The sequence below is a fragment of the Oncorhynchus mykiss genome, chromosome 5, assembly GCF_057628025.1.
Source record: "Oncorhynchus mykiss isolate SJ-2025 chromosome 5, ASM5762802v1, whole genome shotgun sequence".
NCBI classification, from domain to species: Eukaryota; Metazoa; Chordata; class Actinopteri; order Salmoniformes; family Salmonidae; genus Oncorhynchus; species Oncorhynchus mykiss.
This window is the reverse complement of record NC_143026.1, coordinates 57,525,402-57,813,759: the sequence shown is the minus strand read 5'-3', so window position 1 is coordinate 57,813,759 and position 288,358 is coordinate 57,525,402. Positions and strand designations below refer to the sequence as shown.

Genomic DNA, 288,358 nt, shown 5'->3' with positions numbered 1-288,358 from the left:
AATAAACTTTTTGGTCTCTTTCCATTAATCGAGAGGATTCATTTGTGAGGCCACGTACTAAACAACCAAAGATTTCAAGACTAAAGGCTGGTTTATACTGCGGGTGTGTTCGTAAATGTAATCTGGAGTGCCATATAGCGTTGTCATATTGTCCATTCGTAAATTCGGAGCGCTTCGCTCTCGGAGCGTTCAGAGCACACACTGGACGCTCTGGCAGAGGAGTAGGGTTGATTTGAGAATTCGGACCTACAGCAGTCAAACACCTAAGCTAACGTTGGCTAGCTTGCGAGCTACTCCCAGACACAAATGAGAGAACAGCTCACTCTGACCATTTTACTCGCCCTAGCAGAGCTGGTTAGGCCATGTTTATGTTTTCTATAGCGTGGATGACTGCAACTGTGCTGCTGGCAACAATTTAATTATACTGTCTATCGACAGTTGTCGCAGTGACATCATGAACATTCTATTGAAATGGTTACTTGCATAGTGTAGCTAACCAACCAGGTTCAATGGTTGGCTAGCTAACATTTGGCTATAACTAGCAATGCAAATGGCTCTGAGATACAAATAATATTACTACACAGATCATACATGTAACTTCAGCTAGCGAGCCAGAATCAAACGGCAGAATTTTCTCTAGCTCCAAAGCTATCATACTCTAATTCCACTGATTTCAGAACTCTGTCCTCCAGAAAGTAGAGAGAGCAACACTTATGCAGTTCTACTACGTAATATATTTAAAAAAATCTGCATTAAAAACGATTACCTACACATACTGATCAACTCATATTATAGACAGAAGCATGCTACAAGGCAGACCAATCCAAAATTATTTCTCTGCATGTCCAGTCCACTCATTATCTCAGCCAATCATGGCTAGCAGGAAGGTTGCTGTCCTTTCCCGTGGCTAAACCAACTAGGCTCATACTTTAACCATTTCATTTGTATTTACAGATGGCATACAAGTTTGTTATTAAGGCACATGAAAATTCACACGTTCCAGAAGGCATTTCTGACCCAAAAAATGCATTTTGATACAAATTTAAAAAAAGTTTCAATTCAAATGGCTCTCCTGTGAAGTAGTGATGCGCGACATATGCATAGTCTCCTGAAAAGAGTCACATATAATACTTGGGAGAATAAGGATTGGCAACAGACAAGTAAAAATACAGCCAGACTGTCCTGCTACTGTGCCTTTCTATAATCTGTCGAGAGTAGACCCACAACTGATCCACATGGAATGAGTGGGCTTTTGCACCATTACTCAAATACATTTTCACTGCAGTTTGCAGCCTAGAGTAGAATTGTACTCAATTGTACTCAATTGAAAACAATGATGTAATTATGCATTGGATTGTAGTGTTGTAGGCTAGTCTAGGTAGGATCATTGTATTGCCCCTAAACAAGATCAATAGGGGAGCTTTATCAGCTGTGTGTCTTCAACGTTCTTTCATGCTCAATGACCCACCTGGAGTATCCGCTGCCTATCAGCTATTGCTCTATCTTGTGGACTTATATAGAAAATTGGTACAGATATGAATGATTTTTATGTGTGCTATGATTGCTAGTTAACCTATTGCAGATCTGGACAAACCACTACTGACACTACGGATAGAGGGCAGGCTAGACAGTTAGACTGGTAAACTATACTGACCTGTGGTATAGTAAAAGTTAGCACATGGAAAGCATAGTGTGTAAAGGAAGTACCAAAACATCTTGATATAGGGGAGGAGCATGCAAGCAGATTATGTCATTTGGCTAGGATGGAAGACATCATATAGTAGAACCTGCAAAATGGTGAATGTAAATCAGGGAAAAAAACACACAACCCTCTCCTGTGCCCAATAAAAAAAACACACTACCCTCCCCAAAGCAAAAAAAAAAAAGCCCAGCCCCCCCACCCCAGTAAATGTTGAACTGTCCCTTAGCCCTCTGTGTATGTTGAAGGGCAAGACATGCTGCTTTGTTCTGGGCCAGATGCAGCTTTTCTAGGTCATTCTTTGCAGCACTTGACCGGGCCATAATCAAGATGAGATCAAACTAGAGATTACAGGACTTGTTTGATCGATTGTGGTGTTAAGAAGGCTGAGCATCTCTTTGTAATCGTTGTAATCATCAGCCCAACTGGACCGTTTTTGTGTTTTGACAACATAAAGTGCTTTCATAAAGTATTCATACCCCTTGACTTATTCCACATTTTGTTGTGTTGCAGCCTGAATTCAAAATGGATGAACTAGATGTTGTTTCTCACCCATCTACACACAATACCTAGTAATGACAAACTGAAAACATGTTTTTAGAAATGTCTACCAATTTTAGTGAACATGAAATACACAAATATCGAATTTACATAATAAACACAATTGGACAGTTTTAGTGTTATGAGAATATTTTCTCCAACTTAACGAAAGTTCTGGGAATGTAAACACCTGGGTGGTCTGGGAATGTAAACACCTGGGTGGTCTGGGAATGTAAACACCTGGGTGGTATGGGAATGTAAACACCTGGGTGGTCTGGGAATGTAAACACCTGGGTGGTCTGGGAATGTAAACCCCTTGGTGGTCTGGGAATGTAAACACCTGGGTGGTCTGGGAATGTAAACACCTGGGTGGTCTGGGAATGTAAACCCCTTGGTGGTCTGGGAATGTAAACCCCTTGGTGGTCTGGGAATGTAAACACCTGGGTGGTCTGGGAATGTAAACACCTGGGTGGTCTGGGAATGTAAACCCCTTGGTGGTCTGGGAATGTAAACACCTGGGTGGTCTGGGAATGTAAACACTTGGGTCGTTAGAACCAATTCGGGGCCTTTTGAGATTTCACCAAATTTTTTCATTCTGTCATAAAGAGCACATGTTCAACTTAATCAAGTGGTTAAATAAAAAAAAAAGTACAATATTGACTACCTATTGAGTGGCAGATAAAGTAACAGGGTTGATGATTTCTTCTTAAATCAGCCATACATCACCTTGTGATAGGGGGAATGGAAGCTTGTGTACAACAGGGAGTGGCAATTGAATTGAAGCTTAACAAAATGTTGTAATTGTTAAAACATTTGTAGCCTGTCGGAAAGTCTATTGACTGCAGATCCACTACACTATTTCAGAGGTAGATTTCTCACTGTCTGGGTTGGAGGCAGTGCACATCAGTGGAGGCTGGTGGGAGGAGCTATAGGAGGATGGGCTCATTGTAATGGCTTGAATGGGATACATGGAACGGAGACAAACATGTGGTTTCCATACGTGCAATGTGAGACTGTTCCATTTATTCCATTCCAGCCATTACAATGAGCCTGTCCTCCTATAGCTCCCCCCACCAGCCTCCACTGGCGCACATCCATGTGATCTTTCCCTCGATTGGAAGAGAGATTTAGCTGGGTGCCACTGTATGTCTCATTCCCTATCATCCACCTGTAGTTGAGGTTGGTAACATCTAAAGTGTTGCACACCATCCACTATCCACTAAGAACAGGATTGGTCATTTCTGTCTGAATCTGTACATTGGCTATAACCTGCAGTGTAATGATCATCTTGTTGACACATCCTTAAGAGGCTGTTGATGCACCTTGCGTCAATCTAAGTAACATAAAAAAACATTTTTAGCCCATCAAAATCTATCAGTTTAAGCAGGGTGGTGGAGGATTAAGGAGGGAGGAGAAGGTGGCGAAGAGTTTCCCAGGGTTGGAGGCAGAATCTTGAAACGTAGAGTGATAGAAAGCGGCTTTATGGTTTCTATGCCTTTAGTTCTCCATGTGGGCCAATTTATCTGTGAATTCTGAAAAGGATTGTTCCATAAGGGAGTGTTTTTAGGGAGTGATATTGGTTCTTGTAGAATCCGTTGAACTTTCTTCCAAATTGCTAGTGTTCTTAACTATGAAGTTGTTAATGTTCTTAACTTTATCCTTTGGAAATAGACACCTGAAAAGATTCCGGGGGATGAGCATGCGCATCTTCAGTATGTACCCATTGTTCCTCTTTAGAGCATTTAACTATATGTAGCAACTAAAAGCCTTGGGTGGTGAGATGATACAATTCCAAGTCTGGAAGATTAAAACCAGCCTCAGACTTAGGAAGATGCCCATATAAAGTCTGTTGTGACTGCTAATACTTTTTTAAAGGATGACTTCGGTGGAGTAATTGGCATTACTGAAAACTAATGTAAAAACTTGGGAGGCCAATGCCATTCTAAGAGGTTTATTCTACCTGTAAGAGTTATGGGAAGATTGTGCCATTTAATTAGATCTGCTTTCATGTTGTTGAGCAATGGGATAAAGTTATCTTTATATATTTGTTGTTGCCGTTGCATAGAAACCGTAAATTACTTGGTAATAGGAAATACAATTATTTCCACGACAGAATTCTAAAACTATTTTGGACTGACCAATGTAAGACATTTTCAAATGAATGCTACTTAAAAGTTTCATATCACGAAATAGAGACCTGATATCTTTTTGGACATCAGAGAAATGTTAAGGGAATCCGATTTGAGTCAGAAAAGGATACTCACATGATAGGTAAGATTTATAAAATCTTGCAGAGAACCTATCCAACTGACAAAAACAACAACAATTGGAACCAAGTTTCACGCCCTGATCTGTTTCACCTGTCCTTGTGATTGTCTCCACCCCCTCCAGGTGTCTCTTATTTTCCCTGGTGTATTTATCCCTGTGTTTCCCGTCGCTCTGTGCCAGTTCGTCTTGTCTCTTTCAAGTCAACCAGTGAGTTTTTCCCCATGCTCCTGCTTTGATATTCTCTCTTTTGCTAGTCCTCCCGGTTTTGACCCTTGCCTGTTTTCTGGACTTTTGACCCGCCTGCCTGACCAGTCTGCCTGCCCTGACCTCGAGCCTGCCTGCCACTCTGTACCTCCTGGACTCTGATCTGGTTTTGACCTTTTGCCTGTCCACGACTATTCTCTTGCCTTCCCCTTTTGGAACTAATAAATATCAAACACTCAAACCATCTGCCTCCCGTGTCTGCATCTGGGTCTGGCCCTGAGCCCTTATACCAAGACTTAAAAATAACTGATACTGGTGCAAGATGGAGGGAGTGTTGAAACGTAAACTAACATATTACAGTCAACCAATTCTACACCACAACAGCAGAGGACAACAACAGAGTCATGTCTTAATTGTAAAACCAACAATGACTCAATGATTCATGCCTTCTGGGAGTGCTATAAAGTCCAAAGTTATGGGCAGAGTTAGAAAGTTCAGAAGTTTTACAATGTAAGTTTACTTTTAATCCGTCTATCTGCGTATTTCAAGACACGGCATATGAGGTTGCAGTGAGATACCCAGATGTCAGGAAGTTGACACAGTACGATGAGTGGTGAGCCATCACCAGGAAAATGAGCTTATCAAGGTGTCAAGCTCATTGAGGAGCTCTCCAAGGGCACCTGGTGGGCGATAAATGACAATGTTACGCTTCAGTGGACAAGTGACAGCATGGAATTCAAATGAGGAGATGGACAGGTGAGCAAGGGGAAAACATGTATTTCCACTTAGGATAAATGCCACCACCGCGATGACCAGATGTTCTTGGGACTATGAGAAAACAAGTAGTCAGATGAAGAGAGAGCAGCTGGAGTAGCAGCGTTCTCTGGTTTAAGCCACAGTTTTCGTTTCGGCGACAACACCGCCGCTTGACTGCCGCTGAAATACTAGGAGAGACTGAAGTACTAACACTAATTGCTGATTGCCTAGCAGATGTGTACATGCCTCTCAGCACTGATTGATTCCAATGGACTTGACCGAAACTTTCAGAGGGAGGTGGGTGGCTCTACCACCCTGCTTCCGCTCCTTGCTCTATTATATTTTCTCTTACCTCTATCGCCAGAACCGTATCGAGTAGATGGCGCGAGATTTCCAATGGGACCGTAATATGTGTGTTCTTGCCTTATGTGTGAATTTAATCCTTCAATTACTTCCCCGTCCCCCTGCTGTCTATCCTATCGTGGTTTGTGCGAGGTCGGAATCTATGTTAAACGGCTCCGTGTGTGTTTCTCAGCAAACTCTGTAGTTTAGGCTTATTGTGTGACTTGATCAAGTGGTGTCACTTCCCAGTGTCTTATTCTGTCTCCCAGTGTCTTATTCTGTCTCCCATGTCTCCCACTTCCCAGTGTCTTATTCTGTCTCCCATGAAGTGACCGGTTTATAGTGCTTGTCTTTCAAATGATGTAGTGTTTAAGTTGATTGTTTGTTTGTATTCTCTCGTGGGCAAACCTAGCATAATTGGCTACCTAACATAATTGGTACTGTAATGTCTGTCAACAGTCTGTGGATTGCGACGAATACGAGCAACAATTGTTCCTGTGAGGACAGACATTGGGAGACGAGAAGCATGTACAGGGAGTGAATATTTAATAAATAACCGACATGCAACAAAACAAGGACAGCGCCTGGACAGGGGGAACAAAACCACATTAATCCAGACACGGGGAAGAAACTGAGGAAGTGACAGATATAGGGGAGGCAATCAATAAAGTAATAGAGTCCAGGTGAGTCCCATGAAGCGCTGATGTGCATAACAATGGTGACAGGTGTGCGTAATGATGGCTGCCTGGCGCCCTCGAGAGCCAGAGAGCGGGAGCGCTAAGCAGGTGTGACAGTTCCGGTGTGTTGGTTTTTGGTCACTGGTTATTTGGACAAAACACATTTTAGCAGGTGTGTGCAGCTTTTGAATTTCGGAAGGGAGGGGGACATTTGGTCCATAGACTTGACCGAAACTTGCAGAGAGCGGTGGGTGGTGCTACCGCCCTGCTTCCGTATCTTTTCTCATACGTCTACCAATTTTTTCCAAGTCGTTTCAATGAAAGATTTCCTTTCTGAGTTGCTGGGATTTGTTTGCTTGATTGTTTTAGGCAGAATATGTTTAACACATGTTGTCAATTGGTGTAACTATCTTGACCAAAAGAGTTGGTTATTGTTTGGTTTTTAGGCCACTCGGTATTGTCTTCTCGGGGCACATTTAATTCAAAGTAAAAACAGCAAAAATGTAGTCAGTGAATAGCAGACCGACCGAACCGGAGTTAAGCCCTTGACAGAAAGGCTCTGCTAAAACAAACCATAATTTATCTCTAGTCAAAACAGACACAGCAAACCAATTGTGAGCCACAATGTAATTCTAATGTATCTCATGGAGACCTTTCAAAAGGAATTTCATTCCCCATGCAGCCCCACGTCACACCAGTCTGCTGCTACAGACACATCCTTGAACTCCAGTCAAGATGTTTGAGCACACAGTGTCCCTCGGGTCACTGTTTGCTTTCTCTGTGTCCCGTCGCTCCCACCACAAGGCCACACGCTGCATTCCTCCCACTCCCCAACCTCACTGTCAGTCACCACGTCAACCCCTGGAGGATTTTGTTTGGTTGCCTCCCCCTTCGGCTCCTACCTTATTTCTCCCCTTTTTTCTCTCGTTCGCTAGTTGCTCTCTCTCTCTCTCTCTCTCTGTCTCTCTCTCTCTCTCTCTCTGTCTCTCTCTCTCTCTCTCTCTCTCTCTCTCTCTCTCTCTCTCTCTCTCTCTCTCTCTCTCTCTCTCTCTCTCTCTCTCTCTCTCTCTCTCTCTCTCTCACACACTGACTGACTGGGTTTAAGGTAGTATTTCTTTATTTTTATTAGGTCCCTGACTTAGTCCGCACTTTGATCGCCCCACACGGCGTAAAGCATTCTTGCAGTGGCCAGGTGCTGAGTGAAGCCATTTCCTCTGTGCCCTAATGCAGAGAGGGGCCCTGAAGCCCCCCAGCCATTGCCATACAGTCTGCTTTTGTTGAGGCTGGAACACCAACCCACCTCAGCGCTCTGGGGCCCCACTTGGGGCCCTCAGCGCACACCAAGACCAGGAAGATGGATGTGTGATTGGAACGTTTGGCTGAGACGCATGGCATACTGCAACACGTAAGTGGCCGTTGGGTGGCAATTCTGCGAAATCACATTTTTGAGAGGTAAGCGACTTGCAGTCTGTGATGGATTGAGGCCTGGCTGTCATCAGATTTGGATCATTGGGATGGGCTTCAGATGAATTCATAAAAGGTTATGATTTTGGTCTGGATTCAACGTCTGTTGCCGCTATAAATGGCTTGTATTTATGGACTTTCCTTTGGCTTTGTCCCACATATGCATACTGTATATGTGGAGTGTAACACATGTGATGTGCCCGGTGTCCCATAGTAATTCTTTGATGAATTATTTTTTTCTACCATCCCTTATATTTTTTTTCACAGAGAAGATGAGAGTTTCGCATACACTGGTGGTTTCACTATCTCTGCAACAACATGCGCTCACACATTTTCAAATGAAAGCCGACCAGATTCCCTGACTTTAATATTCTTCTATGATTTCACAGGCCTTTGCCGAAGGAAAACGTGTTGGCTTCTCTAAGGATTAAGGTTCTTCCGTGCTATCGCTTCCTGTCCATGCCTGCGACAGCACGTGTGTGTTTGTGCACGCTGATGCGACGTGTGTGTCTCGAAAAGCTGGACTCCGTACACGTGGTCACCACCCTCACAGATAACTTTGACCTCATTTGACCCAATGGTTTCAATTAGTACCATCTGAGGCTAATTTCCATCCAAATCTTCATGCGAATATTCTAAAATCCCCATGAAGACAATATACACCTTTTCCCACCAGAGATGTTTCCATCAAATTGTCTTGTTGCAGAGAACTGAGCGTGATGATGTAGTGCACTTACAAAATAACTTGTGCAGTTAAATGGGTTTCCATTGCATTTTCAACTCTAATTATGGTTTTGTAAGAAGAACTCTTGCTTTACATAGCGAATCTCTGGTCTTGGCACGTGCTCTCTAGCCAACAGCTCGCAGATAAATTGCGGGTATAGGCTACTTATTTAAAACTTATTTCATCTAGCCTAATACACTGTATGCTTTCCCTAGTCGTAGTGGGATGACCATATAATATCATTGAGTGTTTTCAAGTTTACTTCAATGTGTTGGTTATTATATCAATATTTCAATGTTTCCACCACCATTTCTTGCGTCATATATTTTACAGATATAATATCCCACCTTGTCGAGCGTGTTTTGTTTTGGAAGGTTTACCAACAAATGTGTTGTTTCCATCAGGCCTGTCTTGAAATGTTTTATCCGGCATGTACTTTACTTACATAAAAAGGTTGGATGGAAACTTGGTTATAAAAGCACTTCAATTAATTAACTGTCCATTAAAACCTCTTCAAGAGCACCAGCTGCAAGAAGGGGGAAAGCTCCTACAGTATAACTCTCAGGGAACATGTCACATGCAATCATACTAAAGCACATTTGTAATTTAGAAATGAACCCGGTACTTTTGTAATACCTCAGGAGACAGTCTTTTTTAGTTTTAAATGATTGAGTTACTGGCGAGGCTCAGGAAAGTGGAGCGGGGGCAGGCGATGAAATGAATGCCGGGCTCCGGTCCCACGTGAGATGTCTCGTGGCGGCGAACCGAGACCACCGTGAGACCAGCTAGGGCTCGTCGCCCGCCACAGAGTGTCCTTGCCAGCCTGCTGACTCCATTAGACGGTGGCTAGTGAGCAGGGAGAAAGAAGAGAGACCCCGGTCTGTTTTTACTGCAGCCCGCACCACAGGGGACACAACCATCCCGTGTTTTTTTTTTACTGTTCCACCTTGGCTTTGGTTACTGGCTCCTTTTTTTTTGGAAGGTTTCTCTCTAGATGTTATCTTTTGATCCTGCTTTTTTTCTCTTCTTTTTTTTCTCGATTCTTATTTCTTTCTTTCTTCCAGCTGCAAAAGTGTTTATATTACTGCGTACGGAGGCCTATCCCGTGGGTGTTGTAATACCGCTGAATTACAAAGGGAGGGAGAGAGGGGATTAAATAGCCACGGAGAAATAAAACGCTGAGAAAAAAAATACATGAAGGTAGATATGTGTGATCATATAGTGTGGGAGGTGTTAAGTTTTCCTCTGGGTGTGTCTAATAGAGACGTTCTCCCGCTCTATCGGGTTCTTCATCAACCCCGTCCCTGTGACGACTATTTTTGGTCTTTCGCTTAAAAAAAGGAACAAAAATGGGAACAAGATAAAAGTCTTGTTTCCCTGCCATGTGTGCAAAACCATGACCAAGTCAAATCATTTATATTGGATAATTATGTAACTTTGGAAAGTATTGGAAATATTGGAGGTCATTTCAATAGACTGGTACCATAAACATAGTTGTAGTTGTTAGTAGTACCACTTTAATGCAGTTTGCATTTCACCTTGAAGTACAAGCCTGCCATGCTGGCCTGTAGGAAACACAGGCCAATTTATAGATGATGAATGTGACTTATGCTGTGCAATGAAACCCATGTTTTAGTCCAACACTGACTCAATCTGTCTGGAATTACACCGGCAGCTCCTGTGGTGTGGTAGTAGATTGGGAACTAGGGGGTTTGGGATATTCACTTCCACTAAAACCACCACATACAAGGCTATACAATCCCCACTAGGTCCTATTTTTCTGTTCACTTCAAATCACCTCCTCTCAAAACTGTACGTACACAAAATGGTTCACTGACCAGTGCAATCATCAATATGCAATGTCAGAAATCATATTAGCGCCTGATGTACATTTAAACACGCATGCATGCAAAACACAGACGCACACACACACACACAGTCAAAATTATATATTATCCTGATTATTTGAGTTTATGGAAATCCCAGTTCACAAATCATGTCATCTGAAGGTATTCCTCTGTGATTTTTAATATAAAACTCTGCATGCCGCTGGCGAATTATCTGCCTCCGTAGGTGCCCTCCAAATAGGACTGAAGCAGGTTGTGCAAGTGAATAACGGATTGGCTCACACTGAGTGAATATATGATCCCCAGGCAGAGTCAGGGAAGACATCCTATTAAACAGACAGTGGAATGTGTGTTTTCTCTTCGGCTTGGACCTCCTTATATTCTTCTTCCTCGTCTTCCTCTTCTGCCCCCTCCTCCTCTTGTTCTTGGTTTTTGTTTGCTCTTTGACTGACAGGTGCCTGGCCCTTGTGCTTGGGGTTTATTCCGGCCACCAATCATCCCTCCATCTTGCCCCAGGTCCCCGACCTTGTCTCCCAGACCTACTGTATACGTTTATGGCTTGAAAAAAAAGGAAGGTCCCCATTAGACCTAGTGTTTTATTAGTTTAGCATTTTTGGGAATGTGTTTTCCTTGAGGTAAATGTTCCTGGAGAGTTTGAGACAAAAATGATCGGGGGTTGTAATTCTAGTCAATCGATGAAAGTTAGGGTCATAACTGATCATTTAAAGTAGCATATCCCTTGACTGTCTGCTCTGATTGGTTTCTCTTTCCTTTGAGTAAATTCACATTTTTAAAGACTGATTTATCAAACAACAATAATCCTAATGATTTAAAGATAAGGGCTTCTTTTTGACTTTCCTTTACTTTGGCTGAAAGTCAAATAGATCACACCCAAGCGCCAATCATTTATCACTCTCTTTAATCTAGATTTATTTGAAGACCATGATAAGAAGATTACTTACTAATAGTATCGTTGTGTTTTCTGCCTGCCTAAAACTTTGTTTTTGTGGTCACAAGTGACCTTTTGGTTCTACTTAGCCTTATTGGATTAAACTTTAAGATATCAATTACCTCAGAAATCTTTTAAGATCTAAGTCATGGCTGCCCAATCCTCAGCCCCTTTTCTGTGAAATGTAGGCAGGATGAAGGCAAGAATAAGCGAGAGATTCAACAATGCCAACCTTATCTCTAATTAACAGAACCAAAAAGGGGCAGACAGTGTTGGGATGGGACCAGTATGGGAGGCACACCGAGGGAAAGTAGGGGGGCTCAGAAGATCGTGGAGCAGTAGAGCTGGGAATCATTTGAAAGCCGCTGCCTTTCCCCCCAACGGCCCAACTGCTTACTTAGCATGCCAAGGAGAAAAAGAGAGAAGCCTAGGGCCAAGCACAATATCAATATTCAGACTGGATCCCCATAGGCCCGTAGGAAAGCTGGGAACCCGTGGTGCAATGGTAACTACCTGTTGAGTGCTATGGACTCCCATGGGGGAATGTGTGTGTGTGTGTGTGTTTGAGACTTTTCCCTGTTGTCAGTGTTTTTTTAACTACTTCCCAGCACATGCAACCTATAACCTATGAACACTGGCTGCAGCTGAACAAGTTGTCTCATTAGCTAGGTTTCCATCCAAATTGCGACAGATTGTCATGCATATATTATTTAAAATCTGCATAACAAAATACGTGCATTTCCCTACCAGAGGCCTGTTTCCACCAGATTGACTTTGTTGCGGTTAAATGGCTGTGTGTGATGCTATAGCGCACATAGGAAATCCTTTTGCTCTTAAGTTAAAGTACTAAATAAAAATAAATATAGTATAATGTGTTTCCATAACATTTTCACGCATGCTCTCTTGACAACATTTTGCTGGATGGGTTAGGTAATATGATGGGATGGATAAGAGCAAGATCATTTGTATTTATTAATTGGCAGCTAAGCACCAATCATCATGTTACTAGCCTACAAATTAAGACCCTTGATATTTATTGGAAAGGAGCATCTAGCTCATCACTGTGCACTTTCACCACCCTGTAGTCTAAACTGTGCATGTTTTTTCAACACATAGTGGGAGGACCACACAATATAGCCTCAGAACATAGCATTATGTTACTGCAAATGTACTAATCATCAATTGCACAATAAATAATTTTCACCGCAATTCGTCACATAGTTAAATTTATCGACACGAAAAGATCCCACCATGTCAAATGAATAAATTGTCGGTCAAGATTTATAAAATTGTACTGACACTTCCTGTTTCCATCATTGTCATGATTGTATTTTATACGGCATGACTGTACTCGTAAATTGTGGATGGAAACGCTGTTATTGTTGCGACATCAATCACCTGTATACATGAAGTCGACACACATTTATGTTAACCATTTTTTGTTGTCTCTCATTCGTATTCAAATTTCAAAACCATTTATGAAAGCAAAGCAGTCCACTCGTCTTTGGTTTTGAGGGTTTGGCGACTCAAATTGAAATACAGTATCACAGTAGCAGTTTCATAAGACAATTGGAATTGGCACGATTCGAAACCGAAAACCAATCATTTTCAATGGTGCCCAGGTGGGGTAGTGTCATTACAACCAAATTATATAAAAAATCTAACAAAAACAAAATACATTTTCAAATATATTTTTTTGCACCCTAAATTAGCTTACTCTGGATCATTTTTGCTTTTGAAAAGGGATGGAAGGGGTGGTTGTTTTTGAAAAATCGCATCCACTCACAGCCAATTAGCCAGCAGCCGCTGGCAATCAGCGCTCCACTCATACCCAATATTAACTTCCTCAGGCTCCCAAGAACAATGTGAGTGAGCCCTGGAAGCCAAGGCTAAATTAGTCAAAACCCACCCTTTCTGCGCAGGGGAGAACTTTTGACTGGAGATTAAAAAGTTACAGATTGTGCCTTTTTAAGCTAACATAATCAATTATTTGATGTCCTTACGTCAGATAGCATGACTTTGTCGGAACTACTTTGTCGGTCAAGGGACTAGCACTGTCTAAGAGTGACACCACCCATCGCAAAACAATGGAGAGAACAGAGGCACTGAAGGCTCTGCTTACCCACCTCAACATGTCTGACCCACTCCTCCACCTGTCTCCACAATGCAACGGTCTCATCCAAAGAGGGTGTAGCTAGAAATGGCCCATTACCCCTGATACAGGGTCAGATTTGTTATTTCTTCATTTCCGTTAGAGTTAGAATGGGAGAATAGGGTAATCTGATCCTAGATCTGTGGCTATGGGCAGCTTCTTCCTCCATCTCCATACAGTGCCTAGGGGCCAGCCTTAGGACGTGCTCCCCTGCGGTCATTGATCCTATTGAGAGGAGGCAGTGGGCTGTGTCATTATGGGAATGCATTGGGCCTCTCCTCCTCATCTCCTCTTCTTTTCATGTCTTCACACCCAGTGAGTGTTCAATCGACTATCTTTTTCTGCTGCATTACCCCTTCTGAAGGAAGAGAGGGCCCTGATGGAGGGAGGAGGGAAGAAGAAAGAGGGTCTGTGGAGATGGAGATGGCTCCCTAGCTTAGCTAGCTCTCTCTCTCTCCATTTTCTATCCATCTTGCTAGATGCTTCCTTTTTTCTATTTCTCCCAACCCCCTTCTCTCTCCCCCTCTTCTCTCTCCCCCTCTTCTGTTGTGGGGCTTCTTGATGATCAGACCTAGAAGTATTATAGTGATAGACTAAGCAATATGGTAAAATATATTGTTTGGAAGGAAAATAACAACACATCAAACAAATGAATACTGTATTCATGTAATACTAATGCATGATGTACTATATTCATGTATTTTACATTAGCGTTTTATAGACTGAAGTATTTATAAATGTAAATGACTCCTCTCAGTGTTTTTTTTTATCGGTTGTCATGATTATCTGTCTGACAAAATGGCTGTTATTTTAACGTGCTGCTCCATGCAAAATGGATATCAACAAAAAAGTAATTTACAAAATGTGCAACAGAAGCATGGAAGTGCTAATCATTGCCAAAATGTAATGAGTGACTGCCCCTAAAAACCAAGTCATCCTTTTGAAAATGTGTGCCCCTTTTACCAAGCTCCATGTGTATTTATGCCCCTCCGCCCATTTCACTTCCCTTCATTGAATTGAGCTTCGTTGTTTCATCGTCCCCAATGCGTTCAAAGGATCACAGCCGTTTGAGACTGAAAAGCCCTATACAGATTGACCATGCCTCTGGCTCCGGTTCGAACGTGCATGCTTTCAGCAGGATGCACAGCCAACTATGGTTGGTATGCCCTGCCGAAGGACCCTATTATGCTGAATAGCTAGGTGGTTGGAGTTCATCGGTCCCCAAGTCTGCACCAGTAACTGTCACGATCATTGAATGGAGGAGACCAAGGTGCAGCGTGATATGAATACATGTTACTTTTAATAAAGACGGACACTAAACAAACTATACAAAATAACAAAACGAACATGAAGTCATAATATTAATGTACAGGCAACTAGACAGACAATAACCCACAAATTACCCAAAGAATATGGCTGCCTAAATATGGTTCCCAATCAGAGACAACGATAAACAGCTGCCTCTGATTGAGAACCAATCAGGGCAACCATAGACATACAAAACACCTAGATAGTAAACAACCCCATAAACATACAAAACCCCTAGACAATACAAAAACACATACATTACCCATGTCACACCCTGACCTAACCAAAATAATAAAGAAAACAAAGAATACTAAGGTCAGGGCGTGACAGCAACGCTAGCTTGCAACAATCAGTGGTGGTGAGTATAACCAGACATACTGGTATAACTTAGCTAACAGTGTTTGATAACGTTATTGCTGGTTATGTAGGTAGCTATCAATAGATGAAGTGAGTCAAGCTAGCTAACGTTAGCCTACAAGTCAGATTTGCAAGTTAGTTTAATAGCTCATACAAGTGGATTCTGTATTGTCTATGGCAAAACTAAATAATGGATGGTGGTGGCTAACTCATGTCTGAATCTGACTAATGCAGTGAACTAGGAGAAAGAAACAAACCTTAACGCCGTCACCGGCCTGAATCTAATCTGGAGCTGCAGTCAGTCTACATCAGTGGAGGCCATGTGTTTGTATTTGATACCATTCCACTGATTCCGCTCCAGCCATTACCACGAGCCCGTCCTCCTCAATTAAGGTGCCACCAACCTCCTGCATCTTTAAAGCATATAATTAGGGTTTCCACTAGTTACCACAGCCACAAAGTCAAAATTGGCTATGTAGTAAAAATGTATGAAAACAGAAAATATATTTTGGGTTGTAATTTTAGGCAGAAAGTTATCAGTGTAGTTAGGGTTAAGGTTAGGTTTAAATCACATTTTAAGAAGATAAATTATAGAAATACTAGGCTTTCTGACTTTGTGGCCGTGGTAATTAGTGACTACCTAGAAATATCTTGAGCCGAGTAGGTTAATTACCCAGCCAAGCAGATACAAGGTGTTGAGTCATTTAGATTGTGAAAAGCATTATCAAAAAGCTTTGTCCTTTCTTTATCACAAAATGCACGTCACAACTTGTCTGTCTATATTTATCACCCTGTAACCGGCCCTCCCAGTCAACAACACCTCATAAGATAAGGAAGTTGTTGTTTATTGTTTATGAGGATTGCCTGCTGTAGTTGCTCAAGAGATGTCCAGTTTGCAGCCCAACGTGCAACATAGTGAAGACCAGCAAGGGGACCCTCAACATCACAGACATGCCCTCGCCTATGAGCAGTCCTATATATGGAACAGGGAGGACACTTGAATCAGGTTGGTGACATTCGACCTGGTCAAAACAGTAGAGTTTTTCCCAATCCACCTTCATAGCATTTCCTGGTAGATGCATATACCATTCTATTTCTCTTCACATGCCATGTTATCTGAAGAGGATTAAAAAGGTGAATGCAGCGATCAGGTTGCTTCCACCATGCTAATCATAACCGCCATTGATAATGTAATCAGGACTCTGTATGTGTGTTTGTGTGTGACCAACCAGTATCTTTGAAGACGAGTCAGGAGCTGAACTACGCTGCCATGTCTGTCAATGGGGTGCGGGCAATGACCTTACCTCTAGTCTCTCCTCTTGTCTGCTCACCAAAGGTTGTCGAAGGGGAGACCAGAATTATGTAGGTTTAGCCTGACCTGTTCTAACTTTGTTTGTCAGATATCAACTATCCTAACTGCCATTGCTTATAGAACACGGACTGTGTATGTGTTATCAGATGCATCTATGGTGCCTGCATTTGGAGACTTTAAAGATGTGATGGTCCTGACCAACAGACAGGCTTGATACTGACGTCTCTGAATGGAAAGAGACCTGGCACTCAAGGCATCCACACTGTGGGACTGAAGGTGATTACTAATAATGCAGTCCAGAAGAAATGTCCATTATTTGCGACACCCTTTTTTATTATGTGTCACTGATGAACTCCGCCTCAACTTGACCTATTTCTACAAATGGAGAGGACTGTGGATGCTTTTGCCAGATGCCAGCCTTGTTTGTTTGATGGGGAGACCATAATAGGAAAGGTTTTATCTGACCTGTTCAAACTTCAACTAGTACCTGTTTGTGTGTAAAATATTACCTATCCTAACTGCCATTGGTAATAGAACAATGACTATGTGTGAATGTGTTCATAGAAACATGTATGGAGACTTGTAAGATGATGTGATGAAGTCCAGACTGACAGACAGGCTTGATACTGATGTCTCTAAATGGAGAGAGACCTGGCATTCACATGTTACTAGACACAGCTTTTACTTGTATTGTCTTTTTTTTTTAATTATTGAATTGGATGGGATCAGTCAATATGAGATGAGAAAAACACTATGTATTCTGCACCAAGATCAGGGAACTCCTGTTGTATACGGGACACCACACTGGAAGGTATGACCACTCTGACATGTTAGCCAAGGTAGCCCCATTACCACCAGACAAAATGTCATTAGGCACGATATCTGTATCATTGTTATATTAGCTGAACACTGCTTCTATGGTATTACGTAAAGGTTGTTGGAACTGTTACTACATTTGAAAGTTGTTATCAAAACACTTAATTTAGAATATCTACATAAATTCAGCAATTGCATTCTTCTCATATTACTCTGTAGGTCAGTGGTTCCCAACCTTTTTGGTTACTGTACTACCAACAGAATTTTGCTCTTCCCGGAGTACCCTTGAAGTACCCCTCACATGCATTTTACCTGGTGTCATGAGTCTTCTCAAGTACTACCTATGGATAGGCCGAGTACCCCCATGGGTCCTAGAACCCCCATGGGTCCTAGTACCTCCATGGGTCCTGGTACCCCTGGTTGGGAATCACTGCTGTAGGCTACTGACCTATTCGAAGCTTCCTCTGTCATCTCACCATACATCTGCCATTAGTTATTGAACTCAAACTACAGGATATTTGTTTGTTGTGATTGAGTGGGGAAAAATAGATGCAGGAAAAGTTATAATAGATTGGTGTGTCTTGGTGGTGGCAAGGACACACCCAAGAAACACCCACATCAAACCAAAACCCCAAGCCAACTCACGTTTGGCTTCTGTCATGGCCGCCAGAATTTCTCGAGGAGCAAGCCAAAAAAGGAGGCCAAATCAGCAGGTGCAGTTCCCATTTAAAGAAAGCTTTCAGTGCGAAGTTCCTTTTCAGTCTTCACTCTCGGTACAACACAGCTATGGGGAGACTCATGTCTGAAGCAGAGGTATATCAGACCTTTTTTGATGTATTATTAGCATGTTTTAATTACTACTATAAAAATGGTAGACTTTCTGGTACTCAACAAGAAGGTCTGATTTCAGTACTACTGAAACAGGACCCAGGTGGTAAGTATAAAGATCCAGTCCATTTAAAAAACTGGAGGCCTCTAACACTTCAATGTTGTGACGCAAAAATGCTGGCGAAATGCATAGCTGTCACGTTCTGACCTTTATTTCCTTTGTTTTGTATTTATTTAGTATGGTCAGGGTGTGAGTTGGGTGGGCAGTCTATGTTTGTTTTTCTATGATTTGGGTATTTGTATGTTTCGGCCTAGTATGGTTCTCAATCAGAGGCAGGTGTCATTAGTTGTCTCTGATTGAGAATCATACTTAGGTAGCCTGGGTTTCACTGTGTGTTTGTGGGTGATTGTTCCTGTCTCTGTGTTTGCACCAGATAGGACTGTTTAGGTTTTCACTTTTCTTCTTTTGTTTAGTCTGTTCATGTATAGTTGTCTTTATTAAAAACATGAATAACCACCACGCTGCATTTTGGTCCGCTTCTCCTTCACCACAGGAAAACCCTTACAATAGCGCATAGAATAAAAAAGGTTTTACTAGATATTGTTCATCCTGATCTGACAGGTATTTCACATGGACAATACAGTATATTAGAGATAATATACGACAAGTACTTGAAACAATTGAACATTATGAAACAGCAAAGATACCAGGCCTGGTCTTCATAGCAGATTTTGAAAAGGCGTTTGATAAAGTACGACTTGAATTTCTATATAAATAAATTGTAAATTGTATGTACAGTATATGTAGCTGAAAAGCTGTACATACAACAACAACAAAAAGGGGGGGGGGTTAATACAAATGTAAATATATACAGTACCAGTCAAAAGTTTGGACACACATATTCATTGAAGGGTTTTTCTTTATTTCTACATTGTAGAATGATAGAGAAGACATCAAAACTAGGAAATAACACATATGGAATCATGTACTAACCAAAAAAGTGTTAAACAAATCAAAATATACGTTATATTTTAGATTTTTCAATGTAGCCACTCTTTGCCTTGATGACAGCTTTGCACACTCTTGGCATTCTCTCAACCAGCTTTACCTGGAATGATTTTACAACAGTCTTGAAGGAGTTCCCACATATGCTGGGCACATGTTGGCTGCTTTTCCTTCACTCTGTGGTCTAACACATACCAAACCATCTCAATTGGGTTGAGGTCAGGTGATTGTGGAGGCCAGGCCATCTGATGCAGCACTCCGTCACGCTTCTTGGTCTAATATCCCTGGCATTTTGTTTTGGGTTATTCTCATGATGGAAAAACAAATGATAGTCCCACTAAGCGCAAACCAGATGTGATGGTATATCGCTGCAGAATGCTGTGGTAGCTATGCTGGTTAAGTGTGCTTTGAATTCTAAATAAATCACTGACAGTGTCACCAGCAAAGCACCCCCACACCATCACACCTCCTCCTCCATGCGTCACAGTGGGAACCACACATGCATAGATCATCTGTTCACCTACTCTGCATCTCACAAAGACACGGCCGTTGGAACCAAAAATCTCAAATTTGGATTCATCACAGATTTCCACCGGTCTAATGTCCATTGCTCGTGTTTCTTGTCCCAAGCAAGTCTTTTCTTCTTATTGGTGTCCTTTAGTAGTGGTTTCTCTGCAGCAATTTGATCATGAAGGCCTGATTCACACAGTCTCCTTTGAACAGTTGATGGTGAGATGTGTCTGTTACTTGAACTCTTAAATAAAGGTTACATAAAAAATGTAAATCAACTCTGTGAATCATTTATTTGGGCTGCCATCTGAGGTGCAGTTAACTGAGGTGCAGCAGAGGTAACTCTGGGTCTTCCTTTCCTTTGGCGGTCCTCATGAGAACCAGTTTAATCATAGTGCTGGATGGTTTTTGCAACTGCACTTGAAGAAACATTCAAAGTTCCTGAAATGTTCCGGATTGACTGATCTTCATGTCTTAAAGTAATTTCTCTTTGCTTATTTGAGTTGTTCTTGCCATAACATGGACTTGGTCTTTTACAAAATAGGACTATCTTCTGCATACTGGCCTAGCTTAGATTTAAAGACTGTGGCTATCATCAGCTAACATGCATAACTTCTGACTAAGTAAGCTTACTAGCTTTCCCCCGACATTACGTTAACCTCATACCTATTTCCAATTCCTGGACTTGGAGGGAGTTGGGGAAGCTTGGTTTGCGTGCACCTCCCGATGAGGAAGAAGCCCCGGAACACTTACAGTGCATTCAGAAAGTGTTCAGACCCGTTGACTTTTTCCATATTTTCTTACAGCCTTATTTCTATTTATTTTCTCATCAATCTACACACAATACCCCATTTTTTCCCCCTTTATTTAACTAGGCAAGTCAGTTAAGAACAAATTATTATTTTCAATGGCGGCCTAGGAACAGTGGGTTAACTGCCTTGTTCAGGGACAAAACAACAGATTTTTACCTTGTCAGCTCGGGAATTCGATCTTGCAACCTTTCGGTCACTAGTCCAACTCTCTAACCACTAGGCTACCTGCCGCCCAATGACAAAAGACATGATGAAAAAAGCAAAAACCGTTTTTCAAAATTTTTGCAAATGTATTAAAATCAAACAGAAATTCAGACCCTTTTTATGAGACTCGAAATTGAGCTCAGGTGCATCCTGTTTCCATTGATCATCCTTGTGATGTTTCTACAACTTGATTGGAGCCCACTGTGGAGCATTCTATTGATTTGACATGATTTGTAAAGGCTCACACCTGTTTATATAAGGTCCCACTGTTGACTGTGCATGTCAGAGCAAAAACCAAGCCATGAGGTTGAAGGAATTGTCTGTAGAGCTTTGAGACAGGATTGTGTCAAGGCACAGATCTGGGGAAGGTTACTAAAAAATGTCTGTAGCATTGAAGGTCCCCAAGAACACAGTGGCCTCCATCATTCTTAAATGGAAGAAGTTTGGAACCACCAAGACTGTTCCCTAGAGCTGGCCACCTGGCCAAAGGAAAAACTGAGCAATCGGGGGAGATGGTCCTTGGTCAGGCAGGTGACCACAAATCTGATGGCCACTATGACAGAACTCCAGAGTTCCTCTGTAGAGATGGAAGAACTTTCCAGAAGGACAACCATCTATGCAGCACTCCACCAATCAGGCCTTTATGGTAGGGTGGCCAGACGGAAGCCACTACTCAGTAAAAGGCCCATGAGAGCCCGTGTGAAGTTTGCCAAAAGGCACCTAAAGGACTCTCAGACCATGAGAAACAAGATTCTCTGGTCTGATGAAACCAAAATTGAACTCTTTGGCCTGAATGCCAAGCGTAGGAAACCTGGCACCATCCCTACGGTGAAGCGTGATGGTGGCAGCATCATGCTGTGGGGATGTTTTTCAACGGCAGGAACTAGGAGACTAATCAGGATCGAGGGAAATATGAATGGAGAAAAGTAGAGATTCTTGAATGAAACCTGCTCCAGAGCGCTCAGGACTCTCAAACTGGGCTTAAAGTTCACCTTCCAACAGGACAACGACCCTAAGCTCAGAGCCAAGACAACGCAGGAGTGGCTTCGGGACTCTGAATATTCTTGAGTGGCCTAGCCAGAGTCCAAACTTGAACCCAATCGAACATCTCTGGAGAGACCTGAAAATAGCTGTGCAGCGACACTCACCATCCAACCTGAAAGTGCTTGAGGATCTGCAGAAAAGAATGGGATAAACTCCCCAAATACAGGTGTGCCAAGCTAGTAGTGTCATACCCAAGAAGACTCGAGGCTGTAATCACTGCCAAAGGTGCTTCTCCAAAGTACTGAGTAAAGAGTCTGAATACCTATGTAAATGTGATATTTAAGTTGTTGTTTTTTTATACAGGTTACAAATATTTCTAAAAACTTGATTTTGCTTTGTCATTATGGTGTAATGTGTGTAGATTAATAAGGGGGAAAAAACTATTAATCAATAACAATTTTAGAATATGGCTGTAACGTAACAAAATGTGGAAAAAGTCAAAGGGTCTGAATATTTCCCAATACACTGTAGCTTGGGTGTCTCTCTCCCGCTTTATTTGAAGTGCATCTTATAAAGGCTTCATAAAGCATGTAGGCTTCATATAGGCTTCACAAATCATCTATGACCATATTGCGTGCTCTATAAAAGATCAATAAATACGAACAAATAAATGGCTGTTTATGTCACACAGTCATTCCACATGATGAATCTTTATAGGGCATGATATTCGGTTATAGATGATTTGTGAAGCATCTATGTAGTGCTTATGAAACCTGTATAAAGACTTTATGAAGCCTACATTAGCTGGACGTCAAATGAAGCGGGACCGGACGTCTCGAGCTAGACTCACTCCTGTATCGGGCTCTCATCACGCCTACTGAGGATGATGGCTTCTGTGATAGAAGTCGTTCCCCTGGGGCTATTGCTGATGCAGCCTTTCCAGCACAGTAGGCTAGCCACTCACCTGGACACATCTCGCAGCCTTGATTGGTCACTTCGGGTGACACAGTCATGCCTACGGGCCCTGGCCCAGTGGTGGGAGCCTTCAAATTGTCAGAGGACTCCCATGGGCTGAGTTCTATCCAGCAAGGTGATCACAACAGACGCAACCCCCCAAGGGTGTCGTGCGCTGTACAAAGGGGTTATAGACAGTGGTGCTGATTACTTGGAGCTCTTCGGTGTATCTAGTGCTCAGACGCTTGTTCCTGCTTTTATCGCGCAGGATTGTGCTGGTCAGAACCGACAGTATGTCAGTGGTGGTGGACATTAACGACGGTGACAGACTGGTCTCTCTCCCTCCTAATGCTGGGGAGTAGTGTGCACACACTCTCGCTTCGGGCTACACATGTCCCTGTTGCATCAACTCGGGTGCAGATATTTTATGCAGGTGTGAAAGTTACACCTTTGGGTGGTCTCCCAGATATGGGAAATGTTGGGCAGGGCCGACATAGATCTTGGCTCATTGCGAGAAAACGTACAGAGTTTTTCTTAAGGAGGGACCCTAGTGCTCCATTGGGAACGGACACACTGGCGCACCAGTGGCCTTGAACCCTCCTTTATGCATTTCTCCCTATGGGCTGATTCAGTCCATGTTGGGGAGGGCAAGCCTCTCCATTGGCCAAAGCAACCTTGGCTTGCGGAGAACACACACCTATTGGGTGGGGTCCTGTGGCAAATCAAATCAAATTTTATTTGTCACATGCATCATAGACAACAGGTGTAGACTAACAATGAAATGCTTACTTACTTACGGGTCCTTTTCTAACAATGCTGAGTTAAAGATAATATACAATTTGAATAAAATATTGAAATAGTGACAGTGAATAACGATACAAAATAACAAGCAAAACATGGCTATATTTAGGGAGTAGGAAATAACATGACTAAATACAGGGAATACCAGTACCGAGTCGATGTGCAGGGGTACGAGGTAATTGTGGTAGCTATGTACTGTACAACTCCCACTGCAAAGGGATTGGTTATTCCAAGCACACGGGCAGGCTTGGCACCCTTGGCCAGAGATTTGATGTCTGTGGGCATGGCCCCCCAATCTCATGGCTAGAGGTTTACTTCCGAAGGTGATTGCTACTATTTGTCCTCAATGAACTTTTTCTTGGATCACACTTCTCTTATGTGAAAATCTGTTCTTTGCACACTGATTCAGTGCTGTACACAGGATGTATTTCCACCATTGTCCACAAGAGCCTCCCACTTATGACACAGACTATGAACACTCTGATGATGGTGATGCTATGTACCGCAGCTCTAGCATTGTCCTTCCCAGCCTGCCGGCCTGGCAGTTATCCGAGCTCAGGATAAGACCCAGATGCAGACAGCTAGAGTCACATATGTTTATTGGTCAAAAACAGGGGGCAGGCAAAAGACAGGTCAATGGCAGGCAGAGGCCCGTAATTCAGGGCAGAGTCAATAAGGTACAGAACCTCAGGCAGTCTCGGGGTTAGGACAGGCAGAGGTTCGTAAACGGGTTAGAGTCAGGTAGATACAGGAACGGCAGGCAGGCTCGGGGTCAGGGCAGGCAGAATGGTTGGAACCGGGGAAACTAGGAAACAGAACTTGAGAAAGCAGGGAGATGGGAAAACATGCTGCTAAGACCTGACAAGACAAGATGAACTGGCAACAGACAAACAGAGAACAAAGATATAAATACACTGGGAGTAATGAGGAAGATGGGTGACACCTGGAGGGGGGTGGAGACAAGCACAAAGACAGGTGAAACAGACCAAGGTGTGACAGGCAGTGACAGTTGACCAGAAAATATCCTTGTCTGAAATCTTTGAGAGGGAAGGAAGGAACCTCAACATGGAACATGCTCCTACAGTACTGCCATGGTGTCCACATCCAAGTTTGATGAATTCAGTTCTTCAAAAGACAGAGACATCCACACATGTGGTTCAAGACTTGCACTTGGAGCACACCAAATGACAGAACCCCTGCCATGGCAAGCATATGCACTCGCTTAGCTAAAGTTCATTGTGCAGATGAGAATGGTTTTGGTCATTTCCCCCGTTCCCCTCGCTTATTCTGCCTGCTTCTCTCCGTTACAGTTCAGACCAAGAGCTGCCTAACAAACGATGCAGAGCATCTGAGCGCTGCTTACGCAGGACACATGACAGAGCTGCTTTACCCGCTAGTCTTAGCAATTCAGCAGCGATACTGGTTTTCTATCAGAAGGAGCTGCATGAATGCCACTCTGCAAACTATGATATTGAGACCATAAAAGAACGGTCTACAGTTACAGACCTGCTTATCCAATACCTTCAGGGCAATGCTCAGATGGTTGAGAAGTATTTAACAACACTGTGTGTTGCACAGGGCCACTTATGGTTAGTGCAGTCCAAGCTCCATGACAAAGAGACTGTTCCATTCCTAGGTGTACCCATATCACCTGGCCAGACATTTGGCCCAGCAGCGGCCCACATCCTTCAAGTGTCTAAGGAAGACAGACAAGCACAGATGGAGCTTCAGCGCCTCATTCCAAAGCCTAGAATGCATCAGCCAGCATACCATGACTCCCGTCCCAGGGCCCCAACTGAGATGCCGAGAAGCAAGGCTCAGACTCACGCTCCACATGCTGAGGAGTGGAGGAACAGCCAATGCGAAGAGGTGTAGCGCAGCATCGCCCAAGAGGCAGAGGCGCACCATAGGCCGCACCCACTCTGCACCACAACACACAGAGCCTCGGTCCTGATGGGAACGACTCTCTAGCGCAACGCAGTTTCATCGAGCAACACCTTTCCAGCTGGAAAAGGTCAACGGCCAACAAATGGCTGTTAAACACTCAATCACAAGGCTACGCAGTACAACTTGGTCAGTGACACCCCCCCCCCCCCCACGCTTCAGGGGTGTCTTGAAAACCAAATCTCGCCACCCTGCTTAAAAGAAAACACAGCTCAGAAGACTCCTTGCTCCTGGAAAAGCATGGAGTTGAAGAGGTAGAACCAGCACCACAAAACTGTGGGTTATACTCAATCTATTTTCTGGTGCCAAAAAAGGCCTCCATCCGATCCTGGACCCACTGTGCCTGAATTGTCATCTTTCAGCACTTCCCTTCAGAATGCTGACAATAAAAACCCTCCTTCAGTCAGTACAACCAGGTGATTGGGTCTCCACAGTGGACCCTGAAAGATGCATACTTTAATATCCCCATTCTACCAACACACAGAAAAGACCTGAATTTTACCTTCGAAAAACACTTTTCAGTTTCACGGTCTTACCTTTCGCTCGCCCCTTGCTCCAGAAAGAGTGGTATCTTTAACAAATTGTCTTTCAACATTCAAACTAAGAAAACAGATGACATCGCTAGAGAGTCAGAGGCTCTCTAGCGCTGTTGGGGAGTTACATGTACTTTATGCCCATCCGTCATGCCTCACTTTGGCAGAAGATGGATCTAAGGCTGTGCTTCGGCCAAATCCAGTATTCTTACCTAAGGTGCTTTCATCATCACATGCTAACCAGCCCTTAATCATAACAGCATTTCACCCACCTCCCCACTCCTCACAGGAGAGTCGTGAGTTACATACACTTTTCCCGGTTCGGGCATTGATTGCCTGTCTTGCTGCAACAAGAACTGCTCATCAAACAGAACAGCTTTTTTCGTGTGTTATTAGAGAACATCAAATGGTGTGCTGTCTCGAAGCAGAGACTGGCACATTGGATTACCAATGCAGGGTCAAAATCATTTGCTACAGCAGGTAGACTAATTCCAGACGGTGTGGTATAGCACACTTCACCAGGGGCATGACCACTTTATGGGCCCTGTTCAGAAGGGCTTCCCTGGACTCTATCTGTGCTGCTGCAAGTTGAGCAACACCCAGACTCAATGTTATGTTCACACCATCAGTGGAGTCTGTGGTGCTGGACACACGGCATGCTCTCAACCCAGATAAGTGAAACCACAATGAACCTTGTCCTGCACATACTTATCAACCATCACTGAGATGGATGTTCTATACAGAGGCCTTCCACTCTTGGTGTCAAATCGTGTGAAGGGGAAAGAGTTCCTATAGGTCATTTAGCGCTCTCTGCTAAGAGAACCAACGTTACTTCCGTGACCCCACGTTATGTCGGCTTCCAGATAATAATACGATGAAGCTAAATCTTTACATTAAAAACCAAAGTCTGTTCGGGTTTTCCAGTCACTCCATTTAATTGAATGCCCTTTGATCTTCCACAATAGGACTTGGAAATATGTTAACATAGATTAGCTACATTGTTTTGCCCGAGCAAAACCAAAAAAACGAATGGAAGTCTGATTGTACTCATTGCTTCGAGTTCCAAATGAAATGCTGCTCTCATGGAATGGCATTCTTTGAGCTGTACCGAAAAGTGCTATTTGCATGTGAAAAATGAATGCCATATGCTGCATTTGCAATAGGCCTATTGTTTACGCTTTTGTTGGTGACCCTTTGATATCTCAATCATTTGCAGTTGTTTAAGTCTATCAATAGTGCGCGAGTTTGAGCATGTGTCAATTAGGCCTATGGAAATGTTTTGAGCCATAGGCACGAATTCGATTGAGCAATAAAATCCCCCCTTGTGGTCTTCTTAAATTAAACTTGTTTTTCACTGGCTGTCCACTGGTCGCAAGAACAATGATTGATAGGCAGCTTAAACTTCCCCAATTCAACCATTATTGGGTTCAAATAAACATAATACATTTGTGAACAGCCGTCCACAACAGCCACAATCCATAAGGCACAAATAGCTAAATGAGAGAGCAGCAGTGTGATTCACATCATTGCGTTATGTATAGTTGAAGTCAGAAGTTTACATACACCTTAGTCAAATACATTTAAACTCAGTTTTTCACAATTCCTGACATTTAATCCAAGTAAAAGTTCCCTGCCTTAGGTCCGTTAGGATCACCACTTTATTTTAAGAATGTGAAATGTCCGAATAATAGTAGAGAGAGAGAATGATTTATTTCAGCTTTTATTTCTTTCATCACATTCCCAGTGGGTCAGAAGTTTACATACACTCAATTAGTATTTGGTAGCATTGCCTTTAAATTGTTTAACTTGGTGTTTTTGCTTGCTTGTATGACATCAAAGCAGTATTATTTATAATCCTTAACGTCTATCTTTCAAAATGCATAGAGTCCCCTTAAAGTACAGCATTTCCCTCACTCCGATAACAAATCTTTTTACAAAAATGCCCAATTAGCTGGAGGGATGGAAGCAACTTCTTTTCGCATGCAGTGCTTAATTTCAGAACGGCTGTCAGTCAAAACCCATCAGTGCCCAAATCTCAGTGGTGTAAAGTACTTAAGTGAAAATACTTTAAAGTCCTACTTAAGTACTATTTATATTTGACAACTTTTTATTTTACTTCACCACAGTCGTGGCCAAAAGTGTTGAGAATGACACGAATATTCATTTTCACAAAGTCTGCTGCTTCCAGTTTGTATGATGGCAATGCTCCAGAATATGCTCCAGAATGTTATGAAGAGTGATCAGATGAATTGCAATTAATTGCAAAGCCGCTCTTTGCCATGCAAATGAACTGAATCCCCAAAAAACATTTCCACTGCATTTCAGTCCTGCCACAAAAGGACCAGCTGACATCATGTCAGTGTTTCCCTCATTAATGCAGGTGTGAGTGTTGACCCTGGACAAGGCTGGAGATCATTCTGTCATGCTGAATGAGTTTGAATAACAGACTGGAAGCTTCAAAAGGAGGGTGCTGCTTGGAATCATTGTTCTTCCTCTGTCAAACACATGGTTACCTGCAAGGAAACACATGCCGTCATCATTGCTTTGCACAAAAAGGGCTTCACAGGCAAGGACATTGCTGCCAGTAAGATTGCATCTAAATCAACCATTTATAGGATCATCAAGAACTTCAAGGAGAGCTGTTCAATTGTTGCGAAGAAGGCTTCAGGGCGCCCAAGAAAGTCCAGCAAGTGCCAGGACAGTCTCTTAACGTTGATTTAGCTGCGGGATAGGGGCATCACCTGTACAGAGCTTGCTCAGGAATGGCAGCAGGCAGGTGTGAAGAATGGTACCAACACATCCTCCGAGAGCAACTTCTCCCAACCATCCAGGAACAGTTTGGTAACGAACAATGCCTTTTCCAGCATGATGGAGCACCTTGCCATAAGGCAAAAGTGATAACTAAGTGGTTTCGGGGAACAAAACATCGGTATTTTGGTTCCGTGGCCAGGAAACTCCCCAGACCTTAATCCCATTGAGAACTTGTGGTCAATCCTCAAGAGGCGGGTGGACAAACAAAAACCCACAAATTCTGACAAACTCCAAGCATTGATTATGCAAGAATGGGCAGCCATCAATCAGGATGTGAACCAGAAGTTCATTGACAGCATGCCAGGGTGGATTTCAGAGGTCTTGAAAAAGAAGGGTCAACACTGCAAATATTGACTCTTTGCATCAACTTCATGTAATTGTCAATAAAAGCCTTTGACACTTATGAAATGCTTGTTATTATACTTCAGTATTCCATAGTAACATCTGACAAAAATATCTAAAGACACTGAAGCAACAAACTTTGTGAAAATTAATATTTGTGTCGTTCTCAAAACTTTTGGCCACGACTGTACATTCCTTAAGAAAATAGTGTACTTTTTACTCCATAAATTTTACCGGACACCCAAAAGTAGTCGTTTTATTTTGAATGCTTAGCAGGAAAATGGTCCAATTCACGCACGTATCAAGAGAACAACCCTGGTCATCCCTACTGCCTTTGATCTGGCAGACTCACTAAACACAAATGCTTGGTTTGTAAATTATGTCTGAGTGTTGGAGTGTCCCTCTGGCTATCCATAAATACAATTATTTATACTTTTACTTTTGGTACTTAAGTATATTTTAGCAATTACATTTACTTTTGATACTTAAGTATATTTAGAACCAAATACTTTTAGTAGTATTTACTGGGTGACTTACTTTTGTCATTTTTCTATTAAGGTATATTTTCTTTTACTCAAGTATGACAATTGCCAAATCTGCAATTTTCAACCGTATACTGGTACGAGTGTAAAAAAAACTTGACGGTTAAGAATAAAGTAATACACGCTAACATTGCCCCTCATGAACGGTATTGAAGGCATCTCCCGACTTCCTGCTGACCGGGACAAACGTTGAATACTGAAGTATTTTTGCTGGGATCTCACTGCAACTACATTGATAAAAGGCTCAACTAGGTGTAACCAGTGAGAGAATAGTGCTGAAGCGCGAAATCGGGGGTGTATAATAGGCAGCCAGCCTAGTCTTTACAAGTCTGATCTGCAATGGATGTGTTATTATAATGTTTATACTAGTATTCGTCACAGTAAACAGTGCGGTGGTCATTTCAAATTGTATTGAGCAAAAGCTGTGTGCATGAAGGAAATAGACTCCTGGCTCAAATAGAAGACTGTCTCTGATAAGCACAGGTTGTGAATGAACAAATAAATGCCTGGGCTATTCATTTAGTTTTACAGTATTTGTGCTGCGACGAGTTGGGCATCACCACAAACCTTTGTGAACTTTTATCACTTGGATGTTACTGCTCCCAGTGTAGCCCACAGTTGAGACAGGAGAGGGTCATTAGGCAACGCACATTGTGCGCAATACCCAGACTACACACATCTGGCGGGATGGAGGTCTGGGTGGTCTGACATTGGCCATTTCATTTGTATCTGTTGGGGCGGGATTTCGTTTCCCCCTACTTGTGTTGTACCGAGAGTACCGACTGAAAGGCAACGTAACGTTATGCCAATAACTACTGCTCCCTGAAGGCGGGAAACGAGGTACAACACCTGTTTGAAGAGCGGTACTAAATTGAAGGAATTAATCCCAGCCTTAGGGTTATCACCTGTGGAAGGCGGCGCTCCCAGCGAGTCACAAGTTCTTCAGTTCGAAGTCACGAGAGTGCGACTCCCCACGGTTGTGTTGTACATCGTTCCCTCCCTTCATGGAACAATAGTTAAAGTCATAACGTTACGTTCTCAGTGCGCGTCAGTGTGTGTATGTCTACCTGCATGTGGGCGTGCGTGCGTTGGCTTGACTTTCCTCCCTTACCGAGTCAGTACACAACAAACTCTGATAATCTACAACTCTTGTCAGCCTGTGGCGCTGTGTATTGTAAAGAATAACTCTGACTTGCTACCCAGGTGCCAACTGTCAAGCATCGGCGCAGTGCACAATTACAAGGCAGTAGTCCTAACGATGTGCTTGCCCCCTGTGCCAGCACGCCTTTCCTACCCATTAACCTGTCAATTAGAGTTCAACTGGGAGTAGCGGGGAAGAAGCGTGGGGGGGGCACAGTCTTTTGGGGCATCATGTAGAGTGACTGGTCCATGTATTCTCCCACTCTCCTCTCTCTTTCTTTCTCTTTCTCTCTGGGGAGCCTGACGGTGATTGAGACCCCCTCCTGGTGCTTTCTCTCTCTCTCTCACTATATTGCTCCCTCTCTCATTCTGTCTCTCTTCTCCCCACTGGACATGGTCCTTCTCCTCCTCCTCTCTCTCTCTCCTGTCTCCTTCCCTTTGTCTGCTCTAACGAGCTTGGAGTGTTTCTCTCGGGAGAGGGCACTCAAATGGGGGGAAGAGGATGGAGAGGGGGTTGGAGCAAAGAGATAGAGAGGTGGGTGGGTTCTTCTGTACTCATTGATAATCAGGTCTCATCGGCAGGCCAGCGGTCAAACAGTACAGGCTGCCTGCATCTTTCCCTGCATCACTAATCCCTCCAACATGGCTGGCTGCACTCGTGTCAGGTTCCCCCCCTCTCACCTCCGCGGTAATGCATCTCAAAAAGGCCTGTTACACACACGGACACACACATTCGTGCACACGCATGGACATACTCACTCATGCATATACACGCGCGCACACACACACATTCATGCATGAGCACACATTCACTCATACAGATGCCAGTGGGCCTGTCATGCCAAATAGTGTCCCCTTGCAAAAAAAGTGTCCCCCCCTGTGTCACAATGGGATTTGATGAGTTCTATCTTCCGTTGCTAGTGCTGTTACTAGAACTTGCAACATTTTGACCGGCCTACCTAATGAACCAAAGCATCCGTTGCTATGCTGGTTGCTTGGTTTTAATTTACCTCGTACCAGTGGCATAGGACAGAGGATGCGGTCAGTTCTATTTCACCTCATAAGTGCCCGCTCAGTCCGTGTAAAATGATTACCTCAGAATTGCTCTCCAAGGACGGTGTTTTTGACGGTGACTACCTAAGAGAACACTTTCTTTACCATATAGGTGTCTTTATATACGACATATTGTTAAATAAGAATAAGTCATTTTAAGCTGTCACGTCCTGACCTTAGTTCCTTTTTTATGTCTCTGTTTTAGTTTGGTCAGGGCGTGAGTTGGGGTGGGCATTCTATGTTGTGTAGTCTAGGTTTTGTATTTCTGTGTTTGGCCTGGTATGGTTCCCAATCAGAGGCAGCTGTCAATTGTCTCTGATTGAGAACCATACTTAGGCTGCCTGTGTCTGTGTTTTCCATACAGAACTGTTTCGGTTTTTCATTTCTTTCTCTTGTTTTTTTGTATCCTGTGTTCAATTAAATAAATACATTAGGGACACTTACCACGCTGCACATTGGTCCGATATGTCATACTCCTCGTCAGAGGAAGAAGAAAATCGTTACAGAACTACCTACCACAACCGGACCAAGCAGCGTGGTAACCAGGAGCAGAGGGTTCTGGACTCCTGGACTTGGGAGGACACATTGGACGACAAGGGACCCTGGGCACAGGCTGGGGAATATCGCCGCCCCAAGGAAGATCTGGAGGCAGCGAAAGCTGAGCGGCGGCGATATGAGGTAAGGCAGCGCAACAGGCACGAGAGGCAGCCCCAAAATATTTTTGGGGGGGAGCACACGGGGAGATTGGCGGAGTCAAGCGATAGACCTGAGCCAACTCCCCGTGCTTACCGGAAGAAGCGCAGTACTGGTCAGGCACCGTGTTATGCAGTCAAGCACACGGTGTCGCCAGTACGCGCTCACAACTACCTGCCCTCCAGGACACCTACACCACCCAATGTCACAGGAAGGCCATAAAGATCATCAAGGACATCAACCACCCGAGCCACTGCCTGTTCACCCCGCTATCATCCAGAAGGCGAGGTCAGTACAGGTGCATCAAAGCTGGGACCGAGAGACTGAAAAACAGCTTCTATCTCAAGGCCATCAGACTGTTAAACAGCCACCACTAACATTGAGTGGCTGCTGCCAACACACTGACACTGACTCAACTCCAGCCACTTTAATAATGGGAATTGATGGGAAATGATGTAAATATATCACTAGCCACTTTAAACAATGCTACCTTATATAATGTTACTTACCCTACATTATTCATCTCATAGGCATACGTATATACTGTACTCTATATCATCGACTGTATCCTTATGTAATACATGTATCACTAGCCACTTTAACTATGCCACTTTGTTTACATACTCATCTCATATGTATATACTGTACTCGATACCATCTACTGTATCTTGCCTATGCTGCTCTGTACCATCACTCATTCATATATCCTTATGTACATATTCTTTATCCCCTTACACTGTGTACAAGACAGTAGTTTTGGAATTGTTAGTTAGATTACTTGTTGGTTATTACTGCATTGTCGGAACTAGAAGCACAAGCATTTCGCTACACTCGCATTAACATCTGCTAACCATGTGTATGTGACAAATACAATTTGATTTGATTTGATTTGATAACCCGGTGCGCTATACGCCAGCCCCCCGCAAGTGCCATGCGAGAGTGGGCATCCAGCAAGGGCGTATTTGTCCCGGCCCAGCGTGTTTGGTCTCCGGTACGCCGTTTCGGCCCAGGGTATCCTGTGCCGGCTCTGCGTGCTGTGTCTCCGGGGCGCTGGGAGGGTGCAGTGCGTCCTATGCCTGCGCTCCGCCCGTGCCGGGCGTATGTGGGTATTGAGCCTAAGGGAGAGGTGCCAGTGGTATGCACCAGATCTCCAGTGCTCACCCACAGCCCAGTTCAACCTGTGCCTGCACTCTGGAGGGGCCGGGCTAAAGTGGTCATCCAGCCTGGAGGAGTGGTGCCAAGGCTGCGCACCAGAGCTCCAGTGCTCCCCCACAGCCCGGTCCATCCGGTGCCTCCTCCACGCACCAGGCCTCCGGTAGGTCTCCCCAGCCTGTTGGGTCCTGAGGCAGCCCCACGCACCAGGCTGTCTCTCCGTCTCCTCCCTCCAGGTTCTCCCGTCTGTCCGGAGCTGCCAGAGCCGCCCGTCTGTCCGGAGCTGCCAGAGCCGCCCGTCTGTCAGGAGCTGCCAGAGCCGCCCGTCTGTCAGGAGCTGCCGGAGCCGCCCGTCTGTCAGGAGCTGCCGGAGCCGCCCGTCTGTCAGGAGCTGCCAGAGCCGCCCGTCTGTCAGGAGCTGCCGGAGTCGCCCTTCACTCCGGCGCTGCCGGAGTCACCCTTCACTCCGGCGCTGCCGGAGACTCCCGCCTGTCCGGCGCTGCCGGAGTCTCCAGTCTATTCGGGGCCCGCTGCAGGGGTCCCCAGTCCGAGGTCGGCGGCGAGTGTTGTCGCTCCAAAGGCGCCACTTAAGTGAGCCAAGACTATGGTGGAGTGGGGTACACGTCCCGCGCCAGAGCTGCCACCGCGGACAGATGCCCACCCAGACCCTCCCCTATGCGTTTAGGTTTTGCGGCCGAAGTCCGAACCTTTGGGGGGGGGGGGGGGGGTACTGTTACGTCCTGACCTTAATTCCTTTTTTATGCCTCTGTTTTAGTTTGGTCAGGGCGTGAGTTGGGGTGGGCATTCTATGTTGTGTAGTCTAGGTTTTGTATTTCTCTGTTTGGCCTGGTATGGTTCCCAATCAGAGGCAGCTGTCGATCGTTGTCTCTGATTGAGAACCACACTTAGGCAGCCTGTTTTCCCACTATGCTTTGTGGGTAGTTGTTTTCTGTGTCTGTGTTTTCCATACAGAACTGTTTTGGTTTTTCATTTATTTCTCTTGTTTTTTTGTTTTCTGTGTTCAGTTTAATAAATACATTAGCACCACCCTAAAAACCCGATTCAAAATGGACACAAACCTTCAAATAGGTATGTAATGACACATTATATAAACTCTTTATAGTGTTTTATTTACATTTTAGAGGCGATAAAGTGATAAGTTGGACAGATCGAGTGAAAAAAAGCAATTTTCCCACACGTCTCTCCTTCTCACTATCACGCATTAGTTTCGCTTCCCCACCCGCCATTTTTAAAAAGACCCGACGGGGCTCATTGCCTGCTTGAATTATGCAGAAACGGGCAGCGTTTAGGTCATGTAATTGTTTCTGTTGGAAAGGGGAGAAATTGTGCTTTACAATGGTATTGCTCTGGAAGTATTACGTTTTTGGGGCGCTAAAATAAGAGCAATTGTACGGACCAAGGCGATGTACGAGTTTACATGAGTTTACGTTAGTTATGTGTCTGTCATATTGAGGTATCTAACTATAAGTTAAACCTGATCAATAAAATGGATAGGTGTACGCAATTATGGTAATTCCAAATGCCCTTAACTAGACAGACACAGACAGACAAAGAAAGAAAGAGAGAGGGGAGAGGAAGAAAGTGAGAAGGAAAGGATGAAAGTGAGGGAGGGAGAGAGAAAGGTGGGAAGAGAGTGGAATACAAAGAGAAACAGAGAGAGAAAGACAGCAGTGTAAATGTACTTAGACTTGAGTATTTCAACAACTCTTCCCTTCCAACTTGTGAGGCAATCATATGTACCTACGGGGGAAGTATGGCCAGCCACACAGGAGGGTGATTTTTACTAAGGAGGAGAAGGAGCCCGTGCTGACCGAGATGCATGCTGGCCATTTCAGAGTGAAGCATATGATTGCCAATATCAACCTACGCTTCTTCTGGCGTGGAATTGTCAAGGAGGTGGACAGCTGGGCAAGTGAAATAACCTTTTGTTTATCAATCACATTCTATTATATCTGAAATTATTATGAATTCAATGAATGTCATATCAGAGAGCACACAATGTTTCAATTTGTCACTTTGTGCTTAAAGGTCAGTACCCTGTCTAGCCTGCCAGAAGTTTGAGAGGGTGAAGACTGTGGCGCCGGAGTTGAAGCCCATCTAAGTTGATTCACCATGGCACATGATCGGTCAGTGTCAAATTCAAATTTTGCCCTGATAAGTTGTTTTGTAATGGTTGCTTAATTTGACCACAGCAGAGTTCAATATTATAGAATGTGTGTGTGTGTGTGTCAGTATCCTTACAAACATGAACATGGTTGACAGGTACCAGGAACGGTGGAAGGACAACCTGAAGGTAATTCTCTTTGCACACAACAGTAGTGTCCAGGCCTCCACCGAGTACTCTCCATATCGCTTGCTGTACGGACGGGATCCACAGCTGTTGACTGAGGTAAACAATTCAGTTGAGGTAAACAGTATATGCAATACAATTATTGCATATACTGTAGTCGTCAATTTGTGATTGAGTTAGTGTTGTTGTTGTTTGTCTATTGCTATTTTTGTATAACGTGCTTTCAGATCACTGAAACCCCACCTGATGTGGTGGAAGTTGTTGATCCAGATCAGAAAGCCTTCGAGGACCACCTTCAGATAAGGACTGAGAAGGATGTGGAGGTTATTGACCTGGCAAAAATGATTGTCCGCTGTTAACTTATTTTCTGGCCCTCCAAGAGATATGTATTTGTGATATGAAATATATTTGCATTTATTCCTGTTATCAATCACGCTGACCGAACATTGTCAAGGCGCAGGAGAAACAGAAGGAGAGCTACCAGAGGAGAATCAAGAGAGAGTCCAAGTGCTTCGACATACAGGTGAATTACTTAGTTTGGAAGAAGGACAAAAGGAAGGCGAGACCTGGGAAACCTCACTGCTCCTTCGCTTCTAGCTGTGGTCACCATCCATTAAGGTGAAAATACAAATCTCAGATAATAACTATTTGCATTTGCACACAAAATAACCTGGAGCTAGTTTTAGTTTCCATAACACTGATATTTTTCTCTGTCTACCTAGGGTTACCTCGGTGGAAGCAGACAATCTTCTCCAGTTGGAGCAGCTGGATGGTCGACCACTGAAAGCCCCTACACTTCAGTGAAGACCAATAGACAAAGTATGTTAAGTTAAGCTTTAGGACCATCGGTTGTCCGAGCCCCCCAGGAAGTATCCCATCCACTAGAGCCAGTGAGTTCGGATCAGTCAGATTCTCTATGCTCTGAGTCGGCGGGGGACCAGCTTGCGGTAGACTATACCTTCCAAAACTGTTGAAAAGTACATACAGTTGAAGTCGTAAGTTTACAAACACTTAGGTTGCAGTCATTAAAACTTGTTTTTCAACCACTCCACAAATTACTTGTTAACAAACTATAGTTTTGTCAAGTCGGTTAGGACATCTACTTTGTGCATGACACAAGTAATTTTTCCAACAATTGTTTACAGATAGATTATTTCACTTATAATTCACTTTTATCACAATTCCAGTGGGTCAGAAGTTTACATACACTAAGTTGTACATCCCACCCAGACAGCACCCACCTCCTCTATATTCCACACACCAGAATTCAGTATTTTAGTCGATTATTGCCATGTGAGTGTACAAAAAAATCTTGCCTTGCTGCCCTGTTCTGAGACAATTGTAATTTTCGGAGGACCCTCTTTGTGGCACCTGACGACACGACTGAACAGTAGTCCAAGTGCGACAACACTAGAGCCAAAACTAAAGGCAGAATAAAGCTTTATTATGGACAGACATTCTCCCCATCATAGCTACTGTTGTATCACCATGTTTTGACCATGACAGTTTACAATCCAGGGTTACTCCAAACAGATTAGTCACCTCAATTTGCTCAATTTCCACACTATTTATTACAAGATTTAGTTGAGGTTTAGGGTTTAGTCAATGATTTGTACCAAATACAATGCTTACATTTTTTATTTTTTATTTATGACTAACTTATTCCTTGCCACCCATTCTGAAACTAAATGCAGCTATTTGTTAAGTGTTGCAGAGATTTCACTCGATGTAGTGTATAGTGTTGAGTCATCCGCATACATAGACACATTGGCTTAACTCAAGGCCAGTGGCATGTCATTAGTAAAGATTGAAAAATAGTATGTGGCCTAGACAGCTGCCCTGGAGAATTCCTGATTCTACCTGGATTATGTTGGAGAGACTTCCATTAAAGAACACCCTCTGTGTTCTGTTAGACAGGTAACTCTTTATCCACATTATAGCAGGGGGTGTAAAGTCATAAAACCAAAGTTTTCCATCAGCAGACTATGATCGATAATGTCAAAAGCCTCACTGAAGTCTAACAAAACAGCTCCCACAATTTTTTTATAATCAATTTATCTCAGCCAATCATCAGTCATTTGTGTAAGTGTCGTGTTTGTTGAATGATCTTCCCTATAAGCATGCTAAATGTCTGTTGTCAATTTGTTTAAATCAAATTACATTTATTTATATAGCCCTTCGTACATCAGCTGATATCTCAAAGTGCTGTACAGAAACCCAGCTTAAAACCCCAAACAGCAAGCAATGCAGGTGTAGAAGCACGGTGGAAAGGAAAAACTCCCTAGAAAGGCCAAAACCTAGGAAGAAACCTAGAGTGGGACCAGGCTATGAGGGTTGGCCAGTCTTCTTCTGGATGTGCCGGGTGGAGATTATAACAGAACATGGTAAGATGTTCAAAAATGACCAACATGGTCAAATAATAATAATCACAGTAGTTGGGTGGGTGCAGCAAGTTAGCACCTCAGGAGTAATGTCAGTTGGCTTTTCATAGCCGATCATTAAGAGTATCTCTACCACTCCTTCTGTCTCTAGAGAGTTGAAAACAGCAGGTCTGGGACAGGTAGCACGTCCGGTGACCGCAGGCAGAACAGTTGAAACTGGAGCAGCAGCACGGCCAGGTGGACTGGGGACAGCAAGGAGTCATCATGCCAGGTAATCCTGAGGCATGGTCCCAGGGCTCAGGTCCTCCGAGAGAGAGAAAGAAAGAGAGAAAGAGAGAATTAGAGAGAGCATACTTAAATACACACAGGACACGGGATAAGACAGGAGAAGTACTCCAGATATAACAAACTGACCCTATCCCCCCGACACATAAACTACTGCAGCATAAATACTGGAGGCTGAGACAGGAGGGGTCAGGAGATACTGTGGCCCCATCCGATGATACCCCAGGAAAGGGCCAAACAGGAAGGATATAACCCCACCCACTTTGCCAAAGCACAGCCCCCACACCACTAGAGGGATATCTTCAATCATCAACTTACCATCCCGAGACAAGGCCGAGTATAGCCCACAAAGATCTCCGCCACGGCACATCCCAAGGGGGGGCGCCAACCCAGACAGGAAGATCACGTCAGTGACTCAACCCACTCAAGTGACGCACCCCTCCTAGAGGCGGCATAAAAGAGCACCAGTAAGCCTGTGACTCAACCCCTGTAATAGGGTTAGAGGCAGAGAATCCCAGTGGAAATAGGGGAACCGGCCAGGCAGAGACAGCAAGGGCAGATCGTTGCTCCAGAGCCTTTCCGTTCACCTTCACACTCCTGGGCAAGACTACACTCAATCATATGACCCACTGAAGAGATGAGTCTTCTGTAAAGACCTAAAGGTTGAGACAGAGTCTGCGTCTCTCACATAGGTAGGCAGACCATTCCATAAAAAATGAGCTCTATAGGAGAAGGCCCTGCCTCCAGCTGTTTGCTTAGAAATTCTAGGGACAATTAGGAGACCTGCGTCTTGTGACCGTAGCGTACGTGTAGGTATGTACGGCAGGACCAAATCAGAACGCTAGGTAGGAGCCCATGTAATGCTTTGTAGGTTAGCAGTAAAACGTTGAAATCAGCCCTTACCTTAACAGGAAGCCAGTGTAGGGAGGCTAGCACTGGAGTAATATTATCCATTTGTTTGGTTCTAGTCAGGATTCTAGCAGCCGTATTTAGCACTAACTGAAGTTTATTTAGTGCTTTATCCGGGTAGCTGGAAAGTAGAGAATTGCAGTAGTCTAACCTAGAAGTAACAAAAGCATGGATACATCTTTCTTTTTTGACAGGAAGTTTCAGATTTTTGCAATGTTACGTAGATGGAAAAAAGCTGTCCTTGAAACAGTCCTGATATGTTCGTCAAAAGAGAGATAAGGGTCCAGAGTAACGCCGAGGTCCTTCACAGTTTTATTTGAGACGACTGTACAACCATCAAGATTAATTGTCAGATTCAACAGAAGATCTCTTTGTTTCTTGGGTCCTTGAACAAGCATTTCTGTTTTGTCCAAGTTTAAAAGTTGAATGTTTGTAGCCATCCACTTCCTTATGTCTGAAACACAAGCTTCTAGCGAGGGCAATTTTGGGGCTTCACCATGTTTCATTGAAGTGTACAGCTGTGTGTCATCCGCATAGCAGTGAAAGTTAACATTATGTTTTTGAATGACATCCCCAAGAGGTAAAATATATAGTGAAAACAATAGTGGTCCTAAAACGGAACCTTGAGGAACACCGAAATGTACAGTTGATTTGTCAGAGGACAAACTATTCACAGGGAAAAACTGATATCTTTCCGACAGATAAGATCTAAACCAGGCCAGAACTTGTCCGTGTAGACCAATTTGGGTTTCCAATCTCTCCAAAAGAATGTGGTGATCGATGGTATCAAAAGCAACACGAATGTCTAGGAACACGAGGACAGATGCAGAGCCCGGGTCTGATGCCATTAAAAGGTCATTTACCACCTTCACAAGTGCCGTCTCAGTGCTATGATGGGGTCTAAAACCAGACTGAAGCATTTTGTGTACATTGTTTGTCTTCAGGAAGGCAGTGAGTTGCTGCGTAACAGCTTTTTCAATTTTTTTGAGAGGAATGGAAGATTCGATATAGGCCGATTCGTTTTTTAATATTTTCTGGATCAAGGTTTGGCTTTTTCAAGAGAGGCTTTATTACTGCCACTTTTAGTGAGTTTGGTACACATCCGGTAGATAGAGAGTTGTTTATTATGTTCAACATAGGAGGGACAAGCACAGGAAGCAGCTCTTTCAGTAGTTTAGTTGGAATAGGGTCCAGTATGCAGCTTGAAGGTTTAGAGGCCATGGTTATTTTTATCATTGTGTCAAGAGATATAGTACTAAAACACTGAGTCTCTCTTGATCCTAGGTCCTGGCAGAGGTGTGCAGACTCAGGACAACTGAGCTTTGAAGGAATATGCAGATTTAAAGAGGAGTCCGTAATTTGCTTTCTAATAATCATGACCTTTTCCTCAAAGAAGTTCATGAATTTATTACTGCTGAAGTGAAAGCCATCCTCACTTGGGGATGGTCAGCTATTTGAGCTAGTAAAGAGGGCTGTACTATTCTTGGGTAGTGGAATTACTTTTGCTTCCCTCCCTCCACACACTTTCTAGTAGGCTTAGATTGACGATATGGCAAATAGGAGTGGCAATCGTCTGCTATTATCCGCAGTAATTTTCCATTCAAGTTGTCAGACCCCGGTGGCTTGTCATTGTTGATTGACAACAATCATTTTTTCACCTCTTCCACACTCACTTTACAGAATTCAAAATTACAATGCATGTCTCTCATAATTTGATCAGTTATACTTGGATGTGTAGTGTCAGCGTTTGTTGCTGACATGTCATGCCTAAATTTGCCAATGAAAAAATCATTAAAGTATTTGGCAATATCAGTGGGTTTTGTGATGAATGAGCCATCTGATTCAATGAATGATGGAGTTGAATTAGCCTTTTTGCCCAAAATTTAATTTAAAGTGCTCCAAAGCTTTTTATTGTCATTCTTTATATAATTTATCTTTGTTTCATAGTATAGTTTCTTCTTCTTTGTATTCAGTTTAGTCACATGATTTCTCCATTTGCAGTACGTTTGCCAATCGGTTGTGCAGCCAGACTTATTTGCCATTCCTTTTGCCTCATCCCTCTCGACCATACAATTGTTCAATTCCTCATCAATCCACAGGGATTAAACAGTTTTTACAGTCATTTTCTTAATGGGTGCATGGTAATTAGTAACTGGTATAATGGTTGCTCCTCATTACACAGCACAAACCAACAAATATTCTTTACATCAACAACATAGGAATCACTACAAAACGTATTGTATGACCGAGCCTTTGGAACTTTGGTTTTCCTAGATATGGCTACTATATTGTGATCACTACATCCAATGGATTTGGATACTGCTTTAAAGCACATTTCTGCAGCATTGGTAAAGATGTGATCAATACATGTTCATTATTTAATTCCTGTGCTGTTTCTAACTACTCTGGTAGGTTGACTGATAACCTGAACCAGGTTGCAGGCGCTAGTTACAGTTGGAAGCTTTTTATTTAGTGGGCAGCTTGACGAAAGCCAGTCAGTATTTAAATCGCCCAGAAAATATACCTCTCTGTTGATATCACATACATTATCAGGCATTTCACACGTTATCCAGATACTGACTGTTAGCACTTAGTGGTCTATAGCAGCTTCCCATAAGAATGGGCTTTAGGTAAGGCAGATGAACCTGTAGCCATATTACCTCAACAGTTATTACTTCGACAGTATTTAATATGAGATCGTCTCTAAGCTTTACAGGAATGTGGTTCTGAATATAAACGGCAACACCTTCACCACTGTCATTTATGTCTTTACTGTGGATGTAATAACCATGTATTGCTACCACTGTATCATCAAAGGTATTATCTAAGTGAGTTTCAGACATTGTCAGAATATGAATGTCATCTGTTACTAGCAAATTATTACCTTGTTTCTTAAGCTACATATGTTAACGTGGGTTATTTCTTAGCACTTTTCTGGGATGAATGTTTTCATTGTTTCACTGGGAAGCGTAGCAGAAGTAGACATGCTCATGTTATTCATGTTAGTGCAGGTTAAGGGACATAAATTAGGCTACTTACATTGTCTCTTCCAATGCCCTTGGGATAGTGTACATTTTCTGAAGCATTGTTACAACTCAGTGACACAATGGTGGGCATTAAATGAGCTGGGTTTGGGTCATTGATAAGTCATTGTCTCAACACAGCCTTATAATGTTGTGAATGGGTCCAGGAACCCAAATGATTTGGTGGATCCAATCCTTCTTGTAAAACAAGCTTTGTTTCCAGAAAGTATCAAAATTGTCAATAAATGTTACACCCACAGAGCTGCTATAGTCTTATAACCAGTTATGGAGGGCTGCTGAAACATTAAATGCCACGATTTAGGGCGGGCACAGGGCCAGATATTATGGGGCGTTTGTTGGTGTCAAGCAGAGATAATAATAATAATCCCACATGAACTATAATAGACTCAATTTCCCGATGCAGGTTTAAAATGTTTGGTAGCAGCTTATTGATGTCCTGCACTCGGACTGAGACATTTCCCCCACCATTGAACTGCATTGGACAGGAAAAGGCACAACGCTCGGCTCACCACTAAAAATATGTAGTTTTATTAGACAAATAGATTTACGTTTCGGGCCTTCAATGGAGAAGGGCATGGAGAAATCCATACATTCCTATCCCTCACACAATTTCATGGAACCTTTCACGGGCCGACGAGAATCAAAATAGCACATGCCCGCAGCTCCCGGCGATGGGTGCAGACCTCCCGCAGCAGGCTGTGCCCTGTCAGATCCAGAGGGAGGGAAAGGAGCCGAACTCGACGACGATGCTGCTGGAGTCAGCGTAGTTGGAGTCAGCGCAGGCACAGGCACATGAAAATAACCTCATTTTGGCTGTAATGATCTCCATAATTCAAATCATTAGGTCATCACACTGTTGATATAGCAATGGGCACTAATAGTTTATTGAATCCCATTGTGACGCAGGGGGGGGGACACTTTTTGACTGGGGGACATTATTTGGCATGACAGGCCCATTCAGAGGCTCAAAGGTTTGCCCTCAAACTTGTTTTAGCAAGAAAATTAAAATAAAAAAATGTATGAACAAAACACTGAATGAACAGGACAAAACCATAAATGAAATAGTCTGTGGTTGTATGCGTAATTGCACACAAATCAAGTACAAACAAATGTTAATAAGTCTCCAACTGCAGAAACATATACTGTATCCCCCTCCCCCGACACACACACACACCCAAGAAAAGGTGTGATCAAGGCTCTGCTCTGAATGTTCACTCAACTAAAGGAACAGGGTCTGGGGCTCCCGTGGGCCCCAGCAAATCTGGATGTACCTTCTGCATTATTAATGCAATGTAGACAATGCATTATGCAAGATCGCTGGGCTGGGGAGGCCTGGGGCGACGCTCGGCCAGGCAGGCAGGCAGGAAGCAGGCAGGCAGGGAGGAGGGAGGGAGGGAGGCAAGCAGGTTACTGTGGGTAAGTTTCTTAAGTGGAGGATTGGATGCTTTATCACCTCCACAGGCCTGGCTGGTTCCTGTGTTTTGCCTCTCGCTAGCTGCTGTGGCTGCTTGCTGGCTGTGTGCAGTGATTTCGTCAATTGATAAGCATATTCCTACTTTTAATCCACGACCTGTCATGAACCAATTTAACCTTGATACACTCCTATAGCTAGGAAATACATTATGCAGTTTTAACCCTGTAGACAAAAATAGTCTATTTTTCTAATAGGAAACAAATAACCCCAAAGAAAATGTTTTTTTCTTATTCTGGCGAGGGAACAATTTGTTGAATTTATTGTGCATGTACACATGCAGACATGTTACATAAATGAAAAGGGCAAGTAACCTTTTATAATGCAGGAGAGTCTATTGTTGTCATAGTCTACCACGTGTGTTAACAAAACCATTCCAAAAGGACAAGGGATCGAGGTCACCAGTGCTAGCCAGATAGTTTCTCACATAGAAACACACACATGCGCACACGGACACACGCGCAGTCATGCACACACACACACACACACACACACACACAGGCAGACATATTATTTCCACTTGAAAACTGTCTCTGAACTTTGGGTGACCCTACCTCAGAGCATATACAAATCCAACCGAAAAGAGAACTACCCCACCCCACCCCACCCCTACCCTCTCTTGCTTGCTTGCTCTCAGCCCCTCAACTCTTTGCTAGTATAGCCACTTACACAGTTTCCCCATTACTCTGGAAGAAAAAAAAACGCCGCCACAAAGCGCAGGTTAGAGATGGCACAGGTTGTTTTTCTTCTATATAAACGTAAAAGGTAGGTCAATTGTCTTTGCTCAAAGAGGGTCATAGAATATCACTCATACCCACTGCAGACATCTACCTTCAAACAAAAGGAAATCCTCAAAAAGGATGAAGACAAAGGCGATCGAGGCAGGTAGCCTAGCGGTTAAGAGCGTTGGGCCAGTAACGTTAACTAGTGTGGAGAGATTAGTGCTTTTTGAGGTGGGTTCCGTTTTGGTTTGATCACATTACACATATATATATATATATATATATAATATATATAATATATTAAATGCATTATGAAATAATCACATAAATGTTTTTGAGCTTTTTAATGGAAATTCCAAAGCCAAAAATAGTGAACATTCAATTGCCAAAACAATGAAAATATTCCATTGTCTCTGTCATCATCTCATCTCTGCTCAGGCAGTAGCAGCCAAACAGCAAGACAACGTTCTCTGTGCTCCCCATACTGTACTGTCTTTAGTCATATTATTTAGCTAGGCTAGCCTTCCTAAGCACGCTGCAGAGCTGTCTGACAAAATCATTTTACTAGTTCTTTAAAGTAGATAAGACATACTTTCATGAACTGTCTCTATCTCTCTCATTGTTGTGTTGTGTACATTCCTCTCTCATGTTGTCTGTGTGTATCTAGCCTAACATAGCAGGCATAAAAGTGTATACATCTGGGTCGAGGCAGAAAAAAACGGTGCAATGGATTATGGTCATTGTAGTTAATTGCAGCTGAACTAGGTTGAATATTTGCTTAATTAAAACTACAACTCCCTTCAGCCCAGCGTCCCACATAGTTCTTGACATGACTTCTCTCGTGAATTATTTGATTTCTCTCCAGAGAAATGAAGTACATTTAAATAGAATTCAAGCAATTGAACCAAGTCAATTGCTTCTACATTTGCACTGTTTGCTGTTTGGGGTTTTACGCTGTGTTTCTGTATAGCAATTGTGACAATGGCTGATGTAAAAAGGGCTTTATAAATACATTTGATTGATTGATTGAGTTGTTTAATAACTAGGGAAAAAAACTAAATGTCGGTGCAACGCTCAGCACTACCAGTAACCGAAATGTCACTGGTTCAAATCCCAGAGCCCACTAGGTGAAAAATCGGTCAATGTGCTCTTGAGCAAGGCCCTTAACCCTAATTGCTCCTGTAAGTATCTCTGAATAAAAGCGTCTGCTAAATTACTAAAATGTCAACGTAAGAAAGCTTTTCTCACTCTGCCCATAACGCTTGATGGGCCATGCTTGTGCTTGTGTGAAATTGTGAATCCATGCCATTACAAGTTTTGGAATTTATGATGGTTCCTCAAGAGAAAACACAGACAGACACACTTGTACACTGTTAATACGCTTAGCCCTCCCTTTCTCCACAAAAAAAAGAAGAAACAGAGAACAGAATCCTGCCCCTGTGTCAGGGGAAAGGGGTCTCAAGCAAAAAAAGATGAAGAAAAATGATTCCAATTCTCCAACCCTGTCTCCACATAGTCTCCCAGAGGCCTCCAGAACAATTACCTCATGCAACCGCACAGCCATATTGGTTCATGAGACAGCGACTGTACACAACAGCGTTGAGCCCCACTCCCATTTGGGACAAATGTAATAAAAAAGATGATGTCTACAGGGGAAAACAGGCCCGCGTGGTCGATATATCTCGGAGAGTGCCCCGTTTTGGTTGACAGAACGCATTACAATGGAATACAATTTGGGCCTCGGGAGACCTTGCGAGAGGATGATCCCCCCCGAAGACATTTTCTAGAAGCATGGAGAGGAACCAACGATGCCTATGGAGGTGATAAAGCATCCAATCCCCCGCTGAAGAAAGTTCTGTGGAGACATGTACAGTACCTTCTACCAGCCACATACAAACACACGCCCATGCATGCACACGTACACACACGACACACACAATCACACGCATGTACAAACACACACAGACATACACACACACACACGTTGTCACCCACCCACCAGCCCACCTACTTCCTTCCGGGACTTTGCAGGTGGGCTTAGATCACAGTCACGTCTACTGATATGTGTATCCTTTGTCTCGGTAAAAGGATCCTCTTGCTGAATTGAATATCCATCATGTTATGACTCCTAGGCGCACCAGCAGAGGACAGAAAAACACGGGATCCTCGAAAAACACGGGATCCTCTGAGGAGAGGTAACAAAATATGCCGTTTGAATCCGTCCATGTCCTCCCCTCTAATCGGGCTTGTTGTTGTTTTAGCCAGGCTCCGAGCCGGGCCGTATTACAGCGAGGAGCGAGTTGAACGAGTTACATAAACAAAAGCAGAACTTTAAGAAGGCCTTCTGGGTTCAAGGATGTCTTTTTTTCTAGGGGAGAGGGGATGGGTGGGGTGGTGGCAGCGGGGGGGGGGGGGGGGGGGGGGGTCGGGGGAGGAGGAGGGGGTTAGTCCCTCCACAGTGTGGGAACGGCGCACTCTCTTCCACGGTTGCAGTTGGAGCCACCAGTCTCTCTCTGCTTTACATCCTGGCGTGCTCTCGGCCTCTTTTGCATGTGAAAGCCACACAGGAGGAAGCACACAAAAAACAAAGTGCTCCAGGAGGAGAGAGGGAGAAGAGGAAGAAAGAGAGAGAGAGAGAGAGTGGGAGAAAGAGAGACAAGGGGGGGGGGGCTTGTGTTCACGGGAGAAGTACAATACGTGTTTCAGCCGCCTGCCCTTTGGCAGGGGTCAGGGTGCCCTGATCTCACCCTTTAGATTTCCTCGATCCATGCAATCAAGGACTGCAGAATTCTGTGGTATTGATAATAACTACTGTGCAAACAAGCGGCTGTGCATATGTAATGCAATATCGGTGGAGTTGCTTCAAATACATGCCTAACTACCTTGACCTGATGGCTAATCGCCTGCTGTTGGGTGCAGAATGAGTGTGGCAAACAGTTTCCCCTGGCTCTATCTCGGCTTTAAATCAGACATAGCCTACACGTCCTAGTGGATTTCTGAGACACTCACACACACACACACACACACACTCCTGACAGGAAACAGACCATCTCGTCATCAGTGCTCCACAGACCTTCTCCCACATGCCCGTAATCGTCTTTTGTCTTCCTCCTGCTCTTTTGTTTGGACCAAACCTGGAACACTCCAGTGCCTTAACAATTGTACTCTCTGTGGTGAATGAATAAGGCCTCTTCGAAGACCCCATGAGGAAATGTGTCTTTGTAACGCTTCGCCAATAAAACCCACTGCCAAGCAATCAGATTTGGAGCTGTTCCAAGAGGAGGTTATTTTCCTGCGGTAACTGTATTTGGGGCCACATTTTTTTCCCCTGTTCTTCTCGTTCCTCACATTTATCTTAAACGGGGTGATAATAATCTTTTGGCCACAGTGGAAATAATTACTGATGATGCAAGATAAAAAAGGGGGGGGGGGGGTAGGTATCAGGAGAGTCATACATTAGATTCATAGGATACTTAAGAAAACAGGTGGGAGAGATGACTCTTAAATGACAGGAATGAAGACCCTTTCCCCATCTTTTATTTTCTGTGGAAAAAAACGTTTACCTAATTTCACAAAATAATGTCAGAAAACAATGACAACAGGAGGTGTGCAGTCCCGCTGATCTACTTTTCCCATATTGAGAAGATTTGCCGTCAGCTCTGGTTGATGTCTATTGGTCGCAGAAAATGTGCTGTACTTTATACCTCCTATTGAATGCATATTGCCTCTGCTCAGCGCTAACAATAAACTGTCAAAGCTTATTCTTCTAAAGCATCCCACTGTGCCTCACAAGTGAAATTCTATTCATTATCTACAAAGTTTGTTGCGTTTTCAGGCTTCACTTGCAATTTCATTAATACCCCAATGCCTTGAGAACTGGGGGAGAAAAAACAATATAGTCATTTTCTATCTATCTATCTATCTATTGTAAACTTGTCTAAGCAGACCCTGTGCTTCCTCCCTCTGAATAATCAGCTAAATTGGAAATGAGTTTGTCTAATGTAAAACCTTCCCTTTGCTATGTGTGCATCCGGAATAATCAATACCATTGTTAGTGTATTAGGGATGCGGCGTGTATGCCAATGGGATTCTGCCTTCTGCCATCCTAAGAACTCCACCAAATGTGCCAATCAATACAAAAGCTGTACAATCCTGGAGGGGGAAAGTGCCAGAGGACTGAGAGAAGAGACGGGGGGGGGGGGGGGGGGACGTGACCTAACTGTTTTATGGAGGGGAGCTCCATTTGAACACCATTTACCCCGGAGCACCCGATGCAAAGTAGGGGTGATTATATGATGTTTCTCCCCATCGTACTACAAAGGGATGGTCATAAAAAAGTTCAGAGCCCTACTTAATATGGACAAAAGACATGGAAGGATTTTGCTGCTGCAATGGCTTTTGGGAGGCCCTGTGCTGTGCAGAGCATTAGTGCAGAATGAGGAAGAACTGGCATTCTCACCATCCACAAAAATTAGAAAGTCAGAATCGTAAATTCCCGATATTGTGACCGGGGTATAGGATGACAACAACCTGCCTCCTGCAGCTATCCGAGTTTCCCCATCTCTCGTTTAGGCTAGGTAATATCTCTCTGAGGTACTTTTCATTCTCCATCAGGCCAATCAATGTCCTTTTCACCCTGCAAATGGTCTAGTAACCCAGCAAGAATTGCATTTTCAACAGCTTTCCTTCTTTGTCCTGTCAGCTTAATTTGTTTAAACGAGCTGTAAAACCAAAGGCCTCGAAGGAGACCTCGCAGCACCCTTTCCTCACCAGCCTGTCTGTCTGTCTGCCACTCGAAGTGCTAGACGAGACTGCACTTACATGAGATAAATTATAAATCGACAGAGAAATTAACTGTCTGGACGGAGGACTGTTTGCCAAGATGGCCGAGGACCTTCTCGCACATCCCGTCTATTATGTCTGGTCGCGTGTCTGTTTCGTCTGTCTGGAGGTTCAGAACAAACAAAAAACATTAAATAAAAACATGATGTGCCTATTTATTAGAACCTACAGCTGAAAAAACAAAATGGCCGAAATAGCAAGTGACTCAACAATGGAGATGAAGATAATGACAAGGAAGAAGAACAAAAGGACAAGGACAATATCAATATGTGAGTTGGAGATTATTAATATTGACAGGAATTGCCATGACCACCCACCCAAACAAAGTAATTACATACAGGATCTTAATTTTATCATTTTTTTTGTTGCTGAGAATTTGCAGGAAATGCTAACTTGTAGTGTATTTGAGTTTTTAAAATGCATCTAAAGCTTGTCATTTCCACTTTAAAATGTCTGACTTGATTTGCCCTAACGAAAAATGTATCAACCCCTACAAAAATGTCCATTAACTATAATCTACATTTCCTGTTGCTTCCAGGATTATTTTCCTGCTGTAGCAAACTGGCTCAAATTAAGATCCTACATCTGTAGACAACATCATCATATTGACAGCTTTCTAAATTCTATACCAGTGTAATTATTTTAGCATCAGACACATTAGAAAGTCTAGAACACAAACACAAATATCCAACCCGCACCATGTTGACATATTACGTCTAGAAAAAATGACTTGTCAGGTAAGCGTCATTAGTGTTGTAATCTGTGGGGAGGTGGTGACCTCTGTTACAGCTCAGTGGTTGGTTCCCCTGGGTGGGGCGTTCATTATCCCAGACAACAGGCAGTGTTACACAGTCCATTGTCTTGCTAGGCTGATCATGTTGTCTCCACCTTTACGCAACCCCCTGGAGCCCAGACGGCAAGGCTGAGGATATGTCTGACAAAACAAATGTTGTTGCATTACATGCCCCTTATGGTCTTTCTCCCTCGTTAGCAATGAGAGGTGGCCTACCGATGGTTCGGTTGGTTAAAATGCAGTGCTTGCAACAACAGGGTTATGAGATTGATTCCAGCACGGGCCATTCAGTATGTGGTAACTGTAAGTTGCTTTGGATAAAAGTGCCCACTAATTGACCATATTATTGGCATATTACACCAGCAGAGGCGCAAGCCGACTTTCAATTCAGATTTGATGTACCCTAAGTACATTTTCTTTAATGTTAGTTTACTTTTACAGGACTTTAGTATGGCATATTTGTCAGTGTTGGCCTACTTGGGGATCTTGTAAAATTCACCCAGAGAGTTGAGTTACTATATCTTTGAAATATGAACTTTATAGCGTCAAACCAAAACATCTATAGCACTCCACCCTGTCGGGCTTTTAAAAGCATCCATTTCAAACCCTTGTAGAAATGGAATACAGTTTATAGAGAGAACGACGCTAGCTCCATCTGTTACCTGCAAAGCAAGACAACGAGTCTGAGTAATTCTCCCCATAAAGACAAATCCATCATATAGTATAACCCTACAATGCTGGAGTAAATCCCTGGCCTCTGGTTAGTACCTATTGAACAGCTGGCAGCATGACAGAAACAGGTTCCTTCTACTCAGCCTTTGAAGCTATGGGGCTTTTGGGGTTCTATAAACACAATATTCGTCACCCACTCATATACGACTATCGATTCCCACGCAACACGTGTCGCTTTTGCCGATAGAAATGAAAAGTAATGGATGCTAGCTAGCTCATAAAAAAAGGAAAATGACTGACTTCAGAGTGATAGCCTGCACCATATATCTGATAGTCCTACAGAGGAAAGAAAATCCAGCCCAGTGGCACATGTGTGCATCTGTCCTCTCAGCCCCTGACGACATGATTGGGAACTTATGAACATTACCAGGACCATAAGGAGAAAGGGCAGCCTGTCAGGCTCGACCCAACGTGATTGACTGCTTCGAACAGTTGGGCCCAGGCGTCTTGCGTGACTTCGATTCTCTCCAACTGAAGTAAGCTCTTTTTTCCATGCCAGCGAGAGAGTGCGGCGCACCTAAATAAGATACACGGAGGGAAAGAGAACCGATGATAGCATAACAAAATATCTGTCATCTTCCCCAACATATCAGATGGAAGGAGTGGCACCGGTGGTCTGAAACAGGGGGAGGGAAAGAAAGGATGTGGGGAAGAAAAGAAAGAGAAAGGACAAAGAGAGGAGAGCCGAGAGCGTTCAGTGTGTGTGGGTGTACTGTACTGGCTCTACAGCGTGCTGAAGCATAAAATACTGTGTGAATGTGTGTGTGTGTGTGGTGCTGCGGCAGCTTGCACTGCCGTGCCGGGACGCCATTAATATTCCGGATTGGCATTGATAGCAAGTCTTTATTAGGTCCTAATTAAGATAAAAATGTGGTGTGATTTTTATGTGGAAACTATATAAATGCAAATGTTCCCAGGGACTGTTTTGCCCGGCTTACTCTCTTCCTAAACGGGCAGTTTTAGTAAGGGCTGCCTGTCACTAGGAGATTTGTAAACTATTTAAAGGACCAAATAGATTTCTTCCCTCGCTTTCCTTTTCCTTTTTTTCTAATGATTTAACTGTATTACACTCGACACCGATGGTTAAGAAGGATACTCCAGATAGGAAGTTGATGTTTGTAATATCAGCGTTTATCTTCAGATACCATCGAGATAGACTGACACTTAACTGAAACTAGAAGTATTTAGTTGTTGTAATAACAACAGGCTCAAAGACTAGAAGAATCGCTTTCCTATTTGTATTTGGCGAAACATGCAATGTTCTTTATAAGGACAGTAGAATGCAGAATCGTAGGAGCACCATACTAATGGCAGACTCAAATGTCAGTGTGCTCTCTAGGCACTGTGCCCTCATAGATTAACATGAATATATAACTCATCTCCTTTTTATTTGTGTAGAATGATGAGAGGCTTGATCTGGATTCAACAATATTTCATAATCATCAAGTGTAGGTCCTCAAATGAGTCAGGGATGTCAAAGCATGCTTTTCCTGGCCTTCAACAGTCAGTGTAATTGAGTGCCAAAACATTTTTTTTTAGCACTGTTAGTAACATTTATATTGTTGATTGATTGTGATCCTGAAAGGCTCCAACTCAGTTGATGTCAGGGGGTACATGAACCATGGTTGAAAAAAGGTCATTTATCAACCCTTTTCCAACCATATACAACCACGCTTCATGTATCGGACATTGAATGAGTACAATACATTCCCCGTCTCCATTTGATGCCTCTAGGCCTATACAAGACTTCATGTTCACCTTACACACTGAGGTGTGTGTCATGTGTAATGGAATGAAGATGAAAAAGCATGTTTTGAGCTGTGAGTGAGGTAGTAGTGGCACACCAGACCTAGGTTAAAATACTTTTCAAAATCTTTCAAATACTTTGAGTGTTTGATTTAGCCTGCCTGGAGTGGCAGGTAGGTGGGGGGGTTTTGACGTTTTTGGGGTCTATTAAGCCAGGCAAGCTCAATCAAGTACAGATGAAGTATTTGAAATGATTTAAAATAGTATTTGAACCCAGGTCTGTGGAACACTCACCTTCTCCTTTGGCAGCAAGTACTCACTATTCATTCCTAATGGGGCCTGCACTCCTATTATCCAGCGGGTCTCAGGTGTGAGTGTGTTTCATTTTGTTTACCACACCGGCTCTATTTATTCTGCTTCTGTAACTGGAAAATTGATTCCCTCGCTTTGCGTTGCTCATTATTCACCAGCCAACGAGCCTAAATGCATGGAAATAAAACATGAAACACTTCTGGGCTTTAATTAGCTTTCACTAAATTCGCTTCCGCACACAAACTGGGCGGGGGGGGGGGGGCTCTCCATGAATCAGTAGATAGAAGCCTATATATAATTCATAAAGTCTGGTACAATGGCGTTGTATGATTCAAAGGAGCTTATCAGCAAAGCATGCTGTGGCGCTCTGACGTTCAGGGTCATTGTCACTGCGTTTCTAAACAAACCCACATTGCCCTTTCATTTTTTAACACGGTCACAGTGGAAGCCTTGATCTTTCATGGGAGCTCGAAATGTAAATGCTGTATGCTACAGTAGCATATGAGCTGCCCCTTACTCACTGTAGTTGAACTGCATATCTTCTTCAGATATGATTGTTTACTTATTCAAATGATATGTACAGTACCAGTCAAAAGTTTGGACACCTACTCATTCAAGGCGTTTTCTTTGTAGAATAATAGTGAAGACATCAAAACTAGGAAATAACACATATGGAATCATGTAGTAAACAAAAAAGTGTTAAACTAATCAAAATATGTTTCATATTTGAGATTCTTCAAAGTAGCCACACTTTGCCTTGATGACAGCTTTGAACACTCTTGGCATTCTTTCAACCAGCTTCACCTGGAATGCTTTTACAAACAGTCTTGAAAGAGTTCTCACATATGCTGAGCACTTGTTGGCTGCTTTTCCTTCACTCTGCGGTCCAACTCATCTCAAACCATCTCAATTGGGTTTAGGTCGGGTGATTGTGGAGGCCAGGTCATCTGATGCAACACTCCATCACTCTCCTTCTTGGTCAAATAGCCCTTACACAGCCTGGAGATGTGTTGGGTCATTGTCCTGTTGAAAAACAAATGATAGTCCCACTAAGCCCAAACCAGATGGGATGGCGTATCACTGCAGAATGCTGTGGTAGCCATGCAGGTTAAGTGTGCCTTGAATTCTACATAAATCACAGACAGTGTCTCCAGCAAAGCACCCCCACACATCACACCTCCTCTTCCATGCTTCGTGGTGGGAACCGCACATGCGGAGATCATCCGTTTACCTACTCTGCGTCTCTCAAAGACACAGAGGTTGGAACCAAAAATCTCCAATTTGGACTTATCAGACCAAAGGACAGATTTCCACCGGTCTAATGTCCATTGCTCGTGTTTCTTGGCCCAAGCAAGTCTCTTCTTCTTATTGGTGTCCTTTAGTAGTGGTTTCTTTGCAGCAATTAGAGCATGAAGGCCTGATTCTCAGTCTCCTCTGAACAGTTGATGTTGAGATGTGTCTGTTACTTGAACTCTGTGAAGCATTTATTTGGGCTGCAATTTCTGAGGCTGGTAACTGTAATGAACTTATCCTCTGCAACAGAGGTATCTCTGGGTCTTCCTTTCCTGTGGAGGTCCTCATGAGAGCCAGTTTCTACATAGCGCTTGATGGTTTTTGCGACTGCACTTGAAGAAACTTTCAAAGTTCTTGAAATGTTCCGGATTGACTGACCTTCATGTGTTAAAGTAATGATCGACTGTTGTTTCTCTTTGCTTATTTGAGCTGTTCTTGCCATGATATGAACTTGGTCTTTCACCAAATAGAGCTATCTTCTGTATACCACCCCTAACTTGTCACAACACAACTGATTGGCTCAAACGCATTAAGGAAAGAAATCCCACAAATTAACATTTTACAAGGCACACCTGTTAATTGAAATACATTCCAGTTGACTAACTCATGAAGCTGGTTGAGAGAATGCCAAGAGTGTGCAAAGCTGTCATCAAGGCAAAGGGTGGCTACTTTGAAGAATCTCAAATATAACATGTATTTAAGATTTGTTTAACACTTTTTTGGTTACTACATGATTCCATATGTGTTATTTCATAGTTTGATGTCTTCATTATTATTCTACTTTGTAGAAAAGAGTAAAAAAATAAAGAAAAAGCCTTGAATGAGAAGTTGTCCAAACTTTTGACTGGTACTGTATATGATATATAATCACGTAAATTTACGGTGCCTTTGAAAGTATTCATACCCTTGACTTGGTTCCACATTTTGTTGTGTTACAGTCTGAAATAAACATTTATTAAATAGATTTTTCCCTCACCCATCTACACACAATACCCCATAATGACAAAGTGAAAACGTGTTTTTACAAACACACCCCTGAGTCCATTATGTGTAGAAAAATCTTTGGCTGTGATTACAGCTGTGAGTCATTCTGGGTAAGTCTAAGTGCTTTCCACACTTGGATTGTACATGTGTCCGTTATTCTTTTCTAAATTCTTCAAGCTCTGTCAAATTGTTGTTGATCATTGCTAGACAACAATTTTCAGGTATTGCCATTAGATTTTCAAGTAGATTTAAGTCAAAATTGTAACTCGGCAACTATGGAACATTTGCAGTCTTCTTGGTAAGCATGTCCAGTGTAGATTTGGCCTTGTGCTTTAGGTTATTGTCCTGCTGAAAGTTGAATTCCTCTCCCAGTGTCTGGTGGAAAGCAGAGTGAACCAGGTTTTCTAGGATTTTGCCTGTGCTTAGCTCCGTTAAGTTTCTTTTTATCCTGAAAAACTCCACAGTCCCCTTAACAATTACAATATACCCATAACATGATGCAGCCACAACTATGCTTACGGATGACACTTGTTAAATATACTTCAAATCGGTGTCGACAAAGGGGAGGAGACAGGTTAAAGAATGATTTTTTTAAAGGATTTTGTGTGCCATTCAGAGGGTGAATGTGCAAGACAAGATATTGTGCCTTTGAACTAGGTACGGTAGTAGAGGTCATTGTCCATATAATGCATATAGTGCAGCGTAGTGAGCGTACATGTTCTCTTTATTATAAAAGACACCGAACAAAACAGTAAACACTACAAAACAAACCGTGAAGCTTAAGGCTATGTGCCATAAACAAAGTCAACTTCCCACAAAGAAAGGAGGGATAGGCCTACCTAAGTATGGTTCCCAATCAGAAACAACGATAGACAGCTGTCCCTGATTGAGAACCATACCCGGCCAAAACACAGAAACACAAAATCATTGATAACAAAACATAGAATGCCCACCCCAAATCACACCCTGACCAAACCAAATAGAAACATTAAAAGGCTCTAAGGTCAGGGCGTGACAGTACCCCCCCCCAAAAGGTGCGGACTCCGGCCGCAAAACCTGAACTTATAGGGGAGGGTCTGGGTGGGCATCCATCCGCAGTGGCGGCTCAGGTGCAGACCCCCCCGCTCCACCACTGGCTCACCCCACTTTGGTGGCACCTCGGGTGCGGGGACCCTCGTCGCCGACCCCGGACTGGGGAGGCCGTCTCTGGGGGCGCCGGGCTGGAGGCCGTCTCTGGGGGCGTCGGGCTGGAGGCCGTCTCTGGGGGCGCCGGGCTGGAGGCCGTCTCTGGGGGCGCCGGGCTGGAGGCCGTCTCTGGGGGCGCCGGGCTGGAGGCCGTCTCTGGGGGCGCCGGGCTGGAGGCCGTCTCTGGGGGCGCCGGGCTGGAGGCCGTCTCTGGGGGCGCCGGGCTGGAGGCCGTCTCTGGGGGCGCCGGGCTGGAGGCCGTCTCTGGGGGCGCCGGGCTGGAGGCCGTCTCTCGGGGCGCCGGGCTGGAGGCCGTCTCTCGGGGCGCCGGACTGGAGGTCGTCTCTGGAGTGGAGAGACACACAGGAGGCCTGACTCTGGGAGCAGGCACAGGACTCACCAGGCTGGGGAGACATACAGGAGACTTCTTCCTTGGCCGTGGCACCGGATACACTGGTCTGTGGAGGCGCACTGGCGGTCTCGAGTGCAGAGCTGGCACTACCTGTTCTGGCTGGATGCCTGCTTCCACCTGGCAAACGCGGGACACTGGCACAGAGCACACCGGCCTATGAATGCTCAACCGAGACACCGTGCGCATCACCCCATAGCACGGGGCCTGACCAGTCACATGCTCGCCACGGTAAGCACAGGTAGTTGACTCAGGTCTGAATCCTGACTCTGCCACAATCCCCGTGTGCCCCCTCCCAATTTTTGGGGGGTGCTGCCTCTCGGGCTTCCTTGCTAGCAGTGTTCCCTCATAACGCTGCCGCTCTGCCTTAGCTGCTGCCTTCGCCTTCCTCTCTGCTTCTACCTTCTCCCAGGGCAGGTGATACTTCCCGGCCAGGATCTCCTCCCATGTCCAGGATCCCTTGCCATTCAAAATGTCCTCCCATGTCCATTCCTCCTTACCACGCTGCTTGGTCCATTTGTGGTGGGAAGTCCTGTCACGGCTGTCGAAAGAACTGGACCATGGTGCAGTGTGGTGAGCGTACATATTCCTTTTTATTTAGGATGACGCCGACAAAAACGATAAACAATACAAAAACAACCGTGAAGCTTAAAGCTATAGTGCCAACAAACAAAGACAACTTCCCACACAGAAAGGAGGGAAAAGGGCTACCTAAATATGGTTCCCAATCAGAGACAACGATAGACAGCTGTCCCTGATTGAGAACCATACCCGGCCAAAACATAGAAACACAAAACATAGAATGCCCACCCCAAATCATACCCAGACCAAACCAAATAGAGACATTAAAAGGCTCTCTACGGTCAGGGCGTGACAGCTTGTAAAATTCCAGAAAGTGATGTCATGGCTTTAGAAGCTTCTGATAGGCTAATTGACATCATTTGAGTCAGTGGGAGTTGTACCTGTGGATGTATTTCAAGGCCTACCTTCAAACTCAGTGCCTCTTTGCTTGACATCATGGGAAAATCAAAAGAAATCAGCCAAAACCTAAGAATTTCTTTTTGTAGACCTTCACTTGTCTGGTTCATCCTTGGGAGCAATTTCCAAACGCCTGAAGGTACCACATTCATCTGTACAAACAATAGTGCGCAAGTATAAACACCATGGGACCACGTAGCCGTCCTACCGCTCAGGAAGGAGACGCGTTCCGTCTCCTAGAGATGAACGTACTTTGGTGCGAAAAGTGCAAATCAACCTTGTGAAGATGCTGGAGGAAACAGGTACAAAAGTACCGATATCCACAGTAAAACGAGTCCTATATCGACATAAGCTGAAAGGCCGCTCAGCAAGGAAGAAGCCACTGCTCCATAACTGCCATAAAAAAGCCAGACTACGGTTTGCAACTGCACATGGGGACAAAGATTGTACCTTTTGGAGAAATGTCCTTTGGTATGATGAAAGAAAATTACCATCATTATGTTTGGAGGAAAAAGGGGGAGGCTTGCAAGCCGAAGAACACCATCCCAACCGTCAAGCACGGGGGTGGCAGCATCATGTTGTGGGGGTGCTTTGCTGCAGGAGGGACTGGTGCACTTCACAAAATAGGTAGAAACCTGATTTAGTTACACCAGCTCTGTCAGGAGGAATGGGCCAAAATTCACCCAACGTATTGTGGGAAGCTTGTTGAAGGCTACCCGAAACGTTTGACCCAAGTTAAACAATTTAAAGGCAAAGCTACCAAATACTAATTGAGTGTATGTGAACTTCTGAACCAACTGGGAATGTGATGAAAGAAATAAAACCTGAAATAAATCATTCTCTCTACTATTATTCTGACATTAAACATTCTTAAAATAAAGTGGTGATCCTAATTTACCTAAGACAGGGCATTTTTACTAGGATTAAATGTCAGGAATTGTGAAAAACTGAGTTGAAATGTATTTGGCTAAGGTGTATGTAATCTTCCAAATTCAACTGTATATTCTTGTCCCCATGTTAAGTGCATCATAGAGCTTCAGTCTAGGTTCAATGCCCCAAGAGGCCTGGAAGCCTCGGTGCAATATTTTGTCTGCCACACCACTTAACCTCTACACAGTAGAATTACTGGTCTTCTAAATGTTTTGATAATTCATTCGATAATTGCCCTATTGTGTGTTGCACAGAAAACAAAAACAAGCTCATTTTCCTCCAGTTACTTGTTCAGTCAACCATTAGTGTCAAAAGGGGGAAGAATGTGCCCTCTGGTTGGCACACAGGATCCGCTGGTGTTGTGTGTTGGGTGTCATTACCTGTTTATTTTTGGGGCAGTCACTGTAAAAATCAACAATGAATCAAAATATGTCCACAGCCAAGCGTTTCCTTTTGTTCAGCCTTAATTATCTGTAGGAGAAGAAAGGTATGCTAGCCCATGCACACACACACACACGTGCAAACACACACGTGCACACACAGACACACACATGCACACACACACAGATCTTTATGGACCTCAATGTTTTTCTTGTTGCTTGTCCATTCTGTTTTGCTGGATGGCTCATCTTGGATGAAAACCATAATCTGTTCCTGAAATTTAGGAGTAACTGCTCTCCCACAACAAAATGTACACAAGAACTACACAAGAAAACAATTTGCCTAAGTAGGGCATTTATGCATAAGTCGGGGGGAAAAAAGTAAGTCACGGCATATTGCATGTAAACATGTGACAAACTGACATTAGCTATTTGTATGCAGTGCTTATGAGAGGGGTAGGATTCACGTATAAATACAGGATTTATTCCCTGTGTAGAATTCTATAGCTGTGACATCTTATGAATAAATATAAAATATACAGTCTCCCCTAAATGATGGTGGGGTTGTGTAACACAGGCTAGAGGTCAATGTAATTATTATCAAGGAACTTGGAATTTACACTTTATAAAACTAGCTGATTTGAGTTTTTAGTTTTTTTACATTTTTTGCTTGCACTTTAAAATCTGAAAATTATTCAAATCGCTCTTACCGGGTATGTTTCAAAAGGCTTTAATATGACTTTGGGAAAAAAGCATGTTCCAAGGTTGATCAATGGAAGGAATCCTATGATCATTTGGATAAAAACATACAATTGAGTCCTCGAAAGTGAAAGTAAATGTTAAAAAATTCCAAGATACCAAATGTAGGAATTCATAAAAAGATTCCAAGATACCAAATGTAGGAATTCATAAAAAGATTCCAAGATACCAAATGTAGGAATTCATAAAAAGATTCCAAGATACCAAATGTAGGAATTCATTAAAAAAATCCAAGATACCAAATGTAGGAATTCATAAAAAGATTCCAAGATACCAAATGTAGGAATTCATAAAAAGATTCCAAGATACCAAATGTAGGAATTCATAAAAAGATTCCAAGATACCAAATGTAGGAATTCATTAAAACAATCCAAGATACCAAATGTAGGAATTCATAAAAAGATTCCAAGATACCAAATGTAGGAATTCATAAAAAGATTCCAAGATACCAAATGTAGGAATTCATTAAAAAAATCCAAGATACCAAATGTAGGAATTCATAAAAAATCCTCACTGTCCCTTACCCACACAGACAGGTACATAGAGACATTTTGCTGTCACAGGCAAAAATAGGAGAAAATAACCATGACACTATTGTCTGGGGCCAGAAAATAGCTCTGTATAGCCGTGATGACCCCATGTAAGCAGACTGGCTCTGCACTTAATAGGCCTGCCCCTTATTATGTCAAATTAGCTGGCGCAATTTCAGGGGCTTACAGTGGCCTGAAAAATGCAGTCATTTGATTCACAGAATCCGGACCAGATGGATAATTGCACTAGATAGTTCCAGTAAGCCTGTGAGAGTCGAATGGGGAGTGCGCCTCTCTAATACATTGGAGTCAATTAGAGGTATCAATATTTTTCAGGCCCGGCTTTATGAAGCAGTAAAATCCTGTTAAGTATAACATATTGGTAAGTGAGAGAAGGAGAGTGTGGTGGGGAGATAATGGGGAACATGGCCGGCCCTCCCCCTCTCTCCTTGTGGAACACTTTTAAGGCTCACCGTAGCCTACTAAATCGAAATCAGCTGTCAAACCGTGGGGGGAGACATTTTCCAAACATGTTTTCAGGAACACATGTGTTTGGAAGTCCATTTGGATGTTCTGGATGTCTGAACGCTTTCATTCACTTACGTGTTTCAGTTCATTTTCCCATTTTCAAAATGGAAAGAGTATATTTGCCCTGTTTTAAGTTGATGTCGAGGAAGAGGTGTTTTGATGCCCCGGTCAGAGAGAAGGGATTTGAAGGAATCCACATTTATAAATAACATTATTACAGGACATAACTGTAAACATAAGTGGTGGGATGGCCTGTCCATCAAGAAAGGGGACAGGGTTTAACATTTTTAAACAATAGTGTTGGCAATTAAATAAATTAATTGTATGTCTTGGGACTGTTGTAATATCAACAAATTAAGAGGGTTTCTTTCTTTAAAAAGGTACACATTCTACGTACCTTTTCAACGATGAACCATTCTCTTGGTATTTGCTGGCATCTAGTGGCCATGGTTGATTTTGATTCTACAGGTATTTCTCAGTTTCTAAAGTTATGTGAATCGATTCTGAGCAAGAGTGGAATTTCTCAAGCTTGCTTCACATTTCAAAACACGGTCAACTTTTACTCGAAATGGGAATATAACAGATACGCAATATCCGTTCCACAACAAGTTGACTGTTGACCATTGACATCAATTTACTGTTAAAATACATTACACCATTTTGTTAATTTGTTTCCAAACTCAAGCAGTGAGGGACATGCACAGTCTTGTGACTGTAACCTTGTTCCTTGAACAGCCCCACCTCTTGAAGCTGGAGCAGCAACGTCTTGAAATCGAAAGGCAACTTTTTGTTTTGAAGTGCAAGGTAGCAGAGGCACAGTCAGATGCAACTACAGCTGAAGAAGATGTTTAATCTGAGGTGTCAACCTGGACTCAGGGGCAGACGTAACATACTAAACGTAAATCTGAGAACTCTCCAATTAGTATGATATGTTACATTTCGTATGGTATGTTTTCATATGTGGATGTCCATCATTCATTTCGTATGATATGTTGCAAATTACAATTTGTATGATATGTTATGAATTGTAATTCGGACAATATGTTACGAATTTCCCAAACAAATGAGATGTTATGAAGTAGCTTATAAAGTAGCTGAATTACAAAGTAAACAGTAGCAAGAAGCAAGGTGGTGCCGGAGCGTAAGGCCGTCTTATCGGCTCTTAACCAACCATGCTATTTTGTTTGTTTTTTCGCGTTGTTTGTAACTTGTTTTGTACATAATGTTGCTGCTACTGTCTCTTATGACCGAAAAGAGCTTCTGGGCATCAGAACTGGGTTTACTCATCTCAAATTGGAAGAGGAGTTCTTCAATGAGTCAGATGCGAGGGATATACTTCGGACTCCAGACCAGGCCCAAATGTAGGTTTCACGGAAAGAGATCATGATCCCTTGTGAGAATCAGACAACGAGTGGCTAATCTGCCCTTGCCTTACGTTTTCCTAACTAACGTTCAATAGCTGGAAAATAAATGGGACGAACTGAACTGAAAGCACATATAGCCTACCAATAGGACATTGAAAGCTGTAATATCTTATGTTTCACCGAGTCGTGGTTGAACAACGACATTAAGAACATACAGCTGGCGGGTTATACACTCTATCGGCAGGACAGAACAGCAGCCTATGCATATTTGTAAACAATAGCTGGTGCACAATATCTAAGGAAGTCTCAGGGTTTTGCTCGCGTGAGGTAGAGTATCTCATGATAAGCTGTAGACCACACTATCTACCGAGTTTTCATCTGTATTTTTTGTAGCTGTCTACATACCACCACAGACCGAGGCTGGCACTAAAACCGCACTGAATGATCTGTATTCTGCCATAAGCAAACAGGAAAACGTTCATCCAGAGGCCGCGTTCCTCGTGACCGGGGACTTTAATGCAGAGAAACTTAAATCAGTTTGCCTAATTTCTATCAGCATGTTAAATGTCCAACTATAGGGAAAACAATTCTAGACCACCTTTACTCAACACACAGAGACACGTCCCTCGCCCTCCATTTGGCAAATCTGACCATAACTTTATCCTCCTGATTCCTTTACAAATTTAAACTAAAGCTGGAAGCACCAGTGTCTCGGCCAATAAGAAAGTGGTCAGATTGTAAGGGTTTTCCTGTGGTGAAGGAGAAGCAGACCAAAATGCAGCGTGGTGGTTATTCATGTTCTTTAATAAAGAAACTAGACATGAAATAACTAACAAAACAATAAATGTGCAAAAACCTAAACAGTCCTATCTGGTGCAAACACAGAGATAGGAACAATCACCCACAAACACACAGTGAAACCCAGGCTACCTAAGTATGATTCTCAATCAGAGACAACTAATGACACCTGCCTCTGATTGAGAATCATACTAGGCCGAAACATAGAAATACCCCAAAACATAGAAAAACAAACATAGACTGCCCACCCAACTCACGCCCTGACCATACTAAATAAATACAAAACAAAGGAAATAAAGGTCAGAACGTGACACAGATGAAGCAGATGCTAAGCTACAGGACAGTTTTCTAGCACAGACTGGAATATGTTCCTTGATTCTTCCGATGGCATTGAGGAGTACACATCAGTCACTGGCTTCATCAATAAGTGCATCTATGACATCGTCCGCACAGTGACCTTACGTACATACCCCAACCAGAAGCCATAGTTTACAGGCAACATCCGCACTGAGTTAAAAGGGTAGAGCTGCCGCTTTCAAGGAGCGGGACTCTAACACAGAAGCTTATAAGAAATCAGGACCAGACGAATTACCAGAACTTGTACTCCGAGCATGCGCTGACCAACTGGCATTTGTCTTCACTGACATTTTCAACCTCTCCCTGTCGAAGTCTGTAATACCAGCATGTTTCACGCAGACCACTATAGTCCCTGTGTCCAAAAACACTAAGGTAACCTGCCTAAATGACTACCGACCCGTAGCACTCACGTTTGTAGCCATGAAGTGCTTTGAAAGGCTGGTCATGGCTCACATCAACACCATTATCCCAGAAACCCTAGACCCACTCCAATTCGCATACCGCCCCAACAGATCCACAGATGATACGATCTCTATTGCACTCCACACTGCCCTTTCACACCTAGACAAAAGGAACACCTATGTGAGAATGCTATTCATTGACTGCAGCTCAGCGTTCAACACCATAGTGCCTTCAAAACGCATCACTAATCTAAGGACCCTGGGACTAAACACCTCCCTCTGCAACTGGACTTCCTGACGTGTTTTTTGCGCATGATGATCCATGATCATCCATAAGTCGCTATTGTCTCCCAATAAATGTTCTGTTAGATTTGTCCATGGATTTAGCCCCTTATCTGGAAAGGAAGACATGCTATATTCATGCCATACCTGTATCTGTCCAAGTTGTGGCCACTGGGATTCCTCGCTACTGGGACATTCCAGAGGGAAATGAGTGACAGGTCGGGTATATCACAGACATCATTCAGCCGCATCCTGCCACAAGTGATCTCGTCTTCCAAAAATATTGCTTTTCTCTTTTGGTCCATGGCTATTCCTGACTAAACCCTCATTTGTGCTAGCATTCTATAAGGGGAAATCTCTGATTGTAAGGCACGTTCAGGTGCCGTCAATTTTAAGTTAATTTGAGATTTATAGATCACAGGTGCGTAAATTACAAACGAGCTTCTTAGAACCTGCGTAAGCTAGGTTTTTTTATGCTCAGTATCTTTTATGAATGGAAAGTAAGCACACCGTGGGAAATTATCTTACGACTAAGTTCAAGCATAAATATATATATATATTTTCATAAATAAGGCTCCTGATCACCGACAACGACGAGACAGTCTATAGAGAGGAGGTCAGAGACCTGGCCGTGTGGTGCCAGGACAACAACCTCTGCCTCAACGTAATCCAGACAAAGGAGATGATTGTGGACTACAGGAAAAGGAGGACCGAGCACGCCCCATTCTCATCGATGGGGCTGTAGTGGAGCAGGTTGAGAGCAACAAGTTTCTTAGTGTCCACATCACCAACAAACTAACATGGTCCAAACACACCAAGACAGTCGTGAAGAGGGCATGACAAAACCTATTCCCCCTCAGGAGGCTAAAAAGATTTGGCATGGGTCCTCAGATCCTTAAAACGTTCTACAGCTGCACCATTGAGTGCATCCTGACTGGTTGCATCACTGCCTAGTATGGCAACTGCTTGGCCTCCGACTGCAAGCCACTACAGAGGGTAGTGCGTATGCCCCAGTACATCACTGGGGTCAAGCTTCCTGCCATCCAGGATCTCTATACCAGGCGTTGTCAGAGGAAGGCCCTAAAAATTGTCAAGGACTCCAGCCACCCTAGTCATAGACTGTTCTCTCTGCTACTGCATGGCAAGCAGTACCGGAGCACCAAGTCTAGGTCCAAGAGGCTTCTAAACAGCTTCTACCCCCAAGCCATAAGACCGCTGAACATCTAATCAAATAGCTACCCAGACTATTTGCATTGCCCCCCCCCCTCCCCCCCCACCCCACCTCTTTTACACTGCTGCTACGCTCTGTTTATTATCTAAACATAGTCACGTTAATAACTCTACCTAAATGTACATATTACCTCAACTAACCGGTTATCTCAACTAACCGCACATGGACTCGGTACTGGTACCCCCTGTATATAGCCTCGCTATTGTTATTTTACTGCTGCTCTTTAATTATTTGTAACTTTTATTTCTTATTCTTTTTTTTTTGTATTTTTTTCTTAAAACGGCACGGCATTCTTGGTTATGGGCTTGTAAGCAAGCATTTCACTGTAAGGTCTAGAGCACCTGTTGTATTCAGCACGTGACAAATAAAATACAATTGTATTAGTGTGATATTATCAGGAATCAAGGTAAGACCCAAGCGCAGACTGTGTGAAGTAACAATGCTTATTGTAACAGGGGCAGGCAAACGACAGGCAGGGGTCGATAAATCCAGAGCACAGGCCAAGGTACAGGATGGCAGGCAGGCAGGCTCAGGTCAGGCAGAGGTCAGTAGTCCAGAGGTGGAACAAAGTTACAGGACGGCAGGCTCAGGGTAAGAGACAGGTAAGTACAGGGTCAGGACATGCAAAGGTCAAATTCCAGGAAGACGAGGGGAAAAAGTGAGACTAGGGCCAAACAGGAGCTGAAACCAACCACTGGTAAGACTTGAACAAACAAGACGAACTGGCAACAGACAGACAGAAAACACAGGTATAAATACACAGGGGATAATGGGGAAGATGGGCGACACCTGGAGGGTGGTAGAGACTAGCACAAGGACAGGTGAAACAGATCAGGGCGTGACAGATCTATCAGCCAATATGATAGATGTAGTTTGAAGAGAGCATAGTTGGAGAGACTTGAATTTTCTCTTGAGCTATTTTTTAGAGCCTGCCTTTTAGGAGCGGGAAGTTTTTCAGACTGAGAAATATAGGTGATCAATATTTAGGCCTATATCTAGGCAATGTAGTAAACTATAGCCTAATCATAGGCCTATTTAGGAAGTACATTTCCCTGGAAAGATGAACTGCCCCGTGCTTCTCCGCCCAAACATAGGCTATAGCCTACTCTATTTAATTGAGACCACACACGCACCTGATCTCGCAGGTATAGCTACTGAACTGGAAACAGTAAGAATTATGACAGCGCCACTTGCTACGTTTTTCTTAGGCCTATAGGATTTATCCTACCTTTTAGGAGGATGATTTGCAGGCAGAAACAAATAAATGGATAATGAATATTTATTGACAATGAAAAGGCACAACGCTTGTTCAACATAGTAGTCCAACCTATTGTTTTTCAATGATAATAATTTTTTTTTTGATTGCACTTCGACTCACGTTGGTTTGATTTGTTTTTTTAACCTTTATTTATTTGGTTAAGCACTTACACTTCTTTTCATTATCAATATTTATTTACAGACAGTGTAGTAAACTACAGTCCAATCATTTAAGTACATTTCATATTCAAGTTAACTGCCACTTGATTCTCCAATCATGTAGGCATCCAACTTTATTTCAATGAGACCACACATACTAGGCGCACTTGAATTCTCACACCCAACTAGGAGAGGTAGGCTACTGAAGTTGAAGCAGCGAATTCTGAGTGTGTGACTAATGTGAAAAACATGTGCTTTTAATACAATTGGTAGGCTAACGCATACAAAGCAGAAAGAGGACGTTTCCAAATTATCTGTGGGACAACAAAATATTTTCATCCCAAAGTAGTCTGTCTGACTGCCCGCTCCCGCCCCCAGCATGAAAAACTCATACCGTGCCACAATGATTTCCGTTGCGAACCGCAGGTCCTGCAGGACCTTCGCGGGAATGCAGCCCTCTAGTGCAGTCAGAACACAACACAATACTCATCGTGTTTTAGCGGGATCAGATGGTCACGGGGGTCCCAGCAGGGTCAGACAGCCAGGGAAGACAGGGCTTTGGTGAATTTTACAGTAGGCCTATATTAACAATATCAGTGAATGATACAAATAACCATATTGAATTGATGGGTAGACCTACAGTGGCTAAAGGACAGCAGCTGAAGCTTAAACTACAATCAAATCAAATGTTATTTGTCACATGTGCAAAATACAACATTGTTGCTTACAAGCAAAAACTAAAGCAGGAAGTACCAGTGACTCGCTCAATACCGAAGTGGTCAGATAATGCGGATGCTATGCTACAGGACTGTTTTGCTAGCACAGGCTGGAATATGTTCCGGGATTCATCCAATGGCATTGAGGAGTACACCAAGTCAGTCACCGGCTTCATCAATAAATGAATCAACGGCCTCGTCCCCACAGTGACCTTTCGTATTGAATTACAAGGCAACATCCCCCCAAGCTAAAGGCTAGAGCTGCCACTTTCAAGGAGAGGGACACCAATCCGGATGCTTATGCCCTCAGATTGCTTGAAACATTCAACCAACCCAACATTCCTATTCAGTTAGACTGATGTTGTAGTATATTATAGAATGCCTAGTATGCTCATAACTGCATTGTGGTATAGATATTGCTAGCTATTATAGATATGATTACTGGTGTTTTATATCATATTTTGTTTTCAAGTGTACTGACAAGTGACTAAATGATTCCAACTGCATCAGAAACCATTGAAGTGTTGACGTCAACGTCTTGGTCAATTTATTCTGTTTTACATTATAGCCATTACCATACATATATATATATATATATATATATGATTCAATATTATCTGATGTTGCCTGTGTGAAGTATCTGAATTTGTGCACTTGAGCATCATCATGAGATTAAACAACTGCTTGCTACATCTACTTGCCTGTTTGTGTGTATGACAAGAACTGAGTAACATGGTGTGACCTGCATGTTGCAAAATTGTAGATAACAGCCCAGCAGATGCTTTGTCCTTGTGTTTGTATGTAACAATATTGAGCACATGGTGTGACTTGCTGTATTTTACAAAGTTGTGGTCAATTAGGTATAGGGAGGGGTGGTCATCACGAGGTTTAACTGAGATGGAAAATTACTGAACAACACAATAGCAGGAACTGAGCAACTGTTATAACTAGGCTGCGATACCAAAACAGTAGGAATCTATACATCGACGGAGGGAGGACTCCAAGAAGCGCCAAGAGGCGGGGACCCGCCTGAGTGCCTGCGATAGGCTGAGCAAGTCTAAACCACGCTCAGCCTCTACTGTGATAGGCCAACAGATGGGTTGGAACAATGTCTATCACAGTATAAGAACAACTGTTTACGTACATCCAGTCAGTTCCCTGTTCTGCCCTGTGTGGTATTACAGTGAGCCCGTATATACAAAAGTTGCATTTGCCATTTATTACTTAGCTAATAAAAAATACATAGTATACAATCGGTGACTCATTGTTATATTTATCCTGATACCAGATTCAAATTTACGCAACTCTAACAAAAGGAACATCTAAAAAGAGGAAACATCAGAAGCAGCCATTGTAGCTAATCATTTAGCAATCTCGGATAGACAGTGAACCTGTAAACTTGTACCGCCCCCGTTTTGAAAAGCCTGACTTCGAGGGTGGGAACAAGGAAGTATGCCTCCCGTCAGGCTGTATCTCTTTACAAAGCCAGGGAAAATGTGTCAACCTAGATATCCTGCAATGTTCTGGGTGATAAGAACATCATTGAGACAAGTCCAATGGTTCTATTGAACAAGGACAACCATATCTACTCATGTGATCGTGCAATCGGCAAAACACAAAGGCCACAATAATTGCTACAAAACTTTAATTTGTAGATCAGACAACAGACTCAATTAATCAATGACATCGTTGGTTGAACTCTCCCAGCGCAATTTAAAAAAAAAAATACAGCTATACTGCATAATTATGTCTGAAACACCCTCTCATTACTCAGAATTATGTAGGGAGACTGGAAAAACATCCAAAATAGTGTCTAGTTTCCGTTTAACTTCCGTAAGACAGGTTTTTAAAGTTTTTATAATTGAGGGAATTTGTGCATAATCTTGGATTCAGTTTTCAGAAAAACGGAAGCTCCTCGACTGTACCCCTCTAAAGGCCTGAACACACAAATAATTTCAAATGCACTTCTTATAAGACCGTTACTGATGTCATCATTACAAGATGTTATTATAAATGTTCTACATAATCTTGTATCTACTTCGTAATTGACTAGTAGACAGAAGACATTGAAAGTCTTATCTTGGTTCCTGGTTCTTGTTAAAGGTGACGACTGCCTCTAAAACAAGTCATTGTGGGTAGAGAGGAGGGGAGAACTGCCTCTAAAACAAGTCATTGTGGGTAGAGAGAGGAGGGGAGAACTGCCTCTTAAACAATCTCACAGGGGAGAGAGGGGAAGGGACCACAGCGTCTAAAACATGGTAGGGCTGCCATTGGGCTGAAATAATCATTAAAGATTGTACTATTATACAATGATAATACGAGTTGCCAAATGACTTTGCAGCTTGAAAGGTTATACACTTCTTGTATGGGCAATCAGTGCATTTGAGTCCACAAGCTTAGTTAATGGTTGTACATTTCTTGAAATTATAACGAGATCTGTCTCCCTGTTTTCTTCAGTGTCCTGAAGCTCAGAGCAGAGACACCCACATCCAGCCTGCTTTCATCGAAGAGTGAGAAGTCAATGCATAATCCACCTAATTTCAGCCAGGAACCACTGAGAGATGAACAAAGGTATGAAAGATAGTATGAGTTCAGGCTGCAGTAAGAGGTTGTAAGTAATGGTTGCAACAGAAAGATCGGACTATTTTCAAAACTAAAGTCATGGGCTTAGAGCACGCCCTGCAGCAAGCTGGCTTAGCAAAACAGACAAAAAGCTGCTCATGTAACCAGATAACCCAGCGTTCAATGGACGTGAATCAAACTTGCACCAGACACAGGACATGTAACCTCTGTTGCTCCTCAAAAGCAAAAGGAGGAGGCAAAAAGGGAAATAGCCCAAAAGCTAAAGGACCTGTAGGGCATAGCCATGACTTTTGGGGAGAAGGCTGCATTTGGACACAATGTTACCTTAGAGTCACCAGGGGCGAACTGAGTAGAGGAAGGGTGTAACGGATAACGAGTGGAGGTCCCTAACACGTTTAGCCGAGGCAAAATAATCTCTGTGAACCTGAGAATAAGAATCAGGGTTAAGCTCTCCCGGCGTACCCTTTCCAACGTGGGCTGAATCAGAACCATAAATCATAAACGAGAGTCCACTCGGGGGGCGCCAGAGTGTCCATTCCCAATGAGGCACTCGGGTCACTCATCAAGAAAAATAGACTACAATGCGTGTTTTCTCACGATGTGTAAAGATCTGTTAGCCCTGCCCGAAAATGTTCCATAGAGACAACCCAGGGGTGTGGACTCCACTTCTGAGAGAGAGAGGGTCCCACCTGGATAAAAGATCTGCACCCGAGTTGAGGCACCCGAGGACATGAGTCGCCAAAGCGAGAGCATGTGTGCAGTGCTCCCCAGCAATAGGGAGCGAGCAAAAGTTAGGCAGGAAAGAGACAAGTCATCTGTTGATGCACGCCACCACTGACATATTGTCGGTTCTGACCAGCACAAACAGGCCCAACAAAAGCAGGGGGAAGGGCTTTAGCACCATATACACCGTTAGGAGCTCCGGGTGATTAATATGCAGTGCGCTCTGCACCAGTGTCCATATCCCCCGAATCAATTGGCCTTTGTACAGCGCATCCCACCCTCGGGGGGGATGCGTCTGTGGTGATCACTGTGCGGGACACAACTCAGGCCATGAGAGCCACCTGACAATAGCAGAGGGTCCCACCACTGGGTCATGGCCCGTAGGCCTGATGGGGACACCCGAAGCGACCAACTTAGGCTGTGAGATTTGTCCAGCACTCAACACTGGAAGGGCAACATCAACAATAGCCCCAGGGGAACATCTTCCGTCACAGAATACATCCTCCCCAGTAGGTGTAGGCACTGGCGAAAACAGAACTCGGACGGACACCATCCGTGAGGATAGAAATGCACGATACGCGAGTGAGTCTAGTTCGAGACCCAGAATCGGAATGTGCTGAGATGGAGTCAGACAGCACTTTTTCTGGTTTCTTAGGAAGCCTACAGACTCTATACGGGACAGTAGCATGGATGTGTGTAACACTGCTTGCCCCCTTGACTTTGCCACCACCAGCCAATCGGCTGTAATAGCCGGCGGCTCGTGGGCATTTCAGAGTTTTTAGACTCCGAGGTGCTCGCTGGGGGCACGTAGGTCTAGAATGGGACGCAACGTCTCGTACCTTTTCGGAACCAGGAAATACCAGCTGTTCCAGTCATCCTGGATCTTCGACATAGGAACCACTCAGATTGCCTTCCTCTAGAGACGAGAGGATATTTCCTCCCTCAAAACGGCTGCTGAGGGTCCGGGAACAGTCAACGTGATCACGCTGCAGGAGCGTGGGGGGGGCACACAACAATTTGTAGCTTGTGCCCTGACATCACTGTTTGCATGATCCAGGGCGGCAATGCGTATTGCATGCCATTGGTCGACGCAAACAGCGAGCCTCCAGTGAAGTGTCATCTGAAGAGAGATTGGGGACTGGGAGCGATGGCTTCTTTTTCCATTTCCACCACTCTTGAAAACTGTGTCTGAATGTGGAGAAGGGAAACTTCTCATCAAACTCACAAGCGGGAGACACAACACTTTGACACCATGAACAATGTGGGTCTTGGGGTTGAAAAAACTGTGTTTATGTGCAAAGATTTACCTAAAGCCCGACCCACTCTGGGTACAAGGGCCTTGGCGATCAGTGACATACCCCGATTGGCAGTGCCACCTGGGTGTACTGTTGTAACAACGAGCTTCACTCGATTTAGGCAATAAGATGCATTCCGGTAGCCGCTGGACCGCACACATAAAAAAATAGACCAAGGGGAAAAAAACGTTATCATGGAGGTTACCTTACTGACCAGTCATACGTAGCCTACAGGCGACAGAGCGCCTTGTAACTTAGCTGGGGATGGGACAGACAGCTCTCTGGAAAACTGACCCATTCTATGTTAACAGACCGGGGCAATTCGTAATCGAATCGAATTCCCAGGAATGAAAATTGCTGAGCTGGAGAAAGACAGCTCATTTCGTGGTTCAGATGAACCACAGAGACTGTGTGTGGGATAATGGCATGGTCGTGTCCAACCCTGCTTGTTCCCTCGACTCCACTACCAACCACAAATCACCTAATTACCTGTATCACTAGACATCTCATAAGGACTAGTGAGCTACAAGCAGAAATCAGCAATGAATCCCAGTATGTGGGAAGGGTGCCCCCTTTTGGACAGAGCGAATCATCCAATTTATTACTCCCAACATGGGGAGATTGATATACCCCTTGAACCCCGTTAAACACCATGGAACGCGGGGTACCAAAGAGGCAGTAAACATGGACAAGCTTCCAACACACGTTGTGCATCCGTGAGACTGTACAGCCTGCATGAGACCCAGCCCCCTTATAAGCACAGAGGGCTCCGGCAATGGCTGACGTTGTACCCCGTTTTCTGTAACAAATCACATTGGAGCGACACAGCTGCTCGGGGGCTACTTCCTCATCGGAGGAGCACGCAAGCCCCACTTTGTCTACTCCCTCCAACTCCAGGTATTGAAAATAGGAATGGGGAATGGGACTCAGCCGAGGTACGGGCACCCGGAAGAGGAAGTCACTATCAGAAACCAGTGCCGCAGACTATTAAGGAACAGTGCCAGGCGTCCCCTAGTCTCCTGGCTGAGACATACAAGACAACAAACATGAGTATCTTTTAATTAATTGGGGCATGGTCGCAAACCCGAACCCAACGTGTTAGCCTTCGTCACTTCTATCGCGTTAGCCATCGTTATTATTTATATAGCCAGGCCAATCAAATTACAAGAACTAATTGTTTGTGATTAGGAAACTTATGAGAACCATACAAACTTCAGCACACAACGTCCAAGGGGTGAGCACACTCTACCACTATCGGACAGTTTAGTTGGCGCAACGCAAGACAGTGTTGAGTTACAAATCATTCCTGTTCACACTGAGTTGAAGAGCGGACTAATTGAAGGAATGAATCCAGGTTCAACTGTGGAAGGTGGGGCTTTCAGCGAGGCACGGATTTCATTGGCCTTGTCAGGAGTGATTGTAGATCCTTCAACCAAAGTCACGAGAGTGCGACTCCCCCATAGTATGTACCGAAATTGACAGACTGAAAGGGAACCATTGATTTAAAAGTTTGACAAACCATAGTAAGCAATCTGGCAGTAAGCAATCTGCCAACGGTGGCATAGGCAAAATGTTATAATAACACAACTACAACAATATTTGAACGATGTTGTTAGCTAGGAGTAATACTGGCTATTCCTCCTCTTCCAGAGAGATGGTTCCATGAGGAGGGACTGGAACACCATCTCAGGTTCTATGTGAAGGTACAGTACAATCTCTACACTAAACTAACCATACACCGATAGATATATATACCACCACCATCACTTGTCCTGATCTCATAGTTATCTCTCTCTCTCTCTCTCTCTCTCTCTCTCTCTTAAGGAGCCCTTAAGGAGTTTGCAAAAAGACTCTCCAAACCATGAGAAACAAGATTCTCTGGTCTGATGAAACCAAGGTTGAACTCTTTGGCCTGAAATGTTTTATTTATTTTGATTTAACCAGGTAGGCTAGTTGAGAACAAGTTCTCATTTGTAACTGCAACCTGGCCAAGATAAAGCGTAGCAATTCGACACATACAACACAGAGTTACACATGGAATGAAAAAAACATAGTCAATAATACAGTAGAACAAAAGAAAACAAAAAGTCTATATAAAGTGAGTGCAAATGAGGTAAGATAAGGGAGTTAAGGCAATAAATAGGCCATGGTGGCAAAGTAATTACAATATAGCAATTTAACATTGGAATGGTAGATGTGCAGAAGATGAATGTGCAAGTAGAGATACTGGGGTGCAAAGGAGCAAAATAAATAAATAAATACTGTATGGGGATGAGGTAGGTAGATGGATGGGCTGTTTACATATGGGCTATGTACAGGTGCAGTGATCTGTGAGCTGCCCTGACAGCTGGTGCGTAAAGCTAGTGAGGGAGATGTGAGTCTCTAGCTTCAGAGATTTTTGCAGTTCGTTACGGTCCTTGGCAGCAGATAACTGGAAGGAAAGAGAACCAAAGGAGGAATTGGGTTTGGGGGTGACCAGTGAGTGCCAAGTGTCACATTTGGAGGAAATTTGGCACCATTCCCAAAGTGAAGCATGGTGGTGGCAGCATCATGCTGTGGGGATGTTTTTCAGCGGAAGGGACTGGTTAGACCTTCCATGATCAAGGGAACGATGAACGGAGCAAAGTACCGAGAGATCCTTGATGAAAACCCGCTCCAGAGCACTCAGGACATCAGACTGGACAATGACCCTAAGCACACAGTCAAGACAATACAGGAGTGGCTTTGGGACAAGTCTCTGAATGTCCTTGAGTGGCCCAGCCAGAGCCCGGACATGAACACTATTGAACAACTCTGAAGAGACTTCAAAATAGCTGTGCAGTGACATTCCCCATTCAACCTAACAGAGCGTGAGAGGATCTGCAGAGAAGAATGGGAGAAACTCTCCAAATACAGGTGTGTCAAGCTTTTAGCGTCATACCCAAGAAGACTCAAGGCTGTAATCGCTGCCAATGGTGCTTCAGTAAAGGGTCTGAATACTGGTGTAAATGTAATAGTTCCTTCTTCTTTTTATATAGTTGCCAAAAAAACTGTTTTTGCTTTGTCATTATGGGGTATTGTGTGTAGATTGATGAAGGAAAAAAACATTTTAATCAATTTTAGAAGGCTGTAATGTAACAAAATGTGTAAAAGTTCCTACCTGGTTGTTGCCGTCTTATTTCGCTGTTGCTTCCTGGTGCTTTCCGGAAACAATAGCACTGTGCTTAATTTAGCAAAAATATGGCTTTGATTTGACACCTAATTTGTCATGCTACTCTGAACTTCATATCAAATCGTATTGGTCACATACACACGTTTAGCAGATGTTATGTTGGTGCTTATGGGTCCTTTAAGATAAAAATGACCAATACCTTTTAAGACTTTCTAGTAAATGTTTTTTAAAACCCCTTTTCTATTTGTTTGACCAGAAATCAAATCATTTTATTATGATGGAAAGGGGTTGGAAAAATGTATCTATGCCTTAATTTCCCCCAAAATATACTCAGCTTTCATTTGACACCCAATTTGATATGCTCCTAGGAACTTCAGATGTTGGTGCCCCTGAGTCCTGTCCTTTAACTTTGGAAATGACCATTTGCAAAACAAAAGTCACATGAACGTTTCCATGATTTTCTCTCCAGAGTCAGAAAGAAGAACAGAACATAGTCACCTACACCCAGCCTGTGAATGAAGAGTGACAACCCAATGTTTAATCCATCACATTTCAGCCAGTGTCACGTTCTGACCTTATGTCTTTGTTTTAGTATGGTCAGGGCGTGAGTTGGGTGGGTTGTCTATGTTCGTTTTTCTATGTTGTGTTTTGAGTTTGGCCTGGTATGATTCTCAATCAGAGACAACTAACGACACCTGCCTCTGATTGAGAATCATACTTAGGTAGCCTTTTTCCACCTGTGTTGCGTGTGTGTTTATTTTCTGTTCTGTGTTTTATGTATGCACCGTACAGGACTGTTTCGGTTTCATTTCGTTCTCTTTGTTGTTTTATTTTTAGTGTTCTGAATTATAAATAAATAAAATGAACACTTACCATGCTGCGCATTGGTCCTCCAATCCTTCTTACTACTCCTCCTCGGAAGAGGAGGACGAGAATCGTTATAGAATCACCCACCACCAAAGGACCAAGCAGCGTGGTAATGGGCAGCAGCAGCAGCGGCCGAAATCTCAGGACTCCTGGACATGGGAGGAGATTTTGAACGGAAAAGGACCCTGGGCTCAGGCTGGAGAATATCGCAGCCCCAAAGCAGAGCTGGAGGCAGCGGAAGCTGAGCGCGGTGGTATGAGGAGGCAGCACGGCAGCACGGCAGCACGGTTGGAAGCCGAGAGGCAGCCCCAAAAATTTATTGGGGTGGGGCACACGGGGAGTGTAGCGAAGTCAGGTAGGAGACCTGCGCCAACTCACCCTGCTTACCGTGGAGAGACAGGGACCGGGCAGGCCACATGTTTTGCCGTGAGGCGCACAGTGTCCCCGGTGCGCAGGCATAGCCCGGTGCGATACATAGCAGTGCCTAGTATCGGCCGGGCTAGAGTGGGCATCGAGCCAGGTGCCATGAAGCTGGCTCAGCGCATCTGGTCTCCAGTGCGTCTACTCGGGCCAGGGTACATGGCCAGGGTACCAGCCTTGCGCATGTTGTCCCCGGTTCGCCAGCACAGCCCCGTACGGGCTATTCCACCTCGCCGCACTGGCCTGGCTGCGGGGAGCATTCAACCAGGTAAGGTTGGGCTGGCTCGGTGTTCGAGAGCTCCAGTGCGCCTTCACGGTCCAGTCTATCCGGTGCCACCTCCGCGCACCAGCCCTCCGGCACCGCACCAGGCTGTCTCTCTGTCTCCTTCCTACAGGTGCTCCCGCCTGTCCAGCGCTGCCAGAGTCTCCCTCCAGTCCGGATCTGCCAGAGTCTCCCTCCAGTCCGGATCTGCCAGAGTCTCCCTCCAGTCCGGATCTGCCAGAGTCTCCCTCCAGTCCGGATCTGCCAGAGTCTCCCTCCAGTCCGGATCTGCCAGAGTCTCCCTCCAGTCCGGATCTGCCAGAGTCTTCCTCCTTCCCAGCGCTGCCAGAGTCTCCCTCCTGCCCAGCGCTGCCAGAGTCTCCCTCCTGCCCAGCGCTGCCAGAGTCTCCCGTCTGTCCTGCGCTGCCAGAGCCGCCAGTCTGTCCTGCGCTGCCGGAGCCGCCAGTCTGTCCTGCGCTGCCGGAGCCGCCAGTCTGTCCTGCGCTGCCGGAGCCGCCAGTCTGTCCTGCGCTGCCGGAGCCGCCAGTCTGTCCTGCGCTGCCGGAGCCGCCAGTTTGTCCTGCGCTGCCGAAGCCGCCAGTCAGCCAGGAGCTGCCGGAATCGCCTGTCACGCCGGCGCTGCCGGGATCGCCCTTCACTCCGGAGCTGCCGGAAACTCCCGCCCGTCCGGTGCTGCCGGAATCTCCCGTCCATTCGGGACCCGTGGCTTTGGTCCCCAGTCTGAGGTCGGCGGCGAGGGTCGCCGCTCTTTAGAGGCCACGGAGGCGGGCTAAGAGGCGGACAATGACTATGGTGGAGTGGGGTCCACGTCCCACGCCAGAGCCGCCACCGCGGACAAACACCCACCCAGACCCTCCCCTATAGGTTCAGGTTTTGCTGCCGGAGCCCGCACCTTTAGGGGGTGGGGGGGTACTGTCATGTTCTGACCTTAGTTCTTTTGTTATGTCTTTGTTTTAGTATGATCAGGCCGTGAGTTGGGTGGGTTGTCTATGTTAGTTTTTCTATGATTTGCTATTTCTGTGTGTGGCCTGGTATGGTTCTCAATCAGAGGCAGCTGTCAATCGTTGTCCCTGATTGAGAACCATATTTAGGTAGCCTTTTTTCTATTGTGTTTCGTGGGTGATTATTATCTGTTTTCTGTTGTGTGTCTGCACCAGCCAGAACTGTTTTAGCTCTGAATGGAATGAAAATGGTCTGGATTCAGTTGAAATGATGCTGCAAAGTTTTGGCACTGAGGGTGCTCATGGCATAAAAAGGTAAGACTGAATTTCAAACAGGATAATAATGCGAGTTACAACAATTCCAGGGAGAGAGAATGTTTTTGCAATGTCTACTCGTAATGTTCCCCTGATGTTTGAGTGTCCAGTTATCAGTTAGTTATGGGAACATTCTATGTATGTTAGCGAAACCTCCTGAGAACCTATTTAGCATGTGTTGGTGTTAGAGTTAGGAGAAGATTCCCTCAATGTCAAACAGAACTTAGCCAGAATAAGGTTAACATTCTCAGAATATGCAATATTAATGTTGTCCATTTTTCTGAGGGTTAGGAGGAATATTCCATCAACGTCACACCAAACATAGAACATGGTTGTCATGTTCTCAGAATATAAGACATTAATGTTCTAGACACGTTTCATGGGAATGTTACAAGAACCATCCTGTGTCCAATGACGTTTAAAACATAGGTTCTGTCATAGTCCCCTGGAGATTTTTGTCTAGTTCCCAGCTAGTTCTGGGGACATCCCTAAAAATTTAGGATGTCGCTTGATGGTCCCACACCATCCATTGTTACTGTTGACGAGCCCATCAAGCCCTGCTGATTGGTGAACCATACAACTCAATTGACAGAGTGAAAGGAAGGAAGCCTGTACAGAATAAAACTATTCCAAAACATGCGTCCTGTTTGCAATAAGGCACAAAAGTAATAATGCAAAAAATGTGGCAAAGCAATTCACTTTTTGTCCTGGATACAAAGTGTTACAGTATGTTTGGGGCAAATCCAATACAACACAATTACTGAGTACCACTCTCCATATTTTCAAGCATAGAGTTGGCTGCAGCATTTTATGGGTATGCTTGTAATCGTTAAGGACAGAAGTTTTTCAGGATAAAAAAAGAAACGGAATGGAGCGAAGCACAGGTAACATCCTAGAGGAAGTCCTTACTCTGCTTTCCACCAGACACTCGGAGATGAATTCACCTTTTCAGCAGGACAATAACCTAAAACACAAGGCCAAATCTGCACTGCAGTTGCTTACCAAGAAGACAGTAAATGTTCCTGAGTGTCTGAGTTACAGTTCTGACTTTAGTCTGCTTGAAAATCTGTGGCAAGACCTTAAAATGGTTGTCATTTTGATCAACAACCAATTTGACAGAGCTTGGAGAGTTTTGAAAAGAATAATGGGCAAATGTTGCCCAATCCAGGTGTGTAAAGCTCTTAGAGACTTACCCAGAAAGACTCACCGCTGTAATTGCTGCCAAAGGTGATTCTAACATGTATTCACTCAGGGGCTTCAATACTTATCGAATCAAGATATATTAGTGTTTTATTTTTCATTCATTCATTTAAAAAAAAAAAAAATTTACAAACATTTTGTGTAGACCATTGACAAAAAATGACAATTAAATCCATTTTAATCCCACTTTGTAACCCACAAAAAAAAGAAAAAAGTGAAAGGGTGTGAGTACTTTCTGAAGGTACTGTACTAGCAGTACCCCACCCTCGTGTGCAGTAAATACATTGATCTGATTAATTAGATTGAATGCAGCCTCATCTTTGAGGACTGTAACCATCACAGAATCTACAACTCAATAATCCCTTTTTCTAAATACATGGTTGCTATAGGATTCTGATGGGCAAGTGTGAAAACAATCACAAAATCTTTGAAGGCCATTTTATCAAAAGTGAGTTCAACTTTCAAAAGGGAGGTCAGCATTACTTCCTGGAAAGTACGCCTATTGCAGATTGTGATACGTCATTATGAAGCTCGGAATCTGTACTTTTATTAATTGCAAATAAATAGAAAATCAACAAATCTGAAGTTGAGACTCATTGCCCTTGTGGAGTCACATTTCTTTGGTCTTTTATTGAGGTCCAAAGCACATTGACAAAGTCGTTATACAAAGTATTTGGCATCATATAATATTTCAAGAAAAAATATTTATAAAGAGAGTACATTAATAGTACTCCTGATCAGATGACCTCACAAAACCTTTTTAATTATTATAATTTTTGAGTCTCTATTCACAAATGAGCCCATTATTCCCTTCTGTCTCCCCTCAGGATGCTCAGAGGATTTAATGCTACATTTTAGTCTGAAGAGTCTCAATGTGGTAGCATCTCTACACCTGCTTCTGCTGCTTCAAACAACCGGAAGCTCCCGGGCTTGGAGATGTGTGCTGGCGAAGAAACATCTGAACAGCTGATAGCAACTGTCCAGCAACCCTACCCACTCAGCCGCTACCCAGATGGTCATGTGCCGTCGCAATCTTCGCTCTCTCTCTCCCACTACTCTCTCCTCTTCTATCCTATCATCTCGTCCTTCTGCTAAATCCTTCTCACTCCTGTCTCCTAACTCTGCCTATTCGACCCTACTCTCTTCCCTTTCTGCCTCATTTGACTCCCACTGTCCCCTTTCCTCCTGGCCAGCCGAACCCGCCATTCCTGCACCGTGGATGAGTGGCATTCCTGCACCGTGGATGAGTGGCATTCCTGCACCGTGGATGAGTGGCTGTGTCCAAATACCCATACTTGCGTCCTAAATAGTAGGTTGTTTTGAGTATGCAAAAAAAGAAAGTCTCATAGTATGTGAAATTTTGAAAATCTACTATACTTTAAATGCCAGGATGTCATACTCATTTCAGCTTTTCATCTAGTAGAATTCCCTGCACACTATTGAGGAAGATAATAGTTTTTCACAACCACATGTGTTCGACAACAGCTGATAACGCCCTACCAGAATACATGAATAGCGGGGAGCAAGCATGATTTCACATTTCATGACACCTTCTTAGTATGGATGAGTAGTATGTTGATATTTGTTGCTAACTACAAACGTTTTTACTAAATAGTATGTTTCAAATAGTTTGTAGTAAGATTAGTACACAGGATGCAGTTTAAGTATGTAGCCAGATTTCGGACACGACCACTGACTCACTGCGTGTTCAGAGAACAGGGCTGCGGGAAGCTGAGTGACAATGGAGGGAAACTAAACTTCTGGAGGCCCCATTATCCTGCCACTTCCTCCTCTCTACCTTCTCTTCTTCTGTGTCTGCTGCTAAATTCCAAGTCTCTTTTCCACCTTCTGCTCCCTCCTTAATCGAACCCACAAATGCTGATGCTCCAGATACTCAACTCATCTAAAGGCCAGTTTTATTGCTTCTTTAATCAGGACAACAATTTTCAGCTGTGCTAACGTAATTGCAAAAGGGTTTTCTAATGATCAATTAACCTTTTAAAATTATAAACTTGGATTAGCTAACACAACGTGCCATTGGAACACAGGAGTGATGGTTGCTGATAATGGGCCTCTGTAAGTCTATGTAGATACTCCATTAAAAATCAGCCGTTTCCAGCTACAATAGTAATTTACAACATTTACAATGTCTACACTGTATTTCTGATCAATTTGGTGTTATTTTTAATGGACAGAAAAATGAGCTTTTCTTTTAAAAACAAGGACATTTCTAAGTGACCCCAAACTTTTGAACTGTAGTGTATATATAATTCCAACAATAAGTCCAAAAATGGATGTAGCAACTACAGATTGCCCGTTTAAGTCTTTCAAAAGTTTGCAATAAAAATGTAGCAATAAAAGCCTCACTTCTATTCCTTAGCCTGGGATCCGCACTGTGCAGCTGTGGCAAGAGAGCATTTTTCACTTGCTGACTGTCCACTGGTTTCAAAAACAATGATTGATAGGCAGTTTAAACTTCTTGAATTAAACAATTATTGGGTTCAAATACACATTTAGATTTGTGAACAGCCGTCCACAACAACCACAATCCGTAAGGTGCAAATAGCCAAATGAGAAAGCAGCAGTATGATTCGCATCAATGTGCTATGTAGATAGCAATAATAAGTGATATCCGTATCCCCGTAGATTACACAGTCGCTGTCATTCTTACCTCCAAGCGTTTATTCAAATTGGATAATCTTTGGATATCGACAGCAGTCGTAACATTCGAAGACATAGCTTGGACTGTAGCTTACAAAAGCATATTCCTGCTCTTTTCCCGCGATCCATCAAACCCATTTGGTGTCTCATCATAGTGGTCTATGACTTCGGGTCAGACTCGCTCAGGTGGAACAAATTTACATGTGCGCCCTTTTTCAATGTTGAATTGAATGTCATTGAGAAAAAAGAGAAGTGTCAAAGATTTTTTTCGCAAACCTCCCTTCTGAATTTAAAAGTAATCCTCGAAGTAATCATGTCGTTTTTCAAAAGTATCTGTAATCTCATTACAATAGTTTTGCTGGTAATGTATCGGATTACGGTTACCGTTTTTTGTAATCCCTTACATGTAACGGATGTAATCCGTTACTCTCAAACCCTGCATACCCGTCGTGCTTCATTGCTTATTTCTAGTATGTTTATTGATCATGAAAAGCATGCCGATACTTGCTGTATAACTCTGAAGATAGAGCTAAATGTGGAATACTCGTTAATGTGTCTTTCTGACTATGCACTTCAAGAGGTGATGATATTTAAACCAAATAGTTATAACATGCATTCAGCAATCCCCTCGAAAACAGCAAGTAGTTGTCAATGGTTTTAGCGGAGCTGGAGTTATCCTTGCCCCCCAGCAGTCAAATCAAACGCTCTACACCATATTGATAACGACCTATAATAACCATAGAGATGATGCGGATGAACTCAGCATGCATACAGTACACAGCAGAACATGATTATCACATGAAACATTCAGACTATTATTCTATCATTTCACCCCTTTCTAGTAAAGATAATGAAGCCAAATATTAGACATGGGGTTCCCTCCACACATCAGTTAATTAAAATACATTGCCAGCGTTGTTGACATCCAAAATCAGTCGAGTATTTTCAGAATGGTCTGCTCGTTGAAATGTAAGGTTGCATATACCCTATACAATGCCATATGTGGACCAAGGCTTTACAGGTGGGATACACGCGTAATAACATGGTTTTGATTGACTGTTTTGACTTCCAATTGCAGCGCAGATTGTGATTGTGGTGAAAATGCAACTGATTGGAAGAAATCTGTGGAGGGCGTGGAGCTGAGATTACAGATTCCCTCTAGCCCCCCCCCCCCCCCCCCCCAACACCGAAAACACCAGCCTAACCGCCACCACCTACCCAACCCAAACCGAGGATGAAAGAAATACCAAATATTGTATAGCGAGCAGATCATTGGATGGGCGTTCATAAAGACCAATAGTGCAGCCTGCATCAGCCGCGAGACGAAATCTATATTTTGCCAAATTGTAAGACAGCAGCTACATAAACATATTGACGGATCATGATTTAATTAGTACCATAAAGCTTTCTACCTCGGACCATGGAATATTCTTTATCACGAACCTCAGACGCTACTGGTATCATGGACAATTGAGGTGGTTCGTTGCATGACATAGTGATGTTTTAATCAGTGAGCTGTCGTGGGTGGGATTGTGCTGCAGAAGATCAAAGCATAGGCTACTAGGTTTATGGATTCGGGCACTCACACAGGGAGGCCTGATGGAAGCTGCGACACATTTGGATATGGAACAGTAAACTTCGAGTAAAGGATAGCTATGAATGCGCGAATGAAATTGTGTCGATATATTGCAATAATAGAATAATAATGGCTGTTTTTTTGTAATGTGGTATATAGCATAGTGACTAAGGGTGAGATGTAAAGCGAAGCCTGCAGGATTTTGATATCGGAGCTAACTATATATTTCGCTGCTTTACTGGAAACGTAAACATCCGGATTATCTTTGATCTTTGACTTAATATAACGGCGAGAGTAGTTAACCAACTACAACTCAACAACACAGGACTAATGCCTTCTCTTCCTTCTATTTAAACGGAGAATTACGTTTTAATCTTAAAAAGAGGGCAAGTAGTGTGAGTTTGGGCTTTGCGCTCCTCAGGAATCCTGTGTGTTGTGTGATTGGCCAACATCAACATGCCAACCTCACGCTCCGGTGCCACCCCGGTGGAATACTGGGTCGATGGCTCGCGCCGAGATGTCTCCATGGATGAGTTTTACACCATGGGTCCAGAACTGGGAAGGTAGAGTACTGTAGTCTGTGCCTTTATTGACTCCAATGCATGCAGTAACTACCACCAGCATCATGACCTTCATAACTATCAGAAGGGCTTGTTTCTGGTTCATGTACTGCAGAAAAACATATCAGTTGAATTTCATCCAATAGTATTTCATTAGGTTATGGCTATAGCTAGAGTGTACATTTTGAATTACCATGTTTACAATTTCAGTATTTATCTACTGTGTATTACACATGGATTAGGTTTGATTCTCTGACAGGACAGACAGAACACATATTTTAGACCAGTTCAGAACGAGGTATCAATTGCATATGCATAGTTCAGCACCATGGACAGCTCCTCCTGTTAACAAGTGACAATTTCTCTCCCATCTCACCTCACAAGGAGCCTACTAACCTTGATGCCAAGACACAATCAACATGTGTCAAAACATGATCTTCACTCTGTCAGAGGAGTAAACAGCCCACTGTGTTTGCTATGGATATGGATATGACCTCTCATTGTAATGGGAGCAACACATGGCTTAGCACTGGACAACAGTGAAACGTGAAGGGATTAGTGCAAGTATGGAGGAAACAGGTGTTACAGACCATTTTCAGAGGCTCTATATGGAATCTCCCACTACCTCTGACCCCTCCACTCCCCTCACCTCCCCTCCCCTCCATCCACATGAGTCTGGCTTAAGTACACTCTTACATCACATCCAGATTGACAATGTCAACATGTCAATATTTGTCACTTGGAGTGGGTGTCAGTGGTCTGTTGAAGTTTGGGGGTCTGACTGACAGATGGAGTGGCAATTGGAGCCCTTCTGGGTATTCATGCGTTTGATGAAGACATTCGTCAGCAGGCGTAAACAACGATATCCCACCATGTCCATGGTTCTGACTCAAAACACAGGCTCACTGTAATTGCTAATTCACACTATAGGGGAAAAAATAATCTATGCCAAGCAGAGCTGTACTGGGCTGGCCTGGTTACACATCCGCCGTGGTTGCTGGGACAGTGTGAGAGAATATCTGAAACGGCACAGTGCAGTTAGGGTTGGCCATATAATGTGAATCAGAAGTCATATTTCCGTTGGATATACTGTGGAACAGTATGCAGCACCAATGCGCCTGTGCCTTTATATGAAACCTTATTTCACGCCACAACTGCATGTATAATGGACAGGCACCCATTTTGTCCCTTCGGGGAGAGATCTCACTGTCAGTGGTATAACAAACTGTATACCAAGCGTTCAGAAAGCTGTCCACACGTCCCTTTACAGAACTCAAACACAGAACACTAGATCCAAAACAAATGATATGGTTATTACTTAAAGTAGTGCCACTGTTTGCTAGAATTAGCAGTAACAATTGAACACCAACAGCGCATATTGACTCAGATACAGACGTTTACTGAATGAATCATCTATGATCGACATTTGAGGATCCATCAACAAGTCTGCAGATCGATCGTAAACAATAGGCCAGTTCAGCCACTGGTACTTGCTTCATGCACGTAAACATACACAGCTTACTCTCAGCTTCCCCCAGCCTCCCCATATAAGGGTGTGCACAGTTGTTAGGGGTCTACTTTTCAAGGAGAGTTGTCCTGGTTACCAAGGAGACCCTACTGCTATGAGAGTGGTGTCGAGAGGGCTGCGGGATGATTATGCCTGGATTGTATTAGCAGTAGCAGGACTGCTGGAGAAACAGGGAATCATTTCCTAAGCAGGGCAAATGCCGAGTGCCCCCATAGGGATACTACTGAGGGGAAGTCCCAGATTAGATAGCTGCTGGCTCCTGCCAGTACACCCTCCTTATTCCACTGTGTGGTTTTATTCTGACCGCTCTCTTAATAACGACCTAGTTCAGTTTTACACAATCGACATCCGATTCTATCTGACCAAAATACCAGTTATGCTGGCGGTATTGAATAGTAATGATTGTACACATGTACATATCGATAGTTCACTTGATGATGGTATACCGGTATCGAAGCGGATTAGTAAATCCCGAGAAAATACTGTTGCGACAAAGGCCTCTATTTCTTCAACGGCTCAACTGAATTTGAACACACATTGATAAAAATTTTTTTATACCTTTCAATGTTGAGATATACCAAAATACAGATATGAAACAGTGGGACTCTACTGATGAACGTATATCATATAGATAGAGCACCAGAACACATAACCATCTGTATGTGTGAGGTCATATAGACTGTTCAAGTGAAGCAAGATACATGTGGTGCTCCAGTTGTCCTAGGCAACCCACAGCTCAGCTGCTGCTGTGTCTTCTGCTGCTACTGCTTTCCCTAGTTCGAACTAATAAAGATACACGCTGGGCCAGGGCATTATCTCTAGATTCCCAAGTCGATTTAAAAGCAACAGACAACACGAGACAGCCCAGTCACGTATTAACAGATTACTCGCGGTTTCAGCTCATACTTAGTGCTACCCTCTGGCCTCTCATGTAAATCGTGCCATGGCTTTGAAATGCTTTCTGTATGTTTTCCTCCACAACGGGTTTGATTTATCAGTGCTAGCAATAAGCATGTAGATGGATGCTGCATCGAACGGTTCACCGTGGAGTTGTTATTGTAGTGCTTGAGGTGGATGTCAGCTTTTGAGTGTTACGTTGGATGAGCAAATTACATTATACTTACTTATGATTCATAAGAAGTTCATGAGTAGAACTTGAGATACAATGCTGAATCATTGCCCCATGGAGAGAACCATATAATCGGAGCTGTTAACCGATTTACCTTCTTCCTAGGGGGGCCACGTCAGTGGTGTTTCGCACGGAGGAGAAGAAGACACAGAAGCCCTATGCTGCAAAGGTCCTCAAGAAGACTGTGAGTCCATCGGCCATTTTATAGTTACACTGACAGGATCCTAATGGGGGCTCTCATTCTCGTTCTTCCCATTTCAGATCGACAAGAAAATAGTCCGGACTGAAATTGGTGTCCTGCTGCGACTTTCCCACCCGAATATTGTAAGAGGTCACTTTATTTGATCCAATACGCCGCTTATAAACATTCAAATGTTATCTTTTCTCAGCCCATGATGGACATGAACAATAGTGGTGACTTGTAGGATACTAGCAACTCCAATGTTTTTGATATGTTGTATTGTTTAAAAAAAAAATGTTTCTAAGAATGTGAATTAAAGGAGTATTAATGGGGACCTTAGTAACATGATTGTTTTTATTATGTTTTTGTCAACATTTTTGGCGAGTTCTCAATATCGTCTTCCCCTCTACCTGTGGCTTTTGGACCTCAGATCCGCCTGAAGGAGATCTTTGAGACAGAGACAGACATCGCCCTCATCTTGGAGCTGGTGACTGGAGGGGAACTATTTGACAGGTGCTTAAGCCCAAAATATACCACCCTTACGACCCCCGTCTCAACCCTATATCCCTGCTGAAATTGGTTTCACTTCGGCGAGGCCAGAGGTGGAGTCAGTGGCCTCACTCAGTCCCCCTGTTCCATTTGCCTGCTTTGTCATTAGCAGCAATTTATGACACAGGCGTTATTGAGATGTAGAGCATAAAAGGAATAGAAAATTATGTTTGTAATGGCCCTCACCAGCACTGTTGCCAGGAAACCGATTAGAACACTGTGGTTTGAGCAAATACCCCACTCATCTGTAAAACTCATCATGAATAATCAATATGAGTCTGTTTCTCTATTTTTTAATTGTTTTTGTATAATAGCCAAATTAAATTGTCTGTTAAACTCGTTATCCTCCTATCATCTTATAGGCTTATGAATGTTTGACAGTAACAAGTACCTATTATCAGGTCTGTGACAATACCAGTATCGCAATATTTCTTCCGTGGCAAAAATGAAAACACAAAGCACACTATTTGGTCCTTTAAAAACCTAGTGTTTGTAAAACAATGTGTGCTGTAGCTTGGAAAATAAATACATGTGACTCTGGATGACAACATAATGATGTTTGTTCCCAACGTTAGGACTGTTTTCCTAAATACATTCAACTCGCTTCGTGTTTTGTTTCCTTGCCACGATACTAACGAGTATCGTGGTACTGGTATCGCCCCGGCCCTATTATTTTCCCTCACTACAGAGTTGAGGGCCCGCTCTCTTCCAAAGTGGGGTATTTGAACCCTGTGTAACGTTTGAACAGTGTTTGACCGTTAAGCTCTTTCTACCCCTTTAGGATCGTGGAGAGAGGCTACTACAGTGAGAGAGATGCTGCCCATGTCATCAAGCAGATTCTGGAGGCAGTGGCGGTAAGATATGTGATTGAATGGACACTGATGGGCTATTGAGTAGAAATGTGCCTTATTTCACCAAATGCTTTGGAATTTGCTAAAAATTCTGAGATGCACAGTTACATTGAGATGCACTCCCCTCTATGCAGAGAAGAGAGAGTAGAGATGCTGTTGCTGCAATATGTTTTGTCTTTCACTATGGTGGCAATCATCTTAACACGTATTTTTCTTAAAACTGCATTGTTGGTTAATAAGGGCTTGTAAAAGTAAGCATTTCACTGTGAGGTTGTTGTATTCGGCGCACGTGACAAATGAAATTGGATTTGATCTGCAGTAGCTTCAATAGAAAACAGGTCAACATGGAGCTGAGAGACTTTTCAGCGTTGTCATTTTGATGAGGTTTGTTCAGTTGAGACAGGTCTCTTATCCGTACTTTGCATAGGGAAATGCACATACTTTTAGGCTTAATATTCCATTTGTTTCAGGTTTGTTCTTCAATGACTTTCTTAAAATCAATACACAGAAGTATATTTTTTTTAAACCTGTATATTTAGTTAAAATAAATTTGTTAGCAGGCAATGTTAAACTAGGGAAATTGTGTCAATTCTCTTCCAGTCACTGCACACACTTCTAAAGTCTAATCGCATTTTAGCACAGAGTTCAATATGCTTCCTATTTCATATTTCCAGTGAGCTAGTATGTGCAGTCAGTCACTGCGCTCTGTTGCAGGCAGCGCTGAGCCCTGTTGCAGGCAGAATGATATCTCCCAAAAATAGAGCATGATTATTTTGTCAGTGGAAAAATGCCACTAAACATTGTTTTGGGGTTTAAGACTTGGCAATGGCACCAATGAATGTTAACCAGAAGATTAGTGTGAGAGCCTTTTTTTAGAAATACAAAATGTATTGTAATCCCAGAATACAAGCAGCTAAGGGCTTGGCTGGACACAGACACACACACACACACACACGTGGTAGATGTGGGTCAGATGTGGCATCGGTCTCAGCTAGAGGAATGACGGATGCGTGTGTGTGTGAACGTACTTGTGTTTGAGTGACTGTGTGTGTGTGTGTATCCGTGCGTATGTGTGTTTGGTGAGCTGAAAGTGTGAAATAATCCTCTCAGAGAGCCATAGCAATTCTTTTTAACAGCCTCTTAATCTTCTGACCAAGAGAGGCAGCAGGCAGCAGGAATGTGGGCTGCCTGTTATGTAACAGTGCTAGCGAGTGCGTGCCTGTGTGATCAGGCCGCTGCTGTGATGCCCATATGGCCACTGCTTTCGTTTTCTAAATAAGGATGTGACAAGTGGAGAATTAAAAAAATTGTAAACAGCAATTTATCTATCGGTTTTCCCCGTTTAGAATTGTATGCATTTTTCTTATCGTTCCATATGAATTTGCAATGCAAAATATGGTCCTACTGCATCCTATTGCATATGACCACTAGGGGGAAATGACGTTCTTTCTACTCGACAACAGAGCTCGCCGTAGATACACACAGCGAGGCGTGGCTTAACGCCCCCCGAGTAGGGTACTCCCGTTACTCCCCGAGTAGGGTACTCCCGTTACTCCCATAGCCTAACTTTGGTGTCATCCCAAGATAACTAGTGCCGCTTTTTTGTCGTTTCAAGAAAAGTTTTCAGCAGCTTCACGTGTCGTTATTAACACACGTGGCAGTCACAACAACAAATGATTTGCATGATACTTATTCTGCCACTCCAATTTGTTACCCGACCTGCTAACACTGACAGTAAAGCTGCCACATTATACTTAAGTCACTGTTTGTTAACCCATAGCGTTTTCGCCGGTTAGCTGACTGGCTAGCGAGAGAAGTTTATCTCGATCTAATTCGCTAGTCTTAGATATGTCGCGTAACTACTTCCTGTCTTCACCTGCCCCTTGAATGGTCTAGATACTTGGAAAAGTTTAATCCTGTTGGCTTGCCTATACAGTGCCCTCGGAAAGTATTTAGACCCCTTGGACTTTTTCCACATTTTGTTACGTTACAGCCTTATTCTAAAATGGATTAAATAAAAAAAATGCCTCAAGCGAAAATAGGTTTTTATACATTTGTGCAAAAAACAAAAATACCACATTTACATAAGTATTCAGACCCTTGCTATGAGACACAAAATTGAGCTCAGGTGCATCCTGTTTGCATTGATCATCCTTGAGATGTTTCTACAACTTGATTGGAATCCACCTGTTGTAAATTCAATTGATTGGACATGATTTGGAAAGGCACACAACTGTCTATATAAGGTACCACAGTTGACAGTGCATTTCAGAGCAAAAACCAAGCCATGAGGTCAAAGAATTTGTCCGTAAAGCTCCAAGACACAGTGGCCTCCATCATTCTTAAATGGAAGAAGTTTGGAACCCCCAAGACTCTTCCTAGAGCTGGCCGCTTGGCCAAACTGAGCAATCAGGGGAGAAGGGTCTTGGTCAGGGAGGTGACCAAGAACCCGGTGTTTACTCTGACAGCTCTAGAGATGGGAGAACCTTCCAGAAGGACAACCATCTCTGCAGCACTCCACCAATCAGGCCTTTATGGTAGAGTGAAGCCACTCCTCAGGAAAAGGCACATGACAGCCAACTTGGAGTTTGCCAAAAGCAGCTAAATACCCTCAGACCATGAGAAACAAAACATTATCTTGTCTGATGAAACCAAGATTGAACTCTTTGGCCTGAATGCCAGGTGTCATGTCTGGAGGAAACCTGGCACCATCCCTACTGTGAAGCACGGTGATGGCAGCATCATGCTGTGGGGATGTTTTTCAGTGGCAGGGACTGGGAGACTAGTCAGGATCGAGGCAAAGATGAATGGAGCAAAGTACAGTGAGATCCTTGATGAAAACTTGTTCCAGAGTGCTCAGGTCCTCAGACTGTGGCAAAGGTTCACCTTCCAACAGGACAACGACCTTAAGCACACAGCCAAGACAACACAGGAGTGTCTTTGGGACAAGTCTCCAAATGTCCTTCAGTGGCCCAGCCAGAGTCCGGACTTGAACCCAATCGAACATCTCTGGAGAAACCTGAAAATAACTGTGCAGCCAACCTGACAGAGCTTGAGAGGATTTGCTGAGAAGAATGGGAGAAACTCCCCAAATACACGTGTGCCAAGCTTATAGTGTAGTGTCACACCCAAGAAGACTTGAGGCTGTAATCACTGTCAAAGGTGCTTCAACAAAGTACTGAGTAAAGGGTCTGAATACTTATGTAAATGTGGTTATATTATTATTTATTTTTTTAACAAAACAATTTAATACATTTTAGAATAAGGCTGTGACTTAACAAAATGTGAAAAAGTCAAGGGGTCTGAATACTTTCCAAAGCCACTGTATGTGCTTTCAACTTGCTGTAGACCAGCTGGGGAGATAGCCCTACCAAATGGCCCAAAGTAGCCTATGGCGATATTTCCACCTACTTGGTTTACACAGACAATACACATAAGCTAGTTAGATACACACAATTGTTAGCTAGCAACTTACCGGTGTTGAAGTGCTTCGAACACACATAGATGTATCAAGTAACCGGAGCCCACAGCTTTCCATCATTATCGCGGCGTATAGTCTGAAATCATGAGGTTCGTTTAGCTTGGTCCTTAGGCAGTTGATGAAACTTAATTTGGTGGTCTTTTCTCCTACTATTGTTCAAACAAACAAAACGGTATGCAACAGATGAATAATGATAAGTGAGAAAGTTACAGATGCACAAATATCATACCCCCAAGACATGCTAGCTAACCTCTCATCATCACAATAACAGGGGGGGGGGGGGGGGGGGTGTATGCTATTTATGCCTCTGTAACTTTCTGACTCATCATTATTCCCAGTCGTTATCCGTAATCATGGTAGCGTCCACATTAATGTAGACACCCAAAGTCAGTAAACTACTTGCTAGATATCAATCAAATCTGGAGTGAAATACTCCTTCCATGGAGGTTTTCGTATTGATATAGAACAAGACAAAAACAGCAATGCTTCTCCAATGGGACCTTAAACATGCTTTAAGGCACCTGTATTTATTTGTTTATACCATAAAGAGCTTTCTGAAAAATTGCTGGAAAAAACCCGAAGTAATTGCAAAAGAGGACCAGAACCTATGATATGAATAATCAAGGATTTGGGACTATAAGGTTATATCCAGTGGCATCATTAGACCTGGGCTTCAGAGGTTTTTGATCCAGCCACCAACCTTTCAGAGGTAAAAAGGTCTCATCACTTGCTCTATATGCAGTATTAAAAAACATGTTTGACTGACAAATTATAGAACAGAGCAAATATGGATATTCAGAACTTCCGAAAGAGTGGCAAAAAAAGCTAGCAGGTTGAGCAAATTGAGGCAGCAATGAATGAGGTGGAGGGCAGAAACGCCAGAAAGAGTTCGCCACAGGTTTATAGCTAACGAGCTAGTCTCTCCCAACATAAAGGTTGGCTAATGCTAATAAGCTAGCGCTAGCGCTCAGCATCCTTAAGCTATTGGGTGTCATGAGCGAGCAAAGAATGTTGTCATGATATTAAGACGAAGTGTTTATTTCCAGCAAGTGTATTTGATAGGTTTCGTGTCTGTAGCTAGCGTGTCGAGCTCAGACCGAAGATAATGTTTTGGGACTTCTGATAGTGTGGACTGAAGCGGAACTTTGCGACAACATTATATTTAACCCTGTTTAAAGTGGTAAAACTGACAAAGTTAAATAATCATACTAGTATTCCATTCTACAGGTAAACATGCATAGCTCATGTCTGTTATTTCCATATAGGTTATGTAACTATTTAAAAACAGCCATTTATTCACTTCGTGAAATTATTTAGTTGAGATTTTATTTGTATTACTCTTTTCATTCACTTAGCTAATTACTTTTTTTCTGTTGTTGCATTGTCTTTAGGTGATCCTGCAAGTATGCATTTCATTGCACTGTGCACTCCATGTATATCATGTGTATGTGACGAATAATCAAACTTGAACTTAGAAGGGAAGGGCAGCCATGAAGAGAGGGGAAAAGATGGCCAGCTTTATGGTTCGATTGAAGGTGAACAAAACAGTGAAAAATACACAGGCCCTTAAGATTACATAACCTTTGAGGATAACTTAACATCTCAAATGACCTGGTACAAGTGACCAAATGAAATGAATCATAGAGGTCTTATAACTTATTCCATTGTACAGGTAAAAAAAAAATTGTGCTCATGTCTCTTTATATTCATATAGCCTAGGGGCTATGTAGCTTCTTATCTATCATGTTTGGAGTTGTGTTGCACTGTTACGTAGACACTTGACATTTTTTCCTTACAGATTAGTTGCCCTGGTCGTGTCAGTATACGGTAACTGAAAAACCTGAAACCAACTATAAATTGTAGAAATTCATATACAAATATTAAAAGCATTTAATGAGAAAACTAAGAGGTGTGCAACATGAAAATATTGTCCAATTTACATTGTGTAATTTATTGACGGTCCCTAACTAGCCCCAAAGATAGGCTATCCAAAGTCAGGTCGCACACCAGCCAGCTGTAGCTAATTGGTGAAAAAGTTTGGCTAACTCCTCCCACCTGCGAACACACACACACACACACACGCCCACATCAAATCACAACCCCGAAACCAGCTCGCGTTTAATTTCAGCCATGGCCGCTAGCCTTTGTTAATGAACCAAATCTGAAACGAGGCCAAATCAAGACGTGTAGTCGCCCTTTAAAACTAACTAATGACATGTTGCACCCCTACCTTGCTAGCTTTCAGATGAGCAAAGGAGGACAGATGAGAACAGCAGTCCAGTGGAACACTTACAACAGCAGCAGCCAGGGGCAAATGGTAGGGAAAAGGATGATTTAGGTGACCCAGACACAGGCCCAAAACAAGTTCAGCTACCCCAGTATCCCCTTGACCGTTTTGGATTGAAAAACTAGCGGCACACTAGACACGACACAGAAACAGCAAAAGAATAGGAAATGATGGAGAGGGAAACCAGACAAGACACATAGACAGCAATAGAAGAATAGGATATGATGGAGAGACACCAGAAGAACAGAACAGGCCATAACAGAAGAGGATAGACATAGGAGACAGTAACAAACAAGACACGGAGACAGCAACAGAAGAGGGCACATGGAAAGAGAATATAGGTGGATTGAGCACACAGTCACACTTCATGCTTCTCTATAGGTTTTAATTCAGTTTTATTTGCACAAAATATAAGAGCTGAAATACAGACAGTGAAAAAGTAAAACATGGTTTACAAATAATTTGCAGGTGAGGTGAAAAAGCCTGTGAAATTACTATTAAAAACAGTTGTTTACTTTTATCCCCCATGCTGGCTTTGGGCTAAGCCCCCAATGTCTTCTATCTGCAAATTTATGGTTTTGAGAGAGTATTTTGCAAGTCTCAGATCTCAGAATTGCTTTGTGATGTCTTCCGCTTTCATGACTCAAAAAGTACATCAAAAATATTTGATTGACAACCCAGCATTTTGATTGACAACCCAGCATTGTGTGATTGGATTGCAGATAGAACATTGTAGCACCAAGTTCAAAGGCTTCTCCACATTTTTTCTCATCGTGAATAGATTTTTTTCACACATCTGACTTATCTCACACGTGAAGGACCTCCTGAAGAACAAATCTCGGTGAATAACACTGTTTTTGGGTAAGGGATTTTTTCGTAACATTAACAATCCCGTTGAAGTTTTAACGTTCACACCTCTAATTCTAAAGCATGCTTAACACTGGTGGCTGTGTGGTGGGATACATCTCATCCATGTGTGCTCGCTCCAGGCTTTGAATCTGGGGGGAGTGGGCGTAGGTGCATCAGGTGTTTATGAGTGTGTGCGTGTGTGCATGACAGAGATAAGGGGGGGGGGGGGGGGGGTGCAGAGTTTGGAGGTTTTGTTTATGTGTGAGTGGACAAGCAGCACCACTCATACCGTCTTTCAGACTGTTTCCCCTTCAGTGCTCCAATCTCATAGTTCATCAACTGAGGGCTACTTTTACTTTCAGGATGTTGACATTTATGATTGCTGAGTGTATATGCTATCGCATGTATACATCATACCTGCCACGAAACAATCTTATGATGAAGCTGCACAGAACCAATACAGTTTATTGCTTCTTATTGTGTAATTACATGATTTCTTTATTTGGCATATAGCCTCCGTGCATAGGGCATTCTGTGGGGTTATGGAGCACCGTTAATAGGTTTTGAGTCATAAACACCTATGCAGGGGCATTTTTAATGATCGCGAGCAGAGATAGAGGCCCAGCACTTTTTAATTACCGGCTATAAATAAATTTTCATATCATACACGTTTTTCAGTAATAGGCCAATGAAGTAGGCCAATTTAATCAATACTCCATGAAACCATGCAGGTATAAGTGACATAAGTGAGAACTAAGTTGGGGTCTCAACTTACTGTTGAGAGTTAGAATAGTAGAATACAAGTAGAAGGTGCAAGTTTGAATTTTGTTTGTGCATCAGCTATTTTTCTCTGATGTCAGTCATTGACAGTCATTCAATTAGCCATGTCAGCTAACAATTTTTAGATTGGAAAATAGACTAGCCAGCTATCTAAACTTGTAGTAATACCGACCGGTCACACAGTGCGTGTGCCCAGGGGCCCTGACCTCCAGGGGGCCCCCCATTGATTTTGTTAGTCACTCTCACTCAGAAATCATGGCATAAGTAATGGAAAAATGGCTAGAATTGCAGGAAATTGACTTTAGAATGTCCATTTTTCTCTCCTACGTCAAGAGGGGGGGTGGGGCACTAAAATGTTTTGCCCGTGCGGTGGGGGAGTAGAACCAGCCCTGACTAACCATGGCATTTTCCAACAAATTTCTCAACATAATTTATCCTCAAGTCTGTGTGAAACTAATCACCATAGAGAACACCCCCCCCCCCCCCCCATCTTTCTGTGCATGCTGTATCTAAGCAGCCTGCTCCCACTCTGTTTTTTTTTTTGTCATCTCATTAAAAAACGACATCTGTCAAAAGCCCCGGTACACAAATTTAATAAACCATCGACACCGCCATGACTCATTCGTACACTTTGGGCCCTCCCCAGCCATCCCAGCCCGGCTAGTGCACAGCAGCACAGATTGTAATTTACAACCTTTCTCCCAGGCAGACAGAGCCAGAACATCTCAGGGGAGATGGGTTCAAAAGGTTCTGCGTGGAGGCCCATCAATAGCCAGCCTGGCAGGGGAGGGAAGAGTTTTCCATTAGAACTAATAGCAGTCAGGCTGGGCACTTACTGCCCATTCTAGCTACAGTAGCTGATGGCAGACTTGGGGCTTAACCACAGGCTTTCTCAGAGACTTCGCTGGTTAATTTGCCGGAATGAGTCTGGGCGTTCACAGCCGGGAAGGGAAGTGTGCAATAATGACGAGAGCGTGGCGCCGCGTGGGTGTTGTTAGCCGCTCCGGGACTCACGGTGGAAACAGGGCTATATTTTGACTAGGTCATTATATGTCTCCTCCCAGGGCCTCTGTGTGTGGCTGATGAGGCCCAGTGGCATAGGTTACTAGAGAGGTCCTGACCTTATTACAATCATGTTGAGACCAGTGGTGGAAAAAGTACCCAATTGTCATACTTGAGTAAGAATAAAGATACCTTAATAGAAAATGAAAGTCACCCAGTAAAATACTACTTGCGTAAAAGTCTAAAAGTATTTGGTTTTAAAAGTACATGTAATTGCTCAATTATAGTTAAGTATCAAAAGTAAAAGTATAAACCATTTCAAATTCCTTATATGAAGCAAACCAGATGACACAATTGTATTGTTTTTTAAATTCACAGACACAATCATGAAGTGGAACGACATTTATTGGATATTTCAAACTTTTTTAACAAATCAAAAACTGAAAAATTTGGCGTGCAAAATTATTCAGCCCCTTTACTTTCAGTGCAGCAAACTCTCTCCAGAAGTTCAGTGAGGATCTCTGAATGATCCAATGTTGACCTAAATGACTAATGATGATAAATAAAATCCACCTGTGTGTAATCAAGTCTCCGTATAAATGCACCTGCACTGTGATAGTCTCAGAGGTCCGTTAAAAGCGCAGAGAGCATCATGAAGAACAAGGAACACACCAGGCAGGTCCGAGATACTGTTGTGAAGAAGTTTAAAGCCGGATTTGGATACAAAAAGATTTCCCAAGCTTTAAACATCCCAAGGAGCACTGTGCAAGCGATAATATTGAAATGGAAGGAGTATCAGACCACTGCAAATCTACCAAGACCTGGCCGTCCCTCTAAACTTTCAGCTCATACAAGGAGAAGACTGATCAGAGATGCAGCCAAGAGGCCCATGATCACTCTGGATGAACTGCAGAGATCTACAGCTGAGGTGGGAGACTCTGTCCATAGGACAACAATCAGTCGTATATTGCACAAATCTGGCCTTTATGGAAGAGTGGCAAGAAGAAAGCCATTTCTTAAAGATATCCATAAAAAGTGTTGTTTAAAGTTTACCACAAGCCACCTGGGAGACACACCAAACATGTGGAAGAAGGTGCTCTGGTCAGATGAAACCAAAATGGAACTTTTTGGCAACAATGCAAAACGTTATGTTTGGCGTAAAAGCAACACAGCTCATCACCCTGAACACACCATACCCACTGTCAAACATGGTGGTGGCAGCATCATGGTTTGGGCCTGCTTTTCTTCAGCAGGGACAGGGAAGATGGTTAAAATTGATGGGAAGATGGATGGAGCCAAATACAGGACCATTCTGGAAGAAAACCTGATGGAGTCTGCAAAAGACCTGAGACTGGGACGGAGATTTGTCTTCCAACAAGACAATGATCCAAAACATAAAGCAAAATCTACAATGGAATGGTTCAAAAATAAACATATCCAGGTGTTAGAATGGCCAAGTCAAAGTCCAGACCTGAATCCAATCGAGAATCTGTGGAAAGAACTGAAAACTGCTGTTCACAAATGCTCTCCATCCAACCTCACTGAGCTCGAGCTGTTTTGCAAGGAGGAATGGGAAAAAATGTCTCTCTATGTGCAAAACTGATAGAGACATACCCCAAGCGACTTACAGCTGTAATCGCAGCAAAAGGTGGCGCTACAAAGTATTAACTTAAGGGGGCTGAATAATTTTGCACGCCCAATTTTTCAGTTTTTGATTTGTTAAAAAAGTTTGAAATATCCAATAAATGTCGTTCCACTTCATGATTGTGTCCCACTTGTTGATTCTTCACAAAAAAATACAGTTTTATATCTTTATGTTTGAAGCCTGAAATGTGGCAAAAGGTCGCAAAGTTCAAGGGGGCCGAATACTTTCGCAAGGCACTGTAATTTACAAACGAAGCGTGTGTGTTTAGTGAGTCCGCCAGATCAGAGGCAGTAGGGATGACCAGGGGATACTCTCTTTATAAGTGAGTGAATGGAATATTTTCCTGTCCTGCTAAGCATTCAACATTTTACAAGTACTCTTGGGTGTCAGGGAAAATGTTTGGAGTAAAAATGACATTTTCTTTAGGAATGTAGTAAAGTAGAATTAAAAGTTGTCAATAATATAAATAGTAATGCACAGATACCTCAAAAATGACATAAGGAGTACTTTAAAGTTGGGGCTGTCCGTCTTCTCTTTACACACAAGTGTGACAGAGGCCTGCCTCGATCATGGGGGTTCAACATAAGGAACTAAAGTCTAATTCAATCATCAACAAATGAAGAGACCTGTCAGGGTCAACACTGCAGAGAGCTACATCTAAATAACGGACAACCTTAGTCCTACCTGAAGTGCAAGTCCAAGGAAATGTGTAATCCAATGGAAAATAATTCAAGTCAATAAATGAATGAATAATAATCAGGGTTGGGGAGTAACGGATTACATGTAAGGGATTAACAAAATAAAATGGTAACTGTAATCCGTTATGTTACCAGCAAAAATATTGTAATCGGATTACAGATACATTTGAAAAACTAGGCTTTTTTTTTTAACGCTACAGTCCAAGCTGTGTCTTCCAAAGCTGTCGGCATCCAAAGATTATCCAACTTGAATAAATGCTTGGAGGTAAGGATGACAGCAGTTGTCGCGTTCTGACCATAGTTCTGTTATTTTATTATTTGTTTTAGTATGGTCAGGGTGTGAGTTGGGGTGGGCAGTCGAAGAGGAGGAAATCTGTTACAGCAGGGGTGTAGTCTACAGCGATACGGATGCCACTTATTATTGATATCTACATAGCGCATTGATGTGAATCACACTGCTGCTCTCTCATTTAGCTATTTGCGCCTTATAGATTGTGGTTGTTGTGGACGGCTGTTCACAAATCTAAATGTGTATTTCAACCCAATAATGGTTGCATTCAAGAAGTTTAAGCTGCCTATCAATCATTGTTTTTAAAACCAGTGGACAACCAGTGAAAAATGTGCCCTTGCAACTGCTGCTAATAAGTCTAATGCCTTTTAAGGGGAAAGTAATCAAAAATTAACTGAATGTAATCAGATTATGTTACTGAGTTTAGGTAATCCAAAAATTACATTACTGATTACAATTTTGGACAGATAACTAGTAACAGTAACAGATTACATTTAGAAAGTAACCTACTCAACCCTGTTAATAATCCAACAAAAATATTAAAGGTCCAATGGAAACAAATCAAATTTTATTTGTCATACACATGGTTAGCAGATGTTAATGCGAGTGTAGCGATATGCTTGTGCTTCTAGTTCCGACCATGCAGTAATATCTAACAAGTTATCTAACAATTTCACAACTACATTATACACACACAAGTGTAAAGGAATGAATAAGAATATGTACATACAAATATATGGATGAGCGATGGCCGAACGGCAAGATGCAGTAGATGGTATAGAGTACAGTATATACATATGAGATGAGTAATGTAGGGTATGTAAACATTATATAAAGTGGCATTGTTTAAAGTGGCTAGTGATACATTTATTACATCCAATTTTTAATTATTAAAGTGGCTAGCACTCAATGTTAGTGATGGCTGTTTAACAGTCTGATGGCCTTGAGATAGAAGCTGTTTCAGTCTCTCAGTCCCTGCTTTGACGCACCTGTACTGACCTCGCCTTCTGGATGATAGCGGGGTGAACAGGCAGTGGCTCGGGTGGTTGTTGTCCTTGATGATCTTTTTGGCCTTCCTGTGACATCAGGTGGTGTAGGTGTCCTGGAGGGCAGGTAGTTTTCCCCCGGTGATGCGTTCTGCAGACCTCACTACCCTCTGGAGAGCCTCACGGTTGTGGGCGGAGCAGTTGCTGTACCAGGCGGTGATACAGCCCGACAGGATGCTGTTTGTGAGTGTTTTTGGTGACAAGCCGAATTTCTTCAGCCTCCTGAAGTTGAAGAGGCACTGCTGCGCCTTCTTCACCACGCTGTCTGTGTGGGTGGACCATTTCAGTTTGTCCGTGATGTGTACGCCGAGGAACTTAAAAAACGTTCCACCTTCTCCACTACTGTCCCGTCGATGAGGATAGGGGTCTGCTCCCTCTGCTGTTTCCTGAAGTCCACGATCATCTCCTTTGTTTTGTTGACATTGAGTGTGAGGTTATTTTCCTGACACCACACTCCGAGGGCCCACACCTCCTCCCTGTAGGCTCGTCGTTGTTGGTAATCAAGCCTACCGCTGTAGTGTCGTCTGCAAACTTGATGATTGAGTTGGAGGTGTGCATGGCCACGCAGTCATGGGTGAACAGGGAGTGCAGGAGAGGGCTGAGAATGCACCCTTGTGGGGCCCCAGTGTTGAGGATCAGCGGGGTGGAGATGTTGTTTCCTATCCTCACCACTTGGAAGCGGCCTGTCAGGAATCCAGGACCCAGTTGAACAAAGCGGGGTCGAGACCCAGGATCTCGAGCTTAATGACGAGTTTGGAGGGTACTAAGGTGCTAAATGCTGAGCTGTAGTCGATGAACAGCATTCTTACATAGGTATTCCTCTTGGCCAGATGGGTTAGGGCAGTGTGATTGCGTCGTCTGTGGACCTATCGGGGCGGTAAGCAAATTGGAGTGGGTCTAGGATGTCAGGTAGGGTGGAGGTGATATGGTCCTTGACTAGTCTCTCAAAGCACTTCATGATGACGGAAATGAGTGCTACAGCTCGATAGTCATTTAGCTCAGTTATCTTAGCTTTCTTGGGAACAGGAACAATGGTCGCCCTCTTGAAGCATGTGGGAACAGCAGACTGGGATAAGGATTGATTGAATATGTTCGTAAACACACCAGCCAGCTGGTCTGCGCAGGGGGACCGGCAGCCTTGCGAGGCTTAACGCGTTTAAATGTTTTACTCACGTTGGCTGAAGTGAAGGAGAACCCACAGGTTTTGGTAGCAGGCCATGTCGGTGGCACTGTATTGTCCTCAAAGCGAGCAAAGAAGTTGTTTAGTTTGTCTGGGAGCAAGACATTGTGGTCCGCGACGGGGCTGGTTTTCCTTTTGTAGTCCGCGATTCACTGTAGAGCCTGCCACATACCTCTCATGTCTAAGCTGTTGAATTGGCTCTCTGAACATTTCCACCAAAGCAGTGTGGCGTATGAGATAAAACAATGCTAGGCTCTCTCCAAACAATGAGGGAGTTGGATTAAGATTACTGGGCTATGGCGTGAACGGGCAAAAGTGGTGAGGGAGGAGCACCCTTCTCAAATCAAACAGTAATCTGTGCCGCTTGGTCACGTTGTTTACATAATGTAATACAACCCATCAATATTTTTGGAACTTGAGAAATACTGCCCCAAACACCTTAGTGATGTGTAAAATGAAACATCCTTGGACAAAATTAATTACAGATTTCTTGTCGTCTTAGATTCATTCTGGGGATTTTGAGGAAGTGAAATAGGCCTTTTTCTACCAGATAAGTTGTTTATTGTTTTAAGTTGCTCTTTTTTTAACCTTTATTTAACTAGGCAAGTCAGTTAAGAACAAAATCTTATTTACAATGACGGCCTAGGAACGGTGGGTTAACTGCCTTGCTCAGGGGCAGAACGACAGAGTACCTTGTCAGCTCGGGGATTCGAGCTTACAACCTTTCAGTTACTAGTCCAATGCTCTAACCACTACCTGCCGCCCCTTCAGTTGCTCTTGAACACATTATTTTCATAGTTCCACCATAAGGGCAATGTTTCCTTTTATTTTCACTTGATGCTTTCATGGTAACCTTACAACACTGCAATCGATCCGGTAGTCAGAGTCGGAACTCTCTTGACTCTTGAGGAATAGGATGGTGAGAGCAGTCAGAGAGCCTCTGAGCTACTGCAGCAATGGGCCCCGTCTGTTAAGTCAATTTTAGATCAGGGGCTGCTCATTTAGAGTTTCAATTAATCCTGCCAAGTGAAGCCCTGATTGGGCTGTGTCCCTCAGGTCTCACAGTGATAAAAATGGTATCCATGAGTTCACCTGACTCTGGGGAAGTACTGTATATATACTGTAAAGGGCTTCACTGCCAAAATCCCAAATTATTTTTAGGCTGCTCTGCTGCCTCTGACATTCTCTCTGTTCTTCAAGTGTCAAAGCCTGTACAGATCTGTCATCTAGTCCACACAGTTGTGATCATTGACGTTAACATAAACGGATTTGTTCTTGTGGTAAAAGTCTGCTTAAAATGGACAAAATGTACTTAACTACCACTGACTGCGTATATAAAGGTGACAGAACTCAACATCCAGCTACACAACTGTGGCAGCTTCTGGGGAAGGTATTGTATTATTTAGTTACTGACCTTTATTTTACCAGGTAAGATAACTGAGAACATATTCTATTTTACAGCAACGACCTGGGGAAGAGTTACAGGGGCGAGGAATAAGCCAATTGGGAGCTGGGCATGATTAGGTGGCCGTGATGGTAAGAAGTCCAGATTGGGAATTTATCCAGGACATCGGGGTTTACACCCCTACTCTTACGCTAAGTGTCATGGGATCTTTAGTGACCACAGAGAGTCAGGATACCAGTTGTAACATCCCATCCCGAAAGACAAAAAAACCTATGCAGGGTAATATCCCCTTCACTGCCCTGGGATTTCCTTAGACCAGAGGGGAGAATGACTACTGGACCTCCAACACCACTTCCAGCAGCATCTGGTCTCCCATCCAGGGACTGACCAGGATCGACCCTGTGTAGCTTCAGAGACAAGCCAGCAGCTGGATGCAGAGTAGTATGCTGCTGGGTAGGGCTATAGCAATAACATTTATAACATCTACAGCAAGGCTGTCCAATCTTATTTTGTAAAGGACCGGTGTGGGGACAGGCTTTGGCTCCAACCCTAAACACTATTGAATTGTGACTCATTCAGAGATAAATCATGTTGTATCCTTGAGTATTGATCCAGTAGCATATTTCTGTCAGATGATTACTATTGATTTACAATCAGTCCAGGCTTGGCTCGGTCAAACAGTAATCAATGTCCCTGAGCTCTGCTGGCCTGTACTGTGGGGGAGGGTCAGAGATGGTGACCGCTTAGGATCTCACATATTGTAAAGCATGACTGAAAAGGTGGGAAGGACCCCATTTTGAAAGACAATAATATACAAACTATAAATATAAACTAAAATGCTAATGGGAAGAGAGACCATTTTTTTTAAATGGTTGTTTTGGCATTTCAAAACGTCATTCCAAACTCATTTTGAAACAAGTGCCACACCGGCTTGCATTTGAACTGATCAGGGCCCGGTTTCCCAATAGAGATGAAACTTAGGCTTACAAGTGTTTTAACGATTTATCTTTCCTATAACAGCAGAAGATGTAGCAAGCGTTTCCCAAAACACCACGCAGAGAGAACGGTCGCAAAGTGCATTGTTGGAGCATGTGTCAATATTGACAGGATCGAAAGAAAGGGAGCGCTGCTCTCGGATCAGCTTTCCCCAGTTAAGTACCTTTAACATTCAAAATATTTCACAATACTGACGACGGATCAGCTCGTAGAAAGTAATGACCACCTGCGGTGCAAATATTGAGGCGGCTTATTCTAATACTTATCCAATAAAAATGCACTAAACGATGAACTTAGACATGTTCGACTTTCACAGAATGCATCACATTTATGTTTCAACTGTCAACAAGCTACTGGCACCTATATGCACGTATTTTGGGACTGTAATAGAATCCAGTCTTATTGGAATGAGGTTCATTCAGAAGATCTTAGATAATTAATTTGCTCTTTCACCGAACCTACTTTATTTTGACTGTGACATTGTATTTGAGCCTGAATCTGAACGTCTATTTAGCCCCAAAATGAATTTTGCTGTTGAGTTCCACACCATATCTGCGAGGATGTGGCCTCTCTCCAGGCTTCTGCTATTCTTCCCCTAGAAAAACTAACTTTTGACCTGCACCAGAGGACTGAAAAGTTCTGGAAAACATAGTCTCCATTATGTAGAACACCGCCCATAAATGGCCCATATAAATGATACTGCCGTCTTTGAATTTTATGATATTTGTTTTACTGTATTTTTACATAACTCCCTGTACTCTGTCTGTGTGGTGCGCTTCTTTTGTTGTCCGTGTAAACCCTGATCAAAGAAGAAAGAAAGATACATTTAAATAAAGAGATAATTACAACTACAAAAAAACATAGCCTTAAGATGCTTTTGGGAAACAGGTTTGACAACAGTACAGGGCCCAGGTCAGGTTTGACAACAGTACAGGGCCCGGTTTCCCAAAAGCATCTTAAGGCTACATTCATTGTTAGAACCTTCGTAGGAGCATCGTTTAAATCTTAGAGCAGTTTCCCAAAACCATCGTTATTAACGTTGCACTTGAAAATGCTCGTAATCGAACGCCTGTCTCAGACCACATATTGAACAGCTAAGTGTGTCGTTAGATGCTTTTTTATGCCCTCCCACGTAACTTCATACACAGAAGGTCTCCGCTAAACATAGAATCACATGGTTTATCAATCTTTCTGTGACGCCGACAACTTCAGAACAAAATATGACAATAAATACAAAGTTGCCAGTGTCTTTGCAAATGATACAAACAAGCGACATATAAAAATATACTTTAAATAAAAACCGAGTTGAATGCAAATATAAACAGTAGGCTATAGGCCTATTTTTATTTATTTATTCCTTCCAATTTCGATCTCATTGCAGCAACTGTCCAAAGGGCTCGGGAGGCGAAGGTCAAGTCGTCCGTCCTCCAAAACATGACCCGCCAAACCGCGCTAATTAACACCCGCCCACTTAATCCGGAAGCCAACATGGAAACACCGTTTGACGACAGAGGTCAGACTGCAGGTGCCCGGGCCCGCCACAAGGAGTTGCTAGAGCGCAATGAGACAAGTAAAACGCCAAGCGTACCGATGCACCAAGTCTGGAACAAACAGGACCCTGAGCACCTTTTATCCCCAAGCCTAAAGACTGCTAAATAGTTAGTTTAAGTGTTAACCAAATAGCTACCCAGACTATCTGCGTAAACCATTTTTTTGTATCAGCTCTTTTCACCCATCACATACACTACTGTTTATTATCTATCCTGTTGTTTAGTCACTTTATTCATATCTACCTCAATTACCTCATACCCCTGCACTTCAGCTTGGTACTGGTACCCCCTGTATCTCGCCAAGTTATTGTTACTCATTGTGTATTTATTCCTTCTGTTCTTATTTCTATATTATTTTTCTCTCTGCATCCTTTTTTACAACAGATGAATCACATCATACCGTATAAGGTCTAGAGTTTTACCAGGTTAGGTTACACGATCAGGAAAAACTACGGGCCCCAGAATAGTTTTTTTCCCCCACCAAGCCACTGGGTTCTGTGGTGCCACTTCTGGGTGAATGGGAGTTTGAATCTGAGCTTCCTCGGTGTCAGAGAGGTCTCTAATGTACAAACACTGGTTCAGGAAAGCGTCAATAAGTCGCTTGAATATTTGCAGCCGTAGGTGGTAATATCTCGACTAGGTGCCGATCCCTCATCGGTATTGTGAAATAATTATAATGAAAAAAAAAAGGAAAGATTTGAATGGATGATGCTGATCTGAGCGCAGCACTCCCTTTCTTTCGATCCTTTCAGTATCGACACATGCTCCCAGCGACGCACTTCATTTGCCATTTTTGGTCATTTAACAGGCGTTCTTATTCAGGGCGATTTACAGTCAGTGGATTCAACTAAGGTGGCAACTGTTTTGTTCTTTTGTGTTTTGTGTCACAGTATTTGCATGAGAATGGGGTGGTGCATCGTGACCTGAAACCAGAAAACCTTCTCTACGCTGACCTCTCCTTGGACGCCCGGCTTAAGATAGGTAACCACACGTACCTGTAGACTAAGGCTACAGAACTGACACCTTCCTTGATAAAACAGACAATTTCCTAGCTAAATAGGTGGTGGCACTGACTGGGAGTGCCACCGTTTGCAGTTTGGTCAAAATATGAAAATGCCAAATGTTTTATTTATTTAATTATTCTCATATTTAGATGAGAAAATATTACTGGTAGGAGTTCTTGCAGGAATATGGCCTGATCTGGGATCTGGACCTTAATATAATAATATAAACACAGTGTATATGACATTTAGCAGACACTTTTATCCAAAGTGACTTCCGGTAGTGCACGCATACATTGTTTTGTATGGGTGGCCACAGCGGGAATCGAACCCTAAATCCTGACGTTGCAAGCACCATGCTCGACCAACTGAGCCACACAGGACCAGACATTCCTGTGATATGGCATGTGTTACTTTGTTTTCTTTTGTAACTCCTGCCCATAATTCACAAGTAGTGGTCTTGTAAAGATCAACTATTCCTCTGTGGCATACAGTACATGAATGATACAGAATAAAAGACGATAAGGCCAATGAGACTAAACCCTTATCTGATCTTCACAGCTGACTTTGGCCTCTCGAAGATAATAGATGAACAAGTGACCATGAAGACGGTGTGTGGCACACCTGGATACTGCGGTGAGTTATGGATTAACAGTTATCCTAATGAGAATACAATCGTAGGATCAGGCTCGTACCAGTCTGTTGTTGCGTACTGTGTCGTGTGCTAGAGATGAGTCACACTACCATACTGGTTATTGTTCGGTGCTTACCATTGAGCCATAACAAAACAAATTGTAAGGTGACACTAATGAAAGGAAATGAAAACTACAGTGTGTGACTTTAAAAAGGGGAAATCCGGGTTTGGCTAGGAAATATTATATATATTGTAGCGACTCTGGTTTCTAAGTACGGATATCGACTCTTCGAATCAAATTGTATATGTCACATGCGCCGAATACAGCAGGTGAAATGCTTACTTTACGAGCCCTTAACCAAACAATACAGAGTAAAAAAATAAAAAGGAAAAATAGTAACACAAAATAAAAGTAACGAGGCTAGTTACAAGTGGTACCGGTACCGAGTCAATGTGCGGGGGTACGGTTTAGTCAAGATAATTGAGATAATATGTACATGTAGGTAGGGGTTAAGTGACTATGCATAGATAATACACAGAGAGTAGCAGCAACGTATGTGAAGAGGGTGAAGGAATGTGAACGTGTGTGTGTGTGTGTGTGAGTATGGGTGGCATCAATATGCATGTGTGTGTTTAGTCTGTGACCGTGTGTGTGTCTGTAGTATTTGTAAGTGTGTAGTTAGAGTCCAGTGAGTGTACATCGAGCCTGTACAAGACAGTCAGTGCAAAAAAAATAATAATAGATAAATAAGAATAAAATAAGGGGGGCAATGTAAATAGTCCTGGTAGACATTTGATTAACTGTTCAGCAGTCTAATGGCTTGGGGGTAGAAGCTGTTAAGGAGCCTTTTGGCCCGTGACTTGGCACTCCTGTACCGCTTGCCGTGCAGTAGCAGAGAAAACAGTCTATGACTTGGGTGGATGGAGTCTCTGACAATTTCTAGGGCCTTCCTCTGACACAGCCTGGTATAGAGGTCCTGGATGGCAGGAAGCTCGGCCCCAGTGATGTACTGGTCCGTACCCACTACCTCTCTGTAGCGCCTTGCAGTCGGATGCCGAGCAGTTGCCATACTGAGCGATGATGCAACCAGTTCCATGCTCTCGATGGTGCATAGGTCCCATGCCAAATCTGAAGATCTGAGGTCCCATGCCAAGTCTTTTCAGCCTCCTGAGGGGGAATTGGCATTGTCGGGCCCTCTCCACAACTGTGTTGGTGTGTTTGGACCTTAGTGATGTGGACACCAAGGATCTTGAAGCTCTCAACCCACTCCACCACAACCCACGTGAATGGGGGCATGCACAGCCCTCCTTTTACTGTAGTCCACGATCAGCTCCGTTGTTTTACTCATGTTGAAGGAGAGGTTGTTGTCCTTGCACCATACTGCCAGGTCTCGGACCTTCTCCTTCATGGTTGTTGGTGATCAGGCCTACCATCGTTGTGTCGTTGGCAAACTTAATGATGGGGTTTAAGTTGTGCGTGGCCACGCAGTCCTGGGTGAACAGGGAGTACAAGAGGGGACTAAGCACACACCCCTTACGGGCCCCGTGTTGAGGGTCAGCGTGGCGGATATATCCTCACGGGGCGGCCCGTCAGGAAGTATAGGATTCAGTTGCAGAAGGTGTTTAGTCCCAGCGTCCTTAGCTTAGTGATGAGCTTGGAGGCCACTATGGTGTTGAACGCTGAGTTGTAGTCAATGAACAGCATTCTCATGTAGGTGTTCCTTTTGTCCAGGTGGGCTAGGGTAGTGTTGAGTGAAATAGAGATTCCGTCATCTGTGGATATGTTGGGGCGGTATGTGAATTGGAGTGGGACCAGGGATTCTGGTATTATGGTGTTGATATGAGCCATGACCAGCCTTTCAAAGCATTTGATGGCTACAGGTAGTTATTTAGGCAAATTTAGGCATACCTTCGTGGCACAAGTCGATGGCACAGGGCTTCGGACCAGAAGGTTCGCGCTACACTCCCTGCCTGTTTCATTACAATATTATATACAGTGCCTTAAAGTATTCACACCCCTTGGCTTTTTCCACATTTTGTTAAAGTTAAAGATTAAAGTTGATTTAATTGTAATTTTTTGTTTATTAAATAAGTATTGAAGCCCCTGAGTGAATACATGTTAGAATCACCTGTGGCAGCGATTACAGCTGTGAGTCTTTCTGGGTAAGTCTCTAAAGCCTTGCTCAAACTGCAGGCCTTAATGCTAAAATCAGAAAGGCACCTATTGGTTGATGGGTAAAAAAAACACCCAGGTGTGCAAAGCTCTTAGAGACTTAACCAGAAAGACTGTAATCACTGCCTAAGGTCCTTATACAAAGTATTGACTTAGGGGTGAATACTTACGTAAATGAGATATTTCCGTATTTCATTTCCAATACATTTGCAAAAAGTCTAAAAACATGTTTTCACTTGTGTGCAGATAGGTGTGTGAGAAAGAACAATTATTTACTCCATTTTGAATGCAGGTTGTAACAGGACAAAATGTGGAATTCAAGGGGTATGAATATTTCCTGAAAGCACTGGAGATATATTACATACATTGTGGGATCGCTATCAGTCAAATAAATCATCCTCAACCACAAAATAAAACAAACAAATATATATATATATATATATATAGTGTGTTTAAGTTTTATTTACAGATATACTGTAGTGCATGCTTTAATGGAGATTATAGAGTACAGCATCAACAGAAATAACATTGATAGTACATAGTGTTTGAGAGACTGATATGAGTCAAAAAGAAGTGTCCTGTGTGGGAGCTGACAGCTGGCCCTCCATCCCTCACTCTCTCCCCTGCAGCTCCAGAGATCCTCCGAGGCAATGCCTATGGTCCTGAAGTGGACATGTGGTCAGTGGGAGTCATCCTGTACATCTTGTGAGTTAAAAAAACATTTAAAAATCTGTCCCAAGATCTGCATGTACTCAGAGTGGGTAGCTGGCAATTTGAAGTCCTCTCATTACAGTATCGCAGCTAATCTCGCCCTTTCCTCGTGTCATATGGATTTCTGATGTAGTACACCGTTGCAAGTCTATTAGAGCGGGGTCTTATGTCTTTAAAACGTATATGTCTTTAAAACAAGTAGTGAAAGTGGCAAAACAAATAATCAGAGGGAAATGTTGCCTTTCCCCTCAGGCTGTGTGGGTTTGAACCCTTCTTCGATCCGAGGGGAGACCAGTATATGTACAGCCGGATCCTCAACTGCGACTATGAGTTTGTCTCCCCCTGGTGGGATGAGGTCTCCCTCAACGCTAAGGACTTGGTGAGTTTCGATGCGAAGCGTTGCACTCCAGAGGCTTTTATTATGAATAACAGTGTGCTGTTTCTGCTTTCTTTTTTTCTTTGTTAATGATTGAATTATGTAAATACTGTAAATGTACAACGTCTGTTCTTTTTATTTGATTGCAGGCCCTTAATACATGTTTTACACAACTGGTTTGACAAATACAATATATTGGTTTGTTAAATTTAGGAAAATATATGTTACCCTTTATTTTAGGAGAATGCAATTTGTCTCGGGCTTCATCAGGGCCAGAAGAAAACCTCATATGGCAGAAAATGCATTACTGCTGAGCATATGTTGCGTTACACCCATTCTCAGGGGTAGGCAACTAGATTCAGCCGAGGGACAATTTTGGTCAGAGCGGATGGTTGGGGGCCGAAACATAATTCTAATATTTTGTACAGTGCAAATTGACAACAACTAAGCCTCAAAAAATATTTTATTTAAATAATTTCTCACCAAAAAAAACGTCCCGCAGGTCGTGTGTTTGCCGACCCCTACACTATATTCTGTTTAATATTTCACAACTATTTCACTTCGATGAATAAAAAAAATCATAAACTCCCAATTAAAAATAATCTCCCCTGTTTCTCTGTAAAAAAATAAAAAATAAAACTTGCTCAGGGCCAGATTCAAGCAAATCTGGTTATACTCTATATTAGCATGGTTATGCATATTCATTTTTTGGTTTTGAATTATGTTTAATAACAACCTGTCCCATTGCCTGTCCCCCTTAGGTCAGTAAGCTGATAGTGCAGGACCATCACAAGAGGCTGACGGTGAAGGAGGCCCTGGAGCACCCCTGGGTACTGGGCAAGGCTGCCCGCTTCTCCCACATGGACACCACTCAAAGGAAGCTACAGGAGTTCAACGCCCGGCGCAAACTCAAGGTGAGCAATGGGATTCATTTTGGGTCCCAAATAGGGCAATGTAGAATCAAGTAAACGTGCATTCTTTTTTTAAATGGAAGGGAAAGCACTGCTAGAATCATCATTGACAAACCTATGCTAAAAAAATGACAACGCATCAATTAGCTTAAAAGCTAATGTAGATCCCGCTCCAGCTGTTCCATTAATTTGAAGGGAAAAATTTAAAAGTAATTGACCATGTCAGACGACAATGGGCAACAACAAACATCGCAGTTTGAATGGTTGGATGTTGCTCTGATTGTCTCTGGAAATGTAAGCTTGTGGCTCTACCACCGTCTTGATTGGGATCTATGCCTCAAGAAATTGTCTTCTCTATTGCCAATATTACATTGCAATAAGATGGCTCGTGGCAGGCTTGGTGACTGACAGTGGTGTGCCATGTTTCTCTGATTGCAGGCTATCATGAAGGCCGTGGTGGCCACCAGCCGCATGCACGAGGGCTCCCGGCGGCGCACGGACAGCTGCGATATTCCCGGATCCGACAAGACCACCTCCAGGCAGGGCAGCATGCAGCAGGACCCTCCCCCGGATCAGGACCCCCAGGAGGGTCAGGCCAACCAGGGCACAGACACCACCCTGACCCAGGATGAGGAGGACCAGTGCCCTCCGCCCCTGCCGCCACGCAATCCCAGGCCCATCCCTCCTCTACTGTCTGGGGCTTCCTCCCCCACCTGTCTGCCCACCAGGCCCCCACTAAGGGGAATTGATGGACAGAGACAGATGTCGGTCATCCCCAAGACGGCGGTGGTACGGCCCAGGGTGCCCAAGAAGAGCTGCTCCTCGATGGATTCCGCCTCCACCAAGCGGGAGACCTCCTCCCCAGTCCAGACCAGTCCCCCAAGCCCCAAGAGCCTTGGCAATGGATTCACCATGGGGGTGGAGTCTGGCAGTAAAACGACCCAGTGTTAGTGAGTGGCAGGTACCAAAGAGAAAGAGGGTGGCGACACTCACCTAGGAGCTCCGACCGTTGTTCTAAGATGGCTGATGGCCGTTGTTGCTGTAGTGTGAGATGGTAGATGACAACACGGAGGAGGAAGGATGGCGGAACGGATGTCTTTGTTCAGATCTCGCCTCATATCCGTTTTGATCCGGGACAAAAGACTAGTGCTATACATAACTTGATATTAATTTTTTTCCCTTGCTGTGCGCAACGAGTTTGGAGACTTGGATGTGCAAATGAGCTTTTGACTTTGGTTTCAACTGTTGCCGACTTGCTGTAAACTTCTCTACTTTAAGGCCTCTACTTTAAGGCCTCTCTGAACGGGGAATGCCACTTGAAAAGACAACTTGATTTCATACTTTGTATACTCTACACCTTTCTACTATTCAATGTTGGAATCTACTGACTTCATATGCAAATACGTGGATATATATATATATATATATATATATATATATATATATATATATATATATATATACTGTACATAACCCTCTCCTTCTTGCATAGCATTCAGGTAGTAAAGATATTGTATTTGTGAGCTTCTGAATATATTTACGGTGTATTTTGCATTAATTGTAATGATCCAATGTTTGCACTGTATATTATCAGATCATTCTATATAGATCGCAAAAAAGCATTCACACTGCTAGTCGTTTACTATCTAAGTCAAATTGCACTTTTATTCCTTTGGAAATATATATATGGCTGAACAGTGGAGCTTAATTTGAGGCTGAAACCAATTTTCTCATTCAGTTGTTTACCCAAAAAGGGTTGTAAAACCTCATTCTGTGGTAGTTATCTGATGAAGGAACATACATGGTAATCATCTCAACAACCTCACTGGAGCTACCAGTCTCTCTACCTCCTTTTTTGTACAGGGGCTTCCAACCCAGTAGAAGCAACATCTGTAAAGAAATGATTAGATGAGTTGAGGTACTGTATCAGGCGAAGCAGTCTCTTTCTGCAACATTAGAATGATATTGTCAGTGCCAGGTAAAAACCTGCGAGGTGAATGTTTTCTCGATGGAACTCAAATAACTGAGCAAATGGAAGTGTGTCATTAAAATAGTCCATTTCTAATTTAAGGGCCAACCTTCACCTGCTAACATGTATTCTCACTCGCTTTCATTGCCAAATTGGATTATATTGCTGACATGATAACACATGTATAAACCATACATTTACACCTATGAAATGTATAAAGTATGTATATTTTACTGATAATTATTATTGCTTACAAATGCTTTATTTGGGGATTGGTGGGGATGTAGTTAACAGTTGTGTTTGTTTTGTAGTTTCTCAGTTTCCCATTTTTCATTTCTAAAAATAAATGTACCCTACCTTTTTAATATTTTTGGGGAAGATGACATATTTAAGAAAACATGAGATGATTTAACATCAGTCAGAGGGGGAGTGTAGTGGAGGTGTACACCTTTTGTATGTTTCATCATATCAAAATAATCTAAATTAATTGGATTTGATTATTGTATTCTACAGAAATATATTTTAAAGATGGTAGTTGCTGTGTGCTGATATAAAAGGAATAAAACGTTGATTTTCAAGTCCAATATTGCCTTGGGAGGTTTTATAACAAGCTGCTGATATGAGAATCTCCTCCACACGTTTGATTTGATTAAAGAGGCCGTTGGCTCATAGATAATTGGACTTAGTGTATATCATTCATGTTTGAGTGTACAAAACATTAAGAATACCTTCCTAATATTGAGTTGCAGCCCATTCTTCATACAGACGGGAAACTGTTGAGCATGAATAACCCAGCAGCGTTGCAGTTCTTGACACAAATCCTACTGTACTACCATACCCCATTCAAAGGCATCTTCTATATGGCCCATTCACCCTTCGAATGGCACACATACACAATCCATGTCTCAACTGTCTCAAGGCTTAACCCGTCTCCTCCCATTCATCTACACTGATTGAAGTGGATTTAACAGGTAACATCAATAAGAGACCATAGACTGACCAGGTGACAGCTATGTCATGGAAAGAGCAGGTGTTCCTAATGTTTTGTACACTCGGTGTAGACACATTGATTCGTGAAGAATATATAGAAACATCTCATGAGCTTAGTTCAACGGTCGTACCCAATCAAAGCCCAAAATATGCACATTTTACTCCATTCTTTGTGAACAATGTAATAATTTTAAAAAACTATTTCCTCAAAATATGGTTAAAACTACCTCAGCTGTTTAGCAAAACAGTGGCAGGGTCTCCGCTTTGTTATTTTGTTTGAACTGGAGATAAAAGAAAAACCATGAAACGAAACAATGAAAGAATAATCAAAATTGGTGGACAGAGAACGGAATTTTATTGATGTACGTCAGACGATTACAGTACAGAAAATACCATTAGAGTTCGAGCATGTCACTGATTCACGTGGGCATGACGAGGAAAATGGAGGGACAACTCCAACATGTTGGAAACTAAAGCAGAACAACGGTTGAAGTATAGTTTACTGTACAATATTGTGAATCTGAAGTTATTTTTTTTGCATCGTTGTAGTTGGATTATAATTTGCCCACTGTCTTCTCAACAACAGAAACAAATAGGAATTATAACAAAAGAAAGTAGATTTGTTCTCTGAATAACAAAATGAACATTTAAAATAGTGTTTACGATATTAATGTTAGTGCACATAACATACAGAGGCCGGGACCTCGTTAAACTTAATATGACACTGGCTAAAGCGCCTTGAAATTCGTCACGTAACACATCGAAAAACATGGCCGTGTCCTAAATGACTCTTAACTGGCTTTCTTATGTCTTTACCTTTCCATTGTAACCACTAATAGGCGAAACGCCTGGACAGCATCATATTACATTCAATCAACCGTCAAGGTTTTTCAGATCCGTGTTCACGAAGGAATGGAGGTGAGGAAAGGAAGTGGGTTAAGACAAATGGGACGTGACCCGGATCCCTCTGTAGTAGCATCCTGCTCTTAAAATGGCGGGCAGGTATGTCATCATGGCACAGGTGACGATCCTTTCAGAGTATAATATATTGAGACGGCTTTCTTCCGATTCTTTCGTTTACATGGATCTGGGCTTAAGAAAAAGTCACTGCTTCGCCGAAAAAAACACAAACCATTTCAACCGGAACTAGTCGGTGCTGGACACACATACAAGTGTGTGAATTCATACAGGTATACACAGAGCAGTGATATGAGACAGCAAAAAACAGCCATTTATATGGCTCTAGAAACTGAGTGTAATGAACGGGCATTGCTATTGAGAAAGTCTTTCCAACATATGCTAAACCACATGGGAATTGCTATTGAGAGAGTTTCCAACATATTAGTTGACCACATGGGCACCTTGGCTTGGATAGACATTTTGGAATGTTGTTCACCTCATCATAAAAAATAATATTGTGCGATTTAATTGGATCGTCATGACGTTTCATATGCAATAGGAAACCGTGTCTGTGGTACATTATACTGCCCCAATTCACAGGACATGGTTAGGTGAGTGTCCGGCTTTGTAAAGTAGCTGTTGGGTCCAGTTAAAGCAGCAAAGTAGAGTCAGATTACTGCTGCCAAAAGAAGAGATGGGGCGGGTCATTCCTAAACCGTACTGTAGCCATCACATTAGTTAGGTTACCTCCGGTCTTTCGGATAAAACTCTTTGGCCCGAGAGTTTCCTTAAGCGAGGATGGAGACCTCGTTCTTGCCGGGAACGCTCCATTTCCAAAACGCATGGACAACAGACGTTAGTCACGCAGTTTACCTATGATTTGACTTCTGGGTGAACAGAGATGCACCTGACTCAGACCTTTACACACTGTGCTTAGTTATGTCAACATCTACAAAGACGACATTCAAATTCTAAACAGTAAAAAAACTAAACAATTAATGTACAGAGCACTTCTTCCTTTTTTGTTTTAGAACTGTAAAGATTAAAAATGACCAATAATTAGTTATACATATTTATAGGACAACATAGTTTATGTAATATTACCATAAAGAACAAACAAGATTTTGTTTTTAGATTCTGAATGCAGTGTCCCCTTTTGGAATGCTGTAAAGATATGTTATGCAGAAGATGCTTGTATAAGTAGTTTCCTTTGTTTAAGCAGCGAATATATATTCCTAAAATGAAGACGGTAAACTACTGCCGGTAACTGCTGCGCAATCCTTGCAAGTCGGGGTCAAGGCTGCCAAAGCATTTAGGTTTGTTAAAGTTCTCAGCATATCAGTCAGCCACATATCCTGCTGATAAGCTATACTCAGCAGTAGCGATACAGAACCACTAGGTGGCGGTGCTGTAGTGAATGTCCACTATGGCGCTGCTAAGGACCTACAGAGTTCCTATAACACTCTGCAATCCTCTCACTTCAAAGACCCCATTTTGCTGAAGAGAATTCTGAGCCCCGGCCTACAGTGTAAATGACAACCCACTAGATTTATCAGTCATTCTCCATCTTGGTTTCACACACCACGAAGGATGACACGTGACACAGTCAAGTCTCATCAAAGCTGAATTGAAGAAGTGACTGAGGGTGGCTGGGCCAGTGGAGTGGCTTGAGAGAGAGGAAGATGTGTAAAGGACTAACTTTGTTCTGTGGCAATCCCTCCCCCTCCCCGGAAACGAAATACTGCATTGTCTCAGGTGTTATTTAGCTAGTGTTCATAACTTCTCCTGTGCATATACTGTAGTAGACCCCCCCCCCCAGACAGGTTGGTCTCTGTAGGGGCTTACAGGGGCCCCTCTTTGGGGGAAGAGGGGGGCTGGGACTGGGAGGCGCTGCCCCCGGAGCTTTTCAGGGAGCCCAGGGTCTTGCTGAACCAGGAATTTTTGGCCGCTTGGATCTCGTTCATCAGGATGCCCCTTTGGTGCTCCAACTCCTGAGGATGGACAGAATAAAGGAATAAAACAGCCAGCATATTACTCATGAATAGTCATCACAGCAAGCCTGAATATTAGTCATCACAGCAAGCATGAGTCAGCCACCATAATACATCATGAATAGTCATCACAGCAAGCCTGAATATTAGTCATCACAGCAAGCCTGAATATTAGTCATCACAGCAAGCATGAGTCAGCCACCATAATACATCATGAATAGTCATCACAGCAAGCCTGAATATTAGTCATCACAGCAAGCCTGAATATTAGTCATCACAGCAAGCATGAGTCAGCCACCATAATACATCATGAATAGTCATCACAGCAAGCCTGAATATTAGTCATCACAGCAAGCCTGAATATTAGTCATCACAGCAAGCATGAGTCAGCCACCATAATACATCATGAATAGTCAAAAGGGATAGAAAATAGAGCACGCATATCCAATGGCTTCGGACCAACTGTCAGAAGGCGTGTATATATACTACTTTATTGTACTACAGAGTCGTTCCACCTCAAAAAAGCACAAGAAAGAGGACTTCGACACCCAGATTGTCCTGAACTCGTTTCTCTAGTTAGGAATGCTTATCTCACCTGTTTCTGAAACATCATTCCGTTGAAATATAATCTGATCTCTGTCAGTCAGAGAAGATTATATGAATCCTACAAATAAATAAAGAAAAAATGCCAATTTGGGTGCAATCAATTAGCTTAATTTCTCAGAGATCAAATTATTTCGCAACACAACAACGCTTCGGGAATGCTTATCTCATAATTTTTTCTAATTACAGAAACGATTTCAGAACAATCTGAGAAGTGGTGGGTGTCATGACTTGCTGGAAGGACACGGAATGACCCTGCATTGAGTGAGATACCGCAGTGCTGCTGCCTGCATAGAATCTGACCTGCATCTTGCACTTGGCCTCCACTAGCTGTAGTTTGGTCTGGGCCAGCTCTAGCTCCAGTTCTCTGAGCTGAGACTTCAGGGAGTCCTTCTCCTCATCCAGCTCACTGTCCCTGTTGTCTCTGCTGGGAGGGGGTATCTGCAGAGGACCTTCTTTACTGAACACCTCCCTGCAGCGCTCACACGCCATCACCTTACTCTGTAGGGAGAGAGGAGGAGCACGCACGTACCGGAAGCAACACGTACAGTTACGCATTGTTGTCATAATGCCTACCGCTGTTTGTCATATCACAATCATTTATTTTTATTTCAACTTTATTTATTTATTTCCTCACCCCCAGGAAGCCCATTGTTAAGGTCAGAGACATGACCAAGGCAGCAGCTCAATAAAACCATCGATCACAAAAGCACAGCACACCAATAACACAGATAACGGCATAGCTTCAAGTTTTAATGTCACAAGTACAGTGAAATGCCTTTCTTGACAGCTCTAACCCCAACCACGCAGTCATCAATAACAATGTAATTCAAAAAAATAAAATAACACGGTACAACAAAAACACAGGAGATATACAACTAAAATATTAGAAATAATATGGTGTCACATAACACATACTGTGTGCATCATTGCCCTGCATCATTACTACCTTGATGATGTCCAGCTCCTCCTTGGTGGCAGCGTGCTGCTTCTCCAGCCGGGTACTGAGCTGAGAACAGATCTGGGGACACACACAGGAGGACAACCTTTACTGCAGGGTTATTCAACTCTTACCCTACAAGGTCTGGAGCCTGCTGCTTTTCTGTTCTACCTGATAATGAACAGTCCTTGATTAGAGTGGAACACTTTTTTTAAACTGTGGAACTAACTGGCTTTGAGGTCCAGAGTTGACTTTGAGGGCTGTTACTTGTTGTTTACAAAGCATTTACACATTCACTGGACACCTTCATTGACCTTTGAGATATACCGGAACACCATCAAATACAGAAGATTTTTATCTCAATTAAGATTGAATGGGACTTTTGGGACACTAGGATTAGGATTCATTGTAATTGTATCTGGGTCGAAAAAAGTGAAGGCGACGCGGTTAGAATGACGGCTACACGCGACGCTCGCCTCTCCGACGTGACTCCGGATCCTACCTGTTTGTATTCAGCGATGATGACCGTGGTCTTCTTGATCTCCGACTCAGCTTTCTCCAGCTCTCTCCTGAACACCTCTTTGATCTGGACAGACAGGGCAAGAGGGCACTTTGCTATTTTACGTTCTGCAGACACCGGACACTGACATTGGGAGACAATGTGACATAAACCAAGACAAACGAGAGTAACCTTTGCGTGAAGTGCCTCTTATCGTTTATACCTCAGGAAAATGGTAACGACGGTATCATAACTGATTTAATGTCTATGCGAAAGAGCATGTCGATTTATATCTGTAGAAGAAGAAAGAAAATCAACCGTAACATTGATCATCCTTATCACCACAATTAAGACCTGGGAGAAGGAAAAAGGCCTGCAGGTTTCACAGGAAGCCTCCACAGCCCTCCAGCAGTGGTCACCGAGTGATGGCGCTGGGGAGCTGCAGGGTTTTTAAACACACCAAATACAGCCAAATGGTTGTCCTGCTGAGTAGCGCTGAAGCTGGAACAACAGTCTGTACACTTGGTGGCTAATCAAGGGTCGCAACATTTCCAGGAACCTTAGCAATTTAATTGTATTCAATTCTCGATCTTCGTTTAGCCTGGTTGCCGGATCTGTTTCTGCTACAGCCAAAGTTACTTTCCCCATTGTCATCATGAAAATATGACCATGCTGTTGTGATACCGCTGGCTTAAACAGATCTGGCAACCCGTGTGCTATATTACCTGTGCGGTTTCCTCCGCCTGCCTCCTCTTCTCCTCCTCCGTCTCCACCAGGCGCTGTTTGGTGCAGAGCAGCTCCTTGTTCAGCACGTCTGCCTTGTCCTCCACCTGGTCCAGGTCGGTCCGCAGGGCGATCTTACTGGTGACCAGCTCGTGGGCCAGGTCATCGTTCTCCTGCTCCAGACGCATGCTGGCCTCCTGTAGACGACGGTTCTCTCTCTGTGGGCAACACACACACACACACACACACACACACACACACACACACACACACACACACACACACACACACACACACACACACACAATAAGACTATGCACAGTATGTGGAGAAACACTTACACAAGAAGCTGTTCTTTCTGCAAACGTAGCGACAGTTAATTTGCTACACACACAGCAAGCACACACACACACATACACACACAGTACACAGCTAACGTTATGACCTTCATTTGAACTTCCTGCCCCTTATTGTACAGTAACAACCACATCCCTGTTGTACTGGTTGACTAGGTTTAGTGCCATTTCCCCCGACGCTTCAGTGTTTAAACGAAGGCTTGTTCAACGGTCCTTCAAATAGAACTGAGAAGGACCAACAAACATCGATATACAATAACCAAGCAAACCGTATAACCAGTTATCCAATGCAACAAACTGGCATACATTCAACGCCATTTCAAATATAACAGGCAGGCTCACACGCAGGCAGGCAGGCACAGAAAGTAATTGTTGCCCATAAAAAAGGATCTTATGACCAGGACCATCATGTTTGATTGTCAGCCTCTAAGTGGTCTCACATGACAATGATGGAGATGTTTCCGTTGTCATGGAGACCAAGCTGAGTCACCTGACCCAACCCCATCCTGTTCACGCCCTTCACGATTTGATGCATCTTGGCTGAAACAAGAACGCTGCACCGTTTGCGCACAGGAAGCCCGACAACAGGCAGTAAGCAGACAGGAGACTGAGCTAAGCTGCATAAACTCAGACTTGGGAGTCTGCTTACCTTTCTCCTCTTACTGTGGTCTATCCAGAGTCACAACAATGATGATGCTGGGAACAAATACTACAGCAACACAGACACACACACTCACACTCACAGGTCAGTTCTTTCTCTCTCTCACACTCACAGGTCAGTTAGTTCATTCCACACCATCTTGCAAAACACCCCTCCCCCAATGGTCTCTCTCTCCTCCTCTCACTTCCCTGTATCCGGTCCCTGTGTTTCACAGAGGCTGATGTGTTTAGGGGTGGGAGAAGGGGACGAGGGACACATAGGAAACGTTACGAGACCTCCACTAAGTTTTAACACTGAAATGAACAGTTGGGGCCTGTCCAAATACTTTTCAAATGCATTCCTTACTTATTCTTTCTTTGAGGTCATCTCTGATCTGACATGGTTGAATTGGTTGTCTTCAGGGAGGGAAGGAAAGGATACATTTTCAAACGGATCAGTGGCCTCATTTCAGGCTTAAAACGGATCCTAATTGCTTTCCTTGCATGTCTTTCGTTATGAGGAACGAGGAAGCTCAAACTCACGTGACTCTCTGGAAAGACGGCTTAGAATCTCATCCAACATGTTTTCTTTACAAAATAAACTTTATTGTATTTTGTGTCGGGTCAGAACAAATAAAAACTCTGTGCTTTAGGCATCACATTCAGAATAGCATGAACGTAAACACAACGTGAGTCTTGCAGTAGGTACAACAAAATTCAACTGTAAGGTATCGTTAAAAAAGAATACAATATATAAAAACTTCTGAAAAATTAAAAAGCACTTAGGAATATGGTCCCAAACAACAATGAACTTGAAAACGTTTCAAACGTTTGTCAGTAATAACTGTAATGGCGGCGTAACTTTCTGCATTTGTGCTACACAAACCCCTTGCCGAAAGGCCCTGCTGTTCTTTCGTACGGGGTGAACGTCGCAGAGTTGGTGAATAATATGAATAAGGGGCTGAAGGAGAGGTGAAACGGAATCTAGCCTACATGACAGAGACATGACAACTACAGGGCAAGCCCATCGGTTCACACACTCAAAATATATGAACAGGTCTCTCTTTCAAAATAGATTCTTATGTCAATTAGACAAATCTGTATAAATAAAGGTTCAATAAATACATCTTTAAATGGTGAAGAATAACACTCAAAAAGCACACATGAAGTACTAAAAACGTGAAATAATAATGAAAACAAAAAAAGCACAAATAAAACAGAACAGATATGCCTATAATTGTCATGTATCTGTCACATTCAGCCCTTGTGACAAACTTTGTGACGTTGGCCCATTCGAATTGTCCAGGGCAGCAGGCCATTGGGGGTACGGGGTTTTACACAGCACATGTACAAAACATTAGCATTAACAGCCACGGCCTAATTATAACTTCAATGTCCGTTTTTTTTCACTCTCACATGAACAGTAATACTAAAATTAATCCCACATGGACACAACTCTACAGGTTGTTCTGACAAACAATGAGACGTCAGTTTCATTCACACATTCACTTTACAACTAGACGAGGTTCGCAGGCGATTCGGTTTCGTTACTCAGAATCGGCCTTATGAACAGAGGAAAGCCCTGAGACATATCTTTTCTTTTCCTCATCTTTGACCAGGACAAGTCTATGGCCTCCACTCATAACAAAAGTCTCTCTCCACTGAGTCTGGGTACACCTCGCGTAGTCTGCCACGATCAGCGCAGTGTTCTACACAGACCTGAGCCGAGACTGGAGGGAGAGAGGGGGAGGGGGGAGAGAGAAAGTGGGTGGGACTGGGGTCTACAGGGAAGGATATCAGCATTTCCCGTAGATGTTGTTTCTTTAGGTAGGATACCAAAGACTTCACGAAGCGTCATCTATACCTACAAACAAACCGTTTTCTGAGATCCAATTCTTTAGGGGGTATACAGTTACAGTACGGGGGGGTGCCTGTGAAGTAACACTAATAGCTATGGGAAACACCGGGGTAATTGTAGTGGCTGAACAGGGAGACACTAGAAGTGAGGCCTCTAACCACTCATACAGGGTCAGATATCCACCTAACAGGTGACGTCAGAATGGGAGGTAAGAGTAAACTGATCCTGGAGCAGTAGTTAAGATAACAGAGCAGTCTGTTTCTTACCTGGTAGCGGTCGACGGGGTCCTCCTGCTGCAGCTGGCTGTCTCTCAGGGTCTGGTACTCCTTCTCAAACTTCTTCAGCTTCTTGGTGGGCACCTGGAAGGGGTGACGGGAGAGGGAAAAGCAGTGTTGGTGGATGGGGTGGATGGGGTTGTCTTGAACTCAAACGAAGAGCTGAATTTAAGAAACTTTATTGAAAGTGTTTAAAGTGTAACGTCTTCGACCACAAGATGGTGACACTAACAAGGCTAAAGAATAAGGTGTAGGGCCCGGGTTCTGTTACAATAATAATGAATAATTTTCTCCCTTACCCGAGTTAGGCTAAATCACTGATCTGTAAGTGACGGCATATACAAAGGATTTGTTTGCATTAAATTACTTGCTGCCGTCCAATTCCTTCAAGGAACAAAGGAAGCAAGGGTGTATATTAAAGGAATTCAAACTGGGTACAGTTCCGTGTCTCCCCGAATGGATACAACGCAGAGCTGTGGTTACAGTGAGCAGGGTGATCTGCTGATCCAGGGACCAACAGAACACCAAACTCGATTTGCTTCATTTGTATTATTTTTCCCCCGTTTCAACATGGAACAGAACAGTGGGCCCAGTTGAAACATTCTTTTTTCGAACGAAATCAATGCACCCCTATCCGCTGCTTTTTCTAGGGAATTTTATCAACTGTAAGGAGTCTTTAGCCTTGGCACAAAATGGCTGCCGTCTGCGTCTCATTCGTGCGGTTACCCTCTGAGGCATACCTAATGACCCTCCTACTCTGTGCAGCGCACATTTACTGTGTGTACACCTGTTCATTTGAGGGATACCTAATGACCCTCCTACTCCATGCAGCACTTCAGCCTCTATTTCCCAGCAGAAGCACAAGCAACAAAGGATATGAACAACACAGTAACAGAAGTATCATGAACACACTACTTCAAAAATAACAAAGCAGTAACTGCCCTCATCCTAATTGCAACACCTGAACACTGTTTTTTTTAAAGGTAGGATACATTATACACCTGCACAGTGTATACAAGAGAACATGGCGACACCTTTGGTCTCTGCCAGCCAGGCCCGTGCCTAAAGAAATTGTATTATTCTGCTGTGTGGAGTGCAGGGACTAGGGTTGCTCAGCCCTTGGCGTTTCCATGGTAGCTGCTGCTAGGATGTGGATTACAGGTCTGGGGAGTAAAGAGTCACAGAGGGGAGGGACTTTGTTCATGGATACGGCCACCAGATGCCCCTAGAGAAGGGGGGGGGGGGGGGGGGGGCACAGCTCACCGGCTGAGACTGCCAAAGATAGGAGAAAAGGAAAGGAGAAAAAAAGAGCGAGAGAGGGAGGGAGAAATGGGAGCTCTCTGTCTGAGATAGAGAGCAGACAGACGAGAGGAAGAGATAGGAGCTCTCTGGCTGAGAAAAAGAGAAGACAAAAAGGAAGGATGAGCAAAAGAGAAATGGCAAGTACAGTAGCGAGAGAGAGTGTGATGGAGGGGGGCAAGAGAGAATTCGAGAGACGGATAAAGCGAGAGTAGGGGTTGCACGAGTTTACCATAGTTACTCAGTGACTGGAGTTGTCAAGCAGTTCTCAAGTGCTCTCAGTTACACAATATAGCATTACACCCTATTGCTATCCTATTCCCTAATAAAGACATTGTTTGTTCTGAGCCTGATAGAATGTTAGGCCCAGTGATTAACTCACACATTCCAGTTATCATATAATATATTAATGGCCCATTACCTGACAGACAGGTAAGAAACAAGAAAGGAATCCACAGAAAGATCAAAGCAGGCAAACCGGTTCTATGTTGTATTTGTTAGCTTAAAATGGGTACTGAATGTATGTGGTTGATAAGACAGCACATCAGCATTGTTCAGGTGTGACGCCCTGCAAAGATAAGATAGAGACCAGCACGGAGAGAGAGGAGAGAAATGGGAGACATTATCTGAAAACAATATGAATAGGAGAGAGCGAGAGAGAGAGATGTAGAGCCAGCTACTGATGAAAGGACAGCGCTTAAATCTAAAAAAATAAAAATAATATGCCACACAGAGGCTTGTCCGGATGTTCTACACGCAAAATGCTTTTTAGATTATCACATTAATATTGAGGTATTTATTTGATTTCTAGAAATGTATTACTGTTATTGCTGATGGCGTTCTCACTTCGCTATAGAAACAGTGACTATGAGTAGCCCAACTGTCTCTTGAGGGGGGTGTGTGTGAAGTTCCTTGCAGAAATTACTTGAAGAGTACTAGCCAAAAAACAAAATGAGACTAAAAGCTTCAGTTCCCCTCTTACATGGGAATATTATATTATTATATTAATATTAGATGACACATAGCAACATATGGAACCTTCTCAAAAACAAAAACCCTCTCTCACCCGTCATTTTCTCTCACACTCATGTATTCCCTCTCTCGCTCAGTCATATCTGACCACAGACAGCCTTGAAAGTGGCAGAAGACAACACTATTTCACCCTCACCTTTTCCATGATGACAACTTCAGACCCCAAAAAACCCAGTTAAAATATCCCTCTAATGTTGCTGACTATAGATAATTCAAACATCACCCAGATTAATTTCGCCATCTCTGAAGTAGCTTTCCGTCTAGCCATACAAAACGTATTTACAAGGCATGATTATATTCCCAATAATAAAATATACTCCTAATGCTAAAATATGCCATACAAAATATAATCCCGAGGCTATAATATCCCATACATTAAACACATAAAATATCTCCAATTCAAAATGATGCCAAGTTAAATATATTGGAGGCAGTGACAGCAAGAACCATCCAGCTGCAGATTAGTTGACGAAGCCCTGGTCTGCGAATTGCAAAGCACATGTGATTTTTTGATTTTTGCATCTCAGTTGGAATGTGCACGAGCAACCTTTCAATGTGTTACAGAGCGTCAGTGTGCTACGCACATACCAGTCAACGCATTGGCTCTGGTCCAGGGCGTTATGTTAGTGTGTTCGTATCATAGTGTGTCGAAGTTGGATAAGTAGGGCCTTCCAAGTGGCGCAGTGGTCTAAGGCACTGCATCGCAGTTCTAGCTGTGCCGCTAGAGGTCCTGGTTTGAGTCCAGGCACTGTCTCAGCCGGCCGGGACCGGGAGACCCATGGGGGGGCGCACAATTGACCCAGCGTTGTCCGGGTTAGGGGAGGGTTTGGCCGGCAAGGATGTTCTTGTCCCGTCGCACACTAGCGACTTCTGTGGCGGGCCGGGGGCAATGCACGCTAACACGGTCGCCAGGTGTACGGTGTTTCCTCCAACACATTGGTGCGACTGGCTTCCGGGTTAAGCAGGCATTGTGTCAAAAAGCAGTGCGGCTTGGCTGGGTTGATTTTCGGAGGACGCACTGCTCTCAACCTTCGCCTCTCCCGAGTCCATACAGGAGTTGCAGCGATGGGACATGACTAACTACTAATTGGATACTACGAAATTGGGAAGGAAAAGGGGTAACAAAATGTAATTTAAAAAAAATACATTGACAAAATAAGCTAATTTAGTTTTGATAATTTTTTGATATAATGTTAATGCCAAAAATCCCTACAACCAAACAACCACTGTTGCTTGTGCTTTAGCACCTGCTAGCAGAGCCAGTAGTAGCCTAGTAGCTAGCTGGTAGTGCTGGCTAGTAATGCTAGTAAGCTAGTGGCTAGCTAATAACGCTAGCGGCTAGCTAGTAACGCTAGCAAGCGACGAGCTAGTAACGCTAGCAAGCAAGCTAGTAATGCTAGCAAGCAAGCTAGTGACGCTAGCAAGCTAGCTAGTGACGCTAGCAAGCTAGCTAGTGACGCTAGCAAGCTAGCTAGTAACGTTAGCACTATTAGCTAGCTTGCTAACTAGTGACTTCAAAGTATTCCTACCCCTTAACTTTTTCCACATTTTGTTGTGTTACAAAGTCAGATTTAAATAGATTTGTCATGTTTGTCATACACAAAATACTTTAATGTCAAAGTGGAAGAATAATTCTAAAAATGTATTTTAAATGTATAGAAAATAAAAATGTATCTTAATTAGATAAATATTCAATATTCAATACATGTTATGAATCAACTTTGGCAGTGATTACAGCTGTGAGCCTTTCTTGGTAAGTCTCTAAGAGCTTTGCACACCTGGATTGTACAATATTGGTTGTTGATCATTGCTAGACAGCCATTTTCAAGTCTTGACATCTATTTTCAAGACAGTAACTAGGCCACTTGGGAAACATTCAATGTAGTCTTGGTAAGCAACTCCATCACATATTTGGCCTTGTGTTTTCTGTCCTGCTGAAAGGTGAATTTGTCTCCCAGACTCTGTTGGGAAGCAGACTGAACAAAGTTTTCCTCTGGGATTTTGCCTGTGCTTAGCTCTATCCGGTTTCATTTATAATAAACACTGCCTGTTCCTTGCTGATGACAAGCATACCCATAACATGATGCAGCCACCATAATGCTTGAAAACACGAAGAGTGGTACTCAGTGATGTGTTGTGTTTGCCCCAAATATAATGCTTTGTATTGAAGACAAAAAGTTAATTTATTTGCCAATGTTTTGCAGTATTACTTTAGTGCCTTATTGCAACAGGATGCATGCTTTGGAATATTTGTATTACGTACAGACTTCCTTCTTTTCACTCTGTCATTTATGTTAGTATTGTGGAGTACAATGTTGTTGATCCATCCTCAGTTATCGCCGATCACATAAATTAAACTGTTTTAAAGTCACCATTGGCCTCATGGTGAAATCCCTGAGCGGTTAGGAAGGGTTCCTGTATCTTTGTAGTAACTGGGCATATTTGTACACCGTCCAAAGTGTATTTAATAACAGCACCATTCTCAAAAGGGATATTCAGCGTCTGCTTAATTTTTTTTTTTTTTTACCCATCTACCAATAGCTGCCCTTCATTGCAAGGCATTGAATAACCTGTCTTTGTGGTTGAGTCTGTGCTTGAAATTCACAGCTAGACATTACAAATAATTGTATGTGTGGGGTACATCGACGATGTAGTCATCTAAAAATCATGTTAAATACTATTAATTGCACACAGAGTGAGTACATGCAACTTATGTGACTTGTTAAGCACATTTTCAATGATTTAGGCTTGCCAATACAAAATAGTTGTTGACTCAAGACATTTCAGCTTTTCATTTTTTGATTTCTAAACATTCCTAAAAACCTAACTCCACGTTGACATTATGGGGTAGTGTGTGTAGATCAGTCACACAAAATCTCGATCGAATCCATTTAAAATTCTGTAAGTAACAACAAAATGTGGAAAAAGTCAAGGGGTGTGAATACTTTCTGAAGGTACTGTAGGTAGCAGCTAGTGGCTAGTACTACTAGCAAAGACACTGATAACTAACCCTCTTTGTCTGTGCTACTAACTAGTCGCTAGCTAATAACTTCTAATTCTAAATGCAATTTCACCACCCATGCGGTTGGTGGTGGTAACACACCATCCTCTCTTGCACCATTTGACACCCTGTCTCTTCTTGTATGTCTCACAGCTTCTGTGGCGTGAGAAAGCATCTGCTGGAACCAGACCCTATTGGTGGCAGCTGGGGCTATGTAGCGCAATGAGAACCAAAATAAACTAGGGCTGGGTCAATGGCACCATATTCCTTATGTAGTGCACTACTTTTGATAAGGGCCCATAGGGACACAACCTAAGGGTAAGCTAACCTTGAACCACTGACAAAATAGGCCAGAGTTCATGAGAGACTCAGCTCTCCAGAGATAGCCTAAACTACGTACAGGCATTGTTCTAGAGCCACTCCTTACCAGGACAGAGCTGGAACCTGTAGGCACACAACAGTTAGAGATTACAGACCAATGTTATTTTCCTGTCCAAAACTATACCCTCACAGTATACACAGTGTGTGGATGTTTCAGGGCGCACTAATCCTCATATGTACACCAAGACACGGCATGCACATTCATTGACACATCAGAGATGGGGTAAATTCCAATTCCAACCATTTCAAACGCATTGAAATTCCATTCAGATAATTGTAAAAATCACCCTCGCTTTGGATTTTAGTTGATGAACTGACCCGAGCCGATGTGAAACACATGCTCTTCATCTGAGCCGAGCACAGTATTATTCTCTGCTATAAGCCTGACAGACTGTGTGCACTGTGGCAAATAGGCTAACTGTTGCATAATGGTGCCTTTCCTGGCTGAAAACATTTGAATATCAAAATGACTGTCACTGCACTAGCTTAGGATTCAAAAACAGCCAAGTCAGGAAAACTGGGTTGTGTTTGAATTCGATGACCAGACAAACACACAAGAACAAAGATATGCACGTGTTCATACATGTGTTTATCACAATTCAACGGCTCAGACACAAGACGTATGTGGCAGGGTCTACAGGAAATCACGGAGTACAAAAATAAAATCAGCCACATCACGGACACCGACGTCACGCTTCCAGACAAACTAAACACCTTCTTTGCCCGCTTTGAGGACAATACAGTGCCACCGTCACGGCCTGCTAACAAGGACTGCACACCTCCCCTTCTCTGTGGCCAACGTGAGTAAAACATTTAAACAGCATCCCAAGCTCCATCCGCAGACCAGCTGGCTGGTGTGTTTACGGACGTATTCAATCGCTCCCTATCCCAGTCTGCTGTCCCGACATGCTTCAAGATGGCCACCATTGTTCCTGTACCCATGAAGGCAAAGATAACTGAACTAAATGACTACCGCCACGTAGCACTCACTTCTGTCATCAACAAGTGCTTTGAAAGACTATTCAAGGATCATATCACCTCCACCTCACCGGCCACCCTAGACCCACTTCAGTTTGCAACAGGTCGACAGACAATGCGGGCCGCCCCCAGGTGGTGAAGGCCATCAGGCTGTTAAACAGCCATCACTAACTCAGAGAGGCTGCTGCCTACATTAAGACCCAATCACTGGCCACTTTAATGGGGGCGACAGGTAGGTTAGAACGTTGGACTAGTAACCGAAAGGTTGCAAGATCGAATCCGCGAGTCATTAGTCATTTAGGTCAACATTGGATCATTCAGAGATCCTCACTGAACTTCTGGAGAGAGTTTGCTGCACTGAAAGTAAAGGGGCTGAATAATTTTGCACGCCCAATTTTTCAGTTTTTGATTTGTTAAAAAAGTTTGAAATATCCAATAAATGTCATTCCACTTCATGATTGTGTCCCACTTGTTGTTGATTCTTCACAAAAAAATACAGTTTTATATCTTTATGTTTGAAGCCTGAAATGTGGCAAAAGGTCGCAAAGTTCAAGGGGGCCGAATACTTTCGCAAAGCACTGTATCTTACATTACTCATAAGTATATACTGTATTGCATTCCATCTATTGAACCTTGCCTATGCCGCTCGGCCATCGCTCATCCATATATTTATATGTACATTCACCCCTTTACATTTGTTGTTGGGGAATTGTCAGATTACTGCATTGTCGGAACTAGAAGCACAAGCATTTCACTACACTCGCATTAACATCTGCTAACCATGTGTACGTGACCAATACAATTTGATTTGACATGCTGAGTGAAGAATAAGGTCTCCTTTGAGTCCGAAAATAACTCTGTAATTGAAACAATCTGACAATTGTAATTTGGTTAGCATCCTGAAATTTAGCTGACTGGAGAGAGGGAAAAGACTACTAGCAGTACACACTGAACCACTGAAATACACTGAGTATACCAAACACTAGGAACACCTAAAATTGAGTTGCACCCCCCTTTGCCCTCAAAACAGCCTCAATTCGTCAAGCATGAAGGTTCCACTGGGATGCTGGACCATGTTGACTCCAATGCTTCCAGCAGTTGTGGGAAGTTGGCTGGATGTCCTTTCAGTGGTGTACCATTCTTTATACACACGGAATACTGTTGAGCGCGAAAAACCCAGCTGCGCCTGGCACCTAGTACCATAACCCATTCAAAGGCACTTAAATATTTTGTCTTGCCAATTCACTCTCTGAATGGCACACACACAATCCATGTCTCATTTGTCTCAAGGCTTAGCAATCTTTTTTTAACCTGTCAATAAGGGATCATAGATTTCACCTGGATTCACCTGGAAAGAGCAGGTGTTCTTAATGTTTTGTATACTCAGTGGATATCTACAATTACAATGCAAACTGCATTTCAAGTGCATCAACTCATACCAGGGTTTCCGTTAGCTGGTCATTTCTGGCTTTTGGCCGATAAAATAAATTAAGAGGCGATAAATAAAATTGTAGCTGGCCAAATTGTCCAAGGCTACCTATCATACACCCAGATTTTGTGCTTCAGTACCATTCTCTCACTCCTTGTGCGCTGTTGTACGTGCATGCGTCGGCTGCTAAGGCAAGAGAGAGAGAGCGAGTTGAGCCTTGGCTACTGTTGATTGCGAAAATGGAGGCCTTTTTAATTGAAGTAAAACAAAAGTTAGAAAGTATGCCTATAGTGAAAAGCCTAAAAAGGGGTTGTCCTTTGTATGGACAATTCTTACTATTGTAATGGATTAAGATGAGAAGAACATTGGCGCGGACAAATGCAGGCTACTGTTAAACTCGCTATTCAGGTAGGATGCAATTTTGGAACTTTCAGTTACAAATTTTGGGGCATTTAGAAACATTTGTTTTATCATTATTATTATTATTGTATATCATTGTTAGCCTATTTATTAATCTAAACCAGTTCTTTAAATATGCAAAACCTGGTGTGATTAATTCTGTTGAGTCATTTTCATTGGCTAAATTAAGTTTGATCTTTGTTTGCTCCGTATTTAGTTTAAGTTAAATAAATGTCCTCATCCTATCGCTGTCATGTGTTAGATACGGTAGAAACTAGCCTTGATTGGTAATTGCTGCAATATAACTTAATCAACATTTTTGGGAATATTTAAACCAGTTCACACAAGTGTTTTGTTTCATTCTGTTGAGCCATTTTCTTTGGCCAAATTAAGTTCCAACTGTAATGTTGTGTCTGCCGCAATATATAATATCATGTTTGCATTTCCCCAATGATATTACCCAAAAGTTCAGAAATGTTTGTGAAGGTTTGGTGTGGTGCAGGCCTATGATATAAAGGCTGTGCGCATTTGAACTTGGTGAGGAAGAACGTTTTAGGCCTACCAGAGCTCCTCCTATAATCTACAAAAAAATAATGCTTAGCTTTACAAAAAAATATTAGCATCGAAAATTTACTATTTAGCCTCCTGTACGCCTATCTCTCTATAGCAGACACAGTAGCCTATCATACAAAGAAAGGTATGTTGGTGTCGTAGCATGCCACAGGCATATTTCTATTACGCTCTCCCTGGGGCTAGCCCTAAGCTTCTCTTACTTTATATACACTTGTTAAAATATTAATATCATACAGTGGGCTCCTAAGCCTATAGGCCTATACTGTATGCATGCAATGCCCTGATGCATCTAGTGCTCAAATCCCTGACAGCTGAACCATGCGGTGCACAATTTATGTTTTAGGAAATTAAAAACCAACAAAACATTAGGCTACAAAGTTTTTCATACGCTACACATCGATACACAAGGAAAGGTGTTTTTGTCATTTGTTACAGGCTGTTTCTAAGGACACGTAAATGTGTCTCATTTGGCCATAGTCCCCCGTTTATTGATTGCGATGGTGGACGCCCTAATGGATTACGCACCGAATGCATATGGATGACCAGGAAATATCTCAAATGTCCAATAAAATAAAACCTTCCAGGTCACTTGTCCGGCGCCAGATTTTGACTGACTGACTGACACACACTACAATCTACACTGTATCCTACAAGCCAGCTGAAAAATGCTATAAAGTGTTCTTGCTGTTGCACAAACAAGCAGTGTTTCCTTCAGCGGTTCTTAGGCAGTCAAAGTGCAGTCAGAAGTGAAGACGGTTGAGGCTGGCAGAAGTAGCCTGGACTGAGGAGTGACTGAGGAGTGACTCAGACTTAACCTAGACTTACACCTACCACAGGTTTGCGAGGCTTGGAGTGGGCCACCAGGCTAACCAGGATATCCTCCTCATAGATCTGGTTGATGACGTGGGCATCATACGCCACTGTGATGGAGATCTCTTCCATCATCTTGACACAGGATAGTAGTCAGCTCCACAGGTGGGGGAAAGAAGGCGAGGAGTGGAGGGGTGGAGGAGAGCAGTAGAGGAAACAGGTCAGTCAAAGAGCTTGAGGAGTGACTGGCCTCTTTCACTGTCCCTCAGGGTACAACCCACACCCCTAAAGGAGGGCGGCATGGAGTGAGGTAGGAGAGAGTAAGGGAGGATCCCTGCATAACAACATACACGTCTCTCTCTCGGTTTCTCTCGCTTGGTGTTCTCAAGCGTGTTAAGAGGATGCTAGTGTGTCTTTCGTTCACCCCCCTCTTCCTCAGAACCGCCAGGCTGCTATTTCCCTTCCTTCTTTCTTCCTTTCCTCCATTTGTTTGTCCTGCGATCCGCTCCTCTCAGGTTGCGCTCAGGGTATTATTTTCACCTCCCTTCGGTCTTGGTAAGATAGTCTGGTTTATTCGCACTCCTACTCAACTACACACACACAATTCAACTGTATGTTTTAGCGAATGTGTCTGAGAAAGTGTTGGAACTGTCCCGACCGACCACAATGACTCAACGTGTTAAGTGCCACTGCAGTCTGCACACATCACACAGAGTTTGTGTCCTCCAAAAAAACATGAAGAAAAATAAAAACGAAATTATGAAGAAAAAAATAAGAAAAAAATAGCTCATTTGGTGGCTATAATTTTAAAAAAAACTTCCAAAGTTGAGGCTACATTCCCTGCAGCCTGGCTCCTCAAGACCCAACTGTTCACTTCAGATCCTCCTGGGGCTTTGCCTAGCTAACTTTCAGGAGATCTCCCTGGTGTGGAAAGGCACTGTCCACGTTCTCCTCCTTCCTTCTCTCAAGGGAGTAGCATTCTGAGTAACCACTCCTTCTCTTCCCCTCTCTCTTGTCACTTCTTCCACTGGTGAAACAGCTGAACCTGAAACTTTCTCCCAGATGAATTTTGAAAGCAGGCAGAAGAAACTAGATTAATCAATCAAATCAAGCGCCTTCAGTGGGTATCCCGAGTCGGGTTTGAAAGGACTTCTAATGCTAGGCCTTTCAAGACCTTTTTATGTCTTCTTTTTTGTCCTGGAACTGTCTTGAAGTTTCCTCAACGTTGTCCTTGGGAGTATTTAAGGCTGTGAAATTCAAATTCCACCCCATAATCCTGTGGGGTTGGTACTTGTAGAATGCTTCACACCCCAACTAGCAGGTGATCAACTTGACTCCTAAGCTGCTTAGCAGTCAAGTTGATCCGCTTTAGACATCAACAAAAAAATGAAAGGACAAAGTAAAGTGAACAGGCAAGCTAGCTTTCCTTTTTTTGGACATATTAATGAGGTGTGTCAGCTGATTCAACGCAGAGCTTGATGAAGTGCAGTTCCGTTGACAGGGTATGACGGTTGTGGTCGCCGGGAGACACTGTGCTTCTAACGACACCAAATTCTGTAATGAAATTCTCTCTCTCTCTCGCACTCACTCCATGAGCTTGTCTTCTGAGAGCGGTGAACGCACACGCGGGCACAGGACAGACACACACACACACCTTCCCCAGAATATTTTTTTGTTCCACAAAAATATGAAATAGGTTTGGAAAAAAACATGTTCAAAAAGGACAAGATGCAAAAATAGAGTGGATAATTCTGGAGCCTCTTCTCTGTCAAAACACCTCAGGCACAATGTCACTTCAGAGTAAAATGAAGGGAGGAATTGAAATCCCAGGATGAGAGGGCTACTGCTCTCTCTCTCTCTCACACACACACACACACACACACACACACAGTAAGTTAATTATCTCTTGCTGGATGCGTTTTGATCAGGCAATTCATTCATGCCCCAGAGTCTTGGAAAGTCCCCTGTATTTCGAAGCAGATTCCAGATCAGTCCTAACAGCCAGTCAATCAGAGGGTCCTATTACACGTTTTAGCTCCCAAGAGACTTGACGGCCCACCGCAATCACAGTCGAGAATGTCTTTGAGCAGCTAGTCGATTTGATATCTTCCTCTTTGGTTCAAATGGCCGAAGCTTAACCAAAACAAACAGCCTTGCAAGCTCAGAGTGTAGGCTGGCTTCACGTTGTGTCTTCAGTCTTGCAGTGTGTGTGTGTGTGTGTGTGTGAGGAAGCCAGAGTCACAGAACACAGGAGTAGGCCGAGCCAGGTAAAGTCTCTCGTTGCACAGTTCATCCAGAATCAAACACTGATGCTGGTCGAAAAAGAGCAGAGACAGACTGTCTGGCCCGAATCAAAACTAAAGAGATTAAGGAGTTGTCCTCCATTTCCTTCTCCTACTCCTGATGACTCACCTGTCCAGCTCACCTTGTGCATGTCTGTCATTTTAAGGCCCGCCTTCTTGCTCTAGCTCTCTCCCAGACTCTCTTTCATGGTCCTAGAGCCTGCCTGTCTCAAACCATCCTCTGGACTCGCATGACGGTGTCGGAGAACGGGCTCATAGTAATGGCTGGAACGGAAATAAATGGAATGGTAACTGAACTCATCAAAATACGTGGTATCCATGCGTTTGATACCATTCACTCCATTCCAGCCACCGTTTTGAGTCGTCCTCCTCTCAGCAGCCTCCTGCGGTACGTGTGTTTTACATGATGTCTAGGATGTGAGAAGGTGACGTAATATCACTCAAACATTTTAGTTGAAAGCAGAACATTTGGCAGATCACTTTCTTCCTGGATCTTTCAGAGATAAGCTTGTGCAACAAAATAATTGCATAATAGCGCATGCAGAGTGTCTACACTCAGGATATCCTGTGGTTAGAAATACACAGGAGAGAGGGGGGTAGGAGAGAGGATATATATACAGGATGGGTGGAGATGGAGAGAATTGGCTCTTCCATTTCGCTCTTCTTCCTTCCTGTGAGAGTATAAATGCCCTTGCCTTCTGGTTTGCCACCTATACACAGTTGCGAAGCGAGCACACACACACTAACGGGAGCTGCTGCGTAAATCAAAATCACATTTTACTTGTCACATGCGCCGAATACAATGGGTGTAGACCTTACCGTGAAATGCTTACTTACGAGCCCTTAGGCAACAATGTAGAGCTTGAAAAAGTAAGAAACATTTGCCAAATAAACTAAAGGAAAAATAGTAACACAAAATAACAATAACGAGGATATATACAGGTGGTACACCGATACGGGTAGGGAAAAAGTGACTATGCATAGATAATAAACAGAGTAGCAGCAGTGTATGTGAAGAGTGTGAAGGAATGTGAATGTATGTGTGTGTGGCGTCAATATGCATGCGTGTTTTGTGTGTGTGGTTGTCTTGAGCCTGTCATCTCTGTGTGCAGGCAGGTAGCCTTGGGCCACTGGGGCCTCCTCCTGACCTCAGCACATTCCCCAAATACCAGAAACCTCATTATATTCTCTGTGTGGGAGGATGAAGGTACAGTTTACATTTAAAACCACACACAGACAGACAGATGTGGTGTGCCCCGTGATATAGAAGATATTGAGAGACCAATAAAGGAAAAAAAGTTCACAAGGAATCGTCATCTGTTCGGCTCTGATAGCAAACCTGGCTGAGTAGTCAGACTGGCCTAGTCAACTAGGCTGAACAATTCCACATCTATGGAAATAAAAACCGGATTTCGCCCAGTCGGACACATAAGCTTCTGAGCAGAGCTCAATTTTGGACCAGTGGTCGGTGCAGTGTGTGCATTGCAGGGGAACGGAAAACCGAATAAATTGTTCCTACCTTGATGCTACAGGCCTGTTCCATGAGCCTGCGAGCGTTCTCCGCAGCCCGGTAGCGCTTCGGCAGCTGGACCCTGAAGAACTTCAGTGCTCCCTCGAAATCAGCCTGGAGCAAGTCTTCCTTAGACGTCTGTGGGGAAAAGACAAGAAGATAAGCTCAGCCAATAGAACAGGGCATATATAGTATCCATTACTTTAAATCTGCTTGGTGTTTGGCCCAAACTTTGCACCCATCTATTATAGAGGGTATTTTTTAGTTAACTAGGCAAGTCAGTCAAGTACAAATTCTTTATTTACAATGACGGCCTACCCCGGCCAAACCCTAACCCGGTCGACGCTGGGCCAATTGTGCGCCGCCCTATGGGACTCCCAATCACGGCCGCTTGTGATACAACCTGGAATCGAACCAGGGTCTGTAGTGACGCCTCTAGCACTGAAATGCAGTGCCTTAGACCGCTGCGCCACTCGGGATCCTTGAAGAAGGAATAAGACATTACGGTATAGTATGATGTTGCAGCATTTTTTGTTTTGCACCCAGAACAAGTGCTTAGTAAATCTCAACCAGAGCGCTCATATTAGCAAGACTGTTACAGAAAGCGTGGAAGTCGCATTTTTAGCTCCCTTGACACCACTGTAATGTCAAACTCTGTCTGTAATAGTAGTATTTTGCAATAATACTACTTCGATACAACATATCTGTTAGTGTCACATGCCAACTGAGAGTTAGAACAGGTTGACTACGATGGCAATAACTGTAATAGCGCCACCCGTTGGCATTCCGATGCATTGTCATAATGATGATCCAAAATTAGACTCACACAGCCCAAGCTATTCAACAATATACGCAATTCAACAATATAAATACATTACGAAAGCATTTTGAAACATAACTGCACTGAGAAGAAGGTTTACGCCTGCAGTAGCCCTCGGCAGGGTAAGATTGTCCACCCACCCACCACCCACCTATCCTGTCTCACTCCCTGTCCCAGTCTCACCGCCAGTAGTCGGGGAACAAAGAGGCGGTGGCCCATCCCCAGGAGCCCCATCACCTTACAGACAGAGTCCGTCTCCCCAGCCTTCTCCTCTGCTGAACCCCCTTCCTCTGCCCCCCAGCTGCCCTTCCGCACCGCTGGCGTCATCACCGAGGGTGAGGGTGGGGTGGTGGGGGAAATGGAGGGAGAGGAGGGTGGAGAGCGAGAGGGGGAGGGAGGATCCCGCTCTGGGGCCAGGGTGGCCAGGGTGCAGGGCGACTCCAGCGTGCAGTCCGAAAGCGTAGACGTAGCCGCGGACAAGTTCGTATCAGGGTCAGTCACCCCGGGCAAAAACTTGAGGTCAGAGTCCAGCAAATATTTTTTTTTCTTTGGCTGTTTAGCAATGCAAACTTTACAAATGACAGCGGTGATCTTTAGGGGAAAATAACAGGTTGATCGTTCCAGGCAGTGAGACACAGCGACGTGTTGGATGGGAGCTTCTCTCAATAGACTGTCATCCCCAATAATAATAATACAAAACTCTGCAAAAATAGACCATAAACATAATTATTTTCAAAAGGTAGAGAGGATCCAGCGGGTTTGAGCAGCATAGAGAATCAGTAAGTTTGTTGGGTTCATCGTGTCCATTCAGTAAGCACCACTGTCAGAGAGCAGACACAGCCACTAGGCCTGATAACACTATAGTCCCTGCCTCACAACTGACCAGAGCATCCAGCATAACGTAGATATGGGGTGCTATCACTGTGATCACTGTGATCTAGCCAAATAAATATTACACAGGCACAGTTCTGAATAGATACCGATCCTGTTTCACACTGCTTTTTCCCCCAGAAATTCTAAAAATGGGCATGCCGTTGCCTAGCAGCAAAACAGACGGCACGCGGTTAGTCGGTTTAAACTGACGACAGGGGATGAGTCTTCCACTTATTATCCTCCACTCTCCTCCTTCAAAGAGAAGAGAATCCCTCTCTCACAACCAAGCCCCTATGCCCAGGACTTCGCATAAACGAGAAAATACATCAAAGAAAGCAGGGTACTTTTATATCGCCGGTCCTGGGGTAACGATAAATACATACAGGCCACAGCAGGCAAAGTAGATGGATTGAGTTTGCTTCAGAAAAAAAAAAATCCATCTTTAAAAATCCCTTCCAAATGATGTTGTCCCTTTACACCCGAGCAGTCTTTTCTGATGTAAAACACTTCGGAAGCAGAGGAAGAGACTAAATCTTGTTATGTTTAAATGTGTTTCTATCAGTCACACAGCCTTAGGCAGAAGCTGCTTCCGTCCCGAATGTGACGTCTTGGGAGCCGCGTTTGTGCACAGCTGAACGGTCCTCATAGTGACTCAAGAGTCAGAAAGGAAACAGACACGGTGCTGGAGATCACATTAGATTAGGGAGAGGCAGAGGAGAGAGGATGGCTCTGGCAGTGAGCTTAAGCAGGACACTGGGCACACAAGCCTGTGTGGGTCTCTCTTCTTCAGGAAATCCTTCACTTCCACAGAGGAGCACTGAAACAGTCCCTGCCCTCTGTTCGCAGAAACAGCAAGGCTTCAAAAAAAGGGACTCCTTCCCCTAAGAACTCCAGCAGAGTAGACTTTCCTAACAAAACACAGCCAGAGTAGAAAACCTTCCGGTCAAAGTAAAGGTTTCTTTCCAGGTCCTTTGCAGAACAGGAGGGTCTATTTGCTGTGTCCAAAGCCTAACAGGAGCGCAGGGGACCCCTGGAGCCACAGGTCGGGTCACGGATAGGCGAAGCAGGTGGAGAAGCAAACCACGCTAGTGCTCCCTCCTCCCTCTTCTCTCCTATAGCACTCACCACCTAAAAGGCCTGCAATGCTAACAGCTAATGGCTAACCCTGCTGCTCGTGCTGCTCCAATGCAGAAGTCTGGTCTGGGGCTGGGCGGGCGGACGGCTAAGCATGCGCGCAAAACACGGAGGGAGAGAGACAGGGAGCATGTGACCGAAACACTGAGGCGGAGAGGTGCTAGAAGACGAGGGGGAGTAGAGAGGGAAGGAGGACAGGGGGGGAAGGGGAGTGAGAGAGGGTGTCCGTGGGTTGATGCGTTCGTGGTAGACATCCCTGAAAACAAATGTAACGGGGCCTCCCCCTTTTCAGCACTGCTGTTAATGGCTAACCGCTAACAGATGCTACTGCCGCTGCTGTACGCTCCAAATGGACTACGGCAGACAGGCAGGGGAGGGCAAGTGCACAGAGGGAGGGGGGGAGAGAGAGCGAGAGAGAGAGGAAGGGAGGAGGAGAGAGAGAGAGAGGAAGGGGGGGGGGGGGCTCATTGGGGAGAATGCCGTCATACCTGACCAATAGAAAAGAGGCAGTGGAACCCCTTTACTCTACCGACGCCCTCAAATATACACTTTTATCGCTATCCTCATGGTATCTCCCTTTTTCATATACAATCTCTCACACACACACACACGTTATTGGCATGAAAGCACTACTCTGTTGTTGCCGGAGGCTTTGTAAAAATCAAACAGACTGTAATAGGGGTATCATCCCAGAGGAGAGACTGTGTAGAGACAGTGTATCAGCTCAAACAGAAGGAGCTATGACCATAGCCCTCCCAGTAGCTGCTAGTTCACGTCAGACATGGTTTCTTCGCACAAAGCACTTCCTCTTTCATCTCCGTCTCTCTCTTCTGATGTCTTTTCCCTCTATCACTCTCTCCCTCGCTCTCTTTTATTGCCATCATTAATAGCAAAGACATCCACCTCTCCATCACTCCCTCTCTTAATTTCCCTTTCCACCCGGGGGTGTGATGTAGTGTGAAGAGAAGGATATAGTAGGTTTCTGTGGACCTGACTGTTATCCTCACTGAAACCCATTTCCCCTCTGAGTGATTCAACGGAATCACATGGGAAAGTCACATTCGCAGTGCAATCATGACAAGCTAAAAAAATATATAATTCAAACAAGCCACTCTAGCTTTATTTGCAGGTTTAATTGCAAGGTTTTCATATTGAGACCATTGTACGTTCCAAAATCATTTACATAGTCCATCTTAAAAAAACGGAACAGTGTCCAACCAATTGAGTGTCGTTTTTTTGTTGTCAACATAAAGGCAACCTGCATTCGGCAGAAATAGCACAGCATTTGCAGTACTCTGATACACAGGGGAGATCATTCTTTGCGATGCCCTTGCACTACGGTGTTGAAACAGAGGAGAAACGCAGCACCATGCATCCCGACATGCTCCTTGTTTCTAGAACAACATTATGCAGCATCAACTTGGCCTAAGTCTCAGTGAAATACTGCCAATTTAAATCAATGTGACCTCCTTAAGATGCCGGCATGATACGGATAGCTCGGCAATGCCATTCCTATCCCAACACTCGTGGGGGCATCAAAACAAGTAGAGTGATAGTAGAGTGATACCATCATAAACGGATCTGCTAACGATATAGTATTTAGCCGATTTAGCGCATCATTCAATATCCTGATTTGTTGTTTCATTGGGGGGGGGGGGGGGGGCAATATAAATAGTCTGGGGGATTAATTGTGTTGTCGTGCCCACTGTCTTGGTGTGCTTGGACCATAACAGTTTGTTGGTGATGTGGACATCAAGGATATTGAAATTCTCTGCCCCCTTTTCCAGTAGTTCACGATCAGCTCCTTTGTTTTGATCACGTTGAGGGAGAGATTGTTGTCCTGGCACCACACTGCCAGGTCTCTGTTGGAGTCGTGCTTGGCCACGCAGTCGTGGGTGAACAGGGAGTACAGGAGGGGACTAAGCACGCAACCCTGAGGGCCCTCGTGTTGAGGATCTGCGTGGCAGATGTGTTGTTGCCTACCTCTACCACCTGGGGGCGGCCCATCAGGAAGTCCAGGACCCAGTTTCAGAGGGGGGGGGGGGGGGGGGGGGGGGGGGGGTGTTAAGTCACAGGGTCCTTAGCTTAGTGATGAGCTTTGTGGGTGCTATGGAGTTGAACGCTGAGCTGTAGTTAATGAACAGCATTCTCACATAGGTGTTCCTTTTGTCCAAGTGGGAAAGGGCAGTGGGGAGTGCGATTGAGATAGCGTCATCGGTGGATCTGTTGGGGCGGTATGCGAATTGGAGTGGGTTTAGGGTTTCTGGGCTGATGGTGTTGACATGAGCAATGACCAGCCTTTCAAAGAATTTCATGGCTACCAACGTGAGTGCTACGAGTCGGTAGTCATTTAGGCAGGTTACCTTCGCTTTCTTGGGCATAGCGACTATGGTGGTCTGCTTGAAACATGTAGGTATTACAGACTTGGTCAGGGAGAGGTTGAAAATGTCAGTGAAGACACTTGCCAGTTGGCCCACGCATGCTCTGAGTACCCGTCCTGGTAATCTGTCTGGCCCCGCAGCCTTGTGAATGTTGACGACCTGTTTAAAGGTCTTGCTCACATCGGCCTCAGAGTGTAATCACATAGTCATCCGGAACAGCTGGTGCTCTCATGCATGCTTTAGTGATGCTTGCCTCGAAGCGAGCATAAAAAAAGGGATTTTTTTCTCGTCTAGTAGGCTCGCTTGGGCAGACTAGTGGCTGGGTTTCCCGTTGCAGACCGCAGTTTGCAAGCCCTGCCACATCCGACGAGCATCAGAGCCGGAGTAGAAGGATTCAATCTTAGTATTGACGCTTTGCCTGTTTGAAGGTTTGTCTGAGGCATAGTGGGATTTCTTATAAGCGTCCGGATTGGTGTCCGCTCCTTGAAAGCGGCAGCTCTAGCCTTCAGCTCAGTGTGGATATTGCCTGTGGGGAAGACGTCGTCAATGCACTTATTGATGAAGCCGGTGACAGGGGTGGTATACTCCTCAACGCCATTGGATGAATCCCAGAACGTATTCCAGTCTGTGTTAGAAAAACATTGTCATCAGTGTGATCAGACCATTTCCATAATGAGCGAGTCACTTGGTACTTCCTACTTTAGTTTTTGCTTGTAAGCAGGAATCAGGAGGATTGAATTATGGTCAGATTTGTCAAATGTAGGGTGAAGGAGATATTTGTACATGTCTCTGTGTGTGGAGTAAAGGTGGTCTAGTTTCTATGTCTCCTATGGTTGCACATGTGTTATGCTTGTAGAAATGCGGTAAATTGGTTAAAGTTCCCGGCCACTAGGAGTGTCACTTCTGGATGAGCATTTATTTGTTTGCTTATGGCCTTATACAGCTTGTTGAGTGCGATCTTAGTACCAGCATCAGTTTTGGTGGTAAATATACGGTTACTAAAAATATAGATGAAAACTCTCTTGGTAGATAGTGTGGTCTACAGCTTATTATGAGGTACTCTACCTCAGGCGAGCAATACCATGAGACTTCCTTAATATTAGACATCGTGCAACAGCTGTTATTGACAAATAGACACACACTTCTCGTCTTCCCAGACGTAGATGTTCTGTCCTGCCGATGCATGGAAAACCCAGCCAACTGTATGTTATCTGTGTCGTCGTTCAGCCACGACTTGGTGAAACATAAGATAATAAATTTTTTAATGTCCTGTTGGCAGGATAGTCTTGAACGAAGATCATCCAGTTTATTTTCCAGTGATTGCAAGTTGGCCAATAGAACGGATGGTAGAGGCAGGTTATACACTCGTCGACAAATTCTCACAAGGCACCCCGATCTCCGACTGCTGTATTTCTGTCGGGAATTTGGGGCTGGTCTTGGAGGAGCAGTATATAATTTGCGTCGGACTTATTAAAGAAAAAATATCTGTCCAGTTCGAGGTGAGTAATCGTTGTTCTGATATCCAGAAGCTCTTTTCGGTCAAAAAAGATGGTAGCAGCAACATTATGTACAAAATAAGTTGAACAATGCAAAAAAATAAAAAAAAATAGCACAGTTGGTTAGAAGCCAATAAAACGTCAGCCATCCCCTCCGGTGCCATTGTACTATTTAATAGGTGGAGATATGTGGGATGGGCTGTGAGTAGCTGGGATTAAAAGCTAGACAGGACCCAAAACATCATGTACAGTTGAAGTTAGAAGTTTACATACACTTAGGTTGAAGTCATAAAAACTTGTTTTTCAACCACTCCACAAATTTCTTGTTAACAAACTATAGTTTTGGCAAGTCGGTTAGGACATCTACATTGTGCATGACAACTACTTTTTCCAACAATTGTTTACAGACAGATTATTTCACTTATAATTCACTGTATCACAATTCCAGTGGGTCAGAGGTTTATATAGACTAAGTTGGGTGTGCCTTTAAATAGCTTGGAAAATTCCAGAAAATTATGTCATGGCTTTAGAAGCTTCTGATAGGCTAATTTACATAATTTGAGTCAATTGGAGGTGTACCTGTGGATGTATTTCAAGGCCTACCTTCAAACTCAGTGCCTCTTGGCTTGACATCATGGGAAAATCAAAAAAATTGTAGACCACAAGTCTGGTTCATCCTTGGGAGCAATTTCCAAATGCGTAAAGGTACCATGTTCATCTGAACAAACAATAGTGTGCAAGTATAAACACCATGGGACCACGCAGCTGTCATACCGCTCAGGAAGGAGATGCGTTCTGTCTCCTAGAGATGAACGTACTTTGCTGTGAAAAGTGCAAATCAATCCCAGAACAGCAAAATACCCTGTGAAGATGCTGGAGGAAACTGGTACAAAAGTATCGATATCCACAGTAAAAATAATCCTATATCGACATAACCTGAAAGGCTGCTCAGCAAGGAAGAAGCCACTGCTCCAAAATTGCCACAAAAAAAGCAAGAATACAGTTTGCAACTGCACATGGGGACAAAGATTGTACTTTTTGGAGAAATGTCCTCTGGTCTTATGAAACAAAAATAGAACTGTTTGGCCATAATGACCACCGTTATGTTTGGAGGAAAAGGGGGAGGCTTGCAAACCGAAGAACACCATCCCAACCGTGAAGCATGGGGGTGGAAGCATCATGTTGTGGGGGTGATTTGCTGCAGGAGGGACTGGTGCACTTCACAAAATAGATGACATCGTGAGGCAGGAAAATTGTGGATTTATTGAAGCAACATCTCAAGACATCAGTCAGGAAGTTAAAGCTTGGTCACAAATGGGTCTTCCAAATGGACAATGACCCCAAGCATACTTCCAAAGTTGTGGCAAAATGGCTTAAGGACAACAAAGTCAAGGTATTGGAGTGGCCATCACAAAGCCCTGACCTCAATCCTATAGAAAATTTGGGGCAGAACTGAAAAAGCGTGTACGAGCAAGGAGGCCTACAAACCTGACTCAGTTACACCAGCTCTGTCAGGAGGAATGGGCCAAAATTCACAAAAATTACTGTGGGAAGCTTGTGGAAGGCTACCAGAAATGTTTGACCCAAGTTAAACAATTTAAAGGCAATGCTATCAAATACTAACGGAGTGTATGTAAACGTCTGACCCACTGGGAATGTGATGCAAGAAATAAAAGCTGAAATAAATCACTCTCCACTATTATTCTGACATTTCACATTCTTAAAATAAAGTAGTGATCCTAACCGACCTAAGACAGGGAATTTTTATAGGATTAAATGTCAGGAATTGTGAAAAACTGAGTTTAAATGTATTTGGCTAAGGTGTATGTAAACTTCAGACTTCAACTGTATATCGTATATGTCTGAGTACCTTTTAATGTGCATATCAAACAACATTTCTGTCACGTAATACTGTGTATAAAAGTACCATGTTTGTGAAATATATGAATAATGTACAGTGCATTCAAGAAATATTCAGACCGCTTGACTTTTTCCACATTTCGTTATGTTACAGCCTTATTCTAAAATGTATTGAATTGTTTGTTTTTCTCAATCTACACACAATACCCCATTTTTACAATTTAAAAATAAAACTGAAATATCACATTTACATAAGTATTGAGAAACTTGGTTTTTGCTCCGACATGCACTGTCAAATGTGGGAGGGACCTTATGTAGACAGGTGTGTGCATTTTCCAATCATGTCCAATCAATTGAATTTACCACAGGTGGCCTCAAATCAAGTTGTGGAAACATCAAGGATAATCAAGGGTTTTCTAAAAACCTGTTTTTGCTTTGTCATTATGGGGTATTGTGTGATTGAGGCAACAAAATGTGGAAAAAGTCCAGGGGTCTGAATATTTTCTCGAATGCATTGTCTACGTTGTCATCTCCCCCCTGCAGTACAGTCTATGGACTGCAGAGGGAGACATATGCAAACTATTCCTTTCTCACACCACATTCCTCCTATTACTTTCTCACACCACATTCCTCCATATTCTAGCCAATTACATCATATACTGACTGACATAGCATTTACTCTGTACTCAGCATTGCAGATAAGTGTTTCAGTGAAAAGGCATAGCAGTCACTCCTTCCATGCAATAAGAGAGTGGTTGTGGATCCGTATCTGGAGTGTAAAATGTACAATGACGGCCTAGGAACAGTGGGTTAACTGCCTTGTTCTGGGGCAGAACGACAGATTTTTACCTTTTACCAGCTCAGTGATTCGATCTAGAAACCTTGCTGGCCCAAAGCTCTAACCACTAGGCTACCTGCTGCCCCATATGAACCTTAGCACCGTGTCAATCTTGGAGGACAAAAATCTTCTCAGAGTGCTGAGGTAGGATCAGGTCTTTTTTTGACACGGTGTTTACTAACCTCCAAACGAGCTTCAATGCCATACAACTGTCCTTCCGTGGCCTCCAAGCTCCAAGCGTTCGCTGCCTGCACCCGCACGCCCGACTAGCATCACTACTCTGGACTGTTCTGACCTAGAATACGTGGACAACTACAAATTCCTAGGTGTCTGGCTAGACTGTAAACTCTCCTTCCAGACTCATATCAAACATCTCCAATCCAAAATCTAATCTAGAATCGGCTTTCTATTTTCGCAACAAAGCCTCCGTCACTCATGCCGCCAAACATACCCTCGTAGAACTGACTATCCTACCGAACATTGACGATGTCATTTACAAAATAGCTTCCAATACTCTACTCAACAAATTGGATGTAGTCTATCACAGTGCCATCCGTTTTGTTACCAAAGCCCCTTATACCACCCACCACTGCGACCTGTATGCTTTAGTCGGCTGGCCCTCGCTACATATTCGTCGCCAGACCGACTGGCTCCAGGTCATCTATAAGTCTATGCTAGGTAAAGCTCCGCCTTATCTCAGCTCACTGGTCACGATAACAACACCCACCCATAGCATGCGCTCCAGCAGGTATAGCTCACTGGTTATTGTTATTGACTGTACGCTTGTTTATTCCATGTGTAACTCGGTGTTGTTGTTTCTGTCGCACTGCTTTGCTTTATCTTGGCCAGGTCGCAGTTGTAAATGAGAACTTGTTCTCAACTGGCCTACCTGGTAAAGGTAGGTGGAAAAAATAAATATAAATATAAAAATAAACAAAAAGGTCCCCCTGTCCATATAATCTTATTCATTGAGATCTAAAAGGCAAAACTGATCTTACATCCAATAAAATTGTATTTGTCACATGCTTGGTAAACAGGTGTAGATTCAGTTTTGAAATGCTTACGTACAGGCCCTTCCCAACAATGCAGAGAGAAATATAGAGGAATAAATACACAATGAGTAACGATAACGTGGCTATATATAGGGGGTACCAGTACCGTGTAAAAGTGCAGGGGTACAAGTTAATTGAGGTAGACATGTACATATAGGTAGGGATAGAGTGACTAGGCAACAGGATAGATAATAAACAGTAGCAGCAGTGCATTACATCATTTGACCGCATCGATAATGACCTGACCTGTGTCCCATAACGTACCTACATTCCATACAGAACAAGGCTGATAATGACTAAGCATCTTACACACACACACACACACACACACACACACAGACAGACAGACAGACAGACAGACAGACAGAGACACACAGGTCCAGTGTCAATTGAAAGCTACTTGCCCAAATGAAAATAATAATGGCCTTTGAAAGCGGATGATGCATGCATCATTTAAATGTTATCTTTAATTTGCGGGCTGAGCAAGTAGCCTATAATGACCTTCCCTCCATATACAAATAATTACATTTTAATTTGCCAATATCATTATTGATTGTTTGGAGGGGAGAAGAACCTTTGAGCAATCCCAAAAAGGGTATTTTTGTTAGCGATTTTGAACAGTCAGTTGTAGGGCCATATCAAATGCTTAAGGCCACAGCAATACTTAAACCAAATCAAGGAGTCCACTTTTGAGGTCTGGGAACAATTAACATTAAAAAAAATGGAGGGTGTTGTTGACCTTTCATTTAATTGTGCACCTAGCAAGAGACCGTTGTTTGGCTAGCAGTGTTTTTGTACTGTACAATGTAGGCTACATGTGATGGCAAAACTAATGCCCCACAATTGAAAGAAATCATCTTGATTTCATTCTGCCAGGTATGCCTACTTTGCAGTCAACATTTAATTGTGAAGTTTTTTTGGGAAAGCCTTGAGAACTGTTCATTCAAATAGCACATTATGACTAAATTGTGCATCCCAAAGATTCAACCAAGACTTCGGACTAAACATTTTGAATACCTGGTCTGCATACCCAATGCTGTTTGAATACATCTTGATTATTAAAAAATAATAATTGTCAAACAATTGTGAAACAAAACCAATGTGACCAGCTACATTCTTTTCACTGGGAACCTAGCAACCAATAAAAAAAATTGGTGTCCCGCTGCCAAGTCAAAGGGTCGCAAACAATGATCCCTCTAAACTGCTCACGGTCGCGCACTTCCTACAGGACTGCCGCGCAGAAGTAATGCTATGCTGCACATAGACGCCAGAGATTGAACTTCACATAGTTCGCCCCATATAGATCAACGTTTTTTTCTGTGACCGAATCGACTATATCAACCCCTTTTCAATGCAACACAACACATGTACCTTTGCAAGATTGAGTCTGTAATTTTGTTGTAGGCAGAGCCAGACCGCAATGGAGTAGAATTCTATTGGCGGTGGTAGCCCACGAGCGGTCTTTCAATCAGATCAGAGCGCAGAGCAACGCGTGTGCACATTTGTTGATATTCTTTGCTAGTTAGCGAGTTATTAGCCCAGTTCTAGATAAGTACAGGTCAGACATGGAGAGTAACTGCTTCATACAAGAGCACAAAACGTGTAGGCTACATTTTAAGCTTTCTTTTAAAATCCAGTCAGGTAAAAAGCGTATGTCTTAATTAAAGGGACAGTGTTGAATATTGAAACAGGCTTGAATATGCACATAAGCCAATTGGCAGAGAGGTAACATTGTCTACTTCTCTGTATGCAATGTAGGCCTGCATGGGACACCACATATAGGCTACTATAGGCTATTTCATAGAAATCAAAAGCAATTTTTCCATGTGAAAATGTTATTGGATTTGCTCCATTGGTTTTGTTGGCAGGCCTACTTTATGCTCAAATAGCTTATTGGCTACTGTTTAAAACTGTAAGGGTACAGCCTCGCTATTCAACGTAAACACGTGCCGGAAGTTGCACAAAATTCTCACAACGTTCAAGTTTCCGCTCACAAGACGTAAATTTTGCTCAGTGCAAATTACTGGGAAAATTGGTCGCAAATGCCAGTGTTTTGGTCGTAGTTTTGAGCCCTGACTCAAAACACCGACTCCGGAGACTTTGTGAATACAAGCCCAGGTCTAGGTCTCGGAGTTGTGTGTGCTTCGTACAATACCATTACAGGATTTGTCTGTCATTTAAAAAAAAACAAGTTTTAAAATCGAAGGAATTGACTGGAACCCCAGTAAATGAACCAAAGTAAAGGAAGTCAATCACACCTTGAGAAGAGCCAGCGCCACGTTGAAGATGATGTTCAGGCCCTGGGGAAGGGAAGAAGATGATTATATTGTTGATTGTCACAGAACATATTCTCTACACACACACAGAGAGAGAGAGAAAGAGCTCGGGCCGTCACCCAAACACATCTGTCACACATCGGTGTAAGAAAAGGCATGGATCAAGGGTCATCTCATCAACGGCTTTACCCTTTAAAACATCATGCCAATAAACCAGCAAATGTTAAGGTTTTCTCGTCATAGACTTAATAAAGGTTCAAATGATCTTCAACAACAAAGACTCCTTCTAATAAAGACTTATGAAACTGCCGCGCAGCTTTTGTGTTAAGAGCTAGGGAGGGGGAAAAAACACACTGAAAAACAATGACGTAATGATACATGTGACAGTGGAATACATGTGTGTTGCTATCAACCCATCTCTCTGACGTTGTACATTAAATCCGTGACATTATGTAGTCTGTATGTCTACACGCTAGACTGCCCTCTGGCGATAAAGAGGAAACGTTATGGTAACATTACACTTATGTTCATGGAAACTCTTGAAGTGAAACAAGATGGTCCCTCTCACAGACAGGTGGGGCTGCATCATGGCCACAGAGTGACAAGCAGATGGACGAATTAATGAATGACACACACAGAGACAGAGAGACAGAGGGAGAGGGGGAGAGAGAGAAATTGTAAGAAGGAGTAAGGGACAAGAGTCACAGACTAACAGATAGAGAAAGACAGAAGGAGAAAGCAAGAGTGTGACAGAGTGAGAAAGAGGGAGAGAGCTGGCGAAAAAGAGGAGTGAGGCAGAGCTAGTGAAACAGAAAGAGAGAGGGAGGGTGAGAGAGGATGAGAGCGAGTGGATGCTGAAGTCAGCTCCGCATGGGAACACCTGTCTCCATCGCTCCGACACCCCGTTCACATGGCAACACTGGGCTAAAAATATCTCCCCTGCTCTATAAATAACTGAGGAAAGGGCCTCTCTTTCTCCCTCTCTTCCCCTCCCCTTCCATCTCTCATTTTCTTTCTCAAAAGGCTCTAGGTGGCGCTGGGGTGTCAGGGAGTCAGCGAGAGAGAGATAGAGGGAGTGTGGTTTGTGGACTGAGTGAGTGTGTGTGTGGAGTTAGTGAGTGAGTGAGTGTGTGTGAGAATACAGTCTCACATGCAGCGTGCCAAACTGAGCTGGAGTCAAACTGAGTCAGCAAGTGTGAGAGGTTTTAACGTAGAGGAGAAACACACAGTCAGGCGCACTTGCACACACACCTCACACGACACACACAAACAAACAACTAGCACCACACACAGGAGCACACAATCAGAGGAGAGAGAGAGAGAGAGAGAGAGAGAGAGAGACAGAAAGAGGAGTGAAAAGTGACAATGACAACAAAGAAATCAGATCGAGGCAGGGGTAAAGCCAAAAACAATAAGAAAGGGACACCACTTTAGAGAAAAACATTTAGAAATAAAGAGACAAGAGATATGGAGATGGAGAGAGAGAGAGAGATATTAGAGGGAGGCAGAGAGGAGAGAGAAGCAGATACTCATCACACGGCTCAATGGCTGAGAAACGCCAAGGAAACTATTAATTGTTCTGCCCGGGGGCCGAGAGAGGGTGGGAGAGAAGGAAGAAAGGAGAGAGGAGGAGAACAGGAAAAAGAGAGAATCACAGAGAGAGAGAGAGCAAGGGTGATGAAAAAGGGAGGAGGAGGAGAAGAAGTGAGACAATCACAGAGAAAGAGAGAAAGGTCACAGCGTCCCTTCTCTACTGTGGTACCAGGCCTACAGAAGGGCTGAGAAGAGAAGCAGGCAGAGAGTATACTACTATCTTGAAGAGCCTCTGGAGATTTTGATGGGGTTTATCGTGCTAGAATGGTGTTCTCACTTCTCATGGTCATTGTTGCTCCAGAGGAGACATTGGCTTTAAGGAGGTACAAAAAGGCGGGTGAATAGTGAAGAGTTGTTTAGAGTTGTTCAAAGCCCAGGGTGGTCGATGGAAGGGGGAGAATAAGGGTAAGTTCAGTGCTTACCAACAGCAGCTTGGGTTAGGAGTAGGGTTAGGGTGAGGCCCAGTGTTGGGGTTAACAGTAGGGTTAAGGTAAGAGCCAGTGTTGAAGTCAGGACTAGGAGTAGGACCAGTATTGGGTAAGTGTTGGCATTAGGAGTAGTGCTAAAATGACCTTCAGTGTTGGGTCAACGCTGTCAAACTTCTTACCTCACACAGTAGCAGGTCGGTGATGTGGAAGACCATGCAGAGGGGGAACTTGGCGGTGAAGAGTGTGAGGAACCACTGAGACGCATACATGTGGGCCTCCAGGCTCAGCTCCTGGAAGTGGGACCACAGGTCTGGGAGCTGCTCCTAGAGATAGGACAAGGAGAGAGTTCATTGCACAGTACCGAGTGTACAAAACATTAAGAGCATGACAGACTGACCAGGTGAATGCTACGATCCCTTATTGATGTCACTTGCTGAATCAGTGTAGATGAAGGGGAGGAGACGGGTTAAAGGATTTCTTTTAAAGCCTTGAGACAATTGAGACATGGATTGTGTATATGTGCCATTCAGAGGGTGACTGGGCAAGACAAAAAGATTAAAGCGCTTTTGAACGGGGTATGATAGTAGGTGCCAGGCACATCGATTTGTGTCAAGAACTGCAACGCTACTGGGTTTTTCACGCTCAACAGTTTCCCGTGTGTATCTAGAATGGTCCACCACCCAAAGGACATCCAGCCAATTTGGGGGAAAAAAAAAAAAAAAACTGTTGGAAGCATTGTGGTCAACATGGGCCAGCATCCCTGTGGAACGCTTTCGACACCTTGTAGAGTAAATGCCCCGACACATTGAGGCTGTTCTGAGGGCAAAAGGGTAAGTAAGAGTATATCACATATAGAGAGGAAAAAGTACTATATGTCAGTCAATTAATCAATGAGAGAGAAGACAGAACAGAGAGAGAGAGATAAAGTTGGTCTTAAATGAAATGCCGAGCGTAGCTACGTCCGACTTTGGGATCAGATTTTAAACCTGATTTGATGCTTCATTATGATGGTTCCTAGGCAGCGCCAGTTACTAGGCTGTTACAGTCCTCATGGCAGTTCTAAACTTTGCGAGGCATGTCACTTTTCCCATCACATCGCAAAGTCCACGGTCCATCACTATGCATGCACATTTTCTTAAGCACAACTAGATAGATCCATAAAGAATGACATGGATGGACCCGTAAAGAATGACCTGGATGGATCCATAAAGAATGACCTGGATGGACCCGTAAAGAATGACCTGGATGGACCCGTAAAGAATGACCTGGATGGACCCGTAAAGAATGACCTGGATGGACCCGTAAAGAATGACCTGGATGGACCCGTAAAGAATGACCTGGATGGACCCGTAAAGAATGACCTGGATGGACACGTAAAGAATGACCTGGACGGACCCGTAAAGAATGACCTGGACGGACCCGTAAAGAATGAACTGGACGGACCCATAAAGAATGAACTGGATGGACCCATAAAGAATGAACTGGATGGACCGATAAAGAATGAACTGGATGGACCCATAAAGAATGACCTGAATGGACCCATAAAGAATGAACTGGATGGACCTATAAAGAATTACTGTGGGAATAAATACTGCTGAAGGACAAAAACATTGCAATAATAGGCTAACACATTTTAAGACATATTTTCAAATGGTTGCTTAACGGAACTCCCAAAGTCCTCCAACCATACATTCTAAGCAGTAATAGCCATGTGTGGTCAACGAGATGATCATTTCAGCGCCGTTTGGATTGGGACAGCATGGGGACTTGTCTTGATAAATCAATGTCAGGTTTTTGTGTTCACTGAATCTCCATTTAGATATTTGGTTACAATTAGACAGTGAAAATGTTAGCTAGCTAAGTTGAGGTGCGTATTCATCATCATTAGTCTAGTTTGTTAATCTATTAGCAGGACTGATCAGAACATTTAGCTAGCATGTTATGTAGCGTAGTAGTCGATTATTTTACTCTTCACTCGCATAGTAGTCTAGGCCTGCTCCCCGACCAAAAGACTGTGACTTGTCATATAATCAATCAATGTGATTTTGTTTCACTGAATCTCTGTATATTTGGTTAATTGATCTCTGGTTGGGCAAATAAGTGGCGGTGCAACTCTATTTGTTTACTTATCTATCACTGATCAGAAACATTTAAGTGTGTGTTTGTCAGCTTCTGCGTGTGTGCGCACGTTTGTGTGTGTATGTATGTATGTGCAATCGTGCAGATTCGTGGACCAAACACTCCTTCATCAACTCAAACACAAAGCCAATAACACTTCAAAACCCAGCCCAGTGTGAAAATCTTGGGTGGAAATGTAACGAGGAAATGTAAGAAGAGCAGGGTTGGAGGAAACCGTGAGTACTTCCCAAATGACACACTATTCACAATATCAGGGGTAGGCAACCCTGGCCCTGGAGGGGCCGCGGGCACTTCGTTTTTTTATTGAACCGACCTGGAAGACCAGGTGTGTTGAATTTAGGCAAACCACTGAACTGATCAGTTAGCTCAGTTGGTCAGGTGTGGTGTCTAGTTGGAACAAAATCCTGCAGTACCTGCAGCACTCCAGGAACAGGGTTAGCTATCCTTGCCCTAAATAGTTGGATGCAGACACTCTTTGCTGTGAACACTGGCTTCCTTCCATCTGTATGCCAACCCTTAGCGATCAATGCTCATACTCCTTAGCCTTGGGTGCTTGTCAATACTAACCCAGTGCAGCTTGGTGCTGAAAAAAGCCTACTTAAGAGGCTAAAGTGAATTTCCGTACAAAATTAAACTCCAATTCAATGCACTTACAAGAATAGAGTCAGTCAGTGTTCCTAATAAGGTGCATCGACCTTACTCAAATAAAAGTGAAGGTCACCTGGTAAAATAGTACTTTAATAAAAGTATTTGGTTTTAAATATACTGAAGTATCAAAAGTAAATGTAATTGCTAAAATATAAGTAGTAAAAGTGACCCCTCCTGTCTCAGCCTCCAGTATTTATGCTGCAGTAGTTTATGTGTCGGGGGGCTAGGGTCAGTTTGTTATATCTGGAGTACTTCTCCTGTCCTATTCGGTGTCCTGTGTGAATCTAAGTGTGCGTTCTCTAATTCTCTCCTTCTCTCTTTCTTTCTCTCTCTCGGAGGACCTGAGCCCTAGGACCATGCCCCAGGACTACCTGACATGATGACTCCTTGCTGTCCCCAGTCCACCTGGCCGTGCTGCTGCTCCAGTTTCAAATTTTCAACTGTTCTGCCTTATTATTATTCGACCATGCTGGTCATTTATGAACATTTGAACATCTTGGCCATGTTCTGTTATAATCTCCACCCGGCATAGCCAGAAGAGGACTGGCCACCCCACATAGCCTGGTTCCTCTCTAGGTTTCTTCCTAGGTTTTGGCCTTTCTAGGGAGTTTTTCCTAGCCACCGTGCTTCTACACCTGCGTTGCTTGCTGTTTGGGGTTTTAGGATGGGTTTCTGTACAACACTTTGAGATTTCAGCTGATGTACGAAGGGCTATATAAATAAATTTGATTTTGATTTGATAAATAATTTCAAATTCCTTATAATAAGCAAACCAGACTGCACCATTTTTGTGTAAAAAAAAAAAAGTATTTACGGAAAGCCAGAGGAACACTCCTACTCTCTGACATGGGTGTCAGGGAAAATGTATGGAGTAAAAAGTACTTTATTTTCTTTAGGAATGTAGGGAAGCAAAAGTAAAAGTAGTCCAACAATTTTTTTTATTTTTAAGTACAGATACCCCATACAACTACTTAAGTAGTACTTTAAAGTATTTTTTACTTAAGTACTTTACATCACTGTGCTGATGACGTGCGCACATACACACACACACACACTAAGATAAGAATGTTAACCTGAAGCAGTCGTTCTAGCTGGTAGAACTTGCAGTGCAGGTCCTCAAAGTTCTTCTTGTAGAGCTCCCTCAGGCCGTACTCATACATGATCTTCACCAGCACACAGAATGCCTGCTCCTCAGGCATCTACAGCCACAGGACAAACAGAACCAGAGGAGGGTTAGCTAGAATATGAAAAGCGGGATGACAGAAGATGTGTGAGAAACGGGAGGTCAAGTTGTTTCCTTCTATTCCTTGACTTATTTGATTTTAGAAATGTCAACGTAAAACAAGAAGAGGAGGTATACAGTGCCAGTCATTCAAGGTCTTTTCTTTATTTTTTTCAACTTTGTAGAATAATAGTGAAGACATCAATACTATGAAATAACACATATGGAATCATGTAGTAACCAAAAAGTGTTAAATAAAAATATATGTTATATTTTATATTCTTCAAAGTAGCCACCCTTTGCCTTGACAGCTTTGCACACTCTTGGCATTCTCTTTAACCAGCTTCACCTGGAATTACTTTCCAACAGTCTTGAAGGAGTTCCCACATATGCTGAGCACTTGTTGGCTACTTTTCCTTCACTCTTGTGGTCCAACTCATGCCAAACCATCTCAATTGGGTTGAGTTTGGGTGATTGTGGAGGCCAGGTCATCTGATGCAGCACTCCATCACTCAGTAGCCCTTACACAGCCTGGAGGTGTGTTTTGGGTCATTGTCCTGTTGAAAAACAAATGACAGTCCCACTAAGCGCATACCAGACGGGATGGCGTATCGTTGCAGAATGCTGTGGTAGCCATGCTGGTTAAGTGTGCCTTGAATTCCACATAATTCACTGACAGTGTCACCAGCAAAGCACCAGCAAAGCACCCCCACACCATCACATCTACTCTTCCATGCTTCACGATGGGAACCACACATGCAGAGATCATCCGTTCACCTACTCTGCGTCCCACAAAGACACGGTGGTTGGAACCCCAAATCGCAAATTTGGACTCATCAGACCAACCGACAGATTTCCACCGGTTTAATATCCATTGCTCATGTTGTGGCCCAAGCAAGTCTCTTCTTATTATTATTGGTGTCCTTTAGTAGTGGTATCTTTGCAGCAATTCGACCTTGAAGGCCTGATTCACGCATTCTCCTCTGAACAGTCAATGTTGAGATGTGTCTGTTACTTGAACACTGAAGCATTTATTTGGGCTGCAATTTCTGAGGCTGGTAACTCGAATGAATGTATCCTCTGCAACAAAGGTAAATCTGGGTCTTCCTTTCCTGTGGCCGTCCTCATGAGAGCCAGTTTCATCATAGCGCTTGATGGTTTTTGCGACTGCACTTCAAGAAATGTCAAAGTTCTTGAAATGTTCATGATTGACTGACCTTCATGTCTTAAAGTAATGATGGACTGTTGTTTCTCTTTGCTTATTTGAGCTGTTCTTGTCATAATATGGACTTGGTCTTTTACCAAATAGGGCTATCTTCTGTATGCCACCCCTACCTTGACACAACTGATTGGCTCAAACGCATTAAGGAACAAAATTCCACAAATTTTAAAAAGGCACACCTGTTAATTTAAATGCATTCCAGGTGACTACCTCATGAAGCTGGTTGAGAGAATGCCAAGAGTGTGCAAAGCGGTCATCAAGGCAAAGGGTGGCTACTTTGAAGAATCTCAAATATACAATATATTTTGATTTGTTTAACACGTTTTAGGTGATTACAATGTAGAAAATAGTAAAAAATAAATAAAAACCTTGGAATGAGTAGGCATGTCCAAAATTTTGACTGGTACTGTAGTTAAGATAAATATAATGTCGACATTTAATCTCTAAGGCTTTTCTCAATAAACAATGCACTGCCACAAACATAAGTAGGATAAATTCTTGGTGGAATTTATTGTCACTTGAAAGTGTTGTCTGTCTGTGGATTAAAGAGGGACGTTTCCTCCAAACATTCTTTGTCCCACTTGGGAATAGTTGGGAGACTGTTGGAGCAAAAGAGGAGAGTGAGAGAGGGACTTAAACAGAAAGGAGGATGAGGTGTGTGAGTAAGAGAAGCAAGGTGAGAATCTGGTGGGTTTGGAAAAAAAAGCCAGAAGGTGGGAGTGTCAGTGTGAAATACACGGGGTGTGATTATGTCCACCCCCCTCTTCAATGTGTGAGAGAGCGAGAGCAAAAGAGAGAATGTGCGTGAGAGAAATACACCCACCCACACAGAGCAGTGGGTATTTAATCTGGGTGACAGTGTGTGTGTCCTGGGCTGAGACAGGCGCAGCCATTAATATTCCTGACACTTCCCCTGCCTCCCAAAGGGGATCTCCCCCCCCTCCTCCTCTCCCTCCATTTCTTCTTTATTACTCATCCTCTCTGCACTTGTCCCTCTCCACATTTCTCAATCCATCTCTTTCTCTCTCCCCCTCCTTCCCACCTCCCTCCCTCTCTCACGTCGTCTCTCCTTCACCCCTCTCTTTTTTCCAGTCATCCTCCTGTCAGATTTACTAGCCTGTTGTTTACCTATTCACTCCTCCCTCTGCTCAACCAAAACTTTCCTTCATTCCCTGTCCATTGTTCTCACTATCAGTCCTAATACAGGCTGTTAATAAGTGCACTCAGGATAAGTGCAATATTTTCACGGAGCCAATTCAACACTTAAAAAAAAATAATGTGTCTTTGTAGATTTTTGTTGCAACTGTTTAGGTAGACTTCAGTCTCAACTCATCTCTGTGGTTCCATAGACATTGTATTGACATTTGATCCCCCACATACATGCAGTAGTAGTACAGCAGCCAGGAAGGACTGTCCCTGACAGTAGCCAATCTCCTCATCGTAGACTGAATAGGCCTGGAACACAGAGCAGAGAGGGGACAACGTTAGGCAATAGGTACTTCATATCAAACAATGAACAAGAAACGGTGTGTGTGTATGTGTGTGTGTGTGTGTGCGCGCGTGCGTGTCTTTGTATAGCATGCATGTAACATACTGAACAAGTTATTTGTAAAAATGTGACACTAAATGTTTACTGTAAATTCCCAAATCTCTGGCATTCCTCAGGCATTTCAGTGTTTCAGAAAGAAAGTCCTTTTGACATGTTAAGGTGTTCCGTTTGTTGTTTGTGTTTTCAATTTGCTCAACCTGTGCAGTTTCACAGTTCTAGACAAAAACAGAGTATACGAAACATTAAGAACGCCTTAATAATATTGAGTTGCACCCCCCTCCTTTGCCCTCAGAACAGCCTCAATTTGTCGGAGCATGGACTCTACAAGGTGTCGAAAGCGTTCCACAGGGATGCTGGCCCATGTTGACTCTAATTGTTAACATGTTGTGTCAAGTTGGCTGGCTGTCCTTTGGGTGGTGGACCATTTTTCATATACACGGGAAATGTGAAAAACCCGGAAGCGTTGCAGTTCTTGACACAAACTGGTGCGCCTGGCACCTACTCCCATACCCCATTCCAAGGCACTTAAATATTTTGTCTTGCCCATTCACACTCTGAATGGCACACATACACAATCCATGTCTCGATTGTCTCAATGATTAAACATCCTTCTTTAACCTGCCTCCTCCCATAATCAACATTTTCAAATGAATAGATTTGGTAGACATTGCCATTATTTTGACCTCCCCACAGTTCATTGGAAGAAGAAGTGTAAAGTAACATACTGTGCCTTCAAAAAGTACACACCCCTCGACTCCTTCCACATTTTGTTGTGTTATAACGTGGGATGTAATTTTTTGCCAACGATTTACACAAAATACTCTAAATGTCAAAGTGTACGAAAAATTCAAAAATGTGTAAAACAAAATATGAAAAATAAACACTAATATATCTGGATTTCATAAGTATTCCACCCCATGAGTTAATACATGTTAGAATCACCTTTGACAGCGATAACAGCTGTGAGTCTTTCTGGGTAAGACTAAGAGCCTTGCACAGCTGGATTGTACAATATCAAGAAACATTCTTTAAAAAGATATTCAAGCTATGTCAAGTTGGTTGTCGATCATTGCTAGACAGCCCTTTTCAAGTCTTGCCATAGATTTAAGCCGATTTAATTCAAAACTGTAACTAGGCCACTCAGGAAAATTCAATGTAGTCTTGGTAAGCAACTCCAGTGTATATTTGGACATGTGTTTTAGGTTATTGTCCTGCTGAAAGGTGAATGTGTCTCCCAGTGTCTGCTGTAAGGCAGACTGAACCCAGTTTTCCTCTAGGACTTTAACTGTGCTTAGCTCTATTCCGTTTGTTTTTATTCTTAAACTCCCTAGTACTTGCCAATGACAAGCATACTCATAACATGATGCAGCCACCACTATGCTTGAAAATATAAAGAGTGGTACTCAGTGATGTATTGGATTTGCCCCAAACATAAGTCTTTATATTTAATTTATTTGACACAGGATGCATGTTTTGGAATATTTTCATTCTGTACATGCTTTCTTTTCACTCTGTCAACTATGTTAGTATTGTGTAGTAACTACAATGTTGTTGATCCTCAGTTATCTCCTATCACAGAAATTAAACTAACTGTTTTAAAGTAACAATTGGCCTCATGGTGAAATCTCTGAGCGGTTTCCTTCCACTCCGGAAACTGAGTTATTAAGGATGCCTGTATCGTTGTAGTGACTGGGTGTATAGATACACCATCCAAAGTGTAATTAATATTAATCACCATGCTCAAAGGGGTATTCAATATCTGCTTTAAAATTATTATTTTTTTACCCATCTACCAAAACGTGCCCTTCTTTGTGAGGCATCCCTGTACTTTGTGGTTGAATCTGTGTTTGAAATTCACTGCTAGACTGAGGGAACTTACATATAATTGTATGAGTGGTGTGCAGAGATGAGGTAGTCCTTCAAAAAATCATGTTAAACACTATTATTGCACACAGAGAGTTCATGCAACTTATATGACTTAAGCACATTTTTACACCTGAACATTTGTTTCACAACCAATGTGAAACAAGTCAAGGGGTGTGAATAGTTTCTGAAGGCACTGTAGTCTATTAGAAAGGTAATGGTACTATATGTTGGCGATGTAGAGAGAATGTTGCTGTTGTAAAGCTACTTTTCTGCAATATACATTTTTCCATTAGGCTAATTTCCAGCAATTCAACACAGTTTGGGATGGAGCTGAGAGACAATTAAGCAGTTTTGAAGCTAATTTCCTGCAATTCTATGCATTTTGCCATGGTTTATGTTGTGTTCCTCTGCTCAAACATACAATCAACGTGCTCTGAATGACTTTTTTGTGTGTTTTTTGTGTGTGATTCTCCCCGACTGTCTAGCTTTTATTTGATTGTTAATTCTCAAAGATATTATTTTAAAAAATATATACAGTGCATTCGGGAAGTGTTGACTTTTTCAACATTTTGTTACGTTACACCCTTATTCTAAAATGGATCAAATAAAATATGACAAAGCAGAGCCAGGCTCTGGCTGGGCCACTCAAGGACATTCAGAAACATGTCCAGAAGCCACTCCTGCGTTGTATTGCCTGTGTGCTTAGGGTCATTGTCCTGTTGGAAGGTGAACCGTCGCCCCAGCCTGAGGTCCGGAAGGCACTGGAGCAGGTTTTCATCTTGGATCGCTCTGTACTTTGCTCTGTTCATCTTTCCCTTGATCCTGATGAGTCTCTCACCTGCTGAAAAATCACCACAGCATGATGCTGCCACCACCATGCTTCACCAAAGGGATGGTGCCAAGTTTCCTTCAGATGTTCAATCTTGGTTTCATCAGACCAGAGAATCTTGTTTCTCATGGTCAGAGTCCTTAAGGCGCCTTTTGGCAAACTCCAAGCGGGCTGTCATGGGCCTTTTACTGAGGAGTGGCTTCCGTCTGGCCACTCCACTATAAAGGCCTGATTGGTTGAGTGCTGCAGAGATGGTTGTCCTTCTGGAAGGTTCTCCCATCTCCACAGAGGAACTCTGGAGCTTTGTCAGAGTGAGCATCGCGTTATTGGTCACCTCCCTGAGCAAGACCCTTCACCCCAGATTGCTCAGTTTGACTGGGCAGCCAGCTCTAGGAAGAGTCTTGGTAGTTCCAAACTTCTTCATTTAAGAATAATGGAGGGCACTGTGTTCTTGGGGACCTTCAATGCTGCAGACATTTTTTGGTACCCTTCCACAGATCTGTGCCTCGTCACAATCCTGTCATGGAGCTCTACGGACAATCCCTTTGACCTCATGGCTTGGTTTTTGCTCTGACATGCACTGTCAACTGTAGGACCTTATATAGACAGGTGTGCCATTCCAAATCATGTCCAATCAATTGAATTTACCACAGGTGGACTCCAATCAAGTTGTAAAAACATCTCAAGAATGATATCACTCCAGTGTAAATTGCTAAATTGTAATTACTTCGCCACTATTGGCCTACTTATTGCCTTACCTCCTTACTTCATTTGCACACACTGTATACAGATTTTTCTATTGTGTTATTGACTGTACGATTGTTTATCCCATGTGTAACTGTGTTGTTTTTGTTGCACTGCTTTGCTTTATCTTGGCCAGGTCGCAGTTGTAAATGAGAACTTGTTCTCAACTGGCCTACCTGGTTAATAAACAAAATAAAGATCAATGGAAACAGGAGGCACCTGAGATTAATTTCAAGTCTCATAGCAACAGATCTGAATACTTATGTAAATAAGGTACTTTATTTTTTATTTTTAATACATTTGCAAACATTTCTAAAAACCCGTTTTCCCTTTATCATTATGGGGTATTGTGTGTAGATTGATGAGGAACATGTTTTATTTAATCAATTTGAGAGTAAGGCTGTAACGTAACAAAATATGGAAAAAGTCAAGGGGTCTGAATACTTTCCGAATGCACTGCATACATTTAAATATATATTTTCTGCATGCTTTCTATCTGGTTTTGGTCGTTTAAGTTGATAGTGAAACTGTTCTTCCATCTCAAATTAATATTTAGACGGCCCACCTAAGAATTTTATATACAGACAAAAATACCTAGAATTATCTCCATTGACTGTAATTTCAGCCATATTAACCGGATAGTTGGATTTTGGCAATGAAGTCTTATCTTCCCCCCCCCCCCAGTCAGATGAACAGGAACAGCTAGCATGCCAACTGTTCCTTCAGACTACCAGTCATTGCGCTAACACTAGTTAGCATTGGCTCGTGAAACTACCTCTAACCTACTGGACACAGAGAAAGAAACATAAAAATGTTATCCAAGATCGTATTATGTGGCAGCTAGCGATATTAATAATAATAAATAATATATATATATTTTTTTTTATAAACAAAATCAGACCCCCTGCAGTACCCAGTTCAAAATTCTCTGGCCTAGACTATATAGTATAACCAGCTGTCACACTGATAATACATGTTGAGTTGGGAGATGAACAGCATAGAAAGCATATTTCCTGAGGAGACTGTCTCGGCCCTCCCGTTTCTTGCTGAAACCCTTTCGGGACTGTCTTTGCCTGAGCGACTTTAATCTGGCTGTGCCAATCAAGAGATGGAAAGCTACGCAAAGCCCTGTTTTCAAAGGGCAGATTTAACAACAGAGGGAGAAGGGGGGGGGGGGGCAGAGAGAGATGGCTCCCTGCACAAGTCTTCTTAAAAGAACAGCAGTCGGCGTAACACCCTCATAAAATCTATTGTCGTCTTTTACTGTAGGGAAAGACGACAATATGTTCTTAGGTTACATCTCATAACACTCTATTCTACAAAATAGTGCACTACTATTTGACTTTTCTGCCCTACTAGTGCATACATTAGACTTCACTCGAACCCTCTGTCCTAAGGGGTCTACATAACCATGTCCTAAGCGTGACATAATGGAATACAAAAGCTGCTACGTAACTACCTGGCTTGTGACTCGTACCATCAAAGGGCCCGATTCAGAATTGAGATAAGCATTCATTGATGTCAATTGGAGCCTTGCACGAAAATTGAAGTTGAGCAACCATACCTATCTAAAGTTAGAACACCGCTCGTAGTGAATAAAGGGTTGCCGTCAGTTGTCATCATGACCATTCATGCCATGTAGTGTCATAATTATTGGCGTTAACGGCTAACCTTAACAAAATGGATTGAAATCGACATTTCCATGCATCTTGCTTGCTGCAACAAGCTTTACAAGGGTATCTTGAATAGCCCTCCATTGCTTTTAATATGAAAATGAAATATGGGCTTTTCACCAATTTAATTGGTTTTCTGTTTGGCAAAGAATTCACATGAAAGTATAATTACATTTTAGTCATTAGCAGACAACCTTATCCAGAGCGACTTAGAGGAGTAATTAGAGCTTAGAGCCTTGCTCAAGGGCACATCAACAGATTGTTCACCTTGTAAGCTCGAGGATTCGAACCAGCAACCTTTCGGTTACTGGCCCAGCGCTCTTAACCGCTACGCTTAACTGCCACCCCCGGAGCTATACCTCGCCAGGCTGTCTCGGGACTGAGAAAAGTTTGATGGAGTGTCCCCATTCAGCTCGCTTTGCCGTGGCTTGAAGGATGTACAGTGCTCGATGGATGGGGTGGCCGTGAATAGACGACATCCCTATTTGTCAGTCGGACTAATTTTTTTTATTTATTTAACTAGGCAAGTCAGTTCAGAACAAATTCTTATATACAATGATGGCCTAGGAACAGTGGGTACAACCAATCACGTGATGGGAGAATGCTGGAGAATTTGACCTCATGTTCACATTGTCACCCTGTTGTTTCCTCTATACCTGGGCCTGTACTCATAAAACGTGCTGATCTACGATCAGTTTTAGCCTTTTAGATCGTAATGAGTTACATTTTTTGGGACATGGGGGGGAGGGGGGGGGCTGTAGTACAGCCTGCAGCTGCTTTTTTTTTTTCTTCCATACTCGCCCTGACCCCAATCCTTCACAAGGACATCACAGGTACATTGAACTCACCTAAAATAAAACACTTTAGGAAGAAAATGGGAGACAAAAGTGTGTCTCTACAGGATGTAGCCAACCTTATCAAGAGGCAATCTACATGTATTTGCATACAAATGAGAGCCTGGCACTCAACTGGCCTAGATGGTAACAGAGGATGATGAGGCTTTCTGACACTCAACATTTGCTCCACAGCATGCTTCTGTGTTGTCTGAAAAACGACATGTGGGACACACGTAGCTTCATTCTGGACTCGTAAAAACATACATTGGATTTGTGTAGCTTGTTTCCGAACTCTAAAAGCAAGTCACAAAGTCCGCTACCGCATCTGTGCGTCCCAATATGTTTTACTATGGCAACTTGGTGTGCACAGTATTGTGTGGTTTGTGTTTGCTTGTACATTTCAGTTTATAATTTATAGTTCTGCGCAGACCTGGGTTCAAATAGTATTTGAAATCTTTCAAATACATTGAGAGTAAGATCTAGCCTGCTTGAAAAGCTGAATGAATGGGGTTTGCAGTTTGGGGACTTTTCTATTGGTCCATTAAGCAAGTCAAGCTCAATCAAGCACAGATTAAGTATTTGCAATGATTTTCAATAGTATTTGAACCCAGGTCTGGGTCTGTGTACTTATTTATTCGTATCCAAGTTTAACATACAAGGTAAGCTGTTAGCTGCTCTGGCGAGTGATCCTGGATACATTTAGTGGTACAGAAACATCGAAACAGGTATCCCCACCCACTGGCCTGACTCATACACATATCCTTCCTGTCTCCTCTTCACTACCAAACCCTAAGAAAACAACAAAATACAGAAAAGATCCACAAACAAATCATTTTTTTTTTTTTAAAGAGTGCCATCCATCCGTACCTTACAGATCTTGTAAAGGGAATCCTGCCCGTCTCCATCAGTGTCTTTGAAGTAGTCGTGAGCGGGGAACGTCCGGTGGATGTCTCTGGTGATTACTCCGTCCTGGGCAGAGTCCTGCAACACACAACACAAGGACTGTTTTATGCCTTTATACGCTTAAGGCTACATTCACCTACCACATAAGAAATAGAACTCGGTGTGACCCCACAAACCGCTTTACACAGATGCACGTGCACCACACATTCGCATGTACGAAGAAAGGCACGGCTTCCATTGGTGTCAAAGCAGATCAGCTTCAACAGACTAGCGAGCTGTTCCAGTCATTCAGTAGAGACAACCAGAATCATAGTCAAAGAGAGGAACTTTGACTATTGGACACAATTTATCTAAAATCAACCATATCGCGTGTGTTATTCAAATATCTACAGTACGCACAAGGAAAACATCCTCTGAGGAACAACCTGAGCGAGCAAGAGAGAAAGAGAGAGAGAGGGAGCGGACCAAGGAGGAGAAAGAGAGAGATAATTATATTTTCAGGTTTTCAGAACATTTGCTGTGTGAGCGTCGCCCGGTGGTGTCCCATTCCACTCAGCTGCTGCAGCTTGGGCTTCTAATCTGCAGCGCAGCACTTCCTCCAGGATGACTGGCGGCCTGGCATTTTCACACTACCCACTGTGAGCTGCAGATAAAACAGGCCCCGGCACCCTGACGGCTCTGACTGCTGTGCCTGTGTGTTTGTGAGATAGACTGTGCGCTTATACACGTGCGTGTGACAGAGTGCGCGAGAAAGAACGAGGAAAATATACTGTCGTTCTCATTCGCTCTCTCTGTAGCTCACTTGTGTACCACAGAAGACGGACTGCCAGACAGGCCAGCCTTTGCAGGTTTGAGAGGCGCGCGAGTCAAAACAAATGTGCAGATTGACGTTCATTGTCATGAGTCTTGCCCCGGAGGCAGAACGGAGCGGTTTCTGCTAGATGGGCTAGCTGCAAAGTCAATATCGTACAAATTCATTTTTATGGGTTGAGCTTTTTGGTATTCATTTAAGGTTAGGGCAAGGCATTAGGGTTAGCAGTATGGTTAAGGTTTAAAATCAGATTTCATGACTTCGTGGCTGTGCCAGCTAGTGACCACTCTGCAGAGCTGCCTCCAGTATATGAGTCATCTCAATAAATGCCAACCTGCAACAAATGCACTGAAGTAAATGACACTCAATTGTGTGTAATGGAGTTAAAGTGAAGTGGAGGAAGGGCACTGCTGACTGCGCGTTTTTCGATTCCCTCGTTCTCCATCTCCAACAGAAAGCGTATTTATTTGGGCTTGATCTCCCTCTCCCCCTAGCTCTTTGTTAGAAGTGGGGAATTGGGGGTCTTTTTCAATCAAAGCCGGTCTCCAGCATTTCCAGGATGAGGTACAATTTCCCCAAATGATATGATTAAAGAACAATTTTATATTAACATACCCTTGAGTTTCCTTTTGTGTCTCACTAAGTGTTCAGCTAAATACATTAATTCAATAATTCCTTCTTCCAGTGGGAAAAGAATGATATTTCAGACAATTCTAGAGGCCCAGTCATAGCAGGGTTGGATTTCATAAGACTCTGGGCCATGATTTGCAGTGACTATATTGAGCCTTTAAGAGCCAATGGAGTCACAGCAGGCCAACAGGTCAAATGTCAAACGGTTGTCAGCAGCGGTGCCACAGGGGAACATTCGGTCTTCACCCCCCTCATCATGGGAAAAAAACAACAGAGAAACTGTATCAACCCAATAGGACTGGGCACAGCCTGGCATCACCAACAGACAGGCTAAAATTAAATTCAGCTCACATTAGGTAGATGTTGCCCATAACCCCAGACCGAGAATCAGAATACAGCCTAATGAAGCCTTATAATACATTATAACAGTTCATACATGTTTATGCCAAGTTCTAAAGTATTGTATGATACCTGCAGGCTTTAAGTAAAGTGTTGCTCAAGGAGTACTGGGTTAGGACACTGTTGTGTTTCAGCTGTTTCTGCCCAGCTAATGCTAATTGGATGTGTGTAGCTAGTAGCTTTCTCCATATATCGGGCCAATACGCTAAGAACAGTTTAGGGGGCAACTGATTCATTTCATTTCAGGAAGCAAACAACGACAGACAGTTGAAGGGCTTGACTGTCGCTGCCAGCCTGGCACACAACAACCTGTAACGCTTTAACGAGATTGGACACGAGGAGGGGGAGGTATGACAATGCATTATGGGTAAGTTGGAACTAAACATTTGATATGCTTTCATTACAAGCGCAAACACCAAAGAGATGATAATAATATGAGCGTAATAATAGCGTAGATACTAGCATGCACATGTACTCGCATGCACATGAAACATACAAGCACTCTGTCGCTCAACAACCCACCCTCCCACGCCACTATTTAAGCAGTCCAATAATTAAACAAAGTGCAGCACCATGACAACATCAATCTGGGTCTGGAGGAATCTCGTTGACAGGGCCAGTTGTAAACAGTTTGATTAAATTAACGGTGCATGTCACTACTAATTAAAAGCGTCATTAGTCAACTAATGGCAGTAAATAAGGCTACAGTAGGTCTCCTCTCTCTGAGTCACTCTTCAGATGAGCTACCCCCTCCGATACAAAGTCCTTGGTGTCTCTGAATCCGTGCCACTGGCTTGTCATCCCTGCACTCGAAGAAAGGGAGCGATAAAAGGGAGAGCCGTCAGGATGTGGTGAGGCTGGATTCGGGTGCGTGCACACTTGTGCATTGGTCAAGTGATATTGGCAATGCGTGCTTGCCTGCGTACAATATACATGTGAGATGTGTGGGCATATATTATGTATGTGTATGTGCACGCTCACATGAGAGCATGCACGAGTGTGTGCACCAAGGATTTAAACACGCACACTAGATCACTGACAGGGGGCCAATGTTTTGAAGGCAGCGCGCCTCCATCTTGGCATTCCCTCACCATTGTCGACATTTTTTGGAAGCGCTAAATATGCATTTATTAATGTATATATTTATTTTAGCCACAAGTATTCTATTACAGACCCCTTAATATAATGAACTAGGCAAGTCTTAACTGACTTGCCTAGTTAAATAAAAGGTTAAATAAAAACTGCTTACTTTTAAATGGTATTACGTGAGCTAAAGATAAAAAAATAAGAAATGAAAACATATATTTAGAAAATTCCTTCAAATACAATTTCTGGAAAGTTCTAATATTACTGTCCCCACTATAACAAAAATACATGTCATGTTGTCCTTGAAACATGTAATTGAAATACTGCAGGATCCCATTCATTCCAATGGAGGACTGCTCCTACTGGGGAGTGCCAAGATGGCCGACCAGTGGCTTCAAAGCCTCTCACTGGCTAATACATAGCATCAGCAATCCAGGGTTTATATGCATCATTGGTGTGCACGTGTGTGTTCTTCATCACTTCAAAAGAGGGGGCCATTTTCCTGAAGCTGCTTAGTGCAGGACTTATTTAATTAGTCGATTCAAAGGGCTTGGAGTCGGGCCTTTGTCTAAATGATCCGTGGGTCGGCGGAACGTACAGTAGAACGCAGGTGGAGGTGCTACCGATCCGCTTCCGTCATACTCGCACTGGATACTGTACTGGATGGTTATGGTAGGAACACTTTGTGGCACTATGGGTGACCTAGATTTACCAGGGGCTCAAAGACAACCCCTCCCCCACACAATCTTATCATAAAGAGAACATTCAGGTTTCTCGAGACACAGACACACACACTAACACCCCCTTCCACCCACTCGTCATAACAGTTTCACACAAGGTCAGAAGCCCAACGAACCACATTACGCTACATGACATAATAAATATGCAGGAATTTAAAAATCATTAACTGAGGCAGGATAAGATCAGTGGTGTGTGTGTGTGTGAGAGAGAGAGTGAGACTCATGCCGTCTTGCTAGTCCCTTTGGAGTAACTGTCTGGAGTGGGGGGCAGACAGTGACAGAAAAGGAGACAGAAACAAAAAAGAGAAAGAGAGAGAGGAAGAGCTCTTCTAATTGCAGCTCGGGGGCCTGTTGGCAAGACAAGGCATTACTCAGCCTCACCGAGCAACACAGGCAGGTAACCCATTTACCACCCCGAAATAAAAAGTGCTGATTTTGCCAAGTCAAGCACCGCCCTCTGCCTCGCAGCTAACACCTCCACACCCATCGCCTCATTCCCCGACAAGCTCACTCTGTAACCAGAGCCGGTGGTAAGTCAGTCGGGTGCAAACCTCAAGTGCCGCTAGCACCTCAGGCCAGATGCGCCGGGGAATTGGGTACTACAGCAGCAGGGTAAATTGAGGTCAGCACCAGTAAAAGGCGATGCTGATATTATAGTGTGTGAACAATGTGTTCCCCGCAAGATAAAGGCAGGGAATTATGCTCAACTAAAACACGATTAAGATGCGGTAAATAAATACGAGCCAAATGCTGCCCTGAGGATGGCTGGGTTGTGTTGTGTGTCTGAGAAGGACAGTAATCGAAGCTGCGATCCTGGCGCAGTCACTAGTTAATTATACAACGACTGAGACCTTGATCTGCCCCCCACCATCTCTCCAGCGCTCTCTTTTAGTCCATCGCTTACTCAATTACTCCTCTTCTCTCTTTCTGTGTGTATGAAAATTAATCTCATCTGTGCGCAGCATCGTAAACCCCATGGTTCCTGACAAACAGGCTTCATAAATAAGCTTAGGGAGCAGGGGGGCTCTAAATGGTCATTTAGTGACAAACATCTGTGAAAGAAACCTGCCTAGTCCAAACAGAAGACACTGTTTTTTCCACTGGCGCAATTGCTACGGCTAATCCGATGCTAGCCCTCTCAGTTTGCTCTATGGGTTGACGGCTCAAGCCCTGCTGGTTGGCTGGCCGAGACCCGGTTAACAAGGCACCGCTGGCCCCTGTCAGATTTCCCCCGGTCACAAGAGAAAGATAAAACCGATGACCTTCAAGCCCATTGATCTGAGGCCGGCTCACCTCTGTGGCACACCGGGGGATCACTTCGAGCACTGCTGGAAGGTTCCACACAGGCTGTTGTGGTTGGGGATAATTATGCCACATATGGGACAGAGGTCTGTGTTGCTATCCTCTTGTCTAGTTTAAAGCCCAATCTTGATAATCGTTCCGGTCGTTGCACGATGACGTTCTATTGAGCCAAGATATGCTAGTACTGAAATACAACAACAAAAATGTGCAACGGTTGAGGGTTCCCGAGGGAATGGAAATCAACGTCATAGAAAGGCCCATATAAGTTGGTCGGGATGGGTTTTATGCAAATATGTCAAATTTGTCAAACTATGAAAAAGGTTACTCATCAGAGAGTAAACATGTTCGCGTCAGTGGAGAAGGCAATGAGAATCGCTTAACCATGGACATGCTTACATGTGGCCACACAGGACCGCGTTCAGTAAAGCGTACTTCCAAGCAGAGCAGTCAGAACCTGGGTCGAGCCCTAATTACATAAACAATGTTTATGTAATAAGGGTTTCAGATCCATTGCTGGGAGGCAGCGATGCCTCTAAACCCCAAGAGCCGGGACTGCTGGGATGTGTGTGGAGGCTCAGATAGGAGAGCAAGCCGTCAGAGCCCATTAAGCCCGACGTGACAGCCAGTCCAATCAGCGTGGCAAGAGATCCCGGCTGACAAGCGCTGCTAGCCTCCTGCCTAGCGACTCGGAGAGAGAGCAACAGTAAGCCAGACAGCTAGCTGCATTGTGCATATGAGACAGCTCCCCCTACTCTGGGCTGAAGTGGATGCATTGCACATTAGACGCAGCGGGAATTAATCCATTAGTTCCTAGGATGTCACCTGGTTAGTGTGGGTCTGGTTATCAGACCCGTGCACAAGTTTCAATGAGCAAGCGCGACTAGCTTGCCCTGCGCATCGGTAAACACTTTGGAACGAAATGGTCGGACAGACCGCTGATGTGTGCGGGGTAAGGTCTTCTCCGCCCAACGCATGTTACATTTAACTAAGCTTGTTTCTAGAACTTTCCAGAAGGTTCTCAGTAGTGTTGTAGCCTGACGGTGCATGGGATGGAACATTGACCGGGAGTCTCTTGGAGCCTGGTCGACGTGTGTGACTGAGGCAGAAAGACGGGGCATGCCTTCACCCATCTTCATCCCAGGCTGAGGGGATCAGCGCCGTCACCAGCAGGCCACCCTGCCGCGCCGTGACCCAGATCACTGGAGATGCCAAAGCGCTCATCTCCCTCCCCCCCGAGGGGAGAGAGCGAGGGCGGTGTAGTGCAGCGGCTCAGATGAACAGGCAGCACGCCGTGTCAGAGAGCATGTCTGTCTGAGGACTAAACCTTGGCACGCCTCCAAGGAGAGGACCCTTCTCGGTCATGGTCGTGACGGAGGGGCTGGATATAAAGCAGACATTGATCCATAACTGGTTGTGGGAAGTCATGAGGTACCGTCATGCTTATTACCGCCCAGATGAGACGACGAGTTAAAACGTTCGATCACGTTAAGTGTGTATCTATGTTCTCTCATTCTCCCTTATTCACTCCCCTCTTTTCAGTTCATCAACTGTCCCTTTAGGGGTTGTGCGTCAACGGTGTAAAACAAAGGTGTCCCATTTTCTTTCCCCAATTTAAAGGCTGGCAATACCGTTACGGTTAATCACACTGTCAAAAGGAAAATATCCAAGGACAATGTGATACTGAATACTATGGTAGGCATTTACCTCTGGCCAAACCTCTGGAGGAGACCTGCAGCATAGAGAGACTGAGGGAGGCTGCCGCTGTGCTCAGGGCAGGCAGGGTGAGAGAGACGGAGGCTGAGAGAGAAGAGTAGAGCCAGATGATTGACAAAGGATATTATCTGGCCCATTTCTCCCCTGGGTGAAATCTAGCACTTCAAAGCAGCCCATAATTGAAATGTAAAAACAGCTGCATTCTTAGCCTGATCACACAGTCCAACCTTGAGGAAGAGCAACCAAATAAAACGGTGAGAGAGGGGGATGGAGGTGGGTGAGAGAAGAGGAAGAGGGGAGGGAGGGAAGGAAGGAGAGGTGGGGTCGGGTGCCTTTTAAGCCTTGCCAGTGTAGACAGATTTATTTTGTTTATGCATTATGCATGTGTGGCGCTGCGTGTGATCATGCTGACGGCTTGTTATTAAGTGTGTCGTGGGGAGAAAACACACAGCGCGTCAACAGACCTCACACACGCAACCGCTTCGAACTTAGTCAATACTAGCATTGCGCGAGAGAGAGAGCGATCGCTTTCTTCACTGCTTGGAGTGCCCCAGCCGCCATAAACCATGCGCCAACACGTAACATCGCTCCTGACACCTGGATCACCACCATGTCTCATTTGTCATCCCCAGGCCACCGTAATATATTCCGCTAATATTCAGACAATGGCAGTCAGTTAATTAAAAATCAAGTCCCTCGGCGACCTTTGTCCTTTTGTCGAGGCTAGGATTTTTTTTGGGGGGGGGGACGTCCCTTAGGGGGTACAACAGCTGGCCGTCTTGACAGATTGCAAACTCATCTGTCGCAGTGTTGTCATTGTGGTTTTAATGGCCAATGAGTGGCGATGCATTCTAATTTGTCCGGGACTGTAGGCTTATTCCAAGTGGAGTGCACTTGGCACCAACTCTGCAGAGTGAAGCAGGGTGCTGGAGCAGGATAGGAGTGGGGCCAGCCTGGTGGTACAGGATAAAGTGCATCCCCCGGCTCCTGACATTTCTATATTTGTGTTTATACCGGAGGACATGGATTGTGTTCTTTCTTTCCTCACCATCAGGGCTCGGACTGAGCTTTTCCCTGGCGAGGGACAGTCTGGGGGGCAAGCTAATTGAGCGAGGTGGACAGCACTTCTGGTGAGCTGGGGGTAAAGCTGCGAGGTTGGATGGGTTTATTAGAGTGTGTGTGTGTGTGAGCATCTGGTGTCAGTGTCTCAGTTCACCTCTCTGACCCGGCTGTGAAAGCCAACATGAGAACACAGTGTACTCCACCATGCTCCAGTACAGGCACACACCACAAGGTGAAGGTTTCAAAGCACACTCGACAAGGAAGCCCGAAGGAGACCCTACTGTGCCAAAGTATAATAATCTTAAATCATTATTTACAGCACTTACAACATGACATAGTGGGGCAAAAAAGTATTTAGTCAGCCACCAATTGTGCAAGATCTCCCACTTAAAAAGATGAGAGAAGCCTGTAATTTTCATCATAGGTACACTTCAACTATGACAGACAAAATGAGGAAAACAAATCCAGAAAATTACATTGTAGGATTTTTAATGAATTTATTTGCAAATTATGGTGGAAAATAAGTATTTGGTCAATAACAAAAGTTCATCTCAATACTTTGTTATATACCCTTTGTTGGCAATGACAGAGGTCAAACGTTTTCTGTAAGTCTTCACAAGGTTTTCACACACTGTTGCTGGTATTTTGGCCCATGCAGATCTCCTCTAGAGCAGTGATGTTTTGGGGCTGTTGATGGGCAACACAGACTTTCAACTCCCTCCAAAGATTTTCTATGGGGTTGAGATCTGGAGACTGGCTAGGCCACTCCAGGACCTTGAAATGCTTCTTACGAAGCCACTCCTTCGTTGCCCGGGCGGTGTGTTTGGGATCATTGTCATGCTGAAAGACCCAGCCACGTTTCATCTTCAATGCCCTTGCTGATGGAAGGAGGTTTTCACTCAAAATCTCACGATACATGGCCCCATTCATTCTTTCCTTTACAAGGATCAGTCGTCCTGGTCCCTTTGCAGAAAAACAGCCCCAAAACATGATGTTTCCACCCCCATGCTTCACAGTAGGAATGGTGTTCTTGGATGCAACTCAGCATTCTCTGTCCTCCAAACACGACGAGTTGAGTTTTTACCAAAAAGTTATATTTTGGTTTCATCTGACCATATGACATTCTCCCAATCTTCTTCTGGATCATCCAAATGCTCTCTAGCAAACTTCAGACGGGCCTGGACATGTACTGGCTTAAGCAGGGGGACAACATCTGGCACTGCAGGATTTGAGTCCTTGGCGGCGTAGTGTGTTACTCATGGTAGGCTTTGTTACTTTGGTCCCAGCTCTCTGCAGGTCATTCACTAGGTCCCCCCGTGTGGTTCTTGGATTTTTACTCACCGTTCTTGTGATCATTTTGACCCCATGGGGTGAGATCGTGCGTGGAGCCCCATAGGAAGATTATCAGTGGTCTTGTATGTCTTCCATTTCCTAATAATTGCTCCCGCAGTTGATTTCTTCAAACCAAGCTGCTTACCTATTGCAGATTCAGTCTTCCCAGCCTGGTGCAGGTCTACAATTTTGTTTCTGATGTCCTTTGACAGCTCTTTGATCTTGGCCATAGTGGAGTTTGGAGTTAGACTGTTTCAGGTTGTGGACAGGTGTCTTTTATACTGATAACAAGTTCAAACAGGTGCCATTAATACAGGTAACGAGTGGAGGACAGAGGAGCCTCTTAAAGAAGAAGTTACAGGTCTGTGAGAGCCAGAAATCTTGCTTGTTTGTAGGTGACCAAATACTTAATTTCCACCATAATTTGCAAATAAATTCATTAAAAATCATACAATGTTATTTTCTGGATTTTTTTTCTAATCTTGTCTGTCATAGTTGAAGTGTACCTATGATGAAAATTACAGGCCTCTCATCTTTTTAAGTGGGAGAACTTGCACAATTGGTGGCTGACTAAATACTTTTTTGCCCCACTAAGTATCAAAAGCAAAAATATATTTACCTAGAGCGAGAAAGGCAATAGGTGCACTGAATAAACTACACTGAACAAAATTATAGATGCTACATGCAACAATTTATGTTACAGTTCATATAAGGAAATCAGTCAATTGAAATAAATTAATTTGGGCCTAATCTATGGATTTCACATGACTGGAAATACAGATATGCATCTGCTGTTCACAGATATCGTAAAAAAAAAGCAGGGGCGTGGATCAGAAAACTAGTCAGTATCTGGTGTGACCACCATTTGCCTCATGTTGCGCGACACATCTCCTTCGCATAGAGTTGATCAGGCTGTTGATTGTGGCCTGTGGAATGTTGTCCCACTCCTCCTCAATGGCTATGAGAAGTTGCTTGATATTGCGGAAACTGTAACATGCTGTCGTACACGCCGATCCAGCGCATCCCAAACATGCTCAATGGGTGACATGTCTGGTGAGTATGCAGGCCCTGGAAGAACTGGCACATTTTTAGCTTCCATGAATTGTGTACAGATCCTTGAGGCTGTGCACTATCATGCTGAAACATGAGGTGATGGCGGGGGATGAATGGCAAGACAAAGTGCGTTCAAATTGCCATCGATAAAATGCAATGGTGTTTGTTGTCCGTACCTTATGCCTGTCCGTACCATAACCCCACCTTTACCATGGGGCACTCTGTCCACAACGATGACGTCAGCAAACCGCTCGCCCACATACACGATGTCTGCCATCTGCCCGGGTACAGTTGAAACTGGGATTCATCCGTCAAGAGCACACTTCTCCGGCGTGCCAGTGACCATCGAAGGTTAGCATCATTTGCCCACTGAAGTCGGTTACAATGGCGAACTGCAGCCAGGTCAAGACTCTGGTGAAGATGACGAGCACGCAGATAAACTTTACTGAGATGGTTTCTGTTGTGTTTATATTTTTGATCAGTATATTTACAAGGCCCTTTCCCACTCCACTCTACCTCCCAGTCAAAGACTACATACAGACCATATCTACAGAGCACCTGGTAGTAGGTAAATCTTTCTGGATGGCCAGGATAGGACCCCAAAACTGCCAGTCACCTTTGTATTCCCCCTCAGATAAAAACAGATGGAAATGTACTGGAAATGTGCTGCGTTGGGCTCCAATTTGAGCTGAACCCTTCAAGTTACCATGGCCATTCCCTCCTTCCAAAACATTCTCCAGTTGCTCTTTTATTCCTAACCTCAAAAGGAGACTTGTTGGATGACAGTGATGCTGGGTAAGGCCTCAGATCCCGAAGGGACACCGAGAGGCTGGACATTCTGGAGGAGATCGATGTGACCCCATGTGTATGAGAGCTGTTCCAGCTCAACATCTCTCCTCCTCAGCTCAAACCACCTACTACTTCAGTCGCACTGCAGCCCGAATAAAACGCAGCTTTAAAACGCAGCTTTAAAATATATATTTTTCCCCTTGGGCTCTGATCAGCTCCTTCCCCCTCAGAGCGTCTTCTCTCAACGGAGCGTATCAGCTCAGCAAATATCCTCTCGCAGTCACATCCACCACTGCCTGGGCACAGAGTTCAAGTGACTCCGCAGCCTGTCCTACCTCCTGCATCTCCTCCTGGCTCTTCTGGGATCCCCCCCCCCCCCCTTCGCTGGAGGCGAGTCTTATAGTATGAGGCCAGCCACACCAGACAGGAATTGACAGCTTTGAGTTTTCTCCCAGTGCAGACATCACACTCCATATCTCCAGGTCCAGTGTAATAGCGAGCAGGAAGAGCAACTTGGGGTCCCGTCTTCAATTTCTACACTAATTGTGCCAGCAGTGTTTTTACTCAGTACAGGCCTTGGGATAAAGCATTTCTTGCACAGGGGGCAGCTGTTGCCACCCCACTGATCATCGTGAATCCAGAAGTCATTAATACAGCCCATAAAGTAGCTGTGTCCACAGGGAATAGCTACCGGCTCCTTCGGTAGATCCAGACAAATCAAAAAAATGGATTGAATACATAGCCATTGCCATTTTGTTTCACTTCCTAACAGACTGAGCAGCAGTGTAGGAGAGAAACACTACATGACCAAAGGTAGGTGGACACCTGTTCGTCTAACATCCCGTTACAAATTTATTGGTATTACTATGGAGTTGGTCCCCCTTTGCTGCTACAACATCCTCCACTCTTCTGGGAAGGCTTTCCACTAGATGTTGGAACATTGCTGCGGGGACTTGCTGCGGGGACTTGCTTCCATTCAGCCACAAGAGCATTAAGTGAGGTCAGGTACTGATGTTGGGGGATTAGGCCTGGCCCGCAGTCAGCGTTCCAATTCATCCAAAAGGTGTTTGATTTGATGGGGTTGAGTTCAGGGCTCTGTGCATGCCAGTCAAGTTCTTCCACACCGATCTTGACAAACCATTTCTATATGGACCCCGCTTTGTGCACAGGGGCATTGTCATGTTGAAACAGGAAAGGGCATTCCCCAAACTTTTGCCACAAAGTTGGAAGCACAGAATCGTCTAGAATGTTGTATGCTATTGCGTTAAGATTTCCCTTCACTGGAACTAAGGGGCCTTGTCCAAACCATGAAAAACCACCCCAGATCATTAGTCCTCCTCCACCAAACATTACAGTTGGCACTATGCATTGTGGCAGGTAGCGTTCCCCTGGCATTTGTCCATCGGACTGCCAGATGGTGAAGTGTGATTCATTACTTCAGAGAACGCGTTTCTACTGCTCCAGAGTCCAATGGCGGCGAGCTTCACACAACTCCAGCCAATGCTTGGCATTGCGCGTGGTGATCTTAGGCTTGTGTGCGGCTGCTTGGCCATGAAAACCCATTTCATGAAGCTCCCGACAAACAGGTATTGTGCTGACGTTGCTTCCAGAGGCAGTTTGGAACTCGGTAGTGAGTGTTGCAACAGAGGACAAACCATTTTTATGCACTTTAGCACTCTGCGGTCCCATTCGGGGAGCTTGTGTGGCCTTCAACTACACGGTTGAGCCGTTGTTGCACCTAGACGTTTCCACTTGACTTGTTGGAAAGGTGGCATCCTATGACGGTGCCCCGTTGAAAGTCACTGAGCTCTTCAGCCACGCCATTCTACTGCCAATGTTTATGTCTATGGAGATTGCATGGCTGCGTGCACGACTTTATACACCCGTCAGAAACGGGTGTGGCTGAAATCTCTGAATCCACTAACTTAAAGGATTGTGCATTGCGAAAGTATTCGGGCCCCCTTGAACTTTGCGACATTTTGCCACATTTCAAGCTTCAAACATAAAGATATAAAACTGTATTTTTTTGTGAAGAATCAACAACAAGTGGGACACAATCATGAAGTGGAACGACATTTATTGGATATTTCAAACTTTTTTAACAAATCAAAAACTGAAAAATTGGGCGTGCAAAATTATTCAGCCCCTTTACTTTCAGTGCAGCAAACTCTCTCCAGAAGTTCAGTGAGGATCTCTGAATTATCCAATGTTGACCTAAATGACTAATGATGATAAATACAATCCACCTGTGTGTAATCAAGTCTCCGTATAAATGCACCTGCACTGTGATAGTCTCAGAGGTCCGTTAAAAGCGCAGAGAGCCTCATGAAGAACAAGGAACACACCAGGCAGGTCCGATGTGCTGTTGTGAAGAAGTTTAAAGCTGGATTTGGATACAAAAAGATTTCCCAAGCTTTAAACATCCCAAGGAGCACTGTGCAAGCGATAATATTGAAATGGAAGGAGTATCAGACCACTGCAAATCTACCAAGACCTGGCCGTCCCTCTAAACTTTCAGCTCATACAAGGAGAAGACTGATCAGAGATGCAGCCAAGAGGCCCATGATCACTCTGGATGAACTGCAGAGATCTACAGCTGAGGTGGGAGACTCTGTCCATAGGACAACAATCAGTCGTATATTGCACAAATCTGGCCTTTATGGAAGAGTGGCAAGAAGAAAGCCATTTCTTAAAGATATCCATAAAAAGTGTTGTTTAAAGTTTGCCACAAGCCACCTGGGAGACACACCAAACATGTGGAAGAAGGTGCTCTGGTCAGATGAAACCAAAATTGAACTTTTTGGCAACAATGCAAAACCTTATGTTTGGCGTAAAAGCAACACAGCTCATCACCTTGAACACGCCATCCCCACTGTCAAACATGGTGGTGGCAGCATCATGGTTTGGGCCTGCTTTTCTTCAGCAGGGACAGGGAAGATGGTTAAAATTGATGGGAAGATGGATGGAGCCAAATACAGGACCATTCTGGAAGAAAACCTGATGGAGTCTGCAAAAGACCTGAGACTGGGACGGAGATTTGTCTTCCAACAAGACAATGATCCAAAACATAAAGCAAAATCTACAATGGAATGGTTCAAAAATAAACATATCCAGGTGTTAGAATGGCCAAGTCAAAGTCCAGACCTGAATCCAATCAAGAATCTGTGGAAAGAACTGAAAACTGCTGTTCACAAATGCTCTCCATCCAACCTCACTGAGCTCGTGCTGTTTTGCAAGGAGGAATGGGAAAAAATTTCAGTCTCTCGATGTGCAAAACTGATAGAGACATACCCCAAGCGACTTACAGCTGTAATCACAGCAAAAGGTGGCGCTGCAAAGTATTAACTTAAGGGGGCTGAATAATTTTGCACGCCCAATTTTTCAGTTTTTGATTTGTTAAAAAAGTTTGAAATATCCAATAAATGTCGTTCCGCTTCATGATTGTGTCCCACTTGTTGTTGATTCTTCACAAAAAAATACAGTTTTATATCTTTATGTTTGAAGCCTGAAATGTGGCAAAAGGTCGCAAAGTTCAAGGGGGCCGAATACTTTCGCAATGCACTGTATATAGCATAAGTATCGTTTCTCTAGAAGGGTTTGTGTAGATAGGTATTGTTTCCATAGAAGTGTTTGTACAACACAATTTCCTGTGAGTGTACTCAACCTTTAGGGTGTGTCGGGGACAAAGTTCAGGAAGAGACTGGCTCTGATGGGACCAGTCAACATCCACAACCCTTATGATGCGTTCTAAAATGGCAAGTGGCAATTCTTCCTTATTGTCATAATAGTGTCATTTAAATTGCCATTATGTGGACCACTCTCTACACTCCACTGTAACTTGGTCGGAGTTCTATTTCTTTGCGCATAGCAGCCAAACATCCTCCAAATATGCATACATGAATGAATAACACAGCTATTTCTGAGCCGCACAAATACCCATATTAATTACTCCCTATTTTTAAACTTCACATAAACCTCTTCCCTTGCAGTGTGGCTCCACGTTGCCATAGCTACGCTACTTCAATGAAGTCTTGTGCTGCGGTAGGGAGACACTAGAGACGAAACGCGGAAATATGTAAATTCTCCCTTATACACACATACAGTAGGCTGGCATATGGGAACAGAAACCAACATAGAAATGTGTATGTAAACATGTAAACACAACACACACAAAAAGACAGTACACACACGCCTGCAAGCACAGTATGTCACAAACACATCATTTCAGGTTGGAATCAATTGGGTACTTGAAAATATTCTAATACATTTAATCGAAGACACCGGATGCTGAATCGGGAGAGTTTCCCCCCCCCCCCATAAAAACCAAACTAGATCTCAATCACAACCCAATGCGCATCCAAACACCAATCAGCTAATATAGTGGACCATAATTCAAACTGACCACCACATTCAATGACAAACACCTACTTCAAAAGGCAATCTGCAATAACAATCCACCTCCCTGGGCCAGCTCCAGGAGGAGTGGGCTTCGGTGGCTACATAGATGGAGGCTCTCTCAAACGCACACACACAAGCATTTGGTATAATTGTGGAGATAGAGCAGTGGAGATCATGGTCTGGTGCCTCTCCCTATACTTCAGTGACCTCCTTTCTGTGCTGGGTGTCATTAGGTGTGAAATGAGTTCCTGAAAAACACGGGTCGCGTCTCAAACGGAACCCTGTTCCCTGTAGAGTGCACTGCCTTTGGTCAGGGCTCTGGTGACACGTAGTGCACAATATAGGGAATAGGGCACCACTTGGGACATAGGGCGGGCTCCGTTTATCTTGTCCTGTACTCGTCTGTTTTGCTCATTGCACAGTCCCAGACGTGGCCAAACCGAAGCCGACTTGGTCGTCCGCCCTGATGTGAGCAGTAGCTGGCACACAAGCGAATTGTGAGAAAGTGGGTTACGTGCTCAAACTGGAGTAGAGGTGCTACCTTAAAATGATCGAGTCATAACGCATGTGAATTGTGCGTGAAGGCGGGTGGCCACACAACCACGCGTATCCCCCGTTTCAGGTGCGTGTGAGCACATGTTGTGGAGCACGGAGTTCATGTGAAACACACGTAGGCCCAACTTCACACACGCGCAGAGACAAAAAGTGTTGCGCTCAAATGAAGTGTTATGTTTAAAACGCCAAAGGACACAGACACAATATACTGTAGTAAACAGTGCCCGATGGATTGACTTGGCAAGCCTCATATGATCTCTATACAAGCATCGGGCCGTGAAACCTACCAGCCAAGTTCAAACAAGGGGAATATTACACATGCACGCACCCAATCTGTGCAGCCACTGCTGTCACATTATGATTGACGTAACCACTTAAACACACATGCATGTTCTGTTGCCCACACACACAGGTACACGTGTACTACTCATTAACATTGGCAGACAAACCCACACAGACCATCCTGGTATGTGCTCAAAGGCTGCAGTGAATGTTCCCTCTTTACTAGCCACAAAAGTCTAGACACATACACACACACACACTCTCTCTCTCTCTCCCCCTCGCTCTACCCCCTGGGGAGGCTGTTACCACACTCCTCCAAAGTGGCCACTTGTTGGCTGATTAAACGACGCTAAAACTCGAAGTCGACTCCTTAGGGAGGCGACCACTGAATGTTCACTTTCTCTTCCTCTTTTTCTCCATCCCTCTCTCCCTCCTGCAGGCCTTCATAACCTGTTTGTTCAGCCTCCTAATGACATTAGTTGGTTATTCCATGGCTGGGGGCTATCTCGGGCCCTGGGACACATGATCCCCTTGGCGGGGCTTCTCACAGGGAAACAATGGCCAGAGAGTCGGATGACGCGAGGCTGGCTGGCTACTAGGGGAGAGCAACGTGGGGCCGCAGATAGGGGAGGGAAAAAGAACTGCCGCAGATAGGGGGGGGGGGAACGCACTGCCGCAGATAAGGGGGGGAAACGCACTGCCGCATATAGGGGGGGGAAACGCACTGCCGCATATAGGGGGGGGAAACGCACTGCCGCAGATAGGGGAGGGAAACGCACTGCCGCAGATAGGGGAGGGAAACGCACTGCCGCAGATAGGGGAGGGAAACGCACTGCCGCAGATAGGGGAGGGAAACGCACTGCCGCAGATAGGGGAGGGAAACGCACTGCCGCAGATAGGGGAGGGAAACGCACTGCCGCAGATAGGGGAGGGAAACGCACTGCCGCAGATAGGGGAGGGAAACGCACTGCCGCAGATAGGGGAGGGAAACGCACTGCCGCAGATAGGGGAGGGAAACGCACTGCCGCAGATAGGGGAGGGAAACGCACTGCCGCAGATAGGGGAGGGAAACGCACTGCCGCAGATAGGGGAGGGAAACGCACTGCCGCAGATAGGGGAGGGAAACGCACTGCCGCAGATAGGGGAGGGAAACGCACTGCCGCAGATAGGGGAGGGAAACGCACTGCCGCAGATAGGGGAGGGAAACGCACTGCCGCAGATAGGGGAGGGAAACGCACTGCCGCAGATAGGGGAGGGAAACGCACTGCCGCAGATAGGGGAGGGAAACGCACTGCCGCAGATAGGGGAGGGAAACGCACTGCCGCAGATAGGGGAGGGAAACGCACTGCCGCAGATAGGGGAGGGAAACGCACTGCCGCAGATAGGGGAGGGAAACGCACTGCCGCAGATAGGGGAGGGAAACGCACTGCCGCAGATAGGGGAGGGAAACGCACTGCCGCAGATAAGGGGGGGAAACGCACTGCCGCAGATAAGGGGGGGAAACGCACTGCCGCATATAGGGGGGGGAAACGCACTGCCGCAGATAGGGGAGGGAAACGCACTGCCGCAGATAGGGGAGGGAAACGCACTGCCGCAGATAGGGGAGGGAAACGCACTGCCGCAGATAGGGGAGGGAAACGCACTGCCGCAGATAGGGGAGGGAAACGCACTGCCGCAGATAGGGGAGGGAAACGCACTGCCGCAGATAGGGGAGGGAAACGCACTGCCGCAGATAGGGAGGGAAACGCACTGCCGCAGATAGGGGAGGGAAACGCACTGCCGCAGATAGGGGAGGGAAACGCACTGCCGCAGATAGGGAGGGAAACGCACTGCCGCAGATAGGGGAGGGAAACGCACTGCCGCAGATAGGGGAGGGAAACGCACTGCCGCAGATAGGGAGGGAAACGCACTGCCGCAGATAGGGAGGGAAACGCACTGCCGCAGATAGGGAGGGAAACGCACTGCCGCAGATAGGGAGGGAAACGCACTGCCGCAGATAGGGAGGGAAACGCACTGCCGCAGATAGGGGAGGGAAACGCACTGCCGCAGATAGGGGAGGGAAACGCACTGCCGCAGATAGGGGAGGGAAACGCACTGCCGCAGATAGGGGAGGGAAACGCACTGCCGCAGATAGGGGAGGGAAACGCACTGCCGCAGATAGGGGAGGGAAACGCACTGCCGCAGATAGGGGAGGGAAACGCACTGCCGCAGATAGGGGAGGGAAACGCACTGCCGCAGATAGGGGAGGGAAACGCACTGCCGCAGATAGGGGAGGGAAACGCACTGCCGCAGATAGGGGAGGGAAACGCACTGCCGCAGATAGGGGAGGGAAACGCACTGCCGCAGATAGGGGAGGGAAACGCACTGCCGCAGATAGGGGAGGGAAACGCACTGCCGCAGATAGGGGAGGGAAACGCACTGCCGCAGATAGGGGAGGGAAACGCACTGCCGCAGATAGGGGAGGGAAACGCACTGCCGCAGATAGGGAGGGAAACGCACTGCCGCAGATAGGGAGGGAAACGCACTGCCGCAGATAGGGCGGGAAACGCACTGCCGCAGATAGGGGAGGGAAACGCACTGCCGCAGATAGGGGAGGGAAACGCACTGCCGCAGATAGGGGAGGGAAACGCACTGCCGCAGATAGGGGAGGGAAACGCACTGCCGCAGATAGGGGAGGGAAACGCACTGCCGCAGATAGGGGAGGGAAACGCACTGCCGCAGATAGGGGAGGGAAACGCACTGCCGCAGATAGGGGAGGGAAACGCACTGCCGCAGATAGGGGAGGGAAACGCACTGCCGCAGATAGGGGAGGGAAACGCACTGCCGCAGATAGGGGAGGGAAACGCACTGCCGCAGATAGGGGAGGGAAACGCACTGCCGCAGATAGGGGAGGGAAACGCACTGCCGCAGATAGGGGAGGGAAACGCACTGCCGCAGATAGGGCGGGAAACGCACTGCCGCAGATAGGGGAGGGAAACGCACTGCCGCAGATAGGGGGGGGAAACGCACTGCCGCAGATAGGGAGGGAAACGCACTGCCGCAGATAGGGAGGGAAACGCACTGCCGCAGATAGGGAGGGAAACGCACTGCCGCAGATAGGGAGGGAAACGCACTGCCGCAGATAGGGAGGGAAACGCACTGCCGCAGATAGGGAGGGAAACGCACTGCCGCAGATAGGGGAGGGAAACGCACTGCCGCAGATAGGGAGGGAAACGCACTGCCGCAGATAGGGAGGGAAACGCACTGCCGCAGATAGGGAGGGAAACGCACTGCCGCAGATAGGGAGGGAAACGCACTGCCGCAGATAGGGAGGGAAACGCACTGCCGCAGATAGGGGGGGGAAACGCACTGCCGCAGATAGGGGAGGGAAACGCACTGCCGCAGATAGGGGAGGGAAACGCACTGCCGCAGATAGGGGAGGGAAACGCACTGCCGCAGATAGGGGAGGGAAACGCACTGCCGCAGATAGGGGAGGGAAACGCACTGCCGCAGATAGGGGAGGGAAACGCACTGCCGCAGATAGGGGAGGGAAACGCACTGCCGCAGATAGGGGAGGGAAACGCACTGCCGCAGATAGGGGAGGGAAACGCACTGCCGCAGATAGGGGAGGGAAACGCACTGCCGCAGATAGGGGAGGGAAACGCACTGCCGCAGATAGGGAGGGAAACGCACTGCCGCAGATAGGGGAGGGAAACGCACTGCCGCAGATAGGGGAGGGAAACGCACTGCCGCAGATAGGGAGGGAAACACACTGCCGCAGATAGGGAGGGAAACGCACTGCCGCAGATAGGGAGGGAAGCGCACTGCCGCAGATGGGAGGGAAGCGCATTGCCGCAGAGGGGAGGGAAACACTGACACAGAGGGGAAGGAAACACTGCCACAAAGGGGAGGGAAACACTGCTGCAGATGGGGTGGGTCGCATTCAATGGGTTGAATTATTGACGTTTCCAATTTTTTGTTAATGTACCAGTACATACTCAAAATACTGTATGATACACATACAATCAAATACACAAGCATGTGTTTGTGCGCATACACACACAAACACACAAAGTGGAACATGTAGCTGCTGCATGATCCTAACTAATTGCAAAACGATCATCATAGGTGTTGATGATCGTCTCTTGGTTTCCATGAAAATGCAAAGGGAAGAGATATTTTTTCTCCAAACTAATCAGACACGCTTTGACAGTCATGCTCAATGGCCCTCGTCAAAACAATGCAACGGCATTGAAATGAAAGACATTAACACCACTAATTACGCCATGTGTCGTCCTTTGAAATGACCCAAAGAACTTTCCATTTCAATAAACACCTACCAAACTCTTCAGACCCCACTTCTAAAGCTTCTGACAGAATGAGCACAAGAGCAATTCCAATCTTTCTTCACCCCTTCTCTCCATCTCAGGAGCCTATACTCGCTTATTCTCTCCCTCCATTTGTCCATCCCTCGCTCTCTCCTTCCTTACCTCTCCTCATTCCTCCCTCTCGCCTTCCTTACCTCTCCTCATTCCTCCCGCTGTCCTTCCCTACCTCATTCCCCCCTCTTTCCTTCCCTACCTCTCCTCATTGCTCCCTCCCTCCCTCCCCCTCTCTCTCCTTCCCTCGCTCCCTCCCTCCCCCTCTCCTTCCCTACCTCTCCTCATTGCTCCCTCCCTCCCTCCCCCTCTCTCTCCTCCCCTCGCTCCCTCCCTACCCCTCTCCTTCCCTCCCTCCCCCTCTCTCTCTCCTTCCCTCCCTCCCCCCTCTCTCTCTCTCTCTCTCCTTCCCTCCCCCTCTCTCTCTCCTTCCCTCCCCCTCTCTCTCCTTCCCTCCCCCTCTCTCTCTCCTTCCCTCCCCCTCTCTCTCTCCTTCCCTCCCCCTCTCTCTCCTTCCCTCCCTCCCCCTCTCTCTCCTTCCCTCCCCCTCTCTCTCTCCTTCCCTCCCCCTCTCTCTCCTTCCCTCCCTCCCCCTCTCTCTCCTTCCCTCCCCCTCTCTCTCATTCCCTCCCTCCCTCCCCACTCTCTCTCTCCCTCCCTCCCTCTCTCTCCCTCTCTCCTTCCCTCCCTCCCTCCCTCTCTCTCTCCTTCCCTCCCTCCCCCTCCCTCCTCTCTCCTTCCCTCCCTCCCTCCTCCTCTCTCCTTCCCTCCCTCCCTTCCCTCCCTCCCCCTCTCTCTCCTTCCCTCCCTCCCTCTCTCTCTCTCCTTCCTTCCCTCCCCCTCTCTCTCCTTCCCTCTCCTTCCCTCTCTCTCTCTCTCCTTCCCTCCCTCTCCCCTTCCCTCCCTCCCTCCCCCTCTCTCCTTCCCTCCCTCCCTCTCTCCTTCCCTCTCCTTCCCTCCCTCCCTCTCCCTCCCCCTCTCTCCTTCCCTCCCTCTCTCCCCCTCCCCCTCTCTACTTCCCTCCCCCTCTCTCCTTCCCTCCCCCTCTCTCCTTCCCTCCCTCTCTCTCTCTCTCTCCTTCCCTCCTCTCTCCCTCCCTCCTCTCTCCTTCCCTCCCTCCTCTCTCTCCCTCCCTCCTCCTCTCTCCTTCCTCCCTCCCTCTCTCCTTCCCTCCCTCCCTCTCTCCTTCCCTCCCTCCTCTCTCCTTCCCTCCCTCCTCTCTCCTTCCTTCCCTCCCTCCTCTCTCCTTCCCTCCCTCCCTCCCTCCCTCCTCTCTCCTTCCCTCCCTCCCTCCCTCCTCTCTCTCTCTCTCTCTCCTTCCCGTACTCCCTCCTGCAGGAGAGGAGAACATCTGGAGCTCATTTTGCTCCTCTGTCTCCAGCTGGTCTTATAGTGGACACATAGCCCCCTGAGAGAGGAGAGGTAGACCACAATGATAAAACACTCTCCTTCACCTCAGTGACCCTGCTCCGTTTCTAACCACAGTGGACTCACTGTGCCCTTTCATTTTGTGTGGAGAGAGGGAGAGGTGAGACTATGCTGCATAGGGAATGGGAGTACATTGTCAGTTGCACAACTGAATGCATTCAACCCGAAATGTGTCTTCCGCATTGAACCGAACCCCTCTCTGAATCAGAGAGGTGAGGGGGCTGCCTTAGTCGACATCCACATTATCGGCACCCGGGGAGCAGTTGTGGGTTAACTGAGAGGTGCTCAAGGGCAGAACGAGAGATTTTTTCCACATTGCCGGCTCTGGGATTCGAACTAGCAACCTATCGGTTACTGGCCCAACACTACCTGCCGCTAAATATATATATACAAAATATACACGTCTACGCAAGAAAGCCTGTATGTTTTCAAGCTGTTTTGACTGTGTGGTGAGTATAATATTATAGGGGTGTGGCAATCGGATTCGGCACGTGCTCATGGCTAATTCCATTTCCTGGTTGTCCTCTAGTGCTAACCTGGACAGGATTGCCATGTGTGGTAGAGAAAAGTGTTTGAGAAGAGAAGTGTGCGGGGGCCTGTGTGTGTGTGTGTTTAAACGCGCTCATGTGAGAACAAAGGACAGAACACAGCGCTTTTGAGGGAAAATTCTCATCAAGCCAACCTGGGCGACAAAACTACCAGGGAGCACGTCCCACGTTCCCTATTCACTGTGCAAATGCCACCGCCGTGACTGTGGCCATACTGACGGCGGCTTGAGGACGCTAATCAACTGCATAATGCCGCACGCTGGTCGTATTAGCATGTGAAACACTGCCTTTGGGATCACAGAAGGGGACACGAGGGCCGGCTGCGGGTTTCTCTCTGGTCTTATGGTGTTTAAATATTGTTAATAGATTATTTCATGCAATAATCACGTTCATATTTAATTCTGCTAGATGCCCTTATTTGGGTGAGGGTGGACACAGAGTCTGTCTATCGGCCGAGTCGGTCTGTCCGGGCTTAGTCCACCTGCGGCTTAGCAGCATGCTGGGTTGGCGTGAAAAACACGAGGGAACGAAGGAGGGAGAGAAAGAAATAAAGCTTCTCCTCCTGCCGCAGTCTATCAATCACTGAGTCAATCTATCACTCAACCACCACTATACCGCACGAAGCAGCGCTTGAACAGAGAAATTTAAAAAAATATGGCGATACAAAAACATGTCTACAAAACGACGTGCTCTCTCTCTGTCCCCAATCTCTCTCGCTCTATCAACGGGGATCTTTTTTTTGCTGAGCATCTCTCTTAGTCCTTCTTTCGGTCTCTCTATATCACCACGTTCCTTGTTAACAAAATGTCTCTCTCCTCCCCCATATCTCAATTTCTCTGTTTCTCAATTTCTCTGGGCCGATCCTGAAGGAGGTTGGCATCCGCACTGACACACTGAAAACACACTCACGTGCACACCAACACAAAATAAATCTCATCAGGCTAAAAATATCATCATGTCCCGGCACGATCACCAAAAAGTCATTTTGACTGGCTCTAATGTGAAGATATGGACATTAGAGCCATATCTGTAACATTGGCCTTCTCCCCTCAGCAAGCATAGTGCCCAAATAATAGCATTGGCCTAAATGGGTTTTCATAAGTGAGGTAGCCATATAGTCGGCATTGTGCTAAAGGGGAGAGATTCTGTAAGTTATTTTTCCCCAATTGAGCTTACAGACAAAACAGAAAAAGACAGATGATACAATTGAGACCAAATTCATTATTTGCCAGAATCCAACTTTTGAAAAGTGGAAAGTTCCCTAAGCTTTAGGCACAATAGTGCATTTAGTAGTCCACTACCATATAGTATCCCCTTTTGTCGATTTCCGCAAGCTACGTAGTACACAGTAAAGAGGGAACTAGGTCAAGTCCAACCCAGCAACCAAAGATGAGAACACTCCTTTCTCGTGAGGTCTGTTTTTTTCCATTTTCCCAGGCAGTTTTCAAACCTCCTTCCATCTTGTACCATTGACAGCGACACGCAAACAGTCATATCCCCACTTCACAGGGTATCACCACTGAAAAACATTGTTAAAAAACCTCCCAGCTGGGTACAACAGTAACCTATCGCCATCTACTACATTATACATGCTTGTAGTATACATAGTGGTAGGCTTTCACGCCAACACCCCCCCCCCCCCCCCCCCCTCCCATATCTCTGATATAACCCACACGGGCATCCAGATGGCGCTAGTTGGCGAGGCGGGCATGAGACCAGCCTAATAGCAACGAGTGGGCAGCTGTCGGTGTACGTTAGCGTCAACAGACCGCAGGCCATTCATCTGCCATCGTCAGCAGCGCTCTGGAGCCGTAGGGAAGAATGGCACGCAAACACACACCACACACCACACACACACACACGCACAAACACACACACACACACGCGGGCGGATCCTCTGAATGTGCCGCAACTTTGCAGCTATTGTAGGGTTACGGTGGTGGAGAAGCAGTGACGGTTTTATGTGAACAATCATTTTTAACATAGTGGTCTGGGATGAGTGACCACTCTTCCCAAATTCCAAGTGAATCCTTGGATCCTAACCCTAGGCACTTTGCGTAGATGTGAAAAGACTGCAAATGTATAAGGAATTCGGTAAAAGCATAGCTCCAGTGTAAGGTGGAATTCCCTCCAGATGGATCACACTTTCCCAATCCTCTCAGGTCTACACAAGTGCCTGGGGTTAGGATGTTTTCTCTTCTTGTCAAGTGGGCATGATGGTACAGACGACCCTGAAGTGGCTCCGACGTTGCAGTTGTCACCTAATGTTAACCACTAGATACTCCTGCTGCTCCTTCACACACCAAGACACCCGTGTAAAGTTGGGGGGGGGTCGAGCACCTGTTTGGTTAAACACACTCCAAGCCTTTCAAAAGAGGCAGAGCTGCCCCATCTAAAATGCATAGGGCTGGGTGTGGTGGTGGTATAGTGTGTGTGGTGGTGGTATAGTGTGTGTGTGTGTGTGTGAGGGGTGATGCTCCCAACCCCTTATTCAGAGTAGCCATTACAGCTGTATGGGAGGCATGGAAAAGGCCCATTGTCTCTGACGAGGGGTGTGAATAGCTCATCTTTTATTCGAGGGCATCTCCGCCTCGCCTCACCTCTCAGAGGGGTGCAGGTGTTCATCCTCGCGAGTACACCGTCCTTGCCGGCTCACCAGGAGTGCGTTTGATGGGAGGGCGAGGCGACCCTCCTCGGCAGCAGCGGTGCAGCTGCACAGATTAATAATAAAGGGAATTCATAACACAGTCGGCATAGAGAGGGTTTGTCCATGAATATTCAGCAGGTCTTCTTGGTTCGGGCTTCATGCATATGGATGAAAGGCTGGCAGCAAGCTATATGCCAGAAGAGGGAGGGATGAGGCAAAGGGCAAATAATGGTTTAAGAGAAACACTGATATATGGCCATGTGTTGACTTAACACAACAAACCTCAGCCGTGTAACGCAACAGTAAAGACAGATGCCGGTAGGTTTCCAATGTGATTGACGCGAGCGAGGGGCAGCATGTGTTGAAGAGACAACCGAGCAACATAAACCACAGCAAGAGGTCGAGCTAATAAGATCAGACTTCCGGGTACATCGATGTTGAGAAAAACACAGGGTCAGGTGACAATGTGACCTCCTGGAAGAAAAAGCTTTAAAAAGGTGTGCTCTGTTGTGTAACAAATAGGCCAAAAAATGATGATCAACCGACCAAGCACCCCAGAGACACCAGACTCCTTCCTCAGCTTTCTGCCATTTAAGAGAAAGTCGAGCACAGCAGGGCTGTCAGAAAGAGAGAAAGAGAGAAAGGGACAAAGCTAAATGCCACCAGTAACAACTACACAGTCATCTGAGAGTAAGTCAAAATGGCTGCCACAGCTCTCTGCATGCTCAACACCAGTCTAAGAAGGGACTGATTTAAAACAAGAAAAATGTGTTACCCAGCGTAACCATAGAAAACCGTTTCCCTATACCGTCTGAATCGGTTCAAATGCTTGGCTAATCAAAACGTCCTACACCAAAGGGGAAAAGAGTGAGCGTGAGCCACTTGACTGAGATTTAAGAGTTGAATGTATGGATTTCACCAGCCAAATTGCATCTGGCCTCCAGCTTTCATCGGTGAAATATTAGCCGGCAGCAGCGGAGGTGAAGCGGTAATGAAGGCGCTGCCAAATAGCGAGCGCCTCTCTATGGTGTGAGCGCCAGTGACACGTGTGCATTAGCTCCAATGTCAGGAAAGGGCAAAGTATCTGCATAGCCTCAGCCCGCATTGTCCATTAAAAAGGTATTTTACGGTCAACCCCCTGCGGTCTTCAACGAGAAGTACGGTTGTGTACGCATGATACACACCACCTAACCGGTGTATGCACACAAAAAAGAGCCACAAAAGCATTTCAAATGAAGCTTTCTGATTATGATTGTCGCACGGCGCAACTACACTTTCCCTAACTACCCAACTAAGGAGAATAGAGAATCCAATGGCACCCAACTCCCATAAAATGTTTTCCTTATTTGCACACGCATTCATTTCTCACTGGAACTGCCTTTGATGAAAACATGTACTTACCGTCACCGTGATAGTTTTATCTAGCTACCTTAAAATGGATGCACTAACTAAGTCGCTCTGCATAAGAGCGTCCACTAAATGACTAAAAAGTCAATGGAAAAATGTAGAGAAGTCGTTGTAAGGGTGAACTGGTTCATCGTTTATTCATGACCGCCGAAAGTCCCAAGACCTCTGTGATCAGACAAACATTTGATGTGCTCATTAGATGAAGGTAAAAAAAAAGGTCACATTATTTTCTCTCTCTAACTGCACATATCTCGTTTCCTTTCAGAGGCTGCAGGCAGTAACCTTTTGAAATCCAGCCCCAGATAGAGAGCACGACTTGCTGTGTGTGCATTACAACGCCGGCTAACCCTCGGTCTAGAGATGAACTCTGTTTGCCTTGGAGTTGAATGGCAACAAACAAGCCTACAGACCAGATATACGGTGCATTCGGGAAAGTATTCAGACCACTAGACTTTAAACATTTTGTTACGTTACAGCCTTATTCTAAAATTGATTAAGTAAAATGTTTTCCTCATCAAACTACACACAATGCCCCATAATGACAAAGCAAAAACAGGCAGAAATACCTTATTTACATATGAATTCAGACCCTTTGCTATGAGACTCGAAATTGAGCTCAGGTGCATCCGGTTTCCATTGATCATCCTTGAGATGTTTCTACGACTTGATTGAAGTCCACCTGTGTTAAATGTATTGATTGGATATGATTTTGATAGGCACAAAACTGTCTATATAAAGGTCCAACAGTTGACAGTGTATGTCAAAGCAAAAACCAAGCCATGAGGTCGAAGGAATTGTCTGTAGCTCTGAGACAGAATTGTGTCGAGACACAGATCTGGGGATGGGTAGCAAAACGTTTTTTGAAGGTCCCCAAGAACCCAGTGGCCTCCATCATTCTTAAATGGAAGAAGTTTGGAACCACCAAGACTCTTCCTAGAGCAACTGGGGGAGACGGGCCTTGGTCAGGAAGGTGAACAAGAACCCGATGGTCACTCTGAAAGAGCTCCAATGTTCCTCTGTGGAGATGGGAGAACCTTCCAGAAGGACAACCATTTCTGCAGCACTCCCCCAATCAGGCCTTTATGGTAGAGTGGCCAGACGGAAGCCACTCTTCAGTAAAAAGGTACATGACAGCCCACTTGGAGTTTGCCAAAAGGCACCTAAAGGACTCATTCTCTGGTCTGATGAAATCAAGATTGAACTCTTTGGCCTGAATGCCAAGCTTCACGTCTGGAGAAAACCTGGCACCATCCCTATGGTGAAGCATTGTTGTGGCAGCATCTTGCTGTGGGAATATTGTTTTAGTGGCAGGGACTGGGAGACTAGTCAGGATCGAGGCAAAGATGAACAGTGCAAAGTACAGATAGATCCTTGATGAAGTCCTGAGCGCTCTGGAGCAGGTTCACAGACTCGGGCGAAGGTTCACCTTCCAACAGGACAATGACACTTAGCACACAGCCAAGAAAATGCAGGAGTGGCTTCGGGACAAGTCTCTGAAAGTCCTTGAGTGGCCCAGCAGGGCCCGGACTTGAACCCGATCAAACATTTCTGGAGAGACCTGAAAATAGCTGTGCAGCAACACTCCCCATCCAACCTGGCCGAGCTTGAGAGGGTCTGCAGAGAAGAATGGGAGAAACTCCCCAAATACAGGTGTGCCAGGTTTGTAGCGTCATACCCAAGAAGACTAGAGGCTGTAATCGCTGCCTCTAGTCAACAAAGTACTGAGCAAAGAGACTGAATACTTACGTAAATGTGAAAATGCATTATTATATTTTTAATACATTTGCAAAAAAATAAAACATGTTTTTGCTTTGTCATTATGGGGTATTGTGTGTAGATTGAAGAGGGGAAAAAACTATGTAACGCAATTTAGAATAAGGCTGTAACGTAAGAAAATGAGGAAAAAAGTCAAAGGATCTGAAAACCTTACCAATGCACGGTACATAGCTACAGCATTAGCATGCTAAATACGCCATGTGAATTAATTGATCCTTAAAAAGTTATTTTGCTGATAGACAGTACCAGTCAAGACCACTCTGTGGTCCAACTCATCCCCAACCATCTCAACTGGGTTGAGGTCGGGTGATTGTGGAAGACAGGTCATCTGATGCAGCACTCACTCACTCTCCTTCTTGGTCAAGTAGCCATTACAAAGCCTGGAGGTGTGTTTTGGGTCACTGTGCTGTTGGAAAACAAATGATAGTCCCACTAAGCCAAACCAGATGGGATGGCGATTCGCTGTAGAATGCAGTGGTTGCTGATTCATGCTGATTAAGTGCGCCTTGAATTTAAAAAAATATCAGTGTCACCAGCAAAGCACCCCCACACCTCCTCCTCCATGCTTCACGGTGGGAACCACACATGCAGAGATCATCCATTCACTTACTCGCGTCTCATAAAGACACGGCGGTTAGAACCAAAATCTCAAATTTGGACTCATCAGACCAAAGGACAAATTTCCACCGGTCTAATGTCCATTGCTCGTGTTTCTTGGCCCAAGCAAGTGTCTTATTTTTATTGGTGTTCTTTAGAGGTGTTTGCAGCAATTCGACCATGAAGGCCTGATTCACACAGTCTCCTCTGAACAGTTGAGGTTGAGATGTGTCTGCATTTATTTGGGAAACAATCTGAGGTGCAGTTAACTCTAATGAACTTGTCCTCTGCAGCAGAGATAACTCTGGGTATTCCTTTCCTGTGGCAGTCCTCATGAGAGCCAGTTTCATCATAGCACTTGATGGTTTCTGCGACTGCACTTCTTGAAATGTTCAGAATTGACCGACCTTCATGTCTTAAAGTAATGATGGACAGTCCTTTCATTTTTCTTATTTGAGCTGTTCTTGTCATAATATGGATTTGGTCTTTTACCAAATAGGGATATCTTCTGTATACCACCTCTACCTGGTCACAACACAACTGATTGGCTCGAACGCATTAAGAAGGAAAGAAATTCCACAAATTAACAAGGCACAGCTGTTAATTGAAATGCATTCCAGGTAACTACCTCATGAAGCTGGTTAAGAGGATGCCAAGAGTGTGCAAAGCTGTCATCAAGGCTACTTGGTGGCTACTTTGAAGAATCTCAAATATATTTGAATTGTTTAAAAAGAAAATGGTTACTACATGATTCCATACGTGTTATTTCATATTTTTGATGTCTTCACTATTATTCTACAATGTAGAAGAAAAAAAAGAATTAAGAAAACCCTGGAATGAGTAGGTGTCCAAACGTTTGAGTGGTACTTTATCCCAGAAACTGGCCAGAATCAGCCTTTCAATCATTGCCTGCTTTTTAAAAAATCACTTTACAAAAGTACAGTCAAACCCACCACCAGTAAAAATGTTAATATACACATCAAGAACTCAAGGCAATGTTCAAAGAGGCAATATTTCTGGATTTTATTTATCCCATTATTTTTCAGTTTTATTGGATTGGCATCAACAGCAAAACCACAGCCTTTGACAAAATCTCAGAAATAAAAAAATAGATACTGTGTAATTTCTCGATTTGTCGTCTAATCAAAAACATCTTACTTCATATAGCTACAGCAGCCTAGTTGAATTAACACAAAGGTATGAGTCACCACTGGTCGAGATTTTGTCATAAGATTTGTTTTGTGGTTTTTTGTTTGTTGCCTGAACACATATGTACAGCAGGATAAAACCGACAGACACACTATACATACTCTTATTTAACAAGTAGCGTATCCATTTTGAAATAATAAAATAAATAGACTTTGTACTGTATTAATCAAATCTTTAAAGATACAACACCCTAAGGAATGCACTTTAAATCAGTTATTTTTTTGACCGTTTATTTTGTATTTCCTTCACATCAGAAAGAAATTCAAAACTAGTTTGGTCATTACAATACACATGGAAAGGTGAATAGCCTATTCAGTGGCTCATGGTTATAAAAAACTACTGGCAGAAAATAAACTTAATTAATTGGGTAACACTTACTTCATGAAAACTCAATTAATTGGGAAACACTTATTCGCAGTGTCAATATAATTGTATAACAGTAACCACAAACTGTTTTCTAAATACAAAAAGTTGAGTTAAAGTGGTACATTATCAATAAGTACAATAACTTGCTTGTTAGAATGAAACTACATTCCACTAGTGTTACTGTGGTGTGGAATCAATTAATTCTCATGAAACCATCAGCACAAGATTTACTGTAAAGCAATACCTAAATAGAATTTAGCTTGTCAACAATATTGATTTACCATATATCACAAACGATCTCACAATGTTTGTTGTATTCTCTTGACCACAAGTGATTTGCTTTAGTGTGAAGACAAAGTCATCTGGGGGTAATTCTAGAGAGAATCCAAGTCAACTAAAATAACAATTTGGGTGCTAATTCCTTAAATGGCATGATGTAGAGCTGGGAGATATGGAAAAACATACATAATCACATTAAATATATACATTTTTTTTGCAATAACAAAAAAATCAGCGATAAATTACGCAAAATTATTTTGGGGGGAGGTACTAAAGCTGGGCGATATGGACGAAAAGTAATATTGTGATATATGTAACTATTTTGCTCAATAACAAATACATAAAATATATTTTTTCCCCCCCCAATGGCCAGTTACTTTACATTAGCAGCAGGCCAGGAAAGATAACTGAGATAGCCTATGATTCAAAAGGTACGGTACGTCATCTAACATATCCATGACTTGCATGATTGATATTTTGATGTTCAACCTGTCAAAATAGGATCCACAATGAGATTTTTTGTTTTGTTTTGCTTTTCAGAGGATTTTTCCAGCATCTTTGTGCATATTGGCCACCTGAGGAAGGGGGAACTCAAAACACTTAGCTAGATTGCTAACTCTAACTATGATATTGTTGCTAGATAGCCATGTAGGCTAATTGATTAATCTATCAGTAAATGTAGGCTAATGTTCTACGCACACTTTCCAGTGCTAGGCCTAGGCTAATTGACGTAGGCCTATTCGCTGTAAATGACACGCTCCGCTCGGCTCTGCTACCCGGGTGCGTTCAAATCATATTAACTACACCCCACTCCGTTTGTAAAGTGGTGCCGTGAACTCGATATTAGGAGGTGAGAAATACATTATATCGACTCACAGAAAGCTGCAACTCTCCTCTCGGTAACTAGAACAACACTTTGAGCAACGGTCATAATGATTATGCTTCTCAGAATGCATCTCTGCCTCCTCCGTGCACACAGCGCGAAGAGGGAACGAGAGCAGCCGGCAGCAAAACCGGGATAACTAGATACTGTACTTTCATTGCAGGAATCAACATAATGCATAGGCTACTACTGTTGGGAAAAAAAATAATGGTTTAAGAACAATCTACAGGAACGTTGTGTGGCAAAAATCACCGAAAATTACCAACGTAAGCAAAATGCTTCGGTAAGAGGAAGGCAATGTAGGTGATTTTCTGTTTATCGTCCCAGCTCTATGATGGTAGATTTCTTAAATACATTTCCTGATCTTTCTTATATATTTTGGGGCAGTAGGTAGCCTGGTGGTTAGAGCGTCGTGCCAGTAACCGAACGGTTGCTAGAACGGTTCCTCGAGCTGACAAGGTAAAAGTCTGTCGTTCTGCCCCTGAACAAGGCAGTTAACCCACTGTTCCTAGGCCGTCATTGTAAATAAGAATTTGTTCTTAACTGACTTGCCTAGTTAAATAAAGGTAAAACATTGTGTGTGTATATATATATAAAAATCTCAGATATAGGACAGACACTTCAGAACAAACTTCCATAAGATTTCTTTGGGGGAGTATCCATGTGGCCATTGCAAAATGTTGATTTTGAGGCCAATTAAACATTTCTTTGTGGTTTTTGATGTGTGCCTGTGGTTATTTTCTTGCTGGAAGATCCATTTGCTGTCAAATTTCTGGCTCCTGTCTTTGACCTTAACAAGGGCCCCAGGACCAGTGGGAACTAAGTGGCCCCATAACATCAAAGATCCACCCCCATATTTTACAGTAGGTATGGGGTTATTTTCTGCTTATGTATTCTCATTTAGACGCCAAACCCACCACTGGTGTGTGTGTGGCTAAAGAGCTCTATTTTCATGTCATCCAACAAATGTAAAAGACCTGGAGTTTGCTAAATGGCATTGGCAGTTGGATTGGAACCAGTGCTTTGGTCAGATGAAAACATTGCTCTTTGACCTCGGACACCATTGGTGGGTTTGGTGTCGAAATGAGAATGCATAAGCAGAAAATAACCCTATAACTAATATGCTGCGCGATAAACTAAAATGTTGATTCTTTTTCGTTTTCTAAACAACTAATTGACCAACGTCGGTTCAATTATTTGAATTCCATTTTGTTCAAACAGGCAAATATTCTACATAGTTTAAACGTGGTAATTAACTACAATGACCATAATCAATTCCGTGCATGCCTACTTGTCTGGTCTATGTGGAGCAGACACGGAGATGGGGTGAACACAGAACGTGCGATCAAGAGGGAAAGATGCATGTATCTCTACCTGAAAATACATGATCTAAGTGATTGATAGTTGGTATTCGGCAGTCATAAAAAGTATGCCTTGTTTAATTTGAATTACTACTAAAATAATGATTTGTCAGGCAGCAGCTCTTTAGAGATGAGATGATGACTTGGAATGAAATAATAAAGTCAACAAATAAAACAAATGTAATATACACAACTTAATTATTTTATTAAAGTAATTTGAATAAAATGGTTAATAAGTGATAAGCATTAACGGGCAGTCACTACCATCATGGGACTTTTTGTTTATTCTGCTTTGTTACATCATTCAACCCACAATGCATTGCGCATTTGTCTAAAAAAAATATTTGAAAACTGTGATGACTTTTTAAAATAATTGGAACACAACCGACCTCAAAAAGCACTAATCACTCAGCACTACCTACTGTAAAATAAGGTGGTGGATCTTTGATGTTATGGTCTATTTTGCTTTCACTGGTCCTGGGGCCCTTGTTAAGGTCAAAATCATCATGAACTTTATCCGGCACCAGGACATTTTGGCAAAAAACCTAATTGCCTCTGCCAGGAGGCAGAAACTTGGCTGCAAACGGATCTTCCATCAACACAATAACCCCAAGCACACATCAAAATCACCCCCAAAATAAATAATTTGCCACTAAATCAACTTTTTGTAATGGACATCTCAGTCTTATAAAATAATATGTTTTCCCCATTGTTGTTGAGCATCCAATATAGCTCAGTATTTGAATTATTCCTTCTATAGTCATTTTTTGCTCATCTTTATCAAGGGTGGCAATACTTTCAGACCCCACTGTATATGGTCCATTTGATTACATTTTGTTTTTAAATGCACCTCACACAAGATAAAATAAATCAAATACAGTAATGTGAAGATGTCATCTCAGACATCAAGCAACCATTGGGGAGGGTACGTTTTTTTAAAAGTCTTTTGCGGCAGAATTCAGAACCCCTATGATTATATATGGCCCCTAAAATTATAATGAATCGCGCTACAAATATTAAAGCTTCTGACCACATCATAAGCTCATGAAAAGTGCTGAAACGAGATGGTCCAACTGTATCGGCAAATGTAAGCATGATGGATCTTCAGTCAAGTCAAATGAAGGTCACGTTACAAAACGCAAATTGCATGCAGCCAGAACTGTGTCCCTGTGTATAGATGAACAGAAAGTAAATCTCTGTGATATCTTTTCCAGAAAAATATATCTTTAGGCACATATACAGAACCATCTGTAATGGAAAGCGGGGAATGACTACACAGGTTAAGTAGCATAATGTTGAACAAAAAAAACCAGTCATGATATCGAGGGTTCAGTTAGCCGTGTTGCTTGTTTTTCCCACACGGTCAAATACACATTGACAACACAGGTCTAACTTCAAATGGCCTACACCATAAGAATAGAGAGGGATTTCACAATAGTCTTGGGTATCACTGAAAATGTGCACTTTATGTATTTTTCTACATTATCTATTAAAAAAACGGACCATTCTGGGAATGTACAAGAAAAACTTGGAATGACTTCACCTGCGCTGTATCAAACAGTATAATACATAACTAAAGGCAGTCTTCATGGTGCATTTACTGCACATGCCCACTGTATTTTGTACAATAAGGCCCTAAAAAGGGAACAGTTTCTGCACTTAGCGTGGAAAAGCAGAGGGAACAGAGTCATACATATGACGCTGATCCTTAAGTAGAGTGAAGCAGATTTTTCTGAACTCAACCAAAGATTAAGAGAGAGATGTATGCATTAGTGGACAGAACCCATCCCTCGATCTGCTTCCTAAACAGCTACTGTATAGGAAGCATTGACAAAGATTTATTCTTAAAGAAATAGTACACGTGAAAATATAGAAATATCTAATAAAACTAAATCATTAGTGTGTTTTTTTTATATATTTTTTTTAAGGAGATTGAGTAACTCATCAAATTGAGTGCCCCATCTCTCTGTTTAGGACTGACCGAAAGTCTTTGAACACTCGGACTGCTTGCTAACAGACCTGCAAACACCGCAAAACTTTTGTTTGTCATAACAGGTCAAGGCCACTAGCCCATCTGCTGTTATTTACACCATTGTCCAGGAGTATGTACAGTAAGTAAATAGTCAGCCATTTGCACACACATACCCCATGTCAACTCCTAAAAGGGAGTGTATGCAAATGAGGATTACATGTTGATGTTGTCTATGCTAATTCAGCCTTTGAGTGCCCACCAAGAACACAGACCTATAGTAGCAGTCCAATATTGGTATTTAAATTCAATACACTTTAGTCCATATTACCTTGAAATCAGGGATGCTTAAATCATGAGGTCACCATCAATGTTTGAGGAAAGTGCTTATCCATTTTGAGGACCTCTAACTTTTTATAAGCACTTTACCCGACTGTCGAGGAACAAAAAAATGTAAGATCAAAGCCTGAGAACCATGGTCAAATTAGGTTTTACATAAGGATGCACATACAGTAGGTTACCAGCTAAACTCCACTACACAGGTTTAAAGCCAAAATGTAGTACCAATCTCTCATCCATTTAGTTGTTCAGAAAGTAAACCTTTAAAACAACGTAGCCTCTCTCAGCAATCTAACGTTTGCCTGTAAATCATGGCTTGGCATGACTGTGGCAAAAGTCATTGGTATCCTTCAAAACAAACCGTCTGAGCCTAAATTCTCTCTCTGTGGGACAGCCCTGTCAAATAAATGTTCAGCAGCTTTGTAAAGATGTAACCTTTGAAATTCGCTGCTTTTCTAACAATATCCTCCAACGCCTCAGATGGAGCAGGACTTTGGCCTCTTCCTGGGCTTGGGTTCGCCAAAGTCCCTGTCGTCGGCTGCACAGTGGCTGAAAGAGCAGAGTGTCTGCGAGAGGCGGCGCATGCCCAGGCGGAACACACTGTTGGACAGGCTGTAGATGACGCAGTTGCAGAAGCTGTTGCTGATGGCCAACCAGGTTGTTACAAAGGACAGGGCGGGACTGTCCAGCACGTGGGAGCTCTCCAACAGGAAATATATTATGTAGGGCAGCCAAAGCATGTAGAAGACGCTGGTGATGCGGAATAGCACCATGGCGTAGCGCCTGTCAGGCCCTTGACCCGCGTGGTGCCCCCCGCCGCTGCCACTGCCACCACCCTCCCCAGCCTCCATCTCCTGGCTGGGGAAGCGTGCTCGCCTCTCACTGATCTCCCGGTTGTGCTGCTGGCAGATGCGGAAGATGTGGAAGTAGGTGAAGCAGACTACCAGGGCCGCGGGCGCGTACAGTAGGCATACCACAAAGCCTGTGAAGAGCGCCGAGGTGGGCCAGGAGTGGGCGCACCACTCAAAGATGTCCCCGTGGTAACCCGGCTTGCCCCAGCCAAAGAAAGAGGGCAGAAAGACCAGGCTGGAGTAGACCCAGATGAGGGCGATGCAACCGCGGAGCCGGCACGGCGTCACCAGCTGGTTGTAGGACAGGGGTTTGGTGATGGCCAGGTAGCGATCCACGCTGATGCAGGCCAGACAGGCCATTGAGACGCTCTTGAGCACCGAGATGACGTAGCTGAAGACCTGGCAGGTGATGGGCTCCTGGACGCTGGCCGGGTAGTGCAGCAGGGACAGGGTGGGCACCAGGCAGCTGAGGCCCACTAGCAGGTCGGCGTAGGCCATAGTCTGGATGAAGTAGCTAGTGGTATAGTGGTGCAGCAGGGGGGCGCAGTGGAACACGAAGATCACTGTCAGGTTCCCGGCAATGATGAGCACCGTGAGCAGAACGATGACCGCAGTCTCCAAGACACAGGCCTCCAGGCCCTCGTTCTGGCCCCAGCCCAGGGGACAGGAGTGGTTGGGGTCTGGGCCCACCAGGCTGCTGTTGGCAGTGGGAACCAGGTCTGTCGTCAATGCTGATTGGTTCATCGTTCTGGGCGCGGTCCAGGTGGGTCAGGTTTGTGCTGTGCCAACCACGATGCAGATAGACTGTAACTGAAGACCTGTCTGCCTGTAGCCTCCCTCAGCAAATGGGAGTTCTGGCCTCTCTCGCTCTTTCACCTCGGCTCTCACATAGCTGGGTCTCAATCAAATGAACACTGACTGACGAAAATCAATACAGCCCATAGGAAAGCAGGACTGCCGACTCGGCTCTACTTTTTCGATCAGTCATGCTTAGAGGCAGTGGGGTAATTGTTGAAAGAAGAAAGATATTCCCTCCAAAAACAGAAAAGGGTCTGCCGGTGCTATGCCAGGCATTTATCCCGGCGGCAGGGATCCCCATTGCTCTCCCTGACAGTCTGCGGCCACATCTCCTGATTCATAAGAGGGCTGCCACTGGGAGACTGGGGACGGAGAGCAGGTGTTGTCCTCACAAGGGCAAAAAGCACAGGAGGTGCAGGGTAGTCGGCATGTGGGGGAGAAACATGAGGCAGGCAGGCAGGGCGCTCTGGTGCAGATCCTACTGCAGATTAAATAAGACCGGGAGCATGTGACTCCTATTTTGAGACTATAGATAAGAGAAAATAGTATTAAAACATTTAGCGTGTCGGTATAATTTCGACTTTCAGATAGCTTGTTTACTGTCAGAGAAAGATCCACTGGGAAAACCCCAAATTCATATGAGTAATTACATCCCCGTTAGCCATTGTGTTTGGTTCATACCTAAAGTCCTCTCTAAAGTTCCAAAATGCTGTTAGACAAGCCGCAATTGTTTCTCAGTCTTGTAGTATGCACATCCTCTTATTTTGGGGTAGTGAGTGGTCCCGTGGTCAGTGTCTGGACCCCATGTACGCCCCGCTATTGTCCGAATCAAAACACAGACACGCTAGACAAACACAGGGCTCTCTGCGGTGGTTAATATCACAGCTCTCGTTCCACAGAGCGCCGGGGGAATTATGTTTTACAATGTTCCCCAATCAGAGAGAAGCCAAAGGAGGCGCAGAATAATCTGGATCCTGTTATGTGTGTGTGTAGCCACAAATCTGGCTTTGGTCTCTGGAATCCCAATCCACGCACTTTTCTGAAACTTTCATTCTCCAGGTTGAGAGGCAAAAGCTGGTTGCAAAAGAGGATTTTTCAGGCAAAGAATGTAGGAGTTGTCAGGAGTCTCACACAATCGGATCAATAGATACTGGAGCCGGTAGAAGACATCTGGGTGTCTCAGAGCTCCTCGGACTGTCTCCCCTTAGAAATTCTGTTCAGGGCGCCGGCTGAGATGGATGTGGGATCAATCTGCATTCCGCTTGTTTACAGCCTAGGGTGAAAGCTCTTTACGTCAGCCTCGCCTCTTAAGCGCTTGTTTCCATTATTGATATTATTAGTACATATACATGCCCGTTCCATTCAAATACGTTTTTTTTAGGTGTTTTTCAGGGGAGGCACAGCTGTCTGGACTTTTGACTCTTTCTTCCACTCAGTACGTCTGCTCCTTGTTACAAAAACCAAGCCACAGCAAAAGAGAAACGACTCCACCAGTACAGAGAGTTCCAGTTTCAATGCTGTCCTCTGTGTGCGTCTCCTCTAATTTCCATTCCCCCAGCCGAACTCAGCTTTCGCCAAACGAATAACCGAAGAGACAGAAATACAATTTCATTCAGCAAAGCAGTCCTGGAGTGAAGCACAAAATAAATAAATAGGAACCTTTTGGAGAGAGGAGCTGTCCCTCACCAACTGGTGCAGTGGGAAAGAGATGCTGTGACTGGCTTACAGTTCCTTTTCCCTTCGCTCTCGTTCTCGTTCTCCCGCTCACTCTCTTTACCCTGCACGCACACACACACATGCTCGCTCTCACTCTCTCCCGTTCCCTCTGAACCGCGCTCTACCCCTCCCTCTGATACACCCGATCTCTCACTCTCTCTACCCCCTCCCATTTGGGCTGCACCTGAGGTCCTTTACCAACCCAGCCACAATACTATCTTTCGCTCCTCTAATGTCTCTCCTCTTGTTTTTAGAGCTACATTTGGATAGTTTACTAATCTGAAATCACTAGGCTAATCTATCAGTCCATTTTCTATTAACTAGCTCCCTCCCCCAATATGGCTTTCCCTCTGACTCTCTGCCCCCAGTCCATTGCTCCGACCAATGACCAAACCCAGCCATGCCTGCCCCTTAGTTACAGTTGCCAGGCATTTCAGTTAGTTGGGATCATCCTTCACTGGCAGACAGTGTAACAAGCGGCAGAAAATTGAGGAGGCAGGAGGTCAGTTTCAGAGGTAGATGGTCTGTATACCATTGCCGAGTTCAGGCTCAACTAACCTCTACAATAATGAAAACAATAGGATATACAAGAAAGCTATACTTTTAAAGCTACTTGCGTATGCTCTATAAAACTGAACATGGAGATTCCCAAGAAGATAAGAACAGACGAGAAAGTGGCATGGTGAAGTGGATAACCTGATGTCCTTCACCTTTTGGACTACAGGTGAAAAACGGTCACAACCAGAAGGCTACTGTACGTTAATAATTATTTCGCAGGGAGAGAGAAAGAGAAAAAAAAGGGAGGGCTGTAAAAACAAGGAGGGCTGTAAGGGCTGTAATCCCCTTCCCTGTCCCACCCCCTCTGAGCCTTTTGATCCCAGCCACTATGGCTACTGTGTTGGGACAAGCGGGCAGGCCCCTGTCCGGGCTACTTTGTTTCGAGCTACTCAATACGAGTATAAATATCAACGCATTACAAAAACAAACCTAGTGCGGCACACGGGAGAAGAAGTCAAGGTCACCCCAATGCTAATGCTTCACAATAGGCGTTATGTGAAAAGGAGATTTGAATGAGAAATTACCATATGCTCTCTACAAAGGCTGCAGAGAATTAGGGATGGGCATTTGAACATTTTGTACTGTTCATGTACTCGCATGCTTTATTTTCCTTCGAGTACTCGAATGGGAAAGTAATGTTTGTACTTATCTATACCAATAATGAGCAACAATGCTTCATTAGCTACAACCATTACAGATAACAAATCCTAATGGCTAAATTGCCCAATATAGAGTGTACAAAAAAATTAGGAACACCTGCTCTTTCCATGACAGACTGACAAGGTGAATCCAGGTGAAAACTATGATCCCTTATTGACGTCGCATGATAAATACACAAATCAGTGTAGTTAAAGAAAGATTTTTAAGCCTCGAGACAATTGAGACATGGATTGTGTATGTGTACCATTCAGAGGGTGAATTGGCAAGACAAAAGTTAAGTGACTTCGAACGGGGTATGATAGTCGGTGCCAGGCACACTGGTTTGAGTGTGTCAAGAACGCTGCTGGGTTTTTCACACTCAACGGTTTCCTGTGTGTATCAACACCTTATAGAGTACATGACAAATTGAGGCTGTTCCGAGGGCAAAAGGGGGTGCAACCTGCTCACTCAGTGTATATTCAGTCAATAAAAAAACAAGTGCCATTTAAGATTCATTAACTGAAACCGTATTATCAACTGGTTATATTATATTGTGGAACTCAAATCTTTAAAAAAAAATACCTCAGCAGTGACGCTTACTTGTAAAAGCCTTATGTTAGGAATCTAAAGGACTACGTAAAAGGTAGGTTCAGTAATTAAACATGAACAGATATCCAATTCAAATCAATCAAATCTAATTTTATTGGTCACATGCAACGAATACAACAGGTGTAGATTTAACAGTGAAATGCTTACTTATGAGCCCATTCCCAACCGTGCATTGTTAACTTCTTGGTGACAGGGGGCAGTATTTTCACGTCCGGATGAAATGCATGCCCAAATTCAACTGCCTGCTACTCATCCCCAGAAGATAAGATATGCATATTATTAGTAGATGGGCTTTCATTGGGAATCCAGATTTCTCGCAGTTCCCACCGCTTCCAATGGATGTCACCAGTCTTTAGAAATTGGTTGAGGTTTTCCCTTTGTGTAATGAAGAAGTACGGCCATCTTGAACGAGGGTCACTTGAAGTGTACTGTTAGATAGAGGCGCGTGACCAGAAAGCTAGCTACAGTTTGTTTTCCTCCTGTATTGAACACAGATCATCCCGTCTTCAATTTTATCGATTATTTACGTAAAAAAAATACCTAAAGTTGTATTACAAAAGTAGTTTGAAATGTTTTGGCAAAGTTTAACAGGTAACTTTTGAGATATTTTGAAGTCACGTGCGCAAGTTGTAACCAGTGTTTTTCTGGATCAAACGTGCCAAATAAATGGACATTTTGGATATATATCGACGGAATTAATCGAACAAAAGGACCATTTGTGATGTTTATGGGACATATTGGAGAGCCAACAAAAGAAGCTCGTTAAAGGTAAGGCATGAATTATATTTTTATTTCTGTGTTTTGTGTCACGCCTGCAGGGTTGAAATATGCTTCTCTCTCTTTATTTACTGGGTGCTATCCTCAGATAATAGCATCTTTTGCTCTCGTCGAAGAGCCTTCTTGAAATCTGACATGTTGGCTGGGTTCACAACACGTGTAGCTTTTTTGTGTGATTTAATGAAAGTTTGATTTTTATAGTAGAGGTTAAGAGAGGTTAAGAACCAACACAAATATTTGCAAAATAAAAAAGTAAATAGTAACACAAAAACAATAATGAGGCTATATACAAGGAGCAACTGTACCGAGTCAATGTGCAGGAGTACCAGGTAGTTGAGATAATTCAGTATTTACATGTGAGAAGGGTTAAAAGTGACTAGGCAATCAGGATATATAATTGATTTATTTGTATTTCACCTTTATTTAACCAGGTAGGCCAGTTGAGAACAAGTTCTCATTTACAACTGCGACCTGGCCAAGATAAAGCAAAGCAGTGCGACAAAAACAACAGAGTTACACATGGAATAATAACACAATAGAAAAAAAGAAAGTCTATATACAGTGTGTGCAAATGTTAAGAGTGAAAGTGTCTAAGTATGTGGCGTCAATATGCATGTGTGAGCGTATGTAGTGTGTGGGTAGAGTCTAGTGAGTGTGTTGGTAGAGTCTAGTGAGTGTGCATAATCAGTTCAAGGGAGTCCGTGCAAAACAATTCAGATAAATAATAAAGGGGGGCAATGTAGACAGAGTTCAGAGTGTCAAATCAAGTTCAGTGTGTCAAATGTTGTCCGGACCTCTGGCAGTCTCTATGAGGGTACCACAGGGTTCAATTCTCGGGCTGACTCTGTTCTCTGTATATATCAACAATGCTGCTCTTGCTGCAGTTGATTCCCTGATCCACCTCTACGCAGACGACACCATTCTGTATACGTCTGGCCCTTCTTTGGACACTGTGTTAACTTCTTTGGGACTGGGGGGCAGTATTGAGTAGCTTGGATGAATAAGGTGCCCAGAGTAAACTGCCTGCAACTCAGGCCCAGAAGCTAGAATATGCATATAATTTGTAGATTTGGATAGAAAACACTCTGAAGTTTCTAAAACTGTTTGAATGATGTCTGTGAGTGGGGAAAGAGAGCTGATTGAGTCAGGTGTCTGGCAGAGTGCCATGAGCTCAGTCTCGCGCACTCCCGTGAGAGTTAGCTGCGTTCCATTGCATTTCTACAGACAAAGGAATTATCCGGTTGAAACATTATTGAAGATTTGGATTTACAACAAGTTTATCTTTAACATGGTGTAAAATACTTGTGTGTTTGAGGAATTTTAATTATGGGATTTCTGTTGTTTTGAATTTGGCACCCTGCAATTTCACTGGCTGTTGAAGAGGTGGGACGCTACCGTCCCACATATCCCAGAAAGGTTAACAAACCTCCAAACGAGCTTTGATGACATACAACACTCCTTCCATGGACTCCAACTACTCTTAAATGCATGCTTTTCAACCGTTCGCTGCCCGCACCCGCCCGCTCGACTAACATCACTACTCTGGATGGTTCTGACCTGAATATGTGGACAACTACAAATTCCTAGGTGCCTGGCTACACTGTAAACTCTCCTTCCAGACTCATATTAAACATCTCCAATCCAAAATGAAATCTAGAATCAGCTTTCCATTCCACAACAAAGCCTCCTTCACTCATGCCGCCAAACATACCCTAGTAAAACTGACTATCCTACCAATCCTAGACTTTGGCGATGTCATTTACAAAATAGCCTCCAACACTCTACTCAGCAAACTGGATGGAGTCCATCACAGTGCCATCCGTTTTGTCACCAAAGCCCCATATACCACCCACCACTGAGACCTGTATGCTCTAATCAGCTGGCCCTTGCTACATATTCGTCGCTAGACCCACTTGCTCCAGGTCATCTATAAGTCTTTGCCACCTTATCTCAGCTCACTGGTCACGATAACAACACCCACCCGTACCACACGCTCCAGCAGGTATATCTCACTGGTCATACCCAAAGCCAACACCTCCTTCGGCCGCCTTTACTTACAGTTCTCTGCTGCCAATGACTGGAACGAAATGCAAAAATCGCTGAAGCTGGAGACTTATATTTCCCTCACTAACTTTAAACATCAGCTATCCGATCGCTGCAGCTGTACATAGCCCATCTGTAAATAGCTCATCCAATCTACCTACCGCATCCCCACATTGTTTTTATTTACTTTTCTGCTCTTTTGCACACCAGTATTTCTACTTGCACATCTATCACTCCAGTGTTAATTTGCTAAATTGTAATTACTTGCTACTATGGCCTATTTATTACCTTACCTCCTCACGCCATTTGCACACACTGTATATAGACTTTCTTTTTCTCTAGTGTGTTATTGACTGTACGCTTGTTTATTCAATGTGTAACTCAGTTGTTGTTTGTGTCGCACTGCTTTGCTTTATCTTGGCCAGGTTGCAGGTGTAAATAAGAACTTGTTCTCAACTGGCCTACCTGGTTAAATAAAAAAATAAATGTAAATTGTCCATGTAGCCATTTGATGAATGTTCAGCAGTCTTGTGGCTTTGGGGTAGAAGCTATTCAGGTGCCTTTTGGTCACAGACTTGGTGTTCCGGTATCGCTTGCCGCTAGGTAGCAAAGAGAACAGTCTATGACTTGGGTGGCTGGAGTCTTTGACCATTTTTGGGGCACCAGTGATGTACATAGCCCCAGTTTGGCCCTAGTGATGTACAGGGCTGTACGCACTACCCTCTGTAGAGCCTTGCGATTGGATGCCGAGCAGTTGCCATACCAAACAGTGATACAGCCAGTCAAGATGCTCTAAAATGGTGCAGCTGTAGAACTTTGAGGATCTGAGGGTCGTTTACAAATCTTTTCAGCCTCCTGAGGGGGAAGAGGCGTTGTCGTGTTCTCTATACGACTGTGTGGGCCATGATAGATCCTTAGTGATGTGGACACAGAGGAACCTCTAGACACATGCTCTACTATAGCCCGTTGATGTGAATGTGGGCATGTTCGGCCCTCTGTTTCCTGTAATCCACGATACGGTCCGTTGTCTTGCCCACTTTGAGGGACAGGAGGTTGTTGTCCTGATGCCACACTGCCAGGTCTCTGACCTCCTCCCTACAAGCTGTCTCATCGTCATTGTGATCAAGCCTACCACCGTTGTGTCGTCGGCAAACTTAATGGTTATGTTGGAGTTGTGCGCGGCCACGCAGTCATAGGTGAACAGGGAGTACAGGAGAGGACTGAGCACACACCCCTGAGGGTCAGCATGGAGGATGTATTGTTGCCTATCCTCACCACCTGGGGCGACCCCTCAGGAAGTCCAGGATTCAGTTGCAGAGAGAGGCGTTCAGTCCCAAGGACCTTAGCTAACGGATGAGCTTGTAGGGCACTGGCTGTTGAAAGCAGAGCTGTAGTCAATGAACAGCTTGGGGAGAATTCATCGGCGAGTGGATAATCCGTCTTTACCATGAGTCTTACTGGCGAACAAGCAATTACTGGAGAATAAACTGGATGAGCTCCATTTGAGACTATCCTACCAACGGGACATTTAAAAACTAATAATATCTTACGTGTCACCGAGTCGTGGCTGAACGATAACAGTTGGCTGAGTTTTCCATGCATTGGCAGGACAGAACCACCTCCGGTAAGATGAGGGGTGGTGGTCTGTGTCAATTTGTCAACAAAAGTTGGTGCACAATCTCTAATATTAAGGAAGTCTCGAGGTTTTGCTCGCCTGAAGAAGAGTACCTCGTAAGCTGTAGACCACACTATTTATCAAGAGAGTTTGTCTATATTTTTCGTAGCAGTCTATTTACCACCAAACAGATGCAGGCACTAAGTGCTGTATAAGGCCATAAGCAAACAAGAGAATGCTCACCCAGAAGCGGCGGTCCTAGTGGCGGGGGGATTTAATGCAGGAAAACTTAAATCAGTTTTCTACCAGCATGTTACATGTACAACCAGAAAGAAAAACTCCACACACAGACACTTACAAATCTCTCCCTCACCCTCCAATTGGCAAATCTGACCCTAATTCTATCTTCCTGATTACAAGAAAAAAAACTCAATCAGGAAGTACCAGTGACTCGCTCAATACGGAAGTGGTCTGATGACGAGGATGACAAGCTACAGCCTTAATAGCACAGACTAGAATATGTTCCGGGATTCATTCGATGGCATTGAGGAGTATACCACATCAGTCACCAGCTTCATCAAAAAGTGCATCAACGATGTCGTCTACACAGTGTCCATATGTACATATCCCATCCAGAAGCCATGGATTACAGGCAACATCTGCACTGAGCTAAAGTCTAGAGCGGGACACTAATCTGTGTTTCAAGCAGACCACCATAGTCCCTGTGCCCAAGAACGCCAAGGTAACTGACCAAAATGACTACCGCCCCATAGCACTCACGTCTGTGGCCATGAAGTGCTTTGAAAGGCTGGTTATGGCTCACAACATCATCCCAGAAACACTAGACTCACTACAATTCACATACCGCCCCAACAGATCCACAGATGATGCAATCTCTATTGACAAAAGGAACACCTGCGAGAGAATGCTGTTTACTCTATGTAAACTGGAAACCATATATCCTGAGGCTGCATTTATTGTAGCTTGGGATTTTAACAAAGCTAATCTGAAAACAAGGCTTCCTAACTTCTATCAGCATTTCAAACAAGCTGGTAGCATTCTGGATCATTGCTACTCAAACTTCCATGATGCATACAAAGCCCTCCCCCACCCTCCCTTCAGCAAATTTGACCATGACTACATTTTTTTGCTCCCATCCTATAGGCAGAAACCATCAGGAAACGCCCATGCTCAGGTCTATCCAACGCTGGTCTGACCAATCGGATTCCATGCTTTAAGATTGCTTCGATCACGTGAACTGGGATACGTTCCAGGTAGCCTAAGACAACAACATTGCCAATACGCCGACTCGGTGAGCAAATGTATTAGCAAGTGCATCCGAGTACCCTAAGTGACTATTTAAACCTTCCCGAACCAGAAACAGTGAATGGATGGCAGCATTCGAGTAAAACTGAAAGCGCGAACCACCGGCTTTTAATCATGCCAAGGCGACTGGAAACATGACCGAATACAAACAGTGCAGTTATTCCCTCCGCAAGGCAATCAAAACATGCAAAGCGTCAATATAGAGACAAAGTAGAGTGGAAATTCAACTGCTCAAACACGTGACATATGTTGCAGGGTCTACAGCCAAACCCGGATTACAAAAAGAAAACCAGTCCCGTTGCGGACATCGACGTCTTGCTTCCAGACAAATTAAAACAACCTCTTTTCTCACTTTGAGGACAATACAGTGCCAATGACACGGCCCACTACCAAAGCCTGTGGGTTCTCCTTCTCCGTGGCCAACGTGAGAAAAACATTTAAACGTGTTAACCCTCGCAAGGCTGCCGGCCCAGATGGGATCCCTAGCCACGTCCTCAGACCATGCACAGAGCAGCTGGCTGGTGTGTTCACAGACATATTCGGGGCGGCAGGGTAGCCTAGTGGTTAGAGCTGTAACCGAAAGGTTGCAAGTTCAAATCCCTGAGCTGACAACGTACAAATCTGTCGCTCTGCCCCTGAACAGGCAGTTAACCCACTGTTCCTAGGCTGTCATTGTTATACTCTTTTACTACTGTTTTATACAACTTTTTCTGCATCATCAACTTTTTCTTATATTATTATGTGTCAGGGAAAGCTCATTGGATTCCCAGTTGTGCAGTTGGCTCTTGCTTGGGCCTCAGCCTGACCCAAGGACAACTGTTGTGATGTGGCCTTCACACTCACGACCAGAGAAGTTTTGGGCTTTGGCGTGTTTCTCCCTAATACAAACTGTAATTTCTGGGGCAGCAGCACTGAGCACAGCTCTGTTCCTGTACAAATACAACACAAAGATCTTATGAAAAGCGAAAAGATCTGTTCGGTGGGGGCATTTTTTTTTATTACATGCATCCTATATCCCAGATGAATGACACGTGAAAAAAAAATAAATCATAGTTTATTGTTGCCACGGCCATTCCTTTCCCCTCTTCGCCATTGTGTTTTTTGGTGTCAAGCGGCAAAACCAAGCATGCGTTTCTCCGACGAGAAATCAAAGCATGGTGTGCACTGTTAATGGAGCCTACCGGGCTGTGAGAACAGGAGTTGAGTATATGAAGGTGGTGGGTTGCATTAAAGTCCCTATAGTGCTTGAGGGGCTGTAAACAGGACTGCATTGTGAGGGGGGGGGGGGGGGGGGGGGGTTGGTGGGTAGGGCTGTAGCCCAGTAGTGCAGCTGGCCTGAAGACACTGAGGGGGGTATTGTGAGTGACAGATACTCACTGAGCCCAAGGGCACTTCTCATGCAGAAAGGGATGACAGCTCGGGAACTGAACACAGGGGTAGGCTAGGGCTGGAACAATGACAGAGAAGACAGGGCTGAAACCCAGAGGAATCCCAGAAATGAATTTGATGGAAGGAGAAGTGTAGATTATCTATTTGAATATGTGAAATGAAAAAGAGATTTACATAACCATTTCACCTACGCAGGTTGAAAGAGTCTAATGCAAGAGACATGCAACAATTCAGAATTGCCTCTTGCAGGGTTCATACACATTTTGTCGGATGGAATTTCATGACTTAAAACCCAATTTTCATTACCAACAATTGGCAGCGTCTATGCAATCAACAACAAAACAATTGCCGTAATGTGGTACCAACACTGGGAGGCGGCTCTCTGATCCCATGTACCATCTCCTGTTGTTGAGCAAGGCACTTAACCCCCCCAAAAAGTAGTAAACCTGTTTGGCAACTATATAAAACACATGTGGCCAACCCTCAGACTGGAGAACTACTGGGTGTGCAGACTTTTCAACAAGGCTGCCCAAACACATCAGAGCCGGTATATCAAGGCCCAGTTGAGCAGCTAATTTCTAAACTGTGGTTTGTTAAGAGGGGGACTGGAATAAAAGCCTGCACCCCCATTAGCTCTCCTACCTAGAGGATGGTTGACCACCCTTGATAAAAAAACATTGCAACATTAAAACCTAATACGTTTTAGGCCTTTTAAAATAATTTGCTCATTCAACATATCAAAGACCAAATGGCTATGGTAGGCAACAAATATTTTGACTGAGTTTGACGCAAGCCCACAAATGTTCAGGAAATGTGAACTAGAAAAGTTACTCATAATAATCCTAGCTACCTTAGAAGTGTTTACTTTGCAGACTGACTAGAATCTATTAAGTTGCAATGTCCCATACATTGGATGCCCAAATCAACTGGAAGTACAGCGCATTTGGAAAGTATACAGACCCATTAACTTGTTCCACTTTGTTATGTTACAGCCTTATTCTAAAATTGATTACATTGCTATTTTTCCCTCATCAATCTACACACAATACCCCATAATGACAAAGCAAAAACAGGTTTAGACATTTTTGCAAATGTATTAAAAAATGAAATATTTACATAAGTATTTATTCCATTCTTCTCTGCAGATCCTCTCAAGCTGTTAGGTTGGATGGAGGAGCATCACTGCAGCTATTTTCAAGTCTCTCCAGAGATGTTTGATTGGGTTCAAGTCCGGGCTCTGGCGGGGCCACTCAAGGACATTCAAAAGACTTGTCCCGAAGCCCCTCCTGCATTGTCTTGGCTGTGTGCTTGGTGTTGTTGCCCTGTTGGAAGGTGAACCTGTGCCATAGTCTGAGGTCCTGAGAGCTCTGGAGCAAGTTTCCATCAAGGATCTCTCTATACTTTGCTCCGTTCATCTTTGCCTCGATCCTGATTAAACTCCCAGTCCCTGCCGCTTAAAAACATCCCCACAGCATGATGCTGCCACCACCATGCTTCACCGTAGGGATGGTGCCAGGTTTCCTCCAGATGCATTCAGGCCAAATAATTCAATATTGGTTTCATCAGACCAGAGAATCTTGTTTCTCATGGTCTGAGAGTCTTTAAGTGCCTTTTGGCAAACTCCAAGCGGACTGGTCATGTGCCTTTTACGGAGGATTGGCTGCCATCTGGCCACTACCATAAAGGCCTGATTGGTGGAGTGCTGCAGATATGGTTGTCCTTCTGGAAGGTTCTCCCATCTCCACAGAGGAACTCTGGAGCTCTGTCAGAGTGACCATCAGGTTCTTGGTCACCTCCCTGACCGAGGCCTTTCTCCCCCGATTGCTGTTTGGCCGTACGGCCAGATCTAGAAAGAGTCATGGTGTTTCCAATATTCTTCCATTTAAGAATGATGGAGGCCACTGTTTTGGGTGACCTTCAATACTGCAGACAATTTGTGGTACCCTTCCCCATATCTGTGCCTCGACACAATCCTGTCTCGGAGCTCTACGGACAATTCCTTCGACCTCATGGCTTGTTTTCTTTTCTCTGACATGCACTGTCAACTGTTGGACCTTATATAGACAGATGTGCGCCTTTCCAAATGATGTCCAACTAAATTAATTTACCACAGGTTAAGTTGTATTAACATCTCAAGGATGATCAGGATGCACCTGAGCTCCATTTCGAGTCTCATAGCAAAGGGTCTGAATACTTCGGTAAATAAAGTATCTGTTTTGTATTTTGCAAAAAAAATCTAAAAACCTCTTTTCACTTTTATTATTGGTATTGTGTGTAGATTGAGGTTTTTTTTATGTTTATCCATTTAAGAATAAGGCTGTAACGTATTTTTTAAAAAAGGGGAAAAGGGGAAGGGGTCTGAATACTTTCCGAATGCACTGTATCTACAAAATAAGTTTCGAAATCGCATCGCCTAATCCAAAAGAAAGGCTACATCTAATCTTTATTCCTAAAATGTATGTTCACAATTCACAAATTATTTTGATTCAACGCGATTGAAACCAATCCCAACTAATACAATGCAAAGTGAATCGTACGTTTTGTCAAAAATAATTGTTTAAATGAATCATTCAAAAAAGTACATCAACTTTGTATAACCGAAAGACGGTTGAAATACATCTCTATCATATGTTATAGGCTAGGACTACCTGCTGCTGCAATGTACGACTGTCTCTCTTTTCTTGAGCAAAAGGCTGCTCGTCTCGCACTACAAATGTGCCAGTGTCATTCCGATCCTGGCTGATATTTAGAGTTTTAATCTGATTGATAAAATATTTACAAACTGTGCCTAAATAAACTACATTGACAGAAATTATTAAATACATTTCCATGGTGTTTCTCAAAACTTTTCCAGGCCTGGAAAACACCATTTAAAAATTCCATGACTTTACCTGACCGTACGAACACTGCTCTTGGCGCAATTGAGTACAGTAACCATTTCAATTGATACGTCACCAAAATTCCATCTTCATGGAATTATCTTAAAACCTAATCTAGCAAGTAGTCTATTGACCAGGGAAGTAGGCAATTTGAGAACAGTTTATTTATTTAGCATTTTAGGATTAGCATTTTTGGAGACCAATCAATAGGCGCTTAGCTCTGTCACCCTCCAAACTAATTTGCGGCAATGTGATAGCCGAAATGGGACAAATTAATACAGCCTGCCAAAGTTAATCATGAATAATGTCTTATTACCATAGTAACAACAAAATGATAAATGAGTTCAAAGAGCAGCAAAGTCAAGCCAGTATCTGGGAGCATCACATTAGAAGGGTCTAAATCAGACAAACAGAATATGGGCACGGAAGAGCATCACAAGTAGAATGAACTCAAATCCAAGCGTGTTTCCATGGCAGCTCATCCACCCCCACCCCCCCCCCCCCACCCCCCGTTTACATTTGTACAGCATTGTCTGTGGGTTACCACGCGTGGGTGTCTGATTAATTCTAGTCCGACTCTACACTCCTGATGCTACCTTTGATTGCAGAGACTCACTAAATGCCACTGCAGAGCTAGCTGGAGTGCGGGCCAAATATGACATAAAAATGGAGCTGAAGCACCTTGAGAAAGACAAAGGCCCCTCATCGAAGATTTAATTATATCCTTCAGAAAGACTGAACTGTTGTTCATTGCGGGCCTGAAGAAGAGGAAGAGAATGCATTAGTGGGATCCAGGTGAGACTTGACAGCGGCACAGCCTCTGAAGAGAGCGATTTTACTCCTTGGACTGGGACAGTCTGTCTGTACCAACTGTGGCTTGAGCTGCAGAATACGTTTTTCATGTTTCATACAATCATACAGGCTCTTTAGAGAAACAAACAAAAAAATCTGTATAGTGCATCCCTGCAATTGTAAAAATAGTAATTATCAAATATTGTTCTCATAGTACATTTGAGATATAAATAGGCCTAGTGAGCATAATAATGATAATAATGATGTCAATTTAAGTTTTGTGAATCGTGAAATACCTGACAATCACAGAAGAAAGATGAAAAATCAATCTTCATTCTGGCAAAACAATCATTTCTTTCCACAGACATCGGTGACTTCCAATCTCAGAGACAGGCCAACACCATTTTTTGAGACTTCCAATTTGAACCTCCATCCAACTTTTGTCATTGGTTTTGATTGATCCCGACAGAGGAACTCTAACTGTAATGTGAATTGGCAGCACTACAGTGTAAGTGCCTTTCTGAGGAGCAGACTCCAAATAGCTTTCAATCTTTTTTTAAAGCCATGGTTCAACAGCAGCACACCTTTGAAAGATCACACAGGGAGAGTAAAAGGTTGTGAAATATCTACTCCCAACAAAGTGCCACACAGACTGGGGACTGAGTTATTTGCAATTTAGCAATAATCTGAAGATCGACAACGAGGAAGAGTGTGTGTGAATGCGTGCAGACTACATGTAATGTTAAAGTGAAGAGGGTACGACACTTAATCATATCAAAACTGGTATCCAGGAGTTAGGCTACCAGGGATACACACAAACCAAAACATCCTTTATGTTTGGAGAAAACGCTTGTTTAAAATGGCATTCAGCCAAGTACATTTTTTATAAAAATAAATAAATAAATAAATAATAATAATAAGGGCACAAAAGTTTAAAATTTAAATGTGAATTCTTGCAGAGCAAAAAAAGGCATGATTTGTCTGCTGTGGCAACCCAGACACCTGAGTATTAGCTTCGACCAAGTCAACGGCAACTTGCCGGATAACGTTCCTTATACTGTTCATGTCCTACCAAAAACATTCACTGTGAGCCTCAAAAAATGACTTGAAAATACACAAGAGCAGAGAACAGCCCTCTCTCCTCCCAATAAATCCATTTTCCTGCAGTACAACCCAACCCAGTGTCGTCTTGTCTAGCGTCACGTGCAATTCTGAGTCACTGTCAAATATGAGTGTCACCGTCAGAAAGCAGTGAAATGTGCCCTGATTTATACCCCCATAACCAGCCGCGGCACAATTCCTTGGGATTCAATCAGCATTAGAATCATCATTGAGGGGAGACTAGCCCATTAATAACGCAGACGTCGAGCCCCCCCCTGGGATTTTAGCTGGCTATTAATAGCACCGGCCACCCAGTCTATCAATATCATTACATGCAATAAGGAAGGGAGCCCACTCAAAGAATTACAATGATTGAGTGAAGGCTCACCAAGATATTCTGTCACATAAACTTCCTTACGTAAGCTAGTGTTGTGGTATATTTAGGAGCTCATCTGGACTGCTGCTATTTTCTGCCTCCATGGGAGGCAAGGCGGCTGGGCACACACACACACACACACACACACACACACACACACACACACACACACTCACACTCACACAGAGACAGAGAGAGACAGAGAGAGAGAGAACTGAGGCTTTGGGTTAAAGACGCAAGGCGAGGGTAAATTTATACCGGCAGGCAAGAGACGACGGCAGCCCAGCATAAATACATGTCAAAGGAGAAGCCTGTTGCGTTTCATTCGGCATTAAAAAAATAAAATAATAATAATAATAATAGTGCCCCATGCGCGAGCGGTAACCTTTAGTTTATGGATCCATTTTCCCACTCTCTTCAATCCCTCTATTTCATGCAAATGATCACGGAGTGCGTTGTATTTTAAGACCCTCTCCTGAAAGGAATGAGTATTGTTTTATACACCAAAGTGAGGGGCTGTCACCTACTTATCCTCCTCACAAGTCCTCATGCAAAAAATATATATTAGTCCCTTGGAATTAGCTCTAAGGTAGTAAAAATCATGGCTGCTCCAAAATAGATTTTGTGCCATGATCTACCAGCCGTTGGATAAGAGACTAGGCAGAGACCAGTCAAGGTGGAATGAATTGGGGCTGTGGGTAAGCCTGGTTAGGGGTTATGTGGGTGTATCTGTCAGACAGACTACACAGAATGATGCTTCACTTTAGTTGTGGCATTTTAGTGCCAGGACAACAGTGGGGCTGATAGGATTAGCCTCTCTGTCTGACACATGGTCTCCACACACCCCACACTGGGTGATAGAACCGTGGTCTGTGTAGTAAAAGGAGATCACACACAATGACTGGGCTACTGCCTAGTAGCACACATATTAAAAAGGTCAGGATGCCAGAGATCCACTACTGTACATCTCTGAAGGCTGAAGAAATAAACGTAAAACTATATCACTGCTGTTCCGCCACATACTAGACACATGTTGTACTTGTGCAGCGAGCGATTCAAAATGCTATATTTATCTAAAGCTAATAGTCAACTTAATTGCATTTCAAGTCTAGTGTTCAGGCAGTCCTACATTTGAGTTGGACCCTTTTCTAAAGTCATAGATTTTGAATGCGCCATACAGCTGGTTGTCAGACACTCAAATCCGAGTGTCCCAATGTCCCTTCCCTATCCCCTTGTCAAACCAAATCCCCCCAAAAATGTATTTAAACCACGAGGACTGTTAAATTGTGCGAGAGTCAACAGTAGTGCCTTTTTACTGTGGGAAAACTTCTGCCATCACCCATACTTGGCATCAGAACCAGCATACCTCCAAGAAAAACATAAGAGAATTAGCTAAAGGCACAACTCGGCTCGCTATGGGATCAGACCATCCACATTCAAGTTGAACTGAACTGGTCTGGCAAAACTCAAGTTGAATTCAAATGATCCGGATAATTCAAGATGCACCGAAACAATCTGGCATATTCTAGTTGAACTGATATTGTCGGGCAAATTCAAGTTCAACTGAAATGACTTTGACGATGAGATGCTTCTGATGTTTCAATGCTGTTTCTATGTCAATCATGTCATGGTGAAGCCAATGACATTTCCAAATTGTGTGGACCATGAAGTTTTTCCAATTCTAAAACGGAAGGCTCTTTATGGAGCTAATTTACTGGCCTGTTGTGACAGTCCTTCGATCTCTCCAGGGGAACGAGGGACAACTGCAAGGTGGCACCTACTGGAATAGGTATGAGGGAGATTCCCTGCAGGGCACGTTGATGCAAATCATTACTACACTTTCACGACCCCAAGTTGAAGAGCATGTTTTTCACACCAACGTCTTTAAGGATTGTCTTTGCACTCGAAATGACAATTTGCATGATGGTTTTACAGTACACGTATTTTCCTAACTCTTGTGTTCATTTCTGCAACACTTACATTTTAATTACAGCCAACATGCGACCATTTTGAAGGCAACTTCTCAACCTTTACACTTCAGACAACAGAACTGGAGAGTACATTCAAATACATGTGAGAATCACTAATCGTGTGCGAGTGCGTGTCTTTAAGCATGTGATTCACTGAGCACAGCGTGAGAGTGTGGTGTTAGTATCAGTGAACATCTTTGTGCGTGAGATTGTCGATAAATAGGTGTGTGCTTGTGTGTGTCTCAGTGCGCGCGCATGCGGTTGTGTCTCAGTGCGCGCGCATGCGCGTGTCTCAGTGCGCGCATGCGCGTGTCTCAGTGCGCGCGCATGCGGTTGTGTCTCAGTGCGCGCGCATGCGGTTGTGTCTCAGTGCGCGCGCATGCGGTTGTGTCTCAGTGCGCGCGCATGCGCGTGTGTCTCAGTGCGCGCGCATGCGCGTGTCTCAGTGCGTGCGCATGCGCGTGTGTCTCAGTGCGCGCGCATGCGCGTGCCTTTCTCGCCTTACCTTGGTGATGAGGATGCGGTATTTATCAAGCAGGTCCTGGTCACTTTGGCAGCCTGAGAGGAGCTGCCAGACCTCAGCCCTGAGGGCCTCAGGGACCCCAGGCTTCACCAGCGCCGTCAGGCCCTTAGGCCGCACAGACAGGTTCCCATGCCTGACACACACACACCACAGAGGTAGTTAAGAATCTGATATATATGAAGACATTGAGTTCTACTCTTCATAAAAGCAGCAAATTCTTATCAGGGTAAAAGGCTATCTACTGTACAGGCATGGGCGGGGATATCCATTATCAATGTTGCGTTCCTGGGTCTGTTTTTACTGAAATGGAGGCCCCTTGAAATAATGTTATTAACGTGACGACACATAATGCAAACCAATTCACATGATCGGAAAATGTATACAGTGAACACGTTTCATTTCAAGTAATCAAACAGTTCTCTACAGCTTTCGGTTAGGACTTGCATTTAGTCTCTTGTGAGATACACCTACGGTTAGTTACAAAGCATAGGGAGAAGATGACGTGTATATGACAGTCGCATAAAGAGTGTTGTACATCAACAACGGATGAATCTCAGTGAAAGGAGCAGCCATATGGTACATACAGTATGACTTATATCGTCACGCATATGAAGGCTTTATGAATGTTTATAAACGCTACATCTCTACTGTGGAAAAAGTGTGCCCATGCATGCAATCCTTCATCATCATCCTCCTCCTCAACTCAATGATTCCATACATTTTCAGTAGAACTGCCCAATTGTGGTCATCATGACTGCCCTGTGAGTCTTACCATCTGTTGAGGATTCCACCCCAGGACTCCAGAATCTTCTCAGGGCAGTCTTTGGACACATCACCGGTCCCACTGGAGATCTCGCTGTCACTATCTGCCGAAGACACAAGGACCGGAGTTTAATATCAGAGGCCAGTTTGTCATCTCTGGCTCGTCAGGAACAACCAGTCTTGTATTATGAGAGGTTTGCGATTTGTGAACAATATTGAATGCCTATGCTATTATTAGGGTTTGAATTACAGCAGGGCTAGGGGATTGTGGGGCCACTGTATAACAACTAGAAATATCAAAATGAGCCCCAATCACAATCGTCAAAAGATATGTGGGGCACACCTTAGAGACTTCGGACATTTCAAAGAGTCAATGTATCATTTGAACACTGCTATTATCGTTAAAAACTAACAGTTAGATGTATTCATTTCTAATTTGAAATCCAAATTGAAATGGAAGTCATCAAACATTAGTACAGTGTTAAGCCAGAGCTGCAGTCCCCTGGGCTGCTGTAAACTGGGCTGCCTAATGCTCTCCTCTCATGATGGAGCTCTGATTCCCAATAACAGCTGAGAGAAGTACCCTTATTCGCGTTTTAAAACACACACACGTTCGTCTGGCTCACACACTCGAGCGCGATGAGGTCTGAAGCGGACCTGGCTGTCTCACACATTGAGTGGCTGTGGAGCAGACAGCTCCATGCGGGCAGGGTGATTGGCTACAAAGGAAAAACCATCATGCAGTGCCTTTCCGAAAGTATTCACACCCTTGACTTTCTCCACATTTTGTTGTGTTACAAAGTAGGATTAAAATGGATTTAATTGGAACTTTCTTGTCAACGAGCTACACAGAATACTCTGTCAAATTGGAAAGAGGAATAAAAAAAATTGCATTATTATTGGAAAATGAAACCCTGATATATCTTGATTAGATAAGTATTCAATAAACGTTATGAATAACCTTTGGCACAAATACAGCTGTGATTCTTTCCAGGTAAGTCGAAGCGCTTTGCACACCTGGATTGCCCGTTATTATTCAAAATAAATATTCAAAATCTGTCAAATTGGTCAACGCTAGACATCCATTTTCAAGTGTTGCCATTGATTTTCAAGCAGATTTAAGTCAAAACTGTAACTAGGTCAGGAACATTCAATGTCTTCTTGGTAAGCAACTCCAGTGTATATTTGGCCTTGAGCTTCAGGTTATTGTCCTGGTGAAAGGTGGATTTGTCTTCCGGCACGGGCCTCCTGAGGGGCGCAGAGGTCTAAGGCACTGCATCGCAGTGCTAGCTGTGCCACTAGAGATTCTGGGTTTGAGGAGAGGCTGTGTCGCAGGAGGATGGGAGACACATGGGGCGGTGCACAATTGGCCCAGCGTTAGGGGAGGGTTTGGCCGGCAGGGATGTCCTTGTCCCATTGCGTACTAGCAACTCCTGCGCAGTGCACGCTGACATGGTCACCGGGTGTACAGTGTTTCCTCCGACACATTGGTGTGGCTGGCTTCCGTGTTAAGTGGGCATTATGTCAAGAAGCAGTGCGGCTTGGTTGGGTTGTGTTTCGGAGGACGCACGGCTCGTGACCTTCGCCTCTCCCGAGTCCGTACGGGAGTTTCAGCGATGAGACAAGACTAACTACCAATTAGATACCACGAAATTGGGGAGTGAAAAAAAATAAAAAGGATTTGTCTTCCAGTGTCTGTTGGAAAGACAACCAGATTTTCCTCTAGGACTTTGCCTGTGCTTAGCTCTATTCCGTTTCTTTTTATAAAAAAAAACTCCCTAGTCTTTGCCGATGACAAGCATACCCATAACACGATGCAGCTACAGTATCACCATGCTTGAAAATATGAAGCGTGGTACTCAGTGATGTGTTGGATTTGCCCCAAACATAATGCTTTGTATTCAGGACAAAAAGTTAATTTACTTGACACATTTTTTGCAGTATTACTTTATCGCCTTATTGCAAAACATGTTTTTGAATATTTGTATTATGTAAAGGCTTTCTCTTTACACTCTGTAGTTACTCCACAATACAAAAAAAAACGACAATGGTGATTCATCCTCAGTTATCACCTATCACAGCCATTAAACTCTGTCATTTTAATTTTATATAATTCCAAAGTAGTTATTGTACAACAGTCTAAGGCAGCTCACAATTGGCCCAGTATCATCCGGGTTTGTTCTTAACTGACTTGCATAGTTAAAGAAAATATATATATTTTTATGTTTCATATTAGTTCAGTTTCCTGTTCTAAGTTTCATCCTTGTAACTTTGGAGAGGCTACTGAACTCTCATGACCATTGTTTATTTGTAGTTCTCACCTCTGCCTTTATCTCCAAAGTGTTACTGTTTGCATTGTGTGTGTGCTTCACACCTTCTATGTGAGACACTGTACAGGTAAAGTAAAAACACCAAGCCTAAACTTTAAGGTAATGTAGTTTTGTAAAGGTAGTGTAACTGTTATTCGGTGTGACTTCCCCTTACTTTGCAGTGGGTACATGCTCTTTGTGGACAATCCCATGCTGTTCATAGAAAATAGCAATAATTGTTCTCCCCACTGCGTGTGTGTGTGTGTGTGTGTGTGTGTGTGTGTGTGTATATACACACACACACACACACACACACATACATACATACATACATACTGCTCAAAAAAATTACGGGAACACTAAAATAACACATCCTAGATCTGAATGAATGAAATATTCTTATGAAATACTTTTTTCTTTACATAGTTGAATGTGCTGACAACAAAATCACACAGAAATCAAATTTATCAACCCATGGACGTCTGGATTTGGAGTCACACTCAAAATTAAAGTGGAAAACCACACTACAGGCTGATCCAACTTTGATGTAATGTCCTTAAAACAAGTCAAAATGAGGCTCAGTAGTGTGTGTGGCCTCCACGTGCCTGTATGAACTCCCTACCACGCCTGGGCAGGCTCCCGATGAGGCCAACTCCTGGACAGTCTGTGGTGCAACGTGGCGTTGGTGGATGGAGCGAGACATGATGTCCCAGATGTGCTCAATTGGATTCAGGTCTGGGGAACGGGCGGGCCAGTCCATAGCATCAATGCCTTCCTCTTGCAGGAACTGCTGACACACTCAAGCCACATGAGGTCTAGCATTGTCTTGCATTAGGAGGAACCCAGGGCCAACCGCACCAGCATATGGTCTCACAAGGGGTCTGAGGATCTAATCTCGGTACCTAATGGCAGTCAGGCTACCTCTGGCGAGCACATGGAGGGCTGTGCGGGCCCCCAAAGAAATGCCACCCCACACCATGACTGACCCACCGCCAAACCGGTCATGCTGGAGGATGTTGCAGGCAGCAGAACGTTCTCCACGTCGTCTCCAGACTGTCACATGTGCTCAGTGTGAACCTGCTTTCATCTGTGAAGAGCACAGGGCGCCAGTGGCGAATTTGCCAATCTTGGTGTTCTCTGGCAAATGCCAAACGTCCTGCACGGTGTTGGGCTGTAAGCACAACCCCCACCTGTGGACGTCGGGCCCTCATACCACCCTCATGGTGTCTGTTTCTGACTGTTTGAGCAGACACATGCACATTTGTGGCCTGCTGGAGGTCATTTTGCAGGGCTCTGGCAGTGCTCCTCCTGCTCCTACTTGCACAAAGGCGGAGATAGCGGTCCTGCTGCTGGGTTGTTGCCCTCCTACGGCCTCCTCCACGTCTCCTGATGTACTGGTAGCGCCTCCATGCTCTGGACACTACGCTGACAGACACAGCAAACCTTCTTGCCACAGCTCGCATTGATGTGCCATCCTGGATGAGCTGCACTACCTGAGCCACTTGTGTGGGTTGTAGACTCCGTCTCATGCTACCACTAGAGTGAAAGCACCACCAGCATTCAAAAGTGACCAAAACATCAGCCAGAAAGCATAGGAACTGAGAAGTGGTCTGTGGTCACCACCTGCAGAACCACTCCTTTATTGGGGGTGTCTTGCTAATTGCCTATAATTTCCAACTGTTGTCTATTCCATTTGCACAACAGCATGTGAAATGTATTGTCAATCAGTGTTGCTTCCTAAGTGGACAGTTTGATTTCACAGAAGTGTGATTGACTTGGAGTTACATTGTGTTTTTTTGAGCAGAGTGTGTGTGTGTGTGTGTGTGTGTGTGTATGTATATATACATACATACATACATACACATACGTACACACACACTGCTTGTATATGGTTTTTGTAAACAGGGGACCAATACATTGGATATGCCTAGGCTAAACTTCCAGGCACTTTGGAAAGGTTGAAAAAAAACACTGATATCCCCTGTATGTCCCCACACCACCAAAGTTTGAGATTGGTGTTGTAGAAATGTAGTTTTTATAGTGAACAATAACTTTTAGGCACATCCAGTGTGCAAAAACAATGCAATTACTACATTCGGACACTTTGGAGAGGGTGAAACGACATTTGAATGTACCCTGGATACCCCATAACACTACAATGTTTGAGTGAGGTTGATATGGTAGAAATTGTGTTTTTAAACTTAACAAATAGCATTTAGATTGAAAATAAGTTAGAGCACTGGATAACCTAATTTACAGACATGTACCACTTTGGAGAGGTTTAGGGACACTTGGCAACATCCCGTGACCACACCTGACACCACTTACTAAAACATCTGCCCATTTCTAGTTGTTAGGTCTATCAATCCCATTTTCTTTCCTGGTACAGTTCACGTTGTGGAAGCGATCTGATGTGTTTCCAGCTCTAGTCATCAATAATTCACTTATATCTGGTCAATGAAAGACGACTTTCAAAATAAAAGGTTATTTTGTGTGCTTGATCTTTTGTATTGTGAACTATGTAACTCATATCTTCTGATAATTTCCTAATTATCTCTCAGATGTCTTTTTTCCAAATATACCAGGGTTATGCATGTCAGAATCATTTAATTACACATGAATAGCAGTTACTTTTGGGTAGAAGTTGCTCTCGGAGGATGTGTTGGTACCATTCTTTATTCATGGCTGTGTTCTTAGGCTTAATTGTGAGTGAGCCCACTCCCTTGGCTGAGAAGCAACCCCACACATGAAAGGTCTCAGGATGCTTTACCTGTACCTTTTGCAGAAAATCAGCCTGTCCCTGATGTTTCTCCTGGAGAGAATGGCATCTTTGCTTCCCTTCTTGACACCAGGCCATCCTCCAAAAGTCTTCGCCTCACTGTGCGTGCAGATGCACTTACACCTGCCTGCTGTCATTCCTGAGCAAGCTCTGTACTAGTGGTGCCCCGATCCCGCAGTTGAATCAACTTTAGGAGACGGTCCTGGCGCTTGCTGCACTTTCTTGGGCGCCCTGAAGCCTTCTTCACAACAATTGAACCGCTCTCCTTGAAGTTTTAGATAATCCAATAAATGGTTGATTTATTGACTTACTGGCAGCAATGCAGTGGAAAAGTTTTGGGGCGGATTCAGTTAATGCAATGAATTGCAATTCATCTGATCACTCTTCATAACATTCAGGAGTATATGCAAATTGCCGTCATACAAACTGAGGCAGCAGACTTTGTGAAAATTAATATTAATATTCTCAACTTTTGGCCATGACTGTACACGCAGAGGCTTTATCTCAGATCCTACAGACTACAAGGAGAGGCTTTATCTCAGATCCTACAGACTACAAGCAGAGGCTTTATCTCAGATCCTACAGACTACAAGCAGAGGCTTTATCTCAGATCCTACAGACTACAAGCAGAGGCTTTATCTCAGATCCTACAGACTACACGCAGAGGCTTTATCTCAGATCCTACAGACTACATGCGGAGGCTACAGCGCCTATAGAAAGTCTACAACCCCCCCTGAACTTTTTTCACATTTTGTTGCGTTGCAAAGTGGGATTGAAATATATTTCATTGTAGTTTTCGGTCATTGATCAACAACAATAAAAAATAATGTGAAAGTGAATGAATGACTAGCCCCCTTCTTTTGTCCCCTTACATAAAACATCTTTAAAAAAGGTCCCCCAGACCGGTATTGAATTTCAAGCACAGATTAAACTACCAAGACCAGGGAAAGCCTTATAAAGGGCAGTGATTGTTAGATGGTTAACAATAACAAATGAGATATTGAAAAAATCTTTAAGCATGGTCAAGTTAATCATTGTGTTGTGGATGATGTATTAAACCCACCCAGACACATCAAAGACGAAGTCCTTCTAAACTGAGCTGCAGGACAGGAAGTGAAACTTGAAAACAGCTACAGAGTTCAATGGCTGTGATGAGCAAAAACTGAGGATGGATCAACAACATTGTAGTGACTACACAATAATGACAGAGTGAAAAATATTAAAATATACAGAATAAAAATACGCAAAACATGCTTATGTATGCAACGAGGCACTAAAGTAATACTGCAAAGGAACACACTTTTTGGCCTAAATGCAAAGCCTTATGTTTGGGGCAAATCCAACAACACGTCACTGAATAACTGCTTCCTTATTTTCAAGCATGTTAGCGGCTGCATCAAGGTCTGAGCATGTTTAACATCGGCAAAGACCGGGAAGTTTTCAGGATGAAAAACGTGACGGAGCAAAGCACAGACCAATTCACCTTTCAGCAGGACAATAACCTACAACACAAAGCAAAATATACACTGGAGTTGCTTACCAAGAAGACACTGAGTGGCCAAGTTACAGTTTTGACTTCAATCTGATTGATAATCTATGGCAAGACTTAAATTGCTACCTAGCCATGATACCCATCACCTTGACAGAGAAAAGCTCTTGGAGACTTACCCCCCAAAAAACTCACAGCTGTAATTGCTGCCAAAGGTGTTTCTAACATGTTTTGATTCAGGGGAATGAACACCTAACTAATCAAGGTATATTAGCATTTTATTTTTCATTTGACAGTCTTCTTTTGTAGATTGACAAGAAAGCCCAGAATTAAATACATTTTAATCCCACTTTGCAACAATAACATTTTCAGAAATCTAAGGGTGGTGACTTTCTATAGGCACTGTATCTCAGACTACATGCACTAGTCAATATCTCACAAACTATATATATAGTTATATCTCACAAACTATATACAGAATATATTGTCTTCTTCAAAGGCTTGGCTGCAAACAAAGCCTATATCTCACAGGCTGTGTACAGAGCCTATAACGTAGACTACAAACATGGCATTTATCTCATAGACAACATAGAGGGCCTATATCTTACAAACTACACTGAGTGCACAAAACATGAGGAACACCTTCCTAATATCGAGTTGCACCCCCTTTCTGCCCTCAGAACAGCCTTAGTTCGTCGGGGCATGGACCACAAGGTGTCGAAAGCGTTCCACAGGTACAGTGGCCCACGTTGACTTCAATGCTTCCAGCAGTCGTGTGAAGTTGGCTGGACGCCCTTTGGGTGGTGGACCATTCTTGATACACACGGAAAACAGTTGAGCGTGAAAAGCACAGCAGCGTTGCAGTTCTTGACACAAACTGGCACCTACTACCATATCCCGTTCAAAAGGCACTTCAAAATTGTATCTTGCCCATTCACCCTCACACATACACAATCCATGTCTCAATTGTCTTGAAGATATAAATCATTATTTAACCTGTCTCCTCCCCTTCATCTACACTGATTGAAGTGGATTTAACAGGTGACATCAATAAGGGACCATAGCTTTCACCTGGTCAGCAATGTTCCCTATAGATTTTTTCGGAACTGAGAGAATTTCTGGTCTGCTGAGCGCAAACTTGACAATTGTGAAAATTCTGTGCAAGTTCCAGCGAGCATTTACTGTGAACACTGAGTCTGTACCCGCTTTAAGTTACAGTTTTAACAGTGGCCAAGTAGGCAACTGTGGCTATTTGATCATAATGCAGGCCTACCAGTGGCCTACCATCAAAAACAATGGAGAAAATACATCCCATAACATGGAAATAACTGTTCTATCATTCAGCCTAGAGTAGCAGCCAATGTGTAGTGTTCAATGTAGGCCTACATTCCATGAGAATATATATATATTTTTTAAATAAAAACCATGCAGGGATTGACCTTAACCTGTTTATCTACTTGTCCTTCAGACAAGGAGGTGACTGAAAATGTGTTGTTTGATGCAAGAAACAACTTTACATTATTACGGAGAATCAGACAAATGATGCTACCCTCTGCCTACTAGCTACTTAGCTTATTCAAGCCTGTCTCCAAACACAACACTGCCCTTTTAAACAAAAAAATATCTTTACCTGACTCTTTTTTAAGCTGTCTCGAAATGTATATGTTTTGTGCTATTGTAGAAAGCAAATCACTCTCCCATTGCTGGCTACAAATTATCTATAATTGGGCTAATAACTCATTAACTAGCAAAGGATATGAATCAAATGTGCACACGTGGCTACATGCAGCTCTCACGTTAACATCAAAACAAGCGCATCTACTCACGACCGCTCATGCTGTAAACACATTCCAGTTCAAAGTAAATGTCAAATATCCATATATGGCAATGGTCAATTTCATATAAGCCTACTGCAGCTCTGATCGGTTATGCTGCACCAGTCTGTGTAGACTACGGGCTGAGTCGTGTGTGTCAATACAATAAAACCCTACTCCGATGCGTTCTGCCTACAAAAAAATCTCTGGCATAGCTAATTTTGTTTCAGTATGTTGCATTGAATGTGGCTAATATTGCATTGATTCGATCACAATAGCCACAGTAAAGGGAAACGTTGATAGTGTTAACAGGCAAAACTCAAAAACAGTGGTCACCAACCTTTTCTGAGTCAAGATCACGGAGTCAAAATGCAAGCCGAGATCTACCAATCAGATTTGTTTTTAAACTTAAGCCTATGCAACTTAAACGTAAGCCTATGCAACATTAACCAATTAAAAACAGTACTGTATCAATGAGGTTTGTGCAGTAAGCTAAAGACCCAATACATTATCATTGCTTCAATTGCCTCCCAATGTATTGTTGTTCAGGACATTTTTTTCAATTAAATGTCTAAATATTAGGTAGGCAATATGATCACCCCGGTAATAGATCCATTGTTGTATTACTTGTGAGGCGATCGACTAGGAATGCCTTGGAGATCGACCAGTCAATCCAGCTGGTGCCCACTGCTCTAGAAAGTTAGGTGAAGTTCAATCTCATGCTTCGCTCTGTGGACTGATATTTCTTCTGCATGGCAGTCCCGGGTGGAGCTGCGCAGCAGCCTTGGGGCTACTGCTCGTCAACGCGCTGCTTACAGGGAGCATTGCTGGGGTCAGTCTCTGTCATGGAAAGAGCAGGCGTTCCAAATGTTTTGTACACTCAGTGAATATTCAGAGTATATGGTCTTTCAAACAGACTTTGCTGCATACAAAGCCTATATCTCATAGGCGAGGTACAGAGCTGAGCACATGAGCAGAGGGTTTGAGCTGGGGTGTGTATGTATATTGCCACCCATTCAGTAGGGTCATGAGTGTGCATGTGCTTGTATGTTTGCTGTGTGAATGCATGTGAATGTGCACGTGTGTGCTCGTGTGGATGAAAAAAAGCACATTGAAAATAAAAATCAGTGGGCTGACTGAAAAATAGAGAAAAAGGAGACATTCCGGGTCACACTGCTGCACATTGTAATTTACAATAATACAAGAAAATGTATGCGCACGTGACTGGCAAGAAATGTGCAGGCAGCAGCAGCAGCATCCTCACACACTGGGAAAGCTTTCAGTCCCGTCTACAATGGCGACTGACCTCCAGCTAGAAATCCCTGAAAGGCTTTCTTTTCACGCCGCCTCCACCGGCAGCTGGAACACAGCAGAACCTTTAGAAATGCTTGTACATTTTACTGTGAATGGCTTCTCCTCCCTGGCAAGGCTTTTTTTTGACACCGTGCCGGCCTTGGAGAGTGCCTCTCTAACGCCAAGGAGGTACCAAGGTTCAAAAGACAGGTGTGGGCAGACATCTCACTCAGAAGCAACTATTATTCTTTTTGCAGTTGGAATGGAATGGTACCACTCCAGCAGAGCAGAGTAAGGTCCAGCAGAATGCAGAAAATGTACCCAGAGCACATTCAAGCTGCAACTTACTGTAACAATGTGCTGTAAATGTACTTATTGTAGGTTTCCCTGGATAGGTTGTAGGTTTCCAACCTCTTACAATCAAGAGCCCATCATCAAGTAAGAATCAGCGTGCTGTCCCGGGAAAAAATTAGAAGTGCAGTGTCGGAAAAGCTGTGCTTGCAGGAAGCCAGAAAAGCCACCTCCGTTTACATTGTTGAATCGTTGGAATGTGTGTTCTGGGCACCTTTGGAGTCCAAATGGTTATGTTATTTCTCCTGTTTTGCACTCATTCAAAAAAGTCCCAGCAACCCTAATTTATGTCTTTAAATATGAATCTCACTCTATACACACACAACGTTAAAGGGCAATTCCCCCACTTTTCAAACTCATATTCATTATCTCCAGCGCCATACCATGTTTATTTTTTGTAAAAATGGCACGTTTCCATGATCTGTGGTTTAAAAGATTAGAATCAAGGTCATATTTTTTTTATTTATTTTTTTTTTTAATCTGTGACATGACAGGGTAGGATTTAAAGCAGGAATTGGAACCAGTTCAGGGAACAGAAACGAAAACCATTAAAAGACATTCAAGGAACAGAACAGTTATTTTAAAAGCAAGGGAACTGGTTAATAACATAACTTTTACGTTGCGGCCATTTTTTTTCCAGCCCCACAAAAAAACGCAACATATATTTGCAAGTGTGTGTGTGAAGGCTACCATCCCCTCCGAAGCATTATCTACTTTAGCTTCTGAACTGCACTGTTGGTTAAGGGCTTACAAGATTTTTGACTTGTCTGCTCAGGGATTTGATCTTGCAACCTTTCGGTTACTAGCCCAAAGCTCTAACCACTAGGCTACCTGCAGCACCAGGTTAAGACAACTCTCTGAAGATCAACAACATTCATAGTTCCTTCATAGAAGTCGCTCCTCTGTAGGTATAATTCTGTGGGCCTAATTCAGATAGCTAATGCATGTCATAACAACAAGATGCCCAGCGCTTCATGCCCAGCTCTCTCCTCGCCCGAGAAATTTCAGTCGCATCTCACACCCTACGCAACAATTGTCTGTCCAATGCATGTACATAACTGTCCCGCTGTCACCACTTTATTTTAAGAATGCGAAATGTCAGAATAAAAGTAGAGATAATTATTTATCAGTTTTTATTTCTTTCATCACATTCCCAATTGGTCAGAAGTTTACATACAGTCAATTAGTATTTGGTAGCATTGCCTTTAAATTGTTTAACTAGGGTCAAACATTTTGGGTAGCCTTCCACAAGCTTCCCACAACAAGTTGGGTGAATTTTGACCCATTCCTCCTGACAGAGCTAGAGTAACTGAGTCAGGTTTGTATACCTCCTTGCCAGCACACACTTTTTCAGTTCTGCCCACAAATTTTCTATAGGATTGAGGCCTCATTTTAAATTAATACTTGTGCCTAATCCTAACCTTTCCTCTTCAGATTTTAAGGTATCACCCTGGACCTTAGTGGGGGAGCTGACGCCGTATAGCTGTGCGATGACTAATCAAGGCTGCAACCATGTTAGATGGGCTGTTTATACTAGGATTACCCAGCATGTGGTGGGATTGCTTAACACCCACGTGGCGATCAGTGTTAGTGATCAAGCATTCATTGCCTCTTTTTGGGAAGGTCTCTTAGAGCTTATTTTAGGCTTATTCTAGTAATCTATGGGGTCTCACTCTCGTTATCAGGTAATTTATTCTTCGCTCATGGCTATGTCTAATGGTATCTGCCGGTAAGCCTTCAACTCAGGTAGACTATTTGTAGGTTTTGATCATCAGGTCACTCCCAACTGTGCACGCTGCAGACGCATCAGCTACTGCTGAGCAATTTCAGTATGACATTAGGCTATATAGATAAGGTGGGTACGTAGCTAACGTTTAGCTGCGGTTTCGGGTTTTAGTAATACTGTGTGTTTTTTTTGCTACGTGATGGTATGCTGAGCTGTACCATACAGCAGTCTACTGTATGGTCTTCTCTCTGTACAATGTCTTCTGTCATATAACCGCGCATGTCTTTTCTATTCCAAATTCAGTCAGGCATATCAAAAGAGTATCTCCTCTCTCAGTAGCGCAGGTTTGAAAATCACGTTAAGGCAATGGTGTTCAAAAATACACTTTTCCAGATGCGGTCTGTATGATGGCTTCAAGGGGTGCTTCAGTCTGAATACACTCAAATGTTCCTTCCCTTTCGTTTTTGCGTGATCAGTTTGCATTAAGTTCTGTTTGCATTATGTATGCTCACATGTGGAACACTTGTCATCACCGGAACGAACACTGCTTTATCTCATGTTACGCTGCCTGCATGCTGAGCACGGGCAGCAGCTGGCGAACTTCTGTTCAACATTGATGCTGGCAACCAGTGAGAAGACACTGGATCTCATCGCGGCTCTGGTTCCTTCGTCAGCGCTGAGGGCTAGCTCTGAGCTATTGGCAACCAATTCTGGTTCGCCGCTGCTACTTCTCTCTAATCCTCTGCTGCTACCATGCTACAATTTAAAATGTTTCTGAGGATTGTGAAACCTACCCGAGTTCTTGCAGTATTGGTATATGATCATGATTGTCGGCCTGTGGTCCATTAGCTATGTTGCATCTGCCTAATGGGCTTCAAAAGAGCAATTTTCAGGCAACGACAAAGGTCACTATCACCCTCACTCTATATAAATAGATTCATGTTAAGGGTGTTCGGCTCATACAATCATTTGTACTTGAGGCAGTTGTCTTTCTATGAGTTTTTACAGTAGGGAAGTACAGTTCATTTTAATTTCTCTTTAATCATTGCATGGTCTCACGATTTAATCAAGGACACACGTTCACCGTGTTGGGTAAGCATTCCCAAACTGATAGGAAGGGTAAAGGTACCATTGCTCAAACTAACTCCTCCTTTCTGTCCTCTTTTCCATGTTACGCTACCTGCAATGGCGACCACTGGCAACTCCGGGTGATCCATTATTCGTCACCGATGCAGGCAAACCAATGACAAGATACTGGTTTTTCATCACAGCTCTGTCTCCTCCTGCGGGGCCATATCCTTAGCCATACGCAAACTTATCCGTTTTGAATCGGCACGGCTTCTCTATCTATCCCTGCAATCCACACTGGAGATCATGGGGTACTGGTCCTCTGCTTCCTATGAACACTATGATGAAGATGAAACGCCAAGGAGATTATGGACGTCAAAAGTGATGAGTTCATTTGCGAGTTCCATGCCTTATATAGATCGCTATGTCGGCGTTCAGAGATCTGTTCTTAACTGACTTGCCTAGTTAAATAAAGGTTCAGCTAACAGTCAATATCATTGCTTTGGTTGTTATCGCAGTCAAGTTCCGTGCATATTGCTTAGGTTGTGCTTTATTAAAAATTATATATATATATATTTAAACCATTATTTAACTAGGCAGTTAAGAACAAATTCTTATTTACAATGACGGCCTACCCCAGCCAAACGCAGACGACGCGTGGCCAATTGTGCGCCGCCCTATGGGACTCCCAAACACGGCCCATTGTGATGCAGCCTGGATCCGAACCAGGGACAGTAGTGACGCCTCTTGCACTGAGATGCTGCGCCACTCGGGAGCCCACTAGATGATAGATATTTAATGTCGGCCACAGATGATCAGGCACCTCGTATAGATCAGTGAGAGCACCGGGCGGTGCGTCTCTAGGGCAGCTGGGTTCACACGTGCCAAGATTAACCTTATCTGGCCTTAAATCGAGGGTACCCGGCAGTACGTCAGGAGGGATAGGAGTCATAAGTCGTTCAGTTTAAGCCATATATGGTTAACATTCCAACATAGTATTCATTCTTGCGATTGTGGGGTTGACTTTATATTTATGCAATTATTTATATATTTTACCCCATTCTCTCCAATTTCAATCTTGTCTAATCGCTGCAACTCCTCAATGGGCTCCGGGAGGCAAAGGTCGAGTCATTGGTCCTCCGAAACATGACCCACCAAACCGCAATTCTTAACACCCACCCGCTTAACCCGGAAGCCAGCCGCACCAATGTGTCGGAGGAAACACCGTTCAACTGACAACACAGGTCAGCCTGCAGGTGCCCGGCCCGCCACAAGGTGTCGCTAGAGCGCGATGAGCCAAGTAAAGCCCCCTCGGCCAAACGCTCGGACACTGCCCTATGGAACTGCCGATCACATTCGGTTGTGATACAGCCCGGGATCGAACCTGGGTCTGTAGTGACGCCTCTAGCACTGCGACGCAGTGCCTTAGACCGCCGCGCTCAGGAGGCCCTCGTAGGTTTACTTTAGCTGGTCAAGTGATGATGTCTGGCATAGCTACACAGTCGGCTGGCGTAAGGTTTTGCTGTTTTGGGGAAGGGTATAGCTTACCGCTCTCACTACCTGTAGGCTATTTTATATTGATGCTTTGCTTGGCCAGTGAGCTACCCTGAAGGAGCAGAGCCTATATGTCAAGACTTGAATTATTCATTGCTTAATAAATGGTTAAACATATTTCTACATGGCATTTTCTTTCTGAAATTAAGCGGAACCAGTTCAGAAGGAAAACCGAGTGCCCCGCCTCAGGCTGACGCATCAGCTGAGATGGCAGCAATTAGAGACGAGTAACAATCACGCCTACCTTATTGGCAGTCTATTTAAGCTGACCGGGTCTGCTCACTGCCTGTAGGCTATTTTATATTGATGCTTTGCTTGGGCAGTGAGCTACACTGAAGGAGAAGGGCCTATACACAAAGACTTGCATTAATTCAGTGCTTAATAAAATGGTTAAACATTTCTACGTGGCATCTTTCTGAAGTGTGTGTACTTTACTGTATTTATACTTGGGATACCGCTTTTCAACAGGAAACTTTTTTTTTTGTCACTGGAGGAAGTCTAAGCTTTATGCAAAGCAGGGTTACATTGTCTTTATTTAAGCTCCAAAAGCTGAGAGATCTTTTTATAGGTTAAAACATTCCAAAAGTGTATTTTATTTTTGCTAATTTAAGTGCAAAGATATTCCTTTATTTTATTTAGGTAAAGCGCTGCCCACCTGTCCGGGTGAAGAATAGCCATACTGTTAAGCCTCTGTGCTTTGGCAGTCGTTCTGACACTGGTATCACAAAAAAATATGGATGAGTTTAGCTAATTCTAGGTATAGCCGGCCAACCATTCCCATGCCCTTTAATTCATTCATTAAGTCATCCACTGTTCTGACGCCCTTGCCTCTCTTTAGCTCTGGTAAAACAGCAAGCTGGTTTCTGCCCAAGTCCATGCCATAGTGGGCAGTCACACATTGGAAGTCCTCTGTGGACCATACATTCGCTTTTGACGTAGCGGGGAGTAGAGTCTCGACGGATTGGTACAGGCACATCTCAGGCAGGAGAGGAGAGTGAGCGGAAAAAAGAAACCAAGTGCAGAATGCAGACTGTCAAACGAGATGCAACTAAGCTGTTGAGAGGCGTGGTTTATGAGGCTCTGTAGGCTGCAGCTAGGAAACCACTGTGACTGACAAGTGAATCCACCTGACGTAGCGAGTGTGGGGGGTGACACTGGGACAGGGTCGTAGTCGCTAGATAAAACAGGAAGAAATTGGGGGAGGTACTATGTCAACTTGTCAAAATAAGTGTGAAAAAAGTTTTTTCTTCTCGAAGTCATAAACTAATGACTATGTCTGGTAAACGTGTTCTGTGCTGCTGCTTTGAAAGTGATGTGCCGGGCGTCACACCAGATTGAAAAGTACTGGGAGAAATGCCAGCTCGCTACACATTTTCTGGCGGCTCTAGTTTGTGTACTTAAGAGTGCTGTAATAAGAAGAGGGTTTGTTTAGTTTCACTAGTCATTAAATCCCTAGAAAGATGTCTGAGGATGCATTTTGTGTCTTGTATTAGAGGTCGACCGATTAATCGGAATGGCCGATTAATTAGGGCTGATTTCAAGTTTTCATAAGAATCGGAAATCTGTATTTTTGGGCGTCGATTTTTTTATACCTTTATTTAACTAGGCAAGTCAGTTAAGAACACATTCTTATTTTCAATGACGTTCTAGGAACGGTGGGTTAAGTGCCTTGTTCAGGGGCAGAATGACAGATTTTTACCTTGTCAGCTCAGGGATTCAATCTTGCAACCTTACGGTTAACTAGTCCAACGCTATAACCACCTGCCTCTCGTTGCACTCCAAGGTAAGTTGCTAGCAAGCATTAAATGTATCTTATAAAAAACAAATCAATTAATCACTAGTTTATCTAGCGTGTCCTGCGTTGCATATAATCGATGCAACGCTGGGGGATGATTTAACAAAAGCGCATTTGCGAAAAAAGCACAATCGTTGGACGACTGTACCTAATCATAAACACAAATGCCTTTTTTAAAAGAAATCCAGGTTAGCAGGCAATATTCACCAGGTGAAATTGTGTCACTTTTCTTGCGTTCATTGCATGCAGAGTCAGGGTATATGCAACATTTTGGGCCGCCTGGCTCATTACGAACTAATTTGCCAGAATTTTACGTAATTATGACATAACATTGAAGGTTGTGCAATGTAACAAGAATATTTAGACTTAGGGATGCCACCCGTTAAATAAAATACCGAAAGGTTCGGTATTTCACTGAAATTAGTTTCCAGATTCGACCATATTAATGACCTAAGGCTCGTATTTCTGTGTGGTATAACTAAGTCTATGATTTGATAGAGCAGTCTGACTGAGCGATGGTAGGCAGCAGCAGGCTCGTAAGCATTCTTTTGTGCGTTTTGCCAGCAGCTCTTCGCAGCACAGCGCTGTTTATGACTTCAAGCCTATCTGCCTAATGGCTGGTGTAATCGATGTGAAATGGCTAGCTAGTTAGCGGGGTGCGCGCTAATAGCGTTTCAAACGTCACTTGCTCTGAGGACAGAAGCTATACTGTTACACTGGCAATGTAAAACCCATGTAAAACCCTTTGTTTTCTTACTCCACATGTATTAAAAAACCTTACTCATTCAATATTCATATTTTCAATAGGATGGTAGAAATGGGAAAACACAGAATGAGCATTCCTAAAATGAAGAGTGAAATCCTTTTGGTAAGTAAACCAGTGGCAGGCAGTGTGTTCCTTCCAGAGCTGTGTAGTGTTGAGTCAAGCTGGGGAGGGAGGGCAAGATGGGTACCAGGTGGTCTTAGCCCACAGCAGCAGTGCGGCGATACCAATGAGTCAACCCTACTTAACCGGATTGGACTGTGCTCCAGTGAAACCGGTGAGCCTCCAGAACCCATCCAAAGCTTCTGGAATTCTGTCTTGCCTCAGCCTCGCTCGACACCCAAAAAATAAATAACTCCCCACTGTCTGAGACACACACACGCCTCAAACACACAGACACAAAAGCGCGAACACACACACAAACGTTCCCCCACACAAACATCCACACCTGCTAACACCTCCCCCTCACAGCGGTTCACACACACACACACACACACACACTAAATTAAACTTCACAGTTGATTCATGGCCGCCAGATACGAGGAGGGGGGCGAGCCTCAGGAAAATGCAAAGTGAGCCAACGTGTTGATAACGTTCAATTCAGGGGGAATATCTGGACAGATGATCTCATTTGTATGAGGTGTCCCGCCACCGAGGAGAAACAATTGCCCGAAATATATAAATAAAACAAATGCTCCTCCAACAAGCTATTTGTGCCAAAGCAATCTATTTATTTTTTTTCTCTCACCTTGTACACACTCTTTCTAAAAGCAATCTAAGTAAGCTCTGAGACGCAGGTCGTTTTTCTTTGAAATTGAACATAGCAAGTTTTTCAGCATTACGGCAGTAGACATAGTGTATTTTTCAATCAAGCGATATTAGGTAATACAATTATGTCGTCCGTGTGACTGAGGCGGATGGAATTCAATGTGCCGAGGCGGATGGAATTCAATGTGCCAAGGCATTTTACCTGGAGAGGTGTGCAAGTTCTCATGTTGACCTTGGAAGGTGATTGAAAGGCTAGCCAAGAAAACAACAATGCACTCTTAGTTAGTCTTCAGGGCAACGTATATGGATGGATGGATGGATAGATAGATACAAAGAGCAAGAGGTAAGAGAGAATGTCAAAGATGGAAAGAGAGAGACAGATACGATGATGAAATGAGGATGAAAACAGAGCGCGAGAGGGAGAGTTCAATACCTTCCTCAGGCTCCTCTTCCTCAGCCGGAGAGGCCAGACGGCCTCGTCCCCCGTTGCTCCTCTCAGTCTCCCTCTGCAGGCTCACCACCTCCAACATGGCATCACCCTGGCCACCCTTCCCACCACCCTATACACACACACACACACACACCAAAGTCACATATGGTGCAGAAATAATACAGTGGGAGGATTCATTTTGACACAGCACCAAGAAACAAAGTTAAACAGGTCATTACTACTGCACCAGAATTGACGAGTCAATTCTACACACTGAAAAAAAAAAATATGTTCAGAGTGAGAGCTGTTGCGACAGTCTCTCTTTGGGTATCCTCAAATATTTTCAGAAACAAAATCTGTCTAAAGTTAGCCTCACCTTTTGCCACCACCCGAGGGGAACCACGGAAAAATATAATTACACGTACAGGAGGAAATTAAATTGAGCGGCGGCAGAGAGCGCCAAGGATCGCACCAGACGGCTTTTGGCCAGAGTGTCTGGTAATAGGGTTCACAGGGAGCCTGCTGCAATCAGAGCACAGAGAGATTGGGCTCACTCGCCTATGCAGGTCACTTCTAAAGTTGGGCTTTGTTACATTGCACATTGGGGGTTTTGTAACACTGTTGTTGCTACTGGGGTTGTTTGGTCTCAGCAGTTGCGGTGAGAGGTGGATCCATGACAACACTAACACTATATACATATATATGTAACCCTTGCTCTGTGAGCACATGTGGATCCAAGCAAACATTTTAGCACAAGGGCCATAATTGGAGACTATACATCTAACACATTTTTAGGCAATGCATTACCATAGCCAGCTAGTGCTATCAACAGTCATACATGGCATATATGAGAACATTGGCATTTATTAAGGTTTAGGTAGTACAAATAAGGGGGTCACAATAAGCTTCGCAATAATACCACTTAGACCTTGGGTAGGATCCTCTACTAACCCGTGAGCCAAGGCGCAAAATATGCTCAGAGAGGGCGACGACAACGGCTCCTCTAATTCCTCAACGCCTTAATGAGAGGCCCCCGGAACAAATACAAATCGTACTCAAATAATACTGGAGCTAGTGGCTGGGATTAGAATCTAGTGTAAACACTAGAATGGCTATATTTTAATTAACTTTTAACTACAGCAGCCGCCATTCTTTGCTGCCTGCTGATGAGCTAACTATAGAGAGGCACACAGGCAGAGCCCTAATTACTACAGTGTGATAATGAGTGGCTGCCTCGTATTAGGGCTCCCAATGAAACAAAGGCTAATGTCCACAATTACAAACTAGTCCCTAAATAGTGCACTTCTTTTGACCAAGGCCCTGGTGAAAAGTAGTGCACTATATAGGGACTAGGCTGCCATTTGGGACGCATTCAAAGCCTGGAGTGGAGAGGAAAAATCCCTTTCAAACAAGGAGGCAAGGGGCTTATGTTACTGACTTAGGGGCTTGTTTTGATTTTCTAAACACCTGCGGAAGGACCGGACAGGACGGGGATGCACTTGTGTGCTGGGCGTGATAATTGAATGCGTCGAGAACGTCGTCGCTCTCGTGCATTTTAATTGGAGGAGTTCGGGGGGGGGATTGGGTGTGGATGTGTGCAGGCCTCAAATATCCCGACCGAATTGACGGTCATGTCCATCGATGCCCCCTTGTGTGGCCGTAGTGCATCCCTAAAAGAAAATCCATGACTTGCGGCAAAAGGGTGACTACTTCTACACAGTCTCCTCTGAACACTGAATCATTTATTTGGGCTGTAATTTCTGAGGCTGGTAACTAATGAACTTGTCCTCTGCAGCGGAGGTAACTCTGGGTCTTCCTTTCCTGTGGCAGTCCGCATGAGAGACAGTTTCATCATAGCGCTTGATAGTATTTGCGACCGCACTTGAAGAAACTTTCAAAGTTGTGGAAATGTTCACATTGACTGACCTTCATGTCTTAAAGTAATAATGGACTGTTGTTTCTCTTTGCTTACTTGAGCTGTCTGTTCTTGACATAATATGGACTTGGTATTTTACCAAATCTTCTGTATACCACCCTTACCTGGTCACAACAAAATTGATTGGCTCAAACGCATTAAGAAGGAAATTAATTCCACAAATTAAGTTAAGGCACAAATCTTAATTGAAATGCATTCCAGGTGACTACCACATGAAGTTGATTGAGAAAATGCCAAGAGTGTGCAAAACTGTCATCAAGGAAAGGGGTGGCTACTTTGAAGAAACTAAAATATAATTTGATTTGTATAACACTTTTTTGGTCGCTACATGATTCCATATTTGCCATTTCTGTCACACCCTGACCATAGTTTACTTTGTATATTTCTATGTTTTGGTTGGTCAGGGTGTGAGCTGAGTGGGCATTCTATGTTTCATTGTCTAGTTTGTCTATTTCTACGTCTGGCCTGATATGGTTCTCAATCAGAGGCAGGTGTTAGTCATTGTCTCTGATTGGGAACCATATTTAGGTAGCCTGGGTTTCACTGTGTTTGTGGGTGATTGTTCCGGTCTCTGTGTTCTCACCAGATAGGGCTGTCAAAGTTTTCGTTATGTTCTTTGTTTTGTAGTGTTTGTATCGATTTGTGTTTTACGTTTGTTTATTAAACATGGATCGCAATCTACACGCCGCATTTTGGTCCAACTCTCCTTCACATACAGAAAACCGTGACAATTTCATAGTTTGAGGTCTTCACTATTATTCTACAATGTAGAAAAAAGTAAAAATAAAGAAAAAACCTTGAATGAGTAGGTGTGTCCAAACTGTTGACTGGTACTGTATATGCACAGTGCCTTCGGGAAAGTATTCAGACCCCTTGACCTTCCACTTTGTTTTACATTACAGCCTTATTCTAACATTGAGGATTTGTTTTATCTATCTACATACAATACCCCCTAACTACAAAGCAAAAACAGGTTGAGAATTTTTTTTACGGAACTATCACATTTACTCAGTACTTTGTTGAAGAACCTTTTGCAGCGATTACAGCCTCGAGTCTTCTTGGATATGACGCTACAATCTTGGCACACCTGTATTTGGGGAGCATCTCCCATTCTTCTCTGCAGATTCTCTCAAGCTCTGTCATGTTGGGTGGGGAGCGTTGCTGCACAGCTATTTTCAAGTCTCTCCAGAGATGTTCGATCAGGTTGAAGTCCGGGCTCTGGCTGGGCCACTCAAGGACATTCAGAGACTTGTCCCGAAGACACTATTGCGTCGTCTTGGCTGTGTGCTTAGGATCGTTGTCCTGTTGGAAGGTGAACCTTCGCCCAAGTCTGAAGTCCTGAGCGCTCTGTAGCAGGTTTTCATCAAGGATCTCTGTACTTTGCTCCGTTCATCTTTGCCTCGATCCTGACAAGTCTCCCAGTCCCTGCCCCTGAATAACATCCCCATAGCATGACGCTGCCACCACCATGCTTCACCGTAGGGATGGTGCCAGGTTTCCTCCAGATGTGACGCTTGGCATTCAGGCCAAAGAGTTCAATTTTGGTTTCATCAGACCAATGAACCTTGTTTCTCATTGTCTGAGAGTCTTTAGGTGCCTTTTGGCAAACTCCAAAGTGGGCTGTCATGTGCCTTTTACGGAGGAGTTGCTTCCACCTGGCCACTCTACCATAAAGGCCGGATTGGTGGAGTGCTGCAAAGATAGAACCTTCCAGAAGGAAAACCATCTCCACAGAGGAACTCTGGAGATCGGTCAGTGACCATCGAGTTCTTGGTCACCTCCCTGACCAAGAACCTACTCCCCCGATTGCTCAGTCTTGGTGGTTCTAAACCTTTTCCATTTAAGAATGATGGAGGCCACTGTGTTCTTGAGACACCTTCAATGCTGCAGAAATGTTTTGTTACCCTTCCCCAGATCTGTGCCTTGGCACAATTCTGTCTTGGAGCTCTACGGACAATTCCTTCGACCTCATGGCTTGGTTTTTGTTCTGACATGAAAATCATGTCCAATCAATTGAATTTACCACAAGTGGACTCCAATCAATCACATTTATAAAGCCCTTTTTACATTAGCCGATGTCAAAGTGCTATACAGAAATCAAGTTGTAGAAACATCAAGGATAATCAATAGAAACAGGATGCACCTGAGCTCAATTTCGTGTCTCATAGCAAAGGGTCTGTTTTTTATATTTTACATTTTTAATACATTTAAAAACAATTCTAAAAACCTGTTTTTGCTTTGTCATTATCGTGTATTTTGTGTAGATGCTGAGGATTCTTTTTTAGATCCATTTTAGAATAAGCCTGTAACGTAACAAAATATTTTCCGAAGGCATAGTATATAAAGTGCCTTGCGAAAGTATTCGGCCCCCTTGAACTTTGCGACCTTTTGCCACATTTCATGCTTCAAACATAAAGATATAAAACTGTATTTTTTTGTGAAGAATCAACGACAAGTGGGACACAATCATGAAGTGGAACGACATTTATTGGATATTTCAAACTTTTTTAACAAATCAAAAACTGAAAAATTGGGCGTGCAAAATTATTCAGCCCCTTTACTTTCAGTGCAGCAAACTCTCTCCAGAAGTTCAGTGAGGATCTCTGAATGATCCAATGTTGACCTAAATGACTAATGATGATAAATACAATCCACCTGTGTGTAATCAAGTCTCCGTATAAATGCACCTGCACTGTGATAGTCTCAGAGGTCCGTTAAAAGCGCAGAGAGCATCATGAAGAACAAGGAACACACCAGGCAGGTCCGAGATACTGTTGTGAAGAAGTTCAATGCCGGATTTGGATACAAAAAGATTTCCCAAGCTTTAAACATCCCAAGGAGCACTGTGCAAGCGATAATATTGAAATGGAAGGAGTATCAGACCACTGCAAATCTACCAAGACCTGGCCGTCCCTCTAAACTTTCAGCTCATACAAGGAGAAGACTGATCAGAGATGCAGCCAAGAGGCCCATGATCACTCTGGATGAACTGCAGAGATCTACAGCTGAGGTGGGAGACTCTGTCCATAGGACAACAATCAGTCGTATATTGCACAAATCTGGCCTTTATGGAAGAGTGGCAAGAAGAAAGAAATTTCTTAAAGATATCCATAAAAAGTGTCGTTTAAAGTTTGCCACAAGCCACCTGGGAGACACACCAAACATGTGGAAGAAGGTGCTCTGGTCAGATGAAACCAAAATTGAACTTTTTGGCAACAATGCAAAACGTTATGTTTGGCGTAAAAGCAACACAGCTCATCACCCTGAACACACCATCCCCACTGTCAAACATGGTGGTGGCAGCATCATGGTTTGGGCCTGCTTTTCTTCAGCAGGGACAGGGAAGATGGTTAAAATTGATGGGAAGATGGATGGAGCCAAATACAGGACCATTCTGGAAGAATGGAGTCTGCAAAAGACCTGAGACTGGGACGGAGATTTGTCTTCCAACAAGACAATGATCCAAAACATAAAGCAAAATCTACAATGGAATGGTTCAAAAATAAACATATCCAGGCGTTAGAATGGCCAAGTCAAAGTCCAGACCTGAATCCAATCGAGAATCTGTGGAAAGAACTGAAAACTGCTGTTCACAAATGCTCTCCATCCAACCTCACTGAGCTCGAGCTGTTTTGCAAGGAGGAATGGGAAAAAATTTCAGTCTCTCGATGTGCAAAACTGATAGAGACATACCCCAAGCGACTTACAGCTGTAATCGCAGCAAAAGGTGGCGCTACAAAGTATTAACTTAAGGGGGCTGAATAATTTTGCACGCCCAATTTTTCAGTTTTTGATTTGTTAAAAAAGTTTGAAATATCCAATAAATGTCGTTCCACTTCATGATTGTGTCCCACTTGTTGTTGATTCTTCACAAAAAAATACAGTATTATATCTTTATGTTTGAAGCCTGAAATGTGGCAAAAGGTCGCAAAGTTCAAGGGGGCCGAATACTTTCGCAAGGCACTGTATTTAATTAAAAGTCTCATTAAAGGTTTGGCTACATTTTCATGCACCTCATGTCGGCCGAGATGGCATTCCTAGCCCCGTCCTCAGAGCATGCGCAGACCAGCTGGCTGGTGTGTTTACAGACATATTCAATCAATCCCTATCACAGTCTGTTGTCCCCACATGCTTCAAGATGGCCACCATTGTTCCTGTTCCCAAGAAAGCTAAAGTAACTAAACGACTATCGCCCCGTAGCACTCACTTCTGTCATCATGAAGTGCTTTGAGAGGCTGGTTAAGGATCATATCACCTCCGTCCTACCCGATACACTAGACCCACTCCAATTTGCTTACCACTGACGATAAAATCGCCATCACACTGCCCTATACCATCTGGACAAAAGGAATACCTATGTAAAAATGCTGTTAATTGGCCTCCCGGGTGGCGCAGTGGTTAAGGGCGCTGTACTGCAGCGCCAGCTGTGCCATCAGAGTCCCTGGGTTCGCGCCCAGGCTCTGTCGTAACCGGCCGCGAACGGGAGGTCCGTGGGGCGACGAACCCGGCGTCGTCCGGGTTAGGGAGGGATTGGTCGGTAGGGATCTCCTTGTCTCATCGCGCACCAGCGACTCCTGTGGCGGGACGGGCGCAGTGCGCGCTAGCCAAGGTTGCCAGGTGCACAGTGTAGCCTCCGACACATTGGTGCGGCTGGCTTCCGGGTTGGATGCGCGCTGGGTTAAGAAGCAGTACGGCTGGTTGGGTTGTGTATCGGAGGACGCATGACATTCAGCCTTTGTCTCTCCCGAGCCCGTACGGGAGTTGTAGCAATGAGACAAGATACTATCTACTACAACAAGATAGAACAACTTTTGTAGGCCAACTGGCCTTTCGAGAGCTAGTAAGCAGAATATACAACATACCATAAACCAAAATCCCCTTTTGTATTGTTCTGATGAGGTGGGATATTTACTACGTGTGCGATGATATTTATTACGTGTGTATTGATGTAAAAGTTGGGATATTTATTACGTGTGTATTGATGTGTGTATTGATGTAAAAGTTGGGATATTTATTACGTGTGTATTGATGTAAAAGTTGGGATATTTATTACATGTGCGATGAGGTATAGGTTGGGATATTTATTACGTGTGCGATGAGGTATAGGTTGGGATATTTATTACGTGTGCGATGAGGTATAGGTTGGGATATTTATTACGTGTGCGATGAGGTATAGGTTGGGATATTTATTACGTGTGCGTTGAGGTATAGGTTGGGATATTTATTACCTGTGCGATGAGGTATAGGTTGGGATATTTATTACATGTGCGATGAGGTATAGGTGGGGATATTTATTACGTGTGTGATGGAGGTAAAGGTTGGGATATTTATTCATTATTAACTGGCCATTTATTTACCTGTTTGAGTTTGAGGTAGAAGGTCTCGCTAAAGGCCTTGCGGCTAAAGTACCAGAAGCGCTCATTGGCCGGGTAGACGCGCACCAGGGTTTCCAGCAGGAAGCGCACCGGCTCCACCACCTCAGTCACCACCAGGTCCACCGCGACGGTCATGTACACCTGCTTATCTGGAGAGAGACCACCACAGAGAGGACAAGGTCACACACTGGAGGGGGTGTTTGTAGTGCCAACAGCAGTTCCAGATTGTATACTGAATCTGTCTGGGTTAAAGTGGGCGTTGCGGGTTGACACATTAAGTGGACAAAATGGTAGGCTATTAGCTTGATTTAATTGTATGTTTATAGAACGCAGAGAAAATATATTGCCTGCTGTTTTAATTAGGTCGACCAAACGTGTACTCCTCAGAGGGCTTGGATTCCACCACAACCACCAGCTGTCAAACTAGCGACAGCAGCACACCTATTCTCTTACCTCACCCTTCCCAGAGAAAGAGACAGCGGACCAATTTAAAACTAGAATCATATAACTACAACCAAGAAACTCAGCATCTTTGAATATCTACAAATTATTTTGAATCTAAGGAAACCGCATTCCAAGTCACAGCATGAGACAAGCTGTGTGTGATATATCGCAATGTAGTGCAGCATAAATCTAAGCTGTCCTCTAGTACCACCAGCCTCATCCAAGTGAAAAAGTTACGTCCGGGGTTAACAGATCTTGCAACATCCAATTTTTGGGGTTGAAAAAAACGGATTGGGAGAAAAATAAACACACAGATAGCAATCGCCGAGCTATGAAACGGAGGGAAAAATAACCCATTTCACAGTGAGAAGGTTTTATTATTGTAATTAACCACGGGGGAGGGAAAAAAAGTCTACAAAACTGCCTTGTGGCCTAAAAATAGATTCCAATTATGATAAAAGTCAAGCATAGCATGTTGGTTTAGAAAGATGTTTTAGGTAACAGCATCCCTTCAAGCTTCCGATACCACAGCACTAGTTTCCCTGCGTGCCAAATCGCTGACAACAAAGAAGGATTTGTTTAGTTGAGACCGCTAGGGCCATTGTTTTTAGAAGTCTTGTCTCTCCCAGCTTTGACATGAAGTAAGCTGTGTGGTTTAATACTGTAGAATCAGAGTCTTGAGTCTATGGTAGAAGGCTGTTTTTGTATAAGTAGCAAATAATGTTCATGTTCTGTGGGAAGTCTTCCATTGCATATAGCTTAATAGTTAAAATCTATACAGATAATTACTAAATGTTCTGGCTCTGGTTTATTATCTACACAAACAGTAATATCCAATGTTTACATGCATGTTCTGGAAGCCAGTTATCACAACTACCTACTTCCTTTTCTACTAGTGAATGGTTTGTTTCCTTTGTGGAGGAATCGTGGCATTGTAGTTTAGACTACCTAACTCCCCTGAGCTGGGTTGCTTTGACAAGCTGCCATATAGGTTTAAGTCAAACTTTCCTGACTTCCGAGTCAGCAACTCTGCAGCGCTGCTAATTTGTTTGATATAATGAGTTCAGTGAGGCGAGGTCTTGCACTTGCAGCGCTTGGCAGCGTCTTACTGTGCATTACACTGGGACCTGATATATGAAAAGGTGTCCAAACCACCCATGTTTTCAGACAGCCAATTTGGTTTGGGGCATATATAATTTATTTTGCAGGCCATCGTAGGGAATAGCTGATATCAAATGTTAGAGGCAGTGCCTATTTTGTGACTGTTCAAAGTAAGAAATGTTACCACAAAGGTGCTAGCTATATAGGTCGAGTCTGGGACCACATGGACAGGGCCATTAGCTACAATTAGCACAAATGAAAAGCTCAGCACCAGTAGTCTTCCACATCTACTTTCCTCAGTCTCTGACCCTGTTAACCACTGAGGTTGAACGCTGCTAGCGCTCTAAACCAATTCTAGAGCACAACCACAATGTTGCTAATCTAATAGGCTTTCCCTAGCAAACAGGGGACGTCCTGAGGACATTGTGACGTTCCCATTAGGTACCGTAAGGGTTTCGGTGCGATGTTATCCCACTGATGCTCTGAGAACATTCTAAGAAAGTTGAGTGTTGGTCCCAAGGGAACGTTCTCTGGGGGGACCCTGGTCTAGTTCAATGTACATTCCCGGGACATCACTGAGGACCATGTCAGGACGTTCATTTTACTAATCCTTAGGACGTGGCATGATGGTCCTGAAAACATTCTAAAAAAGGTCCCGACATGGTCCTCAATGATGTCCTGGGAACTTGCAGGGAACTACACACAGGACCCCAGAGAACATTCCCTTGGGAACATCACGCGACAGGAACTAGACAAAACCTCCAGGGGACCATTACAACATCGTGACGACTTAAGGCGACTATTTTGTGATGTCCCAGGACATCCTACCAACTCATTATTGTTTGCAGGGTCTATAGCAGAAAAAAAAAAAAGAAGCAAATAAGTGCCTTCCCCCTGTCAATATCGGAAATTAGGCTTTAATTTGCCATCTCAGCCATCCATCTTCTCAGATGAAAATAGTAAGATAAACACTATAATAGTATAGGAGCTTCAATTTGTGTGGTTTTCTCCTTTATTAGGCAGATGTCCATTAGAATTGATGAAAGAGAGTCAGAAAATCATGAAAAACTGTCTGGCCATATGATGCGACAGCTAAGCTGGTTGGCAATGACATGCTAAAGTATGCTAGTGTGTCAGGCTGGTTGACAATGGCATGCGTAAGTAAGATAGGCTGGTGACAGGGTTGAGGGATGGTTCTCACCTTTAGGTGTGTCTTCATTCAGCACCTGGAAGGCAGCCATGTTGGGGTTCCATGTGCCCGTGATCACATACGACTTTCCATCCGAGCTCTTCCCCATGGACTCCTTCACATAGGCACAAACAGGGCAATGACATACAATCACGGTCAACAGGCCTCAAACAGCAAAGCCATTCCAACCAAAAGCCAAAGAATCGATTTTCAATTCAACTCTGTTTAACCTGTCCAATAAAGAGTACACTAAAGTCAACGAAAGACTAAATAACTAGTCTCATAGTGATAGACATGAGAGTGCTGTTCTGGAACCTGGTTATGTGAATAAAGGAAACCACCGTGATTGCTGCTCACCATGTCTAGAAGATGCATGTCACTGTTCCGAACCTTCTGCCCTGGGCTCAGCAACATCCCAAAACACCTGAGGGAGAGGAACACAGGTCAGGGCCAATGGCTCAAGGGGGCACTGCAACTCACCTTTCATCATTTGGATTCCTTATAAAAGACAAAAAGGTATTTGCTGAGAGACTCATAATTGAATAAAATCAAATAATAAAAAACATTCTCCATCAGCGTGGCAGTAGCAAAGCTACAGGTATAGTTTGTTACAGTGACCCAATTCTGAAGACTCTAGTCGAATGCTGGTGTTGGTGAATATGCATGGGTCTATTTATAAATTCAAAGAATCCAAAATGAACTACAGCAAAGCAGTGCCAATATCAATATCACTTGGATACAGGGACCACTATGTGCCTGTTTCTTATGATAGGTGCGCCATCATGTGGTTGCGCTGAGAATCACTACTTCATAAGAATATAAACCATTTATTATGCTTCCACAGAACAAAGATACTCATCTGAAGAGATTTGATTTCCCCCCTCCTTCATAAGGTTGACCTAGAACTTTCCTACACATGACATTACTGATGTAAGAAGGCATGACTTACTCGTGCAAGCTACTATTATTGGACTCCCGAGTGCTTGAAGCATCACTACAGACACCCTGGATCGAATCCAGACCATCACAACTGGCCGTGATTGCGAGTCCCATAGACTCGTCCGGGTTTGCGACATCCGGGTTTGGCCGGTGTAGGCCGTCATTGTAAATAAGAATGTGTTATTATCCGACTTGCCTAATTAAATAAAGGTTCAATCAAACCAAAAAATAATTCACAAGGCTTCAGGGTCAGACGGATTAACAGGACGAGTACTCAGAGCATGCGCTGACCAGCTGGCAAGTGTCTTCACTGACATTTCCAATCTCTCCCTGACCAAGTCTAACACCTACATGTTTCAAGCAGACCACCATAGTGCCCGAGAATGTCATGGTAACCTGTCTAAAGGACTATCGCCTGTAGCACTTATATAACTATGAAATGCTTTGAAACGCTGGTGACGACTCACATCAACACCATCATCCCAGACACCCTGGGCCCACTCCAATTCGCATGACGGAAACCACAGACGATGCAATCTCTACTGCACTCCACACATCCCTTTCCCACTTGGACAAATGGAAAGCCTATGTGAGAATGCTGTTCATAGACTACAGCTCAGCATTCAGCACCATAGTAACCTCCAAGCCCATCACTAAGCTCAGGACCCTGGGATTGAACACCTCCCTCTGCAACTGGATCCAGGACTTCCTGACGGGTCGCCCCCAGGTGGTGAGGGTAGGCAATGCCATCTGCCACGCTGACCCTCAACACGGGTGCCCCTCATGGGAGCATGCCTAGTCCCCTCCTGTAGTCCATGTTCACCCACGACTGCATGGCCGTGCACGACTCCAACACCATAACGTTTCACGAAGATGATGAGACAGTCTACAAGGGAGGTCGTCAGTGACCTGGCAGTGTGGTGCCAGGACAAGAACCTGTCCCTCAATGTCAGCAAGACAAAGGAGCTGATCGTGGATTACAGGAAACGGAGGGCCGAGCACGCCCCCAGCCACGTCGACGGGGCCGTAGTGGAGCAGGTCGAGAGCTTCAAGTTACTCAGTGTCCACATCACTAAGGAATTATCATGGTCCATACACACATATGTGCAGGGGGCACAACAACGCCTCTTCCTCCTCAGGGGGCTGAAAAGATTTGTCAAGGGTCCTCAAGAAGTTCTACAGCTACACCATCGAGAGCATCTTGACTGGCAGCACAACCGCTTGGTAAGGCATGGTAGTGCGTACAGCCCAGTACATCACTGCAAACCAGGACCTCTATACCAGGCAGTGTCAGAGGAAGGCCCTAAAAATTGTCAAAAAGACTCCAGCCCCCCAAGTCAGACTGTTCTCTCAGCTACCACATGGCAAACCATACCGATGCACCATACCATACAGAGTCTAAAGTCTGGAACCAACAGGACACCGAACAGCTTCTACCCCAAGCCATAAGACTTCTAAATAGTTAGTCAGTAGCTATTGATTAACTAACTATCTGCGTTGGTCTCATTACATGCACTGCTGTTACTGCTATTTGTCTATAAATTTTGCCTAGTCACGTTATTCCTACTAAATGTATACTGAAATAAAACGCAACATGCAACCATTTCAAAGATTTACAGTTCATATGAGGTAGTCAGTCAATTGAAAGCAAATCATTAGGCCCTAATTGATTGATTTCACATGACCGGGAATACAGATATGCATCTGTTGGTCACAGATAGTAAAAATGCTTATTTTTCTTTTTTTAATTGAAGGGCCTCAAAATCTAGTTACGGTATTTTTGTGCGTTCAAATTGCCGTCGATAAAATGCTAATGTGTTCGTTGTCCATAGCTTATGTCTGCCCATACCATAATCCCACCACCACGGGGCACTCTGTTCACAAAGTTGACGTCCGCAAACCGCTCCCCCACATGATGACATACGTGGTCTGCGGTTGTGAGGCCAGTTAGACATTCTGCCAAAATCTCTAAAACGACGTTGGAAGCGGCTTATGGTAGTGAAATTAACATCAAATTTTCTGGCAACAGCTCTGGTGGGCATTCCTGCAGTCAGCATGCCAACTGCACGCTCCCTCAAAACTTGAGACATCTGTGGCATTGTGTTGTGTGACAAAACAGCACATTTTAGAGTGGCCTTTTAATTGTCCCTAGCACAAGGTGCACCTGTGTATTGATCATGCTGTTTAATTAGCCTCTTGATATGCCACACCTGTCAGGTGGATGGATTATCCTGGCAAAGAAATGCTCACTAAAAGGGATGTAAACAAATTTGTGCACAATATTTGAGAGAAATAAGCGTTTTGTGCATATGGAACATTTCTGGGATATTTTATTTCAGCTAATGAAACATTTACATATAGCCTTTGTATTTTTGTTCAGTGTACATATCTACCTCTACCTCGTACCCCTGCACATGGACTTGTGCATAAAGCCAAGTTATCAATTCTCATTGTTAATTGATTCCTTGTGTTATAATAGTTACATTTTTCTGCATTACTGGGAAGGGCCCATTAGTAAGCATTCCACTGTTAGTTTAGCAACTGACATGACAACACACACAATTTTTGTTTAGCTAAGCCACTTGAGCAAAACGAGTAGGCAGCATGACACACCGTCACTGCTTAAAGGAGATATGAACATTAAAAAAAAGACGGTTGAAACTAAAAAATAGGATGTAAGGCATCTGCCTGGTCCCATGTGGCTCAGTTGGTAGAGCACGCAGTGCCATGGTTGTGGGTTAGTTTCCCACGGGGGACCAGTACGAAAATGTACACAAATGCATGCACTCACTCCTGTAAGTCACTCTGGATAATAACCTAAATAAAGAGAGAGCTGAATGTGATTTTTTTTATTATTTGTAATACATTAGCAAAAATGTCTACAAAACAGTTTTTGCGTTATCATTTTTGGGTATTGTGTGTAGATTGAGGAGGGGGAAAAAAGCCATTTAATCCATTTCAGAATAAGGCTGTAATGTAACTAAATGTGGAAAAAGCCAAGGGGTCTGAATACTTTCCAAATGAACTGTAACTAAGTAATTAAATGCCTTTCAGAAGACACAAAACAGACTGACACAAAGGAAGCTGTTACTGTTCGAGCAAGGAAGCTAAACTGCTACACAGTCTAAACCTGTAAACATACTCGCATCACAATGACTTTATCCTAGACTAGCATAGAGTGAAATGAGGACACTCGCTCTTCCGGTTCTTCACTGTGCAATTCTCGAATGACTGTGTGTTAGCTGATCTTATCTTCATTGTTTCATTTCCAATGACTCAGCATGAAAAAGACATTCAAACTAAAAATCACACAAAAAAAATGTGGGGGTCTATTGCATAATATTTCCTTAAGTCAAGCTTTACCACGGTCTCCCTCTTGTACTTACCAATATGACCCAGAGGGGTTGTGTGTTCTTGTGCATATCAAGAACAGCATGCTACAGTATAGGACAGTGGTGCTGTCTAGTGTATGCAGCTCAGAAGGCCTTACAGAAGGGTCAAATAAGCAGTAGCCCCTCACCTCTCAATGCCCAGCTCTTGGTTGCTCATCTGCTGGACCATGACCACCACCTTCTTCTGCACTCCCTGCCGCAGCTTGAAGTAGAACTTGTCCCGGTCCTTGGGAACTGGGCTGAGGAGAGGAGAATGGGGGAAGATGAAGACGGACAGACACATAAAGTATGTTGTTGGCTTAAAGGTCTGTTAGAGTGAGTGAGTGCTTTCACCCCATAGCATGCATACGTCTGTGTGTGTGTGTGTGTGTGTGTGTAAGCGCATTTAGTGGCTTCATGCTGACCTATAGTTTCCCTTGCTGTCGTCCTCCCGCACCTCCAGTGAGACTGTGAAGCTGAAGAGGTCACTGTCGGGGGAGAGGGGCAGGGCCGAGTCCCTCACGTCAGGGGCTGGCTTGGAGGAGCGGCGGAACGCTGTGGAGAAACTGTACAGGATCCGGCTCACCTGTAGGAAGAGGGGGAGAGGAGGGAAAAAGAGAATATAGAATTGTGCTTTATAGTCTGTTAGAATAGAAGGTTGTCTTTTCACTCCGACAATATTTTTTTTTCATAAGTGGAGAAATGTGTACTTCTTTGAAGTGCCATGTTCAGGTGGCAAGCAGACAAACAAAAAAAGGGCTAATTAAAGTTAAGCAATGACAATAATAATAATAAATAATAATAAATAATAATAATGTACGCTAGCTAGCTAGCTTGGTTTATAAACTAGCTAGCTACAGTAGCTAACTAATTAGTTCTGTCTAGTACTGGCAAATAACGGATTTTATTTCAAATCAGCCAACCCATGAGAACCTTTCATGATGGAGTTGCAGTAGTTCTAACGTTACTTTGTTATTATTTTATCAAGGAACAGCAACTTCGTGGCTTTAATTGTTAAGTAGGCTAGCTACTTTGTTTTCAACTCACGAAGGGTGTAACATGTCACTAATCGTAGTTTAAAACCGTTAATTTTAAATCTGGATAAGTCAATTTATGATTATGTGGTGCAACAAATCTCTGATTAATTATTAACCTAGCTTTACAAAACCTAGACTGGTGCTAATCCTAGTTTAATTTAAAACCATGGTAGTGCAACCCACCCTATATTAAAAAAATAAAAATATTAATAATCTTTGAGCAACAGGCCTTAAATTTATCTAGGTTTAAAGTGAAAACTAAACTTAGATTAGAGAAAGGATTTAATTGAACTAGGATTAATTTAAAACTAGGTTTAAAATTTGGTGCAACAAAATTAAGATAAACCTTGATTTAACCCAGTTTAAGAGTTAATCCATGTTGGTGCAATCCACCCTGTTTTACGAGGGTCCTGAAACTCCCTATTTTTAATTAACACTTCTACTAATATTGCCCAAAAAGAGTATAATAATATTTCCCATTGACTGATCATAGTTTTTCAGATCCCCTAAGTTTGCCCCTTTTTTTTCTTCACTTTTGGCACAATAGAAACGGATCCCAGAAAATAATCAATCCGATTAGCTCGATTAAGTATATTTTACGAGATCCGGGTTTTTAAGCCTCCAAATATTAGTAAATTCCAACGTGTACATAGTATTCGTTACTTCTGAGCGCCAGACAGTGATAGTTGGTAGTATGATTGCCTTCACGGTCCACTGACATACTTAAAACTGTATTGTAGTCCTGTACCCTTCTAATAGAGTTATTTGTATCTTGGGAGACTTATTTGATTATTATAAATGTTTTCAAATAAGTTTGCATCAACATTATAGATTTATGACATATTGTTGGATATTTTCATCTGCATTAGTTTCTCATTGCCACTGAATTCACTGTTTCACTGTGTTTATCGCAGTGTTTGTTTGTCTTTATTTCTCAATCTAGTATTTGCCATAACATGCAGTTGCATACATAATGTTTCAGTTATTTCTTAACTTTAGAGAGTCGAGTTCTTTCCTTATTAAGAGGATTATTTTAGTAAAGAGAGGGAATGCCAAACGGATCACCTTAACCTGACTACCTCAGTCGCCATCTTGACTACCTCCAAATCAAGTGTGTTTACACCATTACTGTATATTGCTCCCTGTACCAATAATGATTATCCAGACAATAAATAGAATAGTGACTCACAGCTTCCTTGATATGGCAGGAGAAGACGTGGATCTGAAAATCCTCAGAGCTACGGTAGCTCTCAGTGAAGGAGAAGCAGTCGCTCTCGATGGAGCCCTCGCGACCCCGGGAGCAGAACAGCACCTTGTAGATGGGGAAAGAAGCGATCTCCGTGCCCGATGCCTGGTCCACGATCCTGAGGCATGGGAGACGACTTCAAGTCATTAAGCCTGGCAAATCCTATTGAAATGTTCCTTGCAAAAACAATCGTAACTATAGATCTTAGAAAAAGGATTGTGCTTAATATAGTGACATTAACAGGGACATACAATTGGTTGACATTTTGGCAAAGATCTGAGTGCTACTGCTTTTCTTTATCTGGGATAGTCCCAACAAAGTTTTTAGAACAATCAAAATCTCTGAGCTCTCCATAAGTGTGTACAGTAGGAGTTAGAAGTTGTTTAGTTAAGCCTTGGCCCCCTAAGACTCATACACATTGACGTTAGTGTATTTTATTTTATTTTTGTACTAATTTCCTCTGATGTAATCAGTCATGTTATTTCCCACAAATGACGTGAGCTTCTCATCTGGCAAAAGCAATAAGAAAGAGATTTCATAACCACATGGTTCATTATTTAATTTCCTCTTTCTGGCAACGTCTGTGGTGGCCCAGGGCCTGCAAGCTGACTTCCGATCTCCAGTTGGGGCTCCCGAGTGGCGCAGCGGTATAAGGCATTGCATATCACTGCAGTCCCTGGTTCGAATCAAGGCTGCATGATTGGGAGTCCCATAGGGCGGCGCACAATTGGCCCAGCGTCGACCGGATTTGGCCGGGGAAGGCCGTCATTGTACGTAAGAATTTGTTCTTAACTGACTTGCCTAGTTAAATAAAAAGGTTTTAAAAAATAATTTTCCATTATGAAGCTTACTGTTCCTCAGAACAGTGGAGCCAGTCACGTTTGTTTGTAAATAGCACAACGGGAGAAAGCAGGAGTGTTCAATATCTGTCGGTGAGTCTCCGTTGTGCAGCGCACATGAGGTGATAAAGTTACACCTGTTTGCAATTCACTGCTAAATGTTTGCCCTCAGATATCTTATAATGGCTTTCTGCTAGCAGTCAAAAAGCTCTGGAAGAGTTCTGTACAGTTGCCTTTTTTTCAACTGTGCTTCCTACCAGTGTTTTTTCTCCTCTTCTGTTCTTCTCCCATCCGTTCCAGGTATACAAGCTCTTCTTTCAGAATAGCATGCATCACAACTTCATTTGCACAATTTCTCTCATTCACTTTTGCTTGTAAATGTCCACACTCACCGAAAATTACATTTGGTAGCTACTAGCTATGTTGGGATTTGCCTGTCGTTGCAATTAGTTGTGTTTGTTTTCACTCATTAACGTTTCACTATTACTTTGCGCAAATCTTATTAGCATTCTTGTAATAAGGAGCCTAATAGTCTTTCCACGCATTTTTAGCGCCCCTTGTGTGCTATGTCGGGTCGGTAATACCATAAATCCCAGGATGAAAAAAGGACGGTTTAACTATATGAAAATCTGGATACCACCCATGCCTAGTTGCAAGCATACGTTCTTGAAGGCTTTCGTTTAGGTCTGTTATTTCAGGAGAAATTCATATATACACTGCAGTGGTGCAGTATATTGGTGCATGTGATGAGCAGAGGGCAAAACATGACAGAGTTGCTACGCTCTACCCACAGTGACCACACACACACACTTCACATAGTAGAGTCTCTATATGACTGACCTGACGCAGCCCTCGGGTACATTGGGCACATGGAGGGTGATGGGAATTGGGATGGCACTCTCTGCCCGCAGCGTGGTCATGGCTCTCAGGGCCTCGGGCTCACTGCGAGGGGCCTTCACCCACGTACAGCCCAGGTAGGACAGCTTACTGAACTGAACACTGTCCTCCTCCTGGACTGGAGGACTGCCCTGCCCTGCGGGAGGACACACTGACTCCACTGAGGGGCAGACAGACAAAAGGTCAAAGGTTACTTATTGCTTAGAATGATAGGGTAGACAAGGTTAGCTCTGTGGAATAAATGGGTTGCCTAGTCCTAGGTAAATACTCAGTAAAATGGTACCTGAATTTACAAAATTATTATTTGATGCTATTATAATTTAGCTTTTGATGATAAGAGTAACTTGATGCAAAGTTTAATGCTAAAGTAGTACAGAGGAAAATGTAAATCAAGAGAGGGTGGTCTACGGAAATAGGTGGGATGGGCTGAGAGTGGCTGAGGGCTGGGATTAAAGCTCATGATCTGTCATAGTTATGATCAAGAAAACACTACATATCATGTATACCGGGTATTTCACTTTTATTTTATCAGGGATAATACTGAGCCCAAGTTGTCTTTTACAGATTAATTACATACAGTGCATTTGGAATGTATTCAGCCCCCTACCCTTTGTCCACGTTGTCACATTACAGCTTTATTAAAAATGTTTTAAATCATTTTTGCCCCTCAATCTACACACAATACCCCATAATGACAAAGCAAAAAACAAGTTTTTAGAAATGTTTGCAAATATGACAATATTTAAAAACAGAAATACCTTATTTAGATAAGTACTCAGACCCTTTGCTATGAGACTCGAAATTGAGCGAAGGTGCATCCTGTTTCCATTGATCAGATGTTTCTACACCTTGATTGGAGTCCACTTGTGGTAAATTCAATTGATTGGACATGATTTGAGAAGGCACATACCTTCCTATGTAAGGTCCCACAGTTGACAGTGCATGTCAGAGCAAAAACCAAGCCATGAGGTAGAAAGAAGTGTCCGTAGAGCCCCGAAACAGAACTGTGTCGAGGCACAGATGTGGGGAAGGGTACCAAAAACATTACCGCAGCATTGAAGGTCCCCAAGAACATAGTCGCCTCCATCATTCTTAAATGGAAGAAATGTGGAACTACCGAGACTCTTCCTAGAGCTGTCCAAACTGAGCAACAGGGGAGAAGGTCCTTGGTCAGGGAGTTGACCAAGAACCCGATGGTCACTGACAGAGCTCCAGAGTTCTACATGGAGTTTGCCAAAAGGCACCGAAAGGACTCAGACCATGAGAAACAAGATTCTGTGGTCTGATGAAACCAAGATTGAACTCTGGCCTGAATGCAAAGCGTCACCTCTGGAGGAAACCTGGCACTATCCTTATGGTGAAGCATGGTGGTGGCAGCAACATGCTGTGGGAATGTTTTTCCACATCAGCAAGGACTGGGAGACTAGTCAGGATTGAGAGAAAGATTAACGGAGCAAAGTACAGAGAGATCTACTCCAGAGCACTCAAGGCATCAGACTGGGGTGAAGGTTCACCTTCTAACGGGGCAACAACCCTAAGCACACAGCCAAGACAACACAGGAGTGGCTTCCGACAAGTCTGAATGTCCTTGAGAGGCCCAGCAACAGCCCGGACTTGAACCTGATCGAACATCTCTGGAGAGACCTGAAAAGAGCTGTGCAGCAACACTGTAACGTAACGTAACGTAACAAAATGTGGAAGAAGTCAAGGGGTCAGAATAATTTCCAAATGTACTGTACATGTCAGTACATACACACAACAAGTAGGTCACATGGGGGAGAGGCGTTGTGCCGTGAGTTGGTTTATTTAATTTTTTTAAACCAGGTTTGCGGTTCACTTGTGCCTTATAAGATGGAAGTGACTTCCATGCACTCATGGCTCTGTATAATACTGTACGTTTCCTTGAATTTGTTCTGGACGTGGGGACTGTGAAAAGACCCCTGGTGGCATGTCTGGTGGGGTAAGTGTGTGTGTGTTAGTGCTGTGTGTAAGATGGCAAAGCAAACAATTGAATTTCCAACACGTTTCTTATAAAAACAAGAAGTGACCCAGTCAGTCTCCTCAACTCTAAACCGAGAGAGACTGGCATGGGTAGTATTAATATTAGCTCTCTGATTACAATGATGAGCAGCACCAGCTGCAGCTTTATTAGGTCTTTCTTTGCAGCACTTGACCATATGACTTGACAACAATCAAGATAAAACTAGAGCCTGCAGGACTTGCTTTGTGGAGTGATGCGTTTCCCCATATTTACAACCACTGAATATATAGGTTTTGACCATGACAGTTTACAATCTAAGGTAAAACCAAGTTACTTAGTCTACTCAACTTGTTCAACAGCCACAACATTCATTAACAGATTCACCTGGTCTAAAACCTGACTGGTGTACATTTAGAATACATTTCAAAAATAAGAAACTTCTTCGCTGAGAATGAATCAAGGATTCTAATATTTTAGCTAGGCAAGAATGTTTAGAAATAGACAAATAATTATTTAGGTCACAAGAGTCAAAAGCTTTGTGAAAAGGGGAGTACATGGGCTGCCTTCCAAACACTGGGGATAGTACCTGATCTAATCATCAAGATAAAAATATAGGTTAATGATTCAGCAATCAGAGGGGCAGAGAGCTGCAGAAAAAAATGGATTCAGCATTTCAGCCTCAGTGGATTTAAGCAAGGCATCTAGCACATCAGATAGTAAATTGTTGAAATGAAAACAAAGATTCACTAGAAGTTGATGGGTTAACCGTCGAGTCAGCGAGAGGCTGACAAAAGCAGTTGATTGACTGACCAGGATCAATTAAACCACTGTTTTACTCAAATAAAAAGCCTGCCAAGATGAAATGATGATTAAAAGGTTAACTTATCCCATTCTTCTCAGTTATGACACCAGAGTCAGACAGAACTTGCTTAGGCAGAGAAGAGGAACTTGTACAGTGAGTTTACTGTTTTCCAAAATTTAGAAGGATGACAAAAGATGGAGCTTAAAAAGTAAATTGATTTAGCTTTCTTAAATAGAGATATCTGTTTCTCAATTGTCTAAAATATTGCAAGTCCACTAGAGTCAGTTAACCTTGCTTTGGCCCAGGCCTTATTTCTCATCTGAATAAGCTCAGATTACTCCGAAGAAAACCAAGGGTTAGAACTATCATGGACTCTGAATTGTTTAAAAGGGGTATGTTATCTGCCAGAGGAATAAACACCGAGGATAATTTTTTCTAGGGTAAGGAATACAGGAGACAGAAGCTAAATCACATGTCATGTAAAAACTAGAGGTCGACCGATTAATCGGAATGGCCGATTAATTAGGGCCGATTTCAAGTTTTCATAACCGTCGGAAATCGTTATTTTTGGACACCGATTTGGCAGATTTTTTTTTTTTAGACCTTTATTTAATCTTTATTTAACTAGGCAAGTCAGTTAAGAACACATTCTTATTTTCAATGACGGCATAGGAACAGTGGGTTAAAATCAATACATAGAAATATATATTTTTAAACCTGCATATTTAGCTAAAAGAAATCCAGGTTAGCAGGCAATATTAACCAGGTGAAATTGTCACATCTCAATTACGGTTCCGTATTTCACTGAAAGAACAAACGTCTTGTTTTCGAGATGATGGTTTCCGGATTTGGCCATATTAATGACCTAAGGCTCGTATTTCTGTGTGTTATCATGTTATAACTAAGTCTATGATTTGATAGAGCAGTCTGACTGAGAGGTGGTAGGCAGCAGCAGGTTCATAAGCATTCCTACAAACAGCACTTTCGTGCATTTGCCAGCAGCTGTTTATGACTTCAAGCCTATCAACTCCCGAGATTAGGCTGGTGTAACCGATGTGAAATGGCTGGCTAGTTAGCGGGGTGCGCGCTAATAGCGTTTCAAACATCACTCGCTCTGAGACTTGGAGTAGTTGTTCCCCTTGCTCTGCATGGGTAACGCTGCTTCGAGGGTGGCTGTTGTCGATGTGTTCCTGGTTCGAGCCCAGGGAGGAGCGAGGAGAGGAACAGAAGCTGTACTGTTAAACTGGCAATACTAAAGTGCCTATAAGAACATCCAATAGTTAAAGGTTAATGAAATACAAATGGTATAGAGAGAAATAGTCCTATAATTCCAATAATCACTACAACCTAAAACTTCTTACCTGAGAATATTGAAGACTCCTGTTAAAAGGAACCACCAGCTTTCATGTGTTCTGAGCAAGGAACTTAAACATTTTGCATTATTTAAAAACCTAATTGAAGATGTTTCATTATTTATTTGAGGCTAAATTGATTTTCTTGATGTATTATATTAAGTTAAAATAAGTGTTCACTCAGTATTGTTGTAATTGTCATTATTACAAATACCTTTTTTTTTATTTTATAAAAAAAAATCGGCCGATTAATCGGTATCAGCTTTTTTGGTCCTCCAATAATCGGTATCGGCATTGAAAAATCATAATCGGTCGACCTCTAGTAAAAACCCTCGAGGAGAACGAACCACTGAGATCAAATGCAAATACTTCACTAGACAAACATTTATGGGGGTTATTATTAAGAATTAATATCAAATCAATGATGAGTTAACATGGTTTTTCACATTTCGCCACGTGGGTTTTGATTTAAATCGAGTCAGATTAAAATCAATGCATATACTCTTAAATGGAGTGTCCCCATATTTGGGGACCCTATTAGATTGAATTGAATAAAATAGCCTGGTATTAGAATGGTAGCCCCTATCTGCAAAAGCAGTGTCTCTGCAGAAAGTTTAGTATCTTGGCTATTGATCTGTGCCTTAAAATCTTTAGTGTGATTTACTAGCATATATGGGCATACGAATGTATAAGGGCAGGCCGAGCCAATGACCTCATTTCAAGACGGCTGCTACCTACATTCCGGTTAGCGTTGTGAAGCATAAACTAAATAAACACGGAATACGTTGATACACACCAAAAGCCAGGACTCCACAGCTCATGAGCATGTTTATTTGTCTGCCTGTAACCTACCGTTATTGACCACAAGCCCAGAGAGTCAAAATGTTTATTTTACACAACGTGTAGGGACACCAGGGAAGTAACCATTCTCACCACACATCATGAGGCATTCAATAACAACCATGTCTCAAGGAGGGTGAAAAAGGAAGAATGGCCCAATTCCTGTTTCTGTGAAGGACTACAATGCCAGCATAGTGGGTATCGACCTATCTGATGCTTGAGATAGGACCTGGTGGTAGCCTCCACAAGATCAGGAAGTGGCATAAGACTTTTACCACTGTGGACATTGCTACAGTAAATCTGGTTTTCATTCTCCACAAGCAGATGGACAAAGCAAAAAGGTCAAACCCCTCTCTTCCAGTTGGCCTTCCAAGAGCAGCTGGTGTTGGAAATGGCTGAATTGGAGGCCCAAAGCAACCTCACACCAATCACAAGACCCCCCACTCAAGGTGAGCGCCACTATCCAACACATATGCCAAAAGACAGAAGGTAGAACTGCAAGCACTGCACAAAACATGGGGGGAGGGGTGAATGGCAGATCTTCTGTCTAAAATGTCAGTTTGCTTTTTGTTTCCTGGCAGAGAGGAACTGCTTCAAAGATGCACAAGCTGAGGTGAAAGTGAAATCTAAATCATCTACACCTGGGATGTAAAAACCAACACCATTTGATAAATAGTTCCACTTGTTTCTATTTTTGCACCTTTTTTAGTGAAGGACAATTGTGAAACCAAGTTTGTGTTTGATAAGACATTTTTGTATGCACACAAGCATACACGCATGCACACACGCATGCACGCGCACACACACACTTTTTGGGGTGACTTAGAAATGTCCTTGTTTTTAATAGAAAAGCACATTTCTTGTCCATTAAAAGAACATCAAATTGATCAGAAATATAGTGCAAAACACCAGTCTCAAAGTCAACAGTGAAGAGGCGACTCCGGGATTCTGGACTTCTAGGCAGAGTTACAAAGAAAAAGCCAAATCTCAGACTTGCCAATAAAAATAAAAAAAGATTTAGATGGGCAAAAGAAAACAGACACTAGACAGAGGAACTCTGCCTAGAAGGCCAGCATCCGGAATTGCCTCTTCACTGATGACGTTGAGACTGATGTTTTGTGGGTACTATTTTAATGAAGCTGCCAGTTGAGGACTTGTGAGGAGTCTGTTTCTCAGACTAGACACTAATGTACTTGTCTTCTTGCTCAGTTGTGCACTGGGGCCTCCCACTCCTCTTTATATTCTGGTTAGGGCCAGTTTGCGCTGTTCTGTTAAGGGAGTAGTACACAGCGTTGTATGAGATTTTCAGTTTCTTGGCAATTTTTCTCATGGAATAGCCTTCATTTCTCAGATCAAGAATAGACTGACGAGTTTCAGAAGAAATACCTACGTTTCTGGCCATTTTGAGCCTGTGATCGAACCCACAACCCAGATACTCAACTAGTCTAAAGGCCAGTTTTATTGCTTCTTTAATCAGTACAACAGTTTTCAGCTGTGCTAACATGATTGCAAAAGTATTTTCTAATGATCAATTTGCCTTTTAAAATGATAAACTTGGATTAGCAAACACAACATGCCATTGGAACACAGGAGTGATGGTTGCTGATAATGGGCCTCTGTACACCTATGTAGATATTCCATTTTTTTTTTAAATCTGATATTTCCAGCAACAAGTCATTTACAACAATAACAATGTCTACACTGTACTTTGATGTTATTGTAACAAGGACATTTCTAAGTGCCCCCCAAACTTTTGAGTGGTAGTTAGTGTATGTATGTATGCATGTATGTATGCATGTATGTATGTATGTATATATAATGTTGCTTTTATATGTTCTTTGTAAACAGGGGACCAATACATTGGATATGCCTAGGCTAAATGTCCAGGAACCTTGGAGGTTGAAAAAAACACATGGATATCCCCTGCATGTCCCCCGACACCGCCACAATGTTTTGAGAGAAGTTGGTGTTGTAGAAATGTATTTATTTAGTGAACAATATCTTTTAGGCACATCCAGTGAAACGACACTTGAATGTACCCTGGATTTTTTTATTTTACCTTTATTTAACTAGGCAAGGGGGTTAAGAACAAATTGTTATTTACAATGACGGCCTAGGAACAGTGGGTTAATTGCCTTGTTCAGGGGAAGAACGACAGATGTTTGTTTACCTTGTCAGCTCGGGATTCAATCTAGCAACCTTTTGGTTACAGGCCCAATGCTCTAACCACATACCCCATAACACCACCACAATGTTTTAGTAAGGTTGATATGGTATAAATTGTGTTTTTAAACTTAACAAATAGCATTTAGGGATTGATATAATATGTAATAGCACTGAAATGACCTAATTTACAGACATATACCACTTTGGAGAGGTTTAGGGTCACTTGGCAACATCCCGTGACCACATCTGACACCACTTACTAAAACATCTGCCCATTTCTAGTTGTTAGGTCTATCAATTCCATTTTTTTTCCTGATGTTGTTCACATGTTGTGGAAGCCATTTCATGTATTTCCAGCTCTAGTCATCAATAATTCACGTATATCTGGTCAATGAAAGATGACTTTCAAAATATAACATTTTTATTTTGTGTGTGCTTGATCTTGTGAACTAACTCCTATCCATCTTCTGATAATTTCCTCATAATCTACCAGAGGTATACCAAGTTTTGGCATGTCAGAATCATGTAATTACACATGAATACCGGTTACTGTTGGGTAGGTCTATTTACACGTAAATCTACATTTAAGAGGTTAAATTGATCTGAGGGCAGGGATAACTAATCCAGATTCAAATCCCCTAAAATGACAAACTCCGAGGACAGAAAAGGCTTTAAAACACTCAGATATAGCACCCGCCATGGCAGCAGGGGGGCAGTAAATCCCAGCAACATATAAATGTGTTCTGGTTTATGGACACATCTACAACCAGGACCTCAAATTTCTTGGGAACACGAAATATTTAGAGATTGAACGCAATGAAATTTGATTTTACATATATGGCCACTCCTCCCCCAATCTGTCACATCTAATATAATGTTTAATGTGTTATATCAAAAATCTATATTTATGTTATGTCATACTGTGTTTAAAAGTACCATGTATGTAAAATGTTAATGTAACAAAATAACAGTGAAAACTAAAACAAAGTACTTTTGTACAGAGGACAAACCACAATGCTAGTCCTCTGTAGCTGAGGAAGCCACTTGTGGAAAGAGGAAGTCATGTCTAACCTGTGCTTTCTCACTCAACAACAGGATGTGAAACAATGAGGACAGAACAGCAGCACCTGGAAATGCACTGCTGACTTGCACACCACCAGGTTGGACTGAAGAAGAGAATTTGTTCTCAAATAGATACACGACATGCATCTTATAACAATGCAACTGTATTTTATAGCCTGTTGCTGTAGATGGGTTGTGTTTTGGTTAGCCAGCCCTGTGACACAGTACCAGTGCACGTTGACCTCTACTTGTCTGTATGGCCAGTACAGTACACTATGATACTACTAAGTAACAATTGATGATAAGATGACATTGTGTATCTTTTCTACTGATTTTACCTACTGCACATAAAGCATGTGAAACTATTCTTCAAATCATGTAGCTATGATAAAATGTTATTCGACATTGAGGTCACCAGAGCAGCCAGCAAAAGCCTATACAGTACCAGTCAAAATTTGGACTGAACTACTCATTCAAGGTTTTTCCCTTTTACTTATTTTCTACATTGTGGAATAGTAATGAAGTCAACAAAACTATGAAATAACACATATGGAATCGTGTAGTATCCAAATAAGTGTGAAACAAATCAAAATATACTTTATATTTGAGATTATTCAAATAGCCACACTTTGCCTTGATGACAGCTTTGCACACTCTTGGCATTCTCTCAACCAGCTTCATGAGGTAGTCACCTGGAATGCATTTTGATTAACAGGTGTCCCTTGTTAAAAGTTCATTTGTGGAATTTCTTTCCTTCTTAATGCGTTTGAGCCAATCAGTTGTGTGTGAAAAGGTAGGGGTGGTATACAGAAGATAGCCATACTTGGCAAAAAGAGAAATGATAGTCCATCATTACTTTAAGACACGAAGGTCAGTCAATCCAGAACATTTCAAGAACTTTGAAAGTTTCTTCAAGAGCAGTCGCAAAAATCAAATCAAATTTGCTCTGGACACTACGCTGACAGACACAGCAAACCTTCTTGCCACAGCTCGCATTGATGTGCCATCCTGGATGAGCTGCACTACCTGAGCCACTTGTGTAGGTTGTAGACTCCGTCTCATGCTACCACTAGAGTGAAAGCACCGCCAGCATTCAAAAGTGACCAAAACATCAGCCAGGAAGCATAGAAACTGAGAAGTGGTCTGTGGTCACCACCTGCAGAACCACTCCTTTATTGGGGGTGTCTTGCTAATTGCCTATAATTTCCACCTGTTGTCTATTCCATTTTCACAACAGCATGTGAAATGTCTTGTCAATCAGTGTTGCTTCCTAAGTGGACAGTTTGATTTCACAGAAGTGTGATTGACTTGGAGTTACATTGTGTTGTTTAAGTGTTCCCTTTATTTTTTTGAGCAGAGTATGAGACATTTTTCTTCTTTTTTTTAAACAATCTATATAGATATATTGATATGGCATGTCTGATTCTGTCCATTGAGATGCTCATGCGTTAACTTTTCCATAGATCACAGACTGATTCATTGCCCTAAGGGGTGAGAGGTGTAGTGCCGACAGTACCTGCAGGTGTTGGGTCCAGCGCAAAGCCCTGGGGTCGTGTCTGTGGACCAGGGGCTATGGAGGTCAATGACTCCTGAAAAGCCTCTGTTCTCTCCTCTGCTACTTCTCCTCCACTAATCTCCTCTTTCACCACGTCGTCATCCAGCACCTCCTCCATGGCTCTCTCCAGCTGTTCGTTCCCATTGCAGGACATCTGAGGAAAGGAAGGAATTGAGAGGTGAAACCCTGTGTAGTGTATGCCGTCTCAGCCACTGCCTGTCACCAAGGAAATACCCCAAGGCTCAATCCTAGGCCCCACACTCTTCTCAATTTACAACAACATAGCTCAGGCAGTTGGAAGCGCTCTCATCCATTTATATGCAGATGATACAGTCTTATACTCAGCTGGCCCCTCTCTGGATGTTGTGCTTATAGGACATCACTGCACTGTATACTCCTCTGTAAACTGGTCATCTCTGTATACCCATCGCAAGACCCACTGGTTGATGCTTATTAATAAAAAACCCTTAGGCCTCACATCTGAGCCCTCATTCTCAACACCCATTCTGCCAGTCAGATTCTGTTAAAGGTCTCCAAAACAAACATCCCTGGGTCGCTCCTCTTTTCAATAAGCTGCAGCTAGCAACTGGAACGAGCTGCAACAAAGACTCAAACTGGACAGTTTTATCTCACTTTTCAAAGACTCAATAATGGACACAGAGTTGTGGCTGCTTTGTGTGATTGTTTGTTTGTTTTCTCAACCTTCTTGACGTTTGTGCTGTTGACTGTGCCCAATAATGTTTGTACCATGTTTTGTGCTGCTACCATGTTGTGTTGCTACCATGCAGTGTTGTCATGTGCTGCCTTGCTATGTTGTTGTCTTAGGTCTCACTTTATGTAGTGTTGTGTTGTCTCTTGTTGTGATGTGTGTTTGGTCCTATATTTTATTTTGTATTTATTTCCATCCCAGGCACCCGTCCCCGCAGGAGGCCTTTTGGTAGGCCGGCAATGTAGATAAGAATTTGTTCTTAACTGACTTGCCTAGTTAAATAACAATTAAATAAAAATAGTGTGTGAACTAGCCTGGCTTTCAGAAGAGACAATTGCTTTCTAGTAGAATTAATTATATAGGAATAATCAATAGAAGTAATCCTTTTGCTATAATTATGTGTGTGTGTGTGTGTGTCCATGTTTTGTCTGTGTGACTGATCAAATGAATAGATAAGTGTGTGAGTGTTGTGGCGGAGGCCCACCTTGAGTCTGGGCTTGCCCTCTGAGCCCGAGGGGGATCCTCCGGCGGACGGCTGCACCAGCACAAACTCCTCGCTGGTGACAGTGGCCACGGATTCGGTGGAGCCGCTCACTTTGCCCAGAGAGGAGGTGTCGTCCATGGTTAGCCAGAAGCCCCAGGGGCCAGCGCTCTGCCCCTCTGTCCGCTGCTTCACCTCACAGTGCCCTTCTGCTCAGCCTCCTGCTGCTGCAGCCCTGAATGAAACACAACACATGCATTTCAGTACAGTTGGATTGTAATTATGGTATAGAAAGCGTATAGCCCAGGCCTAGCCTACATAGGTCTAACATTACGCATTTAAGAAGGGAGTAACCTTCAGTTTGTCACATCATGACAGTATCCAGTGAAGAAGCATTATCAAATGAATTTCCAATTATTACCTTACAGGAGTAACCAAGATGCTAGAAATACAGATCAAACGAGACTCACTGAATCATATTAAAAGTGAACGGGTCAATTTGACAAGTCATCCCACAAATCACCAGTCACCTAGGGAAAGGCCTAATTTAAAACTGGAGTGGAGGGCATCCTGCCTAAGCTGACAGAGTACCCAAGCCTGACATTTCCGTCCCTCAAAGCCCTATATCTGAAATAGATATTGTCGATTCAGCAGTCAAATTACACTTAGGTCTAACATTTGCTGACCTCAAAACTCACTGAAGGAAGCCTATCAGTTTAACTAAAACAGGCCTTGGCTCTTCACTTTGTTTTGAAGATGTAGAGGATAATGACTCCATGTTTGAGGACTGCATCGTTTTTTTCGGCTCTTACAAGAGCTGTAGGATAAACATAGCCTTGTTGTTTATCCTGACACTCACATCTTGACAAGATCAAATCAAACCTGGTTCGGGTGACCAATGTTGTGGCTGAGCATCAGTGGTATCGCCCACAAGAGTTATGATCGGAATACGTTGCCGAGAGACAGTGCACTGACGGAGTAAAAATATATTTCAAGTCTGTAACTTGCTTTACAGTAATTCCAAAGACCAGGCAGGAATAGGCTTTTAGAGAAATGCTGAACCGAAACCTTACACAGCCTAATGTATAAAAACAATTACATGTCATATGAAGCTTATCAAGAATACGAGCCGTGGTCTCACACTGTAGTCATGGCCTTGCTGGTTTTTCAACTCAAAGACCTGTTACGGTGCCTGTTGAGTGAAAAGCAGTGTTGTTCTAATACAAAGACCTTACTCTGAAGACATATTTACCTTGAAATTCAGCAGACGCAGCGACAGCCAGGAGTTGTTAATAGCCTGGTAGAGTGAAGCCACTTGGTTGCTTGTTTGCTAACAAGTTTACTAGCCAGTAGCCACCTAGGCCAAACCAAGTGTAACATGTGGAATAAGCTAGCCTATGTGAAGCGATTGGGTCCTTAACCCTTACTAGTGAAACAGCGAGCTCACACACACACACACACACACACACACACACACACACACAACTGTGGCTGCAGAGTCATGTGCTCCCATCACACTCATTCAATTACATCCATTAAAAACTGCAGAGGGGTAAAAGGATGAATGTTCCCAGTTATATGCAATTAAAGTACCGAGATTTTTAAAAGATTTGACGAGGCCTAACCTATATCAAAATGCTGTAGGTATTCAGTGCTCAACTGTTACAGCAGTGTGACAGGTTAGGACAACTCGATTTACTCTTATAAAATGTTAGGAACCGTTACAAGCAATTTAACCTGTAGGCCTGTCTCTTATCTGTGACTGTGTTGCCCTTGTTATGCTGAGCACAAGTATAGAAAGTGAAAGGGTTTTGGCACTGCCATTGACCAGTCCTACATTTTGCCCTGGAAGCTTTAGCAAACAAGTCACTTTTACATGATCTGTCAAGGCTACTCACTTACACAATTTTTAAAAAGACAGGATTGTATGTGCAATCCTGTCTACACACCTTAATATTTTTCTGCGCGATATGGAATGTTAATTTAGGAGCACCAGTACGCCTAGAAAATTGATGTGTTCTAGCTTTATTACCTCAACTATCTTTCATTGTGGTTCCAAATTTATTTTTGGGCGCTTCAAATGTTTCTACTTAGGTACACACGTGCTCCTTGTAAAGAAAGTCTGCGTAGTGCCCTGATGATATTAGGCTCGCCTTTAGACAGTTGGCCTCCTCTGTAGGCCTAGTTTCAAACTTGTCTGTGTGTGGTTACCTGAACTAACAGCTTCACAAGTTCACTCACACATTCATTACTGCACACACAGTACAAGCTATCTAGAGGGTCAAATCCAGGCCTTTGCTACAGTAGGCCAACTACCCATCTTACATCGTTCACTACAGTTTAGACCTATACTTACATTAGGGAGTGGTGAAAACAATTGACATCAATAGACCTTACCACATAAGACAACACTTGAGCCATTTAACTAGTCTAACTGGTTGTGTGGGCAGAGGTTTCCTTTTAGTTTCTGCCTTACAGGTGAAACTGCCTCCTTGTACTGCCCCAATAAGACAAGAAGCACTAAACCCAAAACGTTCATCGGTTACACCCATTTAGGCTAAGGTGTTGATCATTAGGTAAGCTAGATCATCCAATGATAGCCCACGCTTCAAATGCACATGACTAATAGAGCTAGGCAGCCATAGTTGCAAGTACAGGGACAAATTATACAAAGATTAGTCATCTAGCCTAAACATTTCACTCGGTTTTGGTTATCAGAACAAAATAAAACCAAAACCGTTCCCTAACAAATTTGGCCCATGGGTGGTTTTATTAGGCTTCTGTCTAAAACGATTGAGCTGATCCATCTAGGTTATTCAAGGCAAGTCTAAATCCTTTTAGGTGGGGCAACAACTTTTCATTGGCCTTGCATCCCTATCCAGTTGTGATATATATATATATATATATATATATATATATATATATATATATATATATATATATATATATATATATATATATATATATATATATATATATATATATATATATATATATATATAGATATAGATATAGATATAGATATAGATATAGATATAGATATATATATATATCTATATCTATATCTATATCTATATATATATATATATATAGATTTATTTTTTCCTTTATTTAACTAGGCAAGTCAGTTAAAAACATATTCTTATTTACAATGACAGCATACCAAAAGGCCTCTTGCGGGGACGGGGGCCTGGGATTAAAAATAGGTTAAAAAAAATATAGGACAAAACACTCATCACAACAAGAGGGACAACACAACACTACATAAAGAGAGACCTAAAACAACAATATAGCAAGGCAACACAACATGAGAACATGGTAGCAGGACAAAACATGGTAGAAACATTATTGGGCACAGACAACAGCACAAAGGGCAAGAAGGTAGAGACAACAATGCATCACACAAAGCAGCCACAACTGTCAGTAAGTGTCAATGATTGGGTCTTTAAATGAAGAGATTGAGATAAAACTGTCCAGTTTGAGTGTTTGTTGCAGCTCGTTCCAGTCACTAGCTGCAGCAAACTGAAAAGAGGAGCGACCCAGGGATGTGTGTGCTTTGGGGATCTTTATCAGAATGTGACTGGCAGAACGGGTGTTGTATGTGGAGGATGAGGGCAGCAGAAGATATCTTAGATATGAGGGAGTGAGGCCTAAGAGGACTTTATAAATAAGCATCGACCAGTGGGTCTTGTGACGGGTATACAGAGATGACCATTTTACAGAGGAGTAGAGTAGTAGAGTACAGTGGAGTAGAGTGCAGTGATGTGTCCTATAAGGAGCATTGCTGGCAAATCTGATGTCAGAATGGTAAAGAACATCTAGCCGCTCGAGAGCACCCTTACCTGCCGATCTATAAATGATGTCTCCGTAATCTAGAATGGGTAGGATGATCATCTGAATCAGGGTTAGTTTGGCAGCTGGGGTGGGGTGAAAGAGGAGCGATTACGATAGAGGAAACCAAGTTTAGATTTACCCTGCAGCTTTGATAAGAGAAGGACAGTGCACCGTCTAGCCATACTCTCAAGTACTTGTACAAGGTGACTACCTCAAGCTCTAAACCCTCAGGGGTAGTAATAACACCTGTGGGAAGAGGGGCATTCTTCTAACCAAACCATGACCTTTGTTTTGGAGGTGTTCAGAACAAGGTTAAGGGTAGAGAAAGCGTATTGGACACTAATACCATACCCAAACACCATCGTGCACAAATTGATTTTGTCCCCCCCCCCACACCAAACGCGATCACGCAGGTTGAAATATCGAAAACTCTGAACCAATTATATTAATTTGGGGACAGGTCAAAAAGCATTAAACATTTGTGGTAATTTAGCTAGCTAATTTGTCCTATTTAGCTAGCTTGCTGTTGCTAGTTAATTTTTCCTGGGATATAAATGTTGAGTTGTTATTTTAGCTGAAATGCACAAGGTCCTCTACTCTGACAATTAATCCACACATAAAATGATCAACCAAATGGTTTCTAGTCATCTCTTTCCAGGCTTTTTCTTCTTTGGACTTTATATGGGAATTGGCATCTAACTTTCATAGTATTACCACGACGACCGACCGAACTCAGTTCATGAGTATCTGCTTCTATAAACCAATGAGGAGATGGGAGAGGCAGGACATGCACTTGCACTAAAATAGAACTGACTTCTATTTAAGAGCTAGGCAACGCAGACGCTCGTTGCACGCGCGAGCAGTGTGGGTGCAATGATTGAATAACATGTATGTGTATAAATGGAGGAGAGCTTCCTGCTGCCTGAGCTATGTTGTTGATGTAAATTGAGAAGCACGTGGGGCCTAGGATTGAGCCTTGGGGTACTCCCTTGGTGATAGGCAGTAGCTGAGACAGCAGATGTTCTGACTTTATACAATGCACTCTTTGAGAGAGGTAGTTAGCAAACCAGGCCAAAGACCCCAATACTCCTTAGTCGGCCCACAAGAATGGAATGGTCTACAATATCAAAAGCTTTGGCCAAGTCAATAAAAATCGCAGCACAATATTGCTTAGACTCAAGGGCAATGGTGACATCATTGAGGACCTTTAAGGTTGAAGTGACATCCATAACATGAGCGGAAACCAGATTGCATACCCAAGAGAATACTATAGACATCGAGAAAGCCAGTCAGTTGATTATTGACAATTTCTTCCAACAGTTTTGATAAACAGGGCAAAATAGAAACAGACCTATAACAGTTAGGATCAGCTTCATCTAAGGATGGGTAAAGTCTGTCTAAAGCTCAACAGCCCGGGGCTATGACATCATCCGGAGTTCCTGTGGAGAGCGAGGCTTGCTGCTTGGTTACAGCAACTGGTGACAGCAACTTTCCTGCCTCTGGGAAATAAGTTGCAGTGAAGTGGGGAACACACAGGTCTGTCACTTCTGCATGGCCTGCCTGACATCAGTTGACTAAGAGTGCATCTTCTAGCTAGAAAACAGGGTGAGAAACAGAAACCTCAGAAGGAAAGGAAGAGGGTAGACCGAGTGCGTAAGCATTTGAGCACTGCATGTAGCTTTTCTCCAAGCAGCGTTTTTGCTTCCAAAGAATAGCAAACTACTGCTGCTAGGCCCATGTACTTAAAATAGACGAATATTAGGGTACCATTTCTAGTTGTAGGTTAAGCTACATAATGTTGAGACCTCCCTAATAATAACTTTTCAGCTGGTTTGCACAACATTGTTCAGTCTTGGCTCATGACTTTATACTATAACCCTTGACCAAAGTGATGTCATTTAAGCCTAAACTTGAGTTGTCTGCCTGTGTGTGTGTGTGAGAGAGGCACTTTGCAACTGTGGTTAACATTTAAAGGGCTACTTCAAGATGTTGGCAATAAAGCCCTTTTTCTACTTCCCCAGAGTCAGACGAACTCATTTATACCATTTGTCTGTCTCTGCATGCAGTTAGAATTAAGTAGCTAACTAGCGTTAACGCAACTGCTAACTAGCATGCTAGTAGATACCATAGACGTCAAGTCATTGTGCTAATGCTAGTTAGCATTGGCTTGCAAAACTACCTCCAACTTTGTTTATACTGGATGCAGATACATAAAAACGGTATTGATGAGTTAATCTGACTCTGGGTGAAGTAGATAAAGGGCTTCATTACCAAAATCCCGAAGTACCCCTTTAAAATGCAAACACATCAGGTGCTGCAGAAGTGTGAACCTACAGTACAGTAGCTAAATGTCTCATGTTCAGTAGAATAAACAACTCCACTACTGTATTTGTTATTCTGGTATAAGGTCACTAAGACTTGTGAAATAAGGTTGTATGCACTGCACTACCTGATACAGTCAGGGTGCTGAGGTAGCTCTATAGAGCTTGCCGTCCTCATGTATACAGTTAACAGTAAGTACAGTTCTTATACAGTAACATTCTGTCTTAGCTCATAACATTGGAGAAGAGTTCTAGTTAAGGATGAGGCAAATGACTACCTGTTTAGCACCATGTGTTCCACATTGGAAGGTATGTACGTAATCTGTAGACTGTTCTGATTAGGAGGTCCTCGTTTGCGTCGGCGAGCAGTGCACAAGAAATAACTAAATCCAATTGTTAGAAGCTAACAATTGGATTGCCCCCTCCAAATAAAAAACAAACATGGATGTCAATGTCTGCGCGCATACACGCCACACTGCCCATATTGCGAGGCTGATTAGCTAGGGCAAACTGGTGTAAAACACAAAACGGTGTGCGTGCAAAGCGAGAACAGCATGGAGTCCATGTTTGGTTTGGATAGAATTTATTATTTCATGAGCACTGCTCTGTGATGAAAACAAGGACATCCTAATCAGGACCGTCTACCGTTGATGGATATAGGCTTGGATGTGGGAAAAGTGTCGCCAAGCAACCATAGGCACAGGGTGGCAAATTACTTGCAAGGTGGGTGGGTATATGTTACCAGACCCGAGTTCAACTCAGGTCTAAAATACAGCACCTACGGTGGCCTAGTTTATCTTCGGATTAAATGATCTCATAAATGTCATCTTAAAATGACATGCCTACACTACAGACTGTTTTTGCAGTTTATAGTGCATTCTCAGCTGTGTATGACAACTCTCCTCCCATGAGCTAGCTACTAAACGACAGACGGACAATGTAGAAAGTTACCATCAATGTCTAGAAGTTTCAGTGAAACTAAGCTAAGTATAGGTGTGGAGGTTTTATGAGTATCTCAGTAGAGGTTTTCGGCTGTTAGTTTCACCCACGGTTGCATGTAAACTACAATTCCGATTCTGCGTTTCAACATTTAGGGGAACGGCAATCATTGCTTGCAATACGGTTTTCGAAACATATGCCCCTTATCTTTCATATCGGCGAGATAGAACCTTACAAATACAAAAATATACACTTAGCTAGCTACTGTGCCAGATTTACACAGATCCATATTCTGTGTGTACTCTTCCTCCCCAGATATGCTTAAATGTTATACACAGGTGTTCTGAGCAAGATATAAGTTCTGTTTGAATACCCATACTAACATACTGTATACTACATACTTAATGAGCATATACTACATACTATTAGTTTATTTTAGTATACTCTAAATTAACAGTATCCTTTCAGTTGAGCGTACTTGCGCTTCACTTGTCTACCAGAAGTTATTGCTGTTGCTATGCAAACTCTACTAGCTTGTTAGCATGGCAAATTACTAGCTAGACATTTTACGACTTCAGGTGTGTTATTAAATTCAATCTGGAGTGCCAGAGTGCGCTCTTGATGTACGTAAATTCAGAGCATTTTCAGATTGTTCGTTTGTAAATTCAGACCGTTTCGCTCTCGGAGCATTCAGAGCGCACACTGCCAGGCAGTCACAAGCCAACTGGCTAACTATCGTTTAAAAAAAACGATTCAAATTCAACACAAACCTTCAAATAGGTATGTAATGACACATTATAGCAGCGTTTAGGTCATATAATTGATTCTGTTGGAAAGGGGAGAAATTGTGCTTTACAATGGTATTGACATTACAGTTGATCTGGAAGTATTACGTTTTGGGGCGCTAAAATAAGGGCAATTGTACGGACCAGGGCGATGTACGAGTTTACGTGGGTTTACGTTACTTCCAGACACAAATGAGAGAACACCTCACTCTGACCATTTTACTCAGCATAGCAGAGCTGGTTAGGCTGTTTTCATGTTATCCAGAGTGTTGGTGACCGTAACTGTGCAGCTGGCAACAATTTAATGACGTTTTTTGCCGCCGTTTTACAGACAGCCATATTCAACTGGTGTTGAGTGTTCATAAATACATCAGTTATTCTGTGCTCTGGCACACCTACTCTCAGACGAGAGTGCTCTGAAATCGCAGTAGATAACCCGTGTGAATTTACGAACACACCTGAATGTCCATTGAGAACGCAAGACTATACCACTTAGTTCAACTAAGAATGACGGGAATAATCAAGTCAATAAAAGTTGGGTAGTTAGAGAGCATATAGCTAATATACTGGCCAGTTTGATGCATCAGTGGCCAAGTAACGTTAGGTAGCTGGCTAACATACCGGTACATAATGCAGTAATGATATAACGTAAACTCACAAACACGTACATCGCCTTGGTCTGTACAATTGCCCTTATTTTAGCGACACAAAAACGTAATACTTCCAGATCAAATGTAACGTCAATACCACTGTAAAGCACAATTTCTCCCCTTTCCAACATAATCAATTACATGACCTAAACACTGCCCGTTACTGCATAATTCAAGCAGGCAATGAACCCCGTCGGGTCTTTTTAAAAATGGCGGGTGAGGAAACGAAACTAATGCGTGATAGTGAGAAGGAGAGATGTCGTGTGGGAAATTAGCTTTTTTTTCACTCGATCTGTCCAACTTATCACCTTATCGCCTCTAAAATGTAAATAAAACACTATAAAGAGTTTATATAATGTGTCATTACATACCTATTTGAAGGTTTGTGTCGATTTTGAATCGGGTTTTTAAGGCGGTGCTAAAGTGATCATAGAAGTAAACAGAGGCTTTGAGAATGATGATCGCATGCAATGACGACGCAAAAATGACTAGGTTACTGTCCATTTCTTGTTTTTAAAGGATGAGAGAAGTGCTACACCTGGTGGAAAGAGATTGTAAGACAGAAATAGTTGCTTTATGCGTGCTGTACGTTACGACATGACACGTCTAGATGTAACGGAGGGTCCGTTTTTTCAACTTTTCTCCAATACTATAGATCCATTACCATGTCAATCAACGCTTGAATAGAAACCTAGTTCACACTCCCGATGTTGAAGTCAACACAGTCGCTACAGTCCCATTAGTTTTCTTTGTAGCCTCATTTGAATGTTACCGTTGCGCACATTTGTACGGAATGGGGCGAGTTTAAGTTACTACACGGGTGGTAAGGAGAGCGTAGCTAAGAAATTGTCAGCCAACATAATGCGTAAGGTAACTTATTTGAAAAGTCATTACATTGCAAAACATTTTCTTAACATTTGTCATAATTAGATAAAGCAATGAATTACTGTTCACTGTCGTTGGACTTGGGCTGCATATTTTCCTGAATTTCTTCAAATCTGAAAACGATGTGAAGCCACGCCTATTTTCTGAAGAATTGCATTATGGGCCCTAAAAGCACAGAAATAGTGTCCACTGCTTGTATACTTTGTATTTTGGCGAATGTAGTACGACATCCGGGAACTTTCGGCATACTAACTATATCCATACTATATACTCAATTTAGGTCACAAATAGTACGGTTGGTATGAGTATTCGACACATATAGATAACACAGGTGGTCAGCTCGGTCTCCTGTAAACAAGGGCTGTAGTAACATGAAGATATGGCCGTGTGGGAACACTAACCCTATAAAAGGTGTAGTAATTTAAATAACCTTTTGTGATTTCTCGTAGATTTTAAAAGATAGCTATCTACGTTCCTTGTGTTTCCAAACCCGTACCTTAAGCGATGCATGTCAACGTTTTGAGCAAGCGTTGGGGACCTAAACAAACGCCCCCGGGAATAAGACACCTTCATCAATAGGAGCTAAAGCTAACGTTAGCGTCTATACTAAGTTAGATAACTAGCTAGCTAGCCTCTCAAAACTAATAAACTAGCCATTAAGCTAGCAAGTACCTCGTATAAAAGCATGCCACAATTGTGAGGTTGCAAGCTAGCGACGTTACATTTTGATGTATTAGCGAAAATGACAGTTTAACACTTAAGATATCATGCAGCGTGAATGTAAAATCAGGGCAGTCACAACATAACGTTAGCGTCATTTGTGAAAGCACACATACTGGGCAACAGGACGTGCCTGCTGGCTATCTGTGCTAGCCAATGAGGAGGTATAAAGAACTAGCTAGCCATGCTAATGGTTTGGCTAACGCTAGCTAGCCTGCGAATGACTCAAAACAGCTCACCCACCAAATGTAAGTGGTGAATACTCGCGCAAGAAATAAAGTAAAAACAAAGTCACAACTAAAATGTCAGTAAGAATATCATATTGCCATTTTCATCACACGCAATTGTCGAAGCTAAATGTCTTCAGAAGGTAGATAACTTACTTGTTTAGAGTGACCGCCTCCGGAGGAGTAGCTGTCAAGTTGCAGCAGCAAGACAAGCACTGTGAAGCACACACACCTGTGTGACGCTAGCTACGATAAGAATTAGTGATTTGCCTTAAAAATAAAAGTCCACATTTGAAAGTGATTCAAACAGATACGAATAGTGGAATCATGCCATATTTGGACTGCGTAATGCTAAACAACGTCGGAATGTTACATAAATTCAACTAAATACAATAATTAGTTCATTTGACACAATACAAGTAAAAATCTGTTGAAATCGGACAGTGGATGTTTTAGACTTTAGAATTGTATTGTGGGCACACTTACAGTATATGCACTGAACAGCCTAACCTATGGTTGTTGCACCCATGAAATGGTGTATCAGCCTACTCAGTGACACTCGCATAGCACAACTGTGAGTTTACACACATATTAGCGTCTTAGCTTTTATTGCAGGGATCACCTTTCCAGTCAGTCCATTGGGTGTATTATTATTAGGCCTTTATTTCAACAAGGAACACAGACTGAGACCGAGGTCTCTTTTACAGCTGGGCCCTGCATGTACATGTTTACACATACAGTTTAGGTGCAATGATTAAGAAACTAAACAAAACTATCACAGATAACACAAAAAAATACAACAGCAGAGTATTACATTTACACACAGGTTATTCCCCTAACAGCACAAGAACTTGCATTACCCGAAACAGTTACAAGCAGTACAAAAATAAAAATCCTCCAATAAACATTTTAAATGGGCAAGGGGGACAAGAGTCTCAAGTTTACGTTTAGTCTGCAGGCTATTCCATAGGCAAAGAGTGTAACAGGAAAAGGCAGCCATACCCAACTCTGTGGAAATCACATGGCCCTCAAGTGTAATCCATGCTTGAGACCCGGTTTTAGGAATTCTAATTCTAATATTGATGAGTGATGATAAATAAGAAGGTAGCTTATTCAGAAGTGCTTTATAGACAAACACGAGAGCGTGTTGTTCTCGTCTCACGGACAACGAAGTCCAAACCACATTTTGATATAAACCACAGTGGTGAGTTCTGTAGCTAGCACCCATAATAAACCTAAGTGTGCAATGATAAGTAGCATCCAGCGATTTAAGTGTTGATGCTGTAGCATGCATGTAGGTAATATCCCCATAATCTATAACAGACATAAAAGTAGCTTGCACAATTTGTCTTCTATTTGTAGGGGACAAGCATGTCCTGTTTCTATAGAGGAAGCCTAGCTTGATTTTTAGCTGTTTACAAAGTTTGTGAATATGCATTTTAAAAGACTGTTTATCATCCAAACATATCCCTAAGTATTTAAATGCAGAGACCTGATTCATTCGAGAACCATCTAAGCTCGTAAGTGCAAGTGTATTTTTAACCAACTTTTTGAACATATTAAAAATCATAAAATGTGTTTTCTTTGCATTTAAAACAAGTATCAGCTGTATAAAAGACCCTTGTAATATCTTAAAATCTGTCTCCAATAGTGATAATGCTTGGTCAGCCGTTGAAGCGATAGAGTACATGAGTGTCATCAGCATATAAATGAATTTGACACTTTCTTATCTCATCACCGATATTGTTTATGTAGAGAGTGAACAGTAATGGACCAAGCCTTGTGGGACCCCTTTAACCAACTCCAATGGCTCCGACTGGATGCCGTCGACTCTAACAGCCTGACTTCTATCCTTTAGATAGTCATGAAACCAACGACAGGCATCCAATCCCAGTCCTATTGACGACAGCTTATCCAAAAGTATCGCATGGTCTACAGTGTCAAAAGCTTTAGACAAATCTATGAACAAGGCGGCGCAGTACTTTCTATTATCTAGGGCATTAGTAATATAATTTACAACACGTACAGTGGCTGTAACAGTACTATGTTTAGGTCTGAAGCCAGATTGATTACTAGAACAGTTTAAAAAGATTGTAGTTCCCTATTCACCAATGACTCTAGAATTTTAGCCAAACAGGAGAGCTTAGAGATGGGCCGCTAATTATCCAATTCACCACCATCACCTCCCTTGAGGAGTGGTGAAACAAAAGCTGTTTTCTAAGATTTAGGAATCTTCCCTAGGACAAATGTTTGATTAAAGATATGCGTCACTGCATTAGCAATAATAGGTGCCACACACTTGAGTAAATATGGATCCAGATTGTCAGCGCCTAATGATTTCTTAGAATCTATAGCAGATAGTGCAGATAAGACCTCATCTTCTGTGACTTTTTGAAAATTAGAAACCGGCTTACTGTTTTCCACATTAGTATTAGGCATTCATGTTGAGCTTTTTAAACGGTGAGGTTTTAGCCCTGAATTCTGATTGGTATATCAGACTGTATACCACGGGAATGACAAAACGTTTAGTTTCACTGCTCGAATTATGTTTCTAACCAATTTATAATACCAATAAGGCTCCTCTCGGGTTTGTGATATATGGCCAATATACCGCGGCTAAGGGCTGTGTCCAGGCACTCCGCAACAAGAACAGCCCTTAGCCGTGGTATATTGGCCATATACCACACCTCCTCAGGCCTTATTGCTTAGGTATAGCCTAGCCTATGGATGTTGCATAGCCAACTCAATGACACTCACAGAACACAATTCCAGTCAGTTTGTTGGTTATTTTAGTGTCACTGAGTAGGTTGATACTCCATTTCATGGGTGCAACATCCATAGGTTAGTTAGGCTGTGCAGTGCATTTAAGTATTCCCCAATGCAATTCTGGAGTGTAATACATCCACAGTGCAATTACAACAGATTTTTACATTTCTGGTGTCAAATTAACAAATTATTGTTTTATGTTGAATTTACATAACAGTATTCCGACCTTGTTTAGCATTATCTAGTCAAAATATGGCATTTCCACTTACTCTATTTGTGTCCGTTTTAAATCCCTTTCAATTGGTGACTTTTATTTTGAGGGCGAACCTCAAATTCCACTATTGTGGCTAGCTTCACATATGTGTGAGGTACAGCTCCTCCGCGAGCCCACCGGTTCCATGCACGTTCACGGCGCAGTCACTGCTCCAGGCGCAAGGCACGAGAGCGAGCCCGTAGTCTTGGTTTTATTGCACCCGTTTCATTCGGATGGTCAAAGGTGGTGGTGTGATGTACTCAGTGGCGATTTGAGCATGTAAATCTTGTTGGGGCAAACAACCAAAAATGTTGGGGATGCATGCCAGCAAAGCCACAATATATTAATTGCACTATAACGGTGACAAACTGTGCACACAAACTGTTAGGGCCTACATAAAGCTGTCACAACAGCAGTCCCAAAACTGTTACACCTGACTATCAGCGGAGCCTTGTTTGGCAGCAAAACAGTAAATTCAGCCTCATTTACTGCCTTTAAAAAAAAACATAGCTGATATGGCTGACTTGCTTAAACAAATGTGGTTTCTACTGACAATTGAGCTGTATGGCATAATGGGACGACAAGCAAATAAGAGGCAATCCATTAGTTTGATTAAGACAATGTGCGAGCTAGGACAAATGTAGTCAATATAACTATTTGTTTAGCACTTTTGAAATGTACAGTAACAGAATTCAGAACATGGGCCATTCTTAGTGTTCTCCCTGTACACCAAGTCAGAACCTTTTGATAAATAAAGGGGTCATATTTGCAGCTAATGAAATCTCTTACAATATTCGATGATTACATTTCTCTAAAACTGGTTATAGGCTACATGTGCACCACTAAGTCAGAAAGTAAGTGAAATTAAGAGGGGAAAATAGACAAAATTATTAGGTTGAGGCACATGGGCTACTAACAGCTTACTACACAACATACACTTAGTATTCATTTCTTAGCCACAGTATAAAATCAAATCAAATCAAATCAAATGTTATTTGTCACATACACATGGTTAGCAGATGTTAATGCGAGTGTAGCGAAATGCTTGTGCTTCTAGTTCCGACAATGCAGTAATAACAAGTAATCTAACTAACAATTCCAAAACTACTGTCTTGTACACAGTGTAAGGGGATAAAGAATATGTACATAAGGATATATGAATGAGTGATGGTACAGAGCAGTATAGGCAAGATACAGTAGATGGTATCGGGTACAGTATGTACAAATGAGATGAGTATGTAAACAAAGTGGCATAGTATAGTATAAAGTGGCTAGTGATACATGTATTACATAAGGATACCGTCGATGATATAGAGTACAGTATATACGTATGCATATGAGATGAATAATGTAGGGTAAGTAACATTTATATAAGGTAGCATTGTTTAAAGTGGCTAGTGATATATTTACATCATTTCCCATCAATTCCCATTATTAAAGTGGCTGGAGTTGAGTCAGTGTCAGTGTGTTGGCAGCAGCCACTCAGTGTTAGTGGTGGCTGTTTAACAGTCTGATGGCCTTGAGATAGAAGCTGTTTTTCAGTCTCTCGGTCCCAGCTTTGATGCACCTGTACTGACCTCGCCTTCTGGATGATAGCGGGGTGAACAGGCAGTGGCTCGGGTGGTTGATGTCCTTGATGATCTTTATGGCCTTCCTGTGACATCGGGTGGTGTAGGTGTCCTGGAGGGCAGGTAGTTTGCCCCCGGTGATGCGTTGTGCAGACCTCACTACCCTCTGGAGAGCCTTACGGTTGAGGGCGGTGCAGTTGCCATACCAGGCGGTGATACAGCCCGCCAGGATGCTCTCGATTGTGCATCTGTAGAAGTTTGTGAGTGCTTTTGGTGACAAGCCGAATTTCTTCAGCCTCCTGAGGTTGAAGAGGCGCTGCTGCGCCTTCTTCACGATGCTGTCTGTGTGAGTGGACCAATTCAGTTTGTCTGTGATGTGTATGCCGAGGAACTTAAAACTTGCTACCCTCTCCACTACTGTTCCATCGATGTGGATAGGGGGGTGTTCCCTCTGCTGTTTCCTGAAGTCCACAATCATCTCCTTAGTTTTGTTGACGTTGAGTGTGAGGTTGTTTTCCTGACACCACACTCCGAGGGCCCTCACCTCCTCCCTGTAGGCCGTCTCATCGTTGTTGGTAATCAAGCCTACCACTGTTGTGTCGTCCGCAAACTTGATGATTGAGTTGGAGGCGTGCGTGGCCACGCAGTCGTGGGTGAACAGGGAGTACAGGAGAGGGCTCAGAACGCAACCTTGTGGGGCCCCAGTGTTGAGGATCAGCGGGGAGGAGATGTTGTTGCCTACCCTCACCACCTGGGGGCGGCCCGTCAGGAAGTCCAGTACCCAGTTGCACAGGGCGGGGTCGAGACCCAGGGTCTCGAGCTTGATGACGAGCTTGGAGGGAACTATGGTGTTGAATGCCGAGCTGTAGTCGATGAACAGCATTCTCACATAGGTATTCCTCTTGTCCAGATGGGTTAGGGCAGTGTGCAGTGTGGTTGAGATTGCATCGTCTGTGGACCTATTTGGGCGGTAAGCAAATTGGAGTGGGTCTAGGGTGTCAGGTAGGGTGGAGGTGATATGGTCCTTGACTAGTCTCTCAAAGCACTTCATGATGACGGATGTGAGTGCTACGGGGCGGTAGTCATTTAGCTCAGTTACCTTAGCTTTCTTGGGAACAGGAACAATGGTGGCCCTCTTGAAGCATGTGGGAACAGCAGACTGGTATAGGGATTGATTGAATATGTCCGTAAACACACCGGCCAGCTGGTCTGCGCATGCTCTGAGGGCGCGGCTGGGGATGCCATCTGGGCCTGCAGCCTTGCGAGGGTTAACACGTTTAAATGTCTTACTCACCTCGGCTGCAGTGAAGGAGAGACCGCATGTTTTCGTTGCAGGCCGTGTCAGTGGCACTGTATTGTCCTCAAAGCGGGCAAAAAAGTTATTTAGTCTGCCTGGGAGCAAGACATCCTGGTCCGTGACTGGGCTGGGTTTCTTCCTGTAGTCCGTGATTGACTGTAGACCCTGCCACATGCCTCTTGTGTCTGAGCCGTTGAATTGAGATTCTACTTTGTCTCTGTACTGGCGCTTAGCTTGTTTGATAGCCTTGCGGAGGGAATAGCTGCACTGTTTGTATTCGGTCATGTTACCAGACACCTTGCCCTGATTAAAAGCAGTGGTTCGCGCTTTCAGTTTCACACGAATGCTGCCATCAATCCACGGTTTCTGGTTAGGGAATGTTTTAATCGTTGCTATGGGAACGACATCTTCAACGCACGTTCTAATGAACTCGCACACCGAATCAGCGTATTCGTCAATGTTGTTATCTGACGCAATACGAAACATCTCCCAGTCCACGTGATGGAAGCAGTCTTGGAGTGTGGAGTCAGCTTGGTCGGACCAGCGTTGGACAGACCTCAGCGTGGGAGCCTCTTGTTTTAGTTTCTGTCTGTAGGCAGGGATCAACAAAATGGAGTCGTGGTCAGCTTTTCCGAAAGGGGGGCGGGGCAGGGCCTTATATGCGTCGCGGAAGTTAGAGTAACAATGGTCCAAGGTCTTTCCTCCCCTGGTTGCGCAATCGATATGCTGATAAAATTTGGGGAGTCTTGTTTTCAGATTAGCCTTGTTAAAATCCCCAGCTACAATGAATGCAGCCTCCGGATAAATTGTTTCCAGTTTGCAGAGAGTTAAATAAAGTTCGTTCAGAGCCATCGATGTGTCTGCTTGGGGGGGGATATATACGGCTGTGATTATAATCGAAGAGAATTCTCTTGGTAGATAATGCGGTCTACATTTGATTGTGAGGAATTCTAAATCAGGTGAACAGAAGGATTTGAGTTCCTGTATGTTTCTTTCATCGCACCATGTCACGTTAGTCATAAGGCATACGCCCCCGCCCCTCTTTTTACCAGAAAGATGTTTTTTCCTGTCTGCGCGATGCGTGGAGAAACCTGTTGGCTGCACCGCTTCGGATAGCGTCTCTCCAGTAAGCCACGTTTCCGTGAAGCAAAGAACGTTACAGTCTCTGATGTCCCTCTGGAATGCTACCCTTGCTCGGATTTCATCAACCTTGTTGTCAAGAGACTGGACATTGGCAAGAAGAATGCTAGGGAGTGGTGCGCGCTGTGCCCGTCTCCCGAGTCTGACCAGAAGACCGCCTCGTTTCCCTCTCTTTCGGAGTCGTTTTTTTGGGTCGCTGCATAGGATCCACTCCGTTGTCCTGTTTGTAAGGCAGAACACAGGATCTGCGTCGCGAAAAACATATTCTTGGTCGTACTGATGGTGAGTTGATGCTGATCTTATATTCAGTAGTTCTTCTCGACTGTATGTAATGAAACCTAAGATGACCTGGGGTACTAATGTAAGAAATAACACGTAAAAAAACAAAAAACTGCATAGTTTCCTAGGAACGCGAAGCGAGGCGGCCATCTCTGTCGGCGCCGGAAGTAGAACACATCTCCCTGGCATACATGGGGAATCCACTATACGGAGAGTGGAAGCTTCACCCGGAGATAGCCAATCAGGTTTGGATGCACTTCAGCATTCCAGCAGTGGATCTTTATGCATCAATGGAGAATATTCAGTGTCCACTGTTCTTTTCCCTGAGGGATCGGAATGCATAGATGGGAGTTGGTGCACGAGTAGACACGCATCCTCCTGTATGCATTCCCCCCACTGGCCCTGATTTCCTCCACCCTAGCTAGGGTGTGGGAGAAGGGGCCATCGCTCATACTAATTCAGTGCTAGAGCCTCATCCACCAGGTCACATTATAATTGTACATGGAAAGTGTTTGAGGAATGGTGCGCTAAATCACAGACCGTGCCATTACAGTGCTCTGTCCCAGGAATCCTGTCGTTTCTACAGGAGCTTTTTCTCCTATAAAGGTATGTCTACAGCTATTTAGGCTTGTCATGTGGGTTTTGGGAGCACGACAGTGGGGCAATGATAAAATAATTTAAATATTGAAAAATAATGATGAAATAATTCCACTCTGAAACCTTATAACTGTATGAAATTGATTAGAATCATACAATTATAATCTGATGATGTGTGTAGTTTTAGTCAGAATTAGATTCAACAATGTATCTGTATAGTGGAAAAACAAAGACTGTCTGAGCAAGGCATAGCTTTGGATTTGAACTTGTATGTGTGTGCCGAAGAAAAAAAACGAGAACAGTTAAACTGTGTTTGGACCGACCTGCCTGTGAGGAATTTATGATAGCATAGGGAGGTCTTCTCAAGGTTTCCCTAATCTCGGGGGAATGGAACTGTCGGCTGGGTAGTGATACACAGTGGTGAGAACTATGGAGAAGGATAAAATTTCACCTACTGTTTGTGTGGAAGTATGTGCGCAGCTATAAAATGGATGTCTTTGTATAATAGACTTTAGAACATTCTCTGAATAAACGGTACTAATCTTTGCCTAATTATTATTACACCCATGGTCTTACAAACCTCGGGGATCGGTCAAAGCTATTGATTGATAGTTATTATCATTGGGATTGAAAATTCTCATGACAGGCAATACCCCCTTGTTGCCCGTTTTATGAAGGGTGCAGATCGCTTGTGTCCGGTGTCCAAACAGCTTGCCACGTCATTGGATTTATCAATTATTTTGGATGCTCTATGCCAATAGCCTTTTGAGCCCCTGGATCAGGTGGCGCTGAAGATGCTTTCATTTAAGACCGCGCTATCACAAGCGTGTAATTGACATTCAGAAACTCTCGATAAACTCATCATGCGCACAGTTTGCACCCGGTAACAATAGGGTAACATTGCGGCTTAACCCCACCTTTACCCCTAAGAATATTAACCCTTCTTTGATGTGTCTTCCCCTTGAGCTGGTAGCTTTTTATCCCCCACCGTTTTCCTCTCCGGAACATCAACGGTTGCATATGTTGGGTCCAGTACGCGCTTTGCGGATGTACATGGACAGGACTAAGGGATTCAGGAAATGTGATCAGTTGTTTGTTTCCTGGGCAAAACCT

The 288,358-nt window shown here is 43.6% G+C and overlaps 3 protein-coding genes across 9 annotated transcripts; 1 reads left to right on the top strand and 2 right to left on the bottom strand.

The window, feature by feature from the left end:
• Window positions 1-83,401: 83,401 nt before the first annotated feature.
• On the top strand, window positions 83,402-114,193 carry LOC110524086 (calcium/calmodulin-dependent protein kinase type IV). Its single transcript, XM_021603408.3, has 11 exons — window positions 83,402-84,391; window positions 87,151-87,229; window positions 87,307-87,369; window positions 87,657-87,739; window positions 88,557-88,629; window positions 106,725-106,815; window positions 107,397-107,471; window positions 110,272-110,347; window positions 110,606-110,732; window positions 111,491-111,643; window positions 112,079-114,193. The coding sequence occupies exons 1-11, from the start codon at window positions 84,285-84,287 to the stop codon at window positions 112,589-112,591; spliced, it is 1,440 nt and encodes a 479-aa protein (XP_021459083.3). The 5' UTR covers window positions 83,402-84,284; the 3' UTR covers window positions 112,592-114,193.
• Window positions 114,194-114,931: 738 nt separating this feature from the next.
• Window positions 114,932-279,887, bottom strand: rabgap1l (RAB GTPase activating protein 1-like). 7 transcript variants are annotated; one of them, XM_090235302.1, is made up of 26 exons: window positions 279,502-279,570; window positions 272,827-272,901; window positions 268,988-269,219; window positions 267,756-267,948; window positions 257,980-258,196; window positions 256,244-256,418; window positions 254,443-254,603; window positions 254,167-254,277; window positions 250,065-250,131; window positions 249,720-249,822; window positions 246,956-247,122; window positions 239,666-239,792; window positions 221,534-221,627; window positions 220,744-220,894; window positions 165,445-165,558; window positions 158,461-158,535; window positions 155,710-155,835; window positions 152,029-152,172; window positions 149,811-149,852; window positions 137,108-137,236; window positions 123,375-123,467; window positions 120,258-120,473; window positions 119,536-119,619; window positions 119,043-119,114; window positions 118,397-118,594; window positions 114,932-117,490 (listed from the first exon to the last, which is right to left on the bottom strand). In XM_090235302.1, the coding sequence occupies exons 3-26, from the start codon at window positions 269,123-269,125 to the stop codon at window positions 117,341-117,343; spliced, it is 3,147 nt and encodes a 1,048-aa protein (XP_090091428.1). In that variant the 5' UTR covers window positions 269,126-269,219; window positions 272,827-272,901; window positions 279,502-279,570; the 3' UTR covers window positions 114,932-117,340. The 7 variants fall into 7 exon arrangements, with proteins under 7 accessions (XP_090091428.1, XP_036833797.2, XP_090091429.1 ...); XM_036977902.2 differs by lacking the exon at window positions 272,827-272,901 and having other exon boundaries at window positions 279,502-279,887; XM_090235303.1 differs by lacking the exons at window positions 272,827-272,901; window positions 279,502-279,570 and adding an exon at window positions 270,237-270,385.
• LOC110524087 (G protein-coupled receptor 52-like) lies at window positions 198,674-205,815 on the bottom strand. Its single transcript, XM_021603411.3, has one exon. It carries the CDS (start codon window positions 202,392-202,394, stop codon window positions 201,276-201,278), a length of 1,119 nt encoding a protein of 372 aa, XP_021459086.1. The 5' UTR covers window positions 202,395-205,815; the 3' UTR covers window positions 198,674-201,275.
• Window positions 279,888-288,358: the final 8,471 nt, after the last annotated feature.

What these genes read in the sequence shown, in the direction of transcription:
- LOC110524086 (XM_021603408.3), top strand. Translation starts at nt 84,285, where the DNA reads ATGCCAACCTCACGCTCCGGTGCCACCCCGGTGGAATACTGGGTCGAT. An exon ending in GGACGCCCGGCTTAAGATAG is followed by an intron (nt 106,816 to 107,396) that starts GTAACCACACGT and finishes TGATCTTCACAG; the next exon opens with CTGACTTTGGCCTCTCGAAG. An exon ending in CCCTCAACGCTAAGGACTTG is followed by an intron (nt 110,733 to 111,490) that starts GTGAGTTTCGAT and finishes TGTCCCCCTTAG; the next exon opens with GTCAGTAAGCTGATAGTGCA.
- LOC110524087 (XM_021603411.3), bottom strand. Translation starts at nt 202,394, where the DNA reads ATGAACCAATCAGCATTGACGACAGACCTGGTTCCCACTGCCAACAGC.
- rabgap1l (XM_036977902.2), bottom strand. Translation starts at nt 269,125, where the DNA reads ATGGACGACACCTCCTCTCTGGGCAAAGTGAGCGGCTCCACCGAATCC. An exon ending in ACATGCATCTTCTAGACATG is followed by an intron (nt 249,823 to 250,064) that starts GTGAGCAGCAAT and finishes GCCTATGTGAAG; the next exon opens with GAGTCCATGGGGAAGAGCTC. An exon ending in CCGACCTGCTACTGTGTGAG is followed by an intron (nt 149,853 to 152,028) that starts GTAAGAAGTTTG and finishes TCCCTTCCCCAG; the next exon opens with GGCCTGAACATCATCTTCAA.